Here is a 288,358-nt window from a genome sequence, read left to right as displayed (position 1 = left end):
TGTAAAAAGTCCCTGTACCAGTATACTGCAAACATTCTTTACTTAGTGAACTGCTACCATAGGCAGTGTGTACTCTGCAATATTTCTCCCAACAGCTCGTTCTAGCCAGAGGCAATACGACAGCTTGATATTTGTTAGTTTGTTTTCTGTCAGCAGATGAGTGTGGTTTGTAGCTGAAGACTGCTCCCCACCAACACTAAGGAGTTGCATCCTGCTATCGCATGTTCCTAAGACACAGTGGTATTTCTACTATTGCATCAACATACCAGCTACCACACCATTGGCAAAAGGATATGATTAATCAAGTTTCATGCCACGATATCCTCTTTTGTGGCTGAAGTAGACATAGTGAAAGTCGACATAAAGTCTATCACCATGGTTTTTTTGAAACACAACCTATTAGGTCTGATGAAATCAATCCTGCTCCCTCATACTTCTAGGCTATTGAACTGCTAACTGCCTATTTTTAATTCATAGAATTAAAAATAGAAAGATTTCAGCTCATGTCCCTCAACAGTGTCATGAGAACTTTGAACCTTGGATTGAGGTGGAGTACTGACTGAGATTCACAAATTATGTTTAATTTTATATCAAAGCAGGACTAGTGATTTAAACTGAGAGTAGTGTACTTACTCACTGTGCCACCTCACCCACCTATAATACTATTTTATTTTAGCATGCCTCAAATTTGCCCCAGAAGGACCGTCTCCTGAGGAGATGTTATAACTTCCACAGAGCACCAAAAAAACTATTTAAAACAGATTTAAACCTTTTCTTTCTCTGAAAAGTTTTCCTAACCCAGTGATAAATTGAACCACCCAGCCTGCTGTTTCTGTGGTTTCTGTGGAGTTACAGGGTTAAGATGCCAGTAAACAATATAGGACCCCACCCGTGGAGTGATTACTGTAATTCCTTTTCAAAACAAACAGGAACAGTGGAGCATTAGGCCCAAGAAAGCTGGGGTCCCGCTCAGGTTTAGAACAAGTCTTGATGAAACAAAGAGAAACAGTGCAGTACAAAAGATTGACATTGTTGGGATCAGGAGTCTACTACCACGATAGGCAAAAAAAAAATAAGCAAGGCAGACAGGAAGGCACAATATCACCTTTGTTAATTCCTTCTAATTAAATGAGTTTACCGTTACAGTTCAAATAAGCTAGCCTGTTAGACCATTTTAGGGACAGGAAAACAGGAAGTATACCTTACTATGCAACATGTAAGGACAATATTATTCCAGCATTATACCAAATAAACAGTTAGTAGGTAGCCATAGAATTAAAATGTAGAGGAAAGGGAAGAGATATGAATATGACCCGTAGATCAATAGTGTCAGACACAGTTTTTGAGAAATAAGGGTTATTGATTGTGCTTTTTAAACTGAATATTAAAGCTGCAATGCTCTTATTTAGTACATTCTTCCAGGGTCTTGCTTAACTTTATACAGAAACACCTATTTGACCGTCTTGGTCTGGTCTCAGACATAAACATCTGTTCTTCCCAATGGAAATCTCTTTGAGGCTAGTTCTATTACAGCAGAGACTGAATTCATACTGGGACTTTCCTGCACTGGGCTCTTTGTTTTTTAATAAGGATTTTTTTTTCCACTTTGTAGTCCCACAGTTGCAGAGTAAGTGGGTTAAATAAAAGAAAAGCAGTCCAATGGTGGGCTCTGTATTCTGTATTATTTTCCACTGACTGTGAGTATTTTCTTTGTGTTCAATTGTTGGGTATTTGATGCTGCATAAGTCCAGCTTTGCTACTGCTTTTGAAACTTTAATAGACACTACTCCTTGCCTTTAATTTAAAGTTATGTAGTTATTATTTTAGAGTTTACAGTGCATATACAGTTTTCTTTTAAAACACAAGCAGCAGGTTATAACAGGTGATTTTCAATGTTAGACAAAAGCCCTTCTAGTTAGTATAAACTTTACATATGTAAAACAAATATCACCTCATCCTTACTTCTCATGAAACAACCTAGAAGGACAGAGCATTCCTTAAGCACTATTAGCATGCTACATATTGTATTCTGGATCATTTGACGGAGGCTAACCTGTTTTTATAAGTGATTTTTAAATTTATTTTATTTTAACAGTTTGTACAGTTTTAGTTTTTCATGACATTAAACGTCTCACCAGTTATCTCTTTGTATTTTTAAATATCCTGCAGGTAGAAATAATTATTATATTGACCTCTCGTTAAATATGTCTTTCGACTCGTTTACCACTTTAGGTCTGTTTCTGGGATTTTTTTTTAATATGGTAACATAGTTTTGAATACAGAAACAGCTAGTAGAGCAAGCTATTTACACATTAGAGAAAGACTACTTCCCATAGGTTTTCCATATATTTTATAATAGAATATAACTGACTGATTTATATTTGGCAATGTTTTTTTTTTTTTTTTTTTCTCAAATGTACAATATAGTCAAATTAATCCCCTATTAAGAGTACCTGCTATACAGTAATAATAGAAGGCTCTTAGTGTAATCACTCCAATCAATAAATAACACAGCAGTGCTTTTTACTTGAATCACATTTGGAATGAGTACCTGCTGTGTTAGGGTTCCATCAGGGTGCAGATCATTGGTCGGACCAGACTTCAGTGTGCAGGGTGCAGATCAATGGTCAGACAAGACTTCAGTGTGGCTCATACTGCAACGTTCCACCAGTGTCCTTAATCCAAAGCTGCATTAAGTTATCTGTCTGCTGTCTCAGCCTTCATCCTGTTGCCTTCCATCCTTTAACCTTCTGAGCTCAGGCTTACAAAATGAGGTGCTAATTGACAACAGATGTGGTGCTGGTGGTGTTGCAAGCCCAGTTGTACTATAACAAATCTTCATACCACTAACAATAAAAAACATAATGAAACTTTCTAGTATATGTCATGAGGCCGAAAGCACAAACATTCATATTCTTACCAGGATAGAAAACAACATAATTATGTAGTGTATTTAAATGTATATTATTTTAGTGCAACACGAGATTACGTTTTAAAAACAAAAAGGTTTGTTGCTCAATGAGTCTGAGATGATTATTATTATTATTATTGGGAGTTCATTTCTTTGAAACCCCTTTTACTCTTCAAAATGAACTCTTTTTTAAGTTTACAACAAACTTCATAAGAACCATTCTATGAATTAAATGTGCATTGCATTAAAAAGGGTGTTTACAACGACTTTGTAAGATTTTAGAATGATATTATAGAAATGTTTTGATTTTACTATCGTGGCCCGCCCAGGTTCACAACTGATAAAACTCTACTCTTGTCATCCTTGCTTATTGTATCGTAATTATTTGTTAAATGTTTCCTTATGATTTCCTCGTGGCACAAAAGAGATTTGTTAATGTGCTTTGCAAAAATTGTACAAATATGCTACTGCAACTGCTACTAATTCCATGGAAGTTATAATATGCTATAATATGTGTTTATGCAGTTACCCCTCTTCTCTCAACAATGAAATCACCATTATCAATACCTTCAGTGTAATATTAATTACACTATATTAAGTTAAAACAAAATATGTCTGGTAAAAGATATCCCAACCAATTCAATTTTCAAAAAAAGGCTATAACAACTATAATTATTAGAAAATAAGTACTGTTGTGTTAAAATACTTTCCAACAGCGAGATTTGATACTATGACCTTAAATACCACAAGCAAAGGCTGTATTAATTGAGCTACACAGAGAATTTGGCTTGCTAGTGAAATGTTAATGGTATTATCAGCAACAGTCTGGAGATGTGTATACATTTCTTAAGATATGGAAGTGTATTTCTGTCAGGTTTTTCAATGTGTCCCTTGAATTTAACGCAGTTTGACCCATAGAACAATGTCAGTCGTACAAAACTGGCCCTGGCCTACTTCTCCAGGCAAAGTATAGTATGATGACGGTATTATGACATGAAAATTCCGGTAAAAGAACAGAAGTGTAGAGTAGTGGTTAGGGCTCTGGACTCTTGACCGGAGGGTCGTGGGTTCAATCCCCGGTAGAGGACACTGCTGCTGTACCCTTGAGCAAGGTACTTTACCTAAATTGCTCCAGTTAAAACCCAACTGTATAAATGAGTAATTGTATGTAAAAAATAATGTGATGTCTTATAACAAATTGTAAGTTGCTCTGAATAAGGGTGTATGGTAAAAAATAAACAATGATATTTTTAGGCTATATAATAGTATGACATGGAAATGTGTATGTGTGAACAAGTATGTTACTCTATATGTTACATCTACGGTATTTATTTATATTACAATACAAGTGCATATATCTATATCAGATGTATCTAACTTTGAAAATGTATATCTTTTTGTGATGGCTTTGGTCTATTTTTTGTTCTACTGTGAACGCATCGGTCCCTGAGTTGGCTCCCACAGAGGACGTCTTCAGTCTCACACATTAGTTTAGGGGTTATATGCGCACATACAAGTTCAGAGCCGGCTTAGAGCACAAACGGGCGGCTCAAATGATAAGAATCTTTTAATCTAATTGACCCTCAGCCAGCTCAGATTGGAGCTTTAAGTGTAAACTCCCTATAAATGAAATAAGAAGTTTTTCATCAAGAACATTTCAATTAACTATATTTTTATACTTCACAATCTTATTTTTTATTCTGTACGGCCCCTTTCCATTGCTACAAGAACAAAAGCCTTCCTGTTGGAAATAACAGTCACTTATGGCTGCCACAGAGCAGTATCTGTCTGGAGCCATCTAAGTGACCAAGTTTGTGGAGCGGTCTGAATTCGTAATTCTAGGATGAGCGGGAGGCTGTCAGAAAGCTATTATTTTGGTTGTTCCTACTGATACCAAAATGTGTGGCAAAGGAGTAATAATAACATTAGGTTTCAGTATGAATACTGTAATCAGAAACTTCAGAACTATACATGTTTAACTCATCTATGACCGCATGTGAATGATTGTGCCCTATCCAAGCTTTTAAACAGCCAACAATATGCTAATATAAAGGGGGTAAAGGGGTAAGAGAGTGCTGAAGTGTTTAAAACAAGCATGGTCAAGTATATTTAATTACTTCAATGAACAGTTTTAATTAAATATTTATTAGCCATTTAAAAACAAATAGAAATGAGGATCATGTAGCAATAAACCACACTGACAGTACTGTTGCAAAACATCACACTCAGTCAAGGCATTCACTACCACAAGTTGACCAGAGAGGGTAAAATAGGAGACCGCAAATGTTACAAATTATACACATTATAAAACAAGCTTGCCATCACAATTAGAATCTGTCTCCTTCCAGAGTATAAAGTGGATGTACCTTGCACAGTAATTCCATAAATCTGTATGTTGTTTGCTCTTCCATTAGCTTTAAAGGTTTGAAATGTGCATTTTTAAAAAGAAAAGCATTTTATAGCAAAGATGTGTTTTAACCAAAGTAAGTTGCCTTAGTTTCAGGAAGTCTTTATGTATATAATGTTTAAAAATAAAATAAAATGCAAATTTTGCTCTGTGCATACGTGACCAAAATAAATAAGTAAAACTGTCAAGGGAGAGGAAAGAGCATGTAACAGATGCTGTGTCTGGCCTCCTAGCCCTGTACGCTGCCGCTGTCACCAAAACTGGGGAAGTGTCCCTTGACTACTATAATGCTCCTGTGCCAATTAACAGTAAAGCTCTCCCTCCCACACGACTGAAAACGCACTAAACTGTCATCACCCTTGGTGATGATGACCTCCACAGCACGGCAGCTTGTTTTGGACGTGCAAACACTCCAATGTATTGGCAGAAGTGCAGAAATTGGAGAAAGGCAATATTGTATTAAAGGAAAAAGTGATCGCTCACTTAGATACTCCAAAAACAAGGCACAACAACGTGATTCACTCACCAAAAAAATGTAAAACAAGACAAAATAACCTCAATACTTCTGGTCGGTTGTACAGTATATCTCAAATATGAAGAAAAATAAAAGGGGTTAAAAGGAGGCACTTTTTAGCTATACTATTTATGTTGAAGGTAGTTTTTTATTATTATTGATTCAAACAGAACAAACATAACAAGAATGTTTTACCACAGGCAGAAAGCTGTAGAAATATTGTACATTTGAAATGTGGTTACCTCTTATCATTTGAAGAGCACTGCCTCAAGTGTTCTTTGTAGGTAAGGCATGTGACATTGAAGGCAGATTGAGTCTTCTTCAAAGGATGCTAGAGCATCACTCTTAAAACGATAACATGTATCCCTGTGACACATAAACAGAAGATATGCTACTACAAACCAATGCTGCATTTAATGGAAATGTGGTTCAAAAGTATAATTTCGATTTTATTTTCTATTGTAACTGCTTAAGAACAGTTTGCCTTTCGGTTTCTATTGGATTGGATAGCTATTCTTGACTAGCTAGTCACCGGAATATTAGGAGCTATCTATTTGGTTTAAACTCGGCGATAACTGTTCCCATTTTCTTGTTGGGATTATGTTCCCAGATATAAATTGTTTGCTTAGAATTGCTTTTTCATCTTTGTTTATGAAAGTAGCACCCTTGAATAGATGTTTTAAGTGTAGTTGATACGAATAGATTCTAATGGGGTTGAGTGTGTATTTACATACTTTAACAATATGTGTAATGTGAACAATTATTGAAGTACAGTACTTGATCCTGTCAAATGCAGTTGTGACATATTTAAACCCTTTTATCCTTAAGGTTCATTTAAATTAAATTTATGCTGATATTATGCTCCAGGAAGAGATTTTTTACTTCAAGATGAACTACTGATTATATTACTCATTAAAGAAATGCATAGCGTTGTATTCTTGTTGAAATCTGTCCTGGTTGCCTGTGGCAGCCACCTGCCCCGAAGAGGAAGAAGGGGAGGAGCGGCCATCCTCGGAGGCGAGCAAAGGAGCCGGTGTCGGCTCCAGAGCCAAAGAGAGAGAAGCCACCATCGCCACTGCCGGAATACCGTACCGGAGTGCCCCGCACTTCTGTCAGCGTTTCCGCTGCCAGTGTTGCCACTAGCAGCATTGCCATTGCTAGAGTATCCCACACTTTGAAAAGGCTCCAGAAGGTGGACTGACCCCCCCTTCAACCTGCCTATGGAAGTCTAATGGGATAAAGATGGACATGAGGGGAGGGTGTTGGTGTTTCAAGGGGGGAGGCGGCCGATGGCGGCCATGTGTGCTGCACACAAGGGGGGAGGAATGTGGCAGGGCAAAAATCCTGGCGAATTGACGTATGTGTTTGTGTGGAGAATATTGGGTTGGCAGGGAGGGGGTTAAATGTCTCCTTGTCAAAACACGTAGGAATGTGGCTGGAGACGAAAATTGAATACATGATTAAATGATTAATTAGGCTCCAGCCACAGGTGTATAAAAAGGATAATCACGGGTGTTAATTTAGAATTAATGTTGGTGATAGTTGGAGGTCCGTGTTTGTGTTTCGTGTTGTGCTGTCCTATCTTGTGTTTTTGTAGAACCGTTTGTTTTGGCCCTTGTGTCGTTTGTTTTGTGAATTGTGTTTTGTCAGTTTTATTTGTTAATAAAAGTCTCTCTCCCTGCCAAATACCATCTGGGCCGTGATGCTACCCTGACACATTTCCCCATAAAAATATTGAACATATTTAAATGTGAAAAATAAAATACCCTTGCTAACCTGTTGTATTTAAAAGGATTAATGGATTAATGTAGTCCCTTATTAATGCATGAACAATACATGTTAAAAACGTGCTTGCCATTCATGGAATTAACAATCACATTTTTACATTTTTATTCGTGTCATAATGTTCTTACGTATTTCATTTACAATGACATTTACACGTTTTCATTCTCAAAATTATGTTTCACGGATTCGTTCGCATCATTCACAATTATGTTTCCAACATTTTTTAAAGGTAGTGTGAATAAAGTAATGGTTAAACAGCAGATCTGCTGGTTAACTCATTAAAATACACAAACCTCTGTGTCTTTTCATTATAACACTGCCCATGTTACATTGGGTATTTCGTTTTCATACGTGTGGAATGCAATATTAATGTTTACTTCATATGAATTTAAATTGAATTATTAAATTGTTACTATGTTATTAGATTACTATTAAAAACATAGCATAATATAAGAAGATGTTTATAGTGTTTACTGTATTTAACAATGTCCATTTTATTTATTACACTGCATGCACTGTATATCAATCATATGTCCGTCAATTATCTCTAAACCTTTGTTAAACTGTTGAAGAAATAATTCATGAACAAAATAGTACCGGTTTGGATTATAAAATAACTCCCCTTTTATAATGTTATATTTAAAAACAAAATAAAGGTTACTTCCCAGTTGTTACTAACATTTTTTTAACTGTTTCATAGTTTTATAAAATATTAAATATATTTATTTAGAAATATATGATGACTGTGAAATGTACAGTCAGTATGTGCTGTATTAAGTAATATAATAACTATGTGATTGGCATAGTGTAGAGTGGGAGTGATATATTACATGTAAAAATGCTGCAGTCAGTTTTTTTTTAATTAAAGGAAGTGCAAAAATGACATAATAGATTAAAGATTTTTTTTGTTAAATTTGTTTTAAATCCTACCCTGGTGTAGTTGCAGGAGCTAATTTCCAGTTTGTCCTTGTGTTATACAATTAATTAATCAAAACAATAAACAAACCCTGTGGCACACTGACCAAAGTGATGTATACTGTACTCTACCTATACTGCAGAAAGACTGGGCACTTTTGAACTACTCAAGCTAAGATAAGCTAAATCAGCCCACACATACAGCACTGGGCAAAGCAGCATGCATAGGATGACGTCAACATGATTAAGCGCTAGACACATTTGTGTGCCAGGCACTTTGTGGCCTTATCTTTTGGCAATAATAATTTCTACTTGGGTTAGCCTACAAGTGTAAGTGAGAGCAAAGTTATCAGCGCTTATGTTCAGTGGCGGCTGGAGCGGAACGTTTAAATTAAACACAAATGTTTATCTGTGTCCCAGCCCTGTGGTTGGGCTTCCTAGATGTGTGACAGTAGAAATCGCTGTAGACTGATAGAAGCTCTCAGCTTCATTACATTTCGTTACAGGAGAACTCCTACAATCTCCTCCCCACTGGTTATGGCATCCAGTCAAAGCTTAAAAAAAAAAAAAAAATCATTTCACTGGCGGGTTTTTGATCTTTTCCAGTTTAATGTGCTTGCTTTACTTAATACAGAAAAGTCATTCATGGGACACACTTTAATAACTTTGTTTTTTACAGGCTTTTTTAAAAAGGGAAACAGAAATTCTTTTTTTTTTTTTTAAGAGGCTGGCATTAAAAAAATGATTTTTTTTTTTAAGTTTCACTCGATACAGTCCACCATCGTTTGAACATCGCCCTTGGGATCTATGTTATTTGATGTTTATAATGTCGTGTAAGATATAATTAAGGCGAGTTTAACCAGGTTTTATAGTGTTTCAAGCCAAGGTAAAGTTCAGCCTAGTATATAGTGTAAACTGAGTAACTGGGAACTTTACAAAGGAAGCTTATTGAGAAAGGCAGGGTATACAGTGCACCGCCATTAACACCATACACTATCTTGCAACTTAATTTGAGCCAACCCAATAGGTCACACCTTCACTGTCATGGGGCTGGAAGGCCTTCTGTATGCACACAAAGCTGCTGTAGACTCAAATAGGAGTAAGGTACCATGCGTGACTTTTTCCTAATCACAACCATATCCTCAAAATCTAATGATGAAACCTAACAAACCTTAATCTCAACACTGTCAACTCCCTATCTACTCAACGGGTCTGAGGTGACAAGTCATTACCTCTTCCTATGCCCAGTATATTGAAGCCAAAAGCCCTTTCAGCCGTGTGGCAGGAACAGTGCCAGAAACACACATGGGAATGTGGCTGGGGCCATAATGGAATAACTGATAATTAATTAGTCCCCAGCCACATTCACACATATATTTCTGGCAGGGAGGATTTTAACCCGCTTCTTGCCAACCCGATATTCCCCACAAATACCAACACATTACACTGGCAGGGCTTTCACCCTGCCACAAGCAGTCAGAATGGAACGCAGGGGAGCTGTACCCAACCAGGGCAGCATCAGTCAGGTGAACCCACCTTCAGCCAATCATATTGGTTTATCTCTTCACCTTTTTCCCTTCCCCCTTTTTTCTTGCTCCAAATGCGCAAGATATGTCTTTGTTTTGCATATTGTTGTCTCGAAGAAAAGTATACAAAACTAAGCTACACATTTTAAACTCCAAAGAAGCTAAAAAAGCCTACCAATGAGGTTTCAAAATATTTTATGTAATGTACCTGTGAGGTCCTGTACACATTAACCATTATCGATGATTCTTGTTTCTTCTAATGTATGTGATGTGTTTAACTTATCCATTTGGATGGCTTCGTAAATGAGTTGGTGAAAGATCTTTCAAAGTTATCTCAATAAACAGAAACACAACTTTACTAAACTTGAGGAAAGGGCCACCATTAAAGCAAGACCTTTCTGCAATGCTATTGTCCCGATTACAAACACAGCACTTAGCACACTCATTTACAGTCATTAATGGAGCAGATGTTGTATTATCGGCACTTACACCTTTTTGAGCTAGCAGGTAATCACACTTCTCAGTGGTGTCTTTTAAACTCCACACTGGCACCGCACTTCCATTTATAGCAAGTTCAGAATAAAACTTGTCTCTGAACATGTCTAAAGAGTGCCAATGCATTAAACTATTCAAATTCTATACTTGTAAAAGGGAAACACAATGAGAACTAACATAGGCAAAAACATTTTAATATTTACCATATTTACGATAAGAAGTACTAGGATGAAGTACATTAACACAGTATTGTGAGTTGTTTTTGCATTGTACACCTCTCCACAGTTAAGCCATCCAAAGGGACTAAAAATGCCACTAAACATGCACAGGAGTGGCTCAAGACTGTGGTGTGCAATAATTATTATTATTTGTTTATTTAGCAGACGCCTTTAACCAAGGAGACTTACAGAGACTAGGGTGTGTGAACTATGCATCAGCTGCAGAGTCACTTACAACTATGTCTCACCCGAAAGACAGAGCACAAGGAGGTTAAGTGACTTGCTCAGGGTCACACAATGAGTCAGTGGCTGAGGTGGGATTTGAACCAGGGACCTCCTGGTTACAAGCCCTTTTCTTTAACCACTGGACCACACAGACAATCAAGCTGAGGATGCAATTATAAAGTGTGCAATTCGGTGGTGTCTACTGTATTTCACACCTGCATACATATGCAGTGCTCTGTGAATATAGTTGCTTTACCACTGCTGTACTCCAGTTTGTTACTTGAGCGATCTCTGATGCCTGTAGACTACCACAAGGTGCAGAATGTCCAGGCCCATGTCTTGTTTAAAAAAAAAAAGTCACTGTGTAGGACCCTGCTTCCTGTTACAGCAAAGTAATGAGAAAAAGTAGGTGGCTAATTGTGTGTGCTGCACTTTAAAATCATTAACACTGATAATAGTTTTTGTACTTTCAACCTTAATTACTCGTCTATTTTAAATGTTTGGGAACTGGGCCTGTGAGATTGGTTTGTCATGTAATTACTTAATGTTTTTTTTTTTCTTCTAATTATAGAATCTTTGTAGACAATCTCACAGGATTATATCATTAAAAAGAAAGAAAGAAACAAACATGAACTGTAATTGAATTATTCCCCACATCATCCTGGAGGATCTGATTCACAATCTCCAACTCCTGCGGTAAAATGTCTAATCTGTTTTACTTTTTGTTTAAAGAAACATGGCCTGGTATTCTCTGCCTTGTCAATTCTGAATCCAGGGGTGCCCCTGTCACTTTTATCTTCATTACAATAATCATGTCTTTTGTAAACAGGGATTTCTGTGGTTATAATGAGGTCCACATTTCAATTAAGGCATTCTAATAAGATTAAGATAGGACCCTAGGTTTTGCATCCTTAAATTAGAGGTATCAGTTAGAGTACATTATGAGATGATGTATGATCTATTGAGGCCGCACTGTATTTTACACTCTGTAAACTATTTTGTAATCAAGTATTATTTGTTACCACGCTACTTTGTATAAAATGGGATATTGAAATTCAAATCCACAGAGGCTTTCCAAAGACCAAAATAATTTTTCAGCTAAAATATTCCTTCTTTAGAGTGGCTTAGCCAAACTAGTGCTCACTTGATACCTCAGGAAAAGAGCAAATGGCACACTGTCTACATGACTCACAGTACCCGTGTACCGGTATAAGAACAGCCTTATTATATGAATATCTGTGCTTTTTGTAGCTAACACAACAGTGCCATCATTTTCTCTGCCATGCAGATACATTCATTATATAGGACGGAATACATGCATGTTTTTTTTTAGAACACATGCATTTTCATTTTAAAATGTGATATCTGGTACTAGGTAAAATAAATCTCTGTTTACAAGCCATGCTTTTAGAATGTCTTGTGCTTCCTGGGTCCTTTCAGTTAGACATTGCCCCCACCCCTTCACTGTCTTAACCAAAAAGCTCCTCATCTTATCGACTGACATGCTGACAGTAACATGCTTTGACCCAGAAGACACTGTCAGGCTTAAATGACAAAGAAGTAAAGCAGTAAAAGACTTCCTGGAAGGCAAGATCAACAAAATTAAATGTTCTTTAACCCAGTGCTGTACTAGATATCTGTTTCAAAAATGAAAATACATGTTTACTATAACGTGTTTCTTTAAAGACTGCACATTTGAAACTTATGTAGGTTGTGGAAGTGCAAAATGGGTATTATTTATGGAATTATTTTGCTAGTTACAATTGCTTTACGAGCAGTAGTGTAGACAAAGTGAATTGACCTGCCCAGAAGAGCATTGCATCATGGGGGTAAAGAGACAGGGTATAGAAATGCAAAGGTTTAAGACAGTTAGGCTGAAGGCTTATGGATTGATTCATGGTGTCATGTTTTCTATTCCATACCCTTAAGATGAAAATTCTGTATGCATGACATCACTTCCAGGAATTCCTTTATTTTCACATTTGTTTCAATTGAGACCACATTTTTGTTTCATCACCAGTGTAACCCACTTATGATCAGGAGGTTAATGAATCACATCCCGTAGATCCCAAAGCTTAGATTTGCAACTTGGTGACAAAGAAATTCTATTTCACTTTTCTTGGAAAATGCAAATATATCTTGTGAACATTCAACATTCTTCTTAGCTTCATAACTGCTATACAGAAACCACTTATTATCATAATTATTTTAGGAAGATTCTTGCCTTTCAGTTTTTTCTAAATCTACAGTACATAAATGCAGCCCATTTTCTCCAAGTTAGAACTTGTTGATGAGACGGTTTGCTGATTAATAGAACGTTTTAATTAATGATTAAGCAAGTCTGCACTAGTTCCCTTTCCTTTGTCTCACTGCATATCAAAGAATCAGAAAGGACATTTCCAATGTTTTGTACAGCTTCACAAAATACTACTGTATTTAACATGTTCTAAACATTAACTTTTCCTAAAACTACAATAATTTGAGTCTAAACCGTAAACCTAAAATTACAAATGACTCGAGTGCTGGTAAAATGCATTATATCAGAGGAATCTTTTAAAACTAGTGGTTTTTTTTTTAATTATTATTTTTTAGACCAAAGCATATTGTTATTGAGAAGTGGCACCTTTGCTGCCATTCACTAGTCATAATAAACTGCTTTTAGACTGTTGTTTATTTGTCTTGGTTGCCTAGCAATAGCATCCTGCTCTGTGTTTAAAAAGTGAATGGTTCCAGTTCTTTCTAGTATTGGGCAATCATACCGATGTGTTGAGGTATCCTGAGATTTGCTCAAATCTCTATATTGTTGTAACAAAATACAGGAAACTGCATAATGAACATAAGCGAACACAAAGTATGAGTCTCTCATGAGCTCTGGTGGCCTTATATGATAAACACATATTTAATTGTTTTGTGTCCAAGATGATATGAAATGCATCATTTTATAATTCATATACTGATTTGGGGGTCTGAAATGCATGTCAATTTACTCATTCACTCACTTACTGTGGTCCAACACAGGTTCAAATAATAGTTTTGTCCAACACAGTTGTATATCATTGTTCTCTTTTACGCTTCCGTTTAATAATAATCTATTCAAAGGCTATACCTATTCTCAGTTCAGTATAATTGCTATTATAGTTGACATTTCCCTGCTTTGGTTTCTAGTGGAGCATGATAGGTCGTCATTTTACTGCATGTTATGTTTGTTATTTCTACAAACTTGTTGTACTTGTTATTCTTGCAGTGCTTATCAATTTTCAAAGGCAACATCTTCAAAATAAATATAGACAGCTGACTAACTTCATCAAAAAAATCTTCTACATATGTAAATAACAGTAGATAAATCTCAAAAATTCCATTGATGACGGCATGAAGGTATGTGACTGAGGAGCCACCTTTTATTCACAAAAAGGTCATGGCAGTCTTCAGTTTAACTACCGGCTAGCTTGAAAAGCCATCATTTGGTGGATAATTTTAAAACTGTATTTTAAAACAGTAATATAACATCATCTGTTTCTTAAAATAAGGTTTATAATTTAATAGAAGCATTATTTCAATGTGATTTTCTGGATTACAATTGCTTAATCTGTTTGTCAAACCTTACCTTGTTCATGTGAATTTATGATAATCATTCTGGTGAAAGAAAGAGCATTTTGAATGTTAAAAGAATCAGTCATTTTTCATAGAGGTGCAGGTACAGAGGAACAGTGAATTAAGTTTTCTGAGATTTTGAATGAACACAAATGATTTCTATTGTCTGTTCGCTAGAATAATGAATCTACAAAACCTTAACGTATTAGGTTCAAGCCTCTTTTTAAAAATGACTTTGTCTCATTTGTGGTTATGTCCTTTGCAGTGATTTAAAGCGGTTTTTAATCATTTACAAAGATTTTGCAATTTTCCATTTACAACTGAAAAACTAAAGTTTTCTAAATCTAGGATTTTAGTTGTTCATAAATGCAATACATGATAGGCCTAGATTCATCAGTAGCCAATTAAAATTAGCAAGATGACTTTCATTTTCAAAAAAGATTCCAAAGGAATTCTTTTAACATTCAAAATGCAAACTATAGAAGCAAAACATGCAGATAAGGGAGGTGAAACGCTGCTAAGCTACAACACAGCATCTGCCCCAAATCTCATCCAGATGATATATAAAATCAACAACAGCCCCACAAATCAAATAATAGAGGCTTACCCCACAGTCTTCCAAGACACTGAGAAGTTAAAACATCATCAAGTAAAGCTGCATATTAATGACACTTTAAGGCCTTCATCACAGCCACATAGCATTCCATTCCATGAGCACTTGTTGAAGAGGAATTGGCTCAACTGGAAGCTCTTGATGTCATTGAGAAGATAGAAGGTCCAACCCCCTGGGTCTCACCAGCGAGGAACATTTATTGAGCTTAGACGGTATCTGTCATATTCCCTGCTGATTCGCTTTCCTGACACTACAACAGTACAATTTCAGGAAAGATCCAAAATGTTTGAATGGACACAATGAAACAACATTTAAAAACAAAACAGTAGAAGGCAAAGTAAGAATGTTAAGTAACAGGGCCCAATTCAATTAACATTCTAGTTGAGAAAAGGCATTTGGATAAAACTCATGAAAGTTCATGAAAGAGTTTTTTTCAAAACACCATTTAGCAATGGTTACTTCATAGAAATGTTATATTTATAAATTAAAAACATTGGTCATCTCAGCCAATAAGTTTATGAATAGATATGTTTTTGTCTCACAGCTAGACACCCTCTAAAGCTAATTGGACTGCTAAATACATGCTGATAAATGTCTTGCTGGACTTTGGTGTCAGAAGGATGTCTGGATCATTATCACAAATTGAAAAATGAATGATATCAATAAGTATGATTTGAGCATATAGTAAACCATTGTGTTCATTCAAATAAACATTGTTTATTATTTAACACTTGGAATGTAGTTGCTCCACGGGGCGTGCTCACCCCCAAAAAGCATGGAATCTGAATGAAACCAGGGCACTTTTGTATCATTTTTTTTTCATATACTTGCTTCATATTTTGTATTATAATGTAGATAATATATAGTAACTGGAATACTGTATGCTGCTAGGAAGCTCCACCGATTTTTTTATATTTATGATGCGATGTAAGATATCTGCATGAATAAACATGTGTATATGTGTAAGTATGTATATTTTACATTCAACTAGAAGTCGTCACAATTTTACGTCATCTGATTTATACTAAGTGCGTGGATTGTACACCTTTTCAGTAAACAACATGTAATTGTTACAACCCCCCCCCCCCCCCAAAAAAAAAGCATCCCTGATCCAGTCCATAATAAACCTTAAAACACATTTAAAAAATATCATCATTGGTTTGGTTTATAACATAATTATTACTCTCCACGATGGTTAATACCTGTATATAACTGACTATAACTGTTGCCAGGTAATAACTACTGTGTCAGACATTAATTAATTAAATTTAATTCAATGGGATCACACTTAATTTGAGCATATTTTTTTGCTGTTAATAAAGTCTTACTGTCGGGGTCAGTGGTGATTTCACTTTAACTCAATGACCTTATGCATAATTTGTTTTGAGTTATTTGGTGTGTAAAAGTGTGAAAATCTTTCACTGCAATCTGTTGCAATCCACTCAAGACGGAAAAGGAAGGTTTTTTAATCTTCAAAATAAGACATTTTCAGAATGTTATCTGTTGATCAGAGACAGAAGAACACAAGTCTGCAAGATACAGCGTGCTGAACAAATTGATTTAGATCTGTTGGCTCGGTTAGTGATATCAGTGGGGCAGATTTGTATACTTCAATAACTTGTTCCACATAATGCTTGGTTATAGTGCAGGGCCTGAACCCAAATGCTGTTCAGATTCATAACAAATATTGACAACTCACCGTGCCCCAACTTCATGCACACTTCCAGAGATATTATTTAGCATGGTAGATTCATGGAATACCATAGGAAACCTCAGACCATGGACTAAGCTGAATCTAGTGGGATATTGTGATATAGGGATATATTCAAGGGAACAAGATGTTAATACACATAAGAAAATAAAGTGTGACGCATATTTACAGATGCTTTATTCTCTTCTGATATGGTATGATAATCATCCCTCTGCTTTAAAGGTCTCTGTCATCTGAATGTTAGAATCTACAGCAATTGAGATAAATTATGCCAGAGCTCCACTAAGGCTCCTAACTGTGACTTCAAATCAGCATAATTTTATCAAAGGCCAGTTATTATCTGCAAGCTTTTATCACTGCACCTTCACAAGAACTCCATCAAGAACTCAGCCATCAGGTGTATGAAACACTCCTGCTCTGGTTATGGAGGCCCCTTGTTCTGCTAATGTGTCCTGAAGTGAGAGGTTGTCAGTTTTATCCCCATTGCCTCCACTTACATAGAATTTCAGAGGCTGGGAAAATAGTATATTGATTCTGCAGTGGTTTGCAGCAGGGAATAAAAATGTTGACTTTTTTGTAGACGAGGAAGCATCAGTGAGAGAGTTTGGGAAAAGGGTTGCAGAGCATGATTCTGTTTAAATACTCAAACTCAATTTAAATTTTCATTTACAATGCCATACAGACATTTGCTTTGCTTATTTGGCTGCTTAGTTTAATATTATGAGTTAACAGTTAAGAAACGTTTTATAAATAAAAATGCATTTGATCAACTTATTTGCATTTCAAATAATAAAAAAAACAACCTCAACAAAAATATCTTTAGCAAAATCATGATACTGCTTTTTTTAAAGCTAGTAAGAGGTTAATAAGAAAGGGAACAAATCTGGTTCAAGTTCTGCTAACAACCAGTTTTATTAAGGAGTTTACTTTTAGCATGAAGCTATTTACTTCATGCTAATATTGGACTTGGCTTTCGCCAGGATAAAATTAGTTAGTATTGGGGGGGATCAACCAAGATGTAGCTTCACTGTAATATATGAGTCTTCAGTGCTTTTCCTCCATCAGGTAACGTGGGTTTCTTATTAGCCTGGTGTTGATGGCTGGTGTAATGCTGGTTCCCAGGATCAACCAAAGTGCAGCTTCCCTGTAGAGGTCTTCAGAGGTCTACCCAGACCGAGGACCCGGGTCGGGTCGGGTCCGATTTTGTTTACTCATTAATACACAAACTGTCGATTACTATTAAAGAGGCTCTCTTTGGTACTAAAAATCATTGCTTATAATTCCTGTTGCGTGGATTGGCTTCCCCCAGTAGCACGTGACATGGCTTGCAGAGTACAGCAGCAGACACGTGACCCAAGTCGAAGGTGTTTCTTTTAGATCATTCTTAAAAGTCGGTGTAATGGATTTGTTTATGATTTTTCCATGAACAAAAGCTCGCAGAAAAATGCAAGTTTTTGCAACCGTCTGAAATGGGCTGGGTGTGGCCCTTCTCAGGGGTCATCAGGTGGGCACCTCCTGTCTTCGGTGTTTCGACGACTAGCCCACGACACCTCAGGAAGGCTTGACGGTGATGTTGAAGTTCCAGCACCACTCCCCTTCATTCCCCACACAACCCACCCAGTTTACTTACCTTAGCCATCCATTCCTTTGTATTGATGTTAACTTCCTCCATCACCTCTTTCCTCCTCAACCAGAGCCAGTTGCTATTTCTCTGCCTCCTCAGATACAGCCACTATATGCCGCATCTCCTGTCCACTACATACAGTATCTCTGAGAAGCCAGTCATGGAGTGTGCGAAGAATCTCCAACAACCCACCTCTACTAGATAAACCCAGACTCCATCCCCGCTGCTCCACCTCAGCAGCCAACTCAGCATTGCATTCTGGAGTTTCTTCCTCTTGTATGCCTCATCCACGGAATCCTCCCATGACACTGTTATTTTCACCAAGAGAACAAGGTGGAACCACTGGACAATGTCATTTTTAAGGGTAGTTGTAGCAATCTTGGGTGGGAGAAAAAGGTGCTGGCCAACATCTGCCTGCATTCTCCAATCTCTAGCAGCTTCCAATAATGATAAAAAGAGAAAGGCATTAGTAAGCATCCCACTTCGGTGCTACTGAAGGGAGTACTCCATGGAAACAGTCAGCAACATTCTCATTTGCTAAATACTACTCATTTCTGTGGGTCCCATTCTGCATTTAAACCTCTTAAAAAAATCTACCCTTTTAATTGAGCTTTTAACTGATTGATTTTTACCTACTTCACCGGTTAGAATGTATTATATTGAATTGTGCTTTTATGTACAGCGCCATGTGTAATGAACTTCATAAGCAATTTATTGTGTCCCCAGAGATGGGATTATGGAGGTACATCAAATAGACATGCAATATAATGTATGGGGGACATCTACAGTATCGGCTTTATTTATAAAGGTTTATCATAGGCAAATCATAATAATCCTAAAATACAGTTGGCCTTGGCAAATATCATCCAGAAATACCTATTGTAGAGAAAATGCTGTATTGTCTATTGTGGCTTTTGTGTTTTGGTATTGCCATAATATCATGGAGGATCAAAGCATAAGACATGTCTTATAGTGAACAGTAGGATTAATGAAAGCATTTTACTACAGACCATTTGCCTGTGCTTACCCTATAACAAGCCCAACCCTCCCCATAAAAATCACTAAATAAAGTCGTCGATTTCAAGAATACGGCTTGGATTTGTAGCCACCTTAAATCCAGATGTAACTTATTTCTAATGCAAAACTATACAGTATATTCATGCATCTGGTCTGCAGGCATATACGTTTATCACAATGTGTGTGTCTTTTCTAATAGTGAATGAAGTGATGGAAATACTGACCTGATGATGAAATTAAGAGGCAAGTAAACAATGAATGCTTAGTGATTATTACCCATTCAATTATCTTTAGAAAATATAAACAACGTATTTACAGGCTAATACAATTCAAAACTCAGAGACTGGTTTATATTACTCCATAGCATTAGCCTGTAATATACAATCTACTCAAGGTACTGTATGTCTGGCAGGGACGACTGAATTCTGCTACAGCTTGGAAAGGCGATTTTTCAGCTTTTCCATCAGAATGAAACATGAAAAGAAAGGCTTGCCTGCTTTCAGAGCCATGTAAAATAAAATGAAGGTAAAGAAAAAACCATCTAAAGTTAGAAAAACAAAATGAATGCCATGTTTAATAAATCACTTCCAGGGTCAATTCTTTGATCTTCTAGTCAAGCTGACCTGAGCTGACTTTTGTTAAGTCAGTGAGGTGGGCAGTTTCAAGGGAAATGGAGGCTTGGATCACGGTCAGGTTTTATTCACTTGTTCCTAAAGGATTACCAAATTCCAAACAGAGGTGTTGTAGCAAGAATCGTGGCACTGAGTTTTGTATACACATGGTACTTACAGTACATACTGCTCATGTTACGCTAAAGATGAATCTGTCTCTTACACTGTCAACATCAGATTCTTCTAGTTTATTTATCAGATTTAAATACACAAAAGTTCATTGTGACACACTGAATTGGTTAAAACGCATGTATTATCATGTTCTGTAATGCTTCAAACAAGCTTTGTTTTTTTTTAATAAATCAGTCCTGTTGTTTATAGGATTGCTACAAAGCTATTTTATTATTATTATTATTTATTTCTTAGCTGACGCCCTTATCCAGGGCGACTTACAATTGTTACAAGATATCACATTATTTTTACATACAATTACCCATTTATACAGTTGGGTTTTTACTGGAGCAATCTAGGTAAAGTACCTTGCTCAAGGGTACAGCAGCAGTGTCCCCACCGGGATTTGAACCCACGACCCTCCGGGCAAGAGTCCAGAGCCCTAACCACTACTCCACACTGCTGCCCCTTTAAATGTATGCATCAGAAGCTACTCCGGGAGTACCTGGAATCAATTAGCGCATTGTGTCAAATAAAAAATCCTACCTTGACATTACTGAGCTGTCCAGATGTCTCCTCTTTATCGTAGTCTATCCGATACTTCCTGTTCATAGCAATAGACTACTTACCAGCTTATAACTGACATCAAACCCTCTGCTATACTATGTTATCCTATATTATTATTATTATTATTATTATTATTATTATTATTATTATTATTATTATTATTATTAATACTACTACTACTACTAATAATAATAATAATAATAATAATAATAATAATAATAATAATAATAATAATAATAATAATAAAAACTACAATGTTGGCAGCTTATCTCCATCACATGCCAGTTAAAATTGTACCAACCATCTCCTGTCTCAATCTATTATTTGTTTCTGATTAGCCCATTTAAATGTACAGCTTTGAGGAAGTCGATCGGTTTTGTTCTCATCAAGTGATCAACGGATTTTTTCAGTCACTACTGACCTTTGTGTTGAAGTGTATTGGACAGGGACACCTTCCTCAGTATCCAATTGCTCTGTTCAGATATATTCGATCAATTTATGCCCTGAAGGCTATGCAATTTCTAATATGAAAATACCAATGGGCCAAAAATCATTTAAATATTCAAGTCTCTTCTTGTGTCAATTAGTTCAGAGTCTTCAATGTCAACCTAGTTTAACATACCATATCAACATTTAAACAGAATGCAACATTTGAGAAAAGTAATTTCTTCTAACATTGGGAGGACCCTGTTGCTGGTTCTTGCATGGATGTGTGGAGCTGGGACGTGTAACAGGAGACAGGTAGGCTCGCCCAGTGCTGAGCTGATCGGGAGGTTGGCTGGGGGGCATGTCAGAGGAGTCTGCATGCTGCTCAAGAAGCGTCTGCGCCACAGCTCGAGGCGACTGCATCGCCATGCTACACAGAGGGGCGCTTTGTTTACATCAAGGAGGAGACTGTCCGCTAGACAGGATAACTACTACGGAACCCTTCAACTGCAAGACGGTGTCTGTGAAGGCCTTGCCCAGCCAGGACCGTCGGAAAGACCTGGAATCGCCGGGGCTTTGGGAGCAACAGCAGTAGGTTCGTTTAGCGGATGTTGATCCCAAACAGTATAGAGAGGGTAACGTAGTGTAGTAGGTTCCTGGAGCAGGTTCCTGGTCTCTTTTAATGAGGCTAGTGCTCCACTGTTTTCTTTTGTTTTCTTTATTAAATCTGACACTAGGGCTATCATTGCTGGTACCCTAATGGCAGCACCTGTGTGTTTATTAATTCTGCGTGCCTGTGCGGCGTGTTAACAACTAGTGCTCTGTGCCTGACTCATTATTATTCAGTGACGGCCCACGCAGGTAGCATCCCCCTGTTACAGGGTCTTAAATTTGATTTAGGTATAACTGAAGACAAGGAAATGCTAAATTTGTAATGACAACCCTCATTTATTCACTGTTGGTCAAACACAGAGGAATATATAACTCCATAGACCAGAGGGCATCAGACTGATGTGATACATCCATGTGGAATGTATTTGTATCAGACTTAAATAGTATAGGGTGCTGTGTAAAATATAAGGTCAGAGCAGACATAAATCTCTCTTGTTCCAAAAAACTTGCGGGCAGCTAGTTTTGACCTGTTGTTGGGTGTATAACAGCTTGTATTGCACAACACCTTGGATTAAACAATATGCATAAGTGGGTTTGCCATATAGCAATATTTCATGGGGATAAAATAACAGTATCCCAGTGATATTTCTTTTCTATGGTATTTCTTTTCTGTAAGGGTTGTGTAGTATTTCACTGATGTCATGAAAGCTATGAATTTGCTTTATGCCTGACATTTTGTTTTCATTCCTTATAAAAAATGGGTGTGTGTTTACAAGTTTTCTGTTGTGGCCTGCTGTAAAAAGCCTGTAATGCTGTATTTCCACTTCTGATAGCTGCCACTTGTTGTTCACTTCTCGCATGCAATTTTCTTCTCTGTCATCTTGAAAAAATGGTAATGCATTGTGTACAGCTACTCTTCAACATGAATTATCGTTTCCATGCAAGATGTATCATTACAAAAGGGGAACAATGCAAATTAACTAATAGAGAAAACTACTACCAGATCTTCATTGGAAACATACGAACTCAATACATTATGAGACTGCTGAAAGGCGAGCCTGATGTTACAGACGAAAGCAGTTCATTAGCAGCAATACACTTCAATATGTTTTGTATTGTGAAAGGCTGACTTCTTGGCCTCAAAGTGTAATTGCAGAATTTTTTTTTTTATATAAACATGCCCAAACCCTGCAGCATCTTTCTTGTGGGCTATGTCTTTAAACATATTTCTGCTGAAAAGCAAAGTTTGCCTTTTTGTCTTTTTTACATCAAAGCAATTTTAAAAAAATTAAGAAAAATCTACCCTGTTGGTATTATGATTGGTTGCAGGATCTCCCTTTGTGCATAATGATCTTTTGTAAATAATTTTATGGTTTTCTTTTTTTTTATTAAGTTTGTAACATGCCTTTTGAAGCAAAGCCCAATCCGGGTGTAGTATTGCTGGAAATATTATAGCAGGATTTCCTTCTTTGTGTGTGTTGAATTTTAAACTGGATTGCCAGCTCTAAATCTTAAGCATCTGTTTATCCACAAAGCACAGGTATATCATATCAAGCCCTGGATATTGTTAATTCTGCCACAGCTGAAATGTTCCTTATAAAATAGCTAACAGATTATAACACTTATCGTCAAAGATCTAATGTCCAAAAAGTGGTCTAAAAAAAGGGGGCTCCCGAGTGATGCATGCGATAAAGGCACTCCACGTGGAGTGCAGGATGCGCCCTATAGCTTGGAGGTCATTGGTTTGAGTCCAGGCTATTCCACTGCCGACCATGGATGGGAGTTCCCAGGGGGCAGCGCACTATAGGCTGAGCTTAAAATACAACTGGATATATCAAATTGGGAGAAAACCGGGGAAAATCAATTGGCGACTACTAAATTTATAAAATAAAAAAGTGGTCTAAAAAGGATGTAAAAGAAAAGAGTAGATGTACTAAAATGTTGCGTCTGTCGCAATCGTTGCAAACCAGTCGGAAGTGAAGCGTGGCATGTACTAAACAAACACAACACTGTTAACATCATTTTAACGAATGCTTTGCAGCCGCAGTTCTTATTTGCGTTTTAGCCTTAAATGAATATGTAATTCTGGGCGTTCCTGCAGAAATTCACAAAAACAGGGTGGAGATGAGAGTGCAAATGAGGGATCAAACATATTGAAATGAGATGTACTAAAGCTCCTGGCAATTGCAACACTTACAATTGCATCAATTTGTTAAGAACTTTTGAAAGCATGTTTTAAACAGTCACAATTGTTGCTGGCATTTCCCAGACCACTTTTTCTCATTTGTTGCCAGTTGTACTCAATGTATTTTTGAGCCGATTTTATTGTATTGTTTTTAAACCCCACACCTCCTTATGTCAGACAAACATGTCCAGTTTAGAGAGGGGCTACTGTATGATTATGAAAAGCTTTTTGGGGGTGAAGGTTGGGGCCCCACTATAGAATCTGATGGGATTAAACTGCCTTTCATTTTTTACAGTATTAAAATAAGTCAAATGAAGATGGAACAGAATGCATTGTACAGATGACGTTTACATTTAACAAAAACCTTTTGCACCCTTGCATGTATAGACGTTATCCTTCGGGCACCCTCTGCTGCAGCAAACCACAACTCAACTGCTGCTATTTTATTTGAAAAAATGTCGCACAACTCTCGCTAGAGATCTTGCTAAGATGACGCAAATGATATTTAAATTAGTATGTTGCGGCTCTCTTCATTAACATATTTTTTCTTAGTACATACGACAAAATCTGCACTTTACAAATTGTCTTAACCAAAATGCAAATTGCGGCATGTTTGCGCTGCGACTGGCCCATCTTAGTACATCTACCCCATAGCCTGCTACAGTTTGAAATAAAATAATAGTTATTTCAATGTAATTTTTTATTTTTTTTTTATTTTTTTATTTTAGGGATAACAGGAGAAACCGACTGTTTCATACAACTTGAAATATACAAATCTATGGCTATTGAAACTTAGGTAACTGAATTATTGTGGTGGCACTGTAGATGTATTCTTAATCCAGTTCTCTTTGAGAAGAATGTTCCAGATGCTGGAAGTTTAGCAGCTTAATGTTTTTAACCATACTTGGAGTATAATTGTATTATACAAATGCAGCTCTGAATAAGTTTTGTCAGGTGTTTAGCCAAGTTCATGAGCTGACAAAGTCTGTACGTTTCTGGTTGCAAGGTTCATACAGTGTATTCTGGTAAATGTACTAATAGTTATACTTTAAGAAAATAAAAAATGGACCCTCTAAGGCTGTGCTCGTCAGGTAAACCGTTTAGGTGGCTGGCAGAAGCTTAACTAAAAACTAAAAGCTAGGGCTCCACAGAGATCAAAACAAGCAAAAAACACAACAGAGATGCGTGCAATGGAGAAAGGTACTGTTACATGTATGTGATAATTCAACTAAACCTTAATATACAACTAATTCAAATGTAAAATAAGTCATATTTGATATGTGACAGCATTAGAGAAATGTGAGGTATCAATGTGTATTTAAGTGAACATCGGTCATGGTGTAAGCAAGCGCATATCTCATAATATTAAGAATCTTTGAAGCCAGCTAAAACAGGAGATTAAATAAAAGAATGACAGTTTTTTTTGTTTTTTTTTAAACAGATTAATTGAATTCAATCTGTAATCTCAAATATAAATTAAGTATCTAATTTAAATGTAAAACAAGGAAAGGTTACATTAGCAGGTCACCCTCACATACTCATAGACTCGGTTATCAAGTTTGAAACATATGGAGACACTTGCTGATAGTGTGTGCCATGAAAGTATACACTTTAATTGTGTTCGCTTGTAAGGTTTGATAAATAATGTATTAACCAGTGCCATGTGTCAAATAATTAACTGGGGTATTGTATGAGGCACAAGCCCTTGTTTCATATGGGGATTGAGATGCCAATGTCAAACAAAATTATCCAAGGAAGGAATACCACAAAACAAAGCCACACACTGGCCTCCAAGTTCAATCCAAACACTATATCCCCAGCACCACAACAAAACAAAAAAAAGAGTAAATGTAATTCCATGGAAACCTGCCCAGATTCAACAAGAGATTAGTTAATTAAAAGAAATGGCAACTATGCAATTCAGCAGCCGTCTCTGTTGCTCAACACACTGGGGCGATGGCATGTGAATCAGTCTGTGCCAAAAGAACACTCCACTGGAGAGCCTGAGATCCAGATTTGGATAGGGGGTCATTCATAGAATGATGAAAAAAGGAAATCTGATAATAAATCGTCATTATTCTGATAAAATCTGTGAATACACATTTATTATTGAGTTTCATGAATAGAGCTCTTTATTTATTTTAGTTTCTTTTCATGGCACTTCATTTAGTTATAGTCTTTGATTCTGTTTAATGTAATGTTCCTAAATTAAACAAATAATTGCCTTTTTGGAATCTTCTTTCTAGTAATTAAATTGGCCATATGTTCAATATGTCCCTAATGTAACTGAAGAGAAAAGGCTGCTACACACCAGACGAAACAAGCAAATATGTGCTGCAAAGCGACAAAAAATCTAAAATACACATTCCTGATGATTACTGCAGTTGACACAATGCAAACTGAACAGGAATTCTCTTTTTAGGTTTATGTTGTGACAGAGGACTGAACAATCAGAACTCTCCATCTCCAAGCATGGATGGAGAGTTCTGATCGTAATACATTAATGAGGACAAAAGTATAATTGAATTTCAAAATACTGTAAGCTTAGAGATTTGTTTTATGAAAAAGCTTCTTTTTGTACTACGACTGCAGTTGATTGTGTGTTGGAAATCTGGGTCTCCATTAAACTTAAAATACTTGTTACATATTATCTATCATGAGGTCTATCACGATGTATCATTTATCACGATTTCTGTGTATATGAATAGCAAATATAATTCAATTTTTTTTGTTATGTTCCTTGCATTTAGTTCAAGAAAAACAATACAAAAAACAATAGATTGCTGCTCATTTTTTATATAGATCTGTTTGTGTCTTTATATTTGCGCTTGAATATTCTGTACATATATACATTTAACATAGTATAGAAAACTATTTTAATACAAAGGACACGTGTCAATGACTACGACACCAAATATTTATGCAAACAAAGTATTTGCAAAAAAGACAATGCTTGTCATAGTAAGTGAAATTGAATTGTACCTACAATATATATTTAAATAAACTGCATTAAAAAAAATCTAATAAGGTGAAAAAAATGTATTTGTAAAAACTGTAGTATATGTGCATAAAATATAAAGGAACATGTCACATCACAAAAGAATAAACCTTATATCTCTCAGCATCCTGTTAGAATAAACCTTATATCTCTCAGCATCCTGTTAGAATAAACCTTATATCTCTCAGCTTCCTGTTGGAATAAACCTTAAATGTCTCAGCTTCCTGTTGTTTTTTGTGTTGCTTAACTTCTTAAGAAAACCTGAATTCTTTCAGTTGGGTTATTTAATGAATGTGAATTGAAAGCACTGTAATTAATCAGGAGTTTGTGCCCCTTTGCCATGTTAAAAACATTGTAAAATACAGTAAACAGAGGGTGACCAATCACTATAAAAGCATGATAGAGCAATTCAATGAAGCCTAGTAACAGTTTACATATGGGAGTATGAGTTCTCAAGGACCCTGTGATCCCTAGTCCATTTTCTATCACACAGTTTGCAGACTTCTTGAAAGATTCTGTGATAAAGTCATAAATCAACTGGAAACAAATATATAATTATCTCAATTAACCTTGAGGTAAGTCAAAGTCCAGGTGACCACAATACCTAAACAAAGACAGCATGGGTATACCATTGCAGAAGCACCACCTGCAATGTCAACACAATGATTTTGGAGCATTGATACTGGTTGATATGATACTGCAATGGATTACCAGTGTGTATTGGTTATACAATGCCACACACAGCAAAGGACTATTTTTGTTAGTCGGGTTACATACAGCATGGGTCCCTGAGTGGCTCACCTGCTAAAAGCAAGGATGTGTGGTGTGCAGAGTGAGTCATACATGTTCGTTCCCTGGCTGTGCAAAGCTGCTGGTCTTCACTGGGGATTCCAGAGAGAGTGTCACATTGGCTCTGGCACTCCTGCAAGTTAGGGAGGAAAAAAAAAATATTAACGATATTGCAGTCTGTTTATTTATTTGCGTTATATCAAAAAAGGTTAAATAAAAAAAGACATTTCAACCATGCACGGCACACTATATACTGTAGTAGTGTTTTCGCTTCAAAGACCAGAATATTTAAGTTACACACAGTGCCTTATATTGTACTGTATTTCAGTATTTCCATTCAAATACTCTTACTAGAATACATAAGTATATAGAACAACAACTTTAATATTTATGATTCCCTTTCAGTTCTGTCATCAAAGGATCCTATAGTTTAATAAAACTGTACATCCTTCACTTCAATTCCAACAGAGAAAGAGAATATCATTTATTGTTTGTTTTATTTCAACCGTTTTATAACTGAAGAAGAATAACTTCAAATGATATTTAAATCATTGACAATGAAAGGTGTTTTATCACTAGAGATACTCAATATGCCTTACAACACTGTAACAATGCATTTGCATTACATAGTACACATTGCATTGTGAAATCAGCACTCATTTAATGGCGTGGAAACATTAGCTCAAATTAATGGTAAGCAAAGTGTAACCCCTCGGCCAAACCCTACTACACCACAAAAAATCCCACCATGCATCCGCTTCTGCAGCTTAGTGAATTTTAAATGAATGCAATTATAATACAAATACAATCTTGGCAACCTTCTCACTTTTTAATATGATGACTTTGGTTCACAATGCTTTTGGTTCTTTGCTTGATTTACAGTAAACATTGTTAAATACAACCCTAAAGAGCAAAAGAACATATACGGGACAGTAACAGGTAGACTACATATTACACAGAAATGAACAGACAACAGACAGTAATTTGGTACCAGCATCTTTAATTCTATACAGTTATATTAATATGAATTCCCCATTTAATGCATTTAAAACAAGAACCAGATATTTAACATGAGAAAGCGGGACTCATTCTAATAAAATATAGAAAGTATTCACAAATACAGCTAAAAGACTGCATTACGATTGCACAAGCAGCATTCATATAACTTTTACACAGAATTCTTGTCGCATTCCTCCTCTTACTGCAATGCATTCTAGTGTGCACATTTGCCCCCAGGCTACCTTTACTGCGAGGCTGCTCCAGGTGTCGCTTTTCTAATCAGTGTTTATTTATTTCATGAACAACCATGAGAGCCTTTTCCTTTATTTAAACTAATGTGCCTCCTCCACCTTTTCAGTCCTTTTCATTTCTCACTCTCTCTCTCCCCCTCCCCCTGGTTTCTGCAGTTATTCTTTTTATAATCTCTTCCCTATAACTTCTGTGCCCTCAAGCTGATTCGCGCTGTTGTTTTTTGATCAGTGGAGCATGTTGGATCTCTGCCACATTGGCAAGAAAATTCACTGCCACCCCCTCATTTATGTAAGACTTAATGGGAAGATTTTCAGATGCTGATGTCACTGCTTGTTATTGTGTTTTAGGATCACCTTTTCCTGTAATAGAGCTGAATGAAATACATACAAGGTTCATCCATTTGTTAATACCATGATGTGGTCATGTAACCCAGTGGTAATCAAATATGAATTTAAAAAAAAATGAAAACCTAGCATTATGCATATATTTATTCCGCTGGGTAGCTAAAAATATCTTGAATCTTATAAAACTTCACTGAGTGGTTAAATAACACTGGATTCAAGCCCAGCTGAAATGAATGGTTTCAAGCTCTACCCCAGTGGATCACAGTGCACATCACACAATTTGTCCCAATTCCTCAGAAAGTCTGCAGGTCAGGACTGGGGTGCAGAGCAGTGAGGGGGGGGGGGCTCTCCCAACATTGTCCCTCATCCTTCACAAGCACTAATTCACAAGTGGCAAATAATTAAAAAAATAACTATACCTGAGTGCACCATCTGCTGTGAATAGATAGCATGAAGATTAAATTGCCTTACTTAATATCCTACTTATCTGTTTATTATACCATGATCATTGCTCCCATGTTAAAGCATTTCCATGACGCCATCCTTTGATATTTTCATTGATTCATTCTTCAATTAAACTATGGATTTGTCAGAAAACAGTGGATTCATTAGAAAACTGTATATTCCTCAAAGTAACAAGTGTCACCAAATCCAGAGTAGTCAATTGATCATTTTCCTTACTACAAATCAATTAAATTCATATTTTACCTTTGGGATGTCCCTGACAAAGCTTGAAAAAGGTGGAATTTCTACAATGAGGCCAGTATAAAAATGACAACTAGACGTGCACCAGGGCTGTAAACAGGTAACCCCGCCCCCAGAAACAGTTTGTTGAATATTTTCAATTGCAAATCACTAGTGGTCAACTAGTAATGCATTTAAACAATCAAATAGTCAGTGGATTTATTACCTAAACCCCAGTGTGTCGTGGTTAAACCATTGTAAAGCATCCATACCTTTAACACTGAATTCTATGTACTGTGTTTCTATTTTGAACTTCAGGATATACATGCATGGTAAAAGCATGGCAAAGAAGAGAGTATATTGGTAAGAAAAAAAGTTTTAATAAATGGTGCTAGTATCATACTTATCAGTAGTAGTTTAAAAATGTAGGATAAATCTGGATGTATCTTAGAAGATGTGAGGTTTCATGGATGATTACAGTAAGTAATTCACAGCTGCTCTTGTAAAAGGAACCCATTTAGCTGTGTTTAATGATTACTTGATCTTTATTCAGATTACCTAGTCCCCCTTGTTTACACAGGAACCTTCCTGTGCTTTGTCCAGATTAGCAGACAGTTCGGATTACTGTAAACAGGACGGGACTGCAACCTTAATGTCAGACATTAGAGTGGCATTATGACTTGACAATGCAGTCTTGGAAAGAGACTGCGAGTAACAACTTTGTGTAGTTGCACTGGGACTAAGCCTGAGACATTCCCAGGGGTTTAGACCAAACCAATCCACTGGGTTATGGTGGTCATAGAATTTCACTGGATTAAGAGCAAGAAACACAGAGACAGAGAGCTGAATTAGAGATTATACTGTATAGGGTTTGGGTGAGGAGGCTTGGCCTTCTTTGTTTGTTTCCCTAAAACGTGACCCTGTTTCCCTATTGATTTGAAAGTCATGCATGCCATATTCTGATGTTTGTCTAAATATGCCAGGGTGCCTTTTTGTGTCGTGTGCAAAAATATTTATCTTTGGTATAGATATTCACAATCCTCAAAGCTTTTATATCATTATTTAATAACTGTGATAATGTTATTTTCTTAATTGTTTATTCAAGAAATAATATACATGTATTAATGAGAATCACCTCTTGTGACTATTTCTTTTGGTTGCCTGGGAATTTAAAAGCAAATCAATGCTAATTGCCATCATTTTTCAAGACTTAATTTGTATGTGGAAAAGGAAGGTTTTAATTCATGAAAAACTATATAACTCACCTTCAAACAGTATTGCAGGTAAGTCCTTTGTTTTAGAGGCAGCTGCAGCAGCGAATGCAATTGTACAGCTTGAGTTTGAGCCTGAGATTGACAGACCCTGGCTGCAATGCCGACAATACAGAGCGGGTACAGGACCAGGATGCATTTTTCAATAGGGCAGCTATTGTCGACCTCTGTCAGGCTCTGTGGGAGGACCTTGAATCGCCTACTAATAGGGGTTGCGTGGTACCACTGCATATTAATTTGTTGGCAGCATTGTCCTTCTATTTCTCTGGGTCATTTCAATGGGTCACAGGTGCCTTGATGGGACTCAGTCAATCTCCTATCTCTGCGGTTATCAAGGTCGCAGCTACATTGATAAAAAGGGTTAGCGATCCCACTTAATCAGGCACAGCTACAGAATATTAAAAGGGAGTTTTATGACATGACTGGGTTTCCCACATTAATGGAAGCCATCGATTGCACATGTAGCACTCAGATCACTGTCACACTATGCATATATATATATAAATAGTTAGATGATTTGTGATGCATTCTATAACATCTGTAATGTATGAGCGAATGTCCCTGTCTCCTGTCATGACTCTTACATTTTCACACAGTCCACTGTGTTCAATCATTTTCAGGGACTCAATGCACCAGATGGCATATTGGTAGGTAAGTACTGTAAGAATAATAGATCATTAAATATTTGTAGTTATGAAAATATTTTTTTTATACTCAAGGTTTTGAACGAGATTTATTCACTTGGTTTAACCATGTGTAGCCTTACTTTTTGCTGAAATGATATACTCTTATTTGCATCCAGTGTAATATTACTATCAATAAATCATCAATGTAACTACCGGCTAATTATTTGAACTCTGGATACATACATTATATGACATGTATATAAATATGTTTTGGTATAGAACCGTTTAAATGGCACACTGTATATTACAATAAAGTTTCTTTACAGGTGATGGTGGATTGGCATTTCTTTATTTTCTTTATTTTGTGTTTCCTTTTATTGGGGTTCTGCATCTAGTGAAGGCACAAAGAGGTCTATGGGGTCCCAGAGAGTTACACCTAGCATCTTCTTGCTTTAGTTCCCTGTTGCTTAACTCCATGCCTTACTTACTTAATAACAACTTCACACTGTGATTTAGTTTTTTCTAAATTACAGTTTATGAGGAGATTATCTTTAAAGACTAAGCTATCTCAGTGATGAGTGTAAGCAGCAGAAGTGTCTGGCCCAACCCTATGAGCTTCTGTGCAATGGATAGTGATGCTCACAATAGGTTTATAGGCAGTGCTGCCCCACCCTACAGTATCTATGGAAGTTAGGCTCAGTGCTCTTTACCACATAAATTCTACTTGGGTTGTATCTAATGTAGGCTTTTACAACCCAAAACAAAGATTGTGAGAGTGCTACCCAATTAATGCATGACTTCAATGAGCCTTAATCTGGTATGCTGTTCACACTATGATAAGGGAAGAGGTTTGGTCATAATATAATTTCACAGTAAGTTTACTTTGTCTAACTCTAAATTATCCTACAAAAATGTTAAACATTTCTTCTACAGTAGCCTCTTTTTCCACAGTTTTTTTTCTTTAGTCAGGTTATTTTAGTCTTAAACAAATGGTCTTATATTTTTACTTATTCCCCAGCTATTTAAAGTGTTGTCATATTTGCTGTATTCAAAAAGGTTTTATTGTTTTGGCTTATTACTAGTTTGAAATTTGATATCCTTGCTATAGTCTCAAATACCGTATTTGTCTTTATATTGAGGGGATTGTTTATTTCTCGAAATGTACCAAGTAGTACTAAAGCTGTATTGTTTATTGATAATTTCCAAGGCCTGGGAACAGAAGACATAACTGGCAATAGGGTAGATCTCTCCACAGTTCAAGCATTTTGCTTTGTAACATCCTAATTCAGAAAAGATTAACACATCTTTTCTAGGACTAACTTGCAGTGCTGTGGTACTATTGATTTCATAGGGTTCTGGTCTTCATTTCAATGTTTGTAATATGAATAAACATCTTTATTATTATGCAGTCAAATTGCAGTATACTATTATATTTTTTTTATTTCTTAGCAGATACCCTTTTCCAGGGCAACTTACACTTACCCATTTATACAGATGGGTTTTTATTGGAGCAATCTAGGTAAAGTACCTTGCTCAAGGGTACAGCAGCGTCTTCCACCTGGGATTGAACCCACAACCCTCCAGTCAAGAGGCCAAAGCCCTAACCACTACTCCACACTACTGCCCAGTGTGGATTAGTGGTTAGGAGTAAACACAATCAACACAACTGTCATGTCATTCTCAACCAACTGCACTTGAAATATGTAAATACATTTTAAATTAATTCATTTTTTATGAAAAAGATATCAGTGGGGCAGTTTTCATGGAAAAAGAAAAATAAGGCTTTCAGGTTGTGTGTGTTTCCATGTAGTATTCTTTTAGCCAATTCTCCTTCCAAATGCAAATAACGTAATTAATATAAAAATACGGGAGAGTATATTTAAATGTTTCTGTCTGAGTTCCAGATTGGCCTTGCATGACTACTGATATTGTACTGCTTTCTTAAACTGCGTTTCTACAAACTTTATCATTTGTGTTGAAGCACTGAAAGTGCAGCCTGCCTCATTAGGCCACAAAAAACAATGCAATAAAAAAAACTTTGGGAAACAAAACAATTAAACATTTAAACAATTTCAAAATAATCACATGACAATTATTTTATTTACTTAATTGTGACAGTGTATTGTTTTCACAGTATGAATTGTGCATGTATTGATTCTTTTTAAGCACAAATCATATTTGTAATGTGATAATAGGATTAGTAGTTTGACCTCTTCAAAAAACAATTACAGCATGTGCCGTCAATCTAATTCTTGACTATTGGAGTACAACATGTAAATACAGTATTATTATTATTATTTATTTCTTAGCAGACACCCTTATCCAGGGCGACTTACAATTGTTACAAGATATCACATTATTTCACATTATACAGATATCACATTATTTTATATACAATTACCCATTTATACAGTTGGGTTTTTACTGGAGCAATCTAGGTAAAGTACCTTGCTCAAGGGTACAACAGCAGTGTCCCCCACTGGGGATTGAACCCACAACCCTCCGGTCAAGAGTCCAGAGCCCTAACCACTACTCCACACTGCTGCCTTAATGGTCATTTTGATCCGGCCTCATTTTATTGGGGTCCCCTTAGATTGGTCAAGTTCAATACATAGGGTTGCAAATTAATTAGCATCTCATGACTGGGTAGGAAAAAGACGTGGGCTCCAATCTAGTCGTAACCCTTGGTTAACAGGGGGATTGTTAACTTGGTAGTAAAAAGGTGAAAAGTGTTAATAAAGTAGGGTACAGTTGCAGCTGTAGTGTGTTATGGCAAGAGAAAGCTAAGGAGCAGCACAGTTTATATGCAAACACAAATATTTAATCCAGACCAAACTGAAAGTCTGCATCTTTCATCACTGAATTTATAACATGACCAGGAAACCTATTGTTGATTTTTAGCTTCTTTGTATCGAGTCTATGGAAGAAAGAGTCAAGTGGAAATGGTTTACTCCAATAAGTAATTGTATAAAAGTAGAATGTGTGAAAATGACCCTGTGTACATGAAAAGAACTGAACAGAAACAAGCTCAATTCGAATGGATCCTGCATGAAGCTCTTATAGCGTGCGACTTCTAACGCTCCCTGTAGATTGTTTCCTTTACTCAAAGTGATTGAGTCTTTGTCACATTCTGTAAGTGACATCTTTGTCACATATGGTCTTCCATCTGAGTTATTTAAGATCACCCTACAAGGTGAGAGTAAGATTTTTCTTTTAAACAAATGGTCACGGTAAAATCAATTACATATAAATGATGACATATAAATCACAACACAAGCAAAACAAATGACAATTAAACTGAAGTGAATTTATTTCTTGTTTTAAGAAATAATTCAAATTAAAAAAAAAAGTTTACTATAGTAAAAGCATAGCAAAGTGTAATAAAGTATAGTGAATACATAACAAAGCATAGGTAAGCATTGTAAAACCCAGGTATGGTAAAGCAAATCAAAAAAATGGCAAACCATGGTAAAGTGATGAATGCATATAACCCTGGGAAAAACATTGGAACACTGCAAAAGTAATATCCAAATTTACTCATTTATCATTCCTTATCCAGAATTTTGGGGCACACACTGAGGGGCTGATGTAAGGATACGTGCAAAGTGATTTGTGGCTGCATAACACCCATATTGCGGCCAAAATCGTCATTTTGCACATGCAAACCGTGTTTAGCTGCCATAAAGTGGAACTTTAGCGGCCACTAAAAATGCGTGTAAAGAATGTTTTTCACTTGCCGTTCTACATCTGCTATTAAATCAGCACATTGCCATCATTAATCCATTGAAATGATATTGAAATGTATTCAAATGAAGAAAATATCATGGCATTGGGCTTGGAACTGGAATACTAAGTGGGCGCAAACATTACAATGAGGTGTAAGGATTTTGCCTTGCACTTGGGCAATTGTTGACCCTCCAGAAACTTTGCACCTCATTGTAAAAATGAGGAATTAAGAGCTGTATAAAAGCACACACCTTCAGAGCTGTCACTGGCCTCAAGATGGCTGCTGTGGTACACTTCCTGATGCGGAGACACTTGGCTCTTTTTGAGGAGAGGCAGGAACACATTCGGAGGAGAAGGGCAAGACGGAGAAGACCCAGCATATTCAATCCCAGGGTCACTTTGTTTGGGATGCCGGAGGATGCGATGGTAAGGCTAGTCATCCTAGACCTAATAGCTGAATTTCACCTTTTTATCACCTGAGTGACTGTTCTCCGGTAACACTGACAGCATTGACTTCATCCTCTTTGGTAGCATAACTAATGTTGGCTGAGGTTTTTCCAAATAACTCAATTTCATGCTGAGTGACTTTTTGCAGCCTGTTTTTTTGTTTAATGAACAAACAAAAATAATTTCCCACAATTAATCCAAAATTAAATTAACCAGAAATTCCATAATTTTTCCTCAAACTTATGTGGCTCACTCACTGACTCACTGTGTGATCTTGAGCAAATCACTTAACCTCCTTGTGCTCTGTCTTTTGGGTGAGACATTGCTGTAAGTGACTCTGCAGCTGATGCATAGTTCACACACCCTAGTCTCTGTAAGTTGCCTTGGATAAAGGCGTTTGCTAAATAAACATAAAAACGTTCAAAATGATTTACATAGTTTACAGATATACAGTATGTTTTCAGTATTAAAGAATTTGTTTCACCGGAGACTCACCCTCTATTCAGAGTTGGTACAATTAGTGGCAACAAGCTTCTCCACCCACATTGCTCAACTGATATGCTTCGAGTCTGGCCTAGAGGAACCTCCCCCTTGGGGGTAAGGCAGCAGTTCATGCTCCATGCCTCTCTTTTTGAGAAGGTAGACTGTCTAATTATGCTGAATTATGTCGAGCTAAATTGTAACCACAGAACATATTCCACTTGTGACTAAGCCAGATTCAAACACAGGCCTTCAGAGGTTAAAGGTTTGTGCATTAACCCACTTCATCACATAAACCCTTCAATTACATATTTTAGTGAAATGAGCTTGGGTGGTCTCAAGTTATACACTATTGGAAGATTTAACCCACCAATATCGACACACAATAAGACAGAGTAAAACATTTCTTTATTCAGCTTAAAAAACAAACAAACTAGGAGACAAACTCCCAGTACAAGGGGTGCTCTCTTCCTGTCAGTTAATTAGAGGGTAGCTGTATTTTTGGTCATCTGTCTTACAAAACCTGAAAATAAAGGTAGACGGCTTGTCAAATATGCTCCGCTGTAATTAAAAATCACTTCACTCCTGTTCCCTCCTCCCTGTTAAAAAAAAAAAAGGCTAGCCTCAAAAAAAATGCCATCTGCTTAGAGTTGCATAACAATGCAGATCTGTCGGGCTGTGTTTCCGGAACCTTCAGAAGTTTTTAATTGCCTGTTGATTTTATAGGCTGCAAAATATCATCATTATGGTTTGCTTCCTGTGATGTCAAAAGTTGTTAATAAAGTGCAGCAGATACATTCCTAAAATAGTCATTGGAAAGAAGAGAGTTATTAAAGGTTGTTTTTTTTTTGTTTTTTTGTTTGTTTGTTTTTTTTTTGTTTGTTTTTTTTAAATTTAGTCGTCGCCAATTATTTTTACCCCGGTTTTCATCCCAATTTAGCATGCCCAATCATGATAAAAATGCCTGATAGTAAAAGTGTGTTAATAACCGGCAACCAGTGCAAGAAGCAAGAACCAGTGTAATATGGGCACCCAGTTTAGTGCCAGTTAAAATGTGAGCAGCGGAGTTCTGAATATATTGTAGCCTGCTAATAGCAGTCTTGGAGACACCTGCAAACAACGCGTTGCAATAATCAAGCCGGGAAGAAACAAAGGCATGAACTAGCAGGCACAGACAACATAGATGTGCAGGCGAGCAATATTACGAAGCTGAAAAAAAGGATACCTTGGTGACATTGCGGATATGTGACTTGAAAGTAAGGCTAGGGTCAAAGACCACACCAAGATTCCTAACTACAGAGCTAGATTGTTAATAAAGGCAAACAGATACATTCCTAAAATAGTTAATGGAAAGAAGAGAACCAAAAAATGTGTCATAAAATCTTGTTTATGGGAGCAGGGTGAAGTGGGGTAAGGCACACCACATTGAAGAGTTAAACTTTAAGTGTCTCTTTCTAAAAGAGAAAAGGAAACCATAGTACCCCCACATCCTCGGATGCATGTACTGCTTGTCTTTTTGTGGTAGGCTTGTCTGGGCAAGTTTTTTTTTTTTTTTTTTAAAACACTGATACAACCCGTGCCCCAAAGGATATGTTGATAGTATGGATCTGAGTGGGACAGACTGCTCAAAGACATGTTTAGCAGAGAAGATTTGTATCCATGCAGTTTAGTTTATAGACTCGGTCAATAAATTGTATCTAACCAGCGCCAAATTTTGAAGAAAAAAAGCAAAAAATCACTTAATCAACGTTTATGAATAAAACTAGGAAATGTAATAAAATCAACCTCACCAGCAAGTCTGGTTTTTTTTGTTCAAAACATAACCTATTTAGTTATTTTTGTTTATTGTGTTTTAGTTTCTAATGCACAATAATAATACCCGATTGAAATAAAAACAAGGACTATTTAGTGTATGTCAGAAGGTCATCTGGAGCATTAGAAATGTTGGGAACGATGCCCACACCCCAAATCAATTAGCGATGTATTGTAGTTTTGCTGTCCAGTCCTAAAATCTTCAATTCTCTCTCATGCTTTTTCTAAACTGAATACATCCAATAATGTGAAACTTCCCTTTAAAACAGATGTAAGTTGTTCAGGAGCAACACTGGGCTTGAACTTTTGAGTTGTTTATAGACAGTATGATATTAAGTGACTGTTCTGCACTGTTGTCAACGAACCCATCAGTTTCATGAATATCAAACTTCATTTTATCCAAAGAAACAGTATTTAAACAAATCATGGCATTTGTGAGTAGCCCGATGTCTCTTTTGTGTGTAAGGGATCAGGGTTCTGAGTGTGAGCACTTTAATATTATTATTTATTTCTTGGCAGACACCCTTATCCAGGGTGACTTACAATTGTTACAAGATATCACATTATTTTGACATACAATTACCCATTTATACAGTTGGGTTTTTACTGGAGCAATCTAGGTAAAGTACTTTGCTCAAGGGTACAGCAGCAGTGTCCCCCACCTGGGATTGAACCCACGACCCTCCGGTCAATAGTCCAGAGCCCTAACCACTACTCCACACTGCTGCCCCAATAGCATTATTGTGGATCAACAAACATGTTAGAGCATCTGTATCCACAGTGCTGTGCTTTTTACCAATTTACCACTGCTCTAGGTCTTGTATACTACTGTTAATCCTGTGACTTACCCCACCCCCCCAGAAAAAAGGAAACCAAACAATGCTTAAAGTTAAAGGCGTACAGTTTTATTTTTTTAATAGAACATTAACTCCTTTTTAAAAAACATTCAACTGGGTGTCATCACCCATAAAAAAACACCAATCTTGTGTTTATTTTTTTATTTTATTTTTTTATTTTGGCATTTCTTGTTTTGCATTTATATTAAGCAAAGTGCATCTTATTTTTTTTCTCGTTAACACATTGCACAATACATAAATAATGATGCTTATAAAACGTCTTCATATTTACAAGTAATAATATATTTATATATATAACATAAAATACATTTTTCTTTATTAAATCTTAGTTATTTATTAAAGAAGTCCTTGGGTTCATTTTTTATTTTAGCATTGTCTATTTTTCCACCCCTAAAAAACGGGGTTAGTCCTGTTCCGCTTGATAAGAGGTGGCTATCGGTTATTGAAAATAACCTCTAGCCAGCACGGGCAGCTACTGATAAACTGTCTTGTGTAGCACTGGCCCCAGCCTTTCACAAAGCTGATCTGTACAGTGAAGCCAGTCCAGGGCTGCTGTGTGAACTCGTGGTCGTTAGGCCTCTGCAAGCTGTAGGCCTTCTCATAATCAAAGGCCTTGATGGAGAAACCCGGGAACACTTTGTGAACCAGCAACGTCCGCGAGTCCGGGTTGTCCAGTGTGGCCGACTTGATGAAGATGGGGTAGCAGCTGCGGTTGTATACCCACACGCCATCTCCCTCCTTGGTGAGCTGGATCCCGTAGCCGATCTTGCCACGCACTTTCTGCACCAGCTGGCTCTTGTTGTCCGAGTTGAGCTGTCCGAGGCAGAAGCCGTTCCCTTGAGGTAGGTCATAGAAAATATCCAGGGATGGCTCCTGGACAGAGTACAGACGTCCCACGCGTGTCTTCTCCTCCCAGTATGCCACCACGCACCAGTGAGATCGATCCCCTGGCTCCTGAAGAACTTGGGAATCTGAAAAAAGAGGAAAAGGACTAGTTAGCTCAATGAAAATGTAGACATGCTTTCTGCAGAAGTTTTTAATCAAACCAATTAAAATAAATGTTTTTTTTTTTTTTTTTTTTTTTTTTTTTTTTTTTAAAAGGCTTTTTGCAAGGAAAACCAAAATGAAAATGAATATAACTTTAGTTTCACAACCTGCTCTATTTATTGTATCTGTACTGTTCTGGAAGACATGTCCTGAAAATTCTTGGCATTCCTACAAGTAAAACAGTACAAAGGAGAGGATCCTCTAGTATTGCCTTTACAGCTATTAATGTTGATCTGCAGTCAGGCAGTATTTTTGTTTCAGGCTGGTTTACAATGTTCTGACGTCAACTCAAGTCATAAATCTGTCCCAATCTTTGTTTTATAGCGTTGCCTCTTTATATAACAGGAAGTTATTACAAGTAATAATATTAATATTGGAGGGGGGTAGGGGCAGAACGACTCGGAAAATAAATCTCTGATTCTTAGTTTTTGTAATTTTTTAGCAACTGCGTTTTCTTCAAATCTATACACACCGGTTTGCTTCATTAAAAAAAAAAAAAGCCTGTTTATTGCTCAACCAATGGGAACACCAATTTAAGTGTCACTTGTGATATAAAGAGTCACATATTTGCAATGCTGGTAACATAACGTGACAGAGGGTGACCACACCATGACATCAAGGCTAGCTTCTTGGCCTGAGCTTGAACATAATTATATTTCACTGTTCCTCATTTCTTTTCTTTGAATTGCCAGTAAAATGAATCATAAATAAACCACAATTTGCCACCAGGATAAAGCCAACAATGGTCTAAAATGGGCTCTAACTGTATTCAATAGGTAATGGTTAAGAACTATATTTTTCTCTCTTATGGACAAGCCTTGATTTGAAACTACATTCCATTTTCCAAGGATTTGTGTGTACCCTGGTAGCTTAAGTTTTTTCTCCCCTTTAATGTGCCTCAAGCTACTCCATAACCCTATCCCACTGAAACCTGGCATACAACATGCAGAGAGAGAACAGAGTGCAGAGAGAGAGAGAGAGAGAGAGAGAGAGAGAGAGAGAGAGAGAGAGAGAGAGAGAGAGAGAGAGAGAGAGAGAGAGAGGTGTTCTGGATTGAATTACCTTAAAACTAGCCTTCAAAATCTCACTGCACCCCACCCTCTAAAACCTCTTTCTACGAAAAAAACAATACATGTATTGCCCTCCGTTAAATAAAACTTGAAAGGACACTTCCCTTACAAAGAAAGAAAAATCACATCAGTTTTGGAAAAAGAAAGATTTAGCCAGTTTTAGTTTATCTGGCTCGCACATCTCCACAAACAACCCCGTTGCATGAAAAAAAATCCCTCAGACTGGCTTTTTTTTTTTTTCTTCTTCTTCTTCCTCTTTCATCTTTACATGCCGCCAAGTACACCCAGCAATTTCCAAACAGACATCAGTACAGGGAACTTTTCAGTTATGTTAATTGCCTAGCCTAGATAAATTGCAGTGTGTCTCTGAAAGGCACTTAAAGCTACAAGTTGTGATGTGGAAAAGGTTTCTTAAAGGAACAGTCGCACACAAAAACCTCAACTGAAACATGTTGCTTTACAATTAAAGTTGATTTATTTTCCTTTCCTTTTAACATTATTTTAATTCTAGTAATATGCCTATTTTGTTCTAAAGGCATTTAACCTTCTATTCACTTACTAGAAACAGCACAAAATCAACAGGAAAAAATATGTAATACACACACGTATGTATATATATATATATATATATATATATACATACGTGTATATAAAATACACAGTAGTTAAGGCAGTGATTGATATGACTCGCCAATTGGAGAACTTTGTCAACTTCCAATTTTCAAAAGGATTTGTTCTTGATTGTTAGTCTAGTTTGAAAACCATGACTATGTATTGTGGCACCGCTGACTCTGACAGCATCAACACAGATGCAATAACTACGATATTATTTAAGATTGAACTTGGTCGATAGAGAAAGAACTTTAAAGAGTGCTGATATATTGACTCAGGGGACTGTGGATATATCTGGGAACTGCAAAAACGAAAATAATCTTTTCCTTGAAAACTCATGCTTCAAACTGAATGGGGCTTCCTGAGGAAGCTCATAATGAAACGGAAAAAAAATTCAGACCCTGTGCTAGTGCTAATAACTTTTGTTACAGAATATGTTCAACGGCTAAAGACATTTCATACAACTTTCCATTTTGTATGTATTCTAACATTTACTTTTTTATTACACCCTTAATAGCCGGGCTCTGCCAGTACTTTTTGCAGCCGGGTGGAACAGGAGATGATAATCCAGCTTGCTTCAGGGCTGGGCAAAACTGAGACAAGGATTTTCAAGAGTTCTTGCCAAGATCCCTGTCTTGAACCAAAAGGCCACACTGTCTCACTATCAGCATTACCATAAAGTGTGAGAAAATGTGCCAGCAGACTGAAGTAGTGTGTGTGTGAGCTAGTATGTATAATAGTGTGTGTGTGTTTTAAACATCTGCCTGGCTCCAGTGGTTGACTTTCTCTGCCCTAGCTTTTAGGAGTCATCAGCCATGCAAATTACAGTGTAGCTCTGTCTGCGGGTCTGAGTCTACCTCGCACTCAGCTCTAGAAAGCCTTCGAGGAAGGGTGGGACCCTGTTTACAGTAATTGTGTCTTTAGCTCAAATCATTACCGCCTCGGTTTTTCTTTCAAACTGATCTCTGGCATCTTATCTTTAGATTTCCGATTTTCCTCCCACAAAAGAAAAACTTTAAAAGAGTTATACATGTTCTTGATGGTCAGTTTAAATTGAGGTCTGGATTTCAGTCAAACTAAAATTTAGCAAGAAAAGTTTAGCTTGAATTACATTTTCCAGCTGTTAAACAATTACCAGCAGTATAATCTAGTATATAGTTTTTGAACAGTTAAGATTCCATTTTGTATATAGGGTTTTTTTTAATTTTATTTTTGAATTTGTATTGATTGCTAAAACGTGTTTGTTTAGAAACCACAGACAACTCTAAATGTTGTTTATGAAGAGTATTGAAACAGCCAGTCATGATTTGTATGAAGCAAGTGCACTGGCAATTACTGCACTGAGAAGAAAACAGACAACTACCTATTGTTTTGACTGCAACACCAAGGCAATCATGTTCTGGACACTGTGTCCTAGTTTACAGACTTCAAACAAACAACCAGGCTAAAGAATTCAATTCCCTGACCCTAAATACCACCCCCAGGTCAACTGCATCACAAGTTTCATAAAATCAAAAACAAACAATTCAATAAAACCAGGCTTATTTTGTGGGAACCTGAAGAAGATTTTACATATCAGTTCAGTATTTCATTTCATGAACATTTTAAAGTAAATTAACCAAGCGGTGGCTTGAAAGTACTTCTGTCAAAAAAAAACTAACAGAAATAAGAAATCCAGACCCCCTGTTTCTTTTCCTTTTAAAACCTCTGGTCTTTACAACCTAATACTCTGCCAGCTTGGGGCCGGGGCTAAGGCCTGCTGAAGGGGGGGGGGGGGGGGGGGGGGGAGGAGTAGGGGGAGACGGCACCATGTGCCAGACTGGAGACAGTTAGTAGCCTGAAAAAGTTAATGATTACTACTGTCTGCCTTCATAATCTAATCGTTTCTATTCCTGGACACACACAGACACTCCGAGCTGGTGCTCTATATAGCCTTTCAACCTTTAGTTCCAAGGAGACAGTCACACACAAATTGACTAGTCCACACATTTGAATGAGAACACTGTTTTACCCAAGCCTAACTAGTTAACCCCCGAGAACCTCTGTTAAAATGGCTTTCGAAGCAGACCTAAAAATGTTAATGTAAATAATTTGACCAACAGTCCATGACCTTTAATGTGAAGGTTTAATCTTTAATTCAATAGCGAAAGGGAAAAAAAAATGTTTAAAGCTACAATTGTGCACGTTAAATGAATACCTGTTTAAAATTGTATTTTAAAAAGTGTTTTCATTTTAGTTTAAATCAATTTCATTTTCTACTACAATGTGAATCTAACAATAGTCATTATTACATTGCCTTGTTTAACAAGAGAAGTTTTCAATGTATACATGCAATGCAAATTACTTGAGTATGAGGTGTGAAAGGTTTAGTAGTTTTCTCTTGCCTTTTAAATAGCTTCTTTTGTCTTACACAAAGTAAACTTCAGCTCAACAAGCAGTAACAAGGAAGGTCTACTTTAGTTAAATACAGATGACATTTCTTAACAAAAAAACACTTTTTAAATATAATATAATATAATATAATATAATATAATATAATATAATATAATATAAGTAGGTTACAGAAAAAAAGTCTACATTTTTGAAGGGTAAGGAGCGACAACATAATTGCCAGCATTCTCCAGCAATTAACAAAAGTAAACTCTGATAATCCACGCAGCCACCCACCCAGTGGTTTTTTTTGTTTTTTTCAATGCTGCAGACTGAAAGAATGTGCATCCTGAAGCAGTGTGTGACTGTCACTGTATTTTTCGGGGCCATATCATTCCGGAAGAAAGAAACAACCAAAACACTGTCCTCAAAAGGATGTCGCTGTGGGGAAGCCAGCTAATAAAGGAAATCGCTAAATACTAGTCAAAGAAAAATTGCGTAAGGGGGTATTTTAGGTTCTGTCATGTTTTCAAGCACACAGTGGTTATACAGAGTGTCTGTGTGTTTTAGGGAACTCAAGCTGAAAGAAGAACAATTACATTAATTTCATTTTCTTTTAATATAAAAAATAGTGACTGGTTGAAAAAAGTCAAACTAAAGTGATTTAAGCAGTTATGGAAAGGCAGCATGCTCTCTCCTCCCCCCTCCCTCCCTCCCTTCTTAAGGGACTGTCCTCCCTGCTGATTTTAGTCAACACACAACTTGCCCCCATCAGCTGGGTCCTCCATCAGCTGCGTCGCGCTTTTGTTTTGACAAGCCACCCTCATTTTCGCTTCCACCACCACTATTCACTCAAGCAATTACAAGCTGAGGTGCTCCACGATGTTATGAAAACGTCAACAAAGTTATTAGGCTGGTCCTTGCCTCTCTCCCAAACTGTTATTATTAAAATACTAATCATTTTAACCAGACCCACAGGCTCCCCAAATAATAATAATAATAATAATAATAATAATAATAATAATAATAATAATAATAATAATAAAGAACAGCTGTGCTACCAACATACTGCCTCTAGTTTAGAATCACCAAGGGCAAAATACAGTAGGTCAATCACTTTTGTTTTTGGGAAACCATTATTAGCAGCTTCTGTACAAAACGCTCAGTCAGTTTGTTGATTTTTTTTTTTTGTTACCATAACATCTTCTGCAAGTCTCTTTTCTACTGAAGATTTAAATGCACACAAGACTGTTATTACAGACAGTTCATTTCCACAGCTATCCTAGGGTTCAAGATGACATCATGTAATACATCATGGTTGTGTTTTTAATGTTGTCTGGTTTTGCTTGCGCCTCAAAACTACACAATCAAAACAAGGTTTAAAATGTAAGAAGTATTATCTTTTTTTTTTTTTGTTGTTGCTATTTTGCAAGTTTAACCCAACATAATGACATGGGGTGGGGAACAGTGGAAGGCCAAAACCAAACTGAACTCTGAGCCACTTCCTTGGCCTCACATTTTGGACAGGACATTCAAAGTAATGAAATATCCCCGTTCTGTCAATTGAGCAACATGACTGCAATAAAATTACAGAGAACTGCCACTGACCCAGCTCAGTCTTTTCCTTGAAAAAAAAAAAAGCTACATTGCTATAAAGTGACCTACGGTTGTCAACCTACTGTATCAGTCTGGCTGCTGCTCTCTAACTAAAACAACTTTCATGTCTTACGTTTATTGTATGTTTCCAGGAGGGACACAACTACAGTGTTTAGCCCTTTTCCTCAAAGACATGATGTAATTTCCTGTGTTGCCCTTTCCTTTCCTGTTAATCCAATAAGAATGCAACAGGGCTGAGGGCATTTTTTGTACTATCAGCAGGGCCATAGCCCCAAGAGTCAATGAAGATGTAACGAACACCAGACAGTTTTATGGTCACTGGTCTGGCAATTGGTTTGTGCTGTAATACTGCTTTGGGTTTCATTCAGTGGTCGTGAAAGGGAAGTTGTGCTGGTAACTAAAATAAACAAACAAATAATATGAGTGCCACCGTCCCCAACGGTGTTTCTGAAATTACAGTTAAAAAATTGTGAGATAATCTCTTGAAAGGTTACATGACGAACCTCCTTAATTTGAGCTCAAGTGGCTTGGAATAGCAGAGGTGCCCTGGGACCTGCGGCTCACTTTAATAATACACCTCAGCCTAAATTTAACCCCTAGAGGAAGCTACTCTGTGACAGTAGGCAGGCAGCCAGACCCCGTGTGGGTCATTCAATCCTGCTTGAGAAAGTTGGTACGGGCTGTCAGCGCCATGTTACAGTATTCTTTACACAGCCACTCCAGGGTCATTACAAGTCAGCACCAGCAGGCATTCCACCTTCGTCTTTGACCTCCCTCCCCACTCCAACTGCTGTCACATTCACGATAACACTGTCAGTGCCCCCTTTATCAGTCGGATAGCTCAGTAGCAGTGTCAAGCCATGAGCATCTATAGTTACTGTGGCTCAGGAGCTATGTCTAGGTCAGACTACCATGCCACCAAAATCCAACACCTTGGTTAACCACTAAGCTTTTGGGTTGACACCTACTCCCTAAGAGCAAAAACACACCTTCCATTATTTGAAGGGAGAAATATCATTGAGATTCAAGTAACTGCTTGTGAAGTAAATGGGAAAATGCATACATTTTATATATATATATATATATATATATATAAACTCCACTGTCAAAAATAAAGGATGTGATTCATTAAAATACAAACCCAAGCTGATTCAGAGCTTTAACAGGGTGAAAATGGATTCCAGCGCTTCTGAGAACTAAAGCCCCACACCCATGGTTGCTAAGCATCACCCATTCCTCGGCCTACTTGAAGCAGCCCACCCTGGCTGCAGAAGAAAGAGCTTGCCAGGAAAGGCCTAGCGCAAAGGAGGAACTGGAACAGAGAGTCAGAGGCCAAAAACTACACAGATACGCTGCCAAGTCCCAGTCTCTATCCACTTCACTGGCCGGGCTACATTCTGCTGTAGTCAGATGATGTGTGAGGGGAGCTGTAAGGCTCCCAGTCTGGCAGGCGGCCTAGTTTGTATTAAAGCCTTTCACTGTCATATTGAAGTTAACTCTTAATAACCTTACTCTCCAGGACAACAGCAGCCGCACAGACAGGAGATTCTTAAGCAGCGCAAAACTATCCCTAGTTTAGAGAAAAAAAAAATCTCTAAAAATCTTTCAATATATATATATTTGTATCAAGAAATACAAATATTTGACAACACAATTCATGCCTACATATTTTTTTTCTATAAATAAAAAAATAAGGATTGTCAGTGTAAAAAACAAACAAAACCAAAAAAACACAGCTGCAGAACACCTAAAAGCATAAATTTCAAGTTAACACTGTTCTTAAAAATAATTTAGACAGTTCCCGGAGGTCCTCTGTGACACTCATGAAATGCTCTGCACCCCCTTTTCTCTCATACAAAGTTTGAAGCACAACATAAAAAGGGCAAAGCGAGTGAATTAAAAGGTCAGCTCAGTGCCTCCAGGAGGAGCCACCGCTTTTGTGAAAGCCCCTGAGGGATTAAGTTTTAGCATTCAGCTTTTTTTTTCCGTGCCAGAGAAATCAAGTCCCTGGCTCCAGCCTCCAGACCTTCCTCCCTCCCTGCACTGAGCCCCATTCATTAATCTAACTCAGTGTGGCGCGGTTCAGTCCAGGAAGGAAAACAGAGGGGTGTGTGCGTGTTTGAGAGAGAGGGGGGGGGGGGGGGGGGAGAGACTCAAGTCTACTATTTTACAATTTGCACTGGTCTAAAATGTGTGTTTAGTTACTACTATGGACTTCAGAAGCTATGCATAATAGAACTGGGAGTTGCTGAGGAAGTCTGCTTTACGTTAATATCCACAGTCTGTTTATTTTGTGCTCTTAACTCACAAAACAGTCAGCATCTCCCGCCCCACAAATACAGTTGTTTCTAGGCTGCTTGAATAAAATGAGAAAATATGATAAGGAAAAACACCCTTAGAGATAGAACAGTTGGGTGTTCAAAACTACAAACTCACAAATGTGCCTCAAATCAGCCATCAGTGTGCTGTTGTTGCAACTGCTATTTTCATGGGCAAATCCTAAAGACAGAAGTACCACCCAAAAAGGATAGCATGCTGTCAAATCCAGTTATAACAAACACCAGTGCGGTGTCCCTGCCTCACCGTTGCCATTTCTTATCAGCTCCCTTTTAAATAAGACAGCATGTCGGGGATATACAGATAGCTTATTTTAAATTTGTCCAAAGGCTAGAAAACACCAGTTCAAATAAATTACATTGTTACCACTGAGTACCAAGTCAGGTAACATTGCACCTTTTCTTGGGCCACCTTTGGAAAGCGTTTTGATTCTAGCTGAACTATCTCCCCAAGACAGGGGCCCTTGAGCAGTCGCTCATGAGAGACTTGTGCGATTTCCTGTGCCCCCCTCTGCCCCCTCCCCGCCCCCAATAACCAGCGGCCCAGACAGTTGAGATGTTATCAGTAACAGAAACCTTTCAGAAAGCTCTCTTTTAAAAGGCTAGTACTTCCTTGGCTCGTTTCATGTGGTATCCTGAGGAACTTGCTCCCCACCTCTCCAATACTTCATAACTCAAACCAAAAGCCCTTAAACAACGTCCTCATTGATGTTCCACTCCTGATTTCTCTGTATTCATGTCTGCTTCTGTCTGTGTGTATGTGCCTGTCTTGTTAGCATTTCTCCCTGCTCTTTCTTTCCTATAACATAAAAGATGGTGTAAAAGTCAAGACTGAAAGTGCCTATTTTCTGTTTCTCAAAAAGTTCTCATTAGGGCTCTTAAACAAACAATACCCTCCCCTCTCAAATTACTGCTGGTGTGTGCATTACAGAGGGAGGGGACAAAAACTCACTTATCTTTGTTGTGAATGCCATTCCCACTGAGAAACTCCAGGTTTGAGGTGGAGAGGTTAGTCTTTCAGAGAGCAATCAAGATGAAGGCCATTATTATTATTATTATTATTATTATTATTATTATATAAACAACCACAATGAATACAGACATCTGGTTTAGTACAAGCTCCCCTCATCCATTCTAAAATAAAATCTCCAAAATTAAAATAAAAATAATAAATCTTAACTGCTTGCGCTCAGTCTGCAGTGTAAAACATTTCCTACTACAACCGTACCATATGCTCAAAGCATTTTGTTTCAAACTATGATGTAGATTGCTTTGATGTTTAGTAACCCCTTTCCTTATTACCCAGAGAGCTCAATCACACATTCTTGCAATGCATTCTAAATTATATATCAAAACGACATGCCCTAACATTGCACTTACTGCTAAATTGTAACAGTTGTTTCAAAAGGAAAAAAAAAGTATACTATGTAATCCATTACCAGATGTGTAACCTGGCATTCTATACGTTTGGTATAGCATGTAATGCCCATATGCCAACTTCAGAACTATACTGGTATATAAGTATACTTCATTTAATTCATTGAGCTCCTTGCAAAAAGCCTCCAGACAGAACACTGATTATTAGACACAAGGCACTGTACAGAACATGGCTTACCTGATAGCCCCCCAGGGGCCAGAAAATGAGTTCCCCCAGTTTCAGTGGAGGAAGGCACGGACTCAGAGGAATCTGTAGAGAGAGCAGGAGAGAAAGAAAAGTAACATCATTTAACCAGCTGTACACCATTAATCACTGCATGAAATCAATGCTTCATGAAGATGTTGAACTCTCAGTAAATTCTGTGTAACCTTCAAGCTGAGGATGTGAGGTATACCGGGAGCTGCTTAACCCTTTCTGTCACTGCCGATGACTGTTTTTACACCAAATTGCTCCGGGTGGCAAACCTGTTTTTATGACAACCCACAACTCTCTTTTATATTGGGGCCCCCGAGGGGGCAGCCTTACCCCTGGATACAGCCAGACTGAGGTGAGTTTTACTCAAATCAATGCTGGCACAGGTCTGGTGGAGAATGGAACCCATGGCCCCTTAGTGGCCACTAAGGAAGTCTGCTTGACGTCTGTCTTAGAACAGCAATGCGATTAAACCCTGGGCGACTAAACTGATATAAACATATTATCCACTGGAGCTTGCCCATTTATTATTACAGATGCAGACAGGTTTGACTCGCTGATATTTTCAACGAGTATTGTATTACATTTTTCTTTATTATTATTTTTTTTATAAAGTGCATGCTGTATGGCTTATCAGCACAGCATGCAACCCATAACAGGAATATACAGTTTAACAGGATACACTTCAAACTGAAAACAATGAGGGAGACGGGAAATGGTTTTTAGTCTTGAAAACTGTACATAGTACGTTTTCTTAATGGCATTCTAAGGAAATAGGCTTTCTTTTCATTTAACCCTATGATCTCTGCATTTTTAATGGCTATCTGAATAAAAACAGTAGCTAGTCCAAGGTACAGTAACTGCATCACAACCCCACCACAGTCTGCCATGCACCAAAATAAGATACATCCTTTCCATACAATTATAAATATGACCATCTAGCTTTATCAAAATAATTGCTTAACATATCTATTTGGCTATAATGGGCTGACAGGCACAACCTGGTACAAAAACGTGAACAGAGCAAAGACTTCTAAAGTTATACCTGACCTTTTCTCAATACAATACACAAAACCCTGATGCCTCACCCCTCTAAACCTGTCTCCTGACTTTTGCTGTGATGTGGGCCCTACATTAAGTCTCTACAATGAAAAACTGCAGGATGGTTTTCTTTGGCTTTGCTCCAACCCTTTTTCCATTTCCCAGCCAGCTACAGTGAAATACCTAACATACTAAACGACACTTTGGCTAGACTACAGTGGCAGGCCCTGATAAGAGTTCCAAACACAGTTAGCACTATAGCAATTTTACAGTGTCAGAGCCAGCATGCTCCTCTGTGTACTCACAACATACTGATTCCTTTCAATATTTCCCCATCTTCATCAATATTTTATTTTGACGATTGCAGCATTAAGTACAACTAACTTGAAGCAAAATCTGAAGCATTTCAAAGCTGATTTAAACTTTCTGATTAAGCCAGTTAAGGTGGATCTCAACAAATAATGGGACAGAGTTGTTATGACAACATTCTGACAAGGTGAAAATGACAAGCAGCGTAATACACTTCCTCCTCTTTCTACATTGCAGCATCTGAATTACATGAATCACTTGTCTGGAAGAACTTTTCCTTTCAATTAATGTTTTGGTTGGCTTTTTCTTTGTTGATGCTTTGTCACTAATTAATATACACCATTCAGTGAAAACACACAAAAAAAATAATAAGCTCCAGGCTAACCGGAAGTTTAGTAAAAGTGTTAAGAGCTCCATAAGCATCCTTTAAGGAAACTCATTCCCAAAATACATCTTCCTATCCAGTTGACACTTGCACCTGCTACTTTCCAGTTCATGTTTCCATTGTTTGCATAACAGGCTTGGCTTTATAAAAATTACACTGTCTAGAATAATTTATTGAGGTGCAACATCTTTTTAATTACACACACCCATAAAAGTGTGTGAACTGTAGTGCAAGATACGATATAAATACATGCTGTATAATGAATAGAATAATATGTGCATATAGTACACATACACACAGACATGAATAATTCAGTGTGGTCAACCCATAGGAATAATTCATTATGTTACCAATTATGTTGCATGCCAGACTCAATCATACTGTGAGTTGCATCTTAATCAATACCAGTCAATTAATACAGGGCACTGAGATACGGAGAGGCTCCAGAGAACCTGCCCGTCCCTGATATAATCCACATTTGGATTTCCTCTAACTTCCCTCCTCCCTCTCTCTCGTGCCAGGCCAATCTATCTGACTCGGCCAGCCATCTGCCAGCCAAAAGTTTATGCAGACAAGCAGGGGAGTTGGTGCCAGCCTCGAATGGGCTTCGGACCTGGCACTGCTCCATTCAATTACAAGGGACTGGCATGCAAAAATTCATTTTAATACCCCTGCTGTAAAAAAAAAAAAAAAAAAAAAAACACATCTGATGCACTGAACACATTAACAGCTTTATGTTTTGGTTTTCAAAGTTAAAAGACATCCCTACAGAACACTTATATAATATTATTAGAAATATGTTATAAAAGAACTGTCAATGTTTGCTGTTTTTTTGTTTGTTAATTTGTTTGTTATTCTATTTTTGTATTATTTATCAGACTCTACTTCTATAGTAATAATATGTGTTAATGGGTTATGTCTTATTATAATTCATTACTATATAATAATTACTATATAATATGATGGTGATTGTTGTTATTATTAAGGTTAATCACCTGTAACTGTACCTAAATAATTCCAAGAAACCTTTGTTGTTGATTATATATATGCTTTTTTTTAATGTTGAGTTCAGGGAACACAAACTACAAAAACACACCAACTACAACTAAATATTAATTTCCCATTCTAAAAAACTACAAAAAAAGCATTTAAACTTACCAGGTTGTTTGAGAAAGTCCATTGGATATCTAGAGTAGGGAGGAGGGGGAGACTCTGAAATGAAAATCGGGAGAGAAAAGACAGAGCCATGAGAAAAAGGAAGATAGAAACTCATGATAACAGTGGCATTCTTTCAGCAAACTGTTTGTCTTAGCTCTGGGGGTTGGAGGCAGGGCAGCTAGGCGGCGATTGCCTTGATATTTAACAGTCAGATAAACAAAAGGGGCCGCCTGGCGCCAGGCTCGCTGCTATCTGCTGCTCTGGCTGTCTGATCAGGGCCTCCTTTGGCTCAACTAAAACGCTCCAGTCTCTGGAAACCACCAACTTGAGCCTGACTGGACGATAGTCTTCTTGCTATTTTACATATTTAACATTTACAACGAAGGAAATAACCCCAAAGAAATGACGTTTTACTTTGGCAAGCATTAGGGTTTATTTAGAAGTTTCCTAAAATGAAATGAAACAAGTAAGACAGTTTCTAAAATGTTATGTCACAATTATGCCAACTGTCTTGATACACTCCAGATACACTGTAACCAGTGAATTACAACATTTGGAAAATATACGTGGTGCGAGCTAGTGTCTTCAAACATTCACACGCCTGAACATGGGTATCTTACACAGATTACAAAAGTAAGACTTCACAAACGTTGTCTAACTATAAAGGCGGCCATGCAATTGACATAAAGGTTTAAATTTATTTTAAAAATTCAGGTAGTACACATGTATACGTGTTCTATATTTACTCTTATCTCTTAACCTACAAGGACTGAAGGGAATGAATCCACATAGTCTGTAATGCGATGTACTCCCATACAACAAGACATCATTAAGGAAAAAGTCTATCACTAATGCAAAACATATGCACCATTGCAACAAGATCAGACTGTGTACAGTTACATTATGTGCGTAGATAGACTATACTATTTACATTGCACATACTGCTAAATACATATTGTAAATACCTGTATATTATGTGCATGTCTATTCAAAAGGATATTCAAAGTAAATGATAATGATAAGCGATTTGACATCTACTTGCAAAATTGCACTCATAATGCAGCTTCACTGTGTTATATATTTTTCACACTAACACATGCATGGCAGTATTTTACACAAACCCTCTACAATGTAATGTTAAGTCCCAACTCACCTAATTCACAGAGCCTGCTCATATGGTGGGGATTGCAGCAAACCAGCTCTGGGTTAGTTTTTCCATAAGATTCACAGCAAGATAGCCTCTTTAATTCCGAGGAATGCCTGAGATCCGGCCACCTGAACACTTTACAGAGCAGCAAAGGGAGGGAGTACGAATGCTGACCCAGTTTGGAGTCCACCTTGCTAGACAGGAGGAGACAGGGGTTCCGGGCACCCCCTTTAGAATCCACCGCCTGCAAAAGCGCCTCTAATTGTTTCTCTTTAATTTTTTTCAGTATCAAATGGGTCAAGGCTTTCAGTTCAGCCTCCGTTCCGGGGTTAGACTTGGAAACCTTTGCCGATTTCCCCATACAGCAGCCCCCGGTTCCATGCGCACGGTTATCCGCCTCCCCGTCGCCCTCCCCGGGCGCACGACTCCTCCAGAGTCGCCGGACGAGCCCCGATCGTTTGGTCCTGAACATGCGGGACGAAAAGAGGGTTTCCCGGCTAAAAAACGGGCATGATGTCCGCAAATCATGAAGAATCCGGGATCCGAGTCCAGGCAATGACAAGCAGCCTGAAATAATATTACTAATAAACTGGGAATTGGAGCAGCAAAGGCAGTCTGTAACATACGCCAGTCTCTTTTATTTGTATACCAAAAATATAGGATTTTGTATTATAAAAACGTTTTAGGGTGAAATACACGTTTTTAAATGACCCCCACGTTTATATGCACATAAATACTGTATATATTTGACTACAGATTGTAAATAATACAGATCGCCTTTTTAATTTTAGATTCATACAGCCTAATAAATATCCTAATAAAATAAAATGTAGCTTGCTTGGGTAAAATACAATTGTAATATGGCCAACATACACAATTAGCAGCAAAATCAGGGCACCACAGAGGCACTCGTCAGTATTCATATATAAAAACACTACATCAATATTGTTTCTTTAAGGACATTTTTAACGTATATATACAGTATATATGAAAAATACAGGACGTTAAACAGACTAGAGACTGTGGAACTAAAGTGGACGACGCGATTCAAAATTCTGTTACAGAAAGTACGAAATGCGAACAGAAAATATATCCATTCGAAGCCAAGCTTGTCCTGGTTTTCTTAAAGATTTAATCCACAATCCTTGATCCGATTGCAAACAGTGGAAAGGCTGGTGTCTAGTCGTTGCTTTTCTCTTTTCAAAAATAATATTTCCAGTTTTCTTGATTATGTATCTTTATTTTGGACGTTAGACGTTGTTCATAGCTCCAAATGGGTCCAAACTCTTGCAGATCCGTAAGCGAGTGAAGAAGTGGCTGGCAAATTACAAACTGCCAAGCTGTATGGAGTACTTGTGCTGGTATATGCAGACCCTCTCTTTTTCTTTCTCTTTTCGTAAACGCGTATCTTTTATATTTCCTTATTTTGCTTTATCCGACCTCTTTAAGTAGAAGTTTCCGTCTCAAAAACACAAGTCGTACGGTCAAAGAGAGGTGATACGTTCTTGAGGAGAAGGGTCTGAAAGTGACGTGAATCAACCAAGTGCCCTTGCTATCTCTTTCTCCCTGTCTGTACGCTCTTAGCTCTCTGTCTCCAGTGCGCAATGTCGCGCCCCATCACGTGGGTGTCTAGACACACTGTCGCTTTAAAAAAAAAAGTGATTGTGTTGCGCAAACAAGAGATCAAGTATCTTAAAGCTAGAGAACTCATTCTTGAAAAAAAAGTTTATATTCCCAAAGTTGTAAAAGAAAAGAAAAAATGGTAACATGAAAAGGGAAGGCCCAAGCTTTGTTGCTTTAGTAGTGTTAATGGACGAATGTGCGCTTTACATGTTTAACAAACACAAGTGATCTAAAGCGAGGTTATTAAAATGTATAATATTGATTTCTACAACACGTATCATTTAACACCTCTCTTGTTGTGGGCCATACCAATAGTAGTCGTTATGTTTTTTTTTCAAAAACATAATTACAAATATTTAAACAGAAACAAAAAAATACATACCCTTTATTTTTTCTTACTATAAAATATACCAGTACTGTTTTATTTTCTTCCAAAAACTTCAATTCAAATAGTACAATAACCTATTATTGGACTCCCCCCCCCCCCCCATGCATTTATAATATGTTGTCATATGTATTACTTGCATGTGTTATTTCCAGACATCACAGCGATAATTATTTTACCCTGTTAAAATAAGGACGTGTAAACATAAGCACCGTTTTGCTAGAAATGTAAATGTCACTGTTAACAAGTCCAAGGTTAACAAGTTAGGATGGACACAATTCGTTTATAAAAAACGATGACATGTATGTGAAGACTGTAATGAAGGACAAAGGTCTAACATAGCTACATTTGACTACTGTAATTAATTTCACATTAAAATTGTAGGTGAAACATTACTATTGACTTGGTATTGTAAATGCAAGTAGAATAGAGCTGGGAATGCTTGACTCCACATTGCAACATGTGATTTGTCACCATGATTGATCAACGTTGAGGTCTGTGATCTGATCTGATCAATGTATCTGCGTAGTGGTTGCTGCAGGCATGACTGTGTCAACTTCCACTACACTGCCTCCCTCTGGGCTAAACACACCAGCCAGTATTTTCACTCCCTGAGTTTTTCAACGTCCCACTGGACAAACTTCACTGTATAATAATAATAATAATAATAATAATAATAATAATAATAATAATAATAATAATTTAATTAAAAACCATCATACTTTTGTGATCATTTAAAACACTTAGCCCAAGTAAAGACTATTGTAACTGTTTTCTGTATCTGTAGATCTAACTATCACTGCTGTCTATATTGGTATAATGGTATTTATTTATGGTTGTTAAGTCATACAGTAAAACCATACATCATGTAATGTAATTTTAAGAATGAATTGCAATAAAATGACTGCCTTAATGGTGTGTGTGTATTAAAGTAATTTCAAACCTCTTAAAGGACTTCCACTTTTAAGCCCAATTTGCCATTGTAAGGAAGGATATATAAAGCTCTGATCGAAGAAGCGCGTTTGCTGTGTGTGTATGTGTGACAGACAGTTGGAGCCAGGGCCCATTCATTAACCTAATAGTTTTACTAACAGCACTGGGGTGTAAGACACAACAAAGAAGACACAAGAAGATAAATAAAGGCTCAGGGGAAATCATTTCCTTGGTCATTAGAAAACAAAACGGGACGAGCCTCAATTTAACTTTACTTAGGTACCTTATTGAATCTCTCACAACGTAAGTCTTGAGACTTAAATGCTTGAAAATGCTTGAAAAACTTTGAAAAGTCCTTGAAATATTGGTTGTTTGGATGAGAAATAACGGGTTCACTAGAAGTAATGTGCCGTAACCTAAATATATAAATATAGTTAGGCACGCTACTTACCTCTTCAAATGTGTTTTTATAAACATACCATAATGTTGCATTTCAATTCATGTATTATCGCATGTTTTATTATGCATTTCATAATTGACCCCAAAATAATATCTATAGTCCATTCGATATGGTTATTTATTATAGAAATAGTGGATGCTAATCTAGTCCAAAACATGCTGCAAACGTCTCTGCGGTGACTCTCATTTAGAGATCGTCTGTGCGACGATAACATAGTAACCAATGTCGTTTTAGTTAGTCTGTAATTAGTAAGTGCAATGATCATGTTAATATAGTTGTCTAGGCTAGGTTCAGCCTAGGCAAGTTCAATATCGTTTAGAACGTGGGTTTGTATTAATTAAATGAAAATCCTTGATATGCAGCTCACTATTATGACCAAATCTATACTAATAATACGGACAAATATACGTCAGTGTTTACAAACCACATACGGGTTAAAATAATTGATAGGCTACAATAGGTTACCTGTATTCAATAGGCTACCAACTGCTACCTTGCACAGCCTGCAATTATGCTGCCAATAGTTTTAAAATAGTTTCTACTTACTATGAAAAGTAACGAATACTTGCGTTCGTGTTTCACAGAATGATGTCATCTCACCAATAACCTCTTCCAATTTAAACTGGCAAATCTAAACAGAGTTAAAGACTTGTTCATCCTGCACTGTGTCATAGCAAACAACTGGGCGTGGGGGTTAAAAACTAATGTAAATGCTTCCCCTTAAGTTAAAACCTTACAGAACACGAGGCGTGTATGACTGAGTGCTTGTGTGTGTGTGTGGTGGAAGCGGTTTGTATGTGTGTCAATACGTGATGGGTAGCCCCGTTTTTTTTAAGCATCTGCTGGCCCTTTAAGTAGCTTAGGGAACTGGAGAACATAGACAGCCTCTGGATCTGATAGTTAAAAATGCCGATGTAATTGTCCTCTAGACAGGAGGGGCGGTGCAGTATGTTAATGCAGGTGCCAGTGAGTGTAACTGCAGGGCAGTGGGAATGATGGGAGATGTGTGTTCGGGAGGCGCCGCCAGTCAATGGCTCAGTCCCATTGTTCACAGATTGTCTACTGGCGCCGCACAGAGCTACACTCAACTAGCAATCACTAACATTTAAGGTAGTCTGGAACTCGAAAAAAATAATGCTATCACAACAGTCATACAGATTACGCATGGACTCTGAATTCTGAAAGCAATTAAATATGACGTATACCTGCGTTGTTTTGCCGTATGTCTCCCCTAGTTGCAGTATGTTATTTGTAGGCTAATACTTGTTCATATGGTTTAACATGGAAGGCAGCAGAAGGGCAAAGGAGCCATCTGTTTTGTACAGTGGTATCTGCGCTATGCTTTAGTGCGAGAGGTCCCGGGTTCGCGCCCGCCCTCTGGCTGTGTGTGAATTGCATCGCCCTGTGTGATGCGCTTGTCTGCGTTAACCGAGACCGCTTCATATATATACCATTGAACAATTATTTGTTTTAAGTCCTTATCTTTTGTTATTAAAGTAAACTTGTACTATTGTATTTTTTGAAAACCTTTATCGATTAAAATTACATCAAACATGTATTGGAACCTTTTAAGATTTTTAAAAAAAAAAGCCACATCAAGTCAGTCAAATATTTTCACAGTTTATTTGAAAAAATAAATAGAAAAAAATCCAAATAATAGTTTGGAGCTATCAAATATAGGTGGAGAGATACGCTTGAGAAATTGATAGAGTACCTTTACCACTAGCTGTTACTCGAGTAAATGCCCCACATGTTGACCTGTTCCTATCCAGCTTTCAATAACTTTAGCATAACAGAGGCAGCGGTGTTAAAGGGACTAGGAGCTCTTAAAATAAACAAATCCCCTGGGCCTGATGAGATCCTCCCAATAGTACTCAAAGAAATTAAAGAAGTTATTTACAAACCGCTAACCAAGATCATGTAACAGTCTCTTGACACAGGGGTTGTACCGACAGACTGGAAAATTGCGAACGTAATACCGATCCACAAAAAGGGAGACAAAACCAAACCAGGTAACTACAGACCAATAAGCCTGACTTCTATTATATGTAAACTATAATAAGATCCAAAATGGAAAATTACCTATATGGTAACAATATCCTGGGAGACAGTCAGCGTGGTTTTAGGAAAGGGAGATCATGTCTAACTAACCTGCTTGATTTTTTTGAGGATGCAACATCGACAATGGATAATTGCAAAGCATACGACATGGTTTATTTAGATTTCCAGAAAGCTTTTGACAAAGTCCTGCATAAAAGATTCATTCTCAAACTGAACGCAGTAGGAATTCAAGGAAATGCATGCACATGGATTAGGGAGTGGTTAACATGTAGAAAACAGAAAGTACTGATTGGAGGAGAAACCTCAAAATGGAGCGAGGTAACCAGTGGGGTACCACAGGGATCAGTATTAGGTTCTCTGCTATTCCTAATCTACATTAATGATCTAGATTCTGGTATAGTAAGCAAACTTGTTAAATTTGCATATGACACAAAAATAGGAGGAGTGGCAAACACTGTTGCAGCAGCAAAGGTCATTCAAAATGATCTAGATAGCATTCAGAACTGGGCAGACACATGGCAAATGACATTTAATAGAGAAAAGTGTAAAGTACTGCACGCAGACAATACAAATGTGCATTATAAATATCATATGGGAGATAAAGACATTGAAGGAGGAATCTATGAAAAAGACCTAGGAGTTTATGTTGACTCAGAAATGTCTTCATCTAGACAATGTGGGGAAGCTACAAAAAAGGCCAACAAGATGCTCGGATATATTGTGAGAAGTGTTGAATTTAAATCAAGGGAAGTAATGTTAAAACTTTACAATACATTAGTAAAACCTCACCTAGAATATTGTGTTCAGTTCTGGTCACCTTGTTTCAAAAAGGATATTGCTGCTCTAGAAAGAGTGCAAAGAAGAGCAACCAGAATTATCCTGGGTTTAAAAGGCATGTCGTATGCAGACAGGCTAAAATAATTGAATCTATTCAGCCTTGAACAAAGACGACTACACGGTGATCTGATTCAAGCATTCAAAATCCTAAAAGGTATCGACCCAGGGGACTTTTTTGACCTGAAAAAAGAAACAAGGACCAGGGGTCAAAAATGGAGATTAGATAAAGGGGCATTCAGAACAGAAAATAGGAGGCACTTTTTTACAAAGAGAATTGTGAGGGTCTGGAACCAACTCCCCAGTAATGTTGTTGAAGCTGACACCCTGGGATCCTTCAAGAAGCTGCTTGATGAGATTCTGAGATCAATAAGCTACTAACAACGGAACGAGCAAGATGGACTGAATGGCCTCCTCTCGTTTGTAAACTTTCTTATGTTCTTATTAAATAGCTTACATGATACATTTTGTAGGATATGAGTAAAACATAAAATACAATTTAAAAAGTTATTGACACCACTGCTGTTGAAATTAAAGCATACCCTCCCTTATTTACACCACTTTAAAACAATCTGTATTTTTTTGCCAGTGAGGTTAGGATTAGTGTTTATGTTTTGCAAATAACTGTTCAGAATCTCCAGTAATAACAAAGGTTAGGGTAATACAAGTAAATATGATTAAGGGTGTGGTATCAGTGCCCCAAATAATAATGAAGCATACACTATTTACCGCACTGCAGTTTACAGTATATATGGACCAGTAAGTAATGCATATTTGTTCACTACACACAGAAGTAGTGTAAATAGACATGGCCAGTAAGAATCCTCCACACAGCCTGCTTTAAAGTTCTGTCAGCCTTGTCAAATTATTATATGTTTTATTTGAAAAGATCATATAGGCCTTGATGCATGTAACCTTTAAAATGTGTTTTAAATAGATTTTGATTGTCAAGTTTTCAAATCTATTTCTAATAAACTTCTCTTAGAAGGCAAACAACCAGTTACAAGTTCAACGAATGAGACTCACAGACACTACTTAGGGTTACCTGACTAAGGTGGAAGCTGTAATGCATCCCTTTTTGAGACCGTGGTCCATTGACAAGGGATGCAGCAAACAAAGCAAGCAAAACCCCTGCCTCTTCCAATATAAGCTCTATTACTAGAGGCTACTGTGAAATACTGATCGAATACCATGCAGGCACACATGATATCAATGCAAAACATTTTCTTTATTTAATAATTTATTGATTAATTGGTTGATTGTTATAAAATGCGCTAATCGTTTAATTGTCAGTTGATTAATTTGATATTTATAGTAGTTTCAAGGTAGTATTTCATCATTAGTAATGCACACGAAAAAGGAGAACAATGCAGCAAAGAAATAAAGTTAATGCAGGTGGTTATCCTACAGCTAGAGAATCAGTAGGGGTTGTAGCATTCTGTGTCCTGTGCCCCGAGGTATGCAGCATGCAAAAATGTCAGTGTCCTGTGTCTGTCCTCTGCTGTTCTGGATATTACAGGACAGTGACATGTGTGGCCTGAGGCAGTGTCCTGGCAGTCCTACAGTATTAGGGGACACACAGATTTGTGGCCTGCGGCATTGGATCATTTGGATCGGACAGATTTTAGTGTTATGATTCAAATCACAATTTTAAAAGCGATACTTTCATTACCATAACTGTTTTGTTTTTTTTTTTTTTTTTTTAGATAATTCATATTTCGTAATCATTGATTTGCATTACGTGTATTAAAGGTCAAAAGCATTGTATATGAAAAAGAAGAAGAATAAGGTGGTCTCATGATGTCGATTTTTTTAAGACGGCCTTTGCTTTTGTAATACTCTGGCTTTAAATTCATACAGTACAGCGGTCATGGTCTGTTGGAAAATGTGCCGCCATGTTGTTCTTATTTTGAATGATGTCTTTGTCCAACTGTTGTGTGTTTTTATATATACATTTATAATTATATTTTAACACATACAATGCAGGATTTTCAATACCCTTTTTCTTTTATCCTGTGGCATTATGAGATTTGTAGCCTGGTTCTCTTGAGAGTGTCTTGTAAGTTTTTGTATACCCTGTTTACACTAGCCACTTTTAAGCTGACTAAAGTCTTTGTTTGTAGTGCTTCCTGCTCCAGAGGCGATGGCTTTGGTCTGTTTTTTTTGCTGTACTGTGAACGCATCGGTCCCTGAGATGCCTCATGTTTGCCATGTACACTCCTGGGCAACGCCCCCACTGTCAGCATCAAATAGGCACAGACAACAGCAATAGGAAGTTGGGGTTATTTACTCAGACAACAGAATCAAACAATATTTTTGACAGAACAGTGAGAGACAGATACAGAAGACTTCAAAATACAAACAACTTGTATATTTGTGCTATAAAATATGAAGAGATTTAAAGCTGGATACCATATGTGGGATAAATGTTAAGCAAGCCTAGTTGCCACAAAACTGTCAGAAAAGTTATTTCACACATATCCACAAATGTAACCTGTGATCGTATTTTGATAAGTATCAATATGAGGAAATGTTCGGTTTTGTGGGTACCTCTATCTATAATTAAACAAATCACATTGCAGTGAAGTGGCTAAGAAAATGAAATGTTTCCTTCACAGGGTGAATACAGTATTTTGTTTAAAAGTAACATGCTTTTAGATCTACACATAGAGCCTGTTTAATTAAATGCATCACAGCATTAACAATTATATAATTTGAAAAACAAAGCCGCAAGCTTGTGGACATTTGATCAATTTAAATGTATAGGCTTTATTTTTTTTAAAGTGTATCATCGTAAGTGCCGTGATGTGACTATATGTAAAAGCACTAGCTTCAGGTCCAAAAGCACTTTACTTTTAAATAAAGTCAGTTTAGGTTTGTGCTGTAAACGGTTGGCTCAAATAATGAGAATCTTTGAATCTGATTGACTGTAAGCCAGCTCAGGTACGAGTTGCAAGTATAAACGCACTAGTAGGCAATACAAAACACATGTCAGAAAAGCTTCCTTTCCAATGGCAACCTGACAAACTTTTATCAACTACAACATAAAGTATTTGTGTCAATTTTCATGAAGCTGTTTTTCTTTTTTTATTGTTGGTATTACTCAATTAATACTGTTTTAAAAAATGTTTACATATTTATGAAAGTTGTTTAATGTATGTTGAAAATAACAGCTTAAGTCTTACCTGTTCAATGGATGTTTCATGTTCAGATTTTATCTGCAATTAAACTTAGTTAAGTTTTTTTTCACTAAAGTTGTTTTATGTTTGAGGTACACATCACAAAACCTTATGTCATCCACATTCCAACTCCAGATTTATGGTTATTATTAATATTATTTAATTTGTTCCATAAAAAAAGATGGTACAGGTTGCAAGTATAGTGCCAAGTGTAGCTTGTCAACTAGTAAGCTATAAGATGTTTCATCTTAAGACATTCATATATCAGTACTGTATTAATATATCAGAAAGGACTGGATTTTCCTAATAAACTATTAAAGTGAAACTAAAATGTGCATGTAAACACTTTTCAGGTCTGACTTTTAACATGGCAAGATTAGATGAGACAGCACTCAGGCTGCCCCCCTTAATACCCCACCACCCTTACAACAGTGTAATTACCTTCATACACATCAATGCTCACTGTCTGTCCCTGAATCTCTTGAATCCCTTCGAATCGCTGCGAGCCATAGAACCATTTCACCTGTTTGGCGCTTTGCTAGCCGCGGGAACTCTGGTTGCGTGTGACTGTGCCTGACTATGCTGGATATTGGGTGCAATAGCACTGAACACTCCGCGTATCGGTTTTTGTTGTTGAAGGATGCTATCTGAGCTCCAGTCGAGCAGACGCAGTTGCGAGTACAGGACTGGTTGCTTTCGTCAGTGCAAAGTATTGATTGCCTAGTTTTGGTGGCTAACAAAATACATTTGGACCAATTGTGTCTTTGTTTAGTATTTGCTATCCAATATATGTGAACTGAGCCAAAGATACTCTATTGCAATATCTTTGAATGAACTTTCAGTACAGCAAGTCAAAATGAAAAAGCCAGCACTTGCACAGATTGATTTGAAGTTTGATTCACAGTTCATGCTGCGACGTTCCAGTGGGAATCTACCATCTGAGAGAAGAAATTATCCACAAAACAAAAAAAAATCAATTACAGTAATAAAAGTATACATAAAACTGGGATTTGAATGGGAAAACAGGTCATTCAGAACCTGGTCAAGACTGTTTAAAACTGAAGCAGGTCACAAATCTGTGTCCTGTAATACCCAGGATGGCAGAGAAGAGCAGTCACAGTGAGGTTTTTACCTGATGTGTGCCTCTCACCACAGGACACAGAATGCTACAATCCATTCTCTACATTCTTTACACTATTGAATCTAAACATAATATAAACATTATAGTATATATATATTGAGACTTATTTTGGTACCACATTGGGTAAGTAGGGAATGACCACTGTGATCCAGATACCTTTTGCATGTATTTAAGTTTCCTCTATTGTTATGTAAAAGATATATTAAAAAAAAAAGAAAAAAAAAATGCTATGTTACCTAAAAATTGAAAAAAAAGTTGAAGGCCTACGTTCATGCATTAAAACTGTACAATATTTTCATTATTTGACGTTTTAAACCATCCATAATTTGTTTTAGAAAAAACTGTAGTGCAAACTCAGCACAGAAGTAATGTTTAATAACTGTAGTCCATTGTGTGGTTTATATATAATTTTTAATGTATTCCATACCATTTTATAATTATTACCCCCGGCACATACTGTTCATATGCAGTATTTATATTACTGCATGATAAGATTAAGATTTGCTGCACCACTTTCCAATATTTACCCCGACAGGCATTTGTAATGACATATTCTGGCAATACTAATACAAGTGGACATGATTTAGTTTTACACCACACTTATTTTTGATTATTCTGCAAAACGAACTTGCCAAGAAAGATTATTGTATTCTATTAAAAGCTATTTTATATGTAAATGCAGTTCACCAGGAACTTGCATACAGTTGGAGGCAACTGTTTAATACGTTAATGTCGGAAATATTTTCATATTATCCCTGTTATGTTTGACAGGTTTTTTGTTTAGGCCACACACCCTGGTAATAAAATTATTAATGCAGTGAAGCTACAATTTTTAATGAATGAATGACGTTTTTCATTTGCAAACCATTCTAAATATGATACAACCTCAAAGGATGTGTAGTTACTGGAATTCTGGAGTTGTGCCAAACCACCTTCAAATTGTTGGGCTGATGCGCCTACATCACTAGAATGTGCTGTGAATGTTCCCAGAGTAGATTCAGAACATTAACAGACCAGCTTAATCTTAAAGTAAAAACTGTTTTATAGGTCTGAGTGCCTGAGATATGGTTACCACCCACACTACCCTAAAAGATTAGATCGTGATTTTTTTGGTCAGGAACTGCAGTGGTGCAGTGCTTGTGTTTCTCATTACTAGAGAGTTTTTGATGAGACATTCACTCTGTGCATTTATGTGTAGTCTAGGGCCTGGCTATGTGTGTGTAATGTTTTTTCAATGATGCGTCTGCATGTTCAGTGTGATATGTGAATATTTTTCTTTGAAATCAGTTTAAAATCACCCATATTCCCACATAAAATAATAGAAGTGGCCAAAATACTATTACTATATTGTATTGGGATATAATAGTATAATTACAATAGTGGATTGGTAAATACTAACACTAGGAAATACAGCCTTATAGATTGACTGCAGAGAATTACAAGAGCGATAATGGAGTTTATAAAATTAGTATATTAGTTATATACTAGTAATACTATAATATTTAGTAATATTACTAAATATTTATCATTAAGTAAAAAAAAAAAAAAACATTTTAAGGTTAAAAACTAAATTAATGTAATATATTATTATACTGTCACAGATAAAATAAATTAAATAGCCTCAGTATTGAATATATTAAACCCTTCTATTTGACAGGGAATAAATAAACTAAATGAATCTCCCGAAATCACACATGTGTAGGCTTCTGTAAAAACTAAATAGAACACTTGATGCCATTAACACAACGTGAGATTATCTGAGTTAAACACACTCCCAGTCCTAGCTACCTAAAGATTTTGGTTTGCCGATAGCAGCCAATTACACATTGGCCTGACGCCAATTGAGGATTAGCCAAATGTTAAGGCGTTCTTCACAAAAATCCAACCATACACTCCTGCCACAGTTATTACATTGACTATAAAAACAGTCGTGCATAGCCTACAGTAATTAGGGTTATAACTTCTGCATATAAAAAGCAAGCAGAACAGGAATACACATGAATAATGGGATGTAATCTGAAGTAGACTACTTTCAAGTAGTAGCAGAAACACCACACTCTTACAACAGTATGCCCCAATTGTCAGGTTTAATATTTCAATGACATAATAGCAATACATTATCCTTATCCTGTAGTACACCAGGAATGAGAGACACATGAATCATAGACAGTTAAAAACGGACCTCAAATCAGATGTGAAATCTAAAACAATTAAAGCCAATGACAAAAACACTATTTTGATCCCAGGATTGGTAATATTCTCAGTTAAACCAAGGACACACTTTTTCTGTTTCCAAATGCCTATCAAAAACCAACATCGAAGACAAGTCAATTGACTGTTAGATTTTGGTTATAAAAATCCAGTTTTTAGGAAACCAATGATGAATTAATTCCTATTCCTCAAACTCCAGACGACCTTAACAGAAGATGACTGTCGCCAGTGATGCTAGCTGGGATATGGAAGTTGTGTACGTAACAATGTTAACTACACTTTTCCAATCCTTCAGACAGTCTGGCAATGCAAGATAACATCAGCCCCAAATGAAAGTGACTTTTTTTATCATAAAAACTTTTGTATTCTAAAGAAAGTAATCAAACAACCTGCACCAGTATCTCATTTGGTTTCCTTTGGTTCACATGAACGTTGCCAGAACAAGAGCAAACAATATATATCTTTTTTTTTTCATTTTGCAAATGCAGTGTACAATATTAAACGTACATTGCAAGCTTACTGTGTTGTTTTAGTCTACTACAGTAGCCAATTAATCACTTTTGTAAAACACTAATGAGACTCCAAGAAGATATGGATTGTCAAGCAAACAGGAAAGGCAGTCGTTATTGCACAGTATGACATGCTTCTTCCCAATTAAACGAACAAAAAACTCCCACGGAATTTGAATTTGCAAATGTAAACCTAGTAATAATAATAATAATAATAATAATAATAATAATAATAATAATAATAATAATAATGTGTGTAAATAACCAAGACTCCCACAAGTTTTAATATAGTTACAAAATGATAACACTTAAAATGGTAGTGCACCATACTTTACTTTTTTATTTATTTATTTATTTTTTTAAAGTAGATGATTATAAACCCACGTTGCACTTATAAACTATAACAGGAGCTTAAAGAAATCATTTATGTCAAGGATGTCTATTTGTTTAACAGGGTTGCTGGCAGGTGCCAGAGGATCCTACGAGAATGACAGGACGAGGCAAGGCAAGGGGTTGGAATGCAGTACCTTGTGTTATTCAGCTTTAGCAGGGCAGCAGTGTGGAGTAGTGGTTAGGGCTCCGGACTCTTGACCGGAGGGTTGTGGGTTCAATCCCCAGTGGGGGGACACTGCTGTTGTACCCTTGAGCAAGGTACTTTACCTAGATTGCTCCAGTAAAAACCCAACTGTGTAAATGGGTAATTGTATGTAAAAATAATGTGATATCTGTATAATGTGATATCTTGTAACAATTGTAAGTTGCCCTGGATAAGGGCGTATGCTAAGAAATAAATATATATATATATATTAACCAAAACTGCACACAAGAGCCAGGTTATATTACCCACTGCATGCATAATCTTACGTATGGGGGTCAGTCTTGTATCGACATCTCTTACCATGTTGGCGCCACATGAGTTAAAAACATGGTAATAAAATGAGAAACATAAGCTTCCCTGGTTACTTCTGCCTTCAAAATCTTCACAACTTAAAAACTGAAACAAAATTAAAAAATGTACTGTAAACTCAAACAGACAACCGAAGAAAATCCTAAACCACCAGAACCTGCAAATAAATAAAGTAAATTGAAAAACAAGTATATAACACAAAACCACGATGAAAGGCTGAGAAGCACACTAGGCACCAATTCAATCTCAAGGTTGAGATCAAATCAGTTAACGACTGAGACTGTGGTCATGCAGTTTATCACCTGAGGCAATCCTTTTTCGTTCAATTACTTACTTCTAAGTAAGGTCAGCTATCCATTATTTTTGAATTTGTTACCCTTCCATTTTATATATTTATCAATGTGTTTCCAAAACCGAACTTCATACCTAATCAGTGCCAAACAGCCCTCACAATTAGCTTGCTTAGTTCTGGATGTGTAACATGGAAAAAAGTGAACTGTTGCCATTCAAGGTCATCTCTTGTTAATACACCAAGAACCTCGCATATCCGACCCCCTGTGGACTGGGGTAGGCTGCTTGTGAAAAAGTCGGATTTGTGAATATCTATAGAAAAAGCATTTACACATCCATAAATAGGTTAGTGAACAAAAACAACACGCAAACTGCTTTAAACATGGGGACATTTTTTGCTTGAAAAGTAAGCAAACGTGAACGAGATTAATTAGCTACAAATGCACAGTGTTGCTATAAGCCATCTCCATGCAAAGCTTTTTTTTTTTTTTTTGTTTAAATACAAAACAAATGGTAAATGTACAGTAACCTGCAACTGATGGCTTCTTTCTTAACTCTAGAAGTCCTTGCCTCTCTACTCTGGTTCCGCTTTCTAAATGTCTCTGTCACGGTACTTTGCGCTCTTTATTGATATTGCCAACAACTGATAAGCAGCTCGGATTCAATATTGCTTCGGCTATCTTAAGCAAACGGCGGGTAAGCATTGCGTTTATGAAGCTTGTTTTGTTTAATTCAAATGCATTTAAAAGCTACAACACGCTACCAATATCTGCAAGCGTGCGCGCCAAAACACAAAAAAAGCTTTCTCGACAGGTGTATTGAAACGTCACTGGTACACGCAGCTGACTGACAGTGACACCCGCACAGAGCCCGCCTCTCAAGAGGAACGAACCAAAAGCCTGATTGCTATAACGCTTTCTTTCTGTTTCCATTGCTGAAGCTGCATTTGCTGCCAATGCCATCACTCTAGCCTACTTTTAATATGTATTTATTTATTTATTTAGCGAGGCGGCTAATTGATGAGGGCGGTTATGTGACGGTCTCTGTCGTGATGGTCGGATACGTGACGTTCAACTGTATTACTTTCTTATTTTTATTTCTGTTTATGTAATTGCTATTTAACTTTGAATTTGAACAAAATTGTATTCAGCATCTGTTGTACTACTACATTGAGGGAATAAAAAAAAAAAGAAAAAGATTATGGGCCTATTTTTGATGGACTCCACACCCCAATTTCCTTTTCCCGAATTTTTAAAAAATGCAATAGGAATGAAGTTTGTACCTAACTCAGTAAACACAACTCAATACACACACACACACACTTGCCACACAATATTTCTATTGTCTGCTCATTGGACAGGAGCTTCCATATCCAAAACAACACACATTTCTGTTGTTCAATGAGAAATTATGTTAAAATCATGACCTTTCAGTCCTTTCTGGAGAACACACTTCAAGTTTCCCAGCCCCAACGTATACCCCCTGGACATTATGACAGTCTAATTGGATTTGTTAAGTAAGCAATAAGGCACGACAGGGTGTGTGACATACTCTAATATCACCACGCCCTGGGTGCGTTGCAAGTTGCGAGGTTAACTAAATAAATTGAAAAAAAAAAGTTTTTTTTTTAAATTAAATATCCTTCCGCCTAAAGCTGAGCTAAGAAAAGAATGCCATATACAGTAACTTAAACATGCATTCATTAACAAAAAGCGATTTATAGTTGTTGAATTGAACATTGCCATTGAAAGTGCAGTTTTTCTTTATTTGATTCGATATACTTCTTGTAATTCTTAGTTTGTTAATTACATTAGTAAAATATCACTGTCCATTTTCATCATGACACATCGCAAATGAGTCTGCCTTTAAATCACATAGACTCTTCCTCACAAGACCTGCAATAGTATCAGGTGAGAGTGCTGTATTTTTTAATTTTTCAATCATCCTTTGTTATCCAGGGTACTGACAGGAGGTATCCATAACAGATTAGCGCTACCGCTTCACAGTGGTGAGAAAGACGTTATTTGAATGGAATACCCGGTTACTTATCAAACTGACTTTGCTGTTTACGACTGGACAACGTGGAGAACTACTGGGCCAGTGCTAAGAAACCATTTAAAACAATGATGGGCACAGCAGAATAGATGATACCATCGTACCTGGACGCATTTTTGTATAGGGAAAGGTATGGCAGGAATTGTCGAGATGCATTTATAAATATTCTGCATCAGATCACACAGCTGCGCAGGGGGTGAGAACAGTGGCAGCAGGTGCAACCGACCCGAGTATAAAACGGACATAGCGGCAGCAAAACATCCATTTAACCACCAAAATCTTTTGTTAAAAGCTAAAAGTTTAAGATATTTTTTTTAAATATTTATTTTCAGAATGGGATAGGGAAACGCTGTATTTCAGGGAGAAGGCGCAGAGAGCGATCAGAATGGTGAGTTTTGAATTGATTTGAATACTTTTCCTTTTTTTTTTCACTACTTTATTTAATAATTGGTGTCCAATTCAGACTTATTCAATATCTTATGTACACATCGGTTTCCCAAAAGGCCAATATTTACATAAATCTCGTCAGTAATTTTAATTGCGATAAATTTGCCCCGTTTTGAAAATAAGTGCCGACACATAGTGATATGCACGTGACCTGTTTTGACCAATAAGGATAGAGTGTTTAAAATACCCATTTTATAATTGTATTACAATCTACAGAAATGCATGTCATAATACATATTAGAAACCATTCTGAGATACACGACCTATTTCACTTTTTCAGATTAAATACGGGTCTGAATTGAAGCTATATGACTATTTGTCTTCCGAATTGGTGCAGTCTAAACATTTTAATGCCGTTTAAATCTAAATTCAGCTGTGGCTTGATATGGTAGGAAAGTTGTTTATCAGATAGCTTTAGTAATTGTTTGTCACCGCAGTGCAGACAACATCCTTTGTTTTGCTTCCAAGTCCAGACACAAACAGACTAGCCACAACCAACCAGCAAAATAAACCATTAAAGTACATAATGTACATGTGTACATATTTAAGCCTCTTGTATAAACAGTTCAGTGGAATGTTATCATCAACAGTATACAGGATGCAATAATATGTAGACAATAGCAAAGGCACATTTGAGGCACTTTTCGTCATTATATAAATTCAGCAATTAAGTACCAAGTTCTGCCTTCATGAATCCTTGAATCTGTGCTCAGATAGGAGAGAGAGAGAGTAGCCCCTACTGACTGGGCCTTTTAACTGCACAATGTTAAAAACAAAAATGTGTGAAATATATAGTATCTGCCTTCCTGGCTTTTCACCAGGGGTTTTGTAGCCTGTTAATCATTTGATACATTTCTCATTTCTGCAACACAGGGATTGGAGTGTGGGCTTTATAAACCTGGGTCCTGTCAACACCAGGCTTGGTGCGCATTTCACAGGCCTTTTTCACAACGTCTGCTGCACAGCTGGCTACGTTTAGACCAATGTTTAAAAAAATATATATATTTCTGATATCCATCAAGGACAAGTACCTTATTAAAAAATGAATAATAAGCAAAGATGAGAACAAATACGTATTTCAGTGCTGCTATTAAAATAATGCAGATTATAGAACAGTATTAAAAATAGTTTACACCAGCAGCGTGCAGTCAGGCCATGCAAGTCAAACCACTGCATGACCAATCGGAAAACTAAGAATGTTGCGATAATACTAAAATATGAAATGTGTTTTTCTGTCTTTATATAATCTTTTTTTTTATGCATGTTCATTGTGCGGACTGCTCCATTCTTTGTGCTATGTTCGAGTCATGCTGTGTTAGCTCTGCATGACAAGAGTACCAACTTAAAACAGTACCAGGCTCTTTGAGTGAAGTCACAGCCACACGCGAGTAGTGGAGCTCAAGTCATGCTGTAGTCAAGTAGCATGAGAGTCTGCGACTGCGCAAATCAAACAGATTTAATTTTGTTTGCACCTTTAGAGCGCCCCATAATGCATTGCGCACCAACCGAGGCAGACAGGCTAGGTTTTTCACTGGGCCCTAGTGCCACCCAAAGTACTGGCTTGTGGTATATGAATAAAAATACATAAATAATCAATGGCATATTTTTCTCAAATTAATAAATCAATACCTGGGTAGTAAAATTGGACCCAGGTGGTGTCGATGGGTACGGGTACCAGTGCCGACCTCTATCTAATGTTACATTCATATAGTCTCCCTGCACATCACTGGTTTACACAGTATAACTTTTCTGCGAAGGACCTTTCTAAGCTGTTGGGAAAGTTTAGGATTGGCAGAACTCATCCAAACCTCCTTGGCTTTGAAGAGTTTGTCTTGAACACCTTGTCGTCTGGGGGTAGATTGGGTGTGAAAACAAAAATGCCAAATCGCACAGCACTCCTATATGCTGCAGCATTTAGATGCTGAAAAGTATACATTTCACAAAGATTATACATTTACCACCCATTGCCTTAGGATAAATGAATGTTACTTGACAAACAAGTTGATCTTTGAATCTTCTAACCAGACTGTACATGCATTGCCAAAGTACTGAGGGACACATTTACAGTACGTTCATAGGTCTGTTTGGAATATATGTTTACAAATGAAATAAGGTACAAACCTTTCACAGACCATCTGCTATCAAGTCTGGGCACTTGTTTTGATTATGAAGCACACACACATACCACCAGAGTAGGGATTATAGTGTTGTGTAGTTCAATGACAATTCTACATCTCTTTCAGTTAGTTCATCTTGTTTGCTACTACTACCTTTCTTTCAGGAAGTCTGCTTTATCTGGGAATACTACTGTTTTATTTTTAAGCAATGTGTCTGAGGTAGATTAATGCACATGCATTTTAATTTCCATAATCACAGCACAAGTAATACTTTATCAGATAATCTAACTGCCTATAGGTTCTCTAGCAATCTCATCAGCAACACATTTTATTATGGGAACAAACTGGCAGATATTTTGCAATTGTTTTTCCAACTTCATTAAAGCTACAATGAATTCCTTGCAAAAACGACAAATGACCTGCTACACAGTATATTTAAGAAGGAAACTGAAACAACAACAAAAAAGACTATAATAATGGTACCAAGTAGAACACCTGTAATGCACAGATTACAAAACAAATCAGGTTGCTGTTTAGGGTTATACCAAAATCATATTTGTTAATAGTAAGCAACGCCAGATAGTGGCACAACATACAAATCAAAGGTGAGCACTATTTTAAATGACATTTTTAGTTTATTTTCAGACTATACTGGAAAGCATGTGAACCTGGCTGTGTAAAATACAAAATGACACACATATTAACATTTCTGAAATGAATTTCATAAAGTATGCTACTCATTTTCTCACACACCCTGTTAATGTATGGGGAGCACAACATAAGGCCTCCTGTACTTTCATAGATAAATAATGGGAAAATTACTTTTTTTTTTGATAGATGCACTTAAAATAGTTTTGTTAATATCATAAAAAATGTAAATCAACTTGACCAACATCCAATGTATGCACTCTTCACAATGTGTGACTCTGGACAGGTTCCATCATATATCCGTAGATTCTGTTACTCTAAATAACTTGTGGTGAAGACTATCGTAACCAAGTTTCATCACAATTGCTATACTGTATCGTATGCTACTCCAAGTGGGAGAGTAATTGCAAGCAGAAAAATAAAAATGTTCATAAAACAAATGTAGAATGTAACACATCTTTATTATACATGTCAACGGCCAAAACTCATATATATATATATATATATATATATATATATATATATATATATATATATATATATATATATATATATATAAACAAACATGTTTTTATGCAATTTGCCCCATCCCAAGCCTACATCTACCCTTCAAATGTGCATTTACAAATCTGCTAAAACAAAATATTACTGTACCACTATATTTAAAATAAATAGAAAAAAAAAAACAATAAAAAATGCATTCACTTTTTTCATATAACAAAAACAATAATGTTGCAGCCTGGCAGAAAAACAATGGCAAGCGCAAACCCATTCTTGGGGTGCAGTGAAGCTGCTCAGGGTCTATTAAAATAGGGGGAACATGGTGCATACATGGAACAGTCACTGTATCTGCCAATAAAGAAAAGCAAATGGTTTCAATGGGTGCAGCGAGAAGTGATGGGGATTAACGTGTTTGAGGCTGGCTTTCAATATTTCTTTTCCAGCACAGACTTTGCTGTGGAGATGTTAGCGTGCATTTGTCATATGTGTGCTGAAATTATAGTGAAAATACTCGATTATCACTGGACTACAGTACATTCATATTGTCGGTCCCTAGGATTAAATTAAATTATGGAATTGTTATAGCTGCTTTTAAGAAGTGCCAAAATAACACAAACTAATAACATATACCTAATATCTAAAAACTGGTAACTGTGTGCAATTATTTAATGCTACCTGCAAATGAATTCCATCATATTGATCACAGTTGTTGGTGCCATAATTACAATTTTATCCTAGGATTAGCCAAGCAGAAGTAATTTAATTCCCCCAAAACACAAAACTGCTTTCATAAATATATCATGGATCCCGTCTGTGCTTTGCATGCTTGCAGCAAACACATAAATATGGGTTACATTTTGCACCCACCTTCCTTCCCTGACTGGTAAATAAATTACACCTCATTTGTCAACAAAGCATGATCTTAAAGGCATGGCAATTGTTTTTAATTTTATAATCTCAGTGATTTTATACAGTTGCTGGAAGCCTTAAGAATACTTTTGTTTTTCCTCAGTGTTGTTTTGAAAAACAATTGAATAATAATCCTGTTGTTCCCTACCCTCATCCCAGACACCAGACCAAAAAAACACAATATTACAAATAGAAAACCCATTGAAACCAAAATATTTTAAACAAACAGTTGTACATAGAACAATGAAAAAATGTCAGTTACTATAGACTAAACCATTCACATGCGTAAAGGATGGAGGTCTGTCTAGTTTTCAGACCAATCAAGTTAATCCAAAAGGGTTTTAACAGAAAAGTGGAAAGGTGTACCCATTCCTAACTTAAATAAGCTCTTTTCTATGTGAATGATGTCCTATTGTACTGTATATACGTCATGTCTGTGTTGTCACATGTATGCCATGGAAGAATGTGTAACAAATGTCCATAAAAAAAAAAACAACAACAACAACAACATGATGACATGGCAAACAAAGTACCATTTTACTGGGTGCCAAACTTGACCAAGATTACCTTACAGTATAGCTTTGTACCAAATTTGAAGCCAATAACTCAATGCCTTTGGTTTATAATTCTCTAATCTCTGTAAAACGGCTAACTGTAATTAGTCAGCTGCATGACGTCAGAGATAAAGGGCTCTAAGCTAAATTTTTCCAGAAGCGTTTCTAAAACCAATATAAACATTAGCACCTCAAATAGTTTTTAACATGAGGTATCAGACGTTTGACACATTTATGAAAACATAAAAGCGTAATGATGCAGTGCAGGCAGAACTGCATGCGACCTGCCTAATAAATTGATATTAATCCAAAGTCCAAGTAAAAAATGTGAGTTAAGTCTTCATAAAAGCCGTCCCCAACCTTCAAACACTGCATGCTCTTTAGAAGATGAAAGAGAATGACCCCCCAATTCCTGCTGAACCCATTCATAACAGTGTGTAAACAGTTACAGTATCGTTTAGCAAAGTTGCTACCACATAGATGTCCGGAAATATAATTTGAATATAGGAGCTTTGTGTTTGTTTTTATTTAAAAAACAAACCGAATATACTAAAAATATTTTATGGGTTTCTTGTATTTTGTATTTTCCACTTGAATATGGAAAACTGAATTGTTATACTGTCATGAACTCTGTATTTTATTCCAGCAACAATTCTTTTTTTTTTTCTTCTTTACAACAAATGGTGCCCTTAGGACATGCTTTGTATTATTGTCTTTACAGACTGAAAAGACTCCTTCATTGCGAACAGAGGCATGTGTGCATGCATACCTTATACCCAAAACTTTTTTCTTTTACCACTTTTTAAAATTTTGTTTGTTGTATTGCACTGTAATGCAAAAATGAGCCAACTGGTTTGCCGAGTTACAGTTATGGATTAACATTTAATGAAACTGAACTATTGGCTTAAAGCTTAACAGCTTAAAAACAATTTCTTTAAATTCTACATTAACTGAAGGTAACTGCCCGAATTCACAAAAATATAACTTAAGCTTTATTTATATACTGTTTTTTGTTGTTGTTAATTATTGTCTTAATAAATTAAATAAGGTCTGATATACAAGAAAAGCTAGTTTTCTATGGAAGTTTATCTTCTTATGACAGGTGCTTATGGGATGCATTTTGTATTGCCCAGTATACTTTATTGGTTATTCTTTTATTTCAAAACACTACCCCAAATAACAGTAACAAGTACTCTTATTCTCTTAAAACTTCCTTTTTTATTTCAGATTTTATACCGAGTATATAATGTTACGGATACTTAACAAACACATAAAACAGTCTTTAAATTATAAGGGTGAGTTAAAAGGGCCTGCTGTCTTTTAGCAGTTTGATACAGGTTGACCTGAGAGTAAATTCAAGAACAAGCAACATTCAGCAGTCATCAGAGAGACTGGTGCCTGCTGAGTTTGTTTCATCTCACTCCGCTGTCCTCATTGAACTGTGCTTACGACATGGCCCTGTATACTGAAGGCCAGTATTTGAGCGGGAAATCAACAGCACCCGGTGCTCTGGATGGCTGTTTGTTTAGTCTGCAATTAAAGACTTAAGCGCCGAAGGTCCAGTTTCCTGTTTGCCTTTGTTTGTTTGTTTTTTTTTTCTTCTTTTTTTTACTGTTGTTCCATTTAGACCACTGACCGACATGTTGATTCCTTGCACTGCGCCAGCCTGGAGTATTAAGTCTAAATGCTAAGCATCATATCTTTTTTTTTAATTATTATTATTATAATGTTTTTAGAGTATGTAAAATAGATTAAGTCCATATTCAAGCACTTCTCGCAAAAGCATGAGTATTCACACAGTCATGCCATCATGCGGCTGTTCTTGGGAGAGGATGTCACACGCACACGCACACACGCACACACACACACACACACAGTCACAGAGGAGCGCTCAGCCTGAGTCCATGGTAAAGAGCTCTATATCCTGGGGGCTCCAGTACAGTCCCACTGTAGAGTTGTAGACCAGAGACCACACATAGGGGATAAAGAACTCTTCCGGCTGGTCCTCTTCCACATACTTGAATTTCAGCTCTGGAAACTTCTGCAGGAGACAAAAATAAATAAATACAAATAAAATAAATGTCATACAAAATTGTTTTCTGTTTTACTGAATGGTTTTTGGTTTCCAAAACATGGTATGATATGCTTTTTGCAGGTTTCATACATTTTCTTTGATTTCAATTTTTTTTTTAAAAATTAATCTATGGGTATCTGTTATGTGTTCAATGTGATCAATCTGTCAGAAAAAACCATAAAGAACTGACATTGATATCTATTGACCGACAGCCCTTTTGGATTGAAGGTCAGAACACCTTTAGAAAAAAAGAGAAAAAAATCAATCAATCTGTTTACTGGATGTCACTTTATTACGAACCTCAACACTTGATTAAAAAACGAAAATCCATTCTGAATAACTTCCTGTGCACTGTTTTGGTCAATACAAATCACTCACTAACTGTATTCATTGTTTTGATTATTGAGGATATTGATCGACACCCTTCAGATGTAACAAGCCTCTTCAACCTTTGTCCATTACCACCCACTTCTAACCACACATAGACTGGCTTTAAAAATGCGTGACGAAGTGGTCCTTTCTGGTTGCAGTTGGAGTTTGAAATACAGGTGCTCTGCCGAGGTGGGTACTGACTGTTATGCTCAGTTCAAACTCTGATACAGACAAATAACTGATAGTTCAATGTCTTATATACATATATAGGCCTTATATAATGCAGTCCATCATGTGCACGTGACAAGTTTCAGCTTTTTGGATAACACTGCGTAGCCATGTGCCTACTTTATTTCCTGACAGTTCCTAATAAAGCGGGATTTCTAGCAACGTGCACATGATATTTGTACGACAAATTACAGCATGTTTAATAGATACAGAGAAACTATTGTTGCTTCCTTTGTACTACATATTATTATAGATGACGGTTCTCTGAAGTCAGTGGTGGGGTAGTAAATTGCAGCAGGAGCAACAGACTGTTTAATTAAAAACCCATGCTATGTGACTACAAATGAAAAATGTCATAATGTTTTATTTATTTTATTATTTATTAACTACTATGGACAAATATAAAAAGGTGGTTAAGCCACAAAGCTTAATTTCTTAATGGGTCATGATAGGTAAGGGGGTAGTCCAATATTAAAACTCAACTCAAACCTATTGTTTTATCTATGTTCTGCTCGGTTATTAGTGGAGAGAAATAGAGCACTTCATATCCAAAGCACGTTCATCGCTTCTAAAGGCTCTAAACAGTGTTTGGAAGTGCAACCTTTACACTGTGCCAGAAAAAGAGGACAGAAAAATGTGTGGCTTTCCAGGACTAGATTTACTACTGTGCACATTTCAGGCATACTAATCCAAACCCCAAATGACTGAAAATGAAAGCACACTTACAGCACACTATAGCATAATATTGCATGAAAAACAACACATGTCCAAACAGATGCAGACAGACATGAATACACTGAATTATAGTGCAGAATATGAAAACTGTAGGCTGACTTAGTTTAATCATTTGTTCCACTTTTCCAGTTTTTAACAAATAATGCTTTTACAAACTTATTGAACACTTAGCTCTTTATTGTTAACTTTACTAATGACACCTGTGTTTCCCCATTGAAAACATGCGAGACATAGGAAAAGCAGTGATTGGTTACTCAGGAGAGGCAAGGCCTGTGTTCACCTTGCAACTTCTCTCTGAAGTGCACTGAAATTGCTATGAAAAAAATCTGACGATGTGTGTGTATTTAATATAGAGTAGGAAAATGCCAGACCTATGAATTGACAGCAATTCCTATGAGGTAAGAGTTACTGGAAACATTGTGTTGTCCTTTAAATCGTACTAAAGTAAACAACAAACAGTGGTCAAAAAAGTCTAAACATGAAAAATATCATTATGCTTTCACATCCAATCTTCCAGTCATGTGATTTTATGTCCAATGCCATACTATACAAAAGTTTAAGTAGAGCAGATTTAATCCTTTGTTTGATGATTCTATTCCCGAGTCCCTGCTAATATTATGCACAACTTCTATTTCTAGTATATATACACTGTATATATACTGTGTATAAAATTTGTCTTTTAAATAAATCTACCGATTGGTCAAAACAGATCACCATGGGTCGGCACTTATTTTCAAAAAGGGGCGAATCACTAGTAGAGATCCATGCACCACTAGCATTTATATACAGACGTGCTCAAATTTGTTGGTACCCTTACAGCTCATTGAAATAATGCTTCATTCCTCCTGAAAAGTGATGAAATTAAAAGCTATTTTATCATGTATACTTGCATGCCTTTGGTATGTCATAGAATAAAGCAAAGAAGCTGTGAAAAGAGATGAATTATTGCTTATTCTACAAAGATATTCTAAAATGGCCTGGACACATCTGTTGGTACCCCTTAGAAAAGATAATAAATAATTGGATTATAGTGATATTTCAAACTAATTAGTTTCTTTAATTAGTATCACACATGTCTCCAATCTTGTAATCAGTCATTCAGCCTATTTAAATGGAGAAAAGTAGTCACTGTGCTGTTTGGTATCATTGTGTGCACCACACTGAACATGGACCAGAGAAAGCAAAGGCGAGAGTTGTCTGAGGAGATCAGAAAGAAAATAATAGACAAGCATGGTAAAGGTAAAGGCTACAAGACCATCTCCAAGCAGCTTGATGTTCCTGTGACAACAGTTACAAATATTAAGAAGTTTAAGGTCCATGGAACTGTAGGCAACCTCCCTGGGCACGACCGCAAGAGGAAAATCGACCCCAGATTGAACAGAAGGATAGTGCGAATGGTAGAAAAAGAACCAAGGATAACTGCCAAAGAGATACAAGCTGAACTCCAAGGTGAAGGTACGACAGTTTCTGATCGCATCATCCGTCGCTTTTTGAGCGAAAGTGGGCTCCATGGAAGGAGACCCAAGAGGACTCCACTTTTGAAAGAAAAACATAAAAAAGCCAGACTGGAATTTGCTAAAATGCATATTGACAAGCCACAATCCTTCTGGGAGAATGTCCTTTGGACAGATGAGTCAAAACTGGAGCTTTTTGGCAAGTCACATCAGCTCTATGTTCACAGACGAAAAAATGAAGCTTTCAAAGAAAAGAACACCATACCTACAGTGAAACATGGAGGAGGCTCAGTTATGTTTTGGGGCTGCTTTGCTGCGCCTGGCACAGGGTGCCTTGAATCTGTGCAGGGCACAATGAAATCTCAAGACTATCAAGGCATTCTGGAGCGAAACGTACTGCCCAGTGTCAGAAAGCTCTGTCTCAGTCACAGGTCATGGGTCCTCCAACAGGATAATGACCCAAAACACACAGCTAAAAGCACCCAAGAATGGATAAGAACAAAACATTGGACTATTCTGAAGTGGCCGCCTATGAGTCCTGATCTGAATCCTATCGAACATCTATGGAAAGAGCTGAAACTTGCAGTCTGGAGAAGGCACCCATCAAACCTGAGACAGCTGGAGCCGTTTGCTCAGGAAGAGTGGGCCAAACTACCTGTTAACAGGTGCAGAAGTCTCATTGAGAGCTATAGAAAACGTTTGATTGCAGTGATTGCCTCTAAAGGTTGTGCAACAAAATATTAGGTTAGCGGTCCCATCATTTTTGTCCATGCCATTTTCATTTGTTTTATTATTTACAATATTATGTTGAATAAAAAATCAAAAGCAAAGTCTGATTTCTATTAAATATGGAATAAATAATGGTGAATGCCAATTACTTTTGTCAGTTTCAAGTTATTTCAGAGAAAATTGTGCATTCTTCGTTTTTTGTGGAGGGGTACCAACAAATTTGAGCACGTCTGTGTGTGTATATATATATATATATATATATATATATATATATATATATATATATATATACGTCAGCCATATTGGAACTTATAGCAAATAAACAGGACTGACAAGATTTATGTAAATGTTGACCTTTTGGGAAACCGAAGTGTACGTGAGATATTGAATGAGTCTCAGACACCAATGATTAATTAAAGTAGTGAAAAAAGCAAAAGATCTGTGTCGCTCTTAAAAGAGATTTTGGTGGTTAAATGGATGTTTTGCTGCCGCTGGTCTGTGTCTGTTCTTGTACTCCGGTCGGTTGCATCTGCCGCCACTGTTCCCACACCCTGTGCAGCTGTTTGATCTGATGCAGAATATTTATAAATGCATCTCGACAATTCCTGCCATACCTTTCTCTCCACATAAATTTGTACAGGTACGTTAGTATCATCTCTTCTGCTGTGTCCAGCATTGTTTAAAATTGTTTCTTAACCCGGGCCCAGCAGTTCTCCACCTTGTCTAACCGTAAACTGCAAAGTCAGTTTGATAAGTAACATTAGGTTACGGATGTAACCCTGGTTCCCTGAAAGAGAAGACGACCAACAACTACACTTTTGGGATATGCCTGCCACAGGTCAAGTATTCACTGAGCATTTTATATCAAAGCTGCCGATAGGCCCCTCCGTGGAGTGACGTCCTCGGTCCCGCCTCACCGAGGTAAATAGTCACTGCATTCACTGCACCGCGAATGTGAGTGATGCGACCTCGCAAGGTTTGTTGGTGGTATTCTCTTTCAGGGAACCGGGGTTACATCCATAACCGAACGTTCCCTTTCAATTCGAAGACGACCAACAACTATACTTTTGGGAAAGTATATCAAAGCCGTTGCGAGGAAGTATGAGCGGACAGCATATGAGGGACATCTCACTACCGCCATCTAGTGTTGGTGGTGTGTGCCTAATGAAGGCATAGAAGGATCTACCACATTAAGTCAGTAGAACCTGGTGAATGTATGCAGAGTACAAATATCAGTTAATGAAGCACCTCTAAAGAGAGCCCATGACATAGCCACACCTCTGGTTGAGTTCACGGCCACCTTCCCTGGTGGGGGTAGGCCGGGTATTAGTATACACAGTGGAGACTGTGTCCACAATCCAATGGGACAGCCGCTGCTTAGAGAGGGCTTGGCCCTGGGTCCTTTCATCATGACAGATGAAGAGCTGGTCAGACTAACGCAGCACTATCGTTCTATCCACATAACCTCTCAATGCCTGAACACAGCTGAGGGAATTAATTCTCCTATCCATCTCCTCCACAAAGGGAGGGGGATGGAAAGCCTCTAGTTCCACTGACTGATTCAAGTGAAAAGCTGTAATCACCTTAGGGAGGAAAACGGGGCAATAGATGGGATCATGACCTTTGGTCATGCACCAATTTTGAAAATACTTCCACTTGTAGGCATACAATGCTCTTGTGGAAGGAGCCCTAGCATTCTGCAGTGTACTGATGACTGCGTCTGAGAGCCCTAAGGTGGACAGATGGTCCCGTTCAAGGGCAAGACCCACAGTTGGAGTCTGCCCGGCCTTGGGTGCCAGAAGGTGCCTTTCGTCTGACTGAGGTGGAATAGTTCCCTAAAATTATGGGAAGTACAGAACAGACCATAAAAACACTTACTGTACTTAGAAAATATTGTAGAAAAGAACAAAGTATCTATTGCATCTATATCACCAATAATCTGCTTCGGCCGACTTTGTATATTAAATAGGTTTTGACTTTTAAACAGTAATATTGAACATACAGTTGCAGCTACTTGCTGGTTCCACTTGCCATACCTTCTGTGTCAATAAAATGACAGTGAATAAATATAGCAATCATTAACAACAACAACAATGATAATAATAATAATAATAATAATAATAATAATAATAATAATAATACCAACAAAAGTTTCTGAGTATAGTAATTTTGGACAAACAACGTTCCTCTAAAATACTATTATTAAATAGGGTTAGATCGTTATTGAGCATGTTGAAGCTTAAGAAAATATATATTTTTATTATTTTAAAGACATTTATATGGTATAAATCCACATTTTCCACAAGTGCACTGATATACTGGAATTAAACTGGAAATAAACTCAAGGTCTAATCCAGCATCCATACAGTTCACTGCCCCCCAATAGCATTGCTTAGCTGCAAGCCCATATAGCAAGTGCTTTCATTTCAAAGGTGTCTCTCCATATTACTGACTAGCTCCTGAGACTTGACAAGATTACAATCCAGGGTGGTATGACTCCCAAGCAAGAATAGTATCGATCATCCTCTATTTTTTAAAGGGTTTATGTATGACTTGGGCATGCAAAAAAAAACAAAAAAAAAAAAACATATTTTCAAGAGAAAATACATAACATCTACTCTCTTAGGCCCACCTACTTTTTACCTACTCTTCATGCTTATGATGATGCAACTCCTCTAAAGTAAAAATAAATACATCTATAAATAATTCCCCTAACCCAGCTGCTTTCTTTACAGTCTACTCCTAATATTAATACTCGTTTGTTTGTCCTGTTTTTCTGTTATCGGCTTCCCCTGAGAAAATTAATACTTATTCAATGGTCAAATGACATGTCTTACCACCCTCCTCTACATGCAATATAATTGCTCTGAAACTAATTATTACTCTGTACCAAATAGGAATGTTACATACTGAGCACTTGAAAGTAATTTGCTCTTAAATAGAGAAATGAATCCCCATTTCTATGGAAGATCAACAATTTTCAGCATTTGAAAGCTGCCTACAACGTGTCATCATGTTGGCACCGTCTCTGAGGAACGTTATACTGCAGTGAGTACTGGAGGAGATAAAACATGGCCTGTTTCATTATTTATATGAATGTGGCTACATCCAAGAATACACTGTCACAGCAGGACGGGATTAGAACAAGGATGACAAAGATGGCACAGCTTTTCCTCCCATTAATAATGAACAAATATCTTCTCATATTATTATGATTCAGGGTGTCAAGTGTTTCCCTCGTGTTGGGCCAACAGCCGGCACTTATTTAAACCTGATCCAGTTTCCATATTTCTTATTTATTATAAGAGCATTTTTCAGCCAAATAACAGCATGTCATGTGTCTCTCACTGTCCCACTCAATTATCTATAAGATCTACCACACAAATCAAATGTAACCATTTTGTCTTTCAATACAGATTTACTTTTTGGTTCATTCAGCAGACGCCTTTATCCAATTTACAAACTATAGTAGTAATGTACCGTCTGAAAGTTTGATACAGTGCTCTCCAGTTATAAGGCAGCCCTTTATACAGCAGACAAGTTAGAATCGGAATGGTCATGGCTCCCATTTGTCCCATAATGCCATTACACTATTGTCTCATTGTAAGGCAGAACAAACATTTGCGTGGTCTCTTACCTATGGCTTCTGTTATAAAGGGGAATCACTGTGGTATGTGAAAAGGTTAACCTCTGTAACCTAAGCTTAGTCCAGTAAAAACAAAAAAAAATAAAGAAAGTTGTAATTCACAGTTCTAGGTTTTAATCCTCAGTTGTTGTTTTTGATCTTGTCAGCAAACCTACCTCAATGCAGCTGATAACCTGTTGAACATGGTCTGGGGTGATTTATTCAGTATTAAATTTGCTGTGCTTTTGCATTCCCTCCTTGACCTTGTTTACTGAGGTCATTTAAAAAATGTATTTTTAGTTTTTATTGTATTTTTAGTCACTTCAAATTTAGGTTAGTAAACCCTTGATGGGTCGGTCTGATTACTGTTACATTTCAGATATTGATGCAGAGCCCTAAGAGTCAGTTTTAGTGAGTTAACAAAAACAAATAAATAAAAAATATATAAATACATAAATGTGTGTATATATATATATATATATATATATATATATATATATATATATATATATATATATATATATATATATATATATATATACACACACACACACACACATTATATATATATATATATATACACACACACACATATATATATATTCTAACATCACCAGACTCCGAGTGCGTTGTAAGGCTTCAACCGCCCCAGGCATGGTGATATTAGAGTATATCACAGACCCTGAAGTGCCTTATTGCGCTTATAAAATGGGTTACTAACTAAAGTAATTAACAGAAAAGTATGCTTTATTAAATATCCTTCGGCCTAAAGGTGAGCTCAGAAAAAATAGTTCCATATACAGTAACTTTTAAAAAAACAAAAATGCATTAATTAAAAAAAAAAATACAAGCGATTTATAGATGTTGAATTGAACATTGCCATTGAAAGTGCAGTTTTTCTTTATTTGATTCGTTATACTTCTTGTAATTCTTGGTTTGTTCATTACATTTTAAAAGTAAAATATTACTGCCCATTTTCATCATGACACAGCACAAATGAGTCTGCCTTTAAACCACGCAGACCCTTCCTCACAAGACCTGCCACAGTATCAGGTGACAGTGCTGTCATTTATTTATTTTTAATTGTCCTTTGTTATCCATTCAGGACGGAGAATCCGCAATGTGGATGATTTAAATTGCAATTAAACAAACAAATTAATGACAAATGATGAATTTGGCCTTGTCCATGGGTGCTGACAGCTATCCGCAATGCTGGCCGACTAGCAGCTACACAATGACGTCATGCAGTCTAGTGCCGCAGAAAGGAAGTGGCTCGTAGGGCCACCTCCCCCAAAAGACAAAGCCGCCAAACCATGACTGGATAAAATGATGATGAATGGTTAACGCAGTGGCGCAATGCCATCTACGCCCAAAAATAGAAAATGGATGAATGAAAAGTAAACAGCCGAGACACGGCCCTGCCCCCCACGCATGAAATACACTGAGGGAGAACCCGGCCTCTCCGACCTGCCACCCACCCTGCAGAAACTAAATACGAACCGCTCAGCACTCCGGTAAGGAAAACACCCTACTCGCTGGAAGGAGGAAACCTTAGGGAATCCATGGCAGAGGGTAGCCTTTACTCCAGGCTCTAAAGACGGCCGTCTCCCTTTTTGGCCTTGCCGTGCGTGACTGAGAGGCCAAACAAAAGAAGCGACATGAATGAAAGCCACACAAAGTTTTTATGCGCTTGGATATAACGTGCTGATTAGTGGGCAGATTCTCCTTCCAGAAATACAACCAAGTTTTCCACGGTAGTAACAGGAGGCATCCATACCAGATTTGTGCTACAGCGGCATTATTTGCATGGAATACCTTTGCAGTTTACGACTGGACAACGTAAACTACTACTGGGCCAGTGTTAAGAAACAATTTAAAACAACACTGGGCACAGCAGAAGAGATGATACCATTGTACCTGAACAAATATATGTGAAGAGAAAAGTATGGCAGGAATTGTCGAGATGCATTTATAAATATTCTGCATTAGATCACACAGCTGCACAGGGGGTGGGAACAGTGGCAGCAGATGCACCCGACCCGAGTATAAAAACGGACAAAGACCAGCGGCAGCGGCAACAAAGCATCCATTTAACCACCAAAATCTCTTTTAAGAACAAACCAAAAATCTTTTGTTAAAAGCTGAAAGTTTAAGATATCTTTGTAAAACTATTTATTTTCAGAATGGGATAAGAAAAAGTTGTAGTTCAGGGAGAAGGCACAGAGAGCGATCAGAATGTCGAGTTTTGAATTGATTTAAATACTTACTTTTGCTTTTTTCACTACTTTAATTAATCATTGGTGTCCGATTCAGACTCATTCAATATCTCACGTACACTTCGGTTTCCCAAAAGGTCAACTTTCACATAAATCTCATCAGTCTTGTTTATTGCGATAAATTCCAATATGTCTGCCATTTTTTTCAAAAATTATCAAAAACTATCTACCAGTGATTTGCCCCTTTTTGAAAAGAAGTGGGCTAGTGATAACCCTAGCCTCTTCCTACAGCTTCAGTTACTTAAATACAGTATTATAAAAATAACACACATTTTCACATTCATATATATATGAAAATAAACCTCGACACATGTATACGAACCACTTCAGAGGTCTATAAAATAGCTTTTTACTTCTTGTGCACTGAAGCAAGAGCTTTAAAAACAACACCCACAATGTACAGAAAAGAAATGGAAGCAAGCCAAGCAAATCCAATCCAAAGGTCAGGTCACAGGAAACAGGGCTTTTGATTCCAAGGTTACACTGAACAGCACACACGCGTGCCCCCCTTGGGAACCCTTCCATCAGCTTGCCCATCTTTGCATTTCATAAAGTAAAGATCGTCATTGATTTAATAGCATCATTGATTAAATAGCATTTTCCCTTGGTATAAGAAAATTCTCTTAATAATATTACATTATTATATGATGTTATCTCAGGGATTCGTTGGTTTATAAAGGTTCCGTTAACTGTACAAAGAGAGATTATTGAACATTTTAATATTGGTGTTTATGAAGTTTAACAAAGACCTTATTGTAATTTCCAAGTCTTTTTGGCTCACTACTCATTGTCTAGGGGTCAACTGCATGAGCTGCCTGCCTTCTTATTTTACAAAGAGAGTTGGGGACACTTTCATCATGACCATAATTCCCATGTTCTAAACACAGCGGCAGCTTCAGCGACAAAACCTGTAATATTGATATTGCCGTACATAAATGAATGGTAACCTATCTGCAATCAGCCTCAGATGACTTGCCAGTGGGTAGGGGGAATGAAATACTGTATGATCAGTCAGGTTCAGAGACACTAATGACTGATAAAGTCTTTACATAATGGTTCTGAGTGGTGCTTTAAAGTAGTGGCACCTCCATAATAAAAACGCATGTATTTTAAAAATTTTATTCGGATACATAAAGGAACACCTGAACAAATCACTGATGACTTACTGTCCTGTAAATGTATATTTCACATATTGGAATATACTGGAATTTTTTTTCGGTATTTTAGCATTGTGCTGTTATTGCAGATAACTAATGGAAAACCCTGCTTAGCACAAGTTACTTTATGAACAAGGTGAAACATTAAGGTAAAAATACAAGTTTGCTTGTATGAGGGAGACAATACTTATGTGCACCATATACCTTAAAGCGAAAGTAAATTTAAGGTTTAATTTTGTTTTTATGTGTAGATAATTACTGAAAAGCCTAAACAGGCTTATCGTTAAAAGGTATAGTCACATACATCTCCTGCCAAAGATAACACATTATTTATTACAAGTATCATTACCAAGAAAAAGAAAGTCACCATGACCTACATCTTTGTAGAAAATGATCTTAAATGCCACAGCTTCATCAAAACCAGACAAGCACTAAGCATGAAATAGCCTTGAAAGTTCAATTAGGAGTCAGTTATACCAGCAATGTCAAACTTAATAGTTAATAAGATTACATACAAATGCCCTAGTGATAGTAATAATAAAACCGTTTTTTCCAATGTAAACAATTAAAAATAATAGCGCGATTCTCATATGTGGACCGTCAGAAATGTTTTGACCTGCATTAATGTCAACTCAATAATTAGATGGAAAAACTGTGCCATAAGACTGCATGATCAACCAGTAAGAGGGACTGGCTTTTAATTTATTTGTATTGCTGTACATAAACCAAAATAAAAGATAGCACATAGCAATTAACACCAGGTAAGCACTATTTACTTAAAAAAGTATCATACTTGCAATAAACCGCTTCAATGCTGCTAATATGATTTCTGATAGCGATTTACCTAGTTTTAAATTCTGTCAAGTACTATTCGCACGGGACTAAAAAACAGGGGGGCCTCAGAGCTGGTCAAAAGCAGAGGATGTCCAGGATTCTCACAGACGTGGACTGGTTTTCTTCAAGAGAAGTCGTTAATTTTTTTTATTAAATTCAAAATTGTGTCCAGAGGATGCGGTTTTGCAAGTGATCTGTGAACAATGAACTAGATTTAAAACTCACGCAAAATGTAATGATGTATATATAATCCATGGTATTTTGATACTGCAATCCATTGAGTGGCCTTGGATAAAGGTGTAACCCAATTAATAATAATAATAATAATAATAATAATAATAATAATAATAATAATATTATTATTATTATTATTATTATTATTATTATTATTATTATTATTATTATTATTATTATTATTATTATTAATAATAATAATAATAATAATAAGCTTTACTTCTGTGTACAATTAACTAAAGTTTGAAATCTAAATGGTTTTTCCTTTTCCCTAAACAAACAAGATTTACAGAAAAAAATGACATTAAAAATAAAATAAATTTCAAAATTTACCTAGTGCACTTCGCATTCACAGCACAAGTTGCGATGAGACAATCGTCTTTTAATTTCTCTTCTTTTTTTGAATACTATCTTTGACATCGAATAATTGTTTACATCCAAACATATTTTCAAATGCATCTCTGAAAGCATCCATCACTCTCTTCTTCTACAAAAGCATTGAGGCGAATAACATGGAAATACTGATTATTAAAAATGGTCTGAATATTGTTGGGTTATTATAAAAAAACGAATCAAATAAAATTTAAAAAATCCTTTTTGCGATCGTAGTTTCCATTCCGGAGTTTGACTTTATAAACTAAAGTAAGGTCGGAGTATGCTTAATTTAAAATAAAAAAGGGTTGGGTTGCCATGTCATACTTTTTAAATGTATTTTTTAAATGTCATTTTTATTTTCCTGGGGATATGGCTCATTGCAGCAGAAAGCTAGTTGCTATGGTGATATACTTCTTCCAAGTAGGACTGCAATAAAAAGTAATAGAAAAGGTGGGATACTGGTCATGTGGCTGAATACAAAAACACAAATAAATGGTGCTAATAATTTCTAGTTTCTAATTTATTGCAAGTCGTGGAGACTCAAGCTGGTAAATTCCTGTGTAACCACCCACCCAACCCCCACCCGCCCACCCACCCCCTTCCCATAGCAAATCTAAACACACCTGAAGCTGGTAAACCAAGTCTAGTCTCAGTTCCTCTACACCAGGAGATCTAATCTCTACAGAAAAGCAGAACGTCTCCATATGCTACACTGTCATGAACCCAAACCTCAAACACACACACACACACACAAAATCAGACCAAACCAGCTTGGTGTTCTCTGAATGAGAAAGACTCTACAATAACTATTTATTTGCAGACAAAATGCATTATGTTGATATACACAACTTCTCTTTCACTGGTGATAATAGCTGAAGTTGATTCCCATGGACTGTTGTTTATATTCCTTTCTACATCAAGCAAAGATTTTGGTTGACATAACTAAAGATAACATTGGCACACAGGTACAGGATATTGCTCAGTCAGTCAACCACACAAATGTCGAAATAAGACAGGTAATCTCCCCAGCCCAAAAGCACTGACCAATCAGGGGACACGGAAAATGTGTCGGACAACTCTGGCTGACGCCATCCATTCCGCAATGACAATTTCCCACAATTTAATTTTCCTTTTTTCAGCGTTTCCGTTTGGAAAAACTGCTGCCAGTCACAGTGACTGGTCACTAAATATTTTACCAGTCAACAAAACAACATGTCATCGTCTGACACCTGTCCATTCTTAAAGCGATACACATACACAAAATTCTGAAGAATGAAGTAGGTCTATGTGGGGGCAGATAATGGAAAAAAAATAGTTTGTAACAATTTATTTTCAAAATTTGTTGAAATAATTTTTCCTTAGCATTCATATTTCACTTCTTTACACAATAGTTCTTAGTGTAACTTCAAACTACAGGTATAATATTAGCGTGAATTAAAGCATTGTGTACAGAAAAGATAGGAGGGTGCGCAAACTTACATAAGACCAGACTGACATATCTAGATTAAAGAGACCACGTAAAAAAACAATACAAAAATAAACTGCACTTGCTTTATGCTTTCACTTCAACGAACACACGAGGCACAGTCAATCGTAATCATGGATGAAAACAAAATAAAGAAATCGTCCCCTCTAGGAAGAACAAAAGGAGGCGACATGGATTGAATCGGCCTATCGGTGACTTGCTTTGTTAACAAGCATGCGCTCATTCGATTGCCTGAGCTTTTAAAGGTTGTATTATCAGGCACACTTATTCGCCCTTGTTAGTGAATGTTTCTAGCTACCTGTGACAGACCTGTTACTAGCTACCCGTGACAGACCTTTTACTGCCAGTCAAACTGATGGACGGCTTCAGTCTCTGCCCGTCAACACGACTGAGGCACTACAATAAGCATTCCACTGCCCAATAACGTAGCATGCTACATTCCCATCGTACACTGTTTCTACAAGATTCAAGACAAATCCTGAATTTTAAATGAAGACATGGCAGACAGAGGCAATACTGCCATGTGCTGTAACTGCAATCAGCTTCATCATCAAGAAACATGGTAGAAAGATTGTATTATTTTCATACTACATTGACTTTCTTTAGATTTTCTGATATTATCGCTGGTCTAAGCATAAAATCTAATTTTGATTTAATGTGATTTATGACTTGAGAAGAAGCAGAAGCAGCTATAACACAACAGGATGGATTTACTGCTGATAATTCATATTTGCAACACTTTAACAGGCTTTTAAAAGTAAATACTATTGTTACAATGCAGGCCAATATGCACACAGCATATATACAGTATAAACATACTGTAGGGCAATACTGTTTTGCAAGGATTCTAAAGCATTGTCCTGGTACAGCAGACTGCTGGCCTTGCTCCAAGGTTGCCCTAAGCCAAGCAGGCAGAATGTTCTCAGCCCGTGTGGCATATTTTATGTGATGAGAGCTAGGCTTGATAGCTACTTTCAGGACCCTCTGTTCTGTTGCTGTTCTCTGCCTTTAAAGGAAGTTTGGATAGACAGACAGGGTGGAATGTGGTTTGCAGTAGAGAAGAAAAAACAATTCCTGACTGTTACAGATAGCATCTCACCAGCAGGCTCTGTCTACATGCAAATGCTGCCTCTGCAAGCTGCCCTTTTTCCTTGTTAGCAAGATAGCATCCAAGCGCGATGCAGCAGCAGATAACAAAAAAGACAATCCAGGTTTACCAGCCTAGACTTGACAAGAACACTTTATCCCAGAATGATGAGTCTCCAAAAAAATAAATAAATAAATAACACATACGGGTAGTGGAAGGACAAAATGCTCTGGGAATAGTTTGATAGGTTTGCTTTTAATAAATGTGAGCCATTCTCCATCCTTTACATGTTATAGTTTCTTTTCCTTCAACAGGCTTTTAAAAATAATTGTGAAACAATAACAGTGTGTTGCGGAGCAAAGACAGACATACTGTCACCAATCATTAAACTTTCCGATCTGATAGCTCCAGCCCGCTATCAGCTTTTATTTCAGACATGTTGACTAGCAACATCCACCATCTTTAAGAAGCATAGCTAGGGCATCCTGACCTTTGATTATTGAATTGGGGTTTTGATCTCTGGTTTAGCAATGGTAAGCAAATGTCAAAGGCCTTTTTCATTATAGATCAAAAAGGCACAGGCAAACTAAGTCAAATTGCAAGTGTCTTTTTGCTTGGAAACAAGTGAGTAGGCATCTGATAATCTGGGATTTGAAATTGCTAGTCCTGACAACCAAATCACATTACTGACTACGCATCTATGAAAATCACAGGGTTTGCAAACAAGAATGCAAATAAAGTAAAGTAATGCTGGGAATAAGATTGCTGCTGGTTCTTTTTAATGACTCCACATTAAAGTCTTCCTTCTCAGACCCAAACAATTCCTTTTTACACAGCAACCTACGTTAGGACATTTGGTGTGTGTGTGTAACATTCAAGCGAAGAAGTGGGAACATTTAATTCAGCTATTTTCAGTTGCTACTGCAACTAAACCCAACTCAGCAGCCGTTCCCAGCTGATAACAATTACCGCACATTGCCTCAAGCTTGCTAACCATACATGCAGTAGCAGCCTCAGCCAGGAATGATGCATTGCAATGTGAGAAATGCCACAAGTAGTTCCACTTACTGATATAGGGAAGGGAGGTGGTGATGGGAGGGGGGTGTGGGGGTTGGCGCTAGAGTCAGTCAGAGGGTTCGGAACTACTGAGGTCTCTGACATTAGCGAGTGGCTCTTTCAAGGAGCCAGACTGTCTATTGCTTATCACTACAGAGACAATCAGCATTGAGTGAACAACAGATTCCAGAACACTGTTGCTAAAGTTGGCCAGCCTGATAATTGGACTAACAACACAGCTCTGTCTCTGGTGATTTTCAAACCATGGCTAGGCTGCTGGCTGCCCAAGTAAGAGTTGTCACCCTCACCTCTAGGGCCACAAAGCTACTGGTTTGAGTTCATCAGGACTGAATGGACATACTGTACCTTTTTTTCAGCACTCCTGTGGCTGCTGTTTCCAGGTGCCGAGCCAATGAAGGTGTTGATATGTAAAACGGAAGAGTTATCTGTTTTTAGGAAACAGAAGATGCTATAGCAAATACCAGATTCCAGATTTTAGGAAACAGAAGATGCTATAGCAAATACCAGATTCCACTACCCCAAAATTACATCAGCCACACACAGACATACCATGTTCCATGTAAAAATACGTTTTGAGATCCCTATCAGAGCTTGCATGTGATTCAGTATTAAATCAGGTTCTGTATTAAAGATGCACATTAGGACCACCTGACTATAGTGAGTGTTTTGACAAATCCCAGGTATATATGTTAAGAATTACAGGCTGGACATCTATTATTAGGACACAAAATAATAGCCAATATATACTGTTGGATTGTGGCTACAACTGTATTGATTGCTAAAGCAACCCATATACAGTACCAATCAGATAGGACAGTAGAATTTGAAAGAGAACTACCTAAAAGTTTAATAGTATAAAATTGTAAAACCAGAATGAGGAGCTCCATGCAACAATGGGATGATTCATACATAAAGGTGGTTCTTTAAATTAGTGATCATTTTGAACCATGATGCATATCCACCTAGGTAGACTATACATAAACCATTAATGTAGCATGTTTTGTAATTTTCTTTGTATCTTACAAAAGGAGGACAATATTAAAAAAAAAAAAAAAAAAAAAAAAAAAAAAAAAAGTTATTTTGTACAGCTGTTGCATGGAGTGCCCAGACAAATGAAATTATGGAATACTGTATTGTGTACTGTAAAAACAAACCACAATTAGGACCAAGTATTGCTTCTTACAATGCAGTCTTCTATAAAATATGCTAACTACAAATAAACGGTTTAGTGTTCAGTGGCAGTGTATGTATTAAAATGAGTGCAATATTTTTCTGTGTACACAGCTACAGCCAAAAGTCTTGCATCATCCTATAGAATTAACTACTTTAGCTTCATGAAGTCGAGTGAAACCTGGTGAATAATGTTATGTTAAAATATTGAATTACATAGCGCTTTGTAGTTTTCCATGTACTTTACAAAAAACTGACACATTTAAAAATACTCTACTACTATTATGGCTTCCGGTAGACACCTGCGATATAATTTTTGTAGTTTATTTGATTATATGATGTTAAATAAAATATCAAAATGATGTTCCTATAGTTTTTTTTTTTTTAATTATGTCTCAATTCTGAAATTCTAGGTGATGCTAAACTTTAGGCCATAGCTATAGGGTGAAGCTGCTGTTAATGTCTATCTGTGCATGCCTAGGGTCCTCCAGTTCTATGGCTGGTAGCCAGACTGGCTTTCAGACTCTGGGAGCCGTCTGGCCTACAGTGAATACCATAATGTGGGAAACATTCATCATCACAGACTAGAAACATCCAGTAGAAAAAAACAACAACAAAAAAAAAAACCCCAAAAAACCAACAACACAGCAAACCGGTAATCACGTAAAACATTTTCATGAAAGATCATGAAACGACTGTATTTCATTTCACTTATGTTAAAGGATGTTCTTTCTGTTATTTTGAGAGTTAATGCACTTTGCCAGATAAAGGTTAAATAAAAAAATAAAACATGGCAGTTCATCTGTGTGCATTTCTCTAAAAATGGGTATAACCTGAAACTTGGATTTTTTTTTTCAGTGCAAATAGTATTTGTTTATTTAGCAGACACCTTTATCCAAGACGACTTAGAGGCTAGGGTGTGTGAACTGTGCATCAGCATTGGTGCACAAGGGGGTTAAGTGACTTGCTCAGGGTTACACTGAGTCAGTGAGTGAGCTGGGATTTGAACTGGGGATTTCCTGGTTACAAGCCCTTTTCTTTAACCACTGGACCACAAAGCCTCAACTTTTTGCTAACAAGCTATACTCAAAGACAGCAAACATTACAACAACTGCTTTACTAATGTTTCTAATAAAAACAGTTAAGACCTCAAATATTATACTTCCAAAGAACAGCTAGCAAAATGTATTATCATTTATTTATCATACAGATAAACTGTGATCTCAATTATAGAGATGTGGCTGTCTGAAGGTGTAATTTATTTTTAAAATACTGGGATCAAAATGGTCTATCAAATCTCTAAGATGTTTCTTGTTTATTGCACTTCAAACACATTTTTTTTAATTTTTATTAGTTTACCTTTTTTCCCCATTACCTATGCCTTTTGACATTCTCTGATGGTTGGTGACGGTTACAAAAATAAACAGCTGCTTCTATAAAAAACAGTGTGTTAATTGGGGGTATTTTCTAAGGAAGGTTAAAATCAAACTGGCTGCACTGTATTATGGAAATAAATTAAGTTCCAAAATGACATACAGCAATATTAAAAAATGGGAGTTCTGTTATGCTTGGTTTTGTATTTAGCAAGAAAGCGCCCTGAGAAAAATAAAGCGATGGGAGCTGCAGACTCCAGGCGTTGTTTCAGTGCTCTCCTGTACTCCCTCAGCCACTGATAAATCAACAAAACAAGAAAAAGGAGCGACCCATGAACTTCAAAGAGCACCAGGGCCACTTTTCACCTATCCTCCTGATCTTTAAATTGCCCCATAATGAGCCAGAGCAATAAAAGGGGGAGCCTTAATTGCAGGGCAGATTGTCTCCGTTTGAGACAGCTCTATCTCTAGAGTTCTCTCCCTGGCCCTCCCTCTTTCCTGTCTACTCCTCTCTTTTCCTCTCTCCAGTCTCAGACCTTTTGGTGTCAAGTATCTCCGCCTGCAGGCTGTCAGGGAAACGTATCCTTTCCAGCACCTGCTTTTATTCCCATGCAGGTCTCTGAAGTGGCCCATTAGTTGCTTTAGACTTTCACTGTTTCTTTCTCTGTGGTGTGTGATTGTTTGTGTGTGTGTATATGTCTGCCCTGGTAACTACAGAGGATTGCCAACTCTCGATTGCTGTTATCTCTTTTATAAGGAAACCCAGACATTTTACAAGGGTGCAGTCCTGTTGTCTGCCAAGCAGGTGACAGGACAAAGCATGAAACGTTAGGTTATTATCATAACCTTGGTTCCCTGAAACAGAAATGTAACCTTTACCTGATGGGATATAACCTCTTACAGCATGAATTACCTGAGCACTTATATCAAAGCTGCTCCTTTAAAAGCCCTGTATGCATCAGACGTCTCATAAACACAAGTGACGCATAAGACTCAGCGCCATTTTCATCAGGAACATACCTCATTTATAACCATACTGGGAGCGTGTAGACGCTGCTCTGGCATTCTGAAGTGTCTCAATGACTCTGTCAGATAATAGATGGCTCAAATGTCTCCGCTCAGGGGCCAGACCCAAAGCTGCAGAGCTGTCGCCTGACCTTACTGACTGCAACAGCTGCCTCGCTGTCAGCACCTTGAACCTTCGTACTCTCAAGTACAGATTGAGCCGTCTGAGGTTGAGGAGCAGTGTGAGGCCGCCCTCCTGTTTCGGCACCAGGAAGTGCCCGGAGTAAAAGCCTGCTCTCTCGCTGAGAGAGTGAACAATTGAAATTGCCTGTTTCTACAGTACAGCCGCCACCTCCTGAGACACTAATACAGTGTCTAGAGGGTTCATGACCATTGTTGCAATCATGCCCTGAAAGGGAGGGGGGCCGATTTGAAACTGCAGAGAGTAACTGGCCCAGATGGTGGTGATCACCCAGATGTCCGTGGTGCATGATCACTAATAAACCAGATGGGCCTGATAGAACGGGCCCTGGACCTGTGGCAGCAAATCTCTAGGGCTTCTGTCTTGTAGAGGCTTGCGTCTGTGGCCACAGCTGCTACTTATGAGCAGGGTGTCGATAATTGTGCCGGCCTTCGCGTTGCGCACTGTTAAAGCTCGGAGCTTCCGCTGCTTGGTGAGAGCGTGTTAGCATCTCATCCACTGCCGGCCCAAATGTATGCCCTGGTGTTACAGGTGCATCCACTAATGACGCCTTGTTCTTGTCAGGTACTCAAGCCTGAGCAAGCCAGAGCTGCCTTCTTGCCGCCAGCAATGCAGCCATACTCCTGCCCAATGCCTGACCATTGTACTTAGACAACTGGAGCAGGTGGTTGTTGACCAGGCTCACAGCGCTGACACACTATCAAATATAGAGCGTTTAGGCTCATCTTCCGTGGCCCAAGGCACCTGCAGGGTCGTGATAGCACGTCTGATAAGGGAGGTGAGCTCCTTCAACAGGGAGGGGCTTACCATGGGAGCCAAGACATTTGATTCCGCGTCCTCGGTGGGAAGATTAATTCTTGGGTATCCATGCCCTCAGATGCAGTAAGGGACATGGTGTCCTCCTGCTCTACCTGCTCTGGCTGTGGGTCAGGCAATGGTGCCTGAACCCTGGGAACTGAGACAACTGGGGGGGGGGGGGGGGGCCCTTGCCGCAGCTCCGTCAAAAGGGACTGCTGCTGGTTCATAGCTTCAAAAAGCTTTTCCATTTGCCCCACAACTCGGTCAGTACCAGAATGCCTGCTACGGCGGCTCCTGTTCCTCTATCTAGGAGAGGGGGAGCTCTTCGAGATAGATGATGAAGAGGAGGATTTTGAGGAGCACAGGCTCTTAGTCTTGCTCCTACCCCTAGATTATTGTTTCCTAGCTCTGACACTGACCAGGTCACTGGTATAGCCTCTGGTACAGGATCTGGTACCGACTGGTTCCGGCTCTCGTACCAACCAGGTTACTGGTACAGGCTCTGGTACCAACCAGGTCACTGATACAGGCTCTGGTACCAGCTGTGGTACCGGCTTTGGTATCGACCAGGCTACAGGCTCTGGTACCAACTGGTCCAGGCTCTGGTAGCGACTGGTACCGGCAGAGCGAGTCATGGGTACCGGGCTGGTACCAGGACAAGTGGTGTGCAGGTAAAGACCTGAAAAAATCACTGGCAAACTGCAAGCATGCACTGTAAAACAGACAGGGGCTGCAGTTGCCTGCTAACTAGAAAAAATGTACCAACCTTCGTCGTCAGTGCAGCAAAGCAAACACAGCAGGCTCACGAAGAGTCGAGCAGCAAGGAAGAGAGCTTGAAGTTACCTGCAACAAGGTACTGAATCCCAGGGAAGGGGCGGGGAGAGACGCTGGCTTCGTACAGGGCACAAAGCCGCGGAGTGGCTAAGAAGAATTATCACTTAAAAAGGTAAGTTATTTCATAATATGAAATGAGAGAGAAAAAGTGAATTAATCAAATTATCTCCGTAGTTATGACTTAAAGTTAAGAGTTCACTTTTTCCTCAGGCAAAGGCTGAAAGAGAAAATGGCCGAGCCTTATGCGCTACTCGTATTTATCCCCTGGGGGCGGTGACGACGTCTGACGCATACAGGGCTTTTAAAGGAGCAGCTTTGATATAAGTGCTCAGGTAAATCAAGATATAAGAGATTATATCCGATCAGGTAATGGTTACATTTCGTATTTGAAAGGGAACTGTATACGTATTCCCATAGAAAAAACACACCGGCAGTATAAAAATAACAAAACAAAAAAATCAGGATAAAAGGTTTAAAGATTTTCTAAGCAATCTATTTTATTTACCACAAATGAGAAAAGATGAAAGAACCTTATGGGAGACTAGAGCCTTGAGCGGTGATTTATGGTACGTTTTAGATAGATCTATCTGCTTATGATTTATCATGTACGCCAACTAAAGAGTCAGTACTCATGGGTACTGTCTAGGGACAGAATCTTAAGGGATTCAGAAATTCCTTTGATTAAACACTGTTCTCTTTGCTCTCAGGAAATCAAATAATCTATACATATTTTATTGATCTCTAAACAGATATTAAAATAAAAGTTATTATAAACCAAATGTGTGTAATTTTGTATTACCTTGCCCTTAAGCTTGGATGCTTGAAAAATAAAGATTACAGATTATTACCCTGTGATTGCTGATCTGTGATCGCCCGATTACAGGTGCATGAAACAAAAACCCATCAATGTATATCAAGACATATGCATTTAATAAAAACAGGTTCTCTTCATTTCTCAGCTTGTCAGTAGGTGTTTTTTCTTCCCCTGTGAATTGTGTTTTACAGTCGCTGTTTGTCATTGGTTTTATTGAATAGTAATGTCCCTTTTTATTAGTCTGTGCCTGTGCTTAACTGAAGCAAGTGAATACAATCATGGATCAGTATATGCAAGTAGCTGGCACAACATAGGAAGCTGCGTATTTTCATTTTTTTGCATTTAAAAATATAATCCAATGACTTCATAGAAATGTTAAAAAAAGAACAAGTTAAGCGATTTATTTTTTGAGCAATGTTTTCCATTGCAAACCCTGTACATATTGAAGGAAACTCATATACAAATGTTTATCCTTCTTTGATTTAAGATTTAATACATTTTCTATGGCGCAAGTTTTTCTGTGCTGACCGTCCACCTATAACTTACTTTCAGTCGATCTTTGGGTAGAGCTGCAGCGCCTTGCTTAATGACCTCCTGAACACGTTCCACTGACAGATCAGATCCAGCCTGCTCGAGTCGGGAGCTGAAGAAGCCAATCACCTACAAGAGGGAGCAAAGTGCTTCAGTGACATAACTGTGCGAGCATCCTGATTATACCGGCAGGGAAACTCTGAGAGCCCTTAAACCCACACATTTCAGCCCATATACTGGCATGATGGTAGTACTCTTAGATATGTTTAAAAGACATTCATTTCAGTCACAGTTTTCTGTTGTTCCGTAAAAACTGTTTTAAATAGCTGCCTGTTTTATACTTGTCGATTGCATAGTGTTCTGAAATGTTTATTGTGAAAAGCGTTTTTTTGTATTACTTATATATTTTTCATTATTGTATTATATTATTGATTTGACTGTGCAATATCTGTCACTTGATTAGAGCAGCATCTTCCATTGGAGTAATAGGAGAGTACTTCAAGGCTCAGTTCCTCACCTTGATCTCTTCTTTCCAATCACAACTGACCATGGTTCAATATTTCTAATTATTTATATAGAAAATATTGAAAAGTTGTACGGTTCAGTAAAACTTCACAACCAATCAGTTCTAAGTCTGACTGATTTATGCCTACGGTATTTTATTCCTCCAATTGAAGACAGTAGCAGTAAGCTTAGGAACTTTTACATGTGGAATCATACAAATTATACATTTTATGGCATTTTAATTGTGAATTAACTGCATCAATCAGTACATGTCAATCAACAAGTTATTAGTTTTAAAATCAATTTATCTACAACAAAAAATTACAGAACAAGTATAGCCAAAAATAAAACTTACAAAAAGCATTCTTAGTTGTATACTAGCATTAAAATACATCACACACAGGGACATACAATTTCAATAGATGTCCAGTAAATAATGGGTGGAGAACTATGCTTGTGATAGAGAGAGAAGTCAATCTAAACAAGGTTTTGAGAATTGCATTCCGTGGCATGAAAATTCTGTATAATTAGATGATCTCTTTTAAGTTACCATCTCCCATGGCCTGCAGTCTGGTTCGGTGAAACTATTGACGTTAAAGACTTGTCTGTAATTTAGTCCCCCGCACCCATCCTGAGGCACTTTGTAATGTGTTCTTTCCAGCCTATGTGATTAAAAAAACCAAGAGGGAGCTGTCACTGCTCTATGCTTCTCAGACAGACACAAGGAGCCAAAGGCCATTCTTTTTTTTTTTATTTTGGCTTGCAGTACATCTGGGTGCGAGACCACAACAATGTGAACTTTATGGCATTGGGATTTAAACAAGACAGGTAGTTGTCACAACACTTCCAGCCATTCACACATCTTGCAAACAAGTGAGGTAACTGCATGGAGTATCTTAAAAGGCCCCGTCTTGACTCTGTTTACACTTGACAAATTGAAGCTGATCAACGTTCTAAAGGTTGTGCTAATTTAAATGTTTAATGGTTGCCACAGACATTCTTTGAATGTACTTGCATTTGAATGTATTTTAATCTAGTTTATTTTTCCCGGCTGAGTGCCTTATCAGAAAAGGAGTAAGGGTTGATCTGAACACAGTCCCAATTGATTGTGCAGGCATTTCACGAACATCCACACAGACGAGAAACCTGCGTGCTCGAAGACAGGACAGGCGTATTAAATCAAATGCTGCCAAACAACTGTGACAGACATTGCGTACCACTGGGGAAGAATATCTTGGTGCATGCTTCCAGGACATTACTGTGCTTGAGCAATGATACACAATCCACAATAAAATGTAATTATAAATCACATTGGCATTGAGTTAAGAATATAACAATGAAACTGAACGCAACAGTGAAAGTTTTTGACTGTGAATGTAATAAAATGGTACCATAAATACTTCCCTGGGAAGGTTTAGTATTTTGACACATTCAGCTTCAGTACTATGCCAAACGTTTAAGACACTGAATACTAAGATCACAACACATCTTATCTATGTATCTGTTGATTGCAATATTATTTTTGAAACTTTATTAAATACTGTAATATGTATTGATATGGAGAGGAACTGGAAATGTCTTGAGTAGGAGTTAACAGTAGGAGTCTTTCAACAAGGACCCTCTTGCATGGCTGCCATAATCTGTCTGCAGACAGAGCTGTTAAACATGCACAGCATGTATACAGTATATATAAAATTGCACCCCCAGACTATGCTAATATATCTCTATGTGTGGCAAGTTGCAGTCTGGCTCTGGGGTGAATTCATTGGCTGAAATCTAGTTAGCAACACCTTCCCAGTGGTAATGGCTGCAATTTAACACACAATTAATGCAGAAGCAACAGCACATTTCACCGCTTTGTTCCACTTATCAAGCTGATCTCTATTTGCATGGAGACGGGTAGGTACATTTTTGTACACCAACTCCTGGGGAAAATTTAGCAACTTTGCCACATGAAAAGAATATCCTAATGATCTGGCAACATATTATAAGAAATTATTTCACTTATTTTTTTATCAGACTGTGTTAAATATGGTATGCTTTCCTGTAAAATGTAACATTACAAAGACACAAAGTGGATGCCATTTTTGTTATTTTTACTTCCTGACCTATACAAGGCTTAAAAATGTCATGACAATATGAGCCTATTATGGGTCATAGAAGGAAGAGGGCGAAGGAAGCTAAAACTACCTGCTTTCTGATAGCACATACAACTAAACTATAGAAGAATGTAGTAAATGAGACAGCAAGTAATTAAAATTGAAATATTATACTGGTAGAGTGCAGTATTAATAATAGTACCTGTATGGACACATACAATGCTTCCATGGTTCTAACCTACAGTCTTTGAGATCCCAACCCCCTAATCTTAATAAATGAGACACTTAAAAGTAAAGTGCCCCTGAATAATGTTCCTTTAGGAGCAAGCACACTGCAAATAGATCACACTGGCTAGCTGGTTACCGCCTCCAGACAAGACAATGTGGTACTACTATCTATTCAGATTATAACTAATTGAGAGGTTCTGAGTGACACGCCTTCCATTTTCACCCGACGGGCCCCACCTTCCAAGACTTTAATCTCTTTTTTGTGTTAAAGCAGAGCTATACAGAGGATTTAAACGAAGTGGAAAGTGCAGTGGACACAGAGCAGATATAGAATGGCTAAACACACACATGGTGGGTACTTTTGACTTCGACAGGACACATGTAGTGCATGTAAACTGCCCCTATTGGTAATGGACAAACCTTCCCCGCCAAACACAACTAGGGCAGCAGTGTGGAGTAGTGGTTAGGGCTCTGGACTCTTGACCGGAGGGTTGTGGGTTCAATCCCCAGTGGGGGACACTGCTGCTGTACCCTTGAGCAAGGTACTTTACCTAGATTGCTCCAGTAAAAACCCAACTGTATAAATGGGTAATTGTATGTAAAAATAATGTGATATCTTGTAACAATTGTAAGTCGCCCTGGATAAGGGTGTCTGCTAAGAAATAAATAATAATAATAATAATAATAATAATAATAATAATAATAATAATAATAATAATAATAATAATAATAATAATAACTATGTTTGGGAATTCCACTGTTGACACAATTTGATTTCATACATATTCGTCTACTATTTACTGTATATGATATTAGTATTATGTGGTATCTGCTTCATCTTTACCTGAAAACCCTCTCAGATAAGACACAGGGACAAATAGCACAATAGGTCATATTTAAATCACACAAATAAAGAGTGTAACACATGCATCTAAACTGAATGATGAAAATTAAATCACAGCATACATTTATACAAATCAACTAATCACTATCAGCACAGGAAGAACATTAACCTGCATGGATCTTGCAATTTACAATATAACAAACCATAATACATATGCATCTCCCATAATTTATTGAGGGTCTGCATCATTTTCTAGGGAGATTCTGCTATATATGGTTACACATTCTTAGATTATAAACCTACCTCTTGAGAGCTCCCTCATTAAAAGAACAACAACAGAACTGCTTATTGTTCAATAGTACTGTATATTGTGCAGGGGGGTGGTTAGAATGCACAAGCTGAAAACAATTATATACTGTAATGCAAAGAAAACAGTACATGCATAATCCCACCTCCCTTGTGAAATAAATCCAGCTGAAAACATGTCATATTCATAAGTTGCTGTGCAGTGAAATGTTGCTTTTATGTTTTAATAACATGCTGTATTGGGAAACCGATTTTGCTTTCCTGAGAATTGAGGTGACAAATAGAAAAGCTTAAACAGAAACTCACAAAATGATTACTAGTTTAACAGATCCCCTGCTGCTAACTCACCATCATATAATATTGATGGTGAGTTAATAATATAATTATTCGATGTTGTAAAAAAGATCAGTTGTATTCATACTACACTTTTAAAATGCTGTTTGAAGCAAAGAAGGTAAACAGTATTATATGTGCTTTTAAAATCTCATACTGAACAATATCAGCATGATTTTTTGAAATCCAGATATTATTATTATTATTTATTTATTTATTTCATTAACCGAAAGTTGCCAATAAGCGGAACGCCTCCGCTTTCAAGTGTATTTATATGGAACAATATATACTGTAGTTGTACAAATATGGCACTGAAATACATGTGTTTTAAATGTTGCAGTGTTAAAAAATAATGACAAACACAAAATACCCAAACATAGAACTGTTTACTTCATGCGTGTGTAAAACAAAAAAAAAAAAGGTGTCGGCTTAAATAGTACTACACAACGATGTACTACAATTGCCCTTACAATGAGTAAAGCAAACATAAAAAATATGTGTTGTACTTAAAATCAATTCTAAAGAACACAATTTTAAAATAAGAAATTATCCAACATTGTCTGCTTTTTACAATGTACCACCTCCCACTGTAAATCCATCTCAATTCTGTGTGCAGCTTCGTAGCCAGTTTCAAAGCCACAATTCTTCCTCAGTCCGCCAGAAATACGCAGTTGCGAAGTCAGTGTGTTATAAAAGCTGCATGAAGTATGCGCATAAATCATGCAAGTACACTCTGTAGCACTGGCAACTAGTAACACATTTGTCAATAAGCGACGTGCAGTTGCTAATATCAGAATTCCATTAACATTAAAGTCTATGAGGAGGGATTGGTTCCTGGGAAAATGCTGTTAACCTACAGTTGTCTTTATAAGGGTAGCTAATAACCAGCATCTACTGTACTTAGTGACCCAAATCAGGTTTTAGAAATCACTTTGTGACCTAGTTCTTATTTTGCCCCTTTTACTAGACACCAGAAACTGGCAGTTATCAATTGAAGGAATAAAGTTAATCAGTCATTCAAAGTCAGATTTTCATTCATGCCTATTAGAATGTGTTTTTCATTTTATTTTCATTATTTCATGCAAAAAAGATTGAAAAGATGCTGCTCCCATGTACAGGACAGAAGAGTCCTAAGTTCTATCAAAAATGGATAAGCAAACACATAAGTGTGACACTCATATGGGCGGATGGACAGTTTCCCCCTTTTACCCGCTGATTTTATCATCACAATTGGATAAGTGTTTCCCTAGATTTGAAATAGAAGTGTGATGGGTACCTCAATGATCTCCCTGTCCATAGGAAAATGCATCCCTAGTGGTGGATAACTAATGAATTGTAAATATGGGTTTGACCATTTCAGATACAGGATACAATGCCCCTAGATCCAACTGTTGCCCACAAATCAGTTATTTTAGGGATTTAATATTCATGTATTGACTGAATTTAGATTCATTTGTTTGTTTAATTGATTTGACAATATGTACTGTACAAATACGGTATACTGCAAATGAACAGTAAACCAGCTTCTCATACTCTGGTGCTCCATTTTGAGCAAAAAAAGGAGTTGTCTAGCCAAATGAACTTTATATTTGACACAGAGGCTGATAATGTAATAACAGGCATATAAGCTTTTGTTCCACACGCATCAGGGGGCACTTGCTACATGTGTATAGGGGGCGCTGAGGTAGAATATGGAAATTTAAACATTAACATCAACAGTTAAACACGAATAAATATAAAATAAATACAAATCTTAATATTGGATCAGCACAACTAAAATGGGAAAAAAACAATAAGAAATATTTTTTTTCCCAACAACAACTGCTGCTACATACAGAGTATCTCAGGGTAGATGCTTACCATGTCCAGATTCTGCATGATGTCCTGGAAGGAGGGGTGGGATCTAAATTGCTCAAAAAGCTCTCGTTTATAGAGCAAGGCATACACCAGGTTGGGGTTGTGATGCAAGGAATTGGCTAAGCAAGAGTTTATAATCTCCAGCATCATTCGGATCACCTCCTCTATCACATTCAGATCCTGAGCCTGTTGGAATAAAGAGAAACCATGAGATTGGGAGCCTTTTCATTCAGGCCAGGTTTAACATGCATATTGAAGTAGATAACTGATTAGGACCCAGTTTAATTGCTTCAATAAAGACAAGGTAAGGAGCGGCCAGAGTTGCCCATCCCATGTACATATATACTGTATGTGTTGGCTTATGTTAAAGTACTAATCAGGATATGTGAAACCAGCCAACAGACAGGTTGTACAATTGTAAAAATAGTTACACAACACTTATTTGTTCAGATTTAGAAGGAGCCGTTTATAAAGAGACTTTTTATGGTGATAGATTTGTTTTTACTGTTTAGTAATATATATCTATATACCTATATCTTTCTCTATATCTACCCATCGCTCCATCCACCTATATTAGTATTGCTCTTTAAGAACTCCCTAATCATCGGTGTGGCTCTTCTTACCAAAAATGTTACACAGCTAGGTAGTGGACAAAATAAGTCACACTCCAAGATTCAACAAAGCAATTGCTGTGGCTCTGTAAAATGATTATCAGTGTTGGTTAGATCCACATAACTGGTTGCATGAAATGAATGGCAGACTATGTAAAAGCGAAACTTGTTTGTTATTAAAACTACTGCCTTGTTTAGTCTCTAGACATTGAGGACCACACCATCCAAACAGTTCTGGTCCCAATTCTGGTTCCAGTCAGCTTTCAGATTTAATTTCTGATTAACCAGACATAGCAACCTTAAATTCCCTCCAGGGAAAAATGTTGTCAAAATATTTTGGGTGTTTTCACCTCCATTGTACACTGAAAGTCAAATATTTAGCCATATATCTGTCTGTTTTAAAAGAAAAAGAAAAAAAAAGTATTTGGGATGGGAACAGCTACAGTATCTCCCTGCCTATCACAGATGTGAGGTCTGGAATCTGTTTTTACATATTGTTTTGACTTCACAACTAGTTTTACAAGCTGTAGTATGTACTAAAAAAAGAACATAACTAGAAAAATGCAATAACAAGTAAAAGAGAAGCAGACCAGGCAAGTATCTGAACAAGGAAATAGCAGAATGCTGTGAGAGCAGATGAGGGTTTTTTTTTTTTTGCCGAACTTACATTATACAGCCAGTATCAGGCTCAGACAGTATGTCTCAGGACTCGAGGCGTCAGGCTGATATACTAAGGGTCATAAAAATCTTGTAGTAAACAGTTTTATCAGTGCTTTTTTTTATAGTTCACACTGGTGAACTTTTAAGAACTTTTACCACACGTCTTCTTTCGGAGCATGGTGCTTGCTGTCTGCAGTGCATACAGTGTTTTTTCTCCTGAAGTATACTGTACCTTTGAAGCACACTCTGTCTTTATTAATGATCCCCTCAAACCACATGCCCAACATTGATTTTTTTTAAATTGTATTTTTAAAAATAAAGTAAAAACTTGTATCTGCGTTTAATCATTACAAAATATCAATTTATAAAACAGATAACCCTACACTAAAACTCTGCTGGAAACAGTACGGAGTTTACATTTCAAGCTGCACTGCAGGATAACTCCAGTAGAGATTGATTTGCCTCGTAGAGGTTGAGTTGTCGTACTGGGGAATTTTTCAACGGGACCCACTATAAAATGTACCTCAATGCATAAATTCAGACTTCTGCCTTTAATTTATTGTAGGTTCATCCCCACACCAGAAAGGTAACTGAACTATTTCATTAAGTGACATACCACTTTATAGCTGTACACTAAATCATTTCCATAATTATTAATTTGATAATTAAATTGTTATGATAATAAACCAGTTGTGACTTTTTCTTTGTAAATAAAAATGGAGACAACTCGATGCAACAGACACATTCCAATGTATGTATACAATACACACATAGAGTGCAATACTAGATTATTTATATGACCTTCCCAGACTGAGCAGTCCAAATAGCCTTATGCAAGTGATAAAAACTCTCAAGCAAGACTCAAGTATGTATTAATAAACATTCTGTTACTGCACCAAACTTCGTATAGAGATGTTCAAGCCCTCTGTGAACCAGACAGACTTGTCTCTGTTTACTTACACAGCTTGATTGATAGGCTGTTTGCTTGACAGTGGGTTTGATTGGTGTTGCAGCTGTCATAATGACAAAGTTTATTATACAGACATATACATGTAACACGATCTGAAAGATGTATTTTTTGTACTTTTAAATCTGTATTGTAAATAGTATAATGTAATAATCAAATGCAGAAGATAGGGGAACTTTATTTTATATATTTATATATATATATATATATATATATGAATATTTTAATTTTATTTCTTTATACGTCTCGATCTGTATTATAATAACTACGTAAATGCGTTTGCTGAATGATTAGAAAGTAGGGGGGTGATGCTCATTTTCAAATGTAATTAATGAATTAATTACATATGTGTTCTTTCACATCTGTGATATAACAACTGGCATGGCGTTTGCAGTGATGACAATGCGCTACAGGAGTTACTGAATTCAGATTCCTGGGCAGGTGTAGGACCAACCAACCCCAGATACTGTATATCCACTGTTATAATAAGACTAGGCCGAGTGTATAAAAAAAGAAAAACAACATGAACTGGGTAAAATACACACAGATTCTTTACATTGTTCTACAGCCATATACAGAAACCATGTTTATAGTTCGATGAACTAACTTTGTACAGTATTTTGCATTGTTATGCAACCTGTTGACATTGTCATTGCAGTTTCATTGCAGCAACCATAGGTTCAACGTTTAATGTTAAAGTGTGAAAAAAATACCCCTTTTGTTTACCCCAGGGTAACTAAGGTAACACGTGTGTAATAAGGTTATACAAATCTATTATTTAACAGTGCAGCTGAGAGTACTCTGTGTTAAAAAAATGTAAAACACCAGACAGGTTCTTATTTTAATAATTTAAAACAGCAGTATATGATGCTGTATGGATCAGCTGAATGTATTACTATAACATGGTATTAATACATGTACAGTATTATTTTCAACACCCTTTTGAACAAATTTCTAAATGCATTAATTATTTCTTTGTTACCAGTGTAATCAATTAATTCAACCACATTATGAGTTATCCATTAACAGCTTAATACCAATATATAATTTAATATACACTGTAACATTAGATGAGCACCCACTTCTCTGGTTTTATGGGGGGGGGGGGGGGGGGGTTATATTATTTTAACACAGCCTGTATTCAAAAACTATTTTTTTTTTTTAACAGACTCCATATTCTCATAAAATAAATAGGGGGGTTTCCAGGCCTACTGCAAAGTTTCCTTTTTTCTGCTGGTTTCCTGGTAGGATAATGGGAATTTGAAATGATAGATACCTAATTTCCAGCACACCGCTGAATTAAAATAGTTATAAATAACACTTCTTTCTTTCACGACCTTCACCCTGAGTAGCAGAGGAAACCAGGCGCACACAAACGTCAATCAGCACACGTACATCACGTTTCTCATGATGGGCTTGTTTCTCATGATGAGCTTGTGGAAGATTTTATCTGGTGGTAGAGACTCTCCGGAGTCCTTCAGGTTAGATGAGAAATTATATTTAAGACTTTACAAAATTTACAAAAACAAGAAAAAAAACACACACACCACCACCGTCAAAAAGCAAATCAGACAGGCTTAGATCCAGAATGCCTCAAAACGTCCAAAGCGGAGCCAAGAGTGTTGTACCCGTGTCCCCATAAGTCATAATAATAAATATTGCAATACTGATATAAAGGTGGTGGCCAAATCAGAGATTGAAAACCTATATTAAATATTTAAACTAAAAATGCTGCATCACAATTGGATAAGTAATTCTCTAAAATCTTGATACCAGTATATGTAAAAGTCTAAAGTTACATACACATGTCTCCACAATATCATTGAAGATATGCATAAGACAAGTGAAAGTATTGCAACCATCGGACAACATTAATGATTGGAAAGTAAGGCTCCTTACAATACCTTTATTAACATGGTTAATGTCAGATGGTATTCCAGAAATTACAGGCAAACATGTTTTCCATTTTCACAAGCACCTACCTTTGTTAATTGCCACTACCTCTATTTAATCTAATTACCAGTCTGGTGTAACAAACAGACCAAGGATTTATTCATATATTTCTTAATTATACTTTCTTATTTACAGGGGGTTAACTATTGCACCATGTACTGCACAGTATCTAAGTTATAACACAAGAGATATTTAATATAGCAGGATTTTTTTTTTTTTACTGGCATACAAACATCAAAAATGTGTTTCTTTTTATTTTTTGGGGGGTGATATGTATGTTACTACATACCTTGTTGTACCCCTTTTGGTTTTTTATGCAACACAAAGCAATTTAACTCTTCCCCAGCCAAAAAGCCGACTGATTGATGGATTAAATCCAAGATTTGTGTAAACAACAACAGCAATAGGGACTGATGCAAAGCAAAGATCACATCACAGGGCACACTGCATAACACTGTACTTGTGGCTGCATGATGGCTGAAACCTTCGTCTACCTTAACTTCTTTTAAGCGTGAAGTTACGGATGAACTACCAACAACATTGCAAGATCCACTTGACATGAGCAGTAACCAGTATTATTTGACTTCTGTCTTGGCTTGCATATCAAGCAATGCAAAAAAATAAACAAAACAGAGCTTCCATCTGCCATGCTGAGGGCTTGGGTCATTTTAGTATTACCAGGTCTTCCTGTGTCAGTTTCTGGTATAGAGGTCAATGTACTGACTGGTGAGTCACCAGCCTTTCAGACTCCAAATGGCTGTGGTTACATGAACAAAACTGTCTTACTGTTACGAAAGAAGGACCTTCTACTTCTTAACCTAGTGTTCTTCACAATGGGCTTATCATGTAGGCTACAGTTCATGAACTATACACAGCACCCTGCCTCAATACAAGGCTCTCTGCAATAGCAACAACAACAATAGTTCTAATATAAGGGTACCACTCATTGGCCACTACATGCAATCTATCCTACTGCTAACTATTCATTCATAGCACACAAAGCTTAGCTTCCTCTACTGCACTGCATTACTGTATTTTGGGTGGAGTGCAGTGAATGAAGCTATGATCACTGGTTCCAGCTGCCCGTTAATTAATTCTTGAAAATTGATAAAAGACTAACATTCTACTGCACTTGATGATCCACAATAGTTTCCTAAACAGAAAAATAAATAAATAAATAAATAAATATATATTATATATATATATATATATATATTATATATATATATATATATATATATATATATATATATATATATATATATACACACACACACACACACACACACACACACAGGTGCACTCCACTTATAACAGACTCCAAGGGACAATTAAAAACAGTACTTTATAAACAAAGTACGTAGTAAACACAATTTGAAAGGCTGTATGTAAAAAGAAAAAAAAAAGTATTTGGGATGGGAACAGCTACAGTATCTCCCTGCCTATCACAGATGTGAGGTCTGTTTTTACATATTGTTTTGACTTCACAACTAGATAGAGTATATAAACAATACAAGCTTAACTGACAAAGAACGGGAGTTTATTATGTATACAAAACACTCCCCTGTGGGCCGTACAATGTAATAAGTAGTACCAATGTACAAATTTATATTTTTCGTAAAATGTAATTCAAATTGTATATGTTATACTTTTAAACTGCACAACGGCTGTACCAACAAAAACATAGAAGAATAAAAGTAAAACAGCAACTGTTTTTCCTGCCTGACGTCACAAATGCCGCTGTGACTGTCATTTACTGTCCCGGATGTACCTTATTTGCACAAAATATCTACCTGTGGAACAGGAAAACTGTACATACGGTAATAAAACAGTACTGTATATATTAAACTATGTATTAAAATGCAAAACACCTGCCTGTGGAACAGGAAAACTAAACGCATTAAACGGTATATAATGTATGTTATAAATGAGTCAATATTTGTAATTCTCCATTAAAACCCATGTTGTTTGGCAGGGACATGCCTCCTCAATACGTTGTAAACAGAATTCCGTTCTAACAGGGTCGGTTATAAGTGGACAGCACCTGTATGTCAATATACCAGGCTCTTATTAGAATAACCTCTACTCCATATTGGGCCAGTGCAGTGTGGAGTAGTTGTTAGTGCTCTGGACTCTTGACCGGAGGGTCGTGGGTTCAATCCCTGGTGGGGGACACTGCTGCTGTACCCTTGAGCAAGGTACTTTACCTAGATTGCTCCAGTAAAAGCCCAACTGTATAAATGGGTAATTGTATGTCAAAATAATATGATATCTTGTAACAATTGTAAGTGGCCCTGGATAGGGGCGTCTGCTAAGAAATAAATAATAATAAAATAATTATAATACTATAGTACATTTTATTGTTATTTCATCTTACTTCATCTGAAATAACATCCCAAATATGCAGGGTGAAGAGTCCTTGCTGTGGTAAATTTGCAAGAACTGGATTAGGATCAAAATGATATAGTAGTTAAGCTTAAGGTCGCAAAAATAAACTCAGAACGGGAATTAAAATCCTTTAGTTAAAATGGGATTCTCTACATCGGAAACTAAGAATAACTGATAATTATTATTATTATTTTTTTTTAAACAGTCACTACTCCTGAGACTTATTAAACAGTACAGCTTGTTCGACTGCAAGCTAGAGATGGGTAAGCACAAAGTCCCTACAGTTGTGGCCTCGGCTCATGGAGCTTATTTAAAAGGATAAAGGTACACTCACATCTGAATGGATTCCATCCTAACATACTGTGTATAACTGTGTACAGTATAACGTGTGACTGCATATACCTTTTGATGATGTTGTCATGTCTAGATCATCAAACTTATAAAATAAACTAAAGTGTGTTTTTTTTCTTCTTTTTTACCCAATTCATTTCTACCAAATTTCAGGTTGTTTTGTAAAAAAATGTATTTTAAGTTGTACAGTTAAAAGGAAAAGAAAAAAAAAACAGAATTTAAAAAGACACAGATTTATGTGGTCATGTTACATGCCACGTGATCCACTGGAATATTTCCTGTGTGAGTTGTGTTCAACTATTCAGCAACATGGGAAGGCAGAATCATCTATATGACTTCAGTGGGTGCATGTGCAATTACAGTAGCTCATCCCTCAATGCAGTGACTGAGGGTACTTGTGGAATAGCAACGTAAGCAAATAAAAACATCACTGAAAGCACTGAAGTGAAATCACTGAATCCTTCGACACTGGACAAAACACACCTGTTTCCACTTCAACAATACATCGGGAGCTAAGCATCGCTCAGTGTGTATGGCAATATATGGTTAGATTTATTAAGCATACTTGGTGTCATGCATCATCCAAAAGATAGCATCTTTAGCAGGTTTCCCAGGTCATCACTGCGTTGTTGATTTTACATGGGTGTAAACTCCTGACCCCACATCTATTATGTCACCTACCTTAGTGAATATTTAAAACTCTCATCCCTGACACCGGAAAGTCTGTAGTCAAAACCCATTAGAGGACGAACATGGTTTAAAAGGCACAACAAGACAACCAGCACTTTGAACTATGGGAAGGAGGCTCTAATTGCAGCTTCCCCCATAGCTAATCTGTTAAGAAACTCAGGGAACCGAGTTTGAGAGCCACCGTGGCAAGGAGAAGCACAAACAGGAAAGCAAGGAGACACATACGTTGTGGGACAGAGCCGATAGAGAAACACCAGACAAACGACAAAAGACCCTGATGAACTGAAATGGCCTTAACAAAAAAAAAAAAAAAAAAAAAAAAAAAAGTGTAATTATATCCCTTATCTACTGTGGGGGATGTACACGTAAATCTAATTACAGTATTAAAATGCAAGTGTTCTCACAGTTTTCTTCACATCCTGCTTTTTTTTTTTTTTTTTTTTTAAGATAATATTCACCCCGTGTTTACGTGAACATTTTTTATGGGAAATGCAACTGAAAAACAACTGTAACAAGCATATCTACTATGTGTGCTATCGAATGCATTTATTTGTATCTTTAAATAGGGTACTGTAACACTTGAATTTGTTTCTTTAGAGAACAAGCCCCCTATGGCAGTGTTGTTACCTACAGTACCACTGAGGCAGACACATAATTTGAAGGTTATTGCTAGTCAGGATAAATGTATAGGAAATGATACTGAGGGCTGGGGTTGCTCATGTAAAATAAGATTAATGGGGCTTGCTTACACTGAGGTGCTGCGACAATGCAACTACAGGGGAGGAGTACGATGGAGTCGATGCAAGATTAATGGTGTTCAGCTACTGCAGGCAGCTGTGGCAAGGTAACTTTATAAGGAGCAGACTGGGGGATAAATGAGATAAATAGGGCTGGTTTATCTGGCCAGAACTTCAAAAACAAGGCATCGCTGGCTTTCAGTGTGAAAAGAAACACAATGCTAAAGACTTTTTTTCCCACCAACTGCTCTGCGAACGGAAAAGCACATGCTGCACAGTATTGTACTGGTGGAGCCTAATGCTGGAGCTGGCACAAGCAGTACACCTGAGTCAGCTTAAACAGGTACAGTAATGTCAGCAAAGCGAGTGAAGTCATATCTGGAAAGAACTCGCACTGCGCCTATCAGATTTACTGCACACCCATGTTGGAGCCATTTAATAACACTGAGCGGACCCAGCCAGCGTCAGAAGGTTGTTTGCATACAAACAAATCACAACAACTAAGGGATATGCTTGTTGATAAAGGAACCCACTCAGGAGAACAATAAGAGTCAGGGCAAGGTCACCACAGCACAATAGTAATGCTATGATGCAAATGTATATTTTGGGCAGATGGAAAACAGTGGCTCCACAACGATGATGTCTACACTTGTATATCTCTCTGAAACGTGACTGTCTGGAAGGACAGGGGAGGCGGTATGGAAGTCAGGATTTATTTTTTTATTTTTTTTTTTCAACAATGATCTTGAGAAAATGCCATGCAAATGACCGCTAAACAAACAAACCTGCAGGGATTTACATATTTACTCTGCAGTATCTCTCCCATCCCTAATGGGAGAAAACCCTGCATAACAGCAGCCTATTTCTAAGAAATACAAATACAATTAATCTGGAGATCAAATTAGCCCTTTGTGGACTGTTCACAAAAGCAACAAGAGAATACAGCACAACTGGCAAAAAAGGCACCTTGGCAGGTAGACAAAACAAGAGAGGCAAATTATTATTAGGACTGAACTGCTCCCTCACAAGACAATTTCAGGCAGCTCGCACTGCATGTGCCACCTGAACACTTTCCACCAGCATTATGATATACTTCTTATAGCAGACTTTGTACCCACCCAGAGCATCATCTTTAGAAATGACAGTACTTTCCAGGATACCCAAGCCTAGTTTCAAAATTGAATTTACACCATCCAGGATCCTGATTCCTGACTATACACAGATGTACTATTAAGTGGAATTTAATAGACCAAGCACAATGCCCTAAGATAACACAGATCATCTGTGGTTGAGATTAAAACCTATGATTTAAAAACTGGACATGCAATATTTCTTTTGATACTTCACTTCCTTTTTTTCCCTTCTTACTTTATATGAGATATATGTAAATACTTAAAATACAGAAGTTACAGATTTAAACAAATCAAAAAAAGTTCTGCTTCTTTTTTTTTTTTTTCACCTGTACCACTTCCTGGGGAATTCTGCAACAAAAAGTCATAAATTCCATAGAAATTCTGCAGCAGAAAAGGCAAATTCTGCGGTATTTCTGCAGTGGTTTTACACACAAGATAACCTCAAGATTTATATACTTTTACATATCAAAGTGTCATATAACAAAGTGGAATTCTTTTTGTGATAGTATTTCTAATGTTCAGAGAGAGTACATCGATTTAAAACTTCAAGTGTGCTGAAACAAATGTGAAAAACTAAATCAGCACGGTAAAACATACTTTATTCTTCATAAGATTCACATAAAAGCAGCATCCATTAACAGAACTGTAAACCCATCACACTAAACAAACATTAATTCTTACAGTGAAACATTCTCAAATAAACATTCATTAGATTTACTTTAAAACTTGAAACGATTTGTATCAATTAACTTAGGCAATGTGATCCTTTAATGAAATTAAATTATGACTGAAAGGAAGCATTCCAAAAGTTGGCAACAATAGATAACTGTATCGGCTCTTTATATTCTAGTTTGTCAGCATTATAAAGATCACCCCAAATAAAATAAAACGCATAACTTTAAAATAACGCATACTAAAATACTGTATACATAAATCATAATCTAAATTCACTCATATCCAAAGGTGACTTCCTCCTCATCGTTGTCTCAGGGACTTCATGGAAAGTGAACGACGCCTGCAGTTAAGGACACGTTTGTGGAGGGAGAAACTTCTCTCAGAATCAGCAGAATTCATTACTGCAATCCTGTAGGTCTTGGCAAAGCTTGCCAATTTTGGCACCCTGTGTTGTGCAGAAACCCAGGTGGTTTCAGATTCGCTGGTGTACACAACTGAGTCAGGATCTGGAGAAACTGTGGCACTAGTCTGGTAACATAGAGCTGAAACTCCTCCAGTGGTGCACCGTGATCAAAACCTGGGATTGCAGAGTAATCAGCTTTGTTGTGGCTCAGCAGTGGCACTTTATTTGGCTCAAACAACCGGCATGCTTTAAGGAATAGTAGCCCTGGCTGTCCATGTGTCAGATACTTTTCAAGCTTTTCTGAAGCAAGGGTGAAGCTTTCCTTAAACAGGCTAAGAATATCATTTTTCTTCTGCAAACTGATACTCAAAGGTAAGGAAATATTGTGAATAACTTTCTTGATTCAGTTGAATACGGGTAGTGAAGACCACTTGCAAATCCTCCAAGATGTCAAAAGCTTGAGTTGCACAGGGCTTTCGACTCAGTATTTTTTCATACTTTGATGAATTTCAGCTGCAGTTGAATCAGGTGATGTGTGTCACCATCCTGCATCATGTGAAATGCATTGGTGACAGAATCTGGGGGGCATGAACTGATTTCCATTTCTTTAGCAAGGAATTCATACAGAACATAAAAGTACTGATTATGGTACTGCACTGCAACAAACCATGAATTCCATCTGGTACCAGCCTGATCTGGTGGCATGGGCACTGGGGTGCCATTATTTTGTACCTTCATCACAGCCAGGAATCTGGCCTTCCTTGCATCTGCGTGATAGAAAATGTATTTAAAGCAATTCATAAATTTTGTGACTTCTTTGGATGGTTTCTTGAACGCTGATCAAATCAAGTCCAGGACATGAGCCAGGCAGATGATATGAACTGCATTTGGGAATACGTTGGACAGGACACTTTTGAAGGCTTTGATCATGTACTGTGCATTGTCTGTGTCTATAGCAATCTTTGTCCCCAGACAACTTTTCCTTAAGTTTTTCTTTTTCACATGTATCTGGCAAGTAGGTGTCTTAAAGTTGATAGTACCAGGGATGGCCCCTCCATTTTCGACAAGTTCTTAAAGAAACTTTCTGACTAAGGGGTGGTCTGTCTTGGAAAGTGGAATGTTGGCACATGCCATTGTTTTCAACCATTCTCGACAAATCTAAAAACAAATGAAAAACACTACATTTTATAAACGTAAAAAAAAAAAAAACCTAACCAAACTCGATATGTATATATGACAAAAAACGCTGGAATAGAAACTGGTTTTCATCAAGTTTAGCGGATTTTTTTTTCTAGGCCTAGTATTAAATCATAATATTTAATTTAATCTATATTATTGTACTCTAAACTTACGGTGTCACTGTAAATAATATTACTTGCTATGCAAGCCAGTCTCTACTATTTCTTGCCAAGCTCATTTTTTGAACGGGAGGGCTCCGAGTGAATCTCTGCTGCCGCTAAGTGACTCTTTGTTTTTGTTTTTTTAAACTCTATGCTTCCCTATCCCATCATTCTGCTTTTATCAACAAAGTCCCTATCAACAGCACTTTTCTTTATCTGAAGTTGAAAATGACTTAATATGCATCTCCAATAACAGCATACACACATATTGACCTAAGTCAGTTAAAAAAAACTGACACGGGAGACAGAAGATGGTATCTGAGAACACCGCACAGGTGCCCAGTTTTATTTATTTTCTTTTTTTTAAAATTTATTTGAGCCTGCAGAGGGCGCTGTGTCTGTGGCCAGGATACCGGCAACGGTAATCAGGACCACAGGGTTACCAACACAGGTATACACAGGCGCACTCACAGGTGCTCAAAAATAATAATGAAAACCAAAGTCGAAATGAAAAGGGAAAACAAAACACATTAATAAAACTATAATACAAAACTGCTGCTTACGCAGTTCCCCCACTGCCGCTATGCTGGTCAGCTCACGTCTCTGTCCTACGCTTGGCTGTTCTCTATACACTGTGGTGGCCAGAGTCCCCCATATATCTACACACGTCCCCTCGGGTACGTAATAATTTATTTTAATTCTTGTTTAAGGCGGGCTGTCTTCCTTAGCCGTGCTTGCCTGTTTCGTCCTTCCTTCAACCGCTGGCGTTCCTGCCTGATCTTTATTTACACTGGCGTCTTTCGCCAGAGTCACAGGGTATCCCCTGTTAGACCACCCGAATGCATAACCAAGCACAGTACTTATGGGCCGAGCAATCCCCGAAGGCCCTCCTCTCCCTGTTGGTCATAACCATTGGATTAAATTCAAAATTAGAGCTATCAGTATGACAAAAAAAGTTTATGACCATTACATTATCAACAGTATGTACAGAACAGTATAAAATAAAATAAATTACAATGAGTAGTTTAAATGTGATAAGTGGTATTTAAGACCTAGATGTCATTATGTAGGCAAATGTTAGTATAGTGGAAAAGTATTTTGAAATGACTTCACAGTCTGTGTAATAACATATTGTGTTCTCAAGATACACATAAAAATGTACAAAATAGAGATATTTCCATATATCCCCACAATCCGACAGTGCCAGTACCGTACGTTAAATAATGTTAATACCAAGTTTCATGACAATTGGATAAGTGGTTTATCGGATATACAGTGCCTATAGAAAGTCTACACCCCCTTTCAAAATGTTCACCTTTTGTTGCCTTATAGCCTGGAATTACACATCCTACCCCACAACTTCCAAGTGAAAAAAATATTCTAGAAATTTGTAAAAAATTAATTAAAAATAAAAAATGAAACAGCTTGGTTGGATAAGTGTCCACCCCTTGTAATAGCAATCCTAAACTAGCTCAGGTGTCTTCAAAATCACACACCAAGTTAAGTGGCCTCCACCTGTGTTAAATTGTAGTGATTCACATGATTTCAGGATAAATTCAGCAGTTCCTGTAGGTTCCCTCTGCTGGGTAGTGCATTTCAAAGCAAAGACTCAACCATGAGCACCAAGGCGCTTTCAAAAAAACTCCGGGACAAAGTTGTTGAAAAGCACAGATCAGAGGATGGGTATAAAAAAAAAATATATCAAAGGCCTTGAATATCCCTTGGAGCACGGTCAAGACGATTATTAAGAAGTGGAAGGCGTATGGCACCACCAAGACCCTGCCTAGATCAGACCGTCCCTCCAAACTGGATGACCGAGCAAGAAGGAGACTGATCAGAGAGGCTACCAAGAGGCCAATGGCAACTTTGCAAGAGCTACAGGCTTTTATGGCTAAGACTGGTCAAAGTGTGCATGTGACAACAATATCCCAAGCACTCCACAAATCTGGCCTGTATGGTAGGGTGGCAAGAAGGAAGCCATTACTCAAGAAAGCCCACCTTGAATCCCATTTGAAGTATGCAAAAAAACACACAGGAGATTCTGTAGCCATGTGGCAAAAGTTTTGTGGTCTGACGAAACTAAAATTGAACTTTTTGGCCTAAATGCAAAGCGTTATGTTTAGAGCAAACCCAACTCAGCACATCACCCAAAGAACACCATCCCTACTGTGAAGCATGGTGGTGGCAGCATCATGTTATGGGGATGTTTCTCATCAGCAGGGATTGGGGCACTTGTCAGGATAGAAGGGAAAATGAATGGAGCAAAGTACAGAGAAGTCCTTGAGGAAAACCTGCTGCCCTCTGCAAGAAAGCTGAAACTGGGACGGAAGTTCACCTTTCAGTATGACAACGACCCAAAGCACACAGCCAAAGCTACACTGGAGTTGCTAAGGAACAAAATGGTAAATGTCCTTGAGTGGCCCAGTCAGAGCCCTGACCTAAATCCAATCAAAAATTTGTGGCATGACTTGAAAATTGCTGTCAATCAACACTCCCCAAGGAACTTGACAGAGCTTGAACAGTTTTGTAAAGAAGAATGGTCAAATATTGCCAAATCTAGGTGTGCAAAGTTGGTAGAGACCTATCCCAACAGACTCACAGCTGTAAATGCTGCCAAATGTGCTTCCACCAAGTATTAACTCAGGGGGGTGGAGACTTATCCAATTACTTTCAGTTTTGTATTTTTAATATATAATTTTTTTCTCAATAAAAACTTTCCCCCTTAACAGTATGGAGTATGGTGTGTAGATAAGTGGAAAAAATCCTCATTTAAATGCATGAAACTCTGAGGCACTGACACAACAAAATGTGAAAAAAGTTCAAGGGGGTGTAGACTTTCTGTAGGCACTGTATACCTATGGACACATGTACAGACAGACAAGACACGCCGACCTCCTTCACAATGTCTTTGGAGATTTCATCCCCTGTGGTGATAAGAGGTAAGAAAACAGATTTTAAAGGCTTTGTTCCCTCCTAAAAATAGCATATCCATAGGACTGACTATGACAAACAAATAAGTGGCAATAGATATTGCGCTTTAACCATTTGAACATTTATTCTGAAACATACAATGCAGAGATTGTTCATTTTGAAAGTGATGAATTATTAGGAGTCAGGAAGTCCACAGATAATGGTTTATTGTATTGCCTTGATAATGCAGACAATTGCGATGATGAAATCCCAGAATACAGGGATATGGTGGAAACAGCATTTCCAGACCACTACAGATTTCAGGGGTGCAAGGGAGGTCAGACTTCCTCCATCTTCTGGGTTTTATTTTAACATAAAGCCTTTGGAATAGTCACTGCATGTATAATAAGGACATCCAGACAATCTTCCTCTGTGAATATGTAACTGACATACTTTTACACTACTGTATGTGTGTAGATAAAGATAAACCTATATGTAACCGTTATGCTTTAATATGTATTGTAAAATAAAAATTACATTATTATGTTTTATTTTTACAATTTGGCTGCATTGTACCAAAGGTGAGATGCAGAAACCCCCAGTTTTGTTTTTCCCAGCATGATACTGAGAAATTCTATGACTGGGAAGGGCATTCAATCTCAAAGGAATGACAGGAATACAATTCCACACAACAATAGAACAGGATGTGGAGATCAGCACAATACAGTCATATCTGCAGCCTGGAAGTTGTTACCTGCCCAAGCAGTGAGAAATTATTGCCAGTTACCTGCCAAATAGTGAGACATTTTAACCAATTATCAGCCCCATTGTGAGAAATTGGTGGTGCAGCTGGTGGAACAAACACTGGAAAGCCAGGCTCTATTAATTTGTCAAGTTTTAGAGAGAGCACTCAGTTTAGTAGAACAGATCTCTCTAGTATGTCAGTATTATTATGTATAATAAGATTAGCCGAAAAACTGTTGCACACTAGAGAATTAAGGTCAAATGCAAATTTTGAAACTAGACGTCTATGTGTGGGAGACACAGTAGCCAGATTAAATGAGTTAAGATCCTGGTTCTCTGGTGCGAAAGGCACATTTTCTCCCACATGTTTTTATTACACTGACTTTCAGCATTTTTTGCACGGTCTACTGCTCCACACAGGAAATTCTCCAGAGAGGTCTTGGTTGAATGGCCTATATACTGATATGATTGTATCTTTGAAGTCCACCAACAGATCATTACTCAAAGAGCACAATATCTATATATCTATAAATGTACAGTACAGGTAGGCTACATTAGTGCAAATTGTTTCCAGTGAAGAACTCTGTGATAATTATCTGTACAATCTTTTTTTGCAAGTATGGATGGCAAACTGCGTTTTCTTAAAAAAAAAAAAAAAAATCAGCGTTTTCTAAAAAATCCAAATTCGCTACAGTCACAGCATGCACGCATACGTCATCGGTGTGCGAATCAGGCACAGCGTCCTGGTCTAAATGCAAATCCTTGAGGAAAACCTGCTTCAGTCTGCAAAAGACCTAAGACTGGGACGGAGATTCACCTTTCAGCAGGACAATGACCCCAAGCACACAGCCAAAGTGACTGGAGTGGCTTAGAAACAAGGAAGTGAATGTCCTAGAGTGGCCCAGTCAAAGCCCGGACTTGAATCCGATTAAGAATCTGTGGCAAGACTTGAAGATTGCTGTCCACCAACGATCCCCATCCAACTTGACAAAGCTTGAACAATTTTGCCAAGAATGGGCGAATATTGCACGATCCAGATGTACAAACCTGGTAGAGACTTATCCTAAAAGCCTCATAGCTGTAATTGCTGCCAAAGGTGGTTCTACCAAGTATTGACTCAGAGGGGTGAATACTTCTCTAACCAAGACATTTCAGTTTTTTTTATTTTTCATTAACTGTTGTTCCACAATAAAAATTCTCTTGCTTCTTCAAAGTGCTGAGTAGGTTGTGTAAATCAAAGGAAAAAAAAATCCATTTTTTTAAAACACAACAAACTGAAAACATCGAAGGGGGGTGAATACTTCCTATAGGCACTGTGTGTGTGTATATATGTGTGTGTGTATATATATATATATATATATATATATAAAGTGGGTTTTTAGTCTTGACTTGAAAACTGTAATGGTCCCAGCTTCCCTGACAAATGAAGACAGAACATTCCATAATTTAGGCGCTCTACAAGAAAATGGCCTACCTCCCGTTTGCCTTTGTTGACCCTAGGAATAACCAGCAGCCCCACATCCTCTGATCTCAGAGTGTGGTTTGGAAGATACAGGATCAGTAAATCCTGCAAATAACTAGGTGTTAATCCATTCAGGTCCTTGTAAGTTAACGGCAAAATCTTAAAATCAATTCTATACTGCACAGAGAGCCAGTGTAGAAGAGGTCAAAACAGGGGTAATACGTTCACTTTCCTGGTTTTAATCAGAATTCTAGCGGCGGTATTCTGAACAAGCTGCAAGCGGGATACCACACGTTTTGGGACACCAGAAAAAAGTGCATTACAATAATCAATTCTAGGTGAAACAAAGGCATGCATTAGTTTCTTGGCATCAGATACGGAAATAATTGGTCTAATTTTGGCTATATTTCTCATTTAACTTCCCTAATACAAGTCTCAAATGATCGATCAGGATCAAAGATGACCCCCAAACTTAATTTCTAGTTTAAGTTTTGAGGAGAGACTACAAGGGTCGAGCTCATGTAATCCCACATTTCCTTTTAGCTAATAACACCCAGGCAGAATAAATTCCTGGTTTTAGGGATAAATATAGCTTGGTGTCATCAGCATAGCAATGGAAGTCCACTCCGTGTCTGTGAATAATGTCACCTAACAGTAGCATATATAATGAAAATAGCAAGGGACCTAAAATGGAGCCCTGTGGAACACCACAGACAACTTCCGATAATGCTGATTTACCCTCCCCAATCAGATTTTACCTCCCCTATAAGAAAGATAAGATCTGAACCAGGATAGGACAAGGCCAGACAGTCCTACTGTGCTTTCAAGGCAATTCAGTAGGATGGAATGGTCTACAGTATCAAAGGCAGCACTAAGATCAAGAATTAATGCTGATGGAAATCCAGAGTCAGAGTTTATCAGCAGATCGTTCACAACTCTGACAAGGGCCGTCTCGGTGCTATGTGCAGCACGAAAACCAGACTGAAACTTCTGGAATATACCATTAAGAGTTAGAAATTTTTGTAATTGAATTGCAACAACTCTCTCTAGAACCTTATCAAAGAATGGTAGGCTGGAGATTGGCCTATAATTATTGAGGACTTTAGGGTCCAAATTGTGTTTCTTAGCATAGGCTTTACCACAGCTACCTTAAGTGCTGAGGGAACGATACCGGGAGGAAAGTGAACCATTTATAATTTTTAATAACACCAAGAACATTTAATAGTTTTGTAGGAATAGGATCAAGAGAGCATGTATTAGCTCTCATATGTCGAATAAGCTCTGTCAGTTACTGTAAGGTATGAAAACCTAACTTGTAGTATTGCTAAAATCATTAAACACCCCAGGGAGCTACATGATCTAGCAGTAAAGACTGATATGCATGAGTACTACAGGTGCTTGTAATTGACTGTAATAAAGTACGTAAAGAAAGTAAAAGAAAATAATTATCTTGAACTGATTTAACGGTATTATATATTCTCTAAACCACTGTGTATAATTATTTAATCTTTGTTGCAGCTCAAAGTGAACCACTGATGAAAAAACACAGAATCCGTCACGTCCAGATTTTCCACCTGTACGCATGCACGATTTCGATTGAGTGGGTTTCCACTCATATATAGGTGAAGCAGGCGTCTGTTGATTGTGCCTGGAGAGCGGTCTGTGCTACTCATGATCTTTGCTGTTTTAACCTTGTCGTATCAGTGAAGCACACTGTTTCTACATTTCTTAGAAGTATAAATGCTCCGGTAAACACAAATTATAATTACAATACTCATACTTTGACGGTTTTAGTTTTATTTATTACCATAGCTGCATTTTAGTAACAGCAATAGCGACTGGTTGTATGTGTTTTCAGGGTTTGAAATGGATACATTTCTTACTTGCAAAAAAAAAACAAAAACGAGTACATTTGAATTATTTTTATGCTGGCTTTAATAATAATAAAAAAGTTTGCCATTGTTAGTTATTATAGTTTTATCTTGAGGTTAATGTTTTTGATACTGTAAACATTTTAAATAGCACAATTAATTATGCTGAGGTGTGAAGTAAATGGTAACGTGATAAACATTTGCAGTGCAGATTATTATTTATAATGACTTTGCTGAATTAGAAAGCGAATAAGAGTGTTTCTAAAGAGATTCCTAAATTCTGTGCATCCAAAGACATGTAATTAAGTTTTAAGAATGAAGCCTACTGGTTGGTATTTTGTCTTAAGCCAGCAGTTTGTCAGTCCCAGACTGTTATGAACTATATATATATATATATATATATATATATATATATATATATATATATATATATATAAAAGAAATGTGTGGATGAGATTATTCTGCCTTTTATTGCAACAGTGGTAGTATATACACAATACATATACAATAATTCTGTTCAAGGGCTACGTTTTACCTTCTATATACAGTACATTTTTCATGCTTAAAATTGGCAGCCTGCTGGTCCATCTTCCTACTGGATTATTATTATTATTATTATTATTATTATTATTATTATTATTATTATTATTATTATGCTACATTATGTGCCATGATAATGGTTTGTGGCGAAACGTAAGTTTGAATCATTTATAATAATTTCTGGGCAGAGTGTGATAAGTGCAATAATTGTTATGTTTTATCCCCAATTTATTCATTTTTTTATTATTTTAAAATTATTATTAGGACACCACAACAAATCCGTTACGATTTCTAGTTAATCTTTTTAAATGAATACATTTACAAATAAATACATTTACAAATCAATAAATAAATAAATAAATAAAAGTGATCCTGCTGTCAGTGGCCAAATTGCCAAGAATAATAATGATAAAATATAATCTACCTGCAAAGTCTTTAATATTGACATGTTTTAGATAGATTAAAAACAGTATTACTAAGTCAAAGAGGATTTAAATGGAACTCGTATCTGGTGGTAACATCCGATTAATAGTTGAACATCAAATTAATATTAGTGTTCAAACATGCCTGTTCTCAAAGTATATTATTTTGTTTTCTCAGTGTAAAGGGGCAGCTCATTTACCTACAGCTTTTGTGCATTCCCCTTTGTGTTGACATCGAACTACAAGGATTATGATGTATAGAGAAATCAGACTTATGTAGGCACAAACATGTCTGCCCCACAACCCTTAGTGAAACACACATATTGTGCATTTAACAGGAAAATAAACAAACCCTGTGGTAATCCACCACACAAGACATCAGATGTGCAATTAGTGAGGTTTACTCTTAGGAGCGCATTATGCATGCTTTCATGTAGTTCTAGGAATTACTGTGGAGGGAAGCAGTTTAGATTTTATTAAAGGCTGTGGAAAAGTAGTGGGGTAACATAAAATGGACTTTATCAAATAGCCATTTGTGGTAATTAAAAACAACGTTATTTATACAGTCAAACTCAGAAAACCTTTTTAATGAGGAGTTTGTCCTTCCTTAATTAGCACGTTAGCAGTAAAATTAGACCTTTGGTGTACATCATTTTATAAAGCCACCCTTAGAGAAAATTAATCAATTCAATAAGACACAGATTTCTATCTTCCTCAAAAGGTCAAAATGACATATTCAGCCAAAGGATGACAGAGAAAGGTTTCAAAATATCATGCTAACGTTATTTAGAATTTAATCGAATGCAAACAGAATATTTAAAAGCTGTAAGACGGAGTACAGGTTCTCTACATGAAAACTAAATAAACATAATCTATTAGGATAAACCTGAAACACCAAGGCTCCCAAAGCTAAGAAGAAAGCTAATACAAAAACAACAGAGCAATCTAATTCTGGACTGGTGCCTTCAGTCATCTTGAATTACCAGTCTTAAACCTTAGGCAGAGAAACAAACCTTTAATGTGCCAATGTCTGACCCATCTGAGGATCATATATTAGTCAAAGCAAGAACAACTACAGCCTAAAAATTCTAAAAAGTATGTGTACTGTTCTGATGAAGTACTAAAAGATGAACAAAACAGAACAGATTTGTGATGGGATTTTGTTCCTTATCCAGTAAATAGAGGCCCCTTAAGAATCACCATAATAACCATCAGGATTTACCTGGAACGCAGATGAGGTAGGGATGGGAGTGATGGGAGGGGGGCAATATGTCCATGTGTAATCTAGGGCAGGCTGAACACCTGTTATGAGGACTCACAAATCCTGCTGGGTTAGAAAAAAACAAATCTCCACAGGGACCAGAGACACTGACTCAGTCTACTGGGGAGGAGACAGGCACCACCAGAAGATCTAGCTCACTGAGAAAAACAGAGAGAGGAGACAGACAGGCAGAGGCAGACAGGGAAGTCAAGAGACAAGAGAACAACAAATAAATAGACACAGAATAGACAAGAAAACAGCTTTACTTTAGGGGTGTTGATAAAACACACACAAGAGGTCAAACAGACCTTCATGTCAGATCCCACACAGCTATATCTGAACCTTGAACATCTAAAAATGTATTACAAATCCATACAGCAAAAACCTCATTTGTTTAGTCTGTTTTTTTCCCCCTTTCTGTAGGGGTGAACTATGAACTTTGCAATTTCTTCAGTCACACTGGCCCAAAACATTTCTATGGCAAAAAACAAACAGAAAATTATTTATTTTTAGTTTTAAAATACAAGCCCTATAAAAATCAGAAGCAATCATCTAATATGAACAAAAAGTATAGTGTTTAAGAACATAACTCAAGGCCTGTCCACTCCTGGATTATTTTAATTGCTGCCTGGCATTATCAAAAGGAAGCCCTTTGTATGAAAACTAAGACATCCTGCTGAGAGCGCTCAGGCTTCCCGGCTCCATGTGCCTCCCTTCTGCAGAGACAGACTGCAACCCCGGCAAACCAAAATGAATCACCTCATAATTAACTATATTTAATGTTACTTCATGCACACTGCAGAGATGACATTTTAATGAATGTAAATTAGTGTGTTAAGATGTAGTGTCAACCCGCTGAGGCCAAAATTAGGTTTATTCAAAAAAGTATATCTAATTAGAAGAATTTAATGGAATTCCATTACAAGCTGTAGACTTTAATAAAAAGAAGAAAAAAAAACCTGTTCCCTACCGTGAGCAGGTGTGGATAAATATGCCTTTCCATCTTGCTGTATATCATTGGTTTTAAAGCAACAGACATCAATAAAGCTGGTACTGTATCTCTAGTCTTAGGTCTTTAAAATAATTTGACAAAAATAAGCCAATTAGCACAGTAGCCTTAGCAGGAAACAGTTATTATTCAGAAAAATAAAGCATGATTGCCTTGAAAGAAACAAGTAGAATGGGTACAGGCACAATACATGGAACAATGTCTGTAACTGAACCAATTGGTCCTTTTAATTATTAGATGTTATACACTGACTTTTCCTGTTATATCAAAACAAAAATCAGTTGACTGAGTAAATATACTGTCTAAACAGTCAAACCTTGGATGGTAAGTAGTGGTAGATGGTAAAATGTTTAATGCTATTTTATCTTTATCTATGCTAGCACTATAAAGGGCAAGGTAGAGAACTTTTGGTCAACATTATTAATGACGTGAAAAGGAATAGTGCCCTACAACACTTTTGAGCAATACTTCCCCTCTTGGAAAAAAAAACAAGAACTGGGAAAGAATCAATACGTGATCTGTTTTTTAAACACCTGTGAGGAACCTTCTCTATCAGCTTCGCAAGAAGATCAGCTCATGGAACTCAAAAATGATGGATGGCTGAATGACTTATTTATTTATTTATTTATTTTTAATGCATCCTCTTCTCTAGCGTCCTTCTAGATTAAAACCAAGACAGAGTAACCCTAAACTTGCGTCCTGGCTCTGAAAACCTTGCTTCCGTTTCCTTCTACTTACCTCTGTGAAGCAGGTTTCCCTTCAAAAGATGCAGGTTTTCCATTGTACATACCAACCAAAGTCCAGTAGACCACATTTTTAACGGTTCTCTTTAATATCCCTTCCCCAAAAGCTGAATTACAGGACCTGGACGAGAAATCGGGCATCCCACATAAAACAAACATTTCCTTTTCTTCCAAGCTTTGTTTTACAAACTATATTATTTCCAGATGATACTTCAGTGCCAGGGGGATCACGAAGTAGGATGCTTAAAGTGACAGCTGTTTTCTATTAAACTTGTACTTCAGTAAACACCCTCAAGAACTGCTCCCCAATGGTTAAAATGCACACACGCACACACACACAAAACTGAAACATACAAACACATACTTATTTACCAGGTACACACCAACATACAAATATAGACTCACATTTTATACAGTACATTAACAAAAGACAAAAACGCTAACAAACACAGTTAATACGTCAATTGCATCTCTTACAAAAATGGCCATGTATATTTTCAACAGGACAAAGTATTCCCAATGTAGTCTTTACAAACTCTGCAACAAAGGGCCCTATTCACAAAACCTTAAGGACTGTTTTTAATTTTTTTGAAAAAACACATTTTACGCAGATTATATTACGCAGTTCATGAAACCTTTTTAACATAGAGACTTTATGTTCCCAACCAGAATTTATACATGCTGCAAGTAGTTTTCCATGACCTAGATTATGATCGATGAACAGACATCCCACCTTCCACCATAATTTAATGAGTGTGATGTACGAATGTACAGATGGATTGCCTACACTATATTCCGGTTACTTGTAAGTAAGCAGGAAACATTTAATAATTTGGGGTCATACCTTTTCGTTTTGTAGAGGCTTTAATAGAACAGAAACCAGGGAAAGCATTAGTTTATCACAGCAGGTAGTAAAACTTTATCTCAGGAAGGAAGGGTCAGTGCAAATGAAATCTGCCTGGCGGAAGGTGACAATGCACTAATGTTCATGCTGGGCAACCAGAACTGTTAATCTTGGCTACAGGCTTATTCCCCCCCAAAAAAGTTTAAAATAGGTGCCAATGGGAGGGGACCATGCATTAAACTGTTTTCTTTTTGAGATTCCTAATCCCTTCCTGGATGACCGCAATCTAAACGCTGTCCATTTAACAGGCCTAAATCACTGTCCTGGATCCGTGTAGATTCAGCATAAAGCATGCACTTATCCAATTAAAAAAAGGCTTTGAAATCAGTGTGCATCTATGCCCTTTCAGCTTAAACATGCTTGCCAAATAATTATTTTGCATGCTTTAACATATTTATATCATTAGAAAAAAAGAAAGAAGCAGCAGCATTTAATTACCCTGACAATGATTCTTATAAAAGGACTTCGCTAATACAGGATAATCGAAACATTTTGCCGATTTTATATCTCTGAAATTCTCCGATGACTATCCTGGAAAATCACTAGATTTGTAGCTAGATGCTTTTGGCAACAAATCTCGCCAAGTCAGCCCTCAAAGTCACTAGATTTGGCAAGAAATTAGCTAAATTGGCAACACTGCTTGAAGGCGCAGAAAAAAAATATTTTATTTCCGTATTGGCTTAATATTGCCTTGACACAACAAGGAAAAGAGATCGCTTCATTGGTGCCCAGGCACTGAAATTAGAGTGGTTGTGTGCCATTTAAGCATTTTCATAACACATCGCTAAAGATTCTTTAATTCTTTAAAGTTACTTCTTAAGTCAAGAATCTGCCTATAGAAAAAAAGTACCGGAGGTCATTATATGATCACTTACCTAAATGTTAGATACCAGTTTTATAGTAGTTAAGGAACGCAATACGATACTGTACAAATAAGGTACAACGGAATTACGATGTGTTTGAAGTAACCTGCGTATCCTGTATCAATTTTTCTTTAGAACTCTAAGCTCATGCATGGTAGTAGAATCCATTGATCATAAATATTGTCATTGCAGAGCTGACAGTAGATGTCACTACCGTTTGCAACCAGAGTGATGATTGTATATAGTTGTATGTAGTTTTGTGACGATGTAAAAATATCATATTATATATGACTGTTTTTTTGTATTCAGCCGATGAAGGACTTGTAGTCCGAAACGTCCTGATAATTGATTTGTAATCAATTATTCTACCTTTTTAAGTACCTGAAATATCCTTTTCTTTTTTCTTATTGATCATTTTGGTACACAGCAGTTTTCCTTGTTCTCAAACTATATATACAGATGTGCTCAAATTTGTTGGTACCCCTCCACAAAAAAACAAAGAATGCACAATTTTCTCTGAAATAACTTGAAACTGACAAAAGTAATTGGCATCCACCATTGTTTATTCCATATTTAATAGAAATCAGACTTTGCTTTTGATTTTTTATTCAACATAATATTGTAAATAATAAAACAAATGAAAATGGCATGGACAAAAATGATGGGACCGCTAACCTAATATTTTGTTGCACAACCTTTAGAGGCAATCACTGCAATCAAACGTTTTCTATAGCTCTCAATGAGACTTCTGCACCTGTTAACAGGTAGTTTGGCCCACTCTTCCTGAGCAAACTGCTCCAGCAGTCTCAGGTTTGATGGGTGCCTTCTCCAGACTGCAAGTTTCAGCTCTTTCCATAGATGTTCGATAGGATTCAGATCAGGACTCATAGAAGGCCACTTCAGAATAGTCCAATGTTTTGTTCTTATCCATTCTTGGGTGCTTTTAGCTGTGTGTTTTGGGTCATTATCCTGTTGGAGGACCCATGACCTGCGACTGAGACAGAGCTTTCTGACACTGGGCAGTACGTTTCGCTCCAGAATGCCTTGATAGTCTTGAGATTTCATTGTGCCCTGCATAGATTCAAGGCACCCTGTGCCAGGCGCAGCAAAGCAGCCCCAAAACATAACCGAGCCTCCTCCATGTTTCACTGTAGGTATGGTGTTCTTTTCTTTGAAAGCTTCATTTTTTCGTCTGTGAACATAGAGCTGATGTGACTTGCCAAAAAGCTCCAGTTTTGACTCATCTGTCCAAAGGACATTCTCCCAGAAGGATTGTGGCTTGTCATTTTAGCAAATTCCAGTCTGGCTTTTTTATGTTTTTCTTTCAAAAGTGGAGTCCTCCTGGGTCTTCTTCCATGGAGCCCACTTTCGCTCAAAAAGCGACGGATGGTGCGATCAGAAACTGACGTACCTTCACCTTGGAGTTCAGCTTGTATCTCTTTGGCAGTTATCCTTGGTTCTTTTTCTACCATTCGCACTATCCTTCTGTTCAATCTGGGGTCGATTTTCCTCTTGCGGCCGCGCCCAGGGAGGTTGGCTACAGTTCCATGGACCTTAAACTTCTTAATAATATTTGCAACTGTTGTCACAGGAACATCAAGCTGCTTGGAGATGGTCTTGTAGCCTTTACCTTTACCATGCTTGTCTATTATTTTCTTTCTGATCTCCTCAGACAACTCTCTCCTTTGCTTTCTCTGGTCCATGTTCAGTGTGGTGCACACAATGATACCAAACAGCACAGTGACTACTTTTCTCCATTTAAATAGGCTGAATGACTGATTACAAGATTGGAGACATGTGTGATACAAATTAAAGAAACTAATTAGTTTGAAATATCACTATAATCCAATTATTTATTATCTTTTCTAAGGGGTACTTCTTTGCTTTATTCTATGACATACCAAAGGCATGCAAGTATACATCATAAAATAGCTTTTAATTTCATCACTTTTCAGGAGGAATGAAGCATTATTTCAATGAGCTGTAAGGGTACCAACAAATTTGAGCACGTCTGTATATATATATATATATATATATATATATATATATATATATATATATATATATATATATATATATATATACATATATACATATATACATATACACACAGACATACATACACACACACACAGAGTGAAAAGGGAGGGCGGCAAAATTTCATTTGCCCTGTGCGGCAACATACAGGGATGCCCACCTGTACAAGCCACTGGCAAAACCACTCAGTCAGTACCACGTACACGAGACTGACGGAAGCCTGCTTGTTAGAATGATACTAACAGCCTTCGTAATGGTGATGCTAAAAGCTGTCACCACAACGGCATCAAGATACTGTGGATGAGATTGCAAGCAACCACAACCAAAGTGAGTATCTTGGTTGTGCGCAGTGCTGCTGAGCCCAGCATATGCTGCCGAGTGCACGTAGTCTCTGTAAAGAAACAAACAAACAGAACACCACAAGAGTAAAATCTTTCTCCACAAAAAAAAACAGTAACAAAACACAGAAACAATATCAAACATCTCGCATTTTAGCAAAAAGCCAAAATGAGAAATAAAATAACTCCAGCCGGAAATATGCAGCCTGGAGGGAGAGCACAAAGTCAGCCGATTTATGTTGCTGGATCCCTGGGAAGGAGTGACACAAGCCCCTGGCTTCACGTGGGGCACAAGGCTGTAGTGGGGCGTAACAAGCAACAGGCTGTAGTGCACAATATATGCCTAATTAGTAAAATCATTACACAGCATTACTGTAATATCGCATACATTTTTGTGAAACACAATAATTTGCAACAAATTATACAGTCAGAAGCAAAACGTACATATCTGAACCAAGCTCTCTGATCAGATCAGTCTTGAAAGGAAAAATGGCGCGGAGATCTGCGAGTCCAGTCTGCGAGTTTGTGCCCTCGGGGGCAGGCCATGACTGCGTCAAAGGCTCGCGGAGCAGCTTTGGTATGCAATATTCAGGTTTCGGGTTTTTAGGAGGCAAGTACCCACACAGGAATGGTTACATTTCATACTTGAAAGGGAACCAGGTCTAATCTGATTTTTAGGGTGGGGTCTGGTACAATGGAAAGCAACGATCTACCGTTGTGTTTCATTTTTTAATGAACCAAAGAGATCCCAGTATTTTTTTCCCTGTGGTAGTGGGTTATTGACTAGGGCACAAGTGTATATGACATGAGGGATGGTTTATTCACAATGACTCAGCCTGTCATGAATAATCCAATATTGACACGGTAGATGTCTATGGTCTAGGAAATATGTCTAATTTCCTAAGTTTAAGTTATTATTTTGGGTCCATATCTAACACTGTGCCCTTTGGTGATATTTAGAAGAAAGGCAGTTTTTTTTTTTTTCGAATTGTTACACCTTTATACCTCAAAAGTAATCTGTAAAGTTTATAAAAAATACAAAATAAACATCATCTGCTTTTAAGTTATGACAAAAACCTCCATGAAGGCCTCCAATGCACCCACGTTGAATTAGAGTTTCCAAGATACAATACTGAAGTATGGAACAGGAATTAGATGAATAGTAGTTTTGTCATTCATTATTATTATTATTATTATTTATTTCTTAGCAGACGCCCTTATCCAGGGCGACTTACAATCGTAAGCAAAAACATTTCAAGCGTTACAATACAAGTAATACAATAAGAGCAAGAAATACAATAACTTTTGTTCAAGTAAAGTTCATTCATCACAGGTGTTTTAATATGCACGGTGAAAAGTAAGCACAGCACTTTAGCATGGCATAGCAGCATATGTGTCAACTTGTAACCATGTCATGTAAAATCCTTCCTGCTGCCATGTCCATATGCACAATCAATGGGATTTCTCATTCCAATTTTGCCACTCTTGTATGCTGCCAGTTGTATATTCATATAAAATGTAAATCAGTGTGCTGGAACCCCCATACCTCCTGACACTACCTTTCTGTTAAATCAAACTGGAACACGGAGGCCTATGCCTTTTATTGTCATGTAGCGCTTCTCCTAAGCTCTACAGTGTTCTTTTTCAGTTCCACAGGTGATGTCACCAAGCACAGCAGCGACATGGCAACCCATCACAATGATGACAGAAGGCTGTGTCTAAAATACAATGCCAAGGACATTGACAATATCAGTGGGGTTGTGAGCAGCACTGGGGGCTGAGCATGGGCAGAGATACCTATTTGGGAGTCTTAAGTGAAGGTATTCTCATTCTGACAGCTGTCGAGCCCCTAATGAAACAGCTCTCCGAAATCTGTCCTTTCAGTGCAGTAAAGTCATGTTTAATAATCTGAATATTGTGTAACACACAATGTGCCTCACATTCACGCTAAACCAGCAGTCTGTTAAAGAAGGACACCTATGTGAATCCCTACCTAACTTGACAGAAAGCTTTTGTCATCCTCTGGATGCTCCGCACTGTGTGCTAAATGTGCCAATTTAAAGAACGTCTGCAATATTTGATGCTACTGTACCAGCACATGCCTTTGTTTATCAGGCATCTCATCCCTGGAATTCATTGCCTTCAAACATTAAAATGGCCTCTTCACAATACCTTTATAAATCACTCAAATATGTATTTTAAATCTGACCAGGGTTGAAATCCTGGAAACACTAAATACTGCATGACCAGGATCATGGAAATTGGAATTCTTTGCTTTACCATGTTTTTATTTTTGTGTTTGTGTGATTGTTTTTGCTTTGTGTTAACTGTTTTTGTCGTGTTTGGATAATTTGTTTCTTTTTTTTGTTATTTAAATATTATTTCTTGCTGTTTTTTTCTTGCCAGGACATTCAAATTAGCAAGTACACCAGGAATGTAAATACCCACAGAGAGATACGCACATGAGTCATCCAAACAACTGAAATAGAAAAACAAAAGCCCAAAGCTGAGTTACTCACATAGTCGGGAAGCGAAGCGTTGTCGTCAGAACCAAAGGGGCCCCTCAGTGACTGTGTGGCTTGCTCCAGGACTTTGTTGTGTTTTTTAGACAACAAAGCAAACAGGCTGAAAAAGTAGGGTTAAAAAAAGAAGAAAAAAAAAGACATTTAGTGCACAGAATGGCTTACAACACTGAAGGCAAGGACACAATGCAAACTAAACACAATGTGCATGACCTGCAATAGACTATAACCCCTCCCTTCTTTATAACTACAAAAAGATGTGACAGCAAAAAAAAGGAAAAGGTCATTTAACTATTATATGTTGCTGTAGTCACCATACATTGACATTACACATGCATCAGGGTGTGCATGAAATTTATTTTTTTTTAAACAGTGAATCCTGAATTGCCTGGACACCAAAGAAACTAAAATGTGTGGCTACTTATTCATGGAGCTTCTGTCATTCAGCTATATTGAAAAACACATCCATTACTAGGTTACTCTTAGAATCTCTCAATATGCAAGTTATACTTTTTTGGACATTTTAATGCATGACATATTGTTGCAGATATTTGAGCTTGTAAAGATACTGCATAGGCCATGTAATTGCCAGACAATCAACATTACAAGTACACTTTTAGATCTGTAGGCGGTTATTTAAGAAGGTCGCAATTCTACTATGTGAACTTTCCCCACCAGTGAAAGATCTAGTGAAATTTCCAAGCAGTTTACTGGATAATATTAATAAAAGCATACATTCTCTAGACTTGTTTTGTGTACCTTCGCTTCTCACATGAAGACGTACAATCCTTATCCATAAAACTGCCTGCAATTAGCACTGCCAGTGATGCTTTTAACAGCAGGAGATGAGATTTAGGGGCTGTAGTTCGATCAAGCAGTCCTTTACAGGAGATTGTTCCATCTTAAACACAGCGTTTGAAATAAACTATCGAAGAAAATGTCAACAGGAAAGAGAAGCACTGTTGTAAGGCTTTTCCAGAGATGGGTGGCTAAGTTTTTTGTTTCTAAAGTAAGCTACAATAACTTATGGAACCATAATCCTGATATGTGAACACCTACTACAAAGCATATCAATATCAAAAATACTATCAGAAGATTCTCTAGTGCTGTTTCTTTTTAGTACATCATTTACCATGCTGACTAATCTGCTTTTCATCCACTGGACCTGCTTCTTTTTTTTATGCATTTTTGAACACGAAAATTAAATCAACAAATTTTGTTTTCCTAAACAGCAGTGTGGAGTAGTGGTTAGGGCTCTGGACTCTTGACCGGAGGGTCGTGGGTTCAATCCCTGGTGGGGGACACTGCTGCTGTGCCCTTGAGCAAGGTACTTTACCTAGATTGCTCCAGTAAAAACCCAACTGTATAAATGGGTAATTGTATGTAAAAAATAACATGATATCTTGTAACAATTGTAAGTCGCCCTGGATAAGGGCGTCTGCTAAGAAATAAATAATAATAATAATAATATTTGTGGTTCATATTCAGTTGGAAAGAAAAAAATGCAAAGAGAAGTGGGCTTTAAATAAATAAAGCTGCTGTAGAGAACATCACTCTGAAGCAAATACATCTGTATATTTCTAGCTTAGAAGCATGTTTAATACCAGATGTGCAAGTATAAAGATGTTAACCAAATTAACAATTAGGCTTTAAATAGTTTAATTAAACCAAGGTAGGTCATTTTCTGGGAGTTTATGTTGCCATCTGTTTATATTTTCCTCATGTTTTGCTTTACATTATTTATTGAGCCCTTCAGAAAGATTTAACAGATGTGGTCATTCTATTTCATTAGGCAGCATTATAATAAAATCATAATTAAATCTGACGTTTAAAAATAAATCAATATGATGCTTCACTGACAGCCTTAATACACGTCATGCTGCTAAACCTGTGTATCTATACCTTTTCTTAGTTCTTTGCTGCTGAATATTCTCATGAGTCATGACATAAAATGTGACCGGGGAACCCTGTGGTGTCTCATATGTTCAGGGCCAGCAGCAGTAGTTTATCCTTTTTGCGGGTGGAAAAAGATCTTCCTCAGACACTTTGTTCAGGCTGGAAGTATCATCACTTGGTTTAGAACCATGTTTGCAGTAGAAGAATGCAAAGGCAAAAGGGCAGTCTTGATGGTGACTGCCAGCAAGTAGAAGTGGCTGGATTGTTTAAGTGTGAGGCTAGGTGAGAAAGCACAGTAATACTTGAGACTTGTGTTGTACAGGATGTTGAAGAAAAAGATGGCTTACTTTGTTCACAGAAACACAAATAGCATTAACCGTTGTATACTGTAATTAAGATATTTGTGGTGTAGCATAACAGGAATGGTCCCAATACCGTAATGTACCTAAACCGCAAAACCGGTATACCATCTCACCTCTACAAGAGCCTAAGTATTTAGTTAAAAAAGGTCTCCTCTTTCTGAGAACCTGGTGAAGTAAATTTCTACCTGGGAATGATAATCAATCTGTAGCCAGGATATGATGGACAAGACATGATCACACCTATTTGTAACTCATTGTCAAGGCTTGAACCAATACGTACAAGACAACAGTACAAAAACACACTCACATACACACACACACACACACTCACAAAGTTAGGTGTCTATTTGTGAAGTGAAATCTTTTACACTGAATTTCCATGTATTTTTCTCACACACACAGATAAGATTCTCGTATAGCCTCTAGACACACAATGGTGTCAGATGGTATTGCTAGATCGAGGCTGAAGGCAGAATTGATAGCTTATGCTTCAAGTTACAGTTGGTTCTTAAGCTTCTGACATTTCATTCTGCTTGATCAAGGAAGCAATAAACATCACTGATCAATACTGGCTTCAACTGTAATCTAATAATACCACCTTCAATCACCTTTGTGTTGACAACTGACCACTATATAAGTCTAGCAGGGAGTCATTTGCAAAGCACACAGACATTTGCCAATTCTTTGATGACATGTTTAAATAATAACAAAGCTACCCACATTCCCATGCTTTGAAAGAGTGACTATTCTCAACGCACACAAAGAAAAGTAGGCTCCATTCATTTGGTTTCAGGGATATCCAAACTACTGTTTGATAACTCACGCACACACATAAACCTGATATTCCACTTGTATAAATGGAAAGGAAGACAATCAATAAATGAACGCTAGGGATTTGGAAAGAAAAAATGATTGCCTTCTAGACTTTATTCAAATGCAGGTCTCCAGAGGTGTCATGAGAAGCGCGTAAACAAGCTAGTTAACGTTTTGTTTAAGAAAGACAATGTAATTCTCTTTAAAAATTATAGGATCATTAAAATAATTGGTCAAAAGTGAAACCCTACCATACACTTTAAAAGTAATAATAATCATCATCATCGCAATAATAATAATAATAATAATAATAATAATAATAATAATAATAATAATAATAATAATAATTCATAAAAACTACAAGTGCAAAATAAGTATAGTTGGTATTTTTAAACCTAAACTAACAAATATTGGTCTGTTTCCCAAACACTTGTGCGGAAGCCAATATCCCAACAAAGTATGGAAAACTTGCATACACACCAAAGCCACCACTTTTTTGGTCAGTCTGGGAATGCTGCAAAAGGAAGCGACTGGAAGGAAAGCATTGGTGGCAAGAGAGTAAACCGGCCTATAAAATAAATAACCGTATTTAAAGAACCTCATAATTACATTTTGTGGAAAATCCAAAAATGAATAAAAAAAACACGAGACAGAACTTCAACTGAAGCATTCTGTAGCCTTTACTTGTATTACCCTGGGAAGAGAAAACCATAATTTCTCTGACTCCATGCCACCAGGAGCTTTATTTCTGCTGAAGTGTATGTGATCTGTCTTTCAGCTTTATTCAAAGGATTCTTGAATGCAAGTTGCGGTATGGAAATGTTCTATTCTGTCACAAAACAAAAAATATACAGAATGTATAGACAAATCAGCATATGGAGTTAATTTTGCAAATTACCTTGTCCTGTTCCAAAACAACTGAATATATAATGGTATATATTAAGCTGATGCATTGAAAAATGAAGGGGTCTTGAGGCAACGGATATTTCCACATTCAGACTGCTGACATTCTCACATTTTACAGAATATTTTTTCTTCTCCCGGTTTTACACTTCACTCAATGAAACATACAGATTATAGGACAACATACCACTGGGTCATTCCATGAAAATGTTTATTTTTATTGGCAAGCACAAGACATAAGCTGTGTAAGCCCATCCACACAAAAATCCTGAGCTCATCATTAGTCTGACGTCACTGATTTATCATGGAATAGCCCCACTGTATTAGCAAATGTGTCAAAAACAGTTGTTAACATTTTATGATTGAATGTCACTATAGAAAAGATAAATAGACTACATTATTCATCTCTTAGAATTATTTATTTTAGCCTACAATGACAGGTCCTGATGGATCCTAGTGCTGTAACGATTTCTTATGAGATCTGGTTAACAATCTATTTTGTGGTTCATGTCTGGAAATCAGTGCTACTGCAGATAAAGCTATCTACAGTACTTGCCTCTGGATACCAAATAATTGTCACAATTAACTCCTTACATTGGGAGGTCATTGGGCTTGATCCCAAGCCATTCTAAAATAAGTAAACTCTGGGGAAGAATGGCTATCAGAGGGTAAGTAAATCACACCAACATGAAGAAATATCACGTCAGTAGATCATTAGACCCCAAAATCTTACAGGAAAAGAGCCAGGCACTGCCACAAGTATAAGACTATTTGTCCTCAAGAGTATGAATCACTGATGCACATCCTAGTCTGAATATGAACTTGGTCACAAAAAATAATGTGGTGGCAGCTTGATCTTGTGGCTGAACTCAGGGAATGCTTTTAGGCTAACAATCATTGCACTGAATCTCAGCTCTGACACGGACTCATTGAGGTACACAAGAGGGCAATCTAAAGTGTTAAATATCCTGCTGAATTTCAGCTTCACATAGAAACATGTTTGTAGCACACCATCAACAATTTTGTGCTAGATGAAACTTTTTGTGCTGGAATGGTCGAACATATAATGCAAAATAAGAAAAGGAATATATTGTACAGTATGACTTATTTGCAGAGTATCTGGAACAAATGATTTTTTCAGTGGTTTAAAAGCTTGAGAGCTAACACAAAACAAGGAACAAATTAAATGAACCTCAGTACTTGCACTATAGTGCAATGTTGAGCCACTTTCACACTGGCACTCCTACCTGTGCCCCGACCTGGTTTCTGACTAGCCGGGTCACAATCCCGTGTAGTGTGAAACCACGTACCTGGGTTGTACCTGGGTCGCAGCGACCCACCTCAGGACGTGGGTCAACATGCTTTGACCCGGATTGAGTGAGACAAAATGCCAACAAAATAACAAACAGCTGCAACCTTCTAAAGGGTTTTACTTCCGCAAGGAACATTTTTGTTTATTCTGTTTAGCCATATTTGTGTTGCTTGAGACACACCATGAGCCAGATTGCAGCAGGGATGAAGAAAGATTTGCTCTAATCAACATGTGGGCCGACGGTTCAACCTAGAGAAGCTTGGATGGAAGCGTCCATAACAAACTGCTTCCGGGGCATTGATATGTGCATTATATCTGTCACCCAGGTCAACCCTGCTTTATCAAAAGCAGTGTGAAATTGTGTAGTCGACCCACATGACACCGGGTCCTGACCCGGGTAGGTTCCGACCCGGGTAGAGCATGCCAGTGTGAAAGGGGCTTTGGATGTTGGCTGGGACTGAACTCATAGTTTCTTACTGAAATTACTATTAAATTGTTTTCGGTTGAGGGTGCCCATGCTAGAGGCATCACTTTCACTTAGGTACTGCTTTTTGCAGCTTTGCCCGGTTCACTGCTCAGCCTGGTTTGGGACTTCCGTTAACAGTGCAATATCTTCTGGTACTTTTGCATTCGGACATTTAGCGAGTTTACCATCATTAGTATAATTTAAGCTGTACACAGCTTACATTCAAATTATTCTTGGTCTACACACAGAAAGTAACAGACCGAAACTTTGAGGTTCAGCTTTCTACTTTCTATAATGCTTCTTTATTTTATTTTTTTTTAGTATCCCCAAGTTACTGGGACTGCACAGATAATAAGCAAAAATCCTGAAGTAATGCTTGCACCAGCAAACATTATACATGTTTATTATAGACTGTCGAGGATCTTTCAATCAAAGAGCACGTTTTGCCTGCTGCATTCCATAACACATCACACAGAAACTCAATTTATGACATCAACCGTATCATTTTTACCATAGTTTATTTTTAACATCAGTATGGTTGACATCAGCTGCTTTAAAAAAATCATACCCAAGGCACTTCTTGGAATTCCAATGAAGTGCACCTCAGTCACAGTATTCACTTTATCAACCTTTTCCTTCTTTTCAATGAAAAATGTACTGAATAATGGTTGGTTATGAGTAGAAAACAAATACTGCTGGCCTGTATATTACTAATAAAGCCGTATATAATAGAGCTATAGGGCTGCAAGCCTCTTCGTATGGGTTATATCGGCACTCATAGCATGTAAACAGATCTTGGTTTTCAGCCTCGTCCATTCACCTCTACTCGTGCTGATATTATCACACATTTTATCTAAAAACTAAGAAAGATGATTACAGAGAACCTCTGCTGGTTTAGATGTTGGAGAAAAAACATCTCAAAGTTACTCTATGGGGAGACCCTTACATTACATATACAACTATGGCCAAAAGTGTTGCATCACCCTATAGAATAAACTAATTTTGCTTTATAAAGTCGAATGAAATCTGCTGAATAATGTTGCGTTAACATATTAAATGACATGCCGCTTTGTAGTTCTCCATATACTTAAAAAAAAAATTAACAAAAATAGAAAATGTGACATTTCGAAATCGAACATAAAATACTGTATTACTATTATGGGTTCCGGTAGACGTCAGCAATATAATTTTGTAGTTTCTTTGATTACGTGATGTTAAATAAAAAAAGATAAAAATGATGCCTAGTTTTTTTTAGTTTTTTTTTATGTTTCAATGCTAAAATCCTAGACGATGCAAAACTGTACATTCAATAAAGCTCAAATGCTTTTTGTTTCATAAATAAGTGATTTAATTAAGTTTCACATCCTGGGAGATTTAAGTTTCGATTTCAGCACGCAATTAAAAGACAAAACATGTATCTTTTAAAATGCCACAGTACAGAGAGAAGACCTTTGAAGGAAAGCATTTTCATTTCAAATTACACTAGCATGATGAATGGCTAATATTATCATTATTATGATGTGCTTTTGCCCACGCCATCCTTAAATCAGATGATTGTCACCTCTAGAGGAGATGAGAACTGCAAAATAAACTAGTTACTGTATAAGCAACTCTAGCTGTTCAAGTAAAAAGACAGCCACTGTCTCATAAGCTTCGGCTTAAATGTTTGCCCTCTTACTTCGTTCTTGGATTGTGAAGAAAATGCTTTTCATACAGTATTAACAAATAACTAGCATTTATAAAGGTGTTTCAAAATATTCAATAATAATTAGTAGGTTTCTTAATCAATTACTGATTAATCAATTAATCACACCTGTGGGATTTGATCGATTAAAACACAACTGATCGACTAATCTCACCTACATGAGTGCGGTATCAAAAATGGTGCAAGAACAAGAAATTCTGAAAAATGGCAGAGAGTACTTCTAAAGATGTCCTGTATTACCAAGACACTCAACTCTGCCTTTACTTCTGTCCCGTGGCACGCAAATAATCATGGGATATAAAGAGAGCTCCAGGGCTATTTTTCTATTGGAGAAGGGTCAGATTGGGCTGATTTTCTGTGGTTTACATTTTTTTCTTTTGAAGTCTGTTTCACTGTTGCCTGGGGTCCATGGAAGAAATATATTAACCTGGTGAATGATGACATAATGCAATTGATAAGAAAAATAAACATTTCTGCGAAGTTAAGATCACAGGTTTTCTAGTCCTGTAAAAATGTTTTGTGATTACAGCATCATATTTCCATGCAGCAAAATACTTTATTTAGTGCAGTAGTATGGTAATAAGCATTATATTTTGCTGTACTAATGCAAATGTACTTAGGCCACTGCAGTCACTATTTTAAATATTTCCGTAATTAAATATTTGTGAAACACATTAAATAATTAGCTTGATTGATTCTGGAATTTACAATTATTGTATTTAATTATATACAAAAACTTCTCCAATACATAATCAATTAATAAGGGTATTTTTTTTAAATAAATTTTATCGGTTCTTTTTAAATATTTACAGAGAAGTTAGTCAATCATAGATCAAATGATTAATTGATCAAAAGAAAATGTCAAGATTAAAACCTTTAGTAATTAGCTAAAAAAAAAAAAGTCAGTATGTTTCCTTCCTATAAATGAAAGTATCCCATAGTCAATTGAACTAGACATTACTGTTTACTTGCAGGTTAACTGTAAGTATACTCAAAAATCCTCATGTGACATCAGTTTTGTATAAACCATAAATGTTTATAAATCTCTTTTTTACTTGCTGCAATTACATTTACATGCTTTCTATAAATGACTCAAATATACTATTTGCATGTCTTCTACATTTTGGTGAATGTGTGCTGTCAGTACTGAAATAGGGGTACCCAAGAGAGTGTGGAATGCATGATACTTAAAACAACCATCACATGACATGGACTATGCACCCCCTGTTTATGGCCCAAGGGTGAGGGCTGGAATTCATAGTCAGAGTCATTAAAGCAAACATTGCTCTTATTTAAATGTGATCTTATTTACTCCTGATCTTACTGTACTTTACAACTTCTCTTATCTGTAATATGATATTCTGTAATGTGATTCTTTGTATTGTGATATTTTGTAACACTTGTAAGTCGCCCTGAATAAGGGCCTCTGATAAGAAATAAATAAATAATAATTAATTAATTAATTAATTAATTAATTAAATAAATAAATAAATCACATTAGGTAGAATACTACCACAGAATAAGTATAGAACATAAAGTTATTAACATAACCGTGGTTCCCTGAAATAGAAATGTAACCATTACCTCCTAAAGACCCCGAAACGTGGCGCAGATGGACAGGTTGTTTGCACCAAGAGAGTGCCTTTAGACAGTGATGAAACACTGTCAATAGGCGGTCGCGGTTCAATGCAGGCTGAAAAAGCCCTGCTGTTGAACCAGGCTTGCAGAGAGCGCATGCACAGGAGACCCAAATGCAGGGTCTGAGAAGCTGCTGCCATAAAGCCCAGAAATTCTGGAACGTCATTACCGTGAGTGAATAGCTCTAAACAGGAAGCTATTCTTTGCACGCTGCCGTCCGACAGAGTGTACAGCATGGACCCAGAGTCCAAGCATACTCGTAGATAGGAGGCTGTCTGAGAAGGTGTGAGCTGGCTCTTCGCATGATTCACTGTAAAACCCGCTGTAAGATCCACCCTTGAAGGTCACTGGTGACTAGTTACAAGTTACATGTGAGCGTCTGCCTGAGCTGGAGACTGGGCACAAATGAGCCAGTCATCCAAATAATAGAGTACTCTGATACCTTTGAGTCTCAATGGGGCCAGTATAGCGTTCCTGCACTTCGAAAAGGCACGGGTAGCTAGAGAGAGGCCAAATGGCAAGACCAGGTACTTGTACACTGTTCCCTTAAAGGTGAACCGCAGGTACTTCCTGTGTGCTGGTTTTATGGGGATATGGAAATAGGCGTCTTTGAGGTCCACCGTGGTGAACCAGTTGCCTGGCCTGATTGACTGCAACAGCTGTTGCATCGTCAACATTTTGAACCTTCTTCGGCTCAAATATAGGTTGACCTTCCTGAGGTCAAGGATTGGTCCGAGGCCACCATCCCGCTTGGGCATGGAGTAAAACCCAGTCCTCCAACTGGAGGGGGTGTATCCTGTGGGTCTGTGACTGATGCTGCAGTCACGGCCCGATAGAGAAGGGGACCATGCTTGAACTGCAATGAGTAGCCGGTCTGAACAGTAGTAAGCACCCAGATGTCCGTGGTGCACCAACCCCAATACTCCAGATGGCTCCCTAAGAAGAGGCCCTTGGCCTGTGGCAGAAAAACCCTAGGCCAGCTGTTCTTGTGGCTTGGCCCAGGGCTCTTGCCTCTGTGCCGAGTGGCAGAACTTATTATAGCCTCTGCGGTGAACGGCCACAGGCTGAATAACACCTCTGGCTGCAGGTGCAGCCGGCTGTGCCGGTCCCTGAGTCTGCTGGCACAGGGATAAAACCCAGCAAATAGCAAGCAATGTACAGTAAGAATGTACAGTTGCAGCCTTGGGTTCTAAAGACAGCAACAGGACTGTCAACAAGGCCTGCTTGGTACCAGACTGGGGATGTAAACACCGGTCGATATCGGGCCGGAACGGACGGAACAGAGCAAGCGCACCAGTTCCTTCTTGGGTTCCCGTGCGTGGTGAGAGCACTGCAGCACCTCGTCCACCGCGGGACCCAAAGGTATGCCCCGGTTTTGTAATAGGGGCATCCAACAGCGGCGCCTTGTCTCCATCAGGCACGCGTGCCTGTGGGGAAACTGCTGCCCAGAGCTTCTCTATTCCTGGGTGCGTGGCCATGGGGTGAGTACACAGCCCCCTCTCTATGAGAGGGTGATAGAGGAGTGAGGGACACAGAGCGCTGTATCGAGCTGCAGGAGAGATGTTTCTTCAGCGTGCTCGTGGATAAATGTGCACAGAACTCGCAGAAAATGCGGTTTACCAGTGCTTCCTTTGCATGCTGCTTGTCCACAGGCAAGCTGGCCGTGCATGTGTCACAGGGATAAAACCCAGGCATTATGCAAATAGCAAGCAATTTACCCTAACAATGCACAATTGCTGTCTCAGTTTGCTAAAGACAGCAACTGGGCTGTCAACAAGACCTGCTTGGTACCAGACTGGGTATGTAAACCCCGGTCGTTACCAGGTCAGAACCAGGACAGTACCTGAACAATACAGGGTCAGTTTGGTACTGGTTCAGTGCCTGTAACACCGGGTTGGTACTGTATCTGTGCAGTAACCTTGTTCCATGTTCAGTACAGGTACCGGGTTGGGAACAGAGCGGGTGGAAGGTCATTACCGTGAGCAAATAGCCAAGCCACAAGGTGAGCAGCGGCCCTAGGGTTTTGCAGGTTTACACGGTTCGTGTTACTGCAAGAAGCAGTAGATAGGGATGCCCACCTAGATAGAAACAGTCCAAATGTATACAAGACTGAGGGAAGCCTGCTGTTAGAGTCCTAACTGCCAAACAGCCTTCATAATGGTGCTGCAAGCAGTCACCACAATGGCAGTGAGATACTGTGGCATAGACTGCAAGCAATCTCAGCCGAAGCGCGTATCTCCGGCAATGCATAGCTGCTGAGCTGAGAGAAAAAAAAAAAAAAAAAATCAGAATATTACATTTCAAATACAAATAAAATTGTTTAAAAAAAACGAAAGTTTTATTTTAACTCTTTGCAGTCCTATGTCGGACCAGGTCCGACATTACAATTTTTCCTTTCCTGTCCAACATCATCAAAAAGGCATCAATCACAGGTCCCTAGTCGTTTTTTCTCCGGAAAAAGCAGAGAAAAGCTTTCAATGGCCGAGAGAAGCCGGAAAAAAAAATGGAGTCGGATCTGAGCAATACGCATAGTCCCTTCACCACATACATAACATGGACATAAAAACAAACAAGATAGCTGCTTCCACATCTACCATTCAAAGAAAATCGCGGACATTTGTCAGGCTTTTTGAGATGTTATAGTAATAAAATAATGACTTGGATAGCATTATTGAGGAGTTTGGTGATAAATCCAGTGATCTGGAGATGATTTATCAGTATGCAGTATCAGACTATTATTATTATTATTATTATTATTATTATTATTATAAATTTCTTAGCAGACGCCCTAATCCAGGGCGACTTACAATTATTATAATTATATCACATTATTTTTTTTTACATACAATTACCCATTTATACAGTTGGGTTTTTACTAAAGCAATCTAGGTAAAGTACCTTGCTCAAGGGTACAGCAGCAGTGTCCCCCCCACCTGGGATTGAACCCATAACCCTCTCGTCAGGAGTCCAGAGCCCTAACCACTACTCCACACTGCTGCCCTATGAAGAGATATGTGATAAATACAGCGAACAAGGGGTAGGGCAGGGCTGGAGATGCAGTACTGAGTGTCATGTTGATATGCAGTGCCTTTTAAACTTGTTTTACTGTGAATAAAATGACTTTTAAACATACATATATCTCATAATGAGGACAATTATGTTGTATAAACTGCATACATTTAATACCTTAAATAATTAAGATGATCTCAGGATTACCTGCCACATGTTTTATTACATACATTTATTAAAAACTGTGCTAAGTAGTTACAAAATGTGAGAGCAAGACAGTAAATGGTTTATCGGCAAGTGATATTATGTCAATATGAAATTAAAAGGGAACAATACCCCTGTCCTGACAAAATTAAACACATGCTTGCAAAGTTATGACAACCAAGCAAAACATCCCATAGCAACTGCTTATTTGGAGGGGAGCACTGGGTTGATCATCTTTGTTGCATCCGGCATGCAAGAAGCAGTCACAGTGAACATGCAGACATGCAGTAAAATGGAAAGCAGAGGTTATTAACCTGGAAGCATAGGACTTGAGCATGTAAGAGCAAGTAAAGTGCAAGAGTTCCTCTCCCGTGTCACCCAGGTACGAGAAGCACTGCTGCAGCGTAGTGCAATGGGAGTGGGGGAAATACATATGGTCCAAGACATACAAGTATCTCTGCATGTGGCGGCAGGTAGAACTGAAAAACAAGGGGAAGGGAGACAAACATAATAAAACAAGCACATTATTTGGCTTTTCGTTCTTTTTTCCATTTTTTGTTTCCGGAGTTACAGGAGTTGGAAAAAGGAACAGCAGAGGGAAGAAAAGAACAATAATACAGGCAGAAGAATGCCAAATGAAGGATGGGTGAAAACTGGTCTATGATTAAATTGATTTTTTAAAGGGAATGGCATATACATCATTATGCCACTATATCCGCTTTTTTAAAAAGTAATACTGTTTTAAAGCAATATAACGATTTTCTTTAGTAAAGCGCCCTGGGATGCTTGTTCATTAAGGATGCTATATAAATGAAACTGGTACAGTATAGCAAATAACTAGATGCATTAGTGAAATACTCCAAACAACATTGTACAGCTATTGCTTAAAATGTTTTGCATTACCTACAATTTTAGGATTAAGACATGAAACTAAAAATAATAATAATAATAATAATAATAATAATAATAATAATAATAATAATAATAATAATAATAATAATAATGATATGAACATAATTTAGATATTTTATTTAACATCATGTAATCAAAGAAACTATAAAATTATATCGCAATAGTCTGCTGAAAGCCATAATACTAGTACAGTATTTCATGTTATATTTCAATATGCCACATTTTTCCATTTGTCAGTTTTTTGTTAAGTATATAGAAAACTACAAAGTGGTATGTAATTCAATATGTTAACGTAACATTATTCGGCTGGTTTCATTCGACTTTATAAAGCAAAATTAGTACATTTTACAGGGTGATGCTTTTGGCCACAGCTGTAGAAAAGTCAAGTGATGTAGTGCATTTCTATAAGCTCAAACACAAACATCTGTTTATTTTTACCATTTTCTGAATTTCTTTTTTTACAGTCTTTTTTTTTTTTTTAATAACAGTCCAGCATGTGTTTACCAATAAGTCGTTAATTAAGTCTTTATTTTTGAGGCTTTTGAAATAATAATAATAAAAAACAAAACTTTGGCTTTATAGAAATGACCACTATGGGATTGCAACTGTAATATCTGCAACTGAAGCCACTGTGAGCTAGTACATAGAAAATCTCTATATAAACCCTCCTCTAGTGGTCATTTCTAAAACCACCTTACTTCAGAAATTCAGCTGGACTCCCATGATTACCACAATCTTGAGAATTGCATGAAGATAGACCCATGAAAAAGATAGCCCTGCATTACTGCTTCATTTACTTTAACAAAGGTCTACCTTAAAAGAATCTGGAAAATTCTCGGTAGCCTGAGCATGGGAAAGCAAAAAGTGTGGTCTGGACTCGTCCCATCAAAAACAATGGTTCCTCATTTTGAACAAAGTTTGCTATTCAGTTTTTTTCTGGAAATGCTGGCAAACAGCTTGCAGTCATTAAGCGAGACTTGGTTCCTTTTTAGAATGCCTGAGAAATCATTACTTCTCCTGCCAGTGCTGTTTTACATTGTTCTTGAAGCATAAATTAACAAGCAGTTACAGAAATGCAAGTCTAGTTCATGTAGTTTCTTTGAAATTTAGTAATATTCCTGGCATAGACCTTAAGTAAAAATCTTACACGGGACTTTTTTAAATATTATTATTATTATTTTTTTTATAAAGGTTCACTGGTACAGGTAACCGCTATGGGATAAGGCCCTAAGAGCTACTCATATAACTCACATAAAGACATAACGTTGTATTTAACTTGTACCAACATTCCCACACAGAAAGGAGTTGGTGATTGTGAAATACAAACTGTATTTATCAATAACTTTGACAGCATGAGAAGTACTTCACTGGCATTGTGAACTAACCAATGGAAGACTGTTGTGTAACTACCAAAGCCAGTTATTCGTCAAAAAGCACAGGAAAAAGAAAAAGAAAACACACATGTATATTATACAATAATCCATATTTCTGTAACATTTAGGCTTGAAGGGCGGATGTGGAAGGTTGTTCTTTCAAATGTTATATTTTTTACAGTGCTAGTATTACAATATCCAACATGTATATTTATTTCTTTAAAAATAAATAACTAGTATATTGAACTAGTACACCTGAAAAAAAAAAACCATATATATATATATATATATATATATATATATATATATATATATATATATATATATATATATATATATGTATATATATATAAAATTGACCACAAAACGTATAGTACAATTAATAAAACAAGTATAAGTCTCTGTGTGTATGTGTGTGCGTGTGTTAACAGTACAAAACGAGACTGGAAGCAATATATCGGCCAGGTGCAATTCTAATGGTGGCGCTTCCTCCATGGGCTTTGCCTATCTTGGTTTCTTCCCATTGAAATTGCTTAAGACACGTGGTGCTTGAAAGCGTTCTCTTATTGGATTAAGCGTGCGAGAGAGCGCGGAACAGTGAGAGAGCGTGAGAGAGAGAGAGAGAGAAAGAGATACAGACAGAGTGAGCTAGATGCAATTGGAATTTTGAACCTGACAATTTTAATTATCGCAGTTACACCAATTAGGAAATAATAATATATTTGGAGGAAGCCTTAGTAATTAGGGAGGTTGGAGAGGAGCTCCTTATTTATTTATTTATTTATTTATTTTAAATCAACAACTTAGCTATTATAAATTTAAAATTGTCATTTTTACTATTAAATTCTTAATAAAGCCAACTTTTGTTTGTGTAAGTCAGCTAGTTTTCAATATTGTCAGAACATTTGTGCTTAATTGTTATGTTTATTATTGTTATTTATTATGAAATTATTACAATTCTACTGAGATGATAAATTATACAGTTGTATGCTTATTTCTGGACATTTGTATGTGATCTACATTCTAGTTAAAATACACTTATCACTGGGGAATTCTCTTTTTTTCTTCTAATTACATTGGTGGTTAAATGTAGAACAAGGAAGCACTAGCTATAGTGTAGCTCATGTAATATTAATATATCATTTAATTATATTTAATTAACTATAATTCTCCAAAAAAAACTATTTAAAACAAACAAGCAAACAGTTTTTTTTTTTTTTGTATTAATACAGTAGATTATATTACATTATTATTTTGTTTATTACAGTAGATTACCAGCAGTGAAACAGTAAAGACAGGGAGACAGACCAGCGAAAGAGAAAAGGAGGGATTGAAAAAGACAGAGTAGACCTCAAACAGCCATCCACCCAGTCTGCCCTGCTGTGTGACGCCCTGTGATCAGAGAAAGGGAGGGAGAATAATATATCTTCAGCTAACCACCCACCTAGGGAGCCTTTTCCACATTAACACCATCAACCTGTGAGCTGCTCTGTGACCCCCTTTTATACACAGGGAGGCTCCTCTGACACACACATAAGAGTGCCGTACAGTTGGGTTCAGCCACAACTCAAACTCACTAATTCTCCACTCGCGCTCCCGCCTCCCCTGCCACAGACCTCACCAGCCGCCACTGATATATATATATATATATCGCAGAAGTCAACCAAACCATGTCTTTCCATCAGCTCTATCAGCCGAGAAGATTGTGAAGAGCATGTGAAGCCAAGTTATGAAAACACAGAAGTTTCCCTAGAAAAAGTTCCAATACAGCTACAAATAGAAGAAAAAACAACACACACACACTAGCAAGAGTATAACATATGTGGAACATTGTTGTAGAATAAGTAAATTGTATTGCTTATAAAGAAGCTGTGGTGTATTTTTTGATATAGACCACCCAGCAGTGGTGATTAATCAACAGCTTGCCAAGACGATGAAGCAGATTACAATGAGGCATGAGATTTCTAACCTGCCTTTTTCAGAGTTAACTGGAACAGGCTTGTAGCCCTGTCCCCTTTACCCCATCCCAGCAAAGAGAAACAAACCTTCCCTTTAAATGAAGACAGATAACCCAGCCAGGGGATTAACATCCAGGAAATGCCCTGCCTGTCGGTCATTATTGCTTAATTATTTGCAACAGTATTCTATAAGCCTACATAGCAACCTAACCCACTGCTCTCCACCTACCTCTGAAGACTGCTCATACTATTCATCAATTTGTCAACCAGCAAGACCCCCACTTTAGCACATTGTATACAGTAACACTGAATTTGTATTTTTCACATTGCACTGTTTGGTGAATTACTGCATTCAGTTGCTGTATTAGCTTTGATTGGCTCTCTGTATACCAATTACTCTGAAACAGCAGAATGTCTGGCTCAAGTGAACAAAAAGATTGCTGTCCCCTGTGCAAGAATATAGAGAGCTGATGCACTGGGGCATTTTTCCTTCTAGTTCTGAGCCACCGTGATGGCACAAAACACTCAAAAAATGCATGTAAAAGCAACATTAATTCAATGGCTTCTTTCTCAGCTCTTCTTGCAAATGAAGTTTGTACTGATCCACATCTGTTACACAGAAGCACAGTCTATAGTGGTAGACAAGCTGGTAGCAGTTCAGACAGGAAGCCTTGCAGTAAATTCCTTTTTCCCCAGCAAATCTGCAATGTGATGCCCCTTATCTAGCGCCCTGCCGTAACAAGCTGGCTAATGTTCTGTGTTCTATTCTTTTTAAAACAGGTCTAAAGATAAATAGAACTGAAGAGGAATTCTCTCAGCACAGAGACAACTGGGCACCCCTGAAAGCAATAGTCTTTGAAAAAAGGAAACTGCATCATGAAGCTGTTCAAAGCAAATCACCAGTTCTGGCTTAAATCTCTGGTCATTATACTCAAAAGCAAAGGCTTTATTAATTTATAAAAACAAAGCTTCACTGATGAATGATTTCATAGATCACACTGACCCAAGCATGGTGGGTCACCTGCCTCCTCGGGGCTGAGGGAGCAGTTCTGTTGCCATGCCTATCCAATCACTGATCTGTTGTTTAATTTTTTTTTTTTTAAACATGCAAAACATGTCCAGTGTTGGTCGAACAACATAGTGGTTTTGTGAAGTGGACTGTTATAAACTGAGGGAAGCTGAAAGTGGCAAAACTCATCTGACCTGTGAACTAAACAAGATTTGAACATAGACCTCCAGGTGAAAGGCTAGTCAATTTTGTCTCTGCGTCACCACACAGTGGAGAGACACATTTGTCAGAGACAGAACAACTCTCAATAATGTAATGCAGCAACAAAAAAACTAAAATAAACAATAAAACATTTGAGCAACATAAAAATTGCATTTTTACCCAAGTCTACAAATGCCACAAACACCCACTGAGTCACATAGTGGCAGTGCAGATGGATGAACAATTGACAAATAATACCACTCATCTTGTGTTTCGTCAGCTTTATACATGATTTAGTTCAGAGATTAAAATTATTACTAGTACATATATTGCAGTCAGAAACGTTTACACAATTTCTCATCTGAAGTACATTTTTATTTTATCAAAAATAGCTTTACAGACAAAAGCAAGGTTATGTAATGTAGTGCTCAAGATGGCAGTCCTTATGGTACTGTAGCACTGAGGATCCAGTACATTTTTTTCCTATCCCTCAAACTACCATGTGCTTCAACCCTACCCTCTAATCGTTGAGAGTGCGTTTCTAAAATGTAAAACTAATCAAAATAGAAAGGTCTAAATAGCAATTTCCATTGAAAAAAATGTGACAAGACCCTCGAATCTAATTTCACATTTCAAGCAAACAGTATTGAAAAGACTGCAATTGTTATTTGTTAGACTTCTATTTGAATGTGTCATCGCTTGAAAGGCCTACTTCTATACTGAACGGGTTAGGCATTAATATTCTGTAGATGGTTTTGTTCACAAGGGGGAAATATATCCAATCCAAGATTAAAGAAACCATGCAATAACATGGTTACATTTACATTTAAGTACGGTACTATGCATTTATATTAAACTGAAACACATATTTACGTCGCCAGAATTAAGGACCAGAATTTAAAGCAGCAGAGCAAGAATTAACTTAAGCATTTGAACATAATTAACTCAGAGGCATGTTATACCAGAGTTTAAGCCAAATCAGGGCACACTGAAACCCTGACGGAATTATTTATTTAAGCACAACTGGGACAAGTCAATTAACTGAAATGTGTGACTGTTCCTCAACAGCCTTATGTTGGTAAGTGAAGATGTTTCAAGTAAAAAATATATTTTAACAATCAAAGAGCTACAATCTCACCAAAAACATTAAAGCATGTTTTGAGTCTTTTTTTTTTTTTTAAATGCTTACTTTTAAATGCTTTTTTTTATCAAATTTTCAACAACAGTGAAAGCTTTTTAGCTTGGCTGACTGTGATGTTACCATTTAGTTTGTGCACACTAAGAGGCTGCCACGCACCATTTTTCCTTGGGCGACAAGATACTTTTGCAGCGACATGACCAGGCACACCAGAAGCGACACAGAGGCGATGCGACAGATTTGAAAACTGCCAGACCTATAAAACTATTACAAATTGCTATTGACAAAACTATGATTAAGACTGATATATTCCAAGTAAATAATAATACATAAATAAAACAGTTCAAAGATATGTGCTTGTAATTAGAGTAAAGGTTCAATTAAGGAACACCTCAATATTAACCAAGCCTTATTTCAACTTGCCCTGCAGGAACAGGCTGGCTCAGAAATGTTGTGCGTTTGGTTGCCAGTAAAATAGCTTACCTGATAATTCTCTGGGCCGCATACTGATGAAGAGAACGGAACTGAGACGACATATTAGCTAAAGCTGCCAGACAGTTTGTGTGAAGGTATTTGTCCTAGAGGAAGGGAAACAATGTATTGATTTGAAAAGCAGATTATAACCTTTTCAACACCATTGTAACCTATCCTACCAAGTGATATAAACAACATAAACACAAAACTGAAAAGGACTTTGGTAAGGTAGTCCAAGATCAGTGCTAATCGGGGTCAGTGAAACCAGCTGTACAATCAGTTAATGGCTTACATGGTACCTAACTAGCAACACAGATACATTTAAAAACAACAATGAAACAAACACAAAAAGCAGCCATAGGAGCTTACCCTTGTTCTTGTCATGTTGAACTGAATGGTCCGAATCACCACCAGTATTAGCAGACTCCCGAGGGAAATTTCAGTCAGAGCACGCTCAGTGTACCAGGTAATGTTTTTTAATATCTATGGGGAATAAAAAGAAAAGAAATACAAAAAGAAAAATAAATAACTTATTTCAAAATCTGCGGCTGCCTTCAGCAGTCACAAGCTGATTCCCAGTGGTAATTGTACTTGTAACATTTTTGCCATTTCAAGAGCACTTGCTTATCCTGGACAACAAAACTGTGCACCTGTCACTCTAAAGTCAGCAGACTCTATGTATGGATAGATTGTATCATTTTTCTGTGTGGCAGTTATTGCTATCCTCATCCCCGGATAAGGAATGCTGATAAAATGTTTGCCAAAACATTTGAGACCATGCAGGTTCCCATAAACAAGTCTGAGGTTTGATAGTGCTGATAAGTAGAAGGATAGTCGTGCAAGTGCAGAGGTCTACTGTTAGTACAAAAAGGGTATTTCATTTAAGCAATACCGTATGCATAACATAGGTGTATACAAAACAAATAAAAACAAACATACAAAGTGCTTATGGCTTGTATCAATGAAAATACCAAAACGTATTTGTTTTATAAGAGATCTACTGAATGTGCAAAAGGGAACAGAATGTAGGTTAGAGAAAAGTATACATTGGATTACTAGATGCCAATGCTTTAAGATATAAATAACACTTCAACCAATCAGATGTCTGTACAGTGGAAAAGTAGGTTGCCAGGTGTCTGTGTAGATTCAGCAAGTTTAAGTTCTGGGAAATAGTAAGCCACAGTGAAATATGAATAACAAAAACAATGTTAAAAAAAATATCTCTGAAGACTTCTATGTAACTGCTAACTTTAGCCTACCCTAGAAGTTTTACAGTCAGTTATGAAGGATTTCTTTTCTTTTTTTTTTAAAACATTATTTTGTTGTCCTTGCTTCTCCACCACTACTTTTAAGCATGGTTAACTCATACTGTTGTTTGCTGCTAAAACGGAATTGTCCCATGTGCTCTTTGAAACTAAAAGGGTGTTGTAGTAGGGTAATTTACCTTTATTGTAAGTGCAACCCCACCGCCGCGGGACCCAGTACAGCGCAACCCCACCGCCGCGGGACCCAGTACAGCGCAACCCCACCGCCGCGGGACCCAGTACAGCGCAACCCCACCGCCGAGGGACCCAGTACAGCGCAACCCCACCGCCGAGGGACCCAGTACAGCGCAACCCCACCGCCGCGGGACCCAGTACAGCGCGACCCCACCACCGCGGGACCCAGTACAGCGCGACCCCACCACCGCGGGACCCAGTACAGCGCAACCCCACCGCCGCGGGACCCAGTACAGCGCAACCCCACCGCCGCGGGACCCAGTACAGCGCAACCCCACCACCGCGGGACCCAGTACAGCGCAACCCCACCACCGCGGGACCCCTTTACAGCGACAGACCACCACTGCGAGGCCCCGTTACAGCGCATCCGCGCACAACTTTGTAGCTATACTTGCTGCCTGCCCGAGATGATGCATTCAGGGTCTTAAATTATTGTGAAGTAGCTACATGGTTTGTTTCAAGTTATTGTTATTTATTATTTTAATTATTTTTACACATGACCTTAACAAGTTGCTCATCTTCACTAAATATATTTTCCATGCAGAGTTTCGATAAAGGACACTTCAGAAGCAATTCATGTTCAAAGCACTTTTTTTATTATTTGGCACACAATACTAAAATAAATAAATAAAGTCAAAACAAAGTGAAACGACATTCTGTTCCAGTGTCACACTAATATCTGCTCGGTTGGTAAATAAAGTCAATGGAAAGTGGACTGTGAGTTAATCAAAAGGGAGTATGTTTCAGCATAAACATAGATATAACATTGCTGGCCTTTAATAGCTTATTGTATTCAATAGCAGTATACAGTCGTAAAACTTGAATGGAACAATTTTGTTCCATAGCCAATTCAGAAAATCTTTAATAATTAAATAATGTAGCAGGTGGCAAGGGGGGTACATTACAACATGGGGGATTTTCTGACCTATTATTGAAGCAATAAATCTATGATTTCAATTCTAAACCATACATTTTAAGGACAGCCTTTATTCACTCACTGCATTAGCTCGGAGTGTACAATTGTAAATCTTTTAAAAGAGGTAAAAACTTGCAGCATGCAACAGATGGCTTAGGGAATTACAATAAAGGTAAATTACCCTACTACAACACCCTTTTAGTTTCAAAGAGCACATGGGACAATTCTGTTTTAGCAGCAAACAACAGTATGGGTTGACCAGACTTAAAAGTAGTGGTGGAGAAGCAAGGACAACAAAATAATGTTTAACAATTTAAAAAAAAAAAAGAAAAAAGAAATCCTGCATAACGATTATAAAACTTCTAGGGTAGGCTAAAGTTAGCAGTTACATAGAAATCTTCGGAGATATTTTTTTTAACATTGTTTTCGTTATTCGTTTGTTCAATGCCTAATGTTAATGTATTTTTTTAAAGTTTTATTTTCCAACCGAGCAGATGTTAGTGTGACATTGGAACTATTTTTGAGAGGGAAGCAGAATGTTGTTTCACTTTGTTTTGACTTTTTATTTATTTTGGTACTGTATGGCAAATAATAAAAAAGTGCTTTGAACATGAATTGCTTCTGAAGTGTCTTATCGGAACTCTGCATGGAAAATACGTCTTTACTGAAAAAGAGCAACTTGTTAAGGTAATGTGTGAAAAAATAATAAATAAGAACAATAACTTGAAACAAACCATGTAGCTACTTCACAATAACTTAAGACTCTGAATGCATCTCGGGCAAGTATAGCTACAAAGTTGTGTGCGGTGATGCGCTGTAACGGGGCTAGACACGTTCGTGGCGAAGGCCTCCCTTTTGGTGTCACTACCCAATGCTATGCCAAGAAGCAGATGGGCAGGCTGTTTGCACCAAGAGAGTGCCTTTAGACAGTGATGAACACCGTGAATGGGCAGTCGTGGTTCAATGCAGGCTGAAAAAGCCCTGCTACAGAACTAGGCTTGCACAGGGCACATGTGCAGGAGACCCAAAGGTAGAGTCTGAGAAGCTGCTGCCCTCAAGACCAGAAGTTCTGGAACATCATACCATGAGCGCTCTGTTGAGCTGAATATCTCTAAACAGGCAGCTATTCTCTGCACTCTGCCGTCCGACAGAGTGGACAGCATGGACCCGGAGTCCAATCACACTCCTAGATAGAAGGCTGTCTGAGAAAGTGTCACCTGGCTCTTGCATGATTCACTGTAAGCCTCAACCGTAGAAGGTGGCCGGTGACAAGTTCTGTGTGGGCTTCTGCCTGTGCTGGTGCCTCAATCTGCTTGAGCACCGGTCAGTAGCAGGGTGGAACCGGATCAGTACCGGTTCGGTAGTGGTATGATACCGGACTGTGAACGGAGCGGGTCGGTGACCTTGGTACGGGTCCAACGGTTCACAGTCACCGCGGGTAGCAATGTACAGGGATGCCCACCTGTACAAGCCACTGGCAAAACCACCCAGTCAGTACACACACACGAGACTGAGTGAAGCCTGCTTGCTACATGGTACCAACAGCCTTTGTAATGGTGATGCTAAAAGCTGTCACCCAGACAGCATCAAGATACTGTGGATGAGATTGCAAGCAAGCAATCAACACCCAAAGCGCGTATCTTGGTCCTGCACAGTGCTGTTGAGCCCAGCAGCTGCTCTTACTGTACGTGTGCAAAGCACCATTTTGCAGACCAGCCTGCGCAAAGTCTCTGTAAAAAGAAACAGACATAAGAGAACACTTCTCTACAAAACAGCAATAAATATTACAGTAATATAATGTCTCGTAATAAAACGAAAATAAAATGTAATAAAAAACGAGAATAAATAACTCCAGCCGGAGCTATGCAGCCTGGAGGGAGAGCACAAGTCAGCCGACTGATGCTGCTGGATCATTGGGAAGGAATGACAACTCGCTGGCTTCATGCGGGGCACAAGGCCGCAGTGGGACGTAACAAGCAACAGGCTGTAGTGCACAAATTACGCGTAATTAGTCAAAACTATTACAGCGATTAATATCACATAATTGTGTAAAAACACAATAAATGCAAATATATATAACAGATAGCGGTAACAAGTACTTATCTGAACAATACCCAGTATGTTCTTTTTTAAACAGATTCATATGTAATGGAAAAAAATCATATTGCATTTTTTTTTCTTTTTTAACTGGCTATGTGAGCTTCATATGGAAAAACGATCTTTAAAAACAATGAATTGGGCTCTCATGTTATGGTAAAAGGGGGAAGAAGCTACTGTTACTTCAAATGTTTGATTAATGGCTTCTCTCTCTTTTATTGAGAAGTCTGTTCGTGAAGTAATTTAACAATATTTCGCCGTCTCATATCATGTAAACTTGCCAGCACTGAACTTGCCGTTCAGAAAAGAAAAGAGGAACGTTAAACACAGTAGATAATACAGTGGATAAACAGCATGTAGGATTTGTTCAATTTGTCTCCTCTTTAAAACAAAACAGGGCCAATGTTTTGTTGTTTTAAACAGACAGACACATGGCTAGATATGTTAAAATAAGATATAGAAACAATACTTTCTTTGGCCCTGTGAGAGGGGAAGGATCTGGACTGGCCGTCAGGTTCATGCGTGAGCCTGTAGGGGGTCTTGTTGACAGGAGTCGGCTGTGAAGAAATCGGCTGATGCACTGTCATTGGCTGGGGGGTGGGACTATACGGGGTGAATGACTGAATAAAAGGGTAGTGTTTTGTATCCTCTCTGGCGCGTACAGGAAGTCTAGTGGTGCTGGTAGAGTTCCCTCGAACTGTAACAAGCACCTGCCAACTGAGCATGGACTAATAAATCGGGGCGCCTGTGCCGGCATTTCATATTTGAGCTTTGTGTCTGCCTTGTGTTTTCCCACACCCATTTAAAAAAAAAAAAAAATAGACTTGGAATGGAATTGGGGGTTTCACATGATGACATCCTCATGCAAGGTGAAAAATGACCAGCATGCATCAAGTAATATGGTACGTATACAACTAACCAGAGACCCTGCGAAATCCAGTAACCAAATATGAACCTAAATACCAAGCAAGATAAATATATATGGAGACAATTTCACTTGCTGGTATATGTTTTCAAGTTATTCTATAAGAGAAACAACTTTGCTCTCTATCTTTGTAATAGCCCTGGGGCAAGGTTTTTTTTTTGTTTATTTATTTATTTTTTTAAACAATTTCACCTTAATTTCTACTAGGTTTCAAATAAATCAAAGTGTATGTCAGTGTTAAAGTATACTGTGCAGCATTAGAATGTTTAGTTAAGTGACAGTGAATTTTTAATTGGTTTTGAGCTCACAGGCTGCTAAACCAAAGGATACGTGTGCTTGGGAAAAGGAAGGTAGGAAGCAACCTAGTTTCAGTATTTATTTGGGGTAGGTATGCATAGGATTTTATAAAATTGGTAAATTACATTTCTATAGTGGGATCACCATTTGAATTTTGAAAAATATTGTGCTGTTGTACCTAAACAAATAACTAGGGTTACCATGTGGCTCCAGATTAACCGGACGCTGTTAGACAGAACGGGATTTCAAACTTGCCCCTAAATTGAAATAAATGAAGGTGTAAATGAACCATCCTTAGCTACAATTAATAATGGTGCTTAAATACCCGCATGCGCGTCAAATAATTGTATTATACCAAGAATGAATTGCAGCCAGTTGCTATTTTTTTCTGTTTGTTAAAATTCAATCGCCCATATTATACTGCAAACACAATTTCATCATCATCTCGTTGCTCTATCGATAAATTAGCTATTCGTTCATTAAGATCTGATCAGAAGCAGCTGATCAGTGTGAATTGTTTGCTGCGCCCAAGCAATTCCACCACAGCAGGATTAATCTCAGCAAAGGTGGAGCTCATTTATACGTGAATTACTTTCAATTTAGGGGGAATTTTGAAATCCTGGTCTGTCTCAAAGCGTCCGGTTAATCTGGAGCCATATGGTAACCCTAAAATAACATGCTTTTTCTGTTTTGTTTTTTTTAATTTTTTTTTTTTAATAAAGGAAAAAAAAGAACTAAATCAAGTACAAATTATTCTGAGACATCTCCAATGCTGTTATCTGGGAACAATGTGCTGTGTTTACTCTTGTCTGAGAGCTGGACTGCCACTAGACACTGCACTTTTTGTATTGAACAAAGCATGAATGTTACTTCTTGCCATAGAGGTTATTCCCTCACCCAATCACACACTTAAAAAGGTGCATTTCTCATGGATTCATTTCAACTGCTTTAGATAATTGTATTAATACCATGAGATATGTGTTATGCTGAAGCCTAGCAACTGCTGTTAATCATAGCAACGGAGTTGGAAGGGAGCTAGTTCATCAGCTACTTTTAATACATCTCTGTCTGTTTACCAGTCTGCACTACTTGTTTTGTATGTGATAGACAACTAGTGTACTCAACACAACATAGGAAAAAGAGAAAGAATGATAGATATTTGCAAAGCTTTATTTTTCCCCCAGTGTGAAGTTAAGCATCAGCATGTTCTTTATGCAGTACTGAGTAAATCACCTGTTCATGCTTTATTTTAAGGGCTGCCTGTTAACTATTAACAACCAGCTAATAAACATGTTAATACACTGTACACGTTATTTATTGTTCTGTTACTTGTTAGTTCATATATAATAGGCCAGCTAAAACTGCAAACATCACAGGACCCAATGAATAATCAATTCCCAGTCGATCAATTTGAAATCAGTTAAAATTGTTACTGTAGTAACATTTAGCAAATTAAATCAGGTTTTTATTAGTGGGTGTCTTAACCAGCAGTTTACAGTATATTTAATCTAGTAATTAGAAAAGACCATATTTTTTCCTGTTTTCATAGGTATATTATGACCCTATCTCAGAGGGGAGTACGCGGAAGACTAGATTATTTGGAAAGGGGTACGGGGCCTAAAAAGTTTGCAAACCACTGCTTACATTTACATATGTCTTTGCTGAATCTGGAGACTAGAACTGATAAGCTGCTCCTGAACTTAGCACCTTAGCACAAAATATTATTATTATTATTATTTATTTCTTAGCAGACGCCCTTATCCAGGGCGACTTACAATCGTAAGCAAAAACATTTCAAGCGTTACAATACAAGTAATACAATAAGAGCAAGAAATACAATAACTTTTGTTCAAAAATATATCAACAAGTGAAGAAAAACAATATTTGGGTACTTTCAATAGCTTTGAAAATGTAACTTAAAGCTATATACCATACTAAAAAAAAAATGGTTCACAAAATCCATGTACTATATTTTATTAACCCTTATTGATGATATTAGTCACCCAAGGTGGTTTAGCTACATGCCTGTGAAAAAGTCTCCAAAAACACACTAAATAAAGTGTGCCAGCCATTTGCGTAGGATCAGTAAGTAAAAAAGGCCTGGTTTTCCATTGCATCGCTTAACATTCTTATTAAGTTTCTTTTGCAGTCTGAAAAGCTGCTTTAAAGCTATGTAAATTGCCTTTAATGAAAACAATCAGATGTCATATTGGTGAGACTAATACTCGGGAAACGAGGTCAGTCAGTAAGTAATTTATAATTACGATTGTGGAGTCAAACTTCTATATTTATTGTCACCTGCTACCTGAGGCATGTTCATCACTAACGGATATGAACAGTGTTCACCATTAGGTCTCTCATAAAATTATGCACATTGATTATGCTGAAGCAGACTTACAGCACAAAAATAAACATTCCCTGAAAGATCTGTATTGTCCCCTGGGCTACTTCACCAGAATGCCTTTTTCAATACTACATGGAATTATTACCATAGTAATAACTGGTGACCCATTTTTTCAATGGGCTCATCCAGTTGATATTTCCTGCAATGACCATCCTGTTTATGTAGCATCATACCCCATGGTTGTGTATTACATTCTCATATCACACACCACCCCATGCATTATTCTCCATACAACTTAATTACCACACATTGCCATTACCAATGGATTTTAGATGTAATTAGAAAGTAACTCAATAAAACCGAGCTATGTTAAACCACGAAGTGCAGCATTGTGGAGTAGTGGTTAGGGCTCTGGACTCCACTTTTTTTAATTTTTAAAAATTTAGTCGTCGCCTATTATTTTACCCCGATTTTCACCCCAATTTAGCATGCCCAATTATTATCTGTATCTCCGGCTCACCGCTCACAACCCCCGCGCCGACTCGGGAAACGGAGGCTGGAACACGCGTCCTCTGAAACGTGCTCCTGCCAAGCCGTCATTTTTCGCACTGCAGATCCACAGCAATGCCACCAGACCTATAGTGCCGGAGGACAACACAGATCTGGCGGCTCCGCTGCAGAGCCACAGGCGCCCTATCGGCCACAGGGGTCGCTGATGCGCGGTGAGCCGTGGATTCCCCTGCCGACCTAAGCCTCCCTACCCGGGCAGCGCTCAGCCAATTGTGCGCCGCCCCCTAGGAACTCCCGGTCACGGTCAGCTGTGACATAGCCTGGATTCGAACCTGCGATCTCCAGGCTATAGGGCACATCCTGCACTCCGCGCGGAGCGCCTTTACTGGATGTGCCACTCGGGAACCCCCTAGGGCTCTGGACTCCTGACCGGAGGGTTTGTAGGTTCAATCCCAGGTGGGGGACACTGCTGCTGTACCCTTGAGCAAGGTACTTTACCTAGATTGCTCCAGTAAAAACCCAACTGTATAAATGGGTAATTGTATGTAAAAATAATGTGCTATCTTGTAACGATTGTAAGTCGCCCTGGATAAGGGCATCGGCTAAGAAATAAATAATAATTAATAAGCAAAACACCCCTTCTACCTACCTAACTTGTTATTTTCCTTTATTATTCAATCAACTTTAATTTTACAAAAGGTTAACAGGGCATTTCAACTGTGGCTGAATCCCATCTCCACCTACACACACACATCATTTATTGCATTAATGCAACAGATGTAGGATTTAAAACATGAAGTACTATTAGAGAGAATATCTGTAGATATTGTAGAGGGAAGTAAACCTAGTTTCACAACCAAATCACAAACTCTAGATAAATGCTCTTTCACAGACAATACAACTAACTGGACCTGAGCTAATTTACTTTTATAAAATTGGAAGCAGGTTTAAATTATGTTTTTGCTAATCTTTTAACCTAATAAGATCACTGAGTACACTTGTGTTGTACTGTCCTGTTCAAATGGATCAAGTTAAATACACAGCGGGTCAATGTGACACAGATACTGTGAGACACTAAACAGAAAACCATAGACAAAACAAGAACAATGTAAACACAAGATGGTTCAGCATGTTTGCAAAAAGTACCAAGACCACTGTATATAATACAAAGCTTCATTTTCAGAGACAACACAGATTACATGCAACCGTTTATTAATTTGATTTTGTCAACAAATGCTTGGGGGGGGGGGGGGGGGGGACAGATTTGCTCTGAACAAAGTGACCTGAACAGCAAATCCTCTAATCAAGTAACATACCCTGGTAAAGATGGGATTAAAGTTTGTTCTGAGAAAAGAAAAATAAGTGTACCGTTACAGAGTACAAGGTTTCTTTGAATATTTCTTAATGTTGTCATTTAAACTGTTTGGTTTTACTCTATGGCCCTAGCCATCGGCAAATGGCAGTGTGGATTTACATCAAGTATGTCAGTAACATAGAGTACATCCCCCGCCAGTATATCCCTGTTGCCAGGGACTTCATTTAGATATTTTATTTAACATTGTGTTATCAAAGAAACTACTAAATGATATTGCAAGTGTCTCCCAGAAGCCGTAATAGTAGAACAGTATTTCATGTTAGATTTCAAAATGTCAGATTTTTCAACTTGTCCGTTTTTCGTTAATTAGGCCTATATGTAAAACTACAAAGCGTTATGTAATTCAATATGTTAAAGTAACATTATTCAGCAAATTTCATTAGACTTTATGATGCAAAATTAGTTAATTCATACAGTATATACGTCATGGTTGGCCAAGCTTCCTGACCCTACAAGCCACATACCAAAATTTTGGCCGATAGCGGCAAGACTCATACCTGTTTGCGAATAAGACATTTTAAATATATAGCATTGTTTCAAAAAAATATTCACTCCAACATTAAAATGAAATCTTGTACTTACTACGTGCAGTAGTTATTTCTTTATTTCAAAATACATTAATTAGGATACAGTATTTTCAAATGATGAATGGAGACCACTTTTCAGAGCAAGACAGGTTCACGTAGCACAGTGCAGTGAGTACCTGATTATGCTGTGACTTGCGTAAATTGTGTAAACCATGTTGAACTCTTGAAGGAGCTGGAGTCTCCTGTGGTTTATCAGGTTGCTGTGGCAAATAAAGTCTCAGTATAAGATGCGATTTCCTTATTTTTCATTTCATTTCATTTACAAATAAAAATAATAAAAAACAGCTATTAATTTTGTTTAGGATTAAAAAAAAAACTATTAACTCGTATTTTAACATGTACTGTATTCATAATGTGATTTCATCCTGTTTCTTTTCATTTAGAAATTTAAAAAAGTAAAAAATACTTCTCTTGCACATGATGTAAATTATGAATATAAGTGTGATAAGGTCATCTCAAATGCCTCTCGTTTAATTTTGGGACAGCCGCTTAGTCAGGGTATTTTTACATCTCCCAAGTCGTCCCGATAGAGCGACGGCGACTGTATTTCTGTTTATTCTGTATGTATCACATACTTTAAATAAATTATACACAGTTATTATAAAGCAAAATACAATTGTCCTGATTTCACCAAAACACCACATAAGACATTTTTGTAAGGATTCTTTTTGACAAGCTCTTCCCTTGAAGATCTGAATGCTCGTTTTTCATGACTGCTCCATAATTTTGAGAGCTTTGTGGATGGCACACGCACTGTATTTTGAAAGGAATTACAGTACTTGCTCATGACAAGACGCAAGATACGTAAATATAATATGAATTTTAGATCTAAAATACAACATTTAAACAAGCATTATCTAGTCTAGTGCCCACTCCAATTTTATAAAAAGATTTGGCACGGGCGATATTCCATGCCATAACAAAACTCGATTGAGTCATTACATCAGCTTCTTTACTGAACACAGAAAGCAGTGTCTGCTTACTGCTGAGGCGTGCTTTTAGAGAGGCAGCTTGTTTCTCCTCAAGGCAGATCCAGGAGGATATTCAGATAAAAATGTGTTGTGATGCGTTTCATAGACATCGGTTGCTCGGCTGTGTAAGCAATTTGTTGCAGAGGAGTTTACCACTGTTTTCAGTGCAAACAAACTCTCTCTCCCATTCTGGCTTCAAGCCTCATACTTTCGTGTATTACTCGTGGAGGGTTTGCTTAATGCCATTGTCTCCACGAAACGAATGAGCACTTACTTAAAAATGATCAAATTGACTCAACCACACATCCGTCTTTCACTCGAGGTGAAATACGCATGCGCAAGCGTGTGGTGTTGAAGGTCATCAAGTGAAGAAATGTGCAGTGAACATGCAGGCTGAAATAAACTGGAGAGAGAAGAAAAAATAATAAACATGAATGAATACAGAGAACAAAAATAATAAACTTGTATTTATTTTTTGTTTTTCTCTCTTATTTTCCCTTTTGTTTAATTCTTTCTTCAGATCATTCGAGCCACAAAGTGTGAGTCACCCAGCATTTCACCGGGAGCCGCACTTGAACTGCCCACCTCTGGTATAGCCTAATTAAACCTACAATTTCAAAAAGAAAGTTATCAGCATTGTATCTAAAATTTAATTTCACATAAGTAAACGTGTTATTTTATAAATGAAGAATCACATTTCAGTACCCTATAATATCCATAAAGATTATATTTATTTTTAATATATAGACTATGGTTGCAGTAATTGTGTGGTATAGATTTTAAGACATTTCGCATTGTTTTAGTGTCCTGTCCAGGCAGTTTCGGATATGTCTGGCTTTCAACCACTCCCCAGATAGAAAAAATGAACCAAGGCTTTCAGTTGCATTATTCTTGTTTATGTACTTTTCAGAAGAAGATGAGTTTCCATAGTGACCTGATCTTCACCGTGTGACACCTCCTGGTGAAACACTGTATTTCAGTAGTAATCTGTGACAAACCAATTTCTAGTCAGACAACACCCTCTGGCATGCAAAAGATGCAGGACAGGTTAACTAAACTGCATATTACTTCGCCATTTTTATAGCTAGCCAAGGTTGCCACTGAATATCATAGCAAACCCTCTGAAATATTTATGAGTTATATGTAGCCATTTCAATCCCAAAACATAATTGAGAAAACTTCTCCTTTACATGCCTATGGGCTACAGACATAATTGGATTATTTCTTCAAAGCAGCTCCACAATAAACGGATTGGGAGACCATACAGTCTGTTTTTTTACCAAATACTTTCATAACAGACAATGAAAAAGGAATTATATAAATGGAAAAAAATATTTTGGGTGTAACAAGTCATGACCAAAGATTGCTTCTGAGAGTCATTACATATTGATAAAAAAAAGCCTGATGCTAAAATGTACCTACGTCTAGAAAGAACCACAAGGGTTTGTCTAAACTTGCTTTTCTTTCTTTTTCCTTTTATTAAATATACAAAAGCTGTCTTACTCAGCTGACATTAAAATGTGCTACTCTTTCTTAAATGCAAGCGCCTAGTAATATCTGAGCATAAAACCTGCATTCCGTTTCTATAAAGCAACCGAGCATAGAGGATATGCCAGTTAAATCAGGACAACTCACAGCAGGCATGTTTCACAGAAATAGCAGCTAAGCAAGGCATCACCTCAGGGGCTGGTAGCCCATCATTTAATCCAACTGAGACACATTTCAAACCACTTCACTGTTTTTATTCAGGAAGACCAACCCTAGAGCATTTGAACCATCGTAATTTTGCATTAGTAATAGTTTTATTCACTCATGGTTTGTGGGTTACATGTACAAGTCTCCCAAAACACATTTGAAATGAGGTGTTTCATATTCACACTCAGTGCATTAGACTGACAGTCCACATGGGAGGCATAAACAATACATAAAAAAAATTAAAAGAAAGAATTATAAAAAATGTAAAGTTTTTTACATTTTACTTTCACCTCTTTGAAAAATGACAAATGTCTGTCGGTTTTTAACTGTTATTGCATGTTTTCCCTTCCACAAGATGACACTAACGGCAAAATAAGGCCGACTGCGCTAGAATCTTTGGTAATCAGGCATTTGGACTGGCTAAGAGGAACTTAATGATTTGTAATCGATTTTATCTTAACAGCTCTCTAATGTCATTATCGAAGATTCATTAGAGCTTTATAAGCAGGAGGCGCCTCTGCTCAGCTCAATACATTTACATCATAGCCATGCTGTGATATGCCTGGTGAGTAGGTATAGTACGTGGAAAGCAGTGAGAATATTATTCCTAATCCTACCCCCAGAAGGCAACTTTTTATTTTTAGTTAATTGGTTATATTCCATATAGTGCTCCAGTATTTCCCTTGGAAACTTTCAAACTGGGTTTCACTATTTAGCATAACAATCAAACCAGCATATTTGGGTCTTGTTACATCTCAGAAGCTAAGCAAATATGTTCTCATTAGCTAAGGAAGATCTGTATGAGGTGAAGTGATGACTATGGACAGGTAAGACTTGACACCTTAGCTGTTTTAAGTTGTAACGCGGTAATTGTTAACAAATTACTTTCAGAAAAAAATGTAATCAGCCATTCTGCGACAGCCCTTCTGAGGATTTAAACAAGTTTTACTTACCATCTATTTTGCGTAAGCGATAACTTAGTTATGCAACAGGGGATGTTGAATACATTCCCCAATAAAATACTAAAAAACGTGTCAAAACTACAGGTCCTAGGAACACCACTTGTTCTATTGCACATCACTATTTTTAGAAGCTGTACCAGACCTGCAGCAGCTGAGACCCAATAGGCAAGGCGTCTTCTAAAGACTGATTCAGTAAAGTCTTCCCCCGGCAGACAGACTGGGGTAGGCAGACAGAGCAACTTATAAAAGACAAAAGTTCCTTAAAAACGTTAGCCAATTACAAAACAAAATCAATAACTATGTAACTTTTAGCCCAAATAACAAGATTGCATCAATAAAAACAGTCCTGCCAGTTTCAATGTGTAATTTCTCTTAAGCTTAAACCCATGCTAAAAATCAATTATTAGAGCAGACGTTTCAGTCGACTCACCACTTCATGAATTGATCTATTGAAGGCGTCGTCCTCAGTAAGAATTAACAAAATGATAAGTGCCATGTAAACGTGGTGTGAATTCCTGTCCTCCACGTGATAGAGAATCTCAAGGATTGGCATCACCTATAAGGAAGAGAAACATTTAATTCACAAAATACTGCCACAAAAACAAAGAAAATAATAGCACAGTAACTGGAGTTTACATGCTGACAACTACAAATGGAAAACAAATGATGAAAATGATAAACTGGTAACTATTACAGTTCAACAAAGATACTTGAAATATGGTAGAGAGATAGCAAAATGATAGCAGAAACATTTGTCTACTTGACTTAGCGTCCTGTAAGTTTGACCTAATATAGTTAAAAAAAAACAAAAAAACACACAACTGACACTGTACAGCACTGATACACATTACACACTTTCTCAGTGTCTTAAATGGCATTTTACGTAATTATTACTACTGCTACAGATTCTAAAATGTCTAAAAGTTATATGCAAACATTTTGAAACCACTCCACAATCTTGTCAAAAAGAATGACTATTGTACTGGAATTTATATCTTTCAATAGAAACACCTTAGCAGAGTTATTCAAAAAGCAGTTTTTTCTCATTAATATCTTTAAAAATGATAGTACAAATACAACATATACTGGATCATTTCCGACACAGAATGTTGTTATTTTCAGTCTTAGGTTTGTGTTTAGCAAATAGCTAAAAAAAATAAATAAAATAATTATTAACTAACAAACAAAAACAGCAGCAGTGAAAAAATACACTAAGTAAAACAAATAATCATATGATCATTTGATCTACTTATTAGAACACACTAAGTTTGGATGGTATATTCAAATTTAAGTACATTTTAACTAGGCTTTTGAAGAGCGTCGTAAGCAAAACATGGGAACTGTTCAGTTTGCTACGTCATAAAACTGCAGCTTGAGGGCCAGTCTGTAACTATGTACCTGTTTCTATATTCGTTACTCTAAATATTTCAAATGGCAACACAATCTTTTTTTTTCACTTAAATATAGAAACCACTTAACAGTGTCAGGATATCTCTTGTTAATCCCACATTAATGCATAGCCACAAATTCTGAAGTGTCCCAAGGGCTGATCTTCCTCACATGTGAAACTCATAGAATCGCCCACTAAAAGGTATGCATGCTACATTTAATACACTTTGAACCTGAAAAGATTAATAGAAGATACAAGAGAAGGTGTCAGCTGTCCAAAAGGTCCCATTTTGTCATAGATACACTATAAATGAAGCAGACTGAATACATTTACATCTTTATTTCCAGGATGTAAAGCTAGCATGGTCTTGGTGGTGCAATGAAACAGGACGACACAGTTGCATGTGAACAGTTGCACCAAGCCTGCAGTAATTGTGTGTTTTAAGCCACTGCTTGACACCTGCACCCATAATGAGCCTGTTACTCCAATGTAGTATTTATATATGCAATAAACTCCCTCTTTGTGGTCAGCTCACAGTCTGTATGTTGCATTTGATTTGGAGATCTCTCTCTACAAGGACTAGCTATTAATATCATTATTCTTAGTGCCCTACATTCTAAATCACCCCTCGTCAATGGGGTTGTATAAGACCTCTGGATCATGAGTGGGATAATTCTCTGGACACAATGATTATTCAGTACATAATCGTTTTATGCCACGACTGAGAAATTTCCTGCACATTGAAACTGTACATTTTAAACTTTAGATTTGTTATTTATGACACACTTTACTGTCTGTCTTTATAGTGAAGCGTAGTCTAGTTTAGACAAAGCTATCGTTTGGTACATCAATATGTTACAAATGTACCCTGATATCATGACTCGTTTCGTATTGCAAACTGTTTACGACATCCCTTTGTTACGGCAATGAATGCTCATGAGTTCAAACAATTTGCCCTGCGGCACACTAGTTTGAACGGTGACAGTCATGTTGGGAGCTGTAATGTCTAAGCGGAAATTAACAGTTTGTGGCAATTGGTATTTCTCATGGAATTTGAACAGCAGGGTACATTTGTAACATGCCGAGGTACCAAACGATAGCTTTGATTCGCACAGGACTAAAAATCACCACATAAACAGGTGGTTTGGGAATTTATCGACATTGGTGAAATGTAGTCCCCATGCGAACCGTCCATTTCTTTTTATTCCAGATAATTTTCCAAGAGGTCCTCTGATTTTTCTTTACTCCCATGCGAATCGACCATGTCAGTGTTAGCATTTCATTTTGAATTTACACCTGATTTTGAGTCCCGTGCAAATCATGCTTAAGACACACACATCGCCAGGTTAGAATAGTTTGACTGCAGTAAAACAAAAATGGTAAAAATGTAATCGTGAAGAAGAAAAAAGAAAAAGAAGAAAAAGAAAAAAAGAAAGAAAAAGAAGCAGCAGCAGCAGCAGAAGAAAAAGAAGAAGGTGGTCATTTTTAGTTCAGGGATTTTCTAAATTGGACAGCCTAGCAGTTCATTGAAAATTGGAATGTTACGATGAGAGGTGAAACAGGTTTCTGTTATGATTTTCATGTAATGCCGAGAACTATGCCATGATTTGTTTTATATTTCTCCATCGTGGTATAAACAATTTTATAAAATAATTTTCATACAATCTTCAGTTATTTAGAGTCATATAAAAAGTAGCTTACATGAGTGCTGTAGTATTGTTTTAGATAATAAAGAATATATTAATGAGGTGTTCTCTAATTAAAGCTCATTGGAAGATAAGCAGATCCACCCTTATAATGATATGATACAGCCATTTGAAATATCTTGGTATCAGAAGGCATGTATCAGGTGGTTTGTATCAAATACAAATTGTGCCGCATTAAAGTTACATCTGCAGTGTCACCAGGGTGGATATCTACACCCTATATTGTACATATATAAATATATACAATATGTATATAAAAACATATTACTTGAATGCTAATACTGTGAAATTCCACTACTTCAAACCCCAAAGGAACCGAGTTAAACTGTCATATGCTCCCAACAGAGAGAGCTCTTCAGATATGTCTTTATACTGAGCAAGTCTTGATGAGAGAGATTACCATGTTATATCACAAGTTTACACTTTTACAGCGCATCACAGATCCCCTTAGAAAGGTTTTGGAGCAGAACTAATACTCAAAAACCTGATCAAAGACAAATGTCTGAAGCTGTGTTTTAAAAATATTCACTGAATCTATATCCCTAATAGCCTGGAGTATAGAATTCCAAAGATGTGCAGCATAACAGCTGAAAGCCTTAGCCCAACATGGGACATGGAGAGAAAACCAGCACCCTGAGATTTCAAAGTGTGAGCAGAGATGTAAGAGTGTGTGGTTCTGTGTGGAAAAGGGGTCCAAGGCTATATAATAAAGCACCATATGGTAACTTACACCAACATAACAACGGTTGGTTCTAGAGTAAATTCAAATGTGCCCGAGTAGTGGCTCAAGGTGCTGTGGGCCAACCCTCTGGACACCAGCACAGGGTTTTTAACATCCTCAGCAGTGACGCAAGCTTTTGAAACTCGATCATGCTGGTCTGAGAGTCCTTTTCCATAAAGACGGGGAGATTAGTTACAGCCAGGTTTGGACTGGAATGCCGTATGAAGTATATGTGACCAGCTAACTCAAATTTACACATAATCACAAGGCGGCATTGACAGGTAGTGGCAGAGAAAGTGTTTGTCTTCTACAAGCAGGTTAACACCATTTTGTATGGCCATGTTCACAAATGCAATATATCATAGGGTGATCTAGGAAGTTATGAAGGTGTTGACTTAACTCCAGTTATGGATCATACTGCAAGAGGTTGATTAAATCATTAGTGCTTAAAGAGTTAAATATCTTTTTTTAAGGGCTAAAAGAGGTTTACTTACAAGATTTTCCATGTCTGTTCGAGCAAGCATGTAGGTTCTGAAATTGGTATTTTGATGCAGCAAAGTGTACAGGAGTAAAGTGGCTTGGTCTGACTTCTGCTGCTCGCACAAAGCTGTATAAAGACTGTTAAAGTTGATCTGGAAAGTATGAGGATGGGAAGATGGGGGGGCAGAGCTATCTGTAATGAAAAAAAAATCAGAATGTACACAAAACATGGTTTATATCAAGTACAAATAAAAGGTTCAAGTAAATATATCAGATATATATAGATATATATATAGATATATCTATGTACATGAACTTTGATGCTATCTTATCTATTAACTGTTCTGAAAACAAACAAAATGTTGTAGAGCAGGTATGCTGCATCTTTAAAACTCTATACAAAGCCAGAAAAAACAGCTTGTTTACAGACGGACCTTAGGTGGTGCCACAGGGATGTGTTTTGTTCAATCCCTTGTGCTTTGCAGGAAAAGCTCAGACATGTATTTTTTAGTTGATAGGAATGAATAAGAGCTATTTTTTATATTGTTATGGGAAAATGCTTAAAAACAGTAGTTCAAGGTTCACATCAAGCTGCTGTTGATTATTTGGGAAGTGCACTCTTGAAAAATAACATGTGGGAGGACATATTGTACAACCATTACATATACAACAGTTGCTCACTTGTACTAAATCTTAAACAGTTGAGGGGAATATATGTTCTCTGCACTGAGAGAAATAACAACCTTTGTCTACATTTGGTCAATAGTTGCTTCTATTGGCTGTAAAATAGCAATAGCTTGTGGATTGCCTATAGAAGTTCTCTTAATTCCTAGAACCTTATACTATTGGATAACATAAAGTTCTAGGTCCAATTTTTGAGAACCTAAGATATACAAGAATGAAGAATTAACACTGTCACATTTTGAACACTCAACTAAAAACTTCTAAGCACAAGGGAAAACAATTGCCACCAGAAACACATCTGAAAAATGAACAGTAGAAAAGTCTACTTCTACTCCTCAGTATTATACTGAAGACATACAAACAATAAATAAATACTTTAAATTAAACATTGCTGCATGAAAAAGAAACACAGGGAAAAGGAATTTTAACTCAAAAGTTCTGTTTACTAGGTGTTGATAGATTCAACCCAAAAACCCTCAGTCATTCAACTTTGCACACATGCAAATTTACAGAAGCCTCTTTTTGTGTGTGTGTGTGTATATATATATTATATATATATATATATATATATATATATATATATATATATATATATATATATATATATATATATATTCATAGACCTCTGAAGTCCAATTCGATTCATTTTAACTGAAAACAGTGGTACCCTTTGCCAACAAAAATACAATTTTGGAGACATCATCAAAACAAATACTTTTCATACAGTGTTTTCACGACAGGGTGTAAAGATGTGGCAAGTTCTTTCCTATGTAGTGTTTTGAAAATCACAAACATGCCATTTATAACAGAACAAAACATTTGGCCTAGATCTGCACCCTCAACAACCTTGAGGATTAGCAAGTCGATTTTTTTTCCTTTTTTTTTTCTTTTGCCTTCAGCATAACATCTCTCTAAATGTGAACTTATAATTGAAAACCACAAACCTTGTGTGTTCTTAAAAGACATGATAGCCTGTCTGTAAGGGTTGGGGGTGTCCACCCCATCTGTAAGGTTGGCTAATACAAGCAGCAGAAGCAGGCTCTGATTGGACAGCGGCAGGGGCCGTTCTTCCTCAGGATTCGGTTTGCTTCCTGCTCCTCCTAAGGTAAAGACTGTCCACAAGCCACCTGAAAAAGAAAATGAACAAGCTAGATCTTTGGAAAAGATGGTTCCTATCCCTTGAGTTTCAGAATAATGGAATCTTGAACAGTGAAGATCCCCTTAAAACATTCTAGGCTATTTTTGTTGAAGGGAAGCCCATGCTTTCACGTTTTACTAACGTTTTACTAAGACGATAACACAATGCTCCCAGCCCCTGCATAGATACTGCTGTCAAAATGAATGTCTCATCTCTAAAGATATTTGAAGATCATGAGAGAAGTTTCTATTGATTTTCTCTATAAAAATGCCTAAACTAGTCTCCACAGGGGCATGCTAATTCTTCAGTTTAATGATTTGCAGCTTGTAGTCAAAAGGTCTTTAGGTCTGGCCTTGGAGCTTCATTGAGTTCTATGGTTTCCTACCTTTACTAACAAATATGAAATAGTTGTGCTGAAACAAATGTAATTAATATGATCTCAAACAATATAAAGGAGGACAGAATGGAATTACAGTACTGAATATAACAAAATACTGTCTGAATCATAAAACGAAAAACATAAGGCATTCCACATTTCGTAGCACGACTATTTGATCAACTGCATAACATATTAATGTTCCAGCTGTGCTGGCTTTCATCAGTTTGAACTTCCTAATAAAGACTGACCAGCTCACACGTACCTATGTATACCAAATACAATCAGCTTATGACTGAGCATGTCTCCTTTCCTGTCAACGTTATTAATCATTTAGGTTCGACAACAGATTTAAAAATGTGTGCATAGTTCCACTTCAAACCCACATTACATCATGATGGGAAATCAAATAAGATTTTAATCAAAAAACATGCTTGCTGAAACAAAAACTATTTTTTTATACTGTATATTTAAATAACTGCATGAGCAAGAGGTCACGTTGAATAACAATACAAAGAGTTCCGTTAACCTTGTCAGCCAGACATCCTACTAAAGGCTTTAAAAGAAGTGTTCCTGTAAACAATGTTGAAAACATAACAGAACTATTTGATAAAAATAGATCTCTCCCAATCATTTGTAAACAAAAAAACATATTTTTTTCTACCTCTACTTCCTATGTAATCTAAACGATTACTAGGCAAATGTTCTGTAACAAAGGGTCATTTGATGTCCAATTAACCAATGTAGAAATAGGTCAGAATAATAGACACAAATTCAAAGGGCATAATAATAGGAGCATGCTATAGACCGCCAAATTCAGACGCTGAGCAAAATAATCTGTTGTACAATGACATTCGAAATGTGTGTAGAAAAGGAGAAGCCATACTAATGGGGGATTTCAACTTCCCCTCTATAAAATGGGAAAACCCAATGGGGGGCACGACGGACGAAATTGCAATGGTGGAAATGACAAATGACTGCTTCCTAAGGCAATTTGTCAAGGCACCGACTAGAGGGGAGACATGCCTTGACTTAGTCTTTTCAAATAATGAAGACAGAATAACTAAAACAGAGGTCAGAGAGCCATTGGCAAATTCAGACCACAACATGGTCTCATTTGAAATATTTTTTTAAAACCCCAAAAGTAATGACTAAAGCTAAGGTTTACAATTTTAGAAAAGCAAACTACGAAGGTATGAAACAGAGACTAACAGAAGTAGATTGGAGTAAAATAGAGCAAACATCCACAGAAAAAGGGTGGCTGTTTTTTAAAAATGTAGTACTAGAGGCGCAAAACAATTACATCCCAAAAGTAGACAAATCTAAATCTAAAACAAAATGGCCAAAATAGTTTAATAGATCAATTAAAAAAAATATTCAGCGAAAAAAGGCACTTTACAGAGCGTTTAAAAGGGACCAAAAACAAAGCAAAGAGTACTTGGAACTGCAAATACAAGTCAAAAAGGAAGTTAGAAAGACCAAGAGAGAGATAGAAATCAATATTGCTAAGGGGGCTAAAACCAATTCCAAAATGTTTTTCCAATATTATAACAGCAAGAGAACATTCAAAGAGGAGGTTAAATGTCTAAGAGACACAAATGGCAAAATCAGATGAAGAAAAAAAAAATAGCAAATATATTAAATGATTACTTTTCACAGGTTTTTACAAAGGAGGACACGGACAACATGCCCCACATGTCGACCTGTTCCTATCCAATTTTAAATAACTTTAGCATAACAGAGGCAGAAGTGTTAAAGGGACTAGGAGCTCTTAAAATAAACAAATCCCCTGGGCCAGAAAAGTACTCAAAGAAATGAAAGAAGTTATTTACAAACCGCTAACCAAGATCATGCAACAGTCTCTTGACACAGGGGTTGTACCGACAGACTGGAAAATAGCAAAAGTAATACCGATCCACAAAAAGGGAGGCAAAACCGAACCAGGTAACTACAGACCAATAAGCCTGACTTCTATTATTTGTAAACTTATGGAAACTATAATAAGATCAAAAATGGAAAAATACCTATATGGTAACAATATCCTGGGAGACAGCCAGCATGGTTTTAGGAAAGGGAGATCATGTCTAACTAACCTACTTGACTTTTTTTGAGGATGCAACATTGAAAATGGATAACTGCAAAGCATACGACATGGTCTATTTAGATTTCCAGAAAGCTTTTGACAAAGTCCTGCATAAAAGATTAATTCTCAAACTGAACGCAGTAGGGATTCAAGGAAATGCATGCACATGGATTAGGGAGTGGTTAACAGGTAGAAAACAGAAAGTACTGATTAGAGGAGAAACCTCGAAATGGAGTGAGGTAACCAGTGGTGTACCACAGGGATCAGTATTAGGTCCTCTGCTATTCCTAATCTACATTAATGATTTAGACTCTGGTATAGTAAGCAAACTCGTTAAATTTGCAGACGACACAAAAATAGGAGGAGTGGCAAACACTGTTGCAGCAGCAAAGGTCATTCAAAATGATCTAGACAGCATTCAAAATTGGGCAGACACATGGCAAATGAAATTTAATAGAGAAAAGTGTAAAGTATTGCATGCGGGCAATAAAAATGTGCATTATAAATATCATATGGGAGATAGTGAAATTGAAGAAGGGAACTATGAAAAAGACCTAGGAGTTTATGTTGACTCAGAAATGTCTTCATCTAGACAATGTGGGGAAGTTATAAAAAAGGCTAACAAGATGCTCGGATATATTGTGAGAAGTGTTGAATTTAAATCAAGGGAAGTAATGTTAAAACTCTACAATGCATTAGTAAGACCTCACCTAGAATATTGTGTTCAGTTCTGGTCACCTCGTTACAAAAAGGATATTGCTGCTCTAGAAAGAGTGCAAAGAAGAGCAACCAGAATTATCCCGGGTTTAAAAGGCATGTCGTATGCAGACAGGCTAAAAGAATTGAATCTATTCAGTCTTGAACAAAGAAGACTACGCGGCGATCTGATTCAGACATTCAAAATCCTAAAAGGTATAGACAATGTCAACCCGGGGGACTTCTTTGACTTGAAAAAAGAAAAAAGGACCAGGGGTCATAAATGGAGATTAGATAAAGGGGCATTCAGAACAGAAAATAGGAGGCACTTTTTTACACAGAGAATTGTGAGGGTCTGGAACCAACTCCCCAGTAATGTTGTTGAAGCTGACACCCTGGGATCCTTCAAGAAGCTGCTTGATGAGATTCTGGGATCAATAAGCTACTAACAACCAAACGAGCAAGATGGGCTGAATGGCCTCCTCTCATTTGTAAACTTTCTTATGTTCTTATGTGCCAGCATGACCATCTTGGACTTTTTTTTAAATCAATCAAACAAAGTAGACGAGTTATGTTCAATGTATGATTAATATGTTGAAGCAGTCCAGCAGCCATATAGTTCTAATCAACATATTCAAATTGATTCTTTAGGTTTCTCCTAAATCCCCTATTTTCTAACACACACCAAATTTCAGACCAAAGATTTACAGATAATACAATTAAAGGGCCCATACCTTGGTACTTCGGTTTTCCAAAATACCAGGAGAATAAATCATATAGGGATGGGAATTTTAAACGTTTAAAAAGTATAAACTCTAAAGTGGTTAAACGTTTAATAATATGCTAGACGTATAACTGGTCACGTGACAAATTGTCACCAAACGTTTTTTTTATGCATTAATTTTAGTAATTTATCAGTAGTAGTACGTCGTGTATCATACTGCTCTAGTGCCACAGTAAGGGCGGATATTATAAAAAGGAAGGGGTTTGGCAATTGCCTCCACGTAGCTTTTCTAATTGGTGCAACAGAAAGTTTGACACTGGGCGGGTTTTATTCTCGGTCGATCTGGCGCTTCATTGGTGCACTGTGTGTATTTATGTCTGTAGTAGGCGTGGTATGGTATCAATTCCACGGCAGGGTAATAACGTTAATGACAAGCGTTTTTTCTGAGTTTGTTCTTTATTTAAAATGGCATCTCTAAACAAAGGAAGCCAAGCATTTTGTCCGAGTTTATTCTATATTTAAAATGTCATCTCTAAACAAAGGAAGCCACGTTTGGAAGTATTTTGAGGAACGAGAAAACCGTGGTATGTAAATAATTATGCCAAACAAAATTGCTGTACCACAAAAACACAAGTTCAATGCTGCACAATTTGAAATGAAAACATTCAGAATTATTGTGGATGGAGCTACTGATGGCAATAAAAAGCAAATTTGAGTTTGATTCGAGTACTCGGAAACTGTAATGCTCAAGTAGTCGTCTCCAGCAACAATAGATCTCAAAAAATCCCACCCCTACTATCAAAGACCGCAAACTTTTAAATCTCTGAGGCAGACTTTTTAATATCAGTCACAGTGCTCTTTAAAATTCCAAAATATTGAGCTATTTTATCGCTGGTAATTACCTTTTCCAGAAGTGAAAGTATAGTATTTCTAACTTTTCTTCAATTGTAAGCATAACTCGCTTTTGCTTTTCTGTAGCCATTTTGCATTAGCGCTGTACAGTGGGTGATGGTCATCTTTTTATTTATTTATTTTTTTTAAACCATATCATTTTGGGCAAAGTTACTTATAAATGAACCTTTAATAAACACACTATTCTAAAAACATTATACTACCCATAAATGTGTGCAATAATATGTATGTATATAGTTAAATCTCCACAAGCAACTTTAATTACAACCATAAATATAAACATTTCAATATATACTTTGATGTGTGTGTGCGTTTTTTTTTACTTTGTAGTTAAGTCTTTGCGATGTTAAAACATTATTTGCTTGTTTATGGTTTATTTGCTTAAAAATACTAACCAGGGCTGTCAGTATCACAATGTAATATAAAGAGAGAGAGTGTGTGTGTGTATGTAGATATGGTTTAAATGCTGACATTGCAAAGCGTTTAAATGTTCATAAAAATTTACCAAAAGCACATCCCTAAAATCATTTACTATAAATATTATTTTGCTCAAAAGAACTAGCCACCATTTTATTTTAATGTATATTTTTTATATACATTAAAACCATGAAACGTTGATTAATTAGGGACACTCAATTAGGGATTAGAACTGCCTGTACTTAAAACTGAATGCATACAGGAAGTTTATTTTCTGTGTCCCCACTGCATTTTAAAAGGCCAAACTCTGATAGCCGAGAAGAGACACTGATAATTTATCGTCTGCACGCTTAATGAATTAGTTTTACTCAGCGCAGCCCAGAAGAAAAACACTTTCTTGCTAGTTCAGTCTGATGACTTTTTAGGCTATTAACACAGACTAGGCGTTTTCAGATATGATAATCTCAGTACTACACCAGCAACATTTCTAATTCCCATTGTCGCGTCTAGCAGCAGCGAAGAGAATGCCTGACAGGCCGAGTACAGATAACCGTGTCTTGTGACTGACCCCTGAACATCACTGGCACCAGGGAGACTAGACCAAGGCTCCAGGCCTCTGTGCCTTGGCATGAATGTTTCCTGAATGACTGGACCTTTTCCCAAAAGCCCCTGGCTTACCTCGTAGCTAGTTGGCTAGCTTTTTTTAGACTTTGTAGAAATATAACCCTTCTCCTTTTCCTTTTTAAAAGGTGAACAGCTGAAAATTGTTTTTTTAAAGAGCCCAGAGAATAATATGGTTGCACGCAAAGCATGGTGTAAAAACACACCTCAAGTCAAATACTGCTTTCGTGACTTGGGAGCTTTTCATCAAAAATTAGTTACAATCACCAGATGAAAAGATAACTGCATTTTCTTGACTGCAGAATCATTATGCTGTTAGAAACAATTACAACCCTGTGACTGTTGGCCTGCCCAGTGTTCACACATGAATCCAATAGAGTATGTCTGGGAGCATATCGATCGGCCAAAAGAAACTGAAAATTAGAAGACCACAGCAAATCATGGACCAAATTGAAGTAATGATTATAGACACAAGGTGCGATGTTATTTTTAAGTTTTATTTTTGTTTGTTTTTTTGTTATTTTAACAATTTAATAAAATAGACCCATATTACTTAAATCATATGAAATGCACCGTATAAGCATGGATACAAAAACAAATGCAAGTATTGAAATCTTCCATTGCATAACGACTTGGGCATAAAAAAAACTTCTTAAAACAATGTAGTCTTTTTGACATACAGGTATCGGACCCGAAAGAAAACCAGACTAGTCTTTTCTTATTTATGTTTTCTTTTGTGTGTTCAGTTCTGGGAAGGAGACATTATTTTAAATACCAGGCAAATTAAGAAAAGAGTAATAATACCAAGAATTACAAGTAAAAACAAGCAAACTGACTGCAAATTAGATTTCTCTTAAATCTTAGCTGTAAATAGCTGTTTATTATAAGTAAGACATGCTAAACAGTTCAACAATTGATTTTTGGGGGAATATATTTATGCTATACATCAATATATGTGCCCTATGTTTTACAGTGCAGAAATTGACAAAAGAATGTACAGTGTTACACTGCCCTCCTCCCCCCCCGCCCCCTTCTGCTAGATCATATAATTAAATACAATGTAACAACCAATGGGGTGTTCCTCCCTTTAATTGCCTATTTTACTAGTATTAGGTATACAGAATCAGTTCAAAATGGCCTGTTGGGGATATTATTTACCAAGTATTTCAGAACATTCCCACTTATTATATGAATGGATGTAACGATTCTTTGAATGCTGGATGGTATCCGTGCAGTCTGGTCGAACTGGTCTGCTGGGCCCCACTGCTAATTCCCCCCTGTTCCCTCTTAAATCAGCCTTGACTCACAGTTTTAAACCACCTAATCCACCTCCCATTTTTCAGTTCTCTCTCCCTGTAGTTTTGCCCAGCCAGCTATCTGAGGCCAGACAGGGTGCTAATCCTTGCAGCAGACGCACTGTCAGCCAGCTACAGTTTATCTTGAGACATTAAAATTGTAATAGAATTCATGAGGTTTATCAGAAGTACTTTGTACCAGTACAAAGCGTTTCGATGCCCTGGTGTCAAGCAAGTACAAGACATTGCTTAATGAGAGGATTGCAGGCCATAATGTTATGTCAAAATGACTTCAAGTACTAAATGGTTTGCTTTGCGTAAAAACACAAAATGAAACAGCCTTCCAAATGATTATTATTGTTATTATGTGGCAATAAAAACCTGTTTTCATTTATCTAAGAAACTGCTTCTCCATACGATGGGAAATACAAAGATAAAAATGTTGCTGAAAAAAAGTACACCGTAAAAAACTGTGTATAAGTCGCACCGGTGTATAGCCTAGCCCCCCCCCCCCCCCCCCCCGCTTTTTGAGACAACAATTTCAGGAAAAAGCCAGGAAATAGACTTATACAAAGGTTTTTACAGTAATTATTATGGATATTACACTATAGCAACTATTGCTAACACAATGCTTGGTATGCTAACTACTAGGCAAAAAAACATAGAACATACTTCAGCATTAGCTGCATTTGAATTGTTATGGTGGGTGCAGTCTGAATGTTCTCGCTAAATGTGTTATTTTGCCCAACAAAGCATTTCACATTCTTGTATTGCAGGCACAATACAAAGATGCTTCAAGGCTTCACTCAATGCAAGTCCTTGATAGCAGAGTACCAAGAAGCTGTAGTCAAGTTGCACAAGATCTACAGTAGTTGGTCTTAGAATGCATTTACAATAAACAGCCTGAAAAGAAGGTGAAATAACAGGACATTTTAAAAGCTTAACGTAAGCAGCGTTTTAACAGTATTACTATAGTTGAATTACTTTACTCCGGTATTGGAAGGTATTAAAAGGGAACACTAGCAGTTAAAACCTTGACCATGTTTCCAAGGTTTCCCATTGAACACTTGTTGAGTTTTAAAAGCATATATTCTTTCTAGTTATGATTGAGTTTTTAAAATGATGGATGAATTACTTACAGTATCTTATAACACAAATGACGCTGAAAAATATGTATTAGTCTGATAGGTAAATATTCAGTGCTTTGACTCATTTGTTAAAATACAGATACTTGCGATGTATCTGACCAGTGAATTTTATTTCGTGACTTGGCAGCACATTAGCTTATTGAAAAAATAGAGATGGATAATTGGTTATTATGTTGTGTACGTTATATCCTGATCATAGCGTGTAACACTGTATTTTGAAATCTACAGAAACATCTTGCTCGTTTGGTTGTTAGTAGCTTATTGATCCCAGAATCTCATCTTGAAGGATCCCAGGGTGTCAGCTTCAACAACATTACTGAGTTGGTTCCTATTACTACACTAGGCATGCTACAAAGCTAAGCTGAGAGGCTGCCTCGTGCATTATCATATGGAACCCCAGTAACAAGTAGCTAGGGCTAAAAGAAATGAGGGAATAACTCTATGACTCTGTTGTAAGGGTCGATTGGGAAGCCGCCCTTAACACTAGTTCCAAAGCCAGGGTTTTGAAGATCCACAACATTCAGTCTGTAGAACCTAGTAAAAGTATGGCGGGTAGCCCACACTGCTCGCTGCATTGCATAAAACTTTGACAGATCCACCCTGGAACAAAGCCCACGAAGTTGCCATGCCCCTGGTGGAATGGGCAATGAGCTTTTCTGGAAGGGGCAAGTTGCTGCCTGCTATCCATTTGCACAGCTGCTGCTTAGACAGGGCTTGACCATGGGACTTAGCTACATAGCAGACAAAAACATTTTCGGACTGCCTCCAACTTTTCGTCCTGTCAATGTAGTATGCCAGAGTCTGCACTGGGCAGAGTATGGAGCGGTCGCTCCCTGTCAGACTGGAAAGGAGGTGGATGGAAAGCCTCCAATTCCAGACTGGTCGACATGAAATGCCAAGATCGTCCTTGGCAAAAAGGCAGGATTGGTACAGAGCGTAACCTTTGTCCTGGCCTCTGTAAAAATTAAGCAGGCTTTTGCAATGGAGAATGCCTGCATCTCACTCGCTTTGCAGAGGTGACTGCAAGGAAGAAAACCGCTTTAAGCAATAAATATTTCAGCTCAGCTGAATACATGGGCTCAAATGGAGACTTCATGAGTGCATTAAGCCCCACGTTTAACCTCCAGCAAGGAATAATGTCCTTCATAGGCAGCCGAAGCTGACAGCCGAAGTGAGCTGCTGGGGAGACCAAATCAATTTTGACATAGCAAGCCGAAACGGCTGCCAAATAGACCTTTAACGTGGAGGATTTCCTCTCATCAAAAAGGTCCTTCAAAAACTGCAGTATATCTGCCATGGGACAGGTAATGGGGTAAAACCCACAAGGCAGGCACCATGTCTGAAAGAAGCCCCACTTGTACCCGTATTGAGAATGTGTGGATGCTGCTATGGCATTTTGTAGGGTGTCAATAACCCTACTGTTTAGACCCAGATGGCTCAAATGCAGCCTATCAGAGGCCAGACCCAGAGCTGCAGGCTCAATGGGTCGGGATGCCATAAGGTCCCCCATGCCTGACTGAGCAGGTCGCAGCGCTTGGGCAGTCTCACGGCTGGCCGCTCAGGAGCTGCATCAGGGTCTCCTGGGCCAATAAGGGGCTACTAGAAGCACCTTGACCAGTCCTGCCTGATTTTCTTGTGGCTTGTGGCTTGGCCTGAGATTTCTGTCTCTGTGCCGGGCAGCGGAACCTATTAAAGCCTCCGCAGGACGGTTCTGAACACCACCTCTAATAGCACGCGCACCCAGTTGTGCCAGTCTTTGAGGCTGCTGGGGCCTAGGGCGCCAGTTTGCCGCTGGTTTGCGCACTGGGGGGTTCCCGCGCATGGCGAGAGCACTGCAGCATCTTGTCCACTGTGTGACCAAAAGTAATAGGGGCATCCAACAGCGGTGCTTTGTCCTCGTCAGGCATGCGTGCTTGGGAAAGCCAGAGCTGCCTACATGCAGCTATCAGCGCAGCCAGGTTCCTGCCTACAGCCTGCCTGTTGAGCTTCGACACATGAAGCAGGTTCTTATTAACCAGGCACAGCTCATGCAGTTGTTGTGGTGAGGGCTTGTGACTGTCAGAAAGGGACCCAAGCAAATAGGACTAGTAGGCTACCAGAATATTATTAGAATTGCCTATCCAAGTGCAAGTTCACCAGTGCCTCCTCGGTGTGCTCTGACCCCAGGCAGGAAGAGCATCTGTCGTGCTTGTCCTCAACAGGCAGACTGGCCTTGCATGTCTCGCAGGATTAAAACCCAGGCATTATGCAAGAAGCAAGCAACGCAGTGCACAGTATACAGATGCACAGGTGCTGTCTGTCTGCTTATAGATAGCAACTAGGCAGGTCAAGACCCGAACAAGACCAGTTTGGTACCGGACCAGGGGCGTGACTATTATCGGGTTGGAACCAGGCACGGTACCAGGTCGGCACCAGTGCAGTAACCTCAGTCCCGGTTCGGTACCGGGTCAGGAACGGAGCGGGTCGTGACTTCAGTACCATACAGTACGGGTACACTGGTTTGTAGTCGCCACGGGTAGCAATGTACAGGGATGCCCACCTGTAAAAGCCACTGGCAAAACCACTCAGTCAGTACACACACTAAACTGAGGGAAGCCTGCTTGTTAGATGGTAGTAACAGCCTCAGCAACGGTGATGTTAAATACAGTCACCGAAAAGGCAAACAGATACATGGATGAGATTGCAAGCAATCAATACCAGAAATGCGTATCTTGGTCCTGCACAGTGCTGCTGAGCCCAGCAGCTGCTCTCACTGTACGCGTGTAAAGCACCACGTTGCAGATCAGCCTGCATGTAGTCTACGTAAAAGAAACAGAAAATACAAGAGGGCAAAACTTATCTACAAATGTTATGTTTGTGCTTTTTCAGACTTTGAACTACATTCAGAGTGATTTGTTAAACGCTATTCATATCGTTCGACTCTAATTGCACCATCACAAGAGACTAGTTGGCTGAACAACTTGTTGCAGCAATCACATACACACATGGATAATACTGTACCAAACAAGCTCTGTCTACATGTAGAATGTAAACAAAATAACCCTGGATTATGAAAACCATTTCAAAAGACGCATATTTATCAAACCAGTATTGTTGTAAAACTAGGAAGATGCAACTGTAATTACACCTCTTTTAAATTAAGGTATATAATTCAGTCTGTAGCAATGTCATCAGAGGACCTATATTGAGCTTGTAAGCCTGAACAAGACTTATTGATTTCAAGATCCTGCTCCTCACTTGCAAAACCGTTAACAGTCTCGCCTTGGCATACTGTAAATGCGCATGATTGATTCTACTTTACACCCAGTCTGTCTGCGTTTAGGCTTTCTTTTAATTCCACGTTATTCTTACTGATCCTTAGATTTGTATATATTTAAATATCAGATGTTCATTACATATATATATAGTGATCACTTTGGTTGTGCAAGACTCTTTAAAAATATTTTAGAGGTAGGTGACAAAATCAGAAGTCTTTCCAGTATTTTAAACAGATTAAATGGGACTAAGTAAATTGTCGACACGTTCATCGGTTATACTACCCAAAGTGGACTAAAATTGGCAGCCTCAGCACCTAGTAGAAGACTCTAGCTAGTAATATTTCACAGCCACTCAAAACATAAGAAAACCACCACATTTGGAGTTATGAGAGCTTGTATATGACTTGTCAAAGAATGTACAAGCTTTACGCTGGGGACTATTTTACATATAACATTGTAGATTGGATAATAATTCTGCCATAATGTGGAAATAGATCTCTATATGCATTCATTTAGAAAACAGGCAATGTGATTTGTACAGTTAATGTGATTTGAACTTTTATTCAAAACCTTATGGAATGAAAGCTCGTCTCTAAGAAATAGTGTTATAATCCCTATCTATATGTCAGGAGCGGTCATTAATTAATACATGTTTAAAGTTATTTTTGGTTTATAACTGTAAAACTACCTGACAAAGCAGTCACTAACTACCAGGAATGGACCCATTACTCAGGGATTATTACTTACTCCAAATAGTAAAGGTGCACACTTGGTCATATTCAAATTGTACAGACGTTTAAGTAATAGATGTTGAGAAGCTTATCAGCTTTGTACAGTAAACAGTACGCTTGCCCAACAAGCACATGTTCTAGCCATTGTGGATTCCTGATTATCTCTATCAAGGTGCAGTGTAAATACACCCAGGTTTATATTGCTTAATGAGGGATTGGTGCCACAGAAAAAGTGCTGTTACTCATTTCCCTTATAACACAGCCCATTTTTGTTGTGGTTGCTCTTCGTGCTTTGAAGTCTGAGCGCATTCCAGTTGAAGCAATACATTTCTGCTAAGTCTCACGCCATTCGCAGGCTGTTACCCAGCCAGTAACTGATACCACTGATGTGCATGAGCAAGTGCGGGCAGCGCTTAACAGAAACTGGGATGAAAGATGCCTAATATAACCAGAGTCATGGACTACTGTGCTTGCACAAGCTCAAGAAACAGGGCCAGCTGCCAGCCTGATTACTGGTACTAAAGCCAACACTAATCTTCTCAGGTCACTGTAGGAAAGAACCACATTTACAGGAGGAAAACAAATGCAAAAGTTATATTTAAAAGGAAAGGATATTTAACAGCATTAAACTTAAGGGACTGTGGAGCTGGATAGTATGGCAGAAGTCTTTCTCCTCCAGGGCATGGAATTAAAAAAAATCAAGCCCTACCCAAATTATATTCTGTTTAAATGCCCATTGACAGTTTTATGTGGGAACAATTTTTTGTGGTTCTTTACATTTTTATTTGAGCACCAAAAAAGCAACTTATGTAAATGACTGCATACCAAACCACTGTATTTGTCACTTGATGTTTCAAAGAGATGTTAAATATTTAGCTGCTCATTTTCATTCTAACGGGGACTGGTTTAATTATAATGTTCTTTAACATTGCAGCATACTGGAGGATGTCACTGAAATCAGCTCCCCACACACTGACCTTATACTGAACAAATAATTACAAATATGATGTAAACAATCACTCTAAATCCAATTTAAAATCAAAATTAAAAAATACGAAATGAACACAAACATGAAAGGCACCAGTACAATATTTATTATTATTATTATTATTATTATTATTATTATTATTATTATTATTTATTTCTTAGCAGACGCCCTTATCCAGGGCGACTTACAATTGTTACAAGATATCACATTATTTTTACATACAATTACCCATTTATACAGTTGGGTTTTCACTGGAGCAATCTAGGTAAAGTACCTTGCTCAAGGGTACAGCAGCAGTGTCCCCCCCACCGGGGATTGAAGCCACAACCCTCCTGTCAAGGGGGGGGGGGGGGGGGTGCATTAGGCATAAAAATCATCTGGGGAAAAAGTTCAGCAGCAAGGCATCCCAGTGCCTAGGTCTCAATCCTGTCTGGGTGAAGGGACACACACCAGAGGATTAGGGTTAAGCCCAGAGGCTACTGGGCAGCCCTGGCCATCAAAACACAGCAGGGGTAGTATCTTGCAAGAATGTCCAAATAGTTCAGTAAGAAAATCAGTATAGAACAAGCCTCTGGAATGTACTGTAAAAATGAGTTTAAAAAGAGTGTGACACAGCTGATGAAAGACTAAAATGTGAAAATATACACTCAATTGATTATTCTATCTTTGCACATTGTGCTGCACACATGCAAAGTTACAATACACCCTTAGACCATGCAGACTGCCACTTCACAACGCATACAACAGGCCTACATAGAGTAATAAAGGCATTAGTCTGGTTCTGTGATATTGATATATACTGGATGGGTGTGGTAGTATACCTGTAGATACAGTGTATGTCATAATGAAAAGAACAGTTTTGGGGAATGCCAGTTACATACAGAAGTGGTTTATATAATGTTACTGTCAATACAGTACATTTTAAGAGGCTTAGAAACCCGTTAACACATATACAGGTAGCTTTCAATTCATTTGGAAGACTAAATTGAGCCCAACAGTAATATGCATGCAATGCCTGTATGCAACAAGAATACAGATAGAAACCTTTGTGTTAACTGCACAATTTAATTAATTAACATATTCACTTATTAATAAAATACAGATATCACTGTACAGCATGTGGACTAGAAAATAATTGGTGTCAGAATATTTCCCCAAGTAAATAAAAAGCAAGTCATTTAATTAACATTATCTGATTTGCTAGTTGAACCTTCTGGTCAATTTCTTGGTTTTCTTGTAGTTTGGTTATGTAGCTTTACTAACTGTTACTTAACCCTTTGCTGCCCAGTGCCCAATATATTTGACATTGAGAAAATAAGCATTAAAATAGGTATAGGAACATACCCAGTGCAGTAAAGGTTTACTATTTAAGAACTGGGGCAAACTGATTGAACCTGCCGCTATAGCGATTTTATTTCCATCCAATTTACAGGATAAATACGTTTCATCCACACAAAAAATAACTTGCAAATCAAGCTTTAAAACACAAACAGCAAAACAAGACTTTTGAGAACTTACACTAATGAGATACAGATGAGTTTTTAAATCCTTGGTTATTACCCCTTTAAGTGCTACAATTTACATTTTATGTTCATAGAACTAATCATTGCTCAAACTTGGATTAGACTGAAAAGTGTCCTAACTTCAAACTAAATTATGAGGATGTGGTAAAGGTTCTCTCTCTCTCAGTGTATGGGTAATATACCCTCACATTTCAACCTCCTTCCATTACTTTTTAGCATTGTCCTATATTAGTGTACTGCCATCTGCTGAGTATGAGTGGATCTGCAGAAGAACAAGGTCAAAGCACTGGTGGACCAGAAGATGATGTGTAATAAGGCTAGTTAAGTGGACTGCAATATCACATTTAAAGTGGATTGAAGGGTATAGTTTTGCAAGTGTTTTTTTGGGTTTTTTTTTTTTTGTAACCAAAAACCTGAACGTTTACCACAGCATCCTACAATAAAATGTGCCGTGCTACATAACATTTTGTTCAGGAGAACGTCCTTAATGAACTCAGTGTCTTAAAACTGTGATACTTTTTATTGAGATAGTATTGGCATTGACAGAGAAGTAACTATTTTACTTCTAATGCAAAACACTACTTTTGTTAAATCCATTAATACGAGTGTATATGTGGGTTTCTGTGGGACTTTATCTACATTATTCACCTGACATTTTGGGCTTAAAATATTTTCTTTGAAGACAATGCGTGATTGTGACCAAAATAACTTTTAAATACGACAGGCTCCTAAATCATAAAACTAGCTTTAACATTGTAGTCACGGACATATGAAAATTACACACCCTACTAAATCTAGAAGCTAACCTTAAAACTAACAGAGTGAGTCAGTGTGATACATTTCATTGTGGAGGGTGGGTCTGGCTTTGTAGCAGATACAGTATGCCACACTAATGCCACTGTGCTTCATAAAGTATTTTAAGGTACAACAATTGTTTATCAGTCAAAAACACACACTAACAGGATGAACTGTAAATGAAAAAAAAAGATGAAAAGCAAGGAAGAATGAACCTGCTACGCATTGATGGATGAGCATTACAGGTAAATAAGTAAATCATTTAAATCAGAAAAGCATCTGTGAATATAAATCTTGCTGTATTTTCTAAATAGTAGTGGTATGTGTATTTTGTTTGGCTTGACCAACAGTTACTAAGGTGAGGTTTACAAACATCAACATACAGTAAACACAACATTTGTGTCTGCTTCAAGATGGTATCTTAAAAGGTGCTCTTGTAATTTAACTGTATCGAATTGTTTATTCCACCATAACTTTGAATAATTGAAAGCCTGTATGCTCTTGTCACAACTAGTGTTCTGGTTCTTTTCCATCAAGACGGTATGGTATCAAGCAGAACTCACATACAACCTTGATCAAAGATTTTGTGCAATGAACCTCAGTCTATGCCATTCTAGGTCCCGAAATACCAGACCAGTGATTTGTTGTCGACTTTCTTATTATAAGAGTAAGACTGAAGCACCAATATGAATAAACTTTTGTACAGAGTTAGGTACACCTTGCTTTTGAATTAGGTACAAACTTGTTTCCAATTGATTTTGAAGGATACACTTAAAAACAGAGGTGGTCACACCTGACACTTCGAAGCACCTTGCAGATGCCACTATGATGTTCTCTGTATAAGGTAATGGCTGCAGATACCACAATTTGTTTACTAGATTGTATTCCGCAGTGTGGAACGACTAAGTACACAGAAAACTAAAGGAGACATGAGCCGAAACATTTGTCTACTTATAATATTACATTTGAAGTCTGATGGAGCATTTTCAAGTTATGGCCGACAATTTGAAACTGAGCAAACTTTAAAAGTGTTTCAAGACTGTAAAGCATGTAAGAGGGCCTCCACCATAGAATAATGAGTGATCTGCTTGGGTTTCGATTGGCTTAGATGATCTGTATGGTAAATTACTCCTCCTAGTAACTCAACACATAATTCAAGGAAACTAAATGAGAAGTTAAAGGCATTCTTAGGCCCTCCCTTGGGAAAACAAAACAACAACCAATAAACTATTATTCTAAGAGTCCATTCAAAATGAGCTGCCTACTGATCCTGGACAGATATCCTTATATAAAAAGGACAAACAAAACCTATCCTGGGGACAAGCATTGCTGGGAAAATGAAGCTGTGCATAAAATTAACGATGGATGGAATTTCATTTTGGCAAAGCCGTCTTCGAAAATGGTATCCAAAGAACATAGTCTTAATGATTAGCTGCCAAATATCATTGGTTTGAGGGACTGTCCGGTATGAAATCATTGTTCTGGAACAGCTTAAATTTGATTAGGGACGGGGCATTGTAACCAGAGATAGCAAATAAGACAAAGATAGTAAAAGTCTGTCTCCCTGCCCGTCACTGTGGTCTTGGTGCATTTTGGAACACAACAAGAACAAAGATGTTGCTTTTCTATTAAAAGTCTAATACAACTTGCCATGCCAAACTGATTTAAGCCATGTTAACTTGGATTATGATCTCATTGCAGCTACAGAGTTGGAAATCCATGGAATAGAAGATGTCTCAATAATAGATATTGGTGGGAACTCTTCTATGGACCAAACCTCAAGCAATTCCCCAGCATGGTATTATCACCATCATTTACTTGTTATTAAAAGTTGTCCAAACCAAGTTCTATCACAATGGGATATAGCCTACAGTCCTAAAGATGAGCAAATAAACCTTCACTATTTCTATTACCAGCAGATGCCAATTACAAATAACAAAGCCTTTATCATTCAAATACTGTCCTCTGTATACAGTTTGTTTATTTATTTATTTTTGTAAATCACCAAGAATACTTTTTGAAATGTCAGTAGTTATATCTGCCACCACTAATAAAGTGTTTTGATTTAAAAACAGTAAACTTTTTTTTTTTTTTAATGAAAACGGGTGTAAAATATGTATAAAAAAACTGTATGTTTTTCTTCAATAGGTTGTTGAAAAAAGCAGTAGGTATCACAGGGAATACAAACATGAACAATGTGAATCCTAATGAATTTCCTCATTGAACGGATAACAATCCACAGAGAATACAATATAAACCACTTATAAGAACAATGGGGGCACTCGCAGTAAACTTGTACGAGGAGAGAGAACATGTATTCTTTTGACTTAACCCTGTTCATCAGGAACAGAAATCTTGTTTGGATCTTGTGTAAGAAAACAATGTCTACCTCTTCCTGTTTTCTCAACAGTCACAGCAAACAAAAAGATTTCTGTCCTATATATGCTATATTTTACACAAGACTTGCTGATCAAATAAAGCGCAACAATATGTTGAGAAATTAAAGAGCATGTTGGAAAATAAATAATTTACTGACAACCTTTAATTTTAACATTACTTGGGCAAACCGAGCCCTCTGATTGGTTATTATTATTAGTATTATTATTATTTATTATTATTATTATTATTATTATTATTATTATTATTATTATTATTATTATTATTTATTTATTTCTTAGCAGACGCCCTTATCCAGGGCGACTTACAATTGCTTTAAATCCTTGTAGTTTATTTATTTTATTTATTTATTTATTTATTTCTTAGCAGACGCCCTTATGCAGGGCGACTTACAATTGTTACAAGATATCACATTATTTTTACATACAATTACCCATTTATACAGTTGGGTTTTTTACTGGAGCAATCTAGGTAAAAGTACCTTGCTCAAGGGTACAGCAGCAGTGTCCCCCAGTGTCAACAGCGGTGGAAACTGAAGCTTCGGCATCTTGGTTTTTTGCTACTTATATTTTAGGCTTTTTATAGTTCTTTATTCAGGACAACGTTTTATAATAATTTTCAATTTGGAACCAATCCCATTTTTGTAACAGGATGCCAACCCTTTGTTTATCCAGCCTGGTCATCCAGAGTCATTTTAACTTTTGATGACATCTTTGATGATGGAGGCCTTCACATGTTTCAGGACCTTGAAAGAGACCTACTCCCTTCTCGACTTCTCTTATTTTATGTACTTGAGGTTCTGATTAGCTAGGAGTAGGGGTCTACTTAAATCGCGGTAAATTAACATATTTTTCACTGGTATGTTGCTGAATAAAATTAGGATTTCGCGGACATTTCGCGGACATGTTTAAACATTAAATAAACCTAAGGAGACAGTATTTCAGAACACTATAAAGCCTAAAAATAGTGGTACTTGCTTCCTTACTAAAACGGAGAGTATGCAGCACCCCCCTGCAGTTGACTTGCCCATACATTGAGACTGCATGTTCTGCATCCACTGAATTGGTTGGAAGTTAAGGCAAAGCTTTGCCAAGTTATACAGATGTGGAAATTGATTAGAAACAGCCCAAAAACTCAGTTACACAAGGGCATCTGGCATACTTTAATAAAGTCAATGTATGCAGCACATTCGTTGTCATGTTATTTGTCCCATCCAATAATTTATTTTATTAGTACCGAGTCAAAAAAAGAAGACGTGGCTATTCGGGTCTAAAATTCCAACTGTAAGCAGCAGGTTGAAGCGAGGTGGCTGTGCTGGATCGTTTTAGTACTGATTTAACTTGCAGACAGGAATACTTTTTGTCTGGGCTGACTTTCCAGTTTGGTTTCTGAAAGCTGTTTATTTTACGTTCTGTTCAGCAGCCTCTGCAGTAGCCTTTTGTTTAATGTGTGATTCTGAAGCTTATTTTCTCCAAATACACATTAAGATATGGAAAACAATTACCTCAGTCTGCATGTAGTTTCTTTGGGAAATATCTTAAAACGATCATCAGCCAAAATATACTTTGCTTTTTTGTCGTCCATTTCTACTATTTTACCTCCAGTGCTGAAAACTAGATTTTAGCAACCTAAATCAAAACAATGCAGCACCAACTTTGTCCCGCCCCCTCCTGCACAGTACAGGTCACATAAAAGCAGTAAAGACGCACTGATAGGCTGATTAAAACTTTGTCATTTGAATAGTAAACAAGAACGTTAACTGCTTTGGAGAATTTATTTTGTAAATATTATTTGTGGATGTTTTTTGTTTGGTTGTTTTTTGCTTAAGTGCAATGCACACAGGACGGCTATCTGCAGAATGAAGGTACGTAGTTTGCGTCACTTGCGTTGTGCAGTAGTTCATTTAAACAAGTTTTCTTTTTTTTTTTCCTCTCCATACTTGTTTGTATGCATTGGCCCCTAAGAGGTGAATTTCACAGTGACCCCTCAATTTCACGATTTCCGCGAAATTGCGATTTTGGTAGGTCCCTAGCTATGAGGGCCTATGGTGTGCCTCCTCATTCTTTGGATCAATCCTACTCGTTCATCCTGGGGGCTGGTATTATTTATGGCCATTTGCTAATTAAATCTTACAAGCCCCTAGCGGTCACAAAAATCTTGAAGCGTGAGTTGGTGAGTCTAGGTATTATTCCTAATTGGGAGACTGTATGACTAAATACATTTATGGCTTATAAAAACCATGCCCATTAAATAATACATTTATAGAGCTTATGCAACCCAGTGCAGACTAGAGGTCTGCTCGGGCTTAAATTTAAAACCCGATCCAATCCCAACCCGACCAGAGCTCGAGACATTTGAAATATTTGCATACCAGATCCAACCCGACCATCTTCACAAATCTAACATACGCTACTGCAACTTAGTACCTTCAGTGTAGAGTATTCCTGGTTTCCAGGTTAAACGTAAATAAAGAAAAAAAAAAAAAATCACTCAATTAATCATATCTCATTTACTTCCTTTCCTAATAATCCAACACTGCATGATTTAAAAAAAAAAAAAAAGACAACAGGCTTCTTCAAAACTTTGTTACCATAAATAGCCACACAGAAGATGCTCCTGCAAATTCACATAGTCATTTTGGACAAACCTATATCATATCAAACCACTAAATTAACATTGAACAACAAATATTACACCACAACTATTTAAAATGGCAACGGGACAAATACATCACTTTTCAGTGTGCCGCTGCAGAGATTAATTTCCACAGCAATGAAGCTGAAGGACTTGTGGTGAAATAATTACAGGTACAACTGCGTGTGACACAATGTTCTTGAAATTCGACTTAATCATATGGGCAGAACAGAACAGTCTTGTTATGGACTGTGACTTGCTGTCGACTGATTAAAGTCTTTATATAGTGGTGGTGTCACACCTGGACAGAGAATTATTAAACTGTGAAGGAGACAGATTACCAAGTCAATTATTTCATACGCTCATCTATAACCCATGAATGCTCGTTTCAGGACTTTGCTGGAATCAGTTTTTAAAGATGGCAACAAAGAAGAAATAATAGGTCAACAGTGCCTCTGTAGCTCTATAATAAACCACTTGCATATAAAGAGTTGTGACAGAAATACAATGAGTTCTGGTGATAAATCTTCCTCCCGACCAGTGAGGGCGCTAAAGAACGGGAGGAGAAGTATCTGGAAGGGCTGGCCTGACAGTTCGTTTCCGGGACCGGGAAGTGGGTCAGCCTGGAAAGAAGCGAGACTCTGTTGTAAGACCGTATTGATTTGACAGGTAAACGAGGGGCAGCTGCAAGTAATAAGGCAGCTGCAAAAGTTTACCTAGATATCATGCAGGATTACATATAGGGGCCAGGGTAACGCTGTTCTTTTCCTTCGTTTGGGTAAAGCTCGAGAGAGAGAGAAGGACTGAGAGAGGAGCTCTCAATAATAAAGAAGAGATAGAGACGTGTTACGTGTTTTTGTGTTGTGTTGTGTTTGTCTGTGTTGTAATTGTTTGTGTTTTTTACATCACCAGACAGTTAGAGCACATCTCCGGAGCTGTCGCCGAGGGTCAGCACAATCCGGAGCACCACTGCACTACCGTCACGAAAATACCTGTGTTCGCACTCAGCACCAGCACGACTGCACTCACCCAGGACTGGTGACCGTGTGTTCATTTTTGTTCGGGACTGTGCCCTGTTTTGTTATCCCCGTGCTTTACACATTGGTGTGTATAGCCGGGGGTTTATTATTTGATGGTCACCAGACCTGGATTATAAATAAAGCACCTTTTCCACTGTATACCGTTGTCTGCCTGTCCCTCCTGCATCGCATCACCGCTACACCTGTTCCCCTTCACTAGCCACTTTGCCACAAGAGTATACACATTTTATGGTTTTAGTTTTATGGATTTATTTATTTATACATGTTTTATGGTTTCTCTTGGTTTAAAACTCAAACTATTTGCTAATATTGTACAATATAACCCAAAAACAACATAAATGTGTGTTGTTCATATTTGTACATTTATTAAACTGTGAAGGAGACAGATTACAAAGTTAATTATTTTACCACAAGTCCTTCAAATCCTCATCTATAAGCCCACCAAAGGTCAGTTTGTTAACTCGTGTCCCACAAGGGGTTTCAGCCCTTCAAAGATGGGGCCATTTTTGATACTTTCATCCTGGAGTCTTTTTGTGGAGTCAGTAAATCAGACAGTAAAGTAGGTAGACAGTAGCAGAGCTGCATACAGAAAGTCAATTAAATTATGAGCACACCTAAGCAATTTGAAAGTGATATCTATTCTACTTTAGAAGGAACAAACACTTAAATTGCTTAGGAATTTGACAATTGGACAATTTTTCAATTTTAAGACCCCCAGCAACACAGAAATACTAAAGCGGTGGTACTTATTTTGCACAAACTCTACAGAAGACCTACCTGGCTATCTGTACAGAAGCACTCATAGGACTACTGACATGCTAATTTTTAGATCCTCAAAATCACTCCAAAATGAGACACGTTTTTACTCTCAGCAAATCATCACTGAGCTTAAATATTTAGCCTGGTTTCATACCTTCCATTACACAAAATATAAGCAAAATCAAAATCTTGAGGCGGGGATTTTCCTGGATTTTGGTTGATTTGACACAGAATTAACCATTATATATATATATATATATATATATATATATATATATATAGTCCTCAGACCTATAACCAATTTGCATCACAAAGGATTGAATAATTGAACTTTTCTCTTAACTACAGTTTTCACTAAAAATGTTATACCTTTGTTTCAGATATGCAAATCTATATAAAAAGCGACAAAACTCCATTTAAAACACGAAAACAGAAAATGTGATCTAACCTAACATTATCCAGCAATCGCCTGATCCCCCCCCCCCAAAATCTTACAGTACCAACTGAATCAGAACTGCTTCTTTCGTCTAGAAAATATTAAGGCCTGGCACCGGCTTTTGTCTTCTGTGTCTACTGCTGCCCACTAATAATAACCTCTGTCCAATAGTCTTGGAGCAGCAAGAAATGCTGATCAGACCTCCTTTTGAACTTTTTATTAGCAAATGTCTGGACTGAGTTCCACTTCATAAACAGAGGAGTGCATGATGTTTCAAAATACAGACTTACAGCAGCTTTACAGGTCTCTCTGGGTTCTCAACAATAGCACATTATTGTTATTCCAAATGCTTTTGTGGCACTTCTAAATTGTTAAAAAAGAGACTTTTAGGATTGGCTGACTAAGACAGCTGGATCATGTCATTCAATAAATAAAACAGCAAATTATTCATCTGGCACTATAACTAGGCATACACTTTGCAACAAAAAAAAAAAAAAAAAAAAAAAAGAAATTCAATATAATTTAAAGACACCGCCCACATATGACCAAATGGGTGTACACCCCCCCCACCCCACCCCCATCTCCTTACCCAAAGAATGTTTTCACCAATAAAAGTTTTCAAACTGCACTTTTACGGGTCAGTGAATTTTATAGTGTTGAGAACCATTCATTGTTTCGATGGTAAACATGCAGCCTTTACATTTAGAAAAACAATATACTGTAGGCAAGGGCCCTACTTGCTGTTAATGCAATATGATGGACCATTTAGTGTTACAGGATTTTCCACAGTTGTAAACTAGCGTGGTAAAACTAAAAGTAAGTTCACACCAGCATGGCTAATTGTTACAGAGGAAAAGAATGACATGTATTTGTAGGAAGAGCTGAAAACTAGAGTGATGTCAACCACACATCACAAGCACCTGCTTCCTAGGGACCCCCTTCTGTTCCATATCTGTTACTTACCGATCCTTTCACTTTTAGGAAGATTGTGTTACTGTGTCTCATATCTATTTGGGTGGTCTGTCTTGCTTAACAGTCTAATAACTAAATGCCTAGCACATTGGTTGGGTTGAATTGATTATTTTAGGATTTTGTGTCCCACCACCTGAAACTATGTTTGGGGAATGTAAACAGTTTAGACTGGATCTCATTCTGACAGCATTCAAATTGATTTGCAAGAATGTTAAAGGGCTTTGTGAATATAAATGAACGGTTTCCAAATATTCATCAGACAATGCGATATCATCATTAGGAATTAAATCACTTTAGTTATTCAAGTGGTAGTTTAGCAACAAAACTGAACCAAAAATGAAGGAAACATTTAATTAAACTGTATCCTGAAACCTATACAAGACAGCTGAGGAATAGCAGAAACAAATTAAATGCGTTCACGAGGAACGGACGACAAAAGGCTGTACATAAGAACACTCTGCAAAGTAGTCTAAAAAACACACCTCATCCAAAGTAATTTCATTCAAGGAAAATATTTTTTCACAAATGTCATTACAGCTCTTAAGGCTTTAGCTTTTTCCCCAGCCTTCACAAGAAGCACAGAACTCCAGCATCTCAGCAAAAACATAGATTGTTGTCTCTTAACAGGCTAATGTGAAATACCAGGTACTTGTTAATTTTAACAGCAATATACTCTTTAGTCCAAAATACATTAAAAAAATAAATAAATAAAAGAAAGAAAGACTTAACAGAGCTCTGAACACAAATCGATCATACCAGCTTGTAGTGTACATCGCCCTATGTTACACATTTTATATATATGTTAGACTCAGTGAGGATTCGGTCAATCACCGAAAAAAACAATCATTTCACGATTTGAGCATTTACAAATTATCAAAGAATTACATAAAAGGTTATTTCGGTCTTTGAGCAAATTATTTTGATCAAATTGTGGAATGGAAAATATCAAACAAGCAAAGAACAACACACAAAAGAGACATCTTCTTCAGTCTTTGAGTAAAGCGATATAATCAAATTGTAAAATGTAAAATACCAAACAAGCAAAGAACGAAGCACAAAAGAAGAGACAGCTTCTTCGGTCTTTGGTCTGCTGGAGGATCTCTGGAGCGCCTTTACAGTCGAATTGAAGTTCAATTGTCTGATAGTTTATTCCCAATTTGGATAAAGTACCCAAAGAAAACAAGCTATCTGTTCGTACAGCAGCAGAAGCTGATTCTGGGGCTATGCACGGCTTTAATTTTTGTCCAACAAAGAAGCGCTTCTGTGTGCGTGAGGGCGTTCAGTGTAATTCTAAATGCCACAGCAGCAAGCCTTGCAAAAACAAATACAGTAATCTGTATGTTTCTAAATCTAAATTGTGATTTTTTAAAAATGAGCTCTCATTATGGTTTCTTTATATGTACCTAATTTGATTGTACTAATTTAAATTTTACCTGACTTATTATCAAAAACAATCAAAACAGTGTTTTAAAATGAGACTTAATAGCCCAGTGGAGCTCTCTATATGGTTTATTTTGAAAATGTTGTCATCTCAAATAAAAACCTTTAAGAAGGGTTTCTTGCTGTCAGAGAGCGTCTTTATTCCACAGGCGCAGCACTGACTGGTGCGGATAAGGGTCTGCAAAACGTGTTTTCTAAAAAGTGATAGTTCACCCCTTCCTGTGATTTATGAAAATATTAAACATTTAAAAATCATACTTTTCTTTCTTTCGCTTAAAAAACAGTGATTAGACAAATGTGGATTGACATTTGATCTTGCAGTTTAAATACTGTGTATGCAGTAGTCTTATAATACAAATAAAACAATTAATTTTTAATTGTGTTCTTTCTTTCCTCTAAAACTGTATTTTCTAAAATAACAAGGCAAGAACATTATGAACATTATTTCAAACTCTTGGAGTTTAATGTTTGAGATCACTATCCTCTTAAATTGTTTACCACAACCCCCTTCCTGCATAAATAATAAATGCATAAATAATGAATCAATGACATGTATCTTATAAATATAATTTACTGATTTTATGTTCATTCATCAAAAAAATATTGTAATAAAAAGTTTCACTTGATGCCCATTTTTAACGGCCCGCAATTAATTGGTAAATCGCAGATTGAGCACTATCTTTAGAAACTGTTCGGGAACTGTGTATTTGCACATTTCGTAATTTGATTATATCACTTTACTCAAAGATCAGTAGAGCTGTCTCTTTTGTGTTTCGCTCTTTGCTTGTTTGACATTTTCCATTTTGCAATTTGATCAAAATAATTTGCTCAAACCGAAATAACCTTTCATTTCATTCTTTGATCATTTGTAAATGCTCAAAATCACAAAACGGTTATTTTTTTCGGTGATTGACCGAATCCTGATTAAGAGTGTAACATTATTTATATTTATATATATATATATATATATATATATATATATATATATATATATATTATTTTTTATTTTTTATATATATCTATATATATCTATATCTATATAGATATAGATATAGATAGATAGATTACTTACTGGCAACTCCTGATGCAAGTCCATAGAATAATCCACTCCCCTCTGCCTGTTGCTCAAAGACATGGGTGACTGGGGGAGGACACTTCTCTTGTCTAATGAAGTTATACAGCAATGTTTTTACAAGTCTACTGGTGAAGGGCACACTGGAGACATGAGAAATACAGTATAAATCACAGTTAACACATTGTATAAAACATACTGAACATGTAACAATAGTTCATCCACTCCTCTGTACAAGGATCTCAAAAAAACAGATCAGTAAAACATCTAAGTAGATTGATCAATGATACATCACAGCTATTTTATTTACCCAGGAAATATATCACTACCAGTGCAAAAATTGAGAATTAAGCTTTTATTTGTATTAATCTAATAACACTGGATTGGCAGTTTATCAGAAAACATCACAGGTCATCCTAAGTTGTGAGACTGGCATCAGATATATTCAACAGTGCATCAACTTACTGAGCAGTGTTCCCCTTACACATGGAAACAGAGTGCCTCTCTCCAATAGCACATAGCATAACACCCTTCAGTAGAGACTAAATTGCAGTTGCGCACAAAAGCATCCTGGGGTCTGATTCCTTTAAGTCTGAACAATTTACACCTTTCCAAAAAAGGGGACGTCCTGAAGCAGCTCACAAGTCATTGAGACACCGCTACAGTACAAGGTAGCATTTGGCCTGAAAAGTGCACCACTCCTAGGGTAGGAAGCGATTCAAGACAGCCATAGACTCCAAAGAGAACATTGCTGTTCCAGCTTCCCTCAATATATCCCATTCATTTATACAATCAGATTTCCAATGCCTGCAGATTTTAAGCAACCCTTTAAAAAACTGAAGCTTTAGACTTACCATCGTCCTTGCATAAGGTATTTGTAAATTAGACTCTCTCGCAGAATCTCCTTGTGGAATAGCTGGTAGGAGAGCAGGATGAGGAGAGTTGTCACAGCCTCAAACAGAATACTGTATGTGATGTCCCTGCAGACAGACAGCAAAGGTTAAAATAGATCGCTCTTGTGTAATTTACAAGAATGTAAAGACAGAGATATGTACTTATTTTGTGTTTTATTATTATTATAATTTTTTGTATGTAGTTTTCAGCGATCTGATTTTTAAAAGATCCCAATTAAATGTTGGCAAAGATAATACATAAAATAAACACTGTATGAAACAAACTGGTACAGTAGAAGGAAACAATGAAACTAATTAACAGAAAAGTAAAAGCAATGAACATAAAAAATATAAATGTAGCTACATTTGGACGCTAGTTACATAATATTGTATTCCTGCTGTAGGTCAGTAAGACAGGGTTCGAAATTAGCACCCGGACACCTACCAAATGCAGTTTGATTTGGTCTTGAGTGGGTATATTTCACATCGTAGCACCCCCCACATGGTGCATCCATGTTTTATTTCTGCTTTTTGGAGGAAGGAATCTTTTGACAATTTGATGAAAACTACTTTTGGGCAAAGCTAAAAAACTGAACAGAAGAGAGACTGCAAAGAATTGTACGGTACTTTTTAAAATGAAACATATGTAACCCAATTATAGTAAAGCTGACAAATGCACTTAAATTGAACTTTAAATCAAAAAGCATCAGCATCAAACAAGACAAAAGAATAGAACAGTTTCCTTAGTTAAATGATGATTATTAAAAACCATGTATTGCTATCAAAGGTCTGAAACGGTGCCCAATGCCAGGCCCAGTGCTTTCCATGCAGACTCGTCTCAGAGACACAGCAAATTGCCATTGATATTCTCTGGTTAGGAACCGCAAGCAAATTAGTGGGAACATATCCCGTGTTTGACAATTTAGAACCCTGAATGGAAAAAAACATGCTGCTTCAAGCCACTGAATTCTTCTTAAAGAACTTCAGTCCAGCAAACAGGAAGACAGTGCTGATGAATGTGTAATCAATACCTTGAATATCGAAGGGCTGAGAGCTTTCATTGGGACTGAGGAGTGTAATTCATTACACTTTACTCAACTCCTGACATAGGGCTGGCGTCAGCTCATGGCTCTGCATTGTTTCTGGGTTACAGGCATTCACCATGTTGCCAGATCGTTTTCTGCCCTCTGACCTGCTGTTCTATTATCAATATTTACATTGGCTGGTATGCCTCCAGTACTAACAGTGAGCCAGACAACACACAGTAACCTCCACAAATACAAGGAAAGAGAGCTGGAGGAAGCTGATGCACTGTCTGCCATTTGCTTACACCCCAAAACACTGGGCAGTTGGTATGGTACTTTAATGGTAATAACATTTTTAGATAGCAAGTTCTTTTCCAGTGCAGGCTAAATAAGGAAAGAACAGTTTAGAGGTTCTTGTGTTCATTTCTTTATTTAAACTCCTCTCACAAAATACTATTGCTAACCTCCAATTCTTGTGGTTTCTTTTGATGCATAACCACAGTTATTTAAATTCACAGGTCCAAGGTACTGTAATTGTTCAAGTGGGACAGTCGTCCCAAAATGATTTTACTGACCACTCACAGTAGAAGTTCTCTGTACTGGAAGCTGTTGCTTTCTGTATATGATGTTTCTGTAAGTGGTGAGGCAACATTCAAATTATGAATTAAATTAAGACAGATCAAGCAAAAAGAAGGTCCTAGCTTTCAACTGGAATTATACTACTGTATACACCTTTAAATAGACCCAGAAATAAACATGTTTAGCACTGTTGCGCATTTATATTAAACACAAAACAAAACTGCAGTTTTGACAATCGCTTTCCAAAGAGGACTATTCTAAAATTACTCCAATGGAGGAAGTGACCCAATGAACATGCACTGCTGTGAACGCATTGCTGTAGTAGTAACATTTATTTATTCTATACAGTCTATCTACTGTATGATTCTCATTAATTAGAGAAATGTTGAATGCTTAATTATTTTACCATAGTCCATTGTTACTGTGCCTTACTCACAATCTTTTTTGAAGATTGTTGAATATTCAGAAAACTGTTCTACACTGTTGACAATTATGCAAACACCACAACAGTTTAAAAAACAAATATTTTGATTCATCAAAAAAGACTTTGAAAAAAGAAAAAAAAAAATCCTGAAATAATTCCCTAGTTAATTGGGCCTGATACTCCATTGTCGAACTTCTGAGCCACCAGCACATCTATTTATTCCATCCAAAAGACAGTTTTTTCAGGATAACACAGCAAGTGGAATGGTCACCTTCCTTGGGAGTAGATGCCAAAATAAATAAAGGACAAAAAGTGACTTGCGGTGCCAGATCATAATCTCAGCAATGCAATTCCAGACTGTAAAGTAGGATATCCAGTCTGGAAACATTTTCTCTCCACAATTACATTGTTCACAGTATCAAGAGGTTAATCTGGACTAATACTTAGGTAATGTCGAGCTCTGCCAAAAAGGAGGGATTAATAGCAACTACAGTTGAAATCACACAGGAACCAGGTTTAAATATTGTCCTTCCTGTGGCCCGATCAAAAGGGTTAAATAAAAGCCTAAAGGAAGGGGGGGGTCGGTTATATGGGGATCGGCAGTGATCAGTGCTTTGTTTTGATCAGGACAAAGATAAGCCAGTTCCAAACAGGATATACCCTTCTTTTCTTTGATTCCATTCCAATCTCGCACCCAGTCCTCCACAATGTGATGCATAACTACAATCAAAACATGAGATATATACTATTTGGAAAAGGATATTGATCAAAGGTGCAGTTTTGTATGGTTTGTTGGTAGAAGTGGAATGGAAAGTTATTCCTTAATTTTCAGGTCCTAACAAAATACGGTCAAACCTGTTTTAAGAGACCACACAAGGGACAGTCTAATAGCGGTCTCTTAACACAGGTGGTCTCTTAAAAGAGGGCCCATAACATATGAACTTTCTATTTGTCTCTGACATGCTTTCCTGTAATTATGGGTGTCTTACATACACTGTAAAAGCCAGAAGATGTAATATGAACAAAATGAAGTATGTAATTCAATAACATTCATTTAGATAATGCATTTACAAAACAAATTATTTTGTGAAAGTAATGAATGCTTGCCTGTCTCAGGTCACACAAAATGTTTTAAATCCTTTGCAAATTTCAATGCCTGCATCTGCCTTTCAAGTACGTATTAATTCATTGCATCCTGATACCAACGTCAGCATAAGCATAAGATCTTTTTCGATTACCGCACACATTGTTTTCATACTCCTATGAGTATGGCTTGAAGTTTTTGGTGTTTATTTTCCTTTTAAAAGGTTTGCCTTTAAGTCCTAAGCCACTGCATCCTAATTATGAGAACATTCTGTTAAATGAACAGGTTTGACTGTATGTACATTATATAATTTATGCTTTGTATACAAGATGTTGATGAAATATTCCTCAGAATTATTGAGATCGCAGTTAAAAAAAATTCACAGACATCATCATTGTTAATTGGCTTTAATATGATTTTTGACAGTGGGGGCATCCACTGGGGGGAGAAATCAACAAAAAAACATAAGGGAGGCTACATCAAAACAAGGGCAACAACTCAGGTAAGACAGCCACTTGAAGCTACTGCACTAACAAGTAACTACAATGTGTAAGGTGTTACAGAAACTTTCCTATCCAAGAGTGATGGAGACAAATATATTATTAGTGGGTATACACTGTATAGGAAAGACAGGCAGGACAGAAAAGGTGGAGGGGTAGCGCTATACATCAGAAATAGTCTTGAAGCCAAGGTGTTAAATCTAGAAGAAAAAAACAACGCAGAATCAATACGGGTCAGAATAATGTACACAAATTCAAAGACCGCCAAATTCAGACACCGAGCAAAATAATCTGCAATACAAGGACATTAGAAATGCGTGCAGCAAAGGAGAAGCCATATTAATGGGGGATTTCAACTTCCCCCGTACAAAATGGGAAAACCCGGTAGCGAGCACGACAGACAAAATTGAAATGGTAGAAATAACAAATGACTGCTTCCTAAAGCAATTTGTCAAGGCACCGACTAGAGGGGAGGCATGCCTTGATTTAGTCTTTTCAAATAACTGAGACAGAACAACTACAACAGAGGTCAGAGAACCACTGGCAAACTCAGATCACAACATGGTATCATTTGAAGTGGTTTTTAAAACCCCAAAAGTAACGACTAAATCTAAGGTTTATAATTTTAAAAAGGCAAACAATGAAAGAATGAAACAGAGACTAACAGAAGTAGATTGGAGTAAAAAGAGAAAACATCCACAGAAAAAGATGGCTGTTTTTCAAAAATGTAGTACTGGAGGCGCAAAACAATTACATCCCAAAAGTGGACAAATCAAAATCTAAAACAAAATGGCCAAAATGGTTTAATAGATCAATTAAATAAAAATATTCAGAGTAAAAAGGCACTTTACAGAGCGTTCAAAAGGGACCAAAAAAACAAAGTACACAGAAAGAGTACTTGGAACTGCAAACTCAAATCAAAAAGTAAGTTAAAAAGGTCAAGGGGCTAAAACCAATTCCAAAAAGTTTTTCCAATATTATAACACCAAGAGAACATACAAAGAGGAGGTAAAATGTCTAAGAGATACAAATGGCAAAATCATAGATGGAGGAAAAAAAAAAAACAGCAAAAGTTTTTACAAAGGAGTATACGGACAACATGCCCCACATGTTGACCTGTTCCTATCCAGTTTTAAATAACTTTAGCATAACGAGGCAGAAGTGTTAAACGGACTAGGAGCTCTTAAAGAAATCCCCTGGGTTGGATGAGATCCTCCCATTAGTACTCAAAGAAATGAACAAAGTTATTTACAAGCCGCTAACCAAGATCATATAACAGTCTCTTGACAAAGGGGTTGTACCGACAGACTGGAGAATTGCAAACGTAATACCGATCCACAAAAAGGGAGACAAAACCAAACCAGGTAACTACAGACCAATAAGTCTGACTTCTATTATATGTAAACTTATGGAAACTATAATAAGATCCAAAATGGAAAATTACCTATATGGTAACAGTATCCTGGGAGACAGTCAGCATGGTTTTAGGAAAGGCAGATCATGTCTAACTAATCTGCTTGATTCTTTTGAGGATGCAACATCGACAATAGATAATCGCAAAGCATATGACATTGTTTATTTAGATTTCCAGAAAGCTTTTGACAAAGTCCAGCATAAAAGATTAATTCTGAAACTGAATGCAGTAGGGATTCAAGGAAATCCATGCACATGGATTAAGGAGTGGTTAACATGTAGAAAGCAGAAAGTACTGATTAGAGGAGAAACCTCAAAATGGAGCGAGGTAACCAGTGGAGTACCACAGGGATCAGAATTAAATCCTCTGCTATTCTTAATCTACATTAATGACTGATTCTGGTACAGTAAGCAAACTTGTTAAATTTGCAGACGACACAAAAATGGGAGGAGTGGCAAACACTGTTGCAGCAGCAAAGGTCACTCAAAATGATCTAGACAGCATTCAGAACTGGGCAGACATATCTAGACAATGTGGGGAAGCTATAAACCAAAAGGCCATCAAAATGCTCAGATATATAGTGAAAAGTGTTGAATTTAAAATCAAGGTTAGTAATGTTAAAACTTTACAATGCATTAGTAAGACCTCACCTAGAATATTGTGTTTCAGTTCTGGTCACCTCGCTACAAAAAGAATATTGCTGCTCTAGAAAGAGTACAAAGAAGAGCGACCAGAATTATTCTGGGTTTAAAAGGCATGTCATATGTAGACAGGCTGAAAGAATTTAATCTGTTCAGCCTTGAACAAAGAAGACTACGCGGCGATCTGATTCAAGCATTCAAAATTCTAAAAGGTATTGACAATCTTGACCCATGGGACTTTTTCGACATGAAAAAAGAAACAAGGTCCAGGGGTCACAAATGGAGATTAGATAAAGGGGCATTCAGAACAGAAAATAGGAGGCACTTTTTTTTTTTTTACACAGAGAATTTTGGGAGTCTGGAACCAACTCCCCAGTAATGCTGCTGAAGCTGACACCCTAGGATCCTTCAAGAAGCTGCTTGATGAGATTCTGTGATCAGTAATCTACTAACAACCAAACAAGCAAGATGGGCTGAATGGCCTCCTCTCATTTGTAAATTTTCTGTTCTTATGTAACAGTCTTGCATGGTAGAGTAAAGCAAGTAAAGAGGTTCAAATCTGGAACACAGACTCCATCTCCGTTGCTCTGATGGAGAAAGTGACACTGTAATAAGCGTTCATGTGCAAAGGCTGCACGTGACACAGGGCAAGATTATTAGGGTTATTTTTAACCTAAACAGAATTTTGTTTGTTATTTTGTCTTTATTTGACATCATAATTGTGTAATATGACCTTGCTGTAAACTTTCGTGAGCAGATTGAATTAGTCCCTGATGATAGGAAATGTGGCTGGAGACTATGGCCACAGGTTGGGTTGCAATCCCAGTGGCAGATGGAAAAATACATTGGACTTGTGATTATAATCCAATTGCAAGGCACTGGAGTAAAAGTTGGAAAGTAATTTTCTAGTTTAGTTATCTATGATGTGTGAATAAAAAAAATATCAAAGCTATCAGGAATACGCTGCAAAAAAAATTGTTACGATATGGACAACAAGGGACAGGGGTTTGTGTAATCCTTCACGCCCCAAGCCCTTCTGTACTTAATAATGTTCTCAAAATAATCTCCACCATCAGAGTGAATTACAGGAGGGTGACATGCAAGCCTGTAAGAGTATTGCCAATAGACTTTTCTCTCTTTTGAGTTAGTTTTCAGTAATTTGGCTCTGGGACAAAAATCACAAGCAGCCTGACATCTCTCCCCCAGTACTTGTGGTTTCTATGATACTCACAACAAACAAATACCTCACCCTACTGGGAACCTCTACCTTCAAAAAGGGGCCTGCGCTGTTATCGCATCCCAAAATATCAGCCTTATCATTATGCCTGGTCACTGTCATTACTCCCAAGTTGTTACAGTTATGTGTCACTACAGAGTTACTGTTAACAACTGCTGGTGACGCACAGAGGCTCTGTAAGATAACCATTTTAACATGTCAATGAGATGGCAAAAGAATTCCCATTTGTTGGGCTTCTCCTCCACCCACCACCAGCCTCCACATTACCTGCTCCTGAATACCGTACTCCACTTAAATGTGTTATTGGTTACCTTTTGATACAAATGGTATTTTTAAATAACTTGCAAGCTATACTTATGTAATCCTCACAGAAAATAAATACAATTTCAATAAAAATCCACCGAACATTTAGTTTTGTAGATTCTATCTGACTCATTGGAAATGTGAAAAAATGCAAGTTATCAAAAGTGCCCAGCCATTTAAAGTGGGAGATATCAAAAACACAAGCCAGGTTTCAAGAAACCATTGTGGCAACCTTGCCCAGCAAAAAGCAAATAGGCACAACTGTAAAACCGATGGGGGACAAGGTTGCCCCAACTTTCTTCTAACTTGTATCAAAAACACAAGCTAAGTTAGAAGAAACAATTGGGAAGACCTTGTCCCAGACAATGTGGGGAAACTACAACTGACAGAAATACTTTTTGTCTGCACTGCCTTTCTAGCTTGTTTTCTGAAAGCTGTTTATTTTACGTTCTGTTCAGCAGCCTCTGTAGCCTTTCGTTTAATGTGTGATTCTGAAGCTAAATAGCAATCAATCGTATTTTCTCCAGACACATTACAAGATGTGCAAAACAATTACCTCCATCTGCATGTACAGTTTCTTTGGGAAATATCTTGACAAGATCATCAGCCGAAATATATTTAGCTTTTTTTGCTTTGTCGTCCATTTCTGGCATTTTACCTCCAATGCTGAAAACTATATTGAATCAAAACAATGCAACCTAAATCAAAACACAGGACAGGGAAGGAATAATAAAAAATAATAAAAAGATACGTACTTTGCATCACTTGCGTTGTGCACTAGTTCATTTAAAGGTTTCTTTTTTTTCTCTCCATACTTGTTCGCTATGCATTGGCCCCTAAAAGAGGTGAATTTCACGGTGACCCCTCAATTTCCCGATTTCCGCGAAATCGCGATTCAAGTAAACCCGTAATTATGTATTATCTCGATTGTATTGAAAGCTTTCATCTGATTTAGCAAATTATCATAATAAGCTTGATCCATTCATTTAGTATATTGTAACATTTTCATGTTTAGGAAGTAGTAGGGAGACTATGTTGAATTCTCAAAATGTTTGTTTTTTATTTGAAACTACAGAGAATTCCTGTCAGGGGCCGGAATTCACGTCACCAAAATAATAAGCCTACGTTTTAGTCTTGGCACTTTCACTGCATTTTCTCTCCGGTCACAGCTCACACGCTCGCTCAGTCGCACCCAAAGTTTCTCATTCAAGTTCAGCGCTGGACTGACTCCAGTCCCCAGGTTCATGCACCCCCTTATATAACCTCCCGTCGTTTCCCGCTGCTGTCTGGCTCATCAACCAGTCACATCCATGTTCTGCAACCCCGGAAAACAGCAACACAGATTCTCCCCACTCATTCACTCACTCCCTCTTCCCATGCTAAGTAACAGTGACCCGTTCCCCTTACAATACATGTAACATAAAACACAGACGAGACAAACTGAACATACAAGTCCTGCAACGAAGCAATTGTCCGGGTCGTTACAATATATTTTTTTAATTTGAAAGTAGAAATATATGAAAGCATGATGACCTTTATGTACAAAAATATTCACGAATATAAAACTGAACAAGAACTGTTGAGTATTTATTTTAGTTTCATACATTATTAAATGGCAGTGTTTAAATCTGATTGTGAAAAATAAATAAATAAATAAATGTCAAGATAGATAAAGAAATAAATAAATGTCTATGTATTGATTTATGTATTCATTTATTTCAATATTTACTAATGTATGTATGTATTTATTTATTTATTTATGTTTTACTTTTACCAAATATTTAGGCTATCCTTCAGCATAGCTAATTCTCAGAAATTAAGGTTCCTTTTTGTCCAGTGGGGACCACAAATAGCATTACTCTCATAAACCAGAATCGAGTAAATATTAACAAAGTCCAGAGAATTCTCAGCTGGCTGACTTCATCTTTCAAAATACTGCTTGTTTTCGCAACTAATCGTGTTACACTATCAGTGCTACACAACACACTTGCAAACTGAAGGTTATAGTTTCATCAAATCCCAAGCATGCCAGACCTTTTTTTATTATATATATGATATAGACGTCACATTAGACGTTGCATTTAACCCTGTACTTTAGAGTATTGTAATCTGTCAAGTGTCATTTAATCTGTAGTATTTTGTATTTAATTATATCCTGATATAACTATCACCGACACTGTTATCTGCTCCGTTATTGAATCGTATTTTGTCATATACTTGTACTTGCTAGAACCGAAGTCATTGTATTTTATCTTGCTCTTAATTGTATTAATAGTCGCCCTGGATAAGGGTGTCTGCTAAGAAATAAATTATATAATTATATATATACATACGCGTGGATAGAACTCCCTGGGGTCAGCAAAAATCTGCAAAAAAGCAGGTGAAAAAGGAGAAGGACATTTTTATCTTACTTTGGCGACTTATTTCTCTAACTGTATGGCAGGTATTGACCTTGTTTTCCACATTCTGCCTAAGTGTTGGGAGCGACAAATTAAAATTGAAATGGTGCTTTTGGCTGATTTACTTTTGCTATACATAAACTATCCTTGCTGTAAAGAGCCTCTGGCAGTTTTCGCTGATAACTTGGCGCTAGGAACTACCGTTGCTCTCAGTTTATTAGATTTATTTATTTAGAAAGCAACAGCAATGTTCACGTTTCCTTAAGTTTTTATACCACTGTACTTTGAGCTCAAAAGTACAACATAGCTCACTGTAATTCACCAAGTGGTTCTTTAATTAAGAATAAGTGTTTTATAGTTGCTATGAATACATACTCTCCCTAACTCTTAAACTTTTTTTTTTTTAACCAAATACTTTGTGATTAAATGATCATTTGATGCATCATACAAGTAGCTCATCAGGACCAGGAATTGTGATACATATTGCATTATTTATTTCTTAGCAGACACCCTTATCCAGGGCGACTTACAATTGTTACAAGATATCACATTATTTTTACATACAATTACCCATTTATACAGTTGGGTTTTTACTGGAGCAATCTAGGTAAAGTACCTTGCTCAAGGGTACAGCAGCAGTGTCCCCCACCTGGGACTGAACCCACAACTCTCCGGTCAAGAGTCCAGAGCCCTAATCACTACTCCACACTGCTGCCCTACCTATCCTATCTACCTATCCTATCGTGACATCTTGTGATAAAGAGACAAAGAGTCAATGTTGTAAATCTCCCTCCCGATCGGAAAGGACGCTGTGTAAGGACGGTGGCATGCTGCCTCCTAGCTGGTCTGCTTTGACGGTAGGCAGAAACCGGAAGGTGACCATATTAGGGGCAGCGCGTAGTTGCATGTACCCGGAAAGACTCCATTGCAATCAGCTGCGGGACGGCCCTCGATTGGAGAAACCATGGCAACGGGTTGTTTGCAGGGAGGGCTTTGTGGGTACAAAGGGGAAGCAGCTACGTCAATATGCTGCCTTGCGCTGACGTGTACAGACAGCCGGAGTCTGTACTGTTTATCTTTTTGGTTTGTTGTGTGTTTCGTTGTAGAGGAGGAGTGAGCCGCGGACCGGCAGATAGGAGCGTGTTTCTGCACAGCACAGCACAGCACCGCATCACACTCACCGGCAATACGTTTCCCAGGACTCGAGCACGCACACTGTCGAGTCCTGTTTTGTTTGGTTTTTTGTTTTGGATTGAAAGCCTGCTGTGTACTCCCCAATTCCATCGTTGGTAAAGGGGTGGACTACTTTTGTTGTTATTATTTGTTATTATTAAATACACTGACTGTTTTGGGGAGAAAACGCTGTTTGGACATTATTTTTCATTCACTGTACTGCACCTGACGACACATCAGTACATCATTGTATCTACTCTGCACCATCTCATGGGCTATTGTAAAATTTCTGTAGTATAATGAGCACAGTAAGGAATAACATGCATGCCCCGCAACCTTCAAGGAAAGAATACAAGAACTTGTTTTGAAAAAATAAAAAATACTTACAGTAAGGGTACTTCAATAATGAGATGGACCAGGTTACACATCACCTCCTCAAAGAGATCTTCTTCGCCAGCAGCTAAAAAAAATTATGAAGAGTTCAAACATGATCAGTCTACCCGATATCTGCTTTTTTTTTCCTATGATGACTGTGTATTTGTTTGTATAAATTATATATCAGCATTTTATTGCAGCCAAGGTTGAGTAGCATTCACCTTCTATACCAAATTTTATCATCACTTATGTAGGCACTGCAATACAAAAAAGCAAGGGGGTATTTTAAATTGGATTTCCTTTTTTGATGATAGACCGGGCTATGCAAAACTTACTGTATGTTCCATTACCTCACTTACTCAATATTAAATGCAAAATACTGCATACAATATTGCAGATCAGGCCCAAAAAACATAAGAAATGTTTGGTTTAAGTTTTTGTTGTTGTTTCGGGAGTTTATAAGCATTCTCTTAGATAAAAAAACAAACTTCTAACTTTATCTTGAACAGTTTCATGGACCGCAAATGTTAATTAATAAAAATGTGCATATGGTCATAATTATATATTGTGTATTCTGCGCCTGCCAGTTCAGCATTATGGATCAGTGCCCTAGTAACCTATTAAAACATGTCAACAACCAAACACACAAGCATGTTTATCCAGAACACTAGCTCACGGATAAGAGCAGTTCAAAAACAAGAATAATAAAGATATTTTAACCAGTTTTGACTAAAGTACTTCCCAAATGCTATAAGCCGGTTGTGTAACTGTGACTTGCCAAATAGAGAGTCATTTCAAGGCATAATGCACTGTGCAACATAATGCCATCACATCTGAAGAGAATACGGCTTATGGAAATCTGTAAAGCGAGTACCCACACCTAAAAAACTAAATTTCGGTCTCTTTCAATTTAAAAACAAAAAAACTTTAAACATTGCTTTGGTGGAGATGGTTTATATCAGAATGTTTGACTTGCCGCCAATACAGAACATGAAAAAACAAAAACACAATAGACATATTTACACATGCCAAATGTTGAGTCACTTGTCAAGCTTGAATCCAACCACTGAAACCACACTTGCTTGGGGTATAGGTCTAATTATTTGCGGTTGATTCATTTTTACATTTTAAATCCCAAGTGAAATGTTTTTGTACTGGACATTTTACACTACTTCAGAATACCAAATACTTCAGTACCACTCAATCTCTCCCAAAATAAGCACATTAATTTGTAACTTTTAAATGTCTCAAAGTGTTCCCATAAACAGTGAGATTTGAAAAAGAAAAAAAATGCCAGCCAACAAAAGGACAAACCTTTGCTCTTAAACCCAGTAAATTAGACTATAATGGCCAACACACGGAACAGGGAACCACTGGGATCAAAAGTATATATTTATTCAGTATTTTCAGATGAGGAAATATTTATTACGAATCTGAAAGCCATTACTGTTCAGTGCTTTATATAAACATAAAATAATCCTTGACAGTCCCAAAGCACCAAACATACTCATTATATATATATATATATATATATATATATATATATATATATACATACAGTGCCTTGTGAAAGTATTCGGCCCCCTTGAACTTTGCGACCTTTTGCCACATTTCAGGCTTCAAACATAAAGATATGAAACTGTAATTTTTTGTGAAGAATCAACAACAAGTGGGACACAATCATGAAGTGGAACGAAATTTATTGGATATTTCAAACTTTTTTAACAAATAAAAAACTGAAAAATTGGGCGTGCAAAATTATTCAGCCCCCTTAAGTTAATACTTTGTAGCGCCACCTTTTGCTGCGATTACAGCTGTAAGTCGCTTGGGGTATGTCTCTATCAGTTTTGCACATCGAGAGACTGAAATTTTTGCCCATTCCTCCTTGCAAAACAGCTCGAGCTCAGTGAGGTTGGATGGAGAGCATTTGTGAACAGCAGTTTTCAGTTCTTTCCACAGATTCTCGATTGGATTCAGGTCTGGACTTTGACTTGGCCATTCTAACACCTGGATATGTTTATTTGTGAACCATTCCATTGTAGATTTTGCTTTATGTTTTGGATCATTGTCTTGTTGGAAGACAAATCTCCGTCCCAGTCTCAGGTCTTTTGCAGACTCCATCAGGTCTTCTTCCAGAATGGTCCTGTATTTGGCTCCATCCATCTTTCCATCAATTTTAACCATCTTCCCTGTCCCTGCTGAAGAAAAGCAGGCCCAAACCATGATGCTGCCACCACCATGTTTGACAGTGGGGATGGTGTGTTCAGGGTGATGAGCTGTGTTGCTTTTATGCCAAACATAACGTTGTGCATTGTTGCCAAAAAGTTCGATTTTGGTTTCATCTGACCAGAGCACCTTCAACCACATGTTTGGTGTGTCTCCCTGGTGGCTTGCTGCAAACTGTAAATGACACTTTTTATGGATATCTTTAAGAAATGGCTTTCTTCTTGCCACTCTTCCATAAAGGCCAGATTTGTCCAGTATACGACTGATTGTTGTCCTATGGACAGAGTCTCCCACCTCAGCTGTAGATCTCTGCAGTTCATCCAGAGTGATCATGGGCCTCTTGACTGCATCTCTGATCAGTCTTCTCCTTGTATGAGCTGAAAGTTTAGAGGGACGGCCAGGTCTTGGTAGATTTGCAGTGGTCTGATACTCCTTCCATTTCAATATTATCGCTTGCACAGTGCTCCTTGGGATGTTTAAAGCTTGGGAAATCTTTTTGTATCCAAATCCAGCTTTAAACTTCTCCACAACAGTATCTCGGACCTGCCTGGTGTGTTCCTTGTTCTTCATGATGCTCTCTGCGCTTTAAACGGACCTCTGAGACTATCACAGTGCAGGTGCATTTATACGGAGACTTGATTACACACAGGTGGATTCTATTTATCATCATTAGTCATTTAGGTCAACACTGGATCATTCAGAGATCCTCACTGAACTTCTGGAGAGAGTTTGCTGCACTGAAAGTAAAGGGGCTGAATAATTTTGCACGCCCAATTTTTCAGTTTTTTATTTGTTAAAAAAGTTTGAAATATCCAATAAATTTCGTTCCACTTCATGATTGTGTCCCACTTGTTGTTGATTCTTCACAAAAAATTACAGTTTCATATCTTTATGTTTGAAGCCTGAAATGTGGCAAAAGGTCGCAAAGTTCAAGGGGGCCGAATACTTTCGCAAGGCACTGTATATATATATATATAGTACCAGTCAAAAGTACCAGTCAAAAGTTTTCATTTTTTTAAATGAAAATGTAAATCTTGTCAATTTCAAAGAAATGGTCACCCAAAGCAAGGGGATTCCAGTCTGAAGCCCAAGTCAGTTAAAAGCCTGAAATGTGTATAACACGGTGTTAGAACACTGGCCTAAGTATAAAAGTGTCTTTGTTAGATGTTCTCCGAGGTAACTAGCATGTTACCAAATTAACCTTTTGTCACCAATTATTGTTAACAGGTGGGGGTCCATGATTATTATAAATATAGGTCACATAGGCACAAGTTTGTCATTCCTGAATGTAAGGGAGCAGAAAATGGCAAAATACGCTCAGTTAAGCAAAGAAAAAAAGACTGTAATTACTTTAAGAAATGAAGGTCAATCTTTAAAGACAAATCGCAAGAACTTTGCAAGTGTCTGTAACTGCTGTGGCCAAGACCATCAAACGATTTGAAGAAACTGGCACTCATGAGGACCGAACAAGGTCAGGCAGGCCAAGGGTGACCTCAGAATCAGAGAACAAGTTCATTCGAGTCACAAGTCTGCGAAACCGGCGATTAACTGCCCCTGAAATACAAGCTTAGCTAAATGCTACTAGAAGTACAGATGTTTCAACATCAACTGTTCAGAGGAGATTGCGTGAAGCTGGCCTAACTGGAAGAATTACTGCAAAGAAACCATTGTTAAGAGTGCAGAATAAGAGGAAGAGACTTGCCTGGGCCAAAAAACACAGAAACAGGACATTTGAGAAGTGGAAGAGTCAAAATTTGAAATATCTGGGTCCAACCGCCGAGTATTTGTAAGACGCAGAGAGGGTGAGCGCATGAGTTCTGCATGTGTGGTTCCCACTGTCAAGCATGGAGGAGGCAGTGTCGTGGTCTGGGGTTGCTTTGCTGGTGACAGTGTTAGTGATCTTTACCAAGTCCATGGCAAGCTCAACCAGCATGGCTATCATAGCATACTTCAGAGGCATGCCATTCCATCAGGATTACGGCTAGTTGGGCAGTCCTTCATTCTTCAGCAAGATAATGACCTGAAACACTCCTCAAAGTTGTGCAAGAACTATCTGGCAAAGAAGGAAAGTGAAGGACAACTCAATCTAATGACCTGGTCTGCCCAGTCTCCAGACCTCAATCCTATAGAACTTGTATGGGACGAACTGGACAGAAGAGTCAAAGCAAAGCTACCCACAAGTGCCTTACATCTCTGGGAATATCTGCAGAAGAGCTGGGAAGACATGTCGGGTGATTTCCTGCTGAAACTTGTTAACCGAATGCCTCGTGTTGTGAGGCAAAGGGTGGCTATTTTGAGGAATCCAAGATTTAGAGACAATTTTCAATTTTTTTGAACATTGCTTTGATACGCCTTATGTTTTGTTTTGTATATTGTAACATGTGTTTTCATTATCAAGTATTTACAGAAACGTATACGACGTAAAACATTGTCAATTATGAAAAAAACCTAGTTTCCAGCAAGTGTACTCAAACTTTTGACTGGTACTATCTATATATATATATATATTATATATATATATATATATATTGTATTTGTCATTCCACCCCCCACCCTTCCTCAAGTATGACATACTTGACAGAAATCAAATTGTTGATAAACACTAATTACAGTAACGTAGTGTTCATTTTGCCATAATGAGTGGGAAATAAAATTACTGCTCTGACCAGATTGGTTAGACATGCTGGCTTGTACTGTCCTGACATTTCCCTTCACTATTAAACCTACTTTACTAAATGATTTACTTGCAGTACACAATCATTAAGCATGTTATGCTTAGTATCTTGGATTTCAGATTGTCAAATGTTTGTATTTTTACAGAACCTCAAATTAGATTTACATGTTACTAGCCTGAGGCATTCTTAATATTAAATGATGTCACTGTGACAACACAGTAGAAATAACAAATACTACTTGAACACAGCTGATCAAATTCCACAAAAAATTCTGATATACTTATAACATGTATATAGAAAACACTTTTATAATATGTGTTTAACAAAATTAAATCTATGGGAAAGAGAATTAATACTGCTTAGCAGAGTTGGGGTCAAAACCAAATTGAATTGGAATTCATGGGTCAATTCCAATTCTGGAATTGGAATTGAAAAAATATCAGTTACAGAATTGGAATTGGAATTGAAAAAAATAAGTTACAGAATTGGAATTGACATGTTAAAATGAGTGGAATTCATCAATTCCATTCAGTTCCACCCAGGTTTGTTGTATTGAATAAAAAAAAAAAAAACGTTAATGCATTTCACCCATTTTCATATCAATACTAATTGTGATGAATTGGCTAAAGGTATAATTTATAGTCTATATTCATCATAAAGAACTAAATCATTTAGATGAGAAGTTAATGTCATTGTACTGCTGGTGAAGCCTGGCTTAACAGTTTCAAGAGAACACATCTGTGTGTAATTAACATAAGTGAAGCTTACCGACAACATTGTTAGCTTCTTAGATAATGACGCTTACTACTGAATTGAAACAGAGCAGTTTTCAAAGGATAATTGTGTGGTAAAAGTGTCACTCAGATAAATCAACATTTATTCTGTCCCAGGTCTCCTGAGAATGAACACCACAGCAGGTATAACTGGTTATTGATTTAAGGTTAACAAGGACGGGGGGGCGTTGCTATATACCATGCCTCTCTCTTCTTCTGCAGATAAACTGCAGCAGGATGGGGGGGCCGCCGCCTGTTTTCTCACTCTCACATCTCCACTGCTGCTGTTCAGTTTCGAAAATAACAATTCCTTATTCTCAACTTCATCTAACTGCACTTGTAAGCTGGGCTGCTAAAATGCTTACTTTTTCGGCCATTTATTTCTGATTCCATCATCCCTCGTCTCCAAACACATATGACATCCCCTAGGAATTAATATCCTTTTATTTAAATGGTTTAATGTGTCACGTGTGTTCCGACAGGTGTAATCACTAATGGTGGATATTATCTTTTTATTACTTACTATTTTTATTTAGGTTTTTTATTATATTTTTATTGTTTGTCAACTTTTTTATGTCTTTCCATTGCATTGAATTGTTTTAATGTTAAGCGCTTTGTGAAGGTGGCTCACCTTGAAAGGCGGTATACAAAATAAAATTTGACTGATTGATGGTTATATATACCTATTTAACTAGAACGCTGTGTAATACAATCTGTGTGAATGGTGCACTTCCAAACAACTGCATTATATGTGTGTATATACAATTCCAGTGATAAAGGTTAGCTGAAAATGTGTTTTAGGACATTTAATACAGTAGTATGTCTCCTACAGAAATAGTTTTGCATGTGATAGGGATAGGGATTTTGAAATAATTGCTTTCCATAAATCATCTTCAAATATTTGAATAATAGCTTCTGCAATCTGAGTTTAAATATTTTCAAATAATTTATTTCTGCAAAAATGTACTCAATTATTTTCAAATAATACTTTCTACAATTTGTATTTAATTATTTTCCAAATAATAAATACATTTTATAGAAATTAACTCTTATTTGGAAAATTAAATACAAATTGTAGAAAGTATTATTTGAAAATAATTAAGTACATTTTGCAGAAATAAATTTTGAAAACAATTACTTTTCACAAAACATATTTACTCATTATCCCAGGTCTGATGGATATACACATGTACATTGACAGATGTATATCATAATACTACTGTAAATCATATTTATTTCTGTATTAAAACAATTGCAATAAGAGGAAAGATGTACATATCATATAAATGTGAGTTATTGTATGTATCTACACAATTTATTTCATGGATTGGAATTGGAATTGAAGGCAATAGAATTGGAATTGGAGTTGGAATTGAATGTTTATGGGTGGAATTGACCAGATTGAATTGAGGTGGAGGTGGAATTTAATTGAAAAAAAAGGACTTGACCCCAACTCTGCTGCTTAGTATGTATAAAAGAATCGCTAATAAAACAATAAAAAAATAATAATAATTATGTTTACCTGAACAAAATTCTATACAATTTTTTTTCAGGCTTGTTTTATTTACCAAGTTAAAAGCACAAGCGTTAAACATTTCTTTTAGGAAAAAGAAAAGCGATATGCTCCAACAATAATCATAATATCAACTTATCTTAGGATGTTCTCCAAGCAGTGACTCTCTTGAAATAACAATGATAATTGTACTTTATAGTGTGCATCTTGATTTTCTTAGGGTGCCCGGTAATAAACAGCTAGTCCACGTTTGTCATCGCTGGCAAGACTCAGCTTCCATACTTTGCACACGTTAGTCCCTGTGTTGAGCAGAGCTGAGAAACCTGCAGCTGCAAGGCTTGCACTGATTAGCCAGTCTAATTTTCTTTTGCCAGACTCAATAACCATTCCATCAGGACACCAAGTAGCCTGGATGACCCATAGCCTATTATGAGACGTATTATGTTAGTTTGGTGACATTTTACAAATTTACATTTACAGTAAGAGGACTTTTGTTTGGGAAAAAAATAAATATAGATCTGTGCAGATCGTACTGTCCGTTATCTGAAACTACTATTTTACCCCTAACAATATTTTATTTGTCACATTGTGTGTCCTGATCATTCTGTCTGAAGCAGAATGGCATGGTGCACAGGACAGTTATACAGTTCAGTCAAGACTTACCACATGTCCCTGGTGCCCTCTCCTGGTAACTGAACTGTAAGTGCAGCTCCTCTTCTGACATCTGACTGATGAACACTTTCAGCAGACAGCGGATCATGAACAAGGCATTGTGGGCCTGCCAGATAAACAACTGACTGGTGGGGTAAAAAAAAAAAAAAAAAAAGAGCTAAAGTTACAAACATGTACTGTAAAACCAAAATAGATATACATCTATTATGCATGTTTAAAATAAAAGCAGGTAGTGTTTAGAAGTGTTTAGAGTGATTGGAAATGATGGGTTCAAGCTCCAACTCTGTCACTTTACTCTTTGAGCCACAGACCCTTACTGGAAATCTCAGGTAATCCAGCATGGGAAACACTAAACTATACCTGATTTCCATTACAAATCATAGAACCCAGTTCAGTTAATCAGAGAGCTAAATTTGACTAGCCTCTGGCTCATGTTCCAAGGATATTACAACATGTACGTGGTAACAACAAAACACTGCTATAGAACTTACATCACCCTTCATTTTTAGTTTAGTACTGACACAGAACATGTAGATGCTACTTAAGTCAATATAAGATAAGATGTTTAAAATAACTTGTATCCTAGAGTAACAATTGTGATTTTTTTATTGTCATAGCTAGCTCAGACCATTACAAGGAGCTCCATTATGTTCTCTTTAGTTAAATGTTTTCAAATAATTTATGACTGACAATTTGAAGTACAATGATTTTTTGAGAGGTTTAATATGATCAGCTGAATATCTATTGTTATATAAAATATACAAGACTTCAAGACCAAAAAGATAGTCTTCAGGTGAGAAGTGGAAACTGAGGTAAAGAAAGTTCCTCTGACAGGTCAGTTTAGTCTCATAAAATAAAACAAAAAATGAAATATTATTTTCCAGTTCTCACATCTGTGGTCTTGACAGCTGCTGTGCTTTATATATATATATATATATTCATCTGATCCCTTGTAAAATGTATATGTTTTATATACTTCTACAGACAATTAGATAAAATGCAGTCAATATTCTGTGTGTGGATCCTAGCGCGGGCGACTCTTATTTAGCAATAGGGCTATAAATGTCAAATGTCAATTTTATTGTAAACAATATACATATTTGTCAGGTTTGTCGATCCTAGCTTAACTCGCAACAGACTCTCATTAGGAAAATAAATATATAAACTACACAGTTGTCTGTATTGAGCAGACCAGGCTATGCATGCTAATGTTGCTTTATTAAATTGCTTGTGGCCACACCTTCAATGACGTCATTTGCCCATTAAAATACCTCAGACAGAAATGCGGCTTTCTGATTCTTTTGTAATTGTTTTATTAACATTAAATTGATGCTACATCATTTTAAGTGTGTTTTTACAAATGAAGTAAAAAAAACAATGTGGTTAGTTCCTCTTCTCAGTACTGGATGTTGCAATGGGAAAATAAATAGGTAAGAAAAGTTATATTTGTTATGTCTAGAAATGCCAGCCTTATGACCAGAATTGTCCTATAGAAGTTACTGTAGCTCATGTGATACTGTTATATTTTAAATTAAACTAAGATGTTTAGTGGGGTGTGCCACATTTCTTACTAATTGCCTGGAAGTTATTGACTATATCCTATACAAACAAAAGTTTAAACTATTTCCACAGCTGTTAATTTTTCTTGTCCCACACTGTAGGGAACTACAGGTTATTTTCTGAAGAAAGATATAATGTTTTGATATTCTGCCAACACCAAACTCAAGGACATACTTTTTTTCTTCTACACATTTTTATGTACAGTATTTCACTCTGCTTTTCAACCCAATTTCAGGAGGACTGACGAACAACTAGGTGACCCCAAGCACCAAATGTTTCCAAGCTACTGAACCCTGGAGCCCACTGAAGTATCTGCCTGGACTCATCAGGTCACTTCAATATGATTAGGAGAACCTGCCCCAGCCAACATAACCTTCACAATTATGAGATCACCCATGAAAATGGATCTAAAGTGACCATAACATTTTTGGACCTTAGGGGGCACATTATTGAATGTACAAAAATAATACTGTACAACATGAGAGGACAGAGGAGTATGCAGAAGAAAGAAAAGATATAACAGTAAAATAAACAATTCACCCACATTTGTATGCTTGGTGCTAACTACCAGGCTTCGCACACATGGAAGGTACTATTAATCTACTATAAGGTAACCAATAACTAATCACTGTTGCTATACCAGTGTGCGCCAATTGCTTCAACTCATTCATCTTTAAAAAGGAGTGGATTTCACTATATTATTTAAGCTTTTTGTCACATGCCTGTTTCTGAATCTCACATGTGGTATAGATTGAACCTGCAGTTTAGGAGCCTAGGTGTCTAGTGCTGATGCACACTTGCATAAGCCACATAATTCCGTTCAATTACCTCCTTGGTTATGATGCATTCAGAGACGTATTGCTGTAAGAGGAGACAGAAGTCTCCTACCGGACTACCACAATTATACCACAACGTTCTGACTAACCAAGCAATGTAACCTTCTGCTTAACTGTTGCTCAACCAGAAGTAATGCAGAAGCGGATGTGTCTCTTCTTTTTTTGTGAAATATCAGGAAATTAGATGTATAAACTGACCCCTTCCCACCCCCATAGACCCTCCTCTTGCACCGATAAGGTCACTACAAATGAAGTTATTCATTCCAACAGGGTTCAAAATGCAGGTGAGCAGGGACATGGCCAATGTATAAGACCATTATAGAGCTGTAAGATGCCATCTTTTTCAACCCTGGTCTTCAAGTCAAGTCTAAAATGTTTTTTGTACTAGGAACTTAATACTTGTGTTGTTTTCCGCGAGGGACTCCGAGAACAGTTTGTACATACAGTGATTGCTCTAGAGAGAATTGTGCAACAATTTCCAGTACTTTACCTATTACAATAAATACTTTCTTTTTTTTCAGATGCGTTACATATATTTGTGTATTCTGGAATGAATTTCGAAGACTCGCATAGGGAGGATTCATGTAAATATTTATGTTGATGCAACTATTACTGTTTAATGTTTGAATGATCATGTAACAACTGTCTGCCTGTGTCAACCAGGTCTCCACAGAAAATGAGACAAGATGACTAAACTGGGACTTCCCAGTGAACACATTTTATAATAAAAATACAAAGAGGCATCCACCCTGTCTGGGAAAGGCACAGAGACACTACATGATCATTTGGTTAATTACCTGTAGGCTTTTACATGCTAAAAGTGACACATTCATCTCAAAATGTGTAAGTAAATTGTTGTGTTCCTTATAAGACTGGAGTGTACTGTGTAGCTATATTGTTATTTACTTACTGCAATAAGGTTTTTAACCCTTTTTCCCCCAATGGTTATAGTGGGTGATTCAGTACTGGTACTATTCATACAGGTAGTTCAGACTGCATGTTTTATTAAATTGGAACAACAGAAAAATGTAGAAGAATGAAAAAAGGGGTTGTAAGTTTAGGGCTCCTCAGTGGCATACGGATTGGATATTTCAAATGGGGTAGATTAATTTTTATTTTTTAATTTGATGGAAACTCATAACAGAAAGAGTTAGAGTAAAGGAACAAAACCAAATTAAATGTGTGCTTGTGCCTGCCACTCTGGGACATCTTTGTAAATGAGATTTTACATAAAGCTTTTTCTTTTTTTTTTTTTTTAAATAAAGTCAAGTAAAGGAACATGCTTTACTCACTCTTGGCATTCTGTTGAGATTTTCAGCTCTTTGGTTCTGCTAAGGAAAATTCTCACAAGGGCTCCGAAGTTTCCTGTCCTTGGATTGTTCTCAACTAATGAAAGAGAGCAGAGCAAAAAAAATAAATTCAAACAAATAAATCAAACAAACTTAAAATCAAAAACTGCAGGAAGGCGTCAGCTCTTAACACAGAAAATAATAGTACAATGCACAACTCAGAGGGCTTCTAACTAATGATAAAAATCTGCATATTCAGAATACTGTACTTGCAAGAATTTGATAACAAAAAACACACACACCACTCATGACAGACTGACAGCACCGGGGACTACATCTCTACAGAGCTGGCACCAGTGAATGAGCTGCTGAGCGAGTTTACCAAATAATACCGCTCCACTGTGCCACTACATGCCCTATAGGGAAATGTAACTCTGAGGGTGCAGGGATTTCCTTCTTTATGGGTAGGCATAAATATACTTCTCAGCAACCTAACTTGTTTGTTGAAAGAAAGTGAACACAGGCTGGCAGCAAATCTGTGGGAACCTACTTCAGTGTATTTGCCATTCGGGTAAAGGAATAAAATAATAATACAATAAATAAAATAAAGAAATCAGGAATTAAACAATGCAAGCACAAATGTAGATCTAAATCAGTGCTGGGACTGGGAAAGATTAATAGTAATGTGTAATTCCGTGCAGTAATAATTTCTCCCAAACAATCCTGATACCTCACAAAGCACTGATCCCAAAGCTGGGGATTCATTAATTTACATACATTTTAACACTGAATACCTTGACACTAAAACTGCAAGCCAGGAAAGTTTGGGGATCTCTGGTTTATGAATTTTACTCGAAGAAGTCGGGGTTCTGTCTAATCTGTTGCATACTTCAGCAAAGATTCTCAAAAGTATTGAGGGCTTGCAGTCACGTGACCCCAGCAGGCTACGGCGCCATACTGGCGGTCAAAACAACCATGACGGCTAATGCAAAAACTGTACCTTCCACAGCAAAATGTAATGTATTTGTAACCGCAGAGCACACTTCTCACCACCAGGCATAGGAACTAGAAAGATATAATGAAGTGCCAGATACTTGGAATTTGTGACCCCTACTGTGCACCCCGTGTGAGCGAGCACACTTTGACGTGATTTCTGTGTAAACACCATTCTAGTTTATTTTTTCCTTTTAAGAAAACATACATGTTACCAATTAAGCAAACATACATTTCAGTAATTTGTTTAAAAATATAGTATAATATGAATTATATACAGTACTTATATATTGTTTGTATTTAAACGTTTAACATCTTTCGTTAAATACACTCAATTACAACAATGTATATGACATATCTGGTATAGACTAGAGTATCATAACTTTTTATGGGGATAAAAAAAAACTGTTGTACAACATGTCAGTAACTGTGATGGAGATTAGCGTAAGCGAAAAAGTGAAGAATGAAATATAGAATAAAAAACACATACTTAGAGCCTTAGAAAGCGAGATAGTTGTTTCCTCCAGAAGCTTTGTGTCCGCACTGCAAAAGAAAGAAATCACGGTGAGCCTGAGTTTCATTTTATTCATCAACCTTCAATGAAGTCTCACCATTTTAGGGTGTTCACATAGTGGTCATACATGTATTTCCATGTTAATTCTAAACATTTTTGGAGAATTGTTTTTGCCTTCCATTTTACAAAAGGGGTAAATAAATAACAGCACATACCTCACTTGAGGGCAAGTTCTGTTCCCTTACTATTACATTATCAATAGTACTGGATTTAGAAATACTAAAATAAAGTAATAAATTAAAATGACAAACATTTAGACTAGAAGTCTTTACCAATGTCTTCAATAAGATTGTCATTGAATTTATTAAGTTTCGTTTCACCCTTCATACTTCAACAATTAGCTGCTGTAAACCAAGTTCCTGTTAGAGCTTTGGGTGGCTATTATACCTTGTCGCCCAATTTGCCATCAACACATAATTAAATACCAGTAAGGTCTATAAAAGGATTATGCTGCTGTATTAACCTCACAAATCTAGTCAACACTGCTGTACCTATTAGTCATTATATAACTAGCTTGTTTAAAACTACACATTTTCCCAGACCACCATGCTTTACAGTTTTATGTAATTGATATTTATTGTGTGTAAATGAATGTATGAATGAATGAGAAATACTGTTCTTTGTTGGTGAGACTGTTCATTTCAAATCGTGCTTCAGCGACCCCTACTGGCCAGGCACATAAGTTCAGACAGAGACTTCCCAGGGTTCAGCAGCTTGGTGACATCCGTTGGTTAGGAAAAGGAAACCTAATGGAACACACATACTGAAACATGCTATTGTACAAATGCACCATTAGTACATCCTTTTCACAGCAGTAGACAACAGAGGCACGTCTCTGCATGTCAAGTGCACTGATCAAATTATCAAGAAATTGTTATCTTCTGGCCTTCTCCAGGGCTGTCTGCACTGTTAATCAGAACAGTGTCTAGTTTAATGAGGTGTATCCTTTTCAGTGAATATTATACACTCTGCACAGCTGGAGGGGATCATAACTATAACGGCAGTTTAATAAAGCTGTGGTGGGGCTCCCGAGTGGTGCATCCGGTAAAGGCACAGAATGCGCCCTACAGCTTGGAGATCGCCAGTTCGAATCCAAGCTATGCCACTGCCGACCGTGGACGGAAGTTCCCAGGGGGCAGCGCACAATTGGCCATGCACTGCCCGGGCAGGGTAGGGGTTAGGTCAGCTGGGGAGTCCTTGGCTCAGCGCACGTCAGTAATCCGTGGCTGGTCGGGCGCCTGCAGGCCAGCCTGTATGCAATTCAGAACTGTGTGGTCCTTCGATGCTGTAAGTTCCGGATATGGCTGCACGGTGGGCTTGCAGAGCAAAAAATAAAGCCGACGGCTGATGGCACTCGTTTCGGAGGACGTGAGTGCTCGTCTTCGTCTCTCCCGAGTTAGTTCGGGGGTTGCAGCGGTGATCCAGGTTGAATAAAAATTGGACATTCCACAAATTGGCAGAAAAATTGGAAAATGAATAAAAATAATTGTTCAAAAAATAAGGCTGTTGTGAGAAATCAGACTAATCTATTGAGAACTCAACATTAAATCACATTAGTTTACCGGTCAAAGGGGCTCCTGAGTGGCGCATCCAGTAAAAGCAGTTGCGTAGAGTGCCGGATACGCCCTATAGTCTGGACGTCACGAGTTCGAGTCCAGGCTATTCCTTTGCCGACCGAGGACGGAAGCTCCCAGGGGGCGGCGCTCAATTGGCCGAGCGTCACCCGTGGGGAGGGAGGGTTAGGTCGGCCAGGGGGTCCTCGGCTCACTGCGCACCAGCGACCCCTGTAGTCTGGCCGGGCGCCTGCGGGCTTGCCTGTAAGCTGCCCGAGAGCTGCGTTGTCCTCAGACGCTGTAGCTCTTGGGTGTCTGCATGGTGAGTCCGCAGTGTGAAAAAAAAGCCGTCGGCTGACGGCACACGCTTCGGAGGACAGTGTGTGTTCGTCTTCGCCCTCCCGAGTCAGCGCAGGGGTGGTAGCGGTGAGCTGATCATAATAAAATAATTGGCCATTCCAAATTGGGAGAAAAAAAAAAAAAAAAAAAAAAAGTTTACCGGTCAAAGAAAAAGGAAAACTTGGCTCATCTTTAGTGGAGCTACTCTGCCCCTGTTGGACTAGCTGTGTCAGGTCTTTCTGCTTTAAATGAACACAGCAAGGCAGCGATTGCCAGATAATACTGTACGTACTACTGCCTCTAGGACACATATTCAAGGTTATTGTTGGTTTTAGAACAAGTTGTATTTGCTGTAGCTGGTTTGTGAGAAGAATATATTATACTAGAGATAGACAGCAAGTGTAAAGACATCTCTCAGGCATTTTAGTGACTGTATGTACATTGTTTTTATGTTGTGTTGTAACTTGTTTTAATATTACATAAAAACTTAAACTGATAAGTGATTTGATTTAATTATCCTGGTTTGTGGTAATGCCTTTCTTGGTTCCACCCCTCTATCAATAGGCTCCTCTGTAGCCGTTCACTTTGTCTAGACTATTTTTCGTTTCATTACATTTTGCCCTCAGACTCTTCCATTGTTTGTTCTTCCCCCTCCCCTTTCCCATTAGTTCCCGGGTTTCCAGGTGGTGGCAGCGGCACGTTACTGAAGTTAGTGGTACCCAGTGTGCTTCCCCTCCCCCAGTAGTCTGAAGGTAGGGTGCACCTGCTATCGTACATTTTACACTAGTCACGTTGGTAAAGTGGAGTGCTTTCACTTCAGTGAAAAATCACAGACACGTCAACAAAAATCACTTATATTGCAGCCATGGGCATTAAAAAACACACCCATGACAAAATCCCAGCCTTAATAATAATAATAATAATAATAATAATAATAATAATAAATCTGCTTATTGATAAAACCCATCTCTGCACTTCTAAAGTGTTACAGTATTGTGGTTATTATATTTTATATTTGTCTGTGTATAAATTCTAATTGTAATTATAATTATAATTGTGAGTATTACTGTAACTTATACTTTAAGTACAACTATGTTTACCATGAACATTTTCGCTGCAGGTGGTTCTTGAGATCCATCTTGGCAGCTGCCGATGTACAGCAGCCAGACTCTTTTCTCGTCCATCTAAGTTTAAGCGCCGCTTTGGTAATTCAAAAAATGACCGCCGCTTGTCTTTCATACAGTCATGGTAGTGGCATCCCACAACCACACAACTCCTTGTCATTTTGGGAAATGACTTATACAGTGTATGGTAGTTCCAATTAGAAGCACGTCAATTACAAATGGAAACGCTGTCTGACAGCTGTTTGTTTTCAGTGGCTCCGAGGCTATGTGCATGTGTACCAACTTACCCAGATGTCCACGCAAACCTATTAGAAGATTAATAAAATGCCATCAAACAGTCAGCAAAAAACACAGTCTTATTTCAAAGCCAAAGAAAGTTACACCATTATCTCTAAGCAGCAGCAATACAAACAAAGCGAATGAGTCCGAAATTACAGAAGAACACAGTTCAAATTTTAACCCCACGACTTTGGAGTTTTCATGCTCTGAACATGTTCAACCAAAAGTTCACATGAGATTTCAGCCATCATGATGCCAACAATTCAAATTTCTGTTCACTATTACCTATTCTAAAGTTTGTTTTGGACTGCCTTTTTTAAAGAAGTTTTTTTTTGTTTTTTTTCTAAAATAAAAAGCTTACTTCGAGCACTGTAGTAGATTATGTGTGGCAGAATCAACAAACCAGCAAAAACATTTCCACTTCACTGCCGCTTATTCCAGCGCACGATATAGGAGGCTGGAGAAATGAAATTACATCACAACATTTGTAGTTTAACTGTCCAAGTTTCCAGTATATTAGATTGCAAGATTCGATAAGAGTGAATCATTAGCCAGCAGTTAGCAAACAGATCTGTTTGTTTTGGGTTAAAGCTAATGTTTTCCACCCATGGAATCCTGCTGTACGGTTAGTGATAAATTACAATTGGTGTCAAGTGGCTAAGCCTGAGAATGCTGGAGAAACATGCAAGCGCCAGGCTCATGTTTTCATGTGCCGTGTGGGAAAGCTCTGCAGTGGAATATGTTATTCTTGGGATGTTTATGCAATGAGACTTCTAGAGACATACAGTACACAGTGTATAGTACCCATGGCAATAAACTGACATTACAGTACACTGTTCTGACAAATAAAAACATTACATTATAAACACGTCTCAGAGCCAGGCTCAGACTAACCAAACTAGTTATACCTCATTACTGGCATAGAAGTTCAGACATACTTAAATGGAGTCCATCTGCTAAACCAGATTCCTTCCAGCCCCACTGTCTTTCTAACACTGCAACAAGCCTAATCAAGTATGTTAGTAGCATGCTACTGTACATATCCTCCTCCATGGCTATGAATACCAAATTAGAGTTGCAAGTATCTTTTAATTAATTAATTAATTAATTAATTAATTAATTAATAAAGCAGCTCACCACCTAATTCCAATGCATGTATATAATACATATCATAAGAAATGGGCATAAATATCGTCATGAAAACTTAATACTTCAAGTCTTGGTAAGCAGCCGTTTGTACGGTGATAAGGTCGTTAACCTAATTTACAATATTTGACTTGGAATTCGGGAGGGAGTGGGGGGAATAATCCTTGACCAAATTTTTTTTTATTTTTTTTTTTTTAAAAAGGGCATTTTGGCACCTATCAGTTTTCAAGGCAGCGGTGGGTCATTAAAATGCTTTAATGACTCTCAACCTTTGTAAGAATTACTCTTTAATTCCACAAAGCTTACCTGTTTGTGGGGCTTGTGAAGGAAAATGAGATAAGCTGATTCCAGAAAGGGTCATTTTCTGATATTGACTCTGTGCCTATCAACTTCCTTAGGTTCTCGTTTTCTGACAGTTCGCTCACGTGGCTGGCCTTGGCTCCCATCTCCTAGTCACAATGGTGAAGTGCTTTTACACCTTCATTTCCTGAATGCAGGAGCTGCTGAGAAATCAAGGAAGGAAGAATGATTAACAGATGCAGTTTGTAACAGGTATAAGACACTAGAGCAACACAACATCCAGTTTCTGATCAATAGATTACTTCATCCTTTTGCAGGCAATCAGCAGGGATTACAGTATGTTAGGAAAGTAAAAAAAAAAAAAAAAAAGTCTGAAAGCATCATAACAAAATCAGGTCCACAAATTCAATTTTTTTTATTTTATTTTTTATTATTTTACTGCCCTCTACTGTCAACTTCAGTCCCCCTTGGAGAAGTGCCTTTGTTGTCAACTTAGATACATCCATTTATTCCTGGTTGAAAACATGCACACAATACTATCTGCACTGTAACACAATGAGAAATTTCAGAAGGAGATATATATATTTTTCTCAAAGCTTATTTTTAACACATCTCAGTTTTTAGAAAGATATTATAAATATGAGCTTTAAAGAGTAAGTAGTGGGGTTCTGCAAAATATTGTGCTATACGTCCCCATGTGTTGCTATAACTGTTTCAATAATGTATTTAAAAAAAAAAATTGACAACTTTTTACACTTATAACTTTAAAGTCTCTTTCAAAGCTCTTTTCAAAATATGCACTAAGGGTAAAAAGTTGTGAGGATGTTAACGAAAAGAAAAGTTACAGTTACGTTATTTAAATAGTTGTAGCAACACATGGGGACGTGTAACTCTATATTTCCTCGAACCCCACTACTTACTCTTTAAGGCAGGGGTGTCCAAAGTTGGCCCTTCCACTCCTGGTCTTCGTTCCAAACCTGTTCTATAAATTGTTTAATTCAGTGGTTTTCAACCCCGGTCCTCGGGGACCCCTTTGTCTTCTGGTTGTCATTCCAACTGAGCTCTCAATTACTTAACTAAGCCCTTAATTGAACTAATAATTAGCTTAATTATACCTTTTTATTTGTTCTCAGCCTCCTACAAAGTTGCAGATTAAGTTATTTATAACATTTTAGAGTTAAAATGAAATCTCCAATTGTTTAAGAGCTGAAAACAAGTATAAAAGGACTAAATAAGCTAACTATTAGTTTAATTAAGGGTTTAGTTAAGTAAATTGAGAGCTCAGTTGGAATGAAAACCAGAAGACACAGGGGTCCCCGAGGACCGGAGTTGAAAACCACTGGTTTAATTGAACCGATTAAACCTCCATCCAGACCCTGAGGTAGGTCATTGCATCATTTTAGCTGTTAAACCTGGAGCGGAATGACCCTCCAGGACCGTGATTGGACACTCCTGCTTTAAGGTGCTTCATGTAGAAAACCGTCAGTCTACTAAATTAAAATCTATCAACTTTCAGAAAAACATCACCCGCTGCACAGACTATAAATGAAGTGTCTGTTTAAGAATAAACTACAAGGAATTCCAGTTCTCTTTCTTTGGCTTGCTAGCTGACCCCGCAAGACATGGGAGTGATCAAACAAAACTCAAATAACCTGTGAAAGCTGCAGTGAATATAACACAAGAAACACCAGACCGGTCTAAAATAGTAATGGAGATGAAAATCTTGTAGATCAGCATTTTAGCGTATTGTATTTCCCTCTACACATTCTCCTCATTAACAAGGACTAAACATTGCTCAGGTTATACTGGTGGGATTACTCCATCCTGAAGATGAGCTGTTTGTTTCAGTCCCAGAAGTTTATTTCTATCCCTGTATTCATTTGTCAATCCTGGTATAATCCTCTTCATGATGGATGCATAATTAGGGTTCATCATTTTCTGTTTTTAATTTTTTTTGGGAATGTTTTGGTGCTTATTTTTAGCATTGAAAACCAGGAGAAAATTGATGGGGGGAAAAAAATCAGGTCAATGATGTTGGGGAATATCTAATGGACTAACACAAAAAACACTGCTTATCATGTATGGATGTCGGTATACCAGTTTAGGTACATTATGGTATTGACACTTTCTGTTATTCTATACCGCAAATATCATAATGACTGTATACAACACCTATTCTACGTCCTGTACAAAACAAGTCTCAGTACTACTCAGCTTCCTAACCTAGCCTCACACTTGAGCATTCCATTCACTTCTACCTTACTATAAATCACCGTTGTTTTGCTTTTGCATTTTTCTACTGCAAACACGCTTCTAACCCAAATGATGAGACTTGCAGCCTTAGCAAAGTTTCTGTGGAATATCTTTTTGTGAATTGATACTGTATTTTGATCATGGTATTGAAGGAAACTGTCAATGTCTCAATTAGCAGACAAGCTATTGCAGCAGGATAGCCTACTGTGGTAAGGATGGCTTGTGGGTGACGTCAGACCAGGAAATGAATGGATCAACACAACAGGCGAGTACTGCGGAGTGAGATGCAAATGCGCTTGTTTCTTTATTAAAATCAAAAGGTTGAAACAAACAAAACAGATACAAAAACAAAATGGCATGATGGCCAAAACAAATTGACAAAACAAAACTGTGAACTAAAACAAACAAGTATCGTGCTGGTTTAAAATCCAGCACGGGTAGCATTTGTTTTCTCTTTTAGTTTCACTTTTACCCACGTTCCACCTCTGGACACCCAATCTCAAGTGAGTGAAAGCTGCTTTTTTATATTGTGGCCAAGGGATTAACTGACTATCAGTTACCTAGTTTATCCCTCTGCCACATTTGGCACGGGGTTTCTCATATGCGTGGTCAACAGCCAGTTTGTCAATAATCACTCGCTGTTGCCCACGCATTCCCACGATTTTATCTGGATGGGGCATTTTAACCCCATCCAGGCTGTACAACAATAATAACAATAAAACACTGTTTAAAATAAATACAAAACAGTAGGGGTGCAACAATTAAATCGATACATCGATTATTGATCAACTGTCTTTAAATTTCCTGAGCTTTGATTATATATTGGTGAATCGATGCAACAAATTGGAACCCAGTTTGAAGTCTCCTGTTGCCGGTTTGCATTAAAACCTTGAATGTGTGACAGTGCGCTTCTTTTAGTGCTAGTACAGTACATTAGCGCGTTGTTAGAATACACACTTTAGGCATCTACATTTGCATTGGACAAGCCAAATCAGAAGTAGGCCTACAGTATTCACGTTTTCTTGATTAAAAAGGCAATACATCTTTTTTTGCTTGTTTTAAATCTATTAAATCTACCAATTACCTTCTTTTGTTTAAAAGCATGTTGTGTTTGGATTACATGGCAATATTATATATAAATAAGCTAAATTTAGTATGGTAGTTAAATTTGTCAGGATTTGTGAGATTAGTTCAAATGTTGTGCCTTGTTTTTGGACATAAAATGTTAACACTAATGAACAACCATAGTTCAGATAGAAATTACTTCTGTTAAAATATTGTATTTTTTATTAATATTACAATGTTAAAGGGACATCCAATGCGGACACACACACATTCATTTCAGTTGTTAAAAAGTCCTTTCTATTTCTTGTTTTGTAAATCGGCAGTGTTCTAATTTGAATATAAGTTGTGCCTTGTTGTTTTACTATTATATAACAAGCCGGAGCGCTGTTTGTTTTGTTTGTTTGTCTTGTGTTGCAGGGGAGCTGACGCCATGGAACCAGCACAAATCCCTGAGCACTACCCTCACTGCACTCCTCGTGGCTGAAGAGGTTGATCATGGCGGGTAAATGGCTAGGGCAGATATACGACGGTCGGAATACGTGACGGATTACTGTATTATTTACGTATTTTGCAAATTAGCAAATAAGTGATACTGCTTTCTTACATAAACCTGGCATTTAAATGCAGCAATCTAGCAAAGTAAAAAAAAAAAAGTCAACCACAGTCGCTAAGGTATTAGCAGATTAGAAAAAATTGTGTTGCAACCACATGGCATAATTTGCAACTTTGGTATTTTTGTCCAAAAGAAAAGTCTGTGGTCATATGTTGTTTTATGAGCGTAATACAAAACTAAAGTATTGGTGCTTGCATAGTTTTTTTGGGCCCACACTGGTAATCATTACAAGGGTTTTATTAACCAAGCATTCCCTGTGGTACATTGTAATGTGAATGTCAGTTGAACTCGATAGCATGAACGTAGCAGAAAAACTGTTAGAAGTTGGTCATCAGAGCACTAACCTGCAATGTAACCTTACAAATATGAAGACTATCAAAATGTCAGGTAAGAGATGGTGTGATAGTGGTCGAGACAGCGTTGTCAAATTGTTTCTCTGCAGCAAAACTGCCATTTTTTAGGATACCCAAAATCGAACTTAAAAAAGAGAATGCTACTATATAATAGATGTGTAACTATTGTTCAGCATAGCAACACAGTTATATCTACTGTGGCCACTGTGTCATAATGTTGTTTTGACGAAGCATATTGCAGTTGTTATTCCTGTGAAACAAACAATCCCCACAAACTTCAAAGCTGATCATCAGCAAAGGTTAACATTAAATATTTTTTCCAAGCTGAATGCAGTGTAAATTTTTATCACAGTGTAAGATGCTACACGTTCCATTAGGGAAGAGGGGAAACAAATCTGCAGCATTCATTTTTTATCTCTCCACCAGAAAGTGATCATAAAAAATGCAATATCCTGTTACTGCATGTAACTTCTTGTAATAAATGTTTGAGGCGAGAAAGCTGAGTGCTGCAGAACACCGCTGGGGATAAGATAGCATCATGCCTGACAGGGATGTTAAACAGAGCACTGCCACTAACACATTAGTGTAGTCCCTAATGAGTTTGTAGAGTTCTTTGCAAAGGGGTCCTTCCAAGTGAAATCATCTACTTCATAATATATGGAAAAACTGCACAAGGAACACGGCACACTGGAAGAAAGAAGTCTTACCCAATAATGGGAACAAAAACAATGCATGGGGAGTTGGGATTGATCAATTTTTCGATAGTACGATAATCGTGATTACGAATATTCATGATAATCATATCCTGAACATTTTTTAATTATTCGATAATCGTAGAAAACGATAGTCACATACTCACTCAACATGGCTGGAATCGGAACAGATACTTTTCTCTCCAAAAAAGGGTAAAATCATCGGTGTGTACTTTGACCACAAAAAAATTATATACCGGGGAAATACCATAGGAGGTACATCCAATCCGCAGAATGTGGCAAAAGCACAACAACTTCAAAACGTGCCCTTACGTACCATCCGGTGGAGTTAAAAGACATCAGCAGTCAACAAGCAAGGTAACTTTAATAACATACTTTCTTTTTCAGTGCAGCACCCTCCCTATACTGTTCTCTGTTCCACCCTCAATTATCAGTATATAATTTCAATACGTTTATTAAAATGTACACGTTATAGGCTATTATCCACCAGAAAAACCGGCTACCTCGGGTAAAGTTGATAATGGTATTGAATTGTGTTTTCTTACATTATAAATTAAATAACAACAAAAAAGGAATTAAAAAAAGGAATATGCACAAAGAACATCATGCCTATACTGCTCTATTCCATGCTTACAGGTTGTATAGTACAAAATAATTTATTTACAGACTATTTGAAAAATAATTGAGAATAGTTAGCAGTATATGTGTGTGCCTTACAGAAAGCAAGTACTTTAAATGTATTGAAAGAAATACAGATGCTTCATATTTTGTAATTATTGTTTCTAAGTACATTTAAATAAATAAATTGTGTAAATAAAGCAAAAGGAGGAAAAAAGCTTGCAGTCCCATTCTGACAGACTTAAATGAAGGCATCATTTTTTGTAACTATTAATAATAGGTAATACAAGGTCAATTTCACCAAGATTCTTTTTCTTCCACCTGTGTGATAGTAATTTTTTTCATTCTTGAATTGACAACAGAACTGGCAGAAGGCACAGGTGTCGTCACCCATCCATCAACAGTCCAAAGCACCTTTGACCATTGTTCCATAGTCCAATTTCTTGTGCATATTTTAGTCTTGTTCCTCTTTCTTAACAGAGGTATTCTTACTGCAACACATCCTTTTAAGTCCTGATTTCAAGAGTGACCTTCGTACTGTTGATCTGATGGACAACGACACCTGTGCCTTCTGCCAGTTCTGTTGTCAATTCAACGCTTGTCATCTTTCTATTCTTTAAGGATATTATCTTCAAGTATTGCTCATCCTTGTTAGACAGCTTTCTGGGTCTTCCAGTCCTGGGTTTGTCAATTACAGATGATGTTTCTCTGTACTTGTTGATTATGCTTTGGATACAACACCTTGAAAATCAAGTGATGAGAGCTATTTCACTCAATGTTTTTCCTTTGTAATACAATTTTTTAATTGATCACCCACTTCCTCATTCCAGTAATGATATCACCATGGCTACAAGTAGCCCTTTAGTTTGACCCCTCGCTTCTCAAAAAAAAAAAAAAAAAAATGCTTTTGAATGTATTTAATATATTGCACTCACTCATTTTCAAACACATTTTGCCCATTACCAGGAACGATACCGAGCTTAAGGTGAAAAAATAGACTGCTAAACCGATAGGACGGGATGCAAAAGAGTCTAACAAAAGCAGCACACCAAAATAAAACGGTAAGGTTACAGTGTTGCAATATTTGCGCATAGATTTACAAACAGGATACCCCGGCTTCAACACTAAAACTAGACTATCCTGTTGGAATTTATTAGAATAACTTAATTTGTTTGTGTTTTCTCATTAATAAGATATCATGTATTTTGTATTATGTTGCGATAGACTTTTTTTCCATCCTACGTACAGTCAGATTGTTGGTTTAAAAATACATACAGTATCACTTTTCTGTTCACAGAAAGCCAGGTCCAATAGAAATAAACTAACAAACAAGACTCTCTCAATGACTGTCATCTGCTTCATCTTTTTCCAATTGCTCACATTACAATATCTGTATCCTAGATCAGTTTAATGGATGTGTTTCCATGAAATGACTTTATTCAATATGGTTCACATGATACTTGAGTTAAACATTTATGATGAGAAGTGTTAACATTAAGGAATGGCACCAGCATGGTCAATAAACTGAAGGCTGTGAAACAATAAATCACTGCCAATAGTTGCCTATAAAAGTTCTAGAATGTAGATGTTTAACCTGGTCAGCTATAAAACGAGGATGTGGGTCGGAAGCACCATTCATTTATACCCGCCTATAAACATCAAAAGCAAAATCATGCTTATCTCCTATGGGCATCCACCTACCAAAGAAATGTGACAGCTGAATACCCCTAGCCCTGTTTTCAAGTGTTAACAAATCATTTTGCTTTTATTCTGTTCAGTTAGCAAGTGGTTGTTGTGTAAATAAGGGTTATTTGATCAATTAAGTAGAGTAGCTTCAATTGTCATTGTATTTATTATGTTTATGGACATAACGACTACTTGTGTATAGATGATAGTTTCTTAACATATCGTATCTTAACAGAGGTGTATATGGTTTGCACACTGATAAGACCAAAAGCACCTGCTGTAGTTCATTGCTGTTCACCAAATGGTTCCTGAATGAAGAATAAGTGTGTTTTATCGTTGGTATAAATACATAATTTCCCTCTCATTTAAATTTCAGCTTTAATAAAATAGTCCATCATTAAATGATCATTTGATCTTATTATGCATCATACAAGCAGCCATCTGGGCCATAACATGTATCGCAAGCAGCATGTCATGATCATATCATGAAATTACTGGTTCTGGGTTCTGTTAATCCAATAATCAGCTATTATCATTTGTCTCGTTGCTTGTCGTTGAGTGGTCCAGTAGTTAAAGAAAAGGGCTTGTAACCAGGAGGTCCCCGGTTCAAATCCCACCTCAGCCTCTAACTCATTGTGTGACCCTGAGCAAGTCACTTCACCTCCTTGTGCTCCGTCTTTCGGGTGAGACGTAGTTGTAAGTGACTCTGCAGCTGATGCATAGTTCACACACCCTAGTCTCTGTAAGTCGACTTGGATAAAGGCGTCTGCTAAATAAACAAATAATAATAATAATAATAATAATAATAACTTGTCATGGTTTCAATGGAATGATGACGTCTGATCAGTGCTAGGCAGTTTGAACTACCAAGACAAGCGCAAAGTAAGTTCAAAGCCATGAAAATTCAGACACAGAAAAAAATCTATAGTTTTTATTGGAACAACAGAATTCAGAACCACAATTGAAAACATCAAGCAAAGACATGGGGAAGATTACATAATATTAAATTAAAGCTACTTCCTCTTTAAACTTTTAACCCAGAAAATATCTAATATATAGAGTCTGAAGATAGATAGATACATTCCACAGGGTTAATTAATTCCTGCTTGTTACATTCCCCATTGACGATGTTTGTCAAATTATTTTACTAAAAAGTTTATTTTAGTATTGCATGTTTTACAGTTAAGTGTTACACATAAATCAACTCCCTCAAGACTGCAATTTTCGCAGTTTGGGCACTTTCTTCCCAGAGTGTGAGATAAAGGCATGTATGCTCCTGTTTCTACGTTGTATTACTGCAAGTTTACCATGTAAACTGAAGTTCTGTACCTGGCTAACAAATACATTGTTTCCTGACAACTGCTTACCTGACCAAATACTTTTTTGCCAACTGTTTCTTCTGGTTACTATAACATCTAAAATGTGCTTCAAAACAAAGTGAACCAAAAGCAACAATAAATGTCACGATAAATCAACTAATGTATTAATGAAGAATTTTCTTCTCTCTCTCTCTCTCCACACACACATTACTTGCAAAATACCTTGTGATAATAACACAGAACTGCCACAAGAACACTATCACATTTCAGGGGAAGAAAAGTCATCAAGATCATACTATTGGCAAAACCAAGAATTTATAATGATAAAATCTGTGTCTGTGTATTGTTCCTCACCCCCAAAAATCTTGGACTTGCCATTGGAAGTATTAGTCTGACATTGATGACTTATTAAATGGCCCACTTGTACTGTATTTTACAAGACTTTAGTACCCAACCTTCTCAAGGAATCTTGGCGTGTTTTACAAATCACCGACAGACGTTTTATTAGCCTTATTAGAAAACGAGCTCAAGTATAGAATTATCTGTATTATTATAATAATAATAATAATAATAATAATAATAATAATAATAATACGGCCACGCGTGACTATGTATTGCTTTGAAAAATATTTTTAAAATAATTTTAGAGTTTGTCCATCTGAATAACCAAACAGCAGTGAAGAACGATATGTTACAAGTTAATTTTGAACATAGTGGGTCAGGTCTTTTACTCCCCTGTCTCTTTTATTAAGTTATGAATTAATGTATTTATATGTTCGCCATCTCTGGTGTAACTAACACCTGTAATAAAAATATTAAATAAATAAGCATCACTTGAGAACCACCTAGCTAAGCAGGGTATGAGTATGATAAATGAAGAGATGTATTCTGTGATGTAGTCATGTACTGCCAAAGGAATTATCATTTTGATCCTTTAATTGCTCTGTGGGTATGAACTTGAATTACAAAATATATCCCTCGTAAATAACAGCTACCTGTATATTTACACCACTCAAACTTACCTTTCGAAAGCGACTCTCACTTCCTCCAAAAATTATTTCCTTAATTGATACGTGGGCTGTCAGTGTAAGAACTGTCACTTCTCCAGTATTTCTAATTTACTGATTATTGTTGTTATTATTTAAAGACTATGTTTTTGCGGTCTCTTGTTTCTCTTTATGCCTCCATATTTCCACGTCGCCACAGTTTCCTACGTCTGCAAGGGGTTATAGGGTCAACAGGATGCATCCCGGACAAGAAAACAGTGTTCTCTGGGATTTGTAGTTTTTTACGTCTATTTCCTGTGTATGACACGTTATCAAGCTGTGACGTCAGTGGTACGGTTGCACAATTGACAGATTTCAAGTGTTTCTTTGATGACTGATTTTTCAGGAATTGTGTACTTAACTAGGAATAAAAGTGTTGACACCAGTTTTTGGTCTTAACAAAAAGGAGGTCATTACGATACAAAAACTCAGAATACAGTTAGTGAGTAAGTAGTGAGGGTGTGGTCATTTTATTAGAAACAAGCTGTCCATTTAAGCCTACATAAATGTAATGGTCAGCATTAGGGCTTGGAACACCATTGGTTGCTATACAGTTCCTAGTGGGTGAGCTCCATATAAAAGCTGATTGGTGGTTTTTCAGTTTACCAGCTTTTCCATGTTTATTTTTGTCACCCTTTTCATTTGTGCCTTGTGCATTACACATTACCTGGCTTTCACTGTGCCTTATAACATGTTTTTAAACTCTTACCATCGTAACAAAAAACATAAGTAAAATTGTACTGTAAAGGGGATTTATAGGATTGGATAGATGAATAGTGGTTGAAAACAGGTTTCAGTACAACGGCAAGTAACCAGACTAATATGTGAAAGTAAGAAGATGATTTTGGAACGCGAGCAAGCGTCCTTGTTTAAATGGTAGATTTGCAGTTTTCGCATGCTTTTCCCATGTTTGTGCTATGCATTAATCATATGTTTACCATGTTTTTTTTTTTTTTCTTTTTTAAGATGTTTTACCATACTTTCACTATGCTGTATTACACTTTGCTATGCTTTTACTATGGGAAGCTTGTATAATGGAAAGTAGATAAGCATTTTATGCACATTCTAAACACAAGGTACAGAGATTGTTGTATTAGTCTGACAGTAACAGACAGCTTATAAACAAACATTTTAACAGTTAAAGCAGTTTGATTTTTAATGTGTGAAGAAAATTTAGAATTAGTGAACACAACTCTACCAACTCTACTCTGTTTTTTCAAAAGTAAAAAAAAAAATGCTGATTGGAATAAAAGTGGATTTATAACAGACTGTGAGTGACTAATTAGCAAAAGTTCATGACTGTTGAACCATATCTTGAGTGAAACATTTTTTTGCATCAGATCATGCTTGTGCCTAAAACAGCTGAGAACAATCTGGTAGTAAAAATGTATGAAGTAATGAATATCATCCATCACAAACTCACTGAATAATTCCTTATTTATTCATTTCAATTTGTGGGGAATTTAGAACCAGACAACACCTTGTGTGGCTTTGACAATCACTAAACTTACTATGGAAGGGCTGACAAAGTACCATCTGGATCTTTCAAATCATCAAACCTTTCTCAGTGTTACTGGAGCTTGTGACCGCGTATTCAAGGGGTACAAGTCATGGCAAAGAAAAATACTCAGTTTTAGTGTTTCATGTACTTTTAAAAGGTAATTCACCCTCCATCAAAACTCAAAAACAGACAAAAATGAACCAATGGAACATTCTGAAGCTTAACCTGTTACAGATGTTGAAGTCTATTGAATTGATTTAAACAGTGGCCTATCTAAATAGTGTATGTAACAGTGCATGTGAGTCTGGGTAATGCATTTCTGTACAAATACATAAAATAGTGGCTTATTTATTGATTTAATGGACCGTCAAATGAGTTGACTTCTTTGTCCATATTGCAGGCTACATTTTGGATTATTTTGATTACTTTTATTCACCAATCGTGGGTCCATAAACCATTTGGAAATACATTTCTCAACTTTTACAAGGGAGCTTCGCTTGGAAAAGAGTCTGACAAGCCTCACTCATGCACCTCCTGTTCCCACAATAAGCACTTATTTCAAGTAGTGCATTAACATTAATCTGAAGGAGGGAGCATGATCTGGAAAAACTATGAGGCGCAAAAAAGAAATGATCTTTCTCCTTGCAAACACTCCCGAATATACGTTATTTTTCATCTGATTTGTGATCCATAATGACTGAATAAAAATATCTAAATAATCAATATTATGCTGAAAAATATATTGCTGTAATACAGACAGCACATGATGCTGCAAAGGTAAATTAATGTGCTTTTGTAAACACTGCTGGGTGTAATGCCTAATATTTGGACATAATTGCATGCAAAATTCATTACACCAAGCTTTTTATGTCATACTCATTTGGTCAATAGAAAGTAGTAAAAGAAAAGTTGAAACAATTGTAATCATTTAAATAAATTGTATTATAAATGACAAAAAAAAATAGTAATAGTAATAGTAATAGTAATATAGATCAACAGAGTGATGGAACCTCTCAAGGAAAATAAATATACAGTACACCTAATTATGAATGCCAGAATCGCCCACTTTCTTGGCCCCTTATAACCTACATAAATTGGACAGATAAGATTTTGCTGTAAAATGGTAACCAGTGTTATAAAACAATCACTTTTATAAAGGATTTACTGTTTTCAGTCAGTCCAAAAACATATTTTTCAATATTAAACACAAACATTTAGAAACTGGTTTTGTTTCTGAGAGCCTTGGAAAGTTTCACAGACAACATTCTTCTTCAGGTGCATGTAAAGGTCAGCCCCTAGCAGACAGGCTCAAGGAGACTTTAGTATAAAAATAAATGCAGTGTTATGAAGTTGCATAGCATCCAAATAGGGGTCACTAAGTTATTCCGAGTCCATTTGGAAAAATGTCAAGTTCTGCCACGTGTTGCCTTAACACTCAAGAGACCTACAAGATTATATTTTCTTTGAGAATAATAATGCTTAATTAAAAGTAAAGGTAGGTGCAACTTGCAGATCTCAAAACAACCTGAATTCCTAGCTGGCGAAACACGAGATTCTTACTTTTTTTTTCTCCAGCTGAAAATGTGTTTGCTCAGAAGCAGAGTGCAGGAATGTATTGAGAGTTCAGCAGAGGTTTTGTGTTAATATTTAGGCACACTAACACAGTATGATAACTGTGTACTGTGAAGTTAAGTGTCCCAAGGTAAAAGTTTTTCATGGGATTACTTAAAGGAACTTAACTGAGTTCACTGTTACCCTGAAAAAATAAACACTGAACGCAAAAGAAGCGTTGAGACAACAGAATCTGCCTGTTTCGCTGCGAAACCCCAAATATATTTTTATTGCAGAAACTCATCGATTCTTGTTATATTCTGACCGGGATATTTCAGTATGCATAGGGTGACATTACCAGGAGAGAATTAAGCATCCATCTATCCATCCATTATCAATAATTGCTTCATCCTATAGAGGGTCGCGGTGAGCCGGAGCCTAACCCGGAAGACACAGGGCGCAAGGCAGGACTACACCCCAGACGGGACGCCAGTCCATCACGGGGCAGAGAATTAAGCAGGTATTAATAAATGTTCTATCTATATGAAGTAGAAAATAGTGTTTTGCAAGAGTTAGGAATTGTTGTCTGTTATTATGCAATTGAAACCTGTGCAGATGTTCTGTAATATATAAAAGCTGCATCTCCCTTTTGTATATCAGTTCTGTTGCGAAAGGTCAAACAGATCTGACTTTGATAGTGAGTTGAGAGTGGATTTCAGCTGGCAGTTGCCTACTGTTCAAGACTGTAGAAAAGACTAAAGTTTCATGAGGAACATGTTAACATGCATAATATAGCCCACTAAGATTCCATAGAATGATTCCCAGATTTCTAATGCTGTAAACACTTAGTAGGCATGCCATGTTGAATCTGTGCCATGCTGGCAGCACATGATGGGCCTGCAGCACGTATTGAAAGTGTTATACCAGGTGTTTGTAATTATTTTTTTAATCTAAAAATCTAGATACTGCTTGTTATTCTCCTTTTATTTGTGAGCAGTCAGGTTACATAGTTGTTGGTCTTCAAGGGGAAAGGAAAACAGGATTATTTATGCCAAATCTCTGAACACTTAGTTCAGAGTGCAGTGGTTTCCCCCCACAAACAAGCCTGTTGTGACCACACTTAACCTCCACTGACTGTAAACTTCAAGGTTATGCACTATAGGTTCCTTTACAGCTTAGATGAGGTATTCCTTATCTTCATTTCCCAGGGTTTTAAATTGGTGGAAGGGGGTGATTTCTGTGTTATGCTGCTAAAAATAAAAAATAAATGTTCGTATGTATTCAGAATGCACAGCAAGCAGGAAACCCCTGTGAACAGTGTGCAGGCAGATTACAAGTTTGTGTTTCCATTGGCTGTATTTCATTCAGTTATATAAATATACATGATGTAAACACAATTCCAGCAGGCAGGAGCCAGCTCTTATCTTAGTTCTTTTAATTAACCCCTTGCTTGCCATCTTTAGGGAGACAACTGCAGTCCAGCTGTTTCAGAAGGGCATGGAAAAAAGTTAGAAAGACCTATCACTTGTAGCAATGCCCTGTGACTCACACGACTATTTAGGATTCTATAAACTTCAAAAATGTTGCCCTAGATGTTAATTCCACCCAGCGTTCAGTACTGAAACACATACGTTTTGCATTATTTGATGTTTGCATATTTTTAAAAGCATGTTTAGAAGTTAACAGTGATCCAGAGTTTTACAAAAAGCTTATTGATGACTGTTGAGGTAATAATAATAATAATAATAATAATAATAATAATAATAATTGTGTAGACCAGGTTTAGTTAATATCATATTGTGATGTACTTATTTTTACAGATATAAGCATTGGCTATTGTAACTTTTATTACAACAAAACAACTGCCTGAATATTTTTGGTTCCACTGTATTTAAAGTGTCAGCTCACTAATTGGCGCTGGCTCTTGCTTTTATAAAGACAGTTTGGCTGATCTAGCCTACATTACAAATGTCAGGCAGCTAGAACTGCACAAAGCTGCTCCTGAACTCCTGTAAACTTCATAAAAAGGTAACAGTACAATAAAAAAAGCTGCTTACTTAGTATCACATTGAAATTACAATCAAAGTTATCCATTCAGTGAAGTTGATTTCTGCAACACCCTTAAACAAAAAAAAAAAACACAGATAAGATTAGAGGAAAGTGTTTTATGCAACAGGCCACTATTTACTGGTTTTAATTTACCTTTTCGTGTTCTATTACTTGGTTATTTTTCTGTTCCTTTGTTATTTCTAATAGCTGTGAAAGTCCAAAAATACTCATGTTATCTTTTTACCTTTTCATCTTCCTTGGACATTGAGGCTGTACTGTGTTTCCTTTCGGTATTTTATAGAAAACACACGCACGTATCAGTGAGCCAAAAAAACTTCAAAAAAGATCAATTTCACAGTTACACAAACACTCCATTAGTGAGTCATGTTCTGTGTGACTCAGACTTTAATAACTTGTCTGGATGTAACTGTGGTAAATAATTATTTCATGTATCAAACAATACAGCAACATTCAAGGAAATGATAGAACACCCACGGCAAGACAAGATAATATGATAATAGGTATTTTCTGTTGAATAAAATTTGAGGTACTTTTCAGCTTGTTACTCACCTGGTTTCACATGACTGATAGTAACAAAGGCACCAAAGCAGAGCTCATCTTTATTTGGCAGAACAAAATCCTTAAATTATACATCATGGCTCAGAAGTTGGTACCGCAGATGTTCAGTTTTGCAACATACAATAATAATCTACTGAGATGAAATATTTCATCTGAGGTGTCCTACCACACTACCCTAACAACATGTGTTACTGTCCCATTGCAGAAGTGTTTTTTTTATAGGTAAAATGAAGAACAAACATCCCACCCAGTCATTCTGCATTAGTTGTACAGCACCATCATATTCCAGATACAATGGCTGCCCATTTTCCCCAAAAATCTAATTCTCTCCAAATACCTTGGTATTCCTGAAACGATCATTTTCTTTTAATTATTTTATAAAAAGGCAAAAATAGTCCAGTGGTATTCCAAATGGGATCCATTTTCTACATAGCACCCTATAAGAATGCAGTGTGGTTTGCCATGAATTCACTTTCTTGTCACTATTTCCTCAAGTTGGGTATAGTTCAGTATTCAGTTGTATACAAGTGTGGGGGACTTGTCTACAAAACCATTTTTCAGGTCTTTGCTTTTTTGATTTAAAAAAAAAAAAAAAAAAGCCTGATATATTAATCTGAATCTAAGATCATTAGAATCTGTCATTCAGCAAGCAGCTGTGCTGTGAATGGGTCTTGTGATGTTTGCATTTTGAAACTGTGCCATGGCCTGTCATCCAGCAATAATTTAGATTACCAATGAAAGTGAATCGGTGATATTCCACTTGTCATATCATTTGTAGGAATTGGTATTGTGACATCATGCAATACCCACCATTTCATTAACACCATGTAATTCAAGCCCTTTGGGGAAAAAAATAGATTTCTGATTGTTATGTCATATGGATTTCAGACAACAATCTTGGACCAAGCAGAAATACCAAGTACTGATCAAACTGCATTCGGTTGACAGCTGAAGAGTGTTGCGGCATTTGAAAGTTATCAATTAATATACCCAAATGAGTTAGGCAATTGACTGGAACAGAGTGTACAGCTATATGATTTCATTTTAAAAGGTTACATTTTGTTGGCCTTTTTTCATAACAGACACAGCACCATTTACATTTGTGCTTTATATGATCTGCTTTACACATATCCAGCCCCAATATTTATTCTGTTGTAATCAGCAATGATACAGCATATAAATAGGCTGACCCCTTTCTGTTAAGATAGGAGACTTCACTGAGTTAACCTAATTATTTCAATTGCACTCTTTAAAGTAATTGAGCCTGACAAGATTTACAGTTAACTTAGTTTGTAATGCCACACTGCTCTCTACTGGATATTAGTAAGATAACATACTAGTGCAGTATAACTATTAGGCTTTTCTTCTGAAAAGAAGCAATAATAAAGCATCCAAAAACACAGTGACTACAATGTGTTTGTCTAAATGTAAACTATAATTTTCTAAGTTTTATTTATCAATAACATCAGGTGTTAAAAAGCAGGCTGTATTTTTTTTTAAATCTAATTTGTTACTCTATGTTTTTTTTTTCTCTTCAGTAGCATTGTGGTCTGTTCTTGACTAGGATCCCGGCAAAGAGGGAACACTGAACTCACTGGCTGCTGTGTGACCGACTACTATGTGCAGCAATGTGTAGCCTTGGGAGGGAATTGGGAACCAGCTTACCCATCAAGCTACATCACACTTAACAGCCTTGAGGCTACTTCGGCAGAAATACAACTTGTCCAGGTTTTATCAGTACAAAAAGACACAAAGACAAAAGAAATAAGTATAGAAATTATATTAAATTCACACAGAAATATGGAAATTAGCTCAATTTTATATATATATATATATATATATATATATATATATATATATATATATAAACAAGACAGTTGCCACTTAATAAAGATTTGGCCTCACACCCTCTCTCCTTGATTCGGCTAGAACGGGTCTGTACCCCTTCCAAAGTGCTGACAAGATCTGGAATCATTTGACTGGGAATCTGGTGGTTGATACTGGAGAGTCTGACAGTGCAGATACCAGTGTAGACATACAGGTTCAAATCAGGTGCAGAAGAAACTGTCTTAAATTAGGAAAACCAATACAATACACTGCAATAAATAAATACTGCACCACCATGATATAGTTAGCTATACGTCAGCTACAAATATGTTTTTATTTAGAACTCAATTATTTAATTAAAAAACTTAAAACATACAAGAAACTGCATATATGGAATGATAAAATTGACTGAAACTAGAGACCCTGTTCTATTATGCTGGGTATCTGAACGTGATGTGTCTAACTAGTGGATTATGCAGGTTTAGTTCACTTGATTGGACTGCATTTGGTACACCTGCTAATCCCGATTTCAGCATACCATAAATTAATCATCACAGGTGGATCATCTGCTAAATCAGACTAAACAAGATCCTGATTTCAGCATACCAAATCAGATTCCTGATGATTCTGTTCAAGTGGATTATTTTAGAACTTTGAAGGATAAGACTAACTCAGTAAGCTTGCTTGTCCAACGCATTTACTGCTGAAAATGTTTTGTAGAGAAATAACTAGTACATCTGAAAACGTTATTCAGTGCATTTCTTATGTCCGTCACATTCAGGCAGTCAGATCCATGAAAAAAATGAAGTATTACACAAGAATATATATTGAAAATAAACTTTTTATGCATGTACCTTTGATACCATTTTCAGTTTAACACGTTATAATTTCAGTTAATATGCTTTAACTATAAACAACTAAACTTTTGTGCTTATGCAACGTTGGCAGTTTAAAATGCCAGTATGATTTGCCAGTTTGAAATGTGCACTAAAAGACATGGACTACAATCATCCATATTGAAAATGAAATTAATTTATTGTTACTTAAATATGTTACATGAAATACTGTACTACTATTATGGTAGACTTTTGTGATAACATTTGGTAGTTTCTTTGATTACATGATTTAAATAAAAGCTCTACATTAAGTTCACATAGTTTTTATTTGATTTTACGTATGTCTCAATCCTACAATTCTAGGTGATGTAAACCTTTTGGCAATAGCTGTAGTCCTCATTATCGGTCTAACTTGTTCCACTTGTTCCGATCAGTTAAACCAATTACTAATATGTGTTTGGTGCGCTGCAATCAGGATTAAGTTAGTACAGATTTGCAGGATTTTCTAGTCGCATTCTAGTCAATCCCTGGTACGCTGCAATCGACCCAGGTCTTATTGAGCAAACATATATAAATACAGCAAAATAAAAAGCAATGCTACTTCACAGAAAGCAATGGTTTATAAAGTCACAATATAGACACAGCTTGTGGAGTTATACACATTTATGTAAATTTGACATTATTTTTAAGCATTGTGAACTATTAAGGCGATACGAAACACTGGGGGAAATTGATAAAGCCATTTAATCCAAAATTTCAATTCCATCATTTTTTCTGAAATTTGAATTTTCAATACTTAAAATAAACAACTCATGAATTTATTCCAAGGGCTTTTAGGTAAGACAAGGTAAAGAATAAAAAGTGCCGATGTCGTTTGAGTAAATTGCTTTTCTGAATTTCCCCATGTGTGTATTTTGAAAAAAAATATTTACTGTCATATCCTGTAAATATCCAACAAGACCACATTAATTCATTTTGTGATAAAGATACAATGTTTTATATCGCTTTAATATATATATATATTTTTTTTTTTATCACAACCACATCTCAAAATCAGAAACTATCAACAAAACCTTTACAACATTTAGATACTGCAGACAAACCGGGTATTAGGTTCATTTATACAAAATATCAGAAATCTACTCAATGAAATAAGTTATTACATTTATTTTATTTATTATTCCGGGTGATGATCAGAGGCGAGTATAATCCACCTTCAATTCAAAGTTCTCTGAAGTAACATTAGTCAGTCTTTTTGTCAGAAATTTCAGAGGGTCCCTTTGAGGCAGTGCCATTTTGGATTGGACTATCCATCTGAAGAAAATACAGAATTTATTTTAGAAGGGAAATACAAACATGCTTGTCTGTTAATTTTGAGGGATGGATATATACTTACCACTGCATAACAATTACTAGATTAATCAATCCCACCTCAGCTAACAGCTGCTAATCTAATTGTACACTGATTTCCACTTTGTTTAGTTTGCCCAAATGTCAACTTTAGTTTTACTACATGGATTAGGTCAAAAAAGAAATGCAGCCAAAGAAAACATGTCATTCTCCTAATCATTTACTGCACAAGTGTAAGCAACCATTTCTAGCTATAGGACTCCTACAGAACTTTAGCATAGGAATATTCACAAAATGTAGTTTTATAAATAAATAAAACTAAACTTAGAATTCTGTGTTCATGAGTGGCCTACAGTACCTTGCTTGTTCCATTGCTTTGTCCATTTGGATGTTCTGTTGCAGCCACAGTTTCCAGTACAGATTTGTTGGGCCATATGCGGCTGATGAAAGGAGAAATGAATGGGTAGATAATTGGCTCCAAGAATTTCTTGTAAATCCAGAGCAGGACTGGAATGACGATGCAGGGAATGCACACCATTGTTCAAACACTTACGGACTGACACGATTGTGACAGGCAGCTCTGAAAGAAAATGCAAGACAGGGTGAAGATCTAAAATAAGCACAAAGTCAAGGAGAAAAAGAAAATAATGTATAGGGTAGTGCGAGAGAGAAAGAGAGAGCATGCAAATACTACATGGGACAGTGTGTGAAATGAGAATTTAATGCCCACCCAAGGGTTGGGATGCTAGATATCCAACCATCCCACACCATGGGTAGGCATTCAATTCTCATTTATTACATACTATCACATGCAGTATTTCTTATAATCTCTGGTGAGCAATGTTTTCCTGCAAGAGTTCTAAAGTTCCGTGTTGCTTGTATATTATTTTGTTTAAAATGTAATGGGTCCAAACTGTTTCTCAAATCTGCAACTATACTGATTTTGTGGGAGCACATCAATCCAGTAATCCTGCAGTCGAACCCCAGCAGCCCTTCTCAATGGCCTGTACAATGTTAGTAACAGTAATTGCTATACAGCTTTCATTCATACATTTCCACTGCTGCTGTCATGGTTTTGGGCATTTTGCATTCCGGTTCTGACTAGTTACTCAACTGCTGGCCAGCCATCGGTAAGCCTCACATCTATTGCTTGGCTTGAGAACCACCTTTCCTGTGTGAAAATTATGTTGACGTGTATCACGCAACAAATAACAAAAGATGCATGTATGCGTTGGGTTGGACATATTAATTAATCGTAGTTTTAGGATTCTAGTTTCTATGAAGATAAAACAAAAACAACAATCATATATATATCTTTATTTACTGTACCCTAAATTACATTTTTTTTTTTTTTAAAGGTACAGGTTGAGTTCAACATACAGTATGTTGTCATGTCCCAGTGCTCATGTGTACTTCACAAACATAATTTTACCTACACTGTAGTCTATACTGCTAGTATCAGAATGGTTATTTGTTAAAACCAATAGGTGACCACGGAACTCGCACTCTAAGATTAGCACACCATGAAATTAACAAACATTTACAATTTTTAAAACTGGTTTATTACCGTCTATCCAGTTTGATGAAAAAAAAAAGAAATTACTTGTTACATCATCATCGGCGATCACTTGTTACATACACGTTACTCGTTTAGTTACGTAACTCGTGGTATTTAGCCAAAGCACAATAAATATGCTACGCAAGAAACATAACATCTTTATAATTGAGCATGTATTTATTATACATGTTGTTGTGTCTTACCGTAGCTGAAGACGTTATTTGGTCGTTTAAATGGGGCAGATTCACTACGCAGTGTACTGTCAACTCAGCAGATATATTTGCTTCTCTTCCGGTTCAATGTATGGATCGAAACAGGAAGAACCTGCTAGAAAGACTTGAGTCAACTGTTAATTTGTAGTTTGTATATTATATAGTTTGGAATTGAATTATTATTACAATTAAACAAAGAAAACAATACACAAGTGACCTACCTGGATTAGTGGTGATATAAACCTTGATTAACTGGACTATCAAAATAACCTTGTTTCATTTCTAATTCTAAAACAATTGTATATATTTATTTATTTATGTTTGTTTCACGTGGAGCTGTTTTCTTTTTTTTTCTTATGCTCAACAAAACGTAACAATACTAATTGGGAATTAAATCAAATAAACGAAAGATATAATCCCCCCCCCCCCCCCCCCCTTTTTTTTAGTTCAATGGTACCCCTGGCATTGCCTTTGGATTTTAGTTAGTATATAGAAATTACATTCTGGATTCATGTATATTTAGGCAACGTACACATGTGACTAATCTTTTGATTATTTTGGGGAGAATACATTATTCATAAAATGAAACTTTACCTTATTACCTCATTTAAAAAAAAAAAGTGGAGAATTACATCAACACCACCAAGATGCTTAAAAACAAAAAAAGCTAAATCAAATAAACTAAAGATATAATCCCCCCGCCCCCTTTTTTTTTTTTTAGCTTTTTTTGTTTTTAAGCATCTTTCAAAAACGCCTGTATTGTATTGTATTGTATATATATATATATATATATATATATATATATATATATATATATATATATATATATATAATCTTAGAACAAAAGGAGTGCCTCTAGGAATTGCATCAAAGACTATAGCAAACTCCTTGGCAGTAGTAATATATATTATATATATATATATATATATATATATATATATATATATATATATATATATATATATATATATATATATACAATTTACCTTAAAAATAGTATTTGAAGTTTTAAAGTCTAGATTAGACCTCCTTGTTCTTGTCTATTACATATTATATCCTAGTTTGTTTTTTGCTTCAGACTTATCACCTTGACTGATTTACCTTCTCATTCTCATTGAGGCTAGTTCCCATAAGAGGAAAGGACCTAGAGGAGTAACGTGACGACAGCGTGGTTTCAATCGAGGGACTGCTGTGATTGGATAGTTTCTCAAATTACTCAAGTCCTCGGCTCGTCGTTTAAAGGCCCTGGGGCAGTTATTTCAAAACTTGTAATCTGAATAAAAGTGATCCGGATTTTCTAATCCTATGTTTTGTGATCGAGATTACTTTTGGCGTGGGTAGCTTTAAAAGAACATACACCGCTGGTACAGCAGTCCCTTGGTTAAAACCACACCATTGTCACTCCCCCAGGTCCTTTTCCCTTATGGGAACTAGACTCAACCATTATTTCAGTTTGTATTTGCCTACCTGGACACCATTTTTTATTTTTTTTATATGGATATTCAATGAAAATAATCAGATACCACTACGGAAAACACCAGCAAACACTGGAACAAATACCAGTTTACCACTTCATTTTGCCAGCCTGTTGTAAAATCGAGGAATGGCCATGTGATAATTCATATTGCACTTTCGTAACTTTGTTTAAAGCTTTAGCCGTGTTGTCATCATACTAAAAGAAACTTAATAAATCCAATAACAAACACTTTGATTATAAATATTTCTTAATGTCTTCAGTGACAAAGTGAAACATTTGTCATTGACTATTTTACTATTTCTAAATTTAGCAATACTGTTTGTTTGATTTATGGATTATAAACACTATTTTGAATACAGACAGTTAAAGCTTTAAATTAGAAAAATGCCAAGAAGATTTTTAAGGTTAAAATGCACTTGAATCATTCATCACCTTCTTACTGTAAATCAGGACTGGATTTTTCAAACTATTGTACTGGTGTATAATTTCCACCTCTGGGAACATATTACTTAATCTGAAGGAAAAAAGTAGGGATATTTAATAACCATCAATATTTAAGGGGCATGTGCATTCCCATTTGAGGATTTGTGTGTGTATATATGTTGCCCCTTACACTAAAACAAATGTAAGCATGCAAATACTACACTAAGACAAACATTTGTCAAATTAGTATTACTAAAACACTGCTACCATCCCATTGATAACTACAGCTACAGTATGTTTACAAACCCATGCATGTAATTTTTAGTCATGTAGTCTTTGAAGCAAAACATTAAATCAAAGTGGAATATGACATTATATATGCAGCCCTTTCAAATGTGCTGAACACAACTTTTATTTATTTATTTATAAACTAAAACCAAACATCCACCAGGAACATAAGGGAATTACAGATACGGCCAGTGTTTAAAACAATTTGATAGGGAAACTTATTTTTACCTGACACCACTGGTAATGGAACTTGACAAACCTACAGAAAAATAGCTGTGTACCAACTGTAAAGACACCATCTGAAAATGTGTGGTCTATCAATGACATGGCAAAGGTTAAAACAATATGGCAGTAAAACTACAATTTTTACTGGACACTGGACAGAAGTCAAAGAATATACCCAAGTACTAAATATTAAGTGAACCCTGGAATTGATCAACTTGAAGTTAGTGGATGTATGTGGTAAGACTCCACCTTGAAGGCATTTCCAGAGTGAAAGAAATCTACTACAGCAGAAGGGAAAAGAAGAAGAAACAAAAACAGCAGGTTTTCTACTGGTTACTTGATTTGTTTTTATTTTATGCACTGTGTATGTTATTCCCCTGCACCAATCATCCTGGAAACCTGAAGAGAAAAAGACAATACAATCAGTATAATAAAACCTGCAAAGTAAAACAGTTACTTAACCTAGTTTAAAAGCATGAAATAATTCTCGTCGTTTGATTATTGCTCAGTAACACAATTTTATTTTCATGGGTATTCCAAAGGTGTCCTAAGACTTCAACATAGCAACCAAATATCTGGCTTTACTAAAACACGTATACTTTTAACTCAAAAAAGATTCCCCTAGGTAATTACCTTTTCTTCTGAGCAATCTCTACTTCTTTTGGAACAATCTGCTCCTTCTCTGCGAGGATCTCCATGGGTACCAAAACACAGCTTTGTTGACCCATACTAGATCACTGGAGAATCCATATCAAGATCCTACAACAAAACAAATGCAAATGTATTAAACAAATAAATAAAATAAAAATAGCTACACAAAGTTAAAATCTTGTATTGGAGTGCAAGAATGTTTTATTTACACCTAAGGTGTTAGCCATTCTAAAGTAGATTATGCAAACCATGGCTGCTCAGAATTCTTAATTGTTTTCATGGAAATTCCAAAGGTGTCCTAAGAAAGTCATCACTGCAACCGCAAGTCACCCCAGTGGAGCAAAATTAATTGATATGTTAGATCACACTTATTATTGCTAATCCATTTGACAAGCAAATTCCTTAAAATAGGATCTTAAAAAGTACCTGAATTGAGCTTTTTTAGCTGCAGGAGCTCTGCACACTTTGACCACCATCCCTGCGTCCTAGCCCACTGTCTAGAGGAAAGAAATAATTTGTGTGAAATAAACAGTTGTGTGGTTTGCGGAGGTTCCTTAGTCAGGTCTCCCCCTCTGTATTAATCTCAGGTTTAATCCCACATCTATAAAACTGTAGTTGCTCAGATCAAAATAGTTTTTTCATGGTTAATTCCAAAGGTGTCCTAAGATGGTCATCATTGCAACCATTATTTGCACTTCAATCTAATGTGTTGATCACTGTTGCAATATGACATGCAAGTACCCACACTTATGAAGCTGTACCTAACAAGCTCTACAAGAATGGCTTGATCATAAGGTTTAAAATTACAAACTTACTGAATTAAATAGATGGGTAACAAGGTTTTGTATTAAACAATACAATAAAAACAGGACTCTTCTCAGGTTAATTTTATACAATTAAAATAAACTGGTGTGTCAGTATGGTAAATGTTTCTTATTTAAGAAACGCCACTTCCAACCAACCAAGTGTGTGGGTTTAACTATTATAGTACTACATACATGATATAGAATAACATTCTGAATTAGATGGTAAAGATTATCTTGGGAGTCTTAACTGAGCACACACAAGTGCTGCTGTCACTGGCATTTGAAAACTACATGCTTGGAGGCATTGTGGATGAGCTTGAGTGTCCTGCCGGGTTAAGGGTAAACAAGTAACATTATTGTACTTCTGTTTTGCTCCGAGTGCTCTTGAGTTTGAAGGCTCTCTGGCAGTGTGAAAGCCCTGCCGGTGCACGGTGCACGTGTGTGTGGGAGTGGGGGAGTATTAGGTGACAGGGAGGGGGTTAAATTCCTCCTTGCAAAAACACGTGGAGATGTGGCTGGAGCCATCAACCTGGGTATAAATAGGGTGATCACGGGTGTTAGTTTGGAGGAAGTGATGGTGAACGTACAGTGTTTGTTGTTTTGTGATGAATGTAAATAAATACACACACAACAGCCTAACTGTAGCGTTTCTGGTCCGAGTCTCCTTGTCGACGCACCCCTTCAAACTTTCCAATAAAGTCTTAGGAACAGTTCTCATCATAACACAACTGTAGTATAGACTATATTAAAGGTTTTGAAAAGTACCTTGAGCTCAAAGTTGCTCTCTGCTTTCTCCAACAGGTGGAGCAGGAACTCTGCACACTTCTCTCACCAGTATCCCTGTGTCCAATCCCACTGCTTAGTCTAAACCAGAACAAAATACATACATTAGATATGTAACACTAGTGCACTGCTAAACTATAAAATTGTAAAGTTGCTCAGATCAATAGAGTTGTTTTCATGGTTAATTCCAAAGGTGTCCTAAGATTGTCATCATTGCAACCATGATTTGGCTTTAATAAAACACATACACTTAATCCAATGTTCTCCCAAAAATGATTCCCCTAGTCAATTACCTTTTTCTTCTGCTCAACCTCCACTTTTGGAACAATCTGCTCCTTCTCTGCGAGGATCTCCATGGGTCCCAAAACACAGCTTTGTTTACCCATACTAGATCAATGAAGAATCCATATCAAGATCCTACAACGAAACAAATGCAAATTTTAAAAAAGACAGAAGGTTCAAATTAGCAATCATACAATTATAACATAAGAACATAATTGATATCTTATATTGGAGTACAATAATAGAAAGGCGTTAGCCATTCTAAAATAGATTATGCAAACCATGGCTGCTCAGAATTCTTAATTGTTTTCATGGAAATTCCAAAGGTGTCCTAAGAAAGTCATCACTGCAACCGGAAGTCACCCCAGTGGAGCAAAATTAATTTTGATATGCCAGATCCCACTTATTGCTAATCCATTTGACATAATTCCTTAAAATATCATTTTAAAAAGTACCTGAATTTAGCTTTTTGTCCAGCATATGGAGCTGCAGGAACTCTGCACACTTTGCCCACCATCCTTGCATCCTCGCCCACTGTCAAGAGGAAAGAAATAATTTGTGTGAAATGAACAGTTGTCTTGTTTGCAGAGGTTCCTTATTCAGGTCTCCCCCTCTGTATTAATCTCAGGTTTAATCATACATCTATAACATTGTAAAGTTGCTCAGATCAAAAAGAGTTGTTTTCATGGTTAATTCCAAAGGTGTCCTAAGATTGTCATCATTGCAACCATTATTTGCTTATAATACACACTTCAATCTAATGTGTTGATAACTGTTGCACTATGACATGCAAGTACCCACACTTATGAAGCTGTACCTATTCATTAACTGGTCTGTAGATGAATACCTACTTGAGCCCCTTTCACACTGGCATGATCTACCCGGCTGGGTCAGAACCTACCCAGACAGGACCTGGTGTCATGCGGGTTGGGTACACGATTTCACACTGCTGGGGGACAGACGCAGGTAAACAATATGCGTATCAATGCCCCAAAAGAGGCTTGTTACTGACACTTCCATCCAAGCTTCTTTGGATTGAACCGTCTGCCCAAATGTTGATTTGAGCAAATGTTTCTTCATCACTGCTGCAATCTGGCTCATGGTGCATCTCTAGCAACAAAAATATGGCTAAACAAAAACAGATATGTTCCTGGTGGACGTGAAACCTTCCCGTAGGCATGGCTGTTTGTTGGATGTATATTGTTGGATGTATATTGTTGGATACCCATAAGCAAACAAGCTCTACAAGAATGGCTTTGTTCATAAAATGTTTAAAATTAGTTCCTGGTAAGCAAATAGATGGGTAACAAGGTTTTGTATTAAATACTACAATAAAAACAGGAATCTCTCCTCAGGTTTATTTTATACAATTAAAATAAACTGGTGTCATGTTAAAAAACGCTTTGTCTTCCGTGGGCAGGGGCTCCATATTTCCCAGGTTGTAAACATAAAATACAGTGCATAGTGGAATAAATGTCATATTAAGTCCCACAGTCCGTTGCGCTACTAGGAACTGTAACCAAACTATTTTAATAGCGTTTTTAAGTATTAAGCCCGACTAATCATGAAACGGTTCTTCAGTGTGGACAGAGCGGGATTAATTCAAACGTTTGAGTACGGTTCTCGAGATCGGTTATGTAGTGTGGACAGGGCCTTGGAGGCGGTCTTGTGTACGGTATTAAACGCTCTGTAGTGTAGATGCTAACTGTAAAACTGCACTTTTAAGACAGGTTAAAAGCAACTAAAGCCCCTTGGGCACAATCCTGCGTAGTGTGAAACCACATACCTGGGTCTTATCTTGATCCGGGTTGCAGTGACCCACCTCAGGATGTGGGTCGACCCGGGTTGAAAGAGACAAAATGCATGATGGCCGTTCATAAGCCGACGAAATAACAAACAGCCACACCAGCACGAAGGTTTAACTTCCGCAAGGAACATTTCATTTCTGTTTAGCCATATTTTTGTTGATTGACACACACCATGAGCCATATTGCAGCAGAGATGAAGAAGCATTTGCTCTGATCAACATTTGGGCCGACAGTTCAATCCAGAGAAGCTTGGATGGAAGCTTCCCTAACAATTTGCTTCCGGGGCACTGATATGGTCATTGTGTACTTGTGCCTGTCACCCAGGTCTACCCTGCTTTATGGAAAGCAATGTGAAATCGCATAGCTGACCCCCATGAAACCGGGTCCTGACCCAGGTAGAGCATGCCAGTGTTAAAAGGGGCTTAATACAAATTAAATGCATGCCACAGTGTGTTAATGGTCATAGCATTAGGCAGCTAAATCAACACATCCATGCAGGTTCAGATTCTATCAACTCATGCAAATCATTACTTGCCAGGAGTGATTAAGGAAATGTGACCTTTTCATTTTTTAAATCTGAGTTTTAATTAAATATCCATTGTTTTCAGTACAATCGATTTATACATTTACCTACCTCACTCCAGCTGATAAATACAAGTCTCTGCGTGGTATTTTTTCGTTTCCCTCTGCTACTCTGGACCAGCGAGCCATTCATCAGACGAAAACACCGATTTCGGGTTCACGAATAGCCGGTTTATTGGAAGGCAGCGCTAGGCAAAAAAGACAAACGGGTTGCTGCCCTTCCCAATCCTACAATAACTGGCCGATACAAAATACAGTACAATTGTATTTAGATAGCTTATTGAAATAAAATACAACTTTCTCTGAAAATAAAATGCATATTATATAATGCAATTTATATTTAACATGTTTATATTTAAGCCAGTTTTATAAAACATTTAACAGAACAACTTAATATAAACACAAATAAATGCGAGAACAACGAACCTGTAGCAATCAAATGACTTTAGCCAGTTTCATGTATCGCTCCTTATAGCCTACACAGAAAATGTCAAATAATGAATATACTAACTTTTTTTTTCATCCCCCACCCCTCCCTTCATTCTAGTAGCTGTAGTTGGGCCAAAGACCAGCAACACACTGAAGTCTGCCCATCAGCAAACACGTGGAGAAATCCAATACACAAAAAATAAACATTCAAAACTCTGTGCACGCATATAAAACTAACACATTAACGTAAATAGTCATTATACAGAAATAAAGTCAGTTTCAATAATGAGTAAACACATTATCGACGTTAAAATAATTTATTTTGCTAGGGAAAAAAAAGACACGAACCTTACCCGTACTCAATCGTGTTGTAAATGGGAAGAGATAACCCGGAAGAAATATTATATGCGCTCGGTAGTTGTTGCTCCCCATATAAACCACTAGATGTCAGCAAAGACGACCCTTAGCAATTAGAACATAAGAAAGTTTACAAACGAGAGGAGGCCATTCAGCCCATCTTGCTCGTTTTTTTTGTTAGTAGCTTATTGATCCCAGAATCTCATCAAGCAGCTTTTTGAAGGATCCCAGGTTGTCAGCTTCAACAACATTACTGGTGAGTTGGTTCCATACCATCACAATTCTCTGTGAAAAAAAGTGCCTCCTATTTTCTGTTCTGAATACCCCTTTATCTAATCTCCATTTGTGATCCCTGGTCCTTGTTTGTTTTTTCAGGTCAAAAAAGCCCCCTGGGTCAACATGGTCTATACCTTTTAGGATTTTGAATGCGAGCCAGACTGTCACATATGGTGTCCTGCGTGGGACAAAACAAACGCCTCCAATAGCCGGACCAGGAAAGAAAAGCTCGTTTTTTGTTCGTTTTTTTTTCTTCTCCAAAGTGTTTTTGTGTGTTTTTGAGGAAAAAAAAAAAAAAAAAAAAAATATGGGAAGAAGCGGACGGAGGAAGCAGCAGCTACAGCAGCGTGGGGCCGGTCGCAGGTCCCACTGTAGCTCAACCATGCTGGACGTCTGCCCCACCTGCTTGAAAGGTGAGGAGTGGTGCTTCGCTGTTGGGGAGGTGGGTCACATAGCACCCGACCAACCCCCTCCATGGCAGGAGAAAGAGGAGCCAGAGCGTCCAGTGAGGGAGGACCTGCATCCTCCAAAGAGGACGAATGCACTCTCCTCTGAGGGAGTCTGGGACTGGCTGGTGGAGCCGGGGAGGGATTATGAGGAAGCCCTCCCTGCAGTGATCAACCTCCTGTGGGCAAGAGATGGGGAGCGCTGGGAGGCCTGGGAACAGCAACACCACCCAGCTTCCCTCCCAGACATCGCAGCCATGGTGTTCAACTACCTGGCTGCGGATATGGGAGAGACCCTGCTGCTGCCATCTCCAGCACAAAAGGGAGAGGAGCCATCGCTACCGTCTCCACCAGCAGAGGGAGAGGAGCCATCGCTGCCGTCTCCAGCGCCAGAGGGAGAGGAGCCATCGCTGCCGTCTCCAGCGCCAGAGGGAGAGGAGCCATCGCTGCCGTCTCCAGCGCCAGAGGGAGAGGAGCCATCGCTGCCGTCTCCAGCGCCAGAGGGAGAGGAGCCATCGCTGCCGTCTCCAGCGCCAGAGGGAGAGGAGCCATCGCTGCCGTCTCCAGCGTCAGAGGGAGAGGAGCCATCGCTACCGTCTCCAGCATCAGAGGGAGAGGAGCCATCGCTACCGTCTCCAGCATCAGAGGGAGAGGAGCCATCGCTGCCATCTCCAGCATCAGAGGGAGAGGAGCCATCGCTACCGTCTCCAGCATCAGAGGGAGAGGAGCCATCGCTACCGTCTCCACCAGCAGAGGGAGAATGCCTGCTGGTTTCGCCTCCACAGCCTGGGGAGGAGCCCGAACGTCCTACGCCCGAGTGGGAGGAGCCCGAACGTCCTACGCCCGAGTGGGAGGAGCCCGAACGTCCTACGCCCGAGTGGGAGGAGCCCGAACGTCCTACGCCCGAGTGGGAGGAGCCCGAACGTCCTACGCCCGAGTGGGAGGAGCCCGAACGTCCTACGCCCAAGAGGGGGGAGTCGGTGCGTCCACAGCCCAAGAGGGAGGAGTCGGTGCGTCCACAGCCCAAGAGGGAGGAGTCGGTGCGTCCACAGCCCAAAGAGGGGGGAGTCGGTGCGTCCATAGCCCAAGAGGTGGAAGTCTGCGCTTCCACAGCCTTAGGACCCAAGCTGCAGTCCCAAGAGCCAGAAGGGGAGGAGTTACAGGCTCAACCCCCTGAATTTTTCTGGGGGGGAGAAGGGCAGGATGCTGGTGTTCCCCAGCAGCCTCTATTTATGCTGCTGAAGGGAGCACGGCACACGCCAGCCCAGCCGCCACAGCAGAGGGAGCCAGCACCGCCACAGCCTCCCTCTGAGTGGCCAGCATCCGCCCCATCGCCTCTGCCTCCACCACCACCAGGAGCAGAGCAGCAGGAGCTGCCTCTGTCTCCACCACCACCAGGAGCAGAGCAGCAAGAGCTGCCTCTGCCTCCGCCACCTCCACCAGCAGAGGGTGAATGCCTGCTGGTTCCACATCCACCGTCGTGGGAGGACTGCTTGCCCCTCCCACCTCCACCAGCAGAGGGTGAATGCCTGCTGGTTCCGCCTCCACCGTCGTGGGAGGACTGCTTGCCCCTCCCACCTCCACCAGCAGAGGGTGAATGCCTGCTGGTTCTGCCTCAACCGTCGTGGGAGGACTGCTTGCCCCTCCCACCTCCACCAGCAGAGGATGAATACCTGCTGGTTCCACCTCAGCCGCCGTGGGAGGACTGCTTGCCACTCCCAGCTCCACCAGCAGAGGGTAAATACCTGCTGGTTCCGTCTCAGCCGCTGTGGGAGGACTGCTTTCCCCTCCCACCATCGCCATTGCCTGGGGATGGCTGTTCTGCATCGCCTGGGGCTGCCTTTTGTTCTCCACAGGACACAGGGTACGAGGGAGAAGTGGAGCTCCCGCTGCCGCCTCCATGGCCAGGGGCTCCCCTCCCGAGTTCGCCTCCCGAGGGTCCGCTGCGGCTGCCGTCGCCTTCCGAGGGTCCGCTGCGGCTGCCGTCGCCTTCCGAGGGTCCGCTGCTGCTGCCGTCGCCTTCCGAGGGTCCGCTGCTGCTGCCGTCGCCTTCCGAGGGTCCGCTGCTGCTGCCGTCGCCTTCCGAGGGTCCGCTGCTGCTGCCGTCGCCTGGGGTCGCCAGGGATCCTGCTTCGCCTGGGGTCGTCGAGGGTCCGGCTTTGCCTGGGGTCGCCAGGGATCCTGCTTCGCCTGGGGTCGTCGAGGGTCCGGCTTCACCTGGGGTCGCCAGGGATCCTGCTTCGCCTGGGGTCGCTACACGATGGCCGGAGCTCCAGGAAAGGGAGCTGCCAGAAATGAAGAAAGGGGGGGAGGTCAGGAGACCAGCTCCCCCAGCCGCACTTTCGCGGCTGGAGATCATGTGGTCGGAGCCCCACGGAGGGGAACTGCCGGCCATGAAGAAGGGGGGAGAGGTCAGGAGACCAGCTCCCCCAGCCGCACTTTCGCGGCAGGATAGAGTGTGGCGGGAGCCCCGGAAGAGGGAACTGCCGGCCACGAAGAATGGGGGGGTGCCAGAGATTCCACCATGGCCACCCCCCAGAAGTAACTTGCTTCCCCCTCTTCCGGGACTTTAAGACTGAGGGGGGAGGTGGCCGTTGGGGCCATGTGTGCTGCGCACAAGGGGGGGCATGTGTGGCGGAGTGTCCCGCCCCTATTTATTATTATTTGTATTTTTGTTTGCGGCGCGGGTAAAAGCGCCGCGTCTTTTATTATTATTTAAAAACCCCGTGAGGATGCATGGCTGATCAGCTACTGATTACTTAAATAGCTGACAGTCATGCATCCTTACCAAACGCGTGCAGACTCTGGCCGGGGGATAATAAGATAATTACCAACTAGTTAATCCCTCGGCCAGAGTATATAAACCTGCAGCTCTCTGCACTTGAGGTTGGGGTGTTGGAGTAGAGAGTACGGGGAGCGGAGAGAAGGAATAATATTTAAAAAACAATTGCTAATACGTGCTGGATAATCCAGCACGGCACTTACTTGTTTGTTTATTTATTCGTTTGGCCCTCGTGCCCTTTTGTTTGTATTTTGTTTAAATATTTTGTTTGTTTGTTATTAAATACGCTGAGTGCTTTTGCACTCAGTTTCACCCGCCCATCCACTGTTTTGGAGTCAGTTACTTCCTGGTCCGTGACGTCATCCACCACACCACTGCGAGCCAGACTGTCACATGCATCCTCAAAAAAATCAAGCAGGTTAGTTAGACATGATCTCCCTTTCCTAAAACCATGCTGACTGTCTCCCAGAATACTGTTACCATATAGGTAATTTTCCATTTTGGATCTTATTATAGTTTCCATAAGTTTACATATAATAGAAGTCAGGCTTATTGGTCTGTAGTTACCTGGTTCGGTTATGTCTCCCTTTTTGTGGATCGGTATTACGTTTGCAATTTTCCAGTCTGTCGGTACAACCCGTGTCAAGAGACTGTTGCATGATCTTGGTTAGCGGTTTGTAAATAACTCATCCGGCCCATGGGATTTGTTTATTTTAAGGGCTCCTAGTTCCTTTAACACTTCTGCCTCTGTTATGCTAAAGTTATTGAAAACTGGATAGGAACAGGTCGACATGTGGGGCATGTTGTCCGTGTCCTCCTTTGTAAAAACCTGTGAAAAGTAATCATTTAATATATTTGCTATTTTTTTTTCTTTGTCTATGATTTTGCCATTTGTGTCTCTTAGACATTTAACCTCCTCTTTGAATGTTTTCTTGCTGTTATAATATTGGAAAAACATTTTGGAATTGGTTTTAGCCCCCTTAGCAATATTGATTTCTATCTCTCTCGGCCTTTCTAACTTCATTTTTTACTTGCGTTTGCAGTTCCAAGTACTCTTTCTGTGTACTTTGTTTTTGGTCCCTTTTAAACGCTCTGTAAAGTGCCTTTTTTAGCTGAATATTTTTTTTAATTCATCTATTAAACCATTTTGGCCATTTTGTTTTAGATTTGTCTACTTTTGGGATGTAATTGTTTTGCACCTCTACATTTTTAAAAAAACAGCCATCCTTTTTCTGTGGATGTTTGCTCTATTTTACTCCAATCTACTTCTGTAAGTCTGTTTCATACGTTCATAGTTTGCTTTTCTAAAATTGTAAACCTTAGCTTTAGTCATTACTTTTGGGGTTTTAAAAAACACTTCAAATGAGACCATGTTGTGGCCTGAGTTTGCCAATGGCTCTCTGACCTCTGTTTTAGTTATTCTGTCTTCGTTATTTGAAAAGACATGCCTCCCCTCTAGTCGGTGCCTTGACAAATTGCGTTAGGAAGCAGTCATTTGGGTTTTCCCATTTTATATGGGGGAAGTTGAAATTATTATAGCACGTAATAGGATTTTGGTAGAATTCAATTACGGTCAATGATAATTCTCCAAAGAAAATCTAAACACTATCTTGCTAACCGTGGTAGTAAACTAAATTCAAATTTCAATCCACGATTTATGTTAGCGACATTTTCTTTGTAAAAAAATTACAGCTTTATACACAAATACTCTTTATTCACAATAACGCCTGTGTCATATGCGATACGCATTATCAGTGAGCAGTGTCACTATTGGATATGCATGTGCACGTGGACTATTAGTACTGTATACTAAAAGGGATGTTCAGGATGCAACGTTCTCTCGACTCAGCTTGAGCAAAAGACAGCACTGCGATAGTGTCATATACAGGTTCGAAATTAATGTTAAGTTGAGCATGGTTCGCACTTACCTTGTCCTGAGATCCAGAGTAACAATTGTTTTCCGCAGAACCTTTAAAAGTAAAAGGAGAGCCTAGCGAGACCACAGGGACCTGTTGAGTAAGTCACGGTTTGCCACAAGGTCATGAACACGACAGCCTGTAAGTATTCATCTACCACCAACGTTAATTAAGGATTACCACGATCTTATTTAAACACATACTGTAATGCCGCGCCATGCAGTGCAGAGAAGCACTGCTAGTCGGACTGCCTGTGGTCGTTCCCGGGAGGCGCTGGAGCCTGCAGGTGCTGCAAGAGACTGCCTCAATAGACTGACATTGGTGCAATGTCGGTGACCCCTCGCCAGTGCTGCCAGGGTATTCGAGGGATTCAGGGGACGGAGGGGTGCACCTGGACAGAAATAAGGGACATGGGGCTGTGATTGGCAGGGGTTATACATTCTGGAATGATGTTGGCGGGCTAAGGGCTATTTAAGGGGAGCCTGCAAGCTCCTAAGGGGAGTCTCAAAATAATGACCACTGTGCCTACAAAATAAAATACTGTTTGAACCTGAATCATCTCGTCTCATCTTCCCTATTTCTCCTTCTCTCCGAATAGCTGGTATGCTGGTGGAGTGAACACTGGAAACTGAAGAAGGAACAAGAGGATGGTGCGACCCGAGCCACCACGCCAGCACTGTCTGGGTGCAGATCGGCAACAGGAGAGGGCAATTCGCCAAACTGGAGGCAGAAAGCGGTGCCAGAGCTGGTGCTGCAAAAAAGGAAACCAGCGACGAGCAGCGGATGGGACTATGGAGAGGCGCAGCAGCAGAACCAACAGCAAACCCCCAAAATATAGTGGGATAGTCGACTGAGCTGCCCTATTTACTAACACTTTTCTCTGGACTCGGGTGGATGGGGAACAGCGAGACTATCATCCAAAAGCACAGCCACCCCCCCCCCCTCCCTCCCCCTCCCTCCATCCATCCATCCAAAAGCAGTGGGTCCAACACCCCCCCAGAAGCAGCTGACACTACATCTGAATGCCACGACCAGCAACCACAGCCGGGAAGAACTACAGTGGGGGACTTTTGTCACATCCCGGTTCACATTGAAAGGGTCCCCTGCAACGCACTGGTGGACACCGGGTCTAACGTAACACTGGTAGGCCCAATGTCTACCAGCAAACCATAGCAGCCTGCAACCAAGACGTCAACCAGGCCACAGGGAATGGGTCAGAAAAAACGGTGGCCTCGCCGACTACCTCTGGCCCGGCAAAAAGCAGCAGAGGTGGTCCTGGGGAGATGCGGGAGGCGGACCTCATCAAGCCGTCAGTCCATTGGCTGCGCATGTCATCATGGTCGAGAAGGATGGTTTGCGTTGTAGTTCCCGCTGCAGAGAACTTGAAAACATGGACCTGGGAATCCTTGGATCGGCGCATACTGAACCCAGCAGAGTAGTGCCACTTTAAGGTCTCCGCCTGTGTATGGTTGCTTGTTTTGCAGAAATCCATTTCAGGCTTTTTTGCCGACTGCTTCCAAAGCATAAACAATTGTGTTTGAAAGATGTTAGCAGCTCTTGATAGAAATAAATGGCTCAGAAGTTTAATTGAATTTTTTTGCTGTCTATTTAGCGGTACTAATAGTCTAATACTGCTAAGTTTCAGGATCTACTGGTTGCTTGTCAATTCTTGGCAAAATTGATGAAGTTCTGACATTGGGGGGGGGGGGGGAGGAACCCGTACACAATGACCGTAGCTAGAGTAAAGTAATGAAATGTGGTCATTTAAATTAAGTATGTACACTAGGGCTGAGATCTTGAAAAAAAATGGTGCAAGTGACACCCACTACAGTATGTATATACCAAGTTAAAGCCCTTAAAGGATCAATTCCTTACCAGATTTGAACTTTTACCTAGTTTTGTTAGCCTTTGCCTACCTTACAGGACATTACACTGTCAATAACCTTATGACCTCAGGCCAGTAAGCATTCAAAAATAGCCTTGACACCTTATTCTTCAAAGTAAGCCTCAACTCAGTTTTCAAGAAGTCAGTTATGTAGAAATGTAGGATATCACTAAATCACACACACACGCAAGTTTTGTCCTGGATTTTGTTTATTTATATACATCTTACTCCCGAGCCATGAGCTTCTGCTTCTTCAATTTCTTTTGGGAAACCTATAGAGAAGAAAAAATAATGTTTAGTAAAAAAAAATCTGTAGACCAATCTGAACAATACAGTTCAACATGAATCTTTCAACACCACAATATTTTACCTGCCAAATGAAAAAAAAAAAAAAAAAAAAAAAAATCAAGCACTTACAATCTAGTCAGATTTTTACATGCGTTCCTGACTGCAATCTAGGATGGTTATTATGGAGAATACATGTCACCATTCCCAATAGATGTATAATTGTACACTGGTTCCTTATTAGTCCTCATTGTATGGTATTTCATTTTAGGTCGAGGCCTTATGGAATACATTGGAACTGCAAGATGATAAGAGTTTGTTTGGATAATGCTAGTTATAGATAGAGGTTTCAAACAATCAAGTGACAGTTACAGGTTTCAACATAAGCTCAAGCAACCTCAACTATAACACTACATCTAACAAACCAATCAACAATAACCTGGAAGTTAAGCCTTACCTGGCCATTTCCAAAAAGTGATGCTTGTAACTATTACAACCTTAGTCACAAGTTTATGAAGGAACACAACATATAGAACTGGTAGAACTGTCTTTGGTTGCTCAGAAACAAAATGTTATTTTCATGGTTATTCCAAAGGTGTCCTAAGAAGTCATCACTGCAACCAACATGTAGCTCTACAGATATAGTACATCCAGTTTAAAAAAAGAAAATAAAAAAAAAACAAGAAACCCACCTTTTTCTTCTGAGCAACCTCCTCTTCTGGTTTGGGAACAATCTGTTCTTTCTCAGTGAGGATCATCTCAATATGGCAGGGGGAGCTCATGTATGGGTTGATGCGGCCGTGAGCACGGTAGGTACGCCTGCGCATCTTGGGGGCTTTGTTGACCTGGATGTGCTCGATCACCAGAGAATCCACATCAAGACCCTATATCACACGAAGCAAAGAAAGATAAAACACATCAGACCAGGTACAGAAAATATTCTTCCCAATAGAATTCTTGTTTTGGGAAAGCATATTTGAAGGACTTAACAGTGTAACTAGAGTTGTAAACACACTTAATTTGTTTATGGAAATTCTAAAGGGGTCAATGAATGCAAACAAAAAGGGAGCCACCAACTTGCAAAAAATTACAGGAATACAAGAACACTATTACACTAAGTCATGATGCACCCTTGTGGGGATTCAACACTATTTAACTCTAGTTTAATGTATGTTTAAAAATACATGTCAAACTATATGAGGCAAGAACTGCAAACACTTAATTACACCACTGTTTATGCCGTTTAAATTGTGCCTCGATACGAGGTCTTTTCTTATGCAGCCTACAGAAGGGGCAAAACACTGGTACATTTCCATAGTAAGTCTGTAAAAAAATAGTGGAAAGGAACACAGTGCATAGACAAGTTTTGAAAGTACCTTGAGCTCAGCATTACTCTCCGCGTTCTTCAGCATGTGGAGCAGAAACTCTGCACTCTTCTTTGGCCAGCGTCCCTGTGTCCAATCCCACTGCTTAGCCTAAACATGCAAAAAATTTGAAGTTAACAGTGGGTTCTTTATTTTTGTTACCATATAATAGTTAAGTACACACTTAGGTAAATCTAAAGTAGATTGAAATGATTACCTCACAGACTACACACTGTAAAAACTCTTAAGTGGTAAGGTTGCTCAGATCAAAATATGTTGTTTTCATGGTTTAATCCAAAGGTGTCCTAAGATGGTCATCATTGCAACCATGACCTCTACTTGGTAAGTTCACTTCACAGTAGAAGACAATGCGAATGAGAAAATCAACAGCTTCTTGCACACTGTTCACTGTGTGAATGATTATACAAGTACAAATCTCCTGATTTATAACCCACTTCACACCTAATAGACAATCCTTACAGATCAAATAAAATGGGGCAGCCCTACCAACACAACTCCCTTCAAAGTACTTTAAAATATGCTACACTTCCTTAAATACAAAAGTAAATTTTTATATTGTTTGAAGATTTAATTTTTACATCCATCGACTACTATATGTAATGTTAGTTGGCTGTATGAGTTGACATGATATGGGTCTATCATTTATTTCCCCATTTCTCTTTTCTAACTGCATGGAAGTTTTTGGTTGCATAAATGCAATTTAAAAACTTACCAGTACCATACACATAGAAATTGTTTCACAAGGTAACACGCATGCCAATGACAGTGAACTCAAAGGTGTCAAATGTGCCACTGAATTTACCTGAGCACATCGTCCAACTCCACCATTGTAACGACGGAAGGGGACGCACTGGCGCTTGACCACCACATCCTTCAGGTACTTGGATGCTTTGCGGATGTGCATGCCCTTGATGGCCTGAGCAGTCTCACGGGTGTTCTAATTTGAAGGAAAAAAAAAAGTCAAATATAAAAAAGAAAAAAGAAAAACACACTTCATTGTACCTGCAAATAAGTGGATCCTGGGTTTTTAGCCTCAAGTGCCACACATCCGAAGACTTCCTAAATCAATTTGCCACTATGTGCTAAATTATACTTGTGTATTTAAGTTGCTCAGCTTTATATAGGTATTGTCATGGTTAACTCCAAAGGTCTCCTAAGTTGGTCATCATTGCAACTTAACACTATTTATAGTGGTTCAGACTAAGATAGGACGTTAGAGTTCTATCTATCCTAAAATGAAGTTTACATATTTGTATGTTAGTGGAAATTGAATACTATTAACACAAATTAACTCCAACTTGCTAGAGTGCAAAATATATCTTGGATCACATAGTACATGACCCTTGACAGAATATAACCATTGAACTTCCAGTGTTCATAAGGAAACAAAACATTGCCCGTTTATTTTAATCACATTAAGAAACATGTGTTATTTAATAGTGTTGGGTGGAATCACCCAGGTTACTGAATCATCTACTCTAAAACAAAACGTGAACGAAATCAGTCATTTGTTGTTCACGTAATCTTTACAGAAAAGGAAGCATTACCTTGAAGTGAACGCGGAGATTGGAACCCCTGGCCTTGCATGCTGTCAGGAAAGTAAAGAGACTTAAGTATTACAAATCGGTAAGCTAGCAGTAAATTGTGAATGTTAAAACTCAGTTTAAAAACCAGCGTAAAAGCAGTTTCACTTACATTTGGTAGGATTCTCGGGATCCAGAGAGTAGCGGACCATTTTCAGAGATTAACTACAAACAAAACAGAGGAGAATGAAGCAGGTTGACACGAGTCTTTCAACATATTTTCTAATCTTCATTACAAACAAGCAAATGATACATTCAAGAAAAAGCTGTTGGCGTTTATTAATGGATGTACAAAAAAAAAAAAAAACACTTTTTAATATTCCAATATAGCCACCTGGAATATATGTACTGATATTGTGTTTGAATTAACTACTGTAAAACGTGCGCACATCTAAGGACATTTTTGCACACCACCCCGGCGACTTTTGTAAAACGGTGCCATTCAATACATTTCAGCTTTCAGCTCTAGATACTGTTGGTATTACACCCCTCCGATATGCACTGTAACATCCAAACTGCGCTTTGTGTTCCAGCACAAATTAACCACAGCAGTCAGCCATGACAGTATCCATTCACTTTCAACAACGGTAAACGTTTTTTTTTTTTTTGATATCCACAATAATAAATCGCCATATATGTATAACCGCAGTCACTGAGTATAACTAAAACACCCAGCAAGCTTTTGATCACGTTAGTGTATAGGATGGTTGAGATATTTAATGGATTTTAATAACATTCCCTCTGCCTGAGCGCTCCAACATGACTTACTCACCTCAGGCCGCGGAAGGGAAGAGGGACGGCAAAGCACTCTGGGAACCCAAATCGAGCAAGATTCTCGTGCGAACTGTAGAACGAGATTTCATTGTGAGGGACCGTCGAAAAATTCTCAAACACCGATTTAATAAGGGTTTGTTCGCAACTTTTTCTCCTGATAGTGTTTTATGTTATTTTATTTTTATTTTAAACGGTATACATACAACCATGTGGAACTTGTATTCAATGTAGCTTACTTTACTAACTTACTCGTTTGATCAGTATCTTTTTTTTTTTTTTTTAAATAAACACGACTGATATAAAAATGACCCCACATTTTCCTAATATACTATACCACAATATGAAACACTTTATGATATTACAATTTTTTTCAAACTGACAAACAATTCTTGCCTTGTACATTATTTTTTCCAAACCGAAACAAGGAGTAATCTTCACGTCTTCTGATTAAATAAGCATCCGCAATCACCAATTCTCAATCTAGCCAGTTGTCTTTCTTGTGGCTGACGCCGAGATATGGTTATGTGCGTCTGTGAACTGCGTGTGTGCGGACTTGCTGGACTGTGCTGCTGCAGTGCACTCAGCAAATCGTGTGCTGAGAGAGCCCTGCACCGGCTCGGGTACCCGCGGGTGACGCGCAGAGCGGGTCGGGATCGGAATGTAAACTTTTTCGCGGTTTGCGGTTCGGGTTCGGGTGCGGGTCAAAAAAAATAGTAATTTTCTGGTCTGAATTTGAATCGCCATAACGTTTTCTGTCCTTTCAGCGTATTCGTCTGTACCTTTCACAAGTAATGTATTTGAAGATAAATATACCGGTGTAGTGTTATTTTCATGTACGTGGATAAAAAGTGGCAGGCATCGCACATGCCTAAACAACTTCCCCTTAGAAAGCACGGAAGTGCCCATTCAAATCTGGTACGTTATGCGGTTTTCGGTGTATTTCATCTTTTTTTAATTGAATTTATCATATTTTTCCACCATTAAGAAAATAGTATGCAGATATTTATCATTTGCAATACATTGGGTCTTTTTTTTTTTACTTCTGCAACCTTGCGGTGGACTTCTCATTTTGTCTTGTTCGTTGTGACTTGTTTTTTTTTTTCTTTTTAGAGAAATTGATTGTCTGTTTCCGGTTTAAGTTTGCAAAAAAATAATGTATAATTGATGGTTTGCAAAAAATAATGTATAATTAATTGTAAATGTACCTCTGTTTGACAAAAGTAAAACACATCACATCACAATTGATTGCACCTGTACCAAACTCTCACAGCTTACCTTTCAATGTGACAGTGTACCACTTTCTAACATTACACGGGTCACGTTTTGGTACGCGTACCACGTTGTGACGATGTACCACTTTATAACACTACATCTGTATTTCCTGCAGCAGGAGGCGATTAGGGAGGAGTCAGCTGACTAAGTAGTATTCTCGGTTTGTATTGCCGCTTGTTTGATACATCGCAAGATCCTTTTATCATGGCTGCTTGGTGATATTAAAAATGTCTGGACGAGGTGAAACAGAAGATAGCGCAGGGTTTATATCATATAGTGGATAATAGTTCGAGAGGTAAATCAGAAGTGGGGAATTATTTTGGAATCATAGTCATTATGTCTTTGAGAACGACAGCCACAAAACTGGTACATGTCTGCAAAAGCACAGGTGTATCTCCCTTTCAACTTGTGGCACGAAAGGAATAGACAGGTATTTTATAATAAAGTAAGTAGAGATAGTTAATGTGTTACAATTTTAAAATATATCCAGACCACTAGAGAAAGCTACCACGCTGTATAGCCTATTGCAGCGGTTCCCAAACTGTGGGTGGCCGACCCCAAGTGGATCAATGGATGGGATTGCGAGAAGCCACCTCGATATCTCTCCTGCTTGCACACTGCAAGGCGTAGCAGCCTCTCAGCGCAGTGAGACAACCTGTCTATTTAGCATAGGCTCTACTGATCTCCACCAGTCACATAACTCCCTTACCAAATCCCACTCGCTAGTCTTAAATGAAAGTCACTGAAAGACACCCCATTCCACCATCGGTTTGATTTGTTCATTTTTATTGAAGAGCGCCGTGGATTGTTTTTTACAAAGCATCAACTTCCAATAGTGAGTCTTTTGATTTTAATATGAATGGAAAACAAGTGGAGGGCAATAAACGTGCTCGCAAACACGATGAGGCTTTCCTTGAGTATGGCTTCAGCAGTGTATTTGTGAAAAATGAAGAAAAGCCAAAATGCCTAATATGTCACAATGTCTAGCGAAAGAATGAAACCAAATACATTTCAGCGACACTTGGAAACCCTTCACAAGGAATACGTGGGGAAACCAAAATCATTTTTCCAGCTCAGGAAAGAGGGACTATCGCATCAACAAGTGCAATTCAAGAAGGCCTTGTCCGTCTCTGATCAAGCTCAACGGGCATCATTTGAGGTGAGCCACCGTGTCCCACATGCCAAGAAGCCTCACACAATCGGGAAGACTTTAATTTTGCCCGCTCCAGTCGATATGGTGAGAATAATGTGTGGGGAAACTGAGGCGAACAAATTCAGAACCATGCCTCTCTCCAACAACACTGTGAAGAGAAGGATTGAGGCGATAGCAACAAATCAAGAAAACACGCTGGTGGAACGTTTGAAAAACACGGATGCTTTTGCACTTCAAGCTGATTTGAGCACTGAGGCACGTGATGCACATTTCTTAGCTTTTGTGCAACACTTACGGAAGGGTGCAATTCTCCAAGACATTCTGTTCTGTCTCCCTTGAAGATAGATCCTTTAAATAACATGAAAGGTATGTTAGTAAGTTGGTGTCATGTAATATAAAGCTGAGGAGTTTTCCCCATCCAGATTTCATGGCCATTTGTCATCTTTCTTAGACGGCTGATTTTTCTTCTTTTCATCTTGGCCTTTTTAGTACATTCCCATCCCACATGGGTTTTAGGGATGCTGAAATGATTTCATAGTTAGGGAACAGCAGCATATTCCAGTCATAACTTCACAAGCATTGATTTATTTGGAAGGGTACAAAATAGATCCCAAATTCAGCTACTTCTTTTTATAAAATTGGATTACCATAAGAGGGACACAAGATGGGGGAAGCATGTGACAATAATGTATGTTAACATAGGTTTCAGCAATTTTAATAAATGAAATGACTGTTCCAGTAAGAGTTTAATAACCAACAGCCATTTGTCAAATTGATACAAGAATAAACGGTAGCATATTGTTATAATATATAGAAATTGATTCAGATGTTTGTCTAAATCTATTACTATGTTTCTTTTAAGCACTGCTCTATTTGGAATGTAAGAACGCATCCCCAAAATGAACACAGCGTGTTTACTCCAAACAACTTGGGAGTGCTTAAGAGATCTTTCATTATTTTATGTAGCTGTTTGGTTTTAGTAAAATTAACAGCCGTTTTTGTTCATCCAAAAAAGGGAGTTAATTTAAGACAAGTAAATATGCTTCAAACCTTCTCATCTTCCAACACTTGCTTTGTATTAAAGGATTATTTTATTGTGCATCAACATCATTATGCAAACACATGGTTTCCATTCAACCACATTTATCTGGAATCTGTTGAGGTGAGACTATTCCTGCCTTGAGCCTTATCAGCTCCCTAAAATGCTTGTATTGACTTACATGCGAAGAAGTATTTATAGTTGTGTTAATGCTGCCTTATGTACCTTTATTATTTGTTAATAAGATACTTAATAAAGTTATTGTGTGTACAACAGTTAGGAGTGGAAAAGGCCCACATTTGTTTAAGGGAGGAGTGGAATAAACCTACATTCACTTTTTTAGGGTGGAATAGCCCTGGATTCATTTAGGCAGAGGCTGAAATAGCCGTGTACTGGGGCATTGGGATAGTCCCACGTTGGCACTAAAAGCTTGTATGTATTGGTTAAAGCTTCAGTTATTTATTTATTTTTTTGCAAATGGATCACTACTTTAATGTGCATTTTCAGGAACATGTTTTATATGTGTGAACACTTATACATTCCATTTGAAAATGAAACATCGTGGGGCAGCTCCACTTCCCCCTAAAAGAAGCATTGTTATATACTGAAAACAGTTCAATATCATGGGGTCTCTATTAATGATATAAACAGCAGCCACGGGCAAACCCAGCATGGCTACTTCTTCCCTCTGAATGTGTATTGTATAGTGATGTTTGTATTGGGTCAATACATTTAGATATATTAATTAAAAATAGGGCCATTTGATCCTACAGAAGCATGATTAGGAGTTCCAAATTCAACCCGTCATATTTGGAACACTTTACTTAGGGGTGTGGTTCTGTCACTTGTTAAGTAGAGTACTTTCAAATTGGCGCCTGGATTCAACCAGTTTTACCGCTAGGTGGTGCTGAATCACAAAGTTATGTCATTGGCTGCATTTGAATCTAAATCTAAAATAGTGTCTAATTTAATATGATAGAAAAGTGAACAGAATAAGTATTCATTACAAATGTGTTATTTTTGTTCATTAAAAGGGAGATTCTAAAAAAAAGTACAAGAAAAATAATAAATTAACTATCCCTTTTTTAATCTCCTATTTTTTGTATAATGGGCCTTTACTAGTGATTCCTGTTTATTGTGAAAAATAACAGAAACGAACAAACCAAAAAAAACCAAAAAAAAAACGGTTTAAGTCGGGTCCAAACTGTTCACAAAATAACTATCAGTACTGTATCTGGCCACTTGGTGTCGCGCTAGTACTGGTTACAGTGCTGATGCCACGGAAAGATGCAACACATTACACTTGGACCTTGGAATACTAGCTTGTTTGTTTTAGCTGCTTGACGTGAAACATATATATATATATATATATATATATATTATATATATATATATATATATATATATATATATATATAGTTTATTTTCTTCTACACTGATGTTTTGGGAATTCTTATATGATAGAATTAGTAGATTAATTAAAATCCCCTTGTTTTTAAAAACAGACTCCTGTAATGTACACTGAAATTATTACACGAAGACAATTTACAGCATACAATATACTATACTTCAACCATCCCAATTCATACATTTATTTTGATTAAACCTTTTTGTTCATTGTTGTTGTTGTTGTTGTTGTTGTGTGTGTATGCGTGTGTCCCGCACGATGGACTTCCTGGTAATTGTATCCAGTAAAATAAACAAGACTGCATTCAAACCCCCAATGTATTGTACTCGGCCTATATAATTCGAAATATACTGATAATATTAGGCATATTCAAATAGCTTAGCTTTGGCTTAAAAAAAAAAAAAACATTATCAAATGGACTATAGGCTATATTATTATTATTATTATTATTATTATTTAATGTTCTAGGCTAACCGTAACATTAAACATGTTATAGGCTCCATGATACAGGACATATTTGTATGCGCTTAACCTTCAAAATATTTATTATAAGAACAGGAGTTTTAATTCGGGGCTTTATGAAGAACTACGTTTCAATGATGACATTTGTTTTGTATTTTAATGTTAACGTTTAGGCACAAGCCAACAAACTATGTTCAATACCCAAGGGTGGGCTTATGTCATACATGATTATCTGCGCTTATTGAAATTGAGGAGTCAACGAATCTCGTATTCGAGACATCGATTTTAACAGTGATTTAGCAATTCCAGTGTAAAAGAGTAGAAAGACCATTGGTGCCGCAAGGAGTTAAATGTAATTCAGTTGTGTCCCAGCAATTGTATTTGGTAAAACAATATAGTTTTTAGGTTAGAACATTTTTGTGTACTTTTTAGGCTTCCTAAATATATTAGAAAAACATTTATATGAATTTTAGCAATGCATTTTTTTTATTAACATGGGGTTATGTGTTTGATTCATAGCCTACTTGAATCTAGAAAAATGACATTCTCTAAAAAATACCATATCCTATTTTGTGTTTGCTGATGCATTTAATGCAGACTTTTAGACACATATCTGTCAAGTTTAAATTACAGTAATGACAGCTTTGATCACGACTTTTAAGCTAAAATAAAATACTGTAATAACACAAATACAAATGTTCAATAAAATAAAATAAAATTAGTACAGAAAACCTATGGAATAATAAATTACATAAAAAAGCAAAAAAAAAAAAAAAAAACCTGCACATTTTGGGTTTCTCTTAAGAAATCCTCGCACTTAACCAGAAAAAACAGAAAATAGAAGAATATTGTGAAATAAAATAAACGATATTAACAGCAACTATGAGTAAACAAGTATTTTGAATGTTATTTAAATAAAGATATAGACAACATTGTATTAATTACCCTATATATTTATTAACATATAATACCGAGATAATAAGAATGTAATTTCTGTTTCTCAAAAGAAACTAACATGTATATATCGAATTGTTTCATTTAAGAAAATGTGCATTGGCATCCATGAAAAAAAAAAAACGTAAAAGGCGGCTGTCAATTTAATTTTGTTTTCTAAACAGACAGAACGTATTGGTGGGACGTGAGTAAAATACAATACAGGTTAAGCAAATGATGAATCGCATCTGGCTGGGTGAGTGTAAAAACCATGGATAGTGCGCTTCTTATCATTACGCTATTCAAAAATACATCTGTTCTTATTGTACCTTTGTCTTTGTTGAATGACCAAAGTGAAAAATAATAATCGCTATAGAAGCTTATTAACAATAATAGGGCCTCGGTTTCGTTGATGCACAAGCAGGGCCAGTAGTTCACTCCTGTTTAATTCCAAGCAGTTGCTTCTGAATATTTTAATACAGTCACTGTTATTGATCCTTGTTCTTTCTCCTAAACCCTGTAAACCAGCGCTATTATATTATAGCTACACAATAAAGTGACTACAGTCTTTTCTGGAAGTAGTTTGGAGTGTATAATCAATCATTTATAAGTAAAAAGGGTAAAATAGGAGAGCAAAACATAACTATAAAAAACTTAAAAACAACATCAATAACAAAAGCAAACATTTGATAATTTCCACAGCTCATATAATAATAATAATAATAATAATAATAATAATAATAATAATAATAATAATAATTTAAACATAGCAGTTAAACGTTTATCAAAACAATGCATAACTTTCTGTTTACTCCGCAAGACGTAGATTGAGATGATCTCTGACCAGCCTCAGAACAAATCTGGCCGTATGACACTTAATTCATTTGCTTAAAACAGTTAATATGCACTGCAATGTATTGATTAAAAAAAACAGTCGTCTTAATACAATACATTTAAAAGAGAATAGGAAGAATGACGTTTTCCAAGAAAATGAGGACAGATGTCCCAGTGTTTTTGTAAACGGAGACTGAATTGACTAGTTTTATGTTGTACCTTTTACATTTAAACTCTGTCCAAAAGCAGTGATTTAGATGCAGATTAAGTACTGAGGGAGCCAATAAGAGGGAGCTCTCAGGTTCAGTTGGTTCTTTAGTAATAGACGCTCCTGACGTCATGGAGGTTTTTACCCAATAGGAGTAGAAAAACACACCTCCAGCTTCTGAGTGACATTCTCAAAGTTTTGACTTTTGCTGCTAAAGGAGGCCGAAAGTGATGAAAATGTTTTATTACCTCCGAGAGCTTCATCTGCACTGGCAAGAAATTACTTTTTATATCTAGTTTTTTTAAACTATCAAGAAAGCAAAGAATGCAATGGATACATCTGTAAAAAAAACAGCAATGCAATATTTAAGAATTGCAAGGTTAAGATAAACAACAAATCAGGATTTTTTTTAGCATTACGTATGAGTGAGTACGTGCAGTGTGGCGGCTACTGTAAATTCGGGACCTTTGCTGCACGATAACGAAGGCAATTAATCGACACCTGTTCGTAAATAAAGATATAAAATAAAACAAATTCAGTGTTTTGGACATTTCTGTACAAATAGCCTTTTTATTTTCCTGCGATATCTATTGACAGAGAGAGAGAGAGACAGAGATAGTTGACATTTTGTTCATGCTGTTTTGGCTGAAAACCTTTTCTGTTTAAGGATATAGCATAAACAAAACTTTTTTAAAAAAATTGAATTATTTCAGCTATATTTTAATACCCCGGTCCTTAGTTTAAAATTAATTTCTCAGTAATGTTAGCGGTGGGGCAAATGGATGGGACTCGTCAGAGCGCTTTCGTTCTCAGCAGCCCTCCATTAGCAGCCCTGCACAGCATGACCGAAATGAAGACCCCACTGTATTCTGCTTATCCCTTATCCAGCACCGGACCTACATCATCATCTTCACCGTCCTCCACCTCTCCGAACCCGGGAGGGATACCCGTGTCCTCCCCAGGGATCAAACCGTCACCGGGACTCTCTTCTTTTCTATCACACCAGCAGTACTTGGCCGCCACCCCCCATGGAATTAACGACATCCTTAGCCGCCCCGTTGCAACTTCTGTTGCTTCTGCGGGGATTCTGTCAGGATTGCCCAGATTCAGCACTCTGAGTCCCCCTCCTCCGCCAGGGCTCTACTTCAGCCCCAGCGCCGCAGCTGCGGTTGCTGTGGCTCGCTACCCCAAACCCTTGGCCGATCTCCCAGGCAGGACCCCGATCTTTTGGCCAGGAGTCATGCAGAGTCCACCTTGGAGGGATGCTAGATTTGCTTGCTCTCCTCGTAAGTATTGCATTAGTTGGCCGTTTTTGTGTTGGCTGTTTAATTTATTATTATTATTATTATTATTATTATTATTATTATTATTATTATTATTATTATTATTATTATTATTATTATTATTATGCTTTTTGTTAACAAGTATTTTGAAATATTCCATTAAAAATAAGGAAAGAACCCGTGTAAGTTGCACAAGTATAACATAAAATGAAAATGTGTGCTTGTCCAAAAACAGCAAATACTGTACCTTGTTTTACAGTAGATAGATAGGTCGATTGCCACTTGAAATTGTGTAACAACATTCCATGTTGACAAATCTGTTTATCTGAAAAGCTCGCTATTAGTGCTGCTAATTAATAACCACTAAAATCTGCTGAGGGTAGCGTCATTCTCGTAAGATGTACTGCATGAGAAGTAACAGTTTGTTAAAATGAATGGTATGTTTGCTCCTGTATTAAAAACAAAAAAAGTGTGTACTGTAATTTTTAAAACGCAAACCACAGAGAATAAAAAACGCTCAAAACTGTTTTTTTTTTCAAGTTGACCTAAAAACTCCAAGTGTATATGTATGTTGTAGTATAAATAAACGTTTCTGTCAAGTAACATTGTTTATTTTTTTTCTTCCCAGATCAAGGTTCAGTTCTTCTTGATAAAGATGGGAAGCGAAAGCATACCAGACCCACCTTTTCTGGCCAGCAGATTTTCGCCTTGGAAAAGACTTTTGAGCAAACGAAATATTTAGCAGGCCCTGAGAGAGCGCGGCTGGCCTATTCACTGGGGATGACAGAGAGTCAAGTGAAGGTGAGATTATCTTGTCAAACATTAGATAAGAGAATAAAAATCACACATTACTGAGATTAAACACAAACCCCGCTTGAAACCTGCTGATAGAGTTCAAATGGAATATCTTAAATGGAAGCGTTGGACTTGTGTTTTAAATATGTGAGATCTCCTGGCATTATGGGATAGTATACATGAATCGTAAGGGCAATTACTATATATTCTGTTTTTAAATATGAAGTCATTTGCAGCATGTTAACAACATACAAGGCCTAATTAGAATGATTATTTATACACCCTAAAATGTGCAGATGCTGATATGTGTATCATGCAGACTACAATCCTGCACATATATATATATTTTTTTTTTAGAAAACATTTGTAATTTAGTTTCCTGTCAATACTTATTTGATTAATATCATTTAAACCGTTATGAAGATATGTAACAGCATGTTCAGACTGTTTAAATTGCACTGAAAATGGTGTAGTGCACACAGTGTAATAAATACATAGAAACTTTAAGAGCAAACATGAACTGCATTGCCGTGCAGTCGCCTATTAGATGTCAAGGCAGTAACGTTTTTGATTATTATTGTTATTATTTTAATCAATGTCAAGAGTGTATTGAGAGCATGATGCTGTCCTATGCGTGCTTTGCTGTAGGTAGTACAGTATGAATACAGCACCCCCAATTAACACAATTATAAAAATGTAGAATATATATGGGATCCAACGGCTTTGTTGTATTCATCGTGTATATGTAACCCACAATATAATCGAAATAAGTAGTATTTTGAAATTTGAAAAAAAAAAAAAAGTGCTATACAAAAAGGTTATGTAGGAGATATTATTTTGCAGCATGCCCATATTATAATTATATGCTATTTCCTTAAATGCAATAATGAAAAAAAAAAACATTAATAAATTAATAATAACTACGCGATATGGCTTTAAAATAAAGCAATTTAAAGAACAATGTTAACTCTAATTGCGGTTTATTTATTTTCTTAGAGCTGCGAATATGCGTTATGATATGTAGGACAATGTCATTTTCAAAAATACATAACGACTACTTTGTTTGAAATGTTCTGTAGCCATCACATTAATCTGCACATGAAATACCATTTCTGTTATACTTATGTTGTTTCTCTCATTTGGCGAAATGCTTCTTAATTGCTAATATACAAATCCAATGTGTTTGAACTGTTTGATTCTTTTGGATCCTAAGGTTTGGTTTCAGAACAGAAGAACCAAGTGGCGGAAGAGACACGCGGCAGAGATGGCCTCGGCAAAAAAGAAACAGGACTCAGAGACGGAGAGGCTCAAAGGAGCTTCAGAGAACGAGGAGGAAGACGACGAATACAATAAACCGCTGGATCCCAATTCAGACGACGAGAAAATTACACAGTTACTGAAAAAACACAAACCGACCACTTTGCACCCGCACACGTCTGAGAACGAGAGCTCCTAAAAGAACCAAGACTTGCAATTACAAACATATAGCACTGAACTGTTCTGAACAGTGGACCATTTTCTCTAAGATGTATGTATTTTTTATAAAGGCTAGAGAACACAGGAACAAGGATTTATTTGAAGACTCGGAGGAAGCACTAATTGTTCGTTTTGATCTTGGGAAACAGATCCAGCGCTCCTTCGTTTGAGCAAATGACACTTGAGATTATTGACCGGACTTTTGCTGGGGATACTTGTAAATAAACGCGTGAGTGTATACTTAATAGAAATTACCTAACTGTGAATATTTATGTGCAAAATACCTTTTGTATAGAAAAGTTTGGTTTATCTTTCGAATCGCCTGCTTTCTTCAAGTCATTTTACTATTTCGTTGGTGACTTTTGTGAATTCTGATGACAAGCCTATTTTGTTTCTCTATGACATAAACGATCTTTATTTTGTTAATTAAATTGCTTTTTCTTCTATAATGTCACCTTCAAGAATGCCATGCTTTTTAAAATGACTTTTCTTTTGCAAACGGTTCCCTTTTCTTCCCAAGAGTGTTCTTCATTTGCACAACTAGTAAATGAATGTAATTTATTACTAATTTTAAAAAGTAAATGCAGTAATGGTTGTTTTTGCAAAGGTCACATACAACGTGAAAACCTTATTTGATGAAAAAAAAACGTTTTTACTCTCAAAGAAGAGTTTTCTGTTTGACAAGCCAACACAATAATAAAATGCTACCAACGTTTAAATTTAATGACCTTTGTAATATAAATATGATTAGAACATGTTTTGTCTCCCCAAGGTTTAAGCTAATTAAAATGTTTGAATTTGGCATTTTCATGATTTACTTAATTTATATAATATTGTTTACGTTTGTAACAGTGTTTGTATCTTGCAAAATGTGTATTGCAGGGTCATTATATGTAATGCACTTTTTATTAAAAAAATTAAAATAAAACGCAATTTGAATGGATTGTTTCGTGAAAAAGTTATTTTTCTTGTTTTTTTCTCTTTTACTTTGCTCCTGTTGGTTTTAGTGCTTTATATTATTGATATTGGATTTGAGATGAAAGTTAATTCAGATTGAAAACAGTGATTTTATGGGGCACATGATTTATTAAGTAAACCATACAATCTAAATAATTCTCTGTCATCATTGCAATTAAGCCATATTAAGGCTAATGTACATTTTCAATGTGCCTGCATTTTAAAGCCAAATTCGCGAGTTGTAGATTTTGCTTCACAGTCTTCCGATTTACATGTTTGGATACGCATCATTCCAAGACCAGGAGACAACTTACATTCTCATTGGATTACATTTTTAATGGCGCTGCAAGAAAAAACGAAATTAAGAGATTTCAATAGGCCGTCCCATATATCACATTTATGAAACATTCTCTTTCTTGTTCAGTCCACAGGGGGTTTAGCGAGAAATATGCCCAGATTCAGGTATTAGTTCTGAGTTTGTTTGTTTGTTTTTAAATAGTATTTAACCATTATTTCAGCCTGTTACATGTGCGAGAGATGTCATTTGTTTCAGGAGCCAATGTCTTTTGATCTAACTTTGCACCTGCGCCATAAAACCAAAAACATTTGGAGACTCACATTTTTAAACAAATGATGTGATTTTACATCTTTTCTTTAAGTTAAGTAAACTATGTTTATATTTTTGTAACTGTTTTTCTAGCAGGTAAGCCACTTTGTAATATATTTTCAAATAAATATCACTTTAAAAAAAAAAATGAAACAAAATGTTTTAAGCTATCAAGATCAGAAAGTAACCTGAAAACAAAACCAAACCAAAGCATCGAAAGTGGGATTTAAAGAACAAAAACAAAAAGTAATACAATGCCCCTTAAAGGGAATTCATTTTTATAATGAAAAGATTTAGAACTATTTTAATGTTATTTATCAAATAGTGTTTACATTGTAATGCTTTACGGATGTGTTGATCAGGGTTATGAGGACAATTGCATATGCCAGCAGAATGTGTAAGGGACAGGCCTATTCGGGTTTTTTTAAATGTTGGAAATGGCTTCATGGGAAATATATCATCTCTTTAAAAACGTTTTAGTTTATTATGCACATTGATGTAAACATTAATATAAATACGAATATATTATTTTGTAAACGTTTAATTTGTAAAAAGATTTGTTCACGTTCATAATATGTAAATTTGTTTATTTAGTACGTCTTAGACCTACAACAAAAGCACAGTCTTTAAAAATAGGACAAGAGACAAAAGTAACATGAACACAGGAGAGTAATAGTTGGTATGGGAGACATTTTGCAGGTCGCAAATTATATATATATATATATATATATATATATATATATATATATATATATATATATACATATATATATGTTTTAAAGATTATAATATATTTATAATGCAAGGAGCATAGTAATTCACTTTGGTTGGTGTCTATATGTCCACAGTTTCGCATGATTAGATCTGCATGTTCCTTCAAAATTGGAAATCGCTCACCCAGTCCAACAGAAGTTGTAAATATTTGATGAATCAAATCTGTGTTAAAAGGTGCAAGAATCTTCCAAATACAGTTTCAAGCCTCTATGGTGATGTTAGAAATTGTTGAATAATTCTTTAAAAATTCAAACAAATACAGACTATATAGATTTAGGCACATCGTTTCCAACCATCAATGCCACATTTTTGAGCAGTTACTCTCAACGGGCAGGGCAGGCAGATTGGATTTACCTGGGCCTGTGTTATATAGTCCAGACTTTATATTATTTAGTATGTTTGACATCATTGTTTAGAAACGTGTAAAAACAAATTGAAATCTACCCCCACACACTACCTTATTAAATTCAGCCCAGTCACAGATAACATGCATTAAAATAGTAATCAAACAACGCTGATGTTCTGCAGTGTTCTCACGTGGAAGCAATGTTTGGTAAAGCATTCGAACTTTACGACATCCTTTTTAATTTTCAAGAGCTACCTGATTATAACAGTGGGGGTTGATTGACAGAGGAAATAAATTGTGTGTGGTGTCCCAGATGTCTTGAACAGTTATGGATGGCAGTCACAGTAAGCTTATTGCAGTGTTCAGTGACTGTATGAAAGCCTCCATTGTTAGCGTTGAAGTGTAAAAGGTGAAGTATTACAAACGCCTATAGGCCTATAGCTAGCTCCATCTTTTTAACCCAACTTTATTTATATATATATATATATATATATATATATATATATATATATATATATATATATATATATATATATATATATATAAGATAGGGACACATCATTTTGTAATTGTTTTCTATTGTAAAGGTGCCACTTTTAAGGATTTTCCTAAGGATGCTTTAGTGATTGTTCTTTTAATATTTACAAGATACATGAAATGACGTTTTATTAAAACAACAAAGAAACAAACAGAAAAAAAACACCTCTAGATTATTATAGAAGTCCATTAGTTAATGGTGTTTCACAAATTCCTACTACATAAAACTTATTTTACTAACTGCATGACATACATCCCAATTTTTCCCCCTTTGAACAACAATTCCACACTCAAGTAAACACTCCGAGAGACTACAGAGCTTAAACAGTGAAAGGAGTCTTCCCAATGTTATTTCGACGCCCATGTGAATGAGGCATTGCAATGGATCACACTGTCCCACTTCCTACGCACACAAGAGCCTAAATTTAACTGTCCTTGAAGATTAGAAAGCGAAGGGGAACACCAGCAGGGGGCGCTGTTTGATATTGAGGTCTGTGTTACAGGGCTGAAAACCTGCTCTCAAGTCCGTCTGAGCAAGCTGACAGCTTCCTATTGATTAAGTACAAAAGTCCCGACTGCTCAGCTCTTTGGCCAATAAGTATGTTCATTACATGGTAATTTAGGTCAATAGGCACAAGTAGCAAATATATATGTGCGGGCCCTAGTACTGCTGAGCTCATGCAAATGGCCCAATGATCCAAACATTATTTTAGAAAACAAATATTGCAGTTACATAATATTTATATCCCTATGCCATGGGGAGAAGCCACTATAAAACCATTAAATATAAATGCTGTTGTTGTTGTTGTTTACTACATGCACATTTTACTACAGTAGGCCTACTATTGCCAAGTGCTTGTACAGTGTTACAATTTACCCTTCAGATTTGAAAAATGAAAATGTACAAATTCCCCAGACATATTGGTCTCAGAGGTCCTCGACAGAATTGTACATTGTGTTGTATAAACTAATAGGCTAATATACGACGGATTTCTGAAAGATTATTTCAGAGCTTTATATGCTAAAGGATTCCGATATAGCCTGCAGTTCCAACTGCACTTGTTACTGAGAGCTTAAGAACACTTGCTGTGCAATTATACACGTATTAAATGTAATGGAACCAGTTAGTTAAAATGAAAGTAAAGGAATCCTGATCATTCTATGCATTATTAAAAAAAACACTCTTTGCTTCAAAGACTCAATCACAGAATCAAGAAGACAAACTTTTTTGAGTGCCTTCATCTGTGTAGTTTCTAATTATTACAAATCTAGATCAGGGTAATAATCATAATCAATAATCATAATCAAGGGCAGCAGTGTGGAGTAGTGGTTAGGGCTCTGGACTCTTGACCGTAGGGTCGTGGGTTCAATCCCTGGTTGGGGACACTGTTGCTGTACCCTTGAGCAAGGTACTTTACCTAGATTGCTCCAGTAAAAACCCAACTGTATAAATGGGCAATTGTATGTAAAAAATAATGTGTAAAAAAATTATGTAATTGTATGTAAAAATAATGTGATATCTTGTAACAATTGTAAGTCGCCCTGGATAAGGGCGTCTGCTAAGAAATAAATAATAATAATAATAATAATAAAGTTACCACCACTAGCAAAGAATAAGCTGCACGAAGCAGCCCTTTTAATGAACCACTTATTTTTTTGAAGTTTAATATATATATATATATATATATATATATATATATATATATATATATATATATATATATAAACCTGGTGGTAACTTAGCAT

General features: G+C 37.4%; 4 protein-coding genes, 1 long non-coding RNA gene and 9 other non-coding genes across 24 annotated transcripts; 1 reads left to right on the top strand and 13 right to left on the bottom strand.

Annotated features, from left to right (window-relative positions):
- Positions 1-39,435: 39,435 nt before the first annotated feature.
- LOC117421258 (mothers against decapentaplegic homolog 7) lies at positions 39,436-58,193 on the bottom strand. 2 transcript variants are annotated; one of them, XM_034923659.2, is made up of 4 exons: positions 58,079-58,193; positions 52,985-53,038; positions 50,077-50,148; positions 39,436-40,380 (listed from the first exon to the last, which is right to left on the bottom strand). In XM_034923659.2, the coding sequence occupies exons 1-4, from the start codon at positions 58,125-58,127 to the stop codon at positions 39,842-39,844; spliced, it is 714 nt and encodes a 237-aa protein (XP_034779550.2). In that variant the 5' UTR covers positions 58,128-58,193; the 3' UTR covers positions 39,436-39,841. The 2 variants fall into 2 exon arrangements, with proteins under 2 accessions (XP_034779550.2, XP_033891307.3); XM_034035416.3 differs by lacking the exon at positions 58,079-58,193 and adding an exon at positions 54,138-55,762.
- Positions 58,194-77,034: 18,841 nt separating this feature from the next.
- On the bottom strand, positions 77,035-241,833 carry LOC117962753 (dymeclin-like). Of its 5 annotated transcripts, none has more exons than XM_059023737.1 (18): positions 241,599-241,833; positions 231,963-232,159; positions 227,132-227,184; positions 225,652-225,745; positions 221,955-222,088; positions 214,117-214,189; positions 212,491-212,523; positions 202,912-203,037; positions 202,058-202,200; positions 175,548-175,730; positions 173,934-174,112; positions 170,053-170,178; positions 155,814-155,927; positions 155,454-155,548; positions 136,069-136,174; positions 106,541-106,723; positions 100,382-100,495; positions 77,035-77,937 (listed from the first exon to the last, which is right to left on the bottom strand). In XM_059023737.1, the coding sequence occupies exons 2-18, from the start codon at positions 232,100-232,102 to the stop codon at positions 77,788-77,790; spliced, it is 2,046 nt and encodes a 681-aa protein (XP_058879720.1). In that variant the 5' UTR covers positions 232,103-232,159; positions 241,599-241,833; the 3' UTR covers positions 77,035-77,787. The 5 variants fall into 5 exon arrangements, with proteins under 5 accessions (XP_058879720.1, XP_058879739.1, XP_058879722.1 ...); XM_059023756.1 differs by lacking the exon at positions 212,491-212,523 and adding an exon at positions 148,694-148,858; XM_059023739.1 differs by having other exon boundaries at positions 231,963-232,156.
- Positions 241,834-254,086: 12,253 nt separating this feature from the next.
- On the bottom strand, positions 254,087-261,314 carry LOC117409306 (uncharacterized). Of its 6 annotated transcripts, XR_009328669.1 has the most exons (9): positions 261,188-261,202; positions 260,837-260,886; positions 260,463-260,647; positions 258,476-258,554; positions 258,032-258,155; positions 257,721-257,819; positions 256,576-256,646; positions 256,132-256,257; positions 254,088-255,897 (listed from the first exon to the last, which is right to left on the bottom strand). It is a non-coding gene; the product is annotated as an uncharacterized LOC117409306 (long non-coding RNA). The 6 variants fall into 6 exon arrangements; XR_009328668.1 differs by lacking the exon at positions 260,837-260,886 and having other exon boundaries at positions 261,193-261,314; XR_009328666.1 differs by lacking the exon at positions 260,837-260,886 and having other exon boundaries at positions 261,188-261,305.
- Positions 255,999-256,065, bottom strand: LOC117409691 (small nucleolar RNA SNORD58). The gene has a single exon (XR_004545540.2). It is a non-coding gene; the product is annotated as a small nucleolar RNA SNORD58 (small nucleolar RNA).
- Positions 256,402-256,468, bottom strand: LOC117973607 (small nucleolar RNA SNORD58). The gene has a single exon (XR_009306760.1). It is a non-coding gene; the product is annotated as a small nucleolar RNA SNORD58 (small nucleolar RNA).
- Positions 256,764-256,831, bottom strand: LOC117973612 (small nucleolar RNA SNORD58). Its single transcript, XR_004664079.2, has one exon. It is a non-coding gene; the product is annotated as a small nucleolar RNA SNORD58 (small nucleolar RNA).
- Positions 257,889-257,957, bottom strand: LOC117973611 (small nucleolar RNA SNORD58). Its single transcript, XR_004664078.2, has one exon. It is a non-coding gene; the product is annotated as a small nucleolar RNA SNORD58 (small nucleolar RNA).
- LOC117973608 (small nucleolar RNA SNORD58) lies at positions 258,306-258,372 on the bottom strand. Its single transcript, XR_004664076.1, has one exon. It is a non-coding gene; the product is annotated as a small nucleolar RNA SNORD58 (small nucleolar RNA).
- Positions 258,678-258,747, bottom strand: LOC117973614 (small nucleolar RNA SNORD58). The gene has a single exon (XR_004664080.1). It is a non-coding gene; the product is annotated as a small nucleolar RNA SNORD58 (small nucleolar RNA).
- Positions 261,315-268,692: 7,378 nt separating the features above from the next.
- LOC117409304 (large ribosomal subunit protein uL22) lies at positions 268,693-272,581 on the bottom strand. Its single transcript, XM_034015134.3, has 7 exons — positions 272,527-272,581; positions 271,867-271,919; positions 271,719-271,759; positions 270,974-271,108; positions 270,163-270,261; positions 269,479-269,670; positions 268,693-268,773 (listed from the first exon to the last, which is right to left on the bottom strand). Exons 2-7 carry the CDS (start codon positions 271,904-271,906, stop codon positions 268,726-268,728), a joined length of 555 nt encoding a protein of 184 aa, XP_033871025.1. The 5' UTR covers positions 271,907-271,919; positions 272,527-272,581; the 3' UTR covers positions 268,693-268,725.
- LOC117409749 (small nucleolar RNA SNORD58) lies at positions 269,340-269,406 on the bottom strand. The gene has a single exon (XR_004545591.1). It is a non-coding gene; the product is annotated as a small nucleolar RNA SNORD58 (small nucleolar RNA).
- On the bottom strand, positions 270,407-270,476 carry LOC117409751 (small nucleolar RNA SNORD58). The gene has a single exon (XR_004545593.3). It is a non-coding gene; the product is annotated as a small nucleolar RNA SNORD58 (small nucleolar RNA).
- On the bottom strand, positions 271,277-271,345 carry LOC117409692 (small nucleolar RNA SNORD58). The gene has a single exon (XR_004545541.1). It is a non-coding gene; the product is annotated as a small nucleolar RNA SNORD58 (small nucleolar RNA).
- Positions 272,582-280,069: 7,488 nt separating the features above from the next.
- On the top strand, positions 280,070-284,328 carry LOC117421074 (homeobox protein Nkx-6.1-like). Its single transcript, XM_034034985.3, has 3 exons — positions 280,070-281,123; positions 281,749-281,921; positions 283,129-284,328. The coding sequence occupies exons 1-3, from the start codon at positions 280,598-280,600 to the stop codon at positions 283,369-283,371; spliced, it is 942 nt and encodes a 313-aa protein (XP_033890876.1). The 5' UTR covers positions 280,070-280,597; the 3' UTR covers positions 283,372-284,328.
- Positions 284,329-288,358: the final 4,030 nt, after the last annotated feature.

This window comes from Acipenser ruthenus, chromosome 1, assembly GCF_902713425.1.
Source record: "Acipenser ruthenus chromosome 1, fAciRut3.2 maternal haplotype, whole genome shotgun sequence".
Classification (NCBI taxonomy): domain Eukaryota; kingdom Metazoa; phylum Chordata; class Actinopteri; order Acipenseriformes; family Acipenseridae; genus Acipenser; species Acipenser ruthenus.
This window is presented reverse-complemented; position numbering and strand designations above follow the sequence as displayed.

Bases quoted from the DNA above. Each gene is read 5' to 3' on its own strand.
- LOC117962753 (XM_059023756.1), bottom strand. From the start codon at position 232,102: ATGGGAGCCAAGGCCAGCCACGTGAGCGAACTGTCAGAAAACGAGAAC. The intron at 155,549-155,813 runs GTAAGCTCCTAT...CCCTTCCTCTAG, and splicing joins TCAACATGACAAGAACAAGG to GACAAATACCTTCACACAAA. The intron at 148,859-155,453 runs GTAAGCTATTTT...CTTGTTTTTCAG, and splicing joins GCGGCCCAGAGAATTATCAG to TTCTACCTGCCGCCACATGC.
- LOC117421258 (XM_034035416.3), bottom strand. From the start codon at position 54,603: ATGTTCAGGACCAAACGATCGGGGCTCGTCCGGCGACTCTGGAGGAGT. The intron at 53,039-54,137 runs GTGAGTTGGGAC...TTTTCATTTCAG, and splicing joins GAGCAGGCTCTGTGAATTAG to AGTCTCCCCCTCCTCCCTAC. The intron at 50,149-52,984 runs GTAAGTTTAAAT...CTCTCTCTACAG, and splicing joins GGACTTTCTCAAACAACCTG to ATTCCTCTGAGTCCGTGCCT.
- LOC117421074 (XM_034034985.3), top strand. From the start codon at position 280,598: ATGTTAGCGGTGGGGCAAATGGATGGGACTCGTCAGAGCGCTTTCGTT. The intron at 281,124-281,748 runs GTAAGTATTGCA...TTTTCTTCCCAG, and splicing joins TAGATTTGCTTGCTCTCCTC to ATCAAGGTTCAGTTCTTCTT. The intron at 281,922-283,128 runs GTGAGATTATCT...TTGGATCCTAAG, and splicing joins TGACAGAGAGTCAAGTGAAG to GTTTGGTTTCAGAACAGAAG.
- LOC117409304 (XM_034015134.3), bottom strand. From the start codon at position 271,906: ATGGTCCGCTACTCTCTGGATCCCGAGAATCCTACCAAAT. The intron at 271,760-271,866 runs GTAAGTGAAACT...CTTTCCTGACAG, and splicing joins TCCCGAGAATCCTACCAAAT to CATGCAAGGCCAGGGGTTCC. The intron at 268,774-269,478 runs GTGGGTTTCTTG...TCTTCTCTATAG, and splicing joins AGGTTGCTCAGAAGAAAAAG to GTTTCCCAAAAGAAATTGAA.